The sequence below is a fragment of the Condylostylus longicornis genome, unplaced genomic scaffold (assembly GCF_029603195.1).
Source record: "Condylostylus longicornis isolate FDR11 unplaced genomic scaffold, ASM2960319v2 ptg000009l, whole genome shotgun sequence".
NCBI lineage: Eukaryota > Metazoa > Arthropoda > Insecta > Diptera > Dolichopodidae > Condylostylus > Condylostylus longicornis.
In genome coordinates this window covers 1,913,279-2,201,636 of record NW_026577978.1, presented here as the reverse complement: position 1 = coordinate 2,201,636, position 288,358 = coordinate 1,913,279, and the positions used below count along the sequence as shown (strand labels likewise).

The 288,358-nt window shown below is 23.9% G+C and overlaps 8 protein-coding genes across 13 annotated transcripts; 4 read left to right on the top strand and 4 right to left on the bottom strand.

Annotated features, from left to right (window-relative positions):
• The first annotated feature begins 50,231 nt into the window (after positions 1 to 50,231).
• Positions 50,232 to 99,069, top strand: LOC129618572 (Krueppel homolog 1-like). Of its 2 annotated transcripts, none has more exons than XM_055533401.1 (4): positions 50,232 to 50,357; positions 96,187 to 97,073; positions 97,169 to 98,598; positions 98,682 to 99,069. In XM_055533401.1, the coding sequence occupies exons 2-4, from the start codon at positions 96,198 to 96,200 to the stop codon at positions 98,947 to 98,949; spliced, it is 2,574 nt and encodes an 857-aa protein (XP_055389376.1). In that variant the 5' UTR covers positions 50,232 to 50,357; positions 96,187 to 96,197; the 3' UTR covers positions 98,950 to 99,069. The 2 variants fall into 2 exon arrangements, with proteins under 2 accessions (XP_055389376.1, XP_055389377.1); XM_055533402.1 differs by lacking the exon at positions 50,232 to 50,357 and adding an exon at positions 75,930 to 75,946.
• An 8,149-nt stretch (positions 99,070 to 107,218) lies between these two features.
• LOC129618563 (major facilitator superfamily domain-containing protein 12-like) lies at positions 107,219 to 110,083 on the top strand. 2 transcript variants are annotated; one of them, XM_055533380.1, is made up of 5 exons: positions 107,219 to 107,275; positions 107,479 to 107,650; positions 107,948 to 108,113; positions 108,175 to 109,038; positions 109,097 to 110,083. In XM_055533380.1, exons 3-5 carry the CDS (start codon positions 107,998 to 108,000, stop codon positions 109,902 to 109,904), a joined length of 1,788 nt encoding a protein of 595 aa, XP_055389355.1. In that variant the 5' UTR covers positions 107,219 to 107,275; positions 107,479 to 107,650; positions 107,948 to 107,997; the 3' UTR covers positions 109,905 to 110,083. The 2 variants fall into 2 exon arrangements, with proteins under 2 accessions (XP_055389355.1, XP_055389354.1); XM_055533379.1 differs by having other exon boundaries at positions 107,479 to 107,777.
• Positions 110,084 to 110,193: 110 nt separating this feature from the next.
• On the bottom strand, positions 110,194 to 111,631 carry LOC129618564 (small nuclear ribonucleoprotein-associated protein B). Its single transcript, XM_055533382.1, has 3 exons — positions 111,446 to 111,631; positions 110,502 to 110,990; positions 110,194 to 110,423 (listed from the first exon to the last, which is right to left on the bottom strand). Exons 1-3 carry the CDS (start codon positions 111,446 to 111,448, stop codon positions 110,319 to 110,321), a joined length of 597 nt encoding a protein of 198 aa, XP_055389357.1. The 5' UTR covers positions 111,449 to 111,631; the 3' UTR covers positions 110,194 to 110,318.
• Positions 111,632 to 113,209: 1,578 nt separating this feature from the next.
• On the top strand, positions 113,210 to 116,521 carry LOC129618600 (ovarian-specific serine/threonine-protein kinase Lok). Its single transcript, XM_055533443.1, has 6 exons — positions 113,210 to 113,630; positions 113,774 to 113,931; positions 114,449 to 114,557; positions 114,633 to 114,889; positions 115,006 to 115,186; positions 115,280 to 116,521. The coding sequence occupies exons 1-6, from the start codon at positions 113,468 to 113,470 to the stop codon at positions 115,837 to 115,839; spliced, it is 1,428 nt and encodes a 475-aa protein (XP_055389418.1). The 5' UTR covers positions 113,210 to 113,467; the 3' UTR covers positions 115,840 to 116,521.
• Positions 116,522 to 118,017: 1,496 nt separating this feature from the next.
• LOC129618604 (cyclin-dependent kinase 9) lies at positions 118,018 to 119,725 on the bottom strand. Its single transcript, XM_055533448.1, has 2 exons — positions 118,918 to 119,725; positions 118,018 to 118,761 (listed from the first exon to the last, which is right to left on the bottom strand). The coding sequence occupies exons 1-2, from the start codon at positions 119,579 to 119,581 to the stop codon at positions 118,247 to 118,249; spliced, it is 1,179 nt and encodes a 392-aa protein (XP_055389423.1). The 5' UTR covers positions 119,582 to 119,725; the 3' UTR covers positions 118,018 to 118,246.
• A 416-nt stretch (positions 119,726 to 120,141) lies between these two features.
• Positions 120,142 to 122,775, top strand: LOC129618585 (replication protein A 70 kDa DNA-binding subunit-like). Of its 2 annotated transcripts, none has more exons than XM_055533421.1 (2): positions 120,142 to 120,285; positions 120,398 to 122,775. In XM_055533421.1, exon 2 carries the CDS (start codon positions 120,490 to 120,492, stop codon positions 122,299 to 122,301), a length of 1,812 nt encoding a protein of 603 aa, XP_055389396.1. In that variant the 5' UTR covers positions 120,142 to 120,285; positions 120,398 to 120,489; the 3' UTR covers positions 122,302 to 122,775. The 2 variants fall into 2 exon arrangements, with proteins under 2 accessions (XP_055389396.1, XP_055389395.1); XM_055533420.1 differs by having other exon boundaries at positions 120,356 to 122,775.
• Positions 122,776 to 123,566: 791 nt separating this feature from the next.
• LOC129618527 (unconventional myosin-Ia) lies at positions 123,567 to 225,332 on the bottom strand. Of its 3 annotated transcripts, none has more exons than XM_055533322.1 (11): positions 225,113 to 225,332; positions 146,318 to 146,548; positions 145,402 to 145,826; positions 144,084 to 144,222; positions 142,838 to 143,265; positions 127,038 to 127,382; positions 126,584 to 126,946; positions 125,255 to 125,941; positions 124,313 to 125,189; positions 124,052 to 124,191; positions 123,567 to 123,971 (listed from the first exon to the last, which is right to left on the bottom strand). In XM_055533322.1, the coding sequence occupies exons 1-11, from the start codon at positions 225,195 to 225,197 to the stop codon at positions 123,693 to 123,695; spliced, it is 3,999 nt and encodes a 1,332-aa protein (XP_055389297.1). In that variant the 5' UTR covers positions 225,198 to 225,332; the 3' UTR covers positions 123,567 to 123,692. The 3 variants fall into 3 exon arrangements, with proteins under 3 accessions (XP_055389297.1, XP_055389296.1, XP_055389298.1); XM_055533321.1 differs by lacking the exon at positions 225,113 to 225,332 and adding an exon at positions 203,297 to 203,387; XM_055533323.1 differs by lacking the exon at positions 225,113 to 225,332 and adding an exon at positions 203,297 to 203,387 and having other exon boundaries at positions 145,606 to 145,826.
• Positions 225,333 to 225,704: 372 nt separating this feature from the next.
• LOC129618547 (putative uncharacterized protein DDB_G0282129) lies at positions 225,705 to 285,688 on the bottom strand. Its single transcript, XM_055533353.1, has 6 exons — positions 285,562 to 285,688; positions 227,477 to 228,108; positions 227,198 to 227,377; positions 226,957 to 227,107; positions 226,770 to 226,884; positions 225,705 to 225,732 (listed from the first exon to the last, which is right to left on the bottom strand). The coding sequence occupies exons 2-6, from the start codon at positions 228,014 to 228,016 to the stop codon at positions 225,705 to 225,707; spliced, it is 1,014 nt and encodes a 337-aa protein (XP_055389328.1). The 5' UTR covers positions 228,017 to 228,108; positions 285,562 to 285,688.
• Positions 285,689 to 288,358: the final 2,670 nt, after the last annotated feature.

Sequence of the window (288,358 nt, the reverse complement as noted above, 5' to 3'; positions counted from 1 at the left end):
TCTTTTACATGCATCTCTCTATATGTACACAATAAAATTTATTATGTACAAAATACACAAAAATATATTTTAGCTTATATTTCATATTATTTTCACTTATATACTTAAAAAACAGAAAAACAAAAAAATTCAACAAGAATAACATAATATAAATGAAATGAAAGAAGAAGAAAAAAAAATCACCTACTCACTTTTATATTATGTATAACAAAAATTTTTGAAAAGTTCAATGAACTTTGAATGAATATTTTATTTACAGTTAAGAAAACTTGCTCTATATATAATATTATTATATACTCTAGCATTCAAATTCATTTATAATATATATGAATATTTTTCTCTATATAATATTCTATATTATCTTCTCTCTCTCTATATATATATATATATATATATATATATATAATAAAATTGGATTTTTTCATGTTATTTTCTATAAGAATGATGATTCCAACACAAGAGTATATAAGTAATTTCTGGTATTTTTTTTTTAGCTGGTTTTTTCTTTTATTTTTATTTTCATATCTGCTGATATTGAAAGTGAAAAGTTTTAGTGGGGTCTTCTGAATTTTAAACATAACAAAATAATAATAATAAAATAAAAAGGGGAGCATCTTTATATATACTCAAATAAATTTTGTATAAATTAGTATGCATGTATGTATGTATATATTATATAGTTACTTGTATTGCACTACATAATAACAATAATATTGTTAAAAATGGGTAGATTTAGATAACAATATTGAATATCCTTAAATTATATATTCTATATACATATGTGCTCTTTATAATGCACATACTCATTATTATTCTTATATATATATACATATATTATTTGGTGTATATATATTTAAAATATTTGTAAGAATTGCGTGTCAAATTCACATTTTTATTTTCTTTATAGTAATTTTTATTTTTTATTATTATTTTTTTTTCTTGTTTACTTTATTTAGCATTGACTAGAAATGGAAAATTTAGTTTAGTCAGTCAAGTAAATATAAAATATCAAGTATTTTATATATGTATAATATTATAATGGAGGAAAAAAGTCAAGAGGCAGTCCTTAACAACTTATTATTGAAATAAATTTGGCACATATCGAATTCAAGTAGTACTTGTAATCTTGCATTCTATACACTTAACAGTTTTTCCGTAGTTTGATATTAAAATTTATTAAATAATTAAAGATCGTATTATACAGATAATTTTATAAGATTCAATTTTATAGGACATTATTCGATTTCGCATATTTTGATATTTAATTAAGTAATTGCATTTTTTTTTTGTAAAAATTAAGTATTACAAATACAGGAGTAAAATTTACTCTGTCGACTATTTACTGATGATAAAGGCGAATACAGTCATCTCTAGTACTTTATTATTTAAAGTTTTTGCTCTAGAAGGTTAAATATGTTTAAGGTACAAAGAATTTTTTAAAATAAAATTTATATTAGGAAAATTTTATAATTTATGTAGAATATTTATGACTTACCCAATTTAAACCTCTTCTCGGGCACCACTTTTATTACAAATTTATTTAAAATTTTCAATTTTTGTTGAAAATTGAAATAAGCTCTTGATTTTATAATTGATTTTTCGAAAATTTTTAAATTTTCAATATTATAATTCCATATTTTTTATTACAATACCGCCTAAGAACAATAGCGTAGAGCTCACTACATATTGCGTCTGTCTGAACCGTAATTTAGATGAAAAATCTTTAAAATGTAGACATACCATTCGTTGGAATGCAAATTATTTCAAGTATGTTACAATATTTTTAGGATTTTAACTTTTAAATCTCGCAATACTTAATCATTAAGGTCTTTGTTCACATGGCAGAGTATTTTATTAAAAACCGTTCTGTTCAAATTTAGTATTATAATTGGATTGTCTTTTTGAATTCTCATATTTTATTTATGCAAGTACACTGCTTTCAAATATGCCAATTAGAACTTAAACCCCTGAATTATACTAGTATATACTGAAGTGAACATAAATTTTAAATAAAAATAAACACATTATGTACATACATGGAGACATACATACCAACAATTTTTTTTCAAGGATCCCTAACAGAATTAAGTAGGAAAATATTAGACTTTTGAAAAAAAGAAATAACAAGAACCCCAAAAACACATTGTTATTCGTGTTTTGTTTTTCCTTTTCTTCTTATAATTTTAAAAGAGGCTTTAGTTAATGAACAACAAGGATAAAGGAAAGTAAGCACAAAAAAAATTTTTTTTTGAATTTGTTTTGTCATGTTTTTAAATAAGGATCTGTTTTTTTTTTTTTTTGGGGAGGCTTTTATTATTTTCATACTTTATTTTGTTTAGAAATTAGGAAGGCACATTTACAGATATTAAAGGACTGGTGGAGGAGAACTTTTTAAATTTATGTATGAATACTTATAAAATTTTTTAATTCATGAACAAAAAAAAAAGGGTGGCTTTTATACGAGAAAGTTTCCTCTTCATTTTATGACATTCAAGTTTAATTTCAACACGATTTTCTCTGCATTTTTGAATAATATTTTAAAAACAATCTAAATTGATTAAAGATAATTACCAAATTAAAATCGGAAGCAAATTTTAATAGAAACGAATTAAAACAGTGTAAAAACGAAACTGAAATTATAAACGTGTTAAAATTCTTCAATATAATATGTAAGTAACACTAAAACTGCGGCAGCTGGTTGCGGTGGTCTTAAGGTACGAATTCATTTACCCATATCTATCTTCAGTAAATAACAATGAACAATTCTAAAACTACCCTGTATTTTATTAAATAAAAATTAATTGTACAATATAATAATGGCGGTCTTCCATTTCAAATAATAATAAATTTTATTTTTTTCCTCTAGCACAATTCAAACATTATTAATTACACTTGTATTTTATTTGTTTTTTAGGTCAATATATATAAAAAGGATGAATGGAATATATAAAAAAGAAGAACGGAAAATATCCTGAACTTTTAGAATGCCATGTGAGCAAAAAAAAAAGTAGCTTATATTAAAAAATTTTTTCGATTCTCACTTGTACGTCATTAATAAATTTGTTAAAATGGAATCAAGCTTTTCAAAATCTGTCGGAAAAGTTTGGAATTGAATTTAATTTTTTGATTTATATCTTTCATGAGGCACGTTGCAAGACTCGCCTTTAAATTCTAGTGTCTAAAATCTGATGCTGATAAAATTATTTTTTCAAAATCATAAAAATTTCAAGCTATTATACAAATTGTTATCGAAAATATCATACTCTTGCAAATACTTACATATTATTGGGCATTTAACAGTTTTAGCAATTATCAGTATCCTATTTAATTGAAGAATTTAAAATAGTATTAATGAATATTAGATAAATTACACTAGATATTACATTTTTGTTAAACAGTGCTTCAATTTTTTTTAATAAAAATTGCATACTTTTAGGAACTTGTCTATTGCAAACAGTTTGTATGTTTTTCTCTTTACATTACTACCTAGCAGTTGTTTATATTTTTTTTTAATTTTATTTACAAGTTTATTACCCTATTATATATAAAATAAAATTTAAGTACATTTTTATATTATTGCATTTGTCTTATACGCCTCATCCGCCTCAGCCGCCTCATATTATATAAATAAACTTTTTCCCAAAATTTATAATGATAATAATAAATTAACAGTTAAATGTAAAAAACCAAGCCCAAAAATAAAATAAATAGAAAAAAAAAATAATAGAATTTTTTCTCATGCCCACAACAATGTTACAATTATATTTTTGTTTCGATTTCAGTATTCAATATAACGCAGTTGAACGCCTTTAAATCCATAAAAACATTCACATTCAGAAAGTACATTCTAGTTTATAGAATTTATATTAAATATATGATTTTTTTTTTGTTTAAATTGCATTTAATCTTAAATGACCTATGGATACTTTAAAATAAATAAAAAAATTGATTTTGGTTTTTATTATGAGATCTTTGCCCTTTAATTTTAACTCGTATTACAAAATTTTTAAATATTATTAAGAAAAGTTTCTCAAAAAAAAATTTTTTTTTTTATTTGAAATCTCTGTCTTCTAAAGATAAACCAAATTATTGACCTGTAGTTCTAAAAATTTTCTGTCGTTGAATATTTTTTATCTATCTCTCTTCAACTGTAGAAGTTTTAGCTCTTCAAAGTCCTATAAATGCTATATTTTTACTATTTCTATATCGAGACCATTAATTTTTTTTTTAAATTCTGTAAGAGTAGAAAAGTATTGATAAGCTTCATCTGCCATTATAGTAAAGTCAAACATTAAAATGACAAAATGGCCGCTGAAATTAACTATTTTCTCGGTACTCGTTCCGTTTTCAAATTTTTGATACCATTTTTCTTGTAAACGGTAAGTTCTTGCAGCCTGAAATTTAACACAGCTTTTAAGCATTAATAAAATATTTATTTTCGTAAAACATGATATTTTCGACCTTTATTATCTTTTACCTCTCGAAATTCGTAAAATTTAAATTCTCAGAGCCTTTTATATTTCTGCAAGTGCAAGGTATTTTAATATTCTATAGAAGCAAAGAGCATTCATGTCATAAATATTTATCTCAGTTCATTTTTTCAAACCAAATTCGACAATTATTATAAACGCTTCTTTCTCTTATTTTTTCTTTTCATCCTAAGTATATGCAATAATATGAAATCTTTTGGTTTTTAATTGAAAGTATTTTAAATGATGTAGTAGAAGTTTTTAAAACCAGTATTTTCACTTGTTCAAGGAAAAATTGATATTTTGTAAGGCAATTGTTTGATAACAATTATTTTTTTATGCATTTTCAAATAATCATATCAGAACCGAATTAGTATATTGTCTAAGCTCTGACATATTTTATATTAATATCTTTTATATAACGTGCTATGATTTAATGGCAAAGATAACCTAAAATTTTAAGTCAATTTCAATTTATATTTATCACTAATCCAATATATTCACAAATACCTACCATATGTTTCTTTATAGCAGTTTCAACTAAAACTAGCTATAAATAATAATAAATACAAAAACCTAAATTATACAGAATATTAAATATTATTCCGTTCTGAACTATAATTTTGTACTCGTGGAAATTCCTTCTTCACCATCATAAGTGATAAATACTCTATATTCCTGTGTATATCTATAAAATAATTAAATAATTAACATTTAAATTAAATTTTATTATTTAATAGAAAACGTGTTAATTTCGCACATTCTCTTTAATAATTATAATAATATGCATAGACCTATTTAAATAACAGAAAAATTAATAATACTGTACATATATACATATTTATATTTTTACAATTCACTAGATTTGTATAGTACAATATAATAAAATGTCAACAGCTTTACATACAATATAAAAATATTATAATGTAATAATACATAAAATATAGGGTATACATAAAATAACATATGTACATATACAATATGGCAATAATATTTATTTCAAGTGTTCAAATTTATCCTTATTTCATAACTGTTATTATATAATAAAATTTATGTATTTATTTATACATTAACATTATTATTATATTGTAAATATAATTTACATATATGTATAATATATCGTTAAAAACTACTTCAATTACTAGTCTAACAGACATGTAAGAAATTAACATTATTATATGTTGTTATACGAATAACCTTTATGCATATTAATATTTGAATAGGAGTATGGTACATACCATGATTTTATAATAATTTATAAATTTTTTTCATAAACTGTTATACACAAATTATATTATTTGAATAATATTAAAAATAGAACAGTATAGCGGTTTTAATTTTATTATAACATATTCAAATGGAATCAACTTTTGAAAAATTTATTAGCTGACAAAATTGGAATAAATAATAAAGTTGGGTCAAACCAATGGTTTGTATTGTAGCACTTTTCCCTTCAACAAGTGAAAATACTGCTTTTAAAAACAGTCTATGTATATCCACCACACTATTAAAATTATTTTCATTTATAAACGAAACTATTTCTAGCATTGCATATATTTAGGATGATACATACATGCAGTCTTTGAAATAAAGCAAAAATTAATATAAACAGGGGTTAACATAATGCTCGATTTTAAGGGTTAATTGTATGAGTTAAGGAAAATAATTATATTTTTTAATGTCGTGGAATTTGCCGTTAAATTTTTGCGTTTATAGAAATTTGAAAAAGCTTGCGGTTTCAGAAATATAAGGTGCCAAAAATGCAAATTTTACAAATTTCAAGAGGCCATAACTTGAGAGGGGGTGGAGATGGAAAAAATTTTCTTCTAAAGAAATGAACTACTTGTTAATGTCTAAAAGCCCCTAAAATTTCAAGCTTCTACAAGGTGGGGTCTAGAAGAAAAAGGATATCAAAAATTTAGAAAAAAAGGACTGTAGAACGGTAAATTTGAACGGCCATTTTGTTTTTCTAAAGTTTGATTATAGTATACCGCGGTAGGGGAAGCAAGCCACTGCCTTTCTGCGTTTGCAAAATTTCAAAAATGTTTATGGTTTCATTGCAACAAATATTTAAAGTAGGCCATTTTTAGTGCTTTGGGGGGGTATAACTTCTAGAGGGGGGGAGATAGGTAAAAATTTTGTTCCACAAAAATAAGTTTCTAGATCTATAAAGATCTATGTACATATTAAATTTCAGCTTTCTATCTTTAAGAATGTAGAAGTTTTGTAAACAGACACACGGACAGACGGACGGACGGACGGACGGACGGACGGACAGAGTGAAACTAATAAGCACTTTTTTTCAAAAATTTTTTGGAAAAGTGCTAAAAAAAGGATATATATGGTTCAGATGTATATTAAGGATGGAAATTATAACTGGTATATACTTTTATATAACACAATTAATCGTATGCTTTTTTACTTTTCTAAACAAAAATATAAAGCAATTCATATTTGAATTTTGAAAACTTTCAATTCATACTCACACAAGCAGACGTATAACAAAAACCATATTGTTTTATATAAAAATTTGACAAGTAAATTTCGTTATACATTATTTTTAAAAGAGATTTGTTGTTTTTTCTTTCACCATATTTTTATTTAATTTTTTCCCTTGGTTTTTGAAATAAACTTATTATTTTTATGAGAAAGTTTAAAAATATAAGTAAAAAAATATTAGGCGAAAATTTTTGTGAAACATGTAATTAAGATTGAATGTTACGTGAATATTTTATATATATATATTTATAATAAGGATATAAGGAGTGTAAGTTCATAATAGAATTATATTTAATGAGCAAAATTATTGTCATGATAAATGGGAACTAATTAAATATTATATACGAATAAAATTTATGCCGGAATTTTTGAAAATAAAGGGTAGAATTTCAGGATTATGATGAGAAATTTTTATTTCGAAAATGTATACATACATCATACACATCTATATAATAGCGTGATTCAGAAAGGTATGCCAAAAACACACAGTTGGTTAGATAATTAAAAATGGGTAAAATTTCTGTTTTGCATTGGGTGCCCAATTCTAATGATTTTTTATTATTTTAATACTATTTGTAAGAGTTGTTACCCTCATTATTCGATGAAAGAAAAATATAAACATTAAGCTAAATTTTTTTTTTAAAGTTCTTCCATTGAAAATTTGAATTTTGTACCACTTAACATTCAGAAATATATTAAAAACTTGGAGTAAATTCTTGTGAAAAATAGAATTTTTTTTAAGCTTTAATTGCTTATCATTTCAAAAGCAAATACGAGTACGAAATTAAGAAAAATCGTATTACAAAAACCAGTATATCGAAGTCTATATCTTAGACTTCATAATAAAAGCAACTGAAAACCATATAATTTTTTTTTTTAAATAACTACGTCTGACCAAAACTATTGCAATTTGGTAGTGACTTCAAAACAAAAATTTTTTATTTAATTTTTAATTCTCCAATCAATGGTATGTAATATATTTTTGTGTACCTCGGAATCACCCTATGTTTATACAATATCTATTTAATGTGCATAATTTAGGTACACAATAATATTGTACATAAATATTTTGTTGTTAATTTACAACCATAAAAATTTTTACAAGTAAATATTTTTTAATTCTTTTATTATTGTATTGAAAATATGTGCATATTTTCTGTTTCAATTACAAATTTTAATGCTTTTCATTGAGAATTATTGCCATTACTGTAATAAAATTACTTTACAATTTTTAGGTATTCTTTACTGTATAGATATGTAAATTTAAATTTATAAGCATAATTCTTAAAATAATGTTCCTCATTCCTCAAAATCAAAAATGAAATAAATTAAGAAATTATAGATTCTTAAATATAATCAAAATTTTAATTGGAAATTTTTCAAACGCAGGGTTTTTTGAATGATATTTTATTAAACCGCGTATATATTAAAAGAAAATTCTGATTACAGTGTTAATAATATTATACCGAGTTTCGCCATTCCGAATGTACCAATGGGCATATATTATATAGATTCACGGATTTTTCTAAAAAAAATCTTATCATAAGATTGTAAATCTTATTTATGGGTCAAAAATTCTTGAAGCTCAACTGGTTACGATATTGTATACAAAATTGCAAAAATGACTTGTTTGTCCTACATAAAAATATTAAAAATTTTTTAACTAGAAGAGAAATAATTTTTATTTTTCATATTAAATTTCTTAATATAAAACTGTTTTTATCCTCAAAAAAGAAAACTCCATAAATCAAATTTATTTTTCTAATTTTTACTGTTTCCAGTTTTCTTTTTGTTTTCTATTGCAAACAAACAACAATTTCTATAACCCAATTTTCAATAAAAAGGTATTCACTCACTCACAAAACACTTATTTATTTAATGATTTCCTCAAACCAAAAAAAAAAAAAAAAAAACAAGAATTTTTTAATAATTTCTTCTTTTTTTTCTCTTTTTTTAATTTTTCATAATTTTTAACATACTAAAAACCCTAACATGAAAAAGAAAATATGGAAAAGAATATAGGAACATGGCAATCTTGACAGCATTCAATTAAGTGTAAACAAAATTCTTTTCATAACTTTAACAACGAAAAAAAAAATTTTAAATTTCAAAATATTCTAAATCCTAATTCAAAATATACAAATACAATATTCTATGTATATAAACAAAATGTATATTAAATTCATGTAATGTTAAGTATAATGTTAAAAAAAAAAAAATTGCTTTGTTGATATTTCACATACTTCAACAAATTTACCTTCAGCACATAGCTATACTATCTAAATTTATTTACAACAATAACAACAACAAAAATAACATAGAATTCCCTAAAATATTGTGTACTCAATGATTATATTTTAAAAAATTTCAAAATTCAACAAAATATAAAACAAAAACAAAAATATAAGAAAAAAAGAAAACTTTTCACCTCCTTTTTTCTCTTCACTTATACTCTTATCTATCACATATATTACTCTTTTAACCGTTCCCTCTATCAATGTATAAATATTACTCGCCATACTATTCTCCCTTCTCTCTTATACTCCTCTTCTTTTTGTTTGCATTCATATTAAAAAACAAATCGAAATCAGAGAAGAAAAAAACACAAATTTTTTTTTGATGAGCACTGCAACAGCATTGCATTTATTTATACCCAATGAACTTTTATTATCGTCAAAATAGAAAAAAAATTCATTCATATCTCTATACTACTACCATAACACTTTAATAAACTTAATATTTCAGGCTAAATCACATTTCTTCATTAATATATGCAATACAATATGAAAGAGTGTTGTCCATCCATTAAAATATCATGTATAAGAGAAAATAAAATTTACCATGTTTCACTTTCATCTGCATTCTATAACAAAACAAAAAAAACTTTTCAATTCTATATAAAAAAAATTCAATCTATATAATGGAAATTTTTTTTTTTTTTTGTTGCTTTTTGACTAAGTTACTCTAAAAGAACTTTGGACTTTAATAATTATAAGAATTTTTTTTTGAAAACACATAAAGTATATAAAAGACAGCAGTCATAGCACTTGTGAATCGAATAACATTAAATTAATTATTGTATGAGTAAGGGCCAAAATTTAACGGTATAATATTTTTTCCGACCATTTCTCTTTCTATATAATTTGTTGTCACTTTTTTCTTGCTTCTATTTTTTTTGAAATATTACAGAAATATTTTTTAAGTTGAACTCTTCTTAAATAATAGCTATATGGAAAAACTTGAAGCATATAAATGAAAATACATAATAATAATAATAATAACAATAATAAAAAATGGGAAATGAAGAGAAAATTGTTAAATTTTGTTAATCGAATATAACGCACCATAGATTAGGTTGAGTGGTTGGGGGCCAAAAACTTGACAATATATAAATATTTTGTTTTGGTTTTTTTTTTTTGTTGCTTTTCTCTTTTTCTATTTTATAATTTTACACACTATACACACACACATATTCATTAAATATATATTTTATTCTTTATATTTGAATTAAATCAAAATCTGTTGGTAATGATGATGATTGATTTGATGATTGATAATGATGGATAATCATTATCATTAATAATAACATCATATTATATATAGTAATCATTATCATCATATGAATAGTGAACATGATCATGGTTTTCTAAAATATTATTGAAATAAAAATGTTAGAAAAATAAGAAATATTTTTGAGTATACAATGTTTATACAGATTGTATCGTATAGAAAATTTTATTCTGATGGAGGCATATAATCGTGAATAAAATATACACCATTCTATGCATAATGTATAATATGCCATTCATCTGGGTCATTAATTCCAGTATCTTCCAATTCGCATTGTTTCTGACACCAGTTTTTTTGGGATATTTTGAGATGGCTCGATTTTCTAAACGTTTCTATTGTAATACCTATTTTATCGATTTTTTAGGTTATCTGGTTTTTTATTACCTTAATACATAGCCAATTCAATAATGTTTTTTGTCCTAGACGCTTTTCGTTTTAATCTCTTCTTATCCAATTTCGGCTCAGAGATCGACATTTTTTATTGTTTTTCCCCAAATATACACATCATTCTGTAGCAACTAGATCCCAAAATAAATATAGTTCTTAAGTTCCAATCACAATGTTTATTATTTACAACATAAAATTTTGCAAATATTTTAATTTTCCTTAAAATTATCCTATAATTTTGAAATTCTATAACATTTTTAAGCACCTGCATACTATTTGCCTTCCGTAGTGCCCCCTGTATTTCATATAAACTATTCTATGAACAATACAATTTTTATTATTTTTCTAATTTTTATTTTTGTGTTTTTTTTTTCTTGTTTTTGGGGAGCAAAGAACTTTAGAAAATACACGTGTAAAATACAACAAAAAAAACTATATACGTATAGAAAAAACGAAAACTAAAGCAAAATAAAAATGAAATGAAAATGTCATAAGTTTTTTTTTTTTGTATAAGCCCTCCACTTTTTCTATCTAAGAATGTCTTTTAATATATTGTTATATTATTATTTTATATGTTCATGCTATCATGTTCCTCTACATAGTTTAAGAATTGTTATGCCCTTTAAATTTAATGTTCACATGTAAAATGTATGTGTGTATGTATGTATATATGTTATATGCCATTATACATACATTTATGCATTGTACGCATTTCTTATACACTGTAATTTATGTGGGGGATCTATAAAGGTTCTACTATCCTAGCATCATTTACATGTAGTATTATAAATATATATATATATATATATATATATATATATATATATATATGTAATATAATAATATAAGTAATATAATAATATAGAGTTTGGTTTGTTTTTTGGGGAACTTGCTGATATACAAGCATTATGCATATTGAATGAGAGCTTTTTGAAATTATATTATGTTAGCATGTTCATATTAAAATTTATATAATAAGGGCTAGGCCTTTATATGAAAGTTATTTGAGTACTTCTTTATCACAGAAATATATTTGGGGTTTTTTGAAAAATGATTTTGCTAGACATACAGGTATTTTTTCAAAAATTCTGTTAGTCATGTTAGGAATTCCTACAACTCACATTTCCGTAAATATCAGAGAGAAAATGAAATTTATTTAGTTGTAAAGATTTTCCAGATTTAGAAATCTTAACCTTCCCTCAATAACTTCGCTTAATCAATCCGTCATTTAAAAAGAAAAATTTCTGATTCTAAATTTTAATTAATTCTAATTTAAAAATTTTATTTAATTTTAACAATAATTAATTTCAAATATTGTGAATTGCAACAGAAAATAAATTTCACATTAATATTACGCCTAATTACCTGCAATTTTTTTCCAAATAGTTGAAAATTAAAATTATGCCTAGCTATAATATTTTTAATTAAATTTTTTTAATTTTTTTGAATTATTTTTCGAATATTTAATTATTTATAGGTACATAAATTCCAAAAAAAAAAATAAATATTCATTAAAAAATATAAAAAATCTTCGCTTTTTATTAATAATTTAATCGTAATTCAACCCGAAAATAAAATAAAGAAAAAAAAGCACACACATTTATAATGAATTTTTATCAAAATCCCAATAACAATGAAAACAAAAAACAAAACAAAGTATAAACGCCCAATTGTTCTTTTATATCGGAACAAATATAAGAGAAAACCAACAAAAATTATAAAAACCATAATAAAAAACAAGAATACCTCTAACTAAATGTATAGCGTAAATATTCACTTCTCTATACAATAATAATCTAACAATAATATAAACACTCATGTGTACAACAATATGTAATTCATTCTAAATATATTATATAACACAATATATATAACTATAATATCTATTTGAACAAATATAAACAACACTATATACACTTACAGTTACAACGATTTGCTTTCCATATTCATGCATAAATAGATACATATATTATTATATATTTTGACTCGACATTACAACAACACTTATATGTTCAACTAGAAAGGTCTTTGAACTCTAAAATATATAAAAAATATCGCATGGAATTGAAAATAGGTCAAATTTTTTCAAAGTGGTTCTGTCATTTTCTTTTCTAAATTCTATATATTTAAAATTTTATGTACACATATTATGTATATATATATATATAGCTGTATAGTATATACTTAAAGAAGAAACAAAAAATATATAAACCACCCAGGCTTCTTTTTTTATTATTATTATTTCAGTATTTTTTAACTTTCCTCAAATTTTTTAATATTTACCCTCCATCTCTCTTTATTTTTTAACAAAAGTAATCTTATTTTCATTTTATTTTCTATATACATACATATTCATTCTTAATCCCAAACCATAAAACGAAAAAAATTAAATAAAGATCCAAAAACCAAAACAAAAATAACAAAAATGAAAAAAATATTTGTTCTAATACTTTTCCCATTTAAATTTTATTTTGACAACCTCCAACTCCAATTTTCTTGTCTTTTGAATATTTGAAAGAAAATTTCTTTTATTACGTTTTATTCCGGTTCTATACTCTATTATATACTTACTTAATGCTACATACAACCGAACATTAAATTCTCAATATATAGTACAGGGAAATTTTACTCATGATTAATAAACTTATTGGAATATATAGCCCGAAATACTATATATCATGTATATATATATATTATCTATGTATGAAAACATACTGCGTACGGCATGCGTAACAGAAAAATTTCGGGTTTAGTAAATAATGGGAAGACTATGAGCTATGGGACTACGACCACACCTAACGATTAATGTGTTTTTTGTTTTTTTTTCGTCATTATGTTTTTCTTGTTGTTTGAAAAATATGTGTACATACACATTATATATATATATATATATATATATATATATATATATAACAGTTAATTTTCATATTATGTCATCATCATATTACAACATTAAAAGTACCGTCGTAAATTGTTATTTTTTTGTTTTTTTTCTTTTTTATATTTATTTTGAATGTCAGTAGCAAGAGCAATAAAAAGTAAATAAAAATTCGAAGTAATTTTTTTTTTCTAAAGCTGGAAGTATATACGCATAAGGAGGAACTAAATTAATATAAAACGTTAATATTAAAATATAATTTATTCTATTAATTAAAAAGAGAAAATAATATTTTCGAAGATTATATACAAAGAAGAGAGAGTTTCACATGAAGATCATATCAGGGTCAATCAACTCAACCAAATGATAAAATATCACGTAATCACTTATTTCGTATAACGCATTCATAATAATATATTATCACATCACATTATAACAATAATAATGGGATATTTTGAGATATGACGTATTAATTTTTATGATTATATTAAAATTCTCTCTTAAATTTTTATAATAAAAGCATTTCTAATGCATACGAACAAAATATTATGTACTTTAAATTGCAGTATCACTTTCAATATACCATACCAATAGAAAATAATTAATATTTAACCTGAAAGAGAAAATAATTTCCCTTGGAAATAAAAGAGAATTGAAATATTAAAGCAAGAAAAATAACAATAATGAAATGATTAAGCAAGTATAATAACAAAAAAAAATTTGTGAGAGAGGAATTTTTTCTCTTTATTACTTTCTTATACTGGAAAATTTCCAATAGATCTGTTTGTTTTTTTTTTTTTTGTGATTGTTTTTATTTATCATTTTAAAAAAAGTAAGGAGAGTATCTCTTGTTGTTTTAAACCATTTGAATTCTCAAAGAATATTTTATATGATGATAGTAAGAAGAGCAGAATAATATTTTAGATTAGGAAAATATTAAAAAGAAAATAATTATATTCAAAGAATTAAATTTTTATTTCCTTTTATGTCCTTTGAACTATATATACGCATATTATGCATAAATAAGTAAAAAGCAAAATATAGATAGTTAATAAAATATTTTCTTTTGTATTATTTTAGGAAACATTTCCTGAAGACATTTTTTAAGGATTAATTTACATTCACGAATATATGTATATAAATATATATTTAATAAGAAATTAATAAACAAAAGCAAAAATATATAAAAGGTAAATATTTTGTTAAACAGATATACATATATGTGTAGAGGAAGCAAACCAATTGTTCCCTTATTATTATGAAGAAATAACGAAAAAGAAATAACATGACAAAATATATCATTAATGATTTATTATAATATTAATTAATTTGTATCCGTTTCTAAAGCCTCTTTTGTCCATATAAATATATAAAATTTTCGTAACTTTTATAATAATATTATAAGTTCAATGTAAAAATATAGATTAATATTGAATTATATTTAAGGAATTACTACAACATTTTTATTATTAAATATAAAATATTCGAAAATAATTATATTGCGTCCAATTCTTAAATAATAATTGGTTTTTCTTAAAAATAATTTTTAATAATCTTATATTTTTAGCTTTTAATGAAAATGTGCAAATAAAATTGGATGAATAAGCTTTTACGTCATAAATTCTAAGTATATAGCCGATATATCTACATTATATGTAATATATGTACCATTATATACAACATACACAACTGGATATCTCATAATATACATGTTTGCTATTTACAACACAGAACAGAATTACATTATTAACTTGTATATATAAATTAAATATAAATAAAGATGTTTGTTTTTTTGTTTTTTTTTGGGAAATAAAAATTCCAGAAGATTCTAACAAAATAAAATTCCTATATATTAATATGTAAACAATATTCTTGTGTAATTTCGGAAAAATTCTTAAAATATTATGAAAACCCAGACAATTAGTTTCTAATTTTGAATTTACATTTTTGTCTTTTTTAATATATACCATTATTTTCATTATAAGAATATGAAATTATTCTAATATAATTTATATACGAAAAAAATTTTGATAATGAATACACTATATTAAATAATATAATAAATTCATAAGAAATGAATAAAAAAAAATAAATGATTATTTATTGATAATCAAATAAAATAATTTATTATATATACATAAATATAGTGTCTTGTAGTTACCATTTTTATTTTTAGTTCCACGTGCCATTTTAAAATTCCAAAATTTTTGTCGCTAATTAAATTCAAATTCATTCGAAAATTAATCTTTCTCTCTATATATTTATGCTAAATTTATTTATTATTTTTAACACATGCCATCTTTAGATATAAATATATTGTAGTATTATTATTAAAACTAATCTATATAAAAACAAATTAGAATATATATATATAATGATTTTGTAATTTAGATTAAAATTTTATTATTTAATATTATGATAAATTATATGAACTTCATGGTCATTTGTGGGTGGAAAAAAACTCTGAAAATTAGGAAGAAATCTATTGGTTATGGTTTATAATTTTTCTAAATTATCATAATTAAGTTATATAAGAGTAAATTATTCAATAAAACATTGAACTCTATATTTGAACTAATTCAGATCATAAGAAGTCTACAAGTATATTACAAATAATGAAGATAGGATCTAATATCATAATTAAGGCTATAAAATAATCAATCAGAGCATTAATTAAATCAAACTGTAATGTACTTCCATTAAATTTGAAAGAATTAAATATCCAGCATTTCGAAAAATTTGATAAATTCTTTAGTTGACCTCAAATTACTACCATTTTCAGTAGAATGAATGATACCCTGCCCAAAATTTGAAAATATGTTAAAAGCTTCAGAAAATAGAGGATAATCAAATCATGTCTGACTTTTATTTAATAAAGAAATCGAAAATTATATGTATCTATTGGAAGATTTGCTCCAAAACACTTCAGAAATTAAAAATTAAATTATTATAAAGTTAGTCATTAATTTAATATACCTACACATACATGTACAGAGTGTATACTTGAGTAAATGCCCAAATAATTCCGATTACAAACTTTTAATTGAATTCTAGCTCTAACTTTTTTGGTTTTTATACAACAATTTTTTTTTATTTAAAATATTAAGAAAAAAAATTGTTAAAAAACCATTATTCCCTAAAAGATTCACAACAAATACCGTTATGAATCAAAATACAAAACAAAATTTGTTTATTTTTTTCTAAATTTTCTTTTTTTATTATTAGAAAAATTTAATTTTCTCTTTTTTTTTTATTTTTTCTTCAAAAAAAGGGAATTTTATTATTTTCATTTTTTTTCTGTTTGGTTCTCTTTTGTATAATGTTTACATATTACATAGGTATATTATTTACATATATACATATACATTACATATATTATATAATCATTATTATTTAATAATCAACATTATCATCATCAACGTCATCATTATCATCATTATTATTATCATCAGCTAAGTACATTGAACTTTGACATAATTTCATTCATAATAATTAAAAGAGAAGAGAAAAACAGAGAAAACAGATAAAGAAAGAAAGAGACAATTTAAAAATACACAATAATAATAATAACAAAAATGAGAAAATAATAAAAAAGAAAATTTTAAACGAATATCACCGAACCGACAAAATATAACAATAATAATCAAAAAGCAACATAATAATGAACGGAAATAGACGAGAAGAACCGAAGAAGTGAATCCACCACCACCGTTATGCCACTTCACATCCACTTGAAATTTTCTACTTATGTATGCCTACATAATAACAAAGTATTTAAGTACACACAATACGTAATAATTATGTAAATATATTTTTATATATAAATGTACATATGTGTGTTAATGTTATGGAATTACATGATGTTTGTTCAACGAAAAAAAAAAAAAAATTTTTTTTTTTATTTTGTCTTTTATTTGAATCCTTTTTATTATTTTCACTTTGATCACAATAATATACAAGTGGAAGGGTATATGACAAAAAAAAATAGAAGAGGAAGGAGAAAACAAAAAAGAGACATGATTTTCAAAAAACAAAAAAAAAAGGAAAAGGTGTATTTTGCGTAAATAAAATACAGGTAGACACGAATTCAATTTATACTGTTCAATTTTTTCTTAAGCATAATAAAGCAGTCGTTCCGACTAGTTAGTAAGGAAACGACTTAAGCGTTGTGCGTTCATTTGAAATTCTAACTCTCTTTATGTACTTTAATTTTAAAAGCTTAAAGAAATTTACTTGTATAACACACTATTTTACAAGAAAAATATTAATAAATCTGTTTTCTAGGGCTAAAGGGCTTAAAAGGGCTCTTAATTATTTAATATTGTTTTTTGTTCGTTTTGCTTATTTTATAAACAAAATTATAATTATACATTTTTGAAATGAATTTTTGTTTTCTTCAAGCACGGGACCGAGATCATTAGGCCCGTTTCACATTCTCACATTAGCTGTATATCGAGACCCTTGACATATTGCAGTACAGCAGCCATCTCAAGCCCGAAATCTCTATCACAAAGCCCCTTCCAAAAAATCTTGGTCATAGGCGAGCCACCGCCTCATATTCACACAATAAGTACTGTTCCAGGTTAAAAATAATTTTCCGGCTTGCCCATCCTTTTCAGATGGACCATCGAGAGACAGTGTCCAGTGAGTACACCTATCATTAGCCTCAAATCTGGTCTCAATGGGCCGTTTCTTCCGACCATTCAAGGTTCGCAGAACCCTTGGCCTTGGCACATCCCTCAAAGCATGGTTCTGGTCCAATGAAGGAATACCTACCTTAAAGAATCTCAAAATACAATAAAATTCGGCGGCGTAATTTTATTACTGCATATGTTACCATATTAGTTCCTAAGTTTCCAACAAAAAAATTCAACAAATAAAAATGTAATAGGGGAAGTTGTTTTTCTTTCTAAACACAATTTTAACTGCCTAAACATATTTAATTGCTATTGAAGAAAAATGTGAGTTATGTATGAATAGTCAATAATTTTTTAAAGAATTCCTATAAAAAATTTAATAATATACCAAAAAAAATAAAAAATAAGGAATACATAAAATATCCTTTGAATATAAAAGGAAAGAAAAGGTCTTCTATATATTGAATCGGAAGGTTTTTATTTCTATTTTTAGTTCCGAATTCGGTTTAATGACGTGCCAATATGCCGTTATCAATTGTTAAACAAAGAAAAAACTAAAATAAAAAGTAAATCGAAAAAAAAAACAAGATTTTCCATTTCTCCTTTTCTTTTCTAATTTTTAATGTCCTTTGCCATATCTTTCCTTGAATAGAGCACGCTAATTTTGAATTGATAAAGGAAATGAAATGAACATAGTTTTTTTTTATAGATAAAATCTTCTATATATTTGTTATTAATAAACAAAACCTTGGAAAAATATCTATATATAAATTTACCAGAATTGGATTAAGGCTAAGGTGCAAAGTCATTAATTTTTGTTTAAAAAAAAATTTAAATTGAAAAATTGAAAAATGAAAACTATAAAGCTATGGGTATTTGCACACTACAAAATAAATCGAATGTTATTTCTTAGGAATAACATCGGATCGATGTGACATTGGGAGAACACAATTAAAGCCGAGTAGAGAGGATAAAATAATATTCTTTCATTTATCCATTAAGTTTCGAAAAAAATGTTACAGAAATGCCCATTAAACTTAACTTCAATGTTCTTGGCAACATTTTGCCACATATCGTAAAATTCACAACTCAAAGTTAATTAATTAATTACATGATAAGAGAAAATACATGATAGTTTAGCTAGAATAACACGATTAAAAGAATTTAAGATTACTAATACAATTAAATAAGTTCCAAATTTATAACACAAAAAAAAAATTGATTTTTATTAAATATTTGAGCTTACGTTTAATCAATATTCCTCCCTGGTGATGAAAAAAGAATAATTTGAATTAACACTTAAAATAAATGCAATAGTTTTATTGAATAGCATGTGGAGAAGCTCATTAAATAAGAGTACGCACTTGAAATCTATTTACAAAATTTTAATCTCATCCGACTCTGCATGTTTAATAATAAGAGAGAATGAACTATCAAAAAGTTTTCTAAAATAAACAAACCAATAAGAAAAAAAAAACAAATAAAAAACACTATAAAAGAAAAGCAGGAAAATTTAAGCTTTAACATATAGACAAACATTTTAAATAAATTATGTTTGGCAACTAATTCACCACACTTATATGTGGAACTAGTAAATATACATATAGATTGGCGTGCCACAATGTATATAGAGAAGTAAAATTATTTTTTTGAAAAATTTCGTTTTGTGTTTTTAATTTTTTATCAAAAATTTGCAAAAACTTTCAAAAATTGTTTAAATTTTTTTGTAATTTTAAAGGAAAGCTGAGTGAGAATCCTTTATTGAGCTAATTGAGATTAAAATTTTTATTTAATTTTTGAAGAAAAAAAACGAATATAAATTAATTGAAGTATAACAACGAGACACTCGAAAAAATTTTGAATTTTCAAAAAAAATTTGAGAGCTCGGCTTGTAAAAATAAATTCAAAGTTATGGTTAATTTTCAAAAAATATTTGTAATTGTTTAAAAGTAGATTCCCCAAGATTCAAGAATGTTGAAAAAACTGAAAACAACAAAATTTGACTTAGACGTTTCCGGCTTGAAACCAGCTTGCTTTTCCTATAATATTATACAATATTTTGAATATTTAACTATAATAATCCTTAGTTTATTTGTTCCTGTGCTAATTGTGGTCACGTTCACGTACTTACCTGCCAAATATAAATGTTATACGTATAGGTACATACGTTAAATTACAAGCGAATCCAATTATCACTAAGAAGTAAGTTACTGAGAGTATAACCAAATGTAAAATCATGTAAAATGTCCATCCGTCCGTCTGTCCGTTTGTATGTTTGCAAAACTTCTACATCCTTGAAGATAGAAAGCTAAAATTTTATGCGTACATAGATCTTTGCAAGAAACTTATTTACGTAGAACAAAATTTTCACCTATTTCCTCACCTCTAAAAGTTATACCCCCCTAAAATCTTAAAAACTGCATTTTTTAACTATTTATTGCAATGAAGCCATAAACATTTTTCAAATTTTGCAAAAGCAGAAAAATAGTAGCTGACTTCTTTTATCGCGGGGTACCATTTCTGGACTTTAAAAAATTTACCGTTATCTAAAATCCGTTTTTACCAAATTTTTGAAGCCGTTTTTCTTCTACAGCTCTTAGATATTCATAAATAATTCATTTCAATAGAAGAAAATTTTTTCCCACCTCCACCCCTACTCAAGTTATCACCTCTCGAAATTTGTAAAATTTGAATATTTGCCACCTTATATTTGCGAAACCGCAAGCTTTTCCAAATTTCTATAAACGCAAAAAGCTAACGGTAAATTCCGTGTCATTGAAAAATATAATTATTTTTCTTAACTCACACAATTAACCCTTAAAATCGAGCATCATGTGAACCCTTCTTTAAATTTATTTTTGTTTTATTTCAAAGACTGCATAAATCGTTCATCCTAAATGTATGCAATCCTAGAAATAGTTTAGTTTTAGTACATGAATCAAAATAATTCTAATAGTGTCGTAGGTATGCATAGACTATATTAATTAAAAGCAGTATTTTCTTTGTGCTTTGTGCTACAATACAAACCATTGGTTTGACCCAACTTCATTTTTTTTTTTAATTTGAAAATTTCGAACTGAAGAATGAAGAAGCTCTTAATTAAAACCCAAAAAATAAAAAACTAATTAAATAAAAAGTTTTATTTTCTCATAGTGTCGTAAATCAATAAAATTTACGAAAACAAAAAATTTACAAAAGGTCATAAGACGGCACGTGTCCGTTACACAGTTAAACAACTTGCCATAATTCAAATTGTGCTTATAAACAAAAACTAAAAAAAAATATTTAAATAGCCTTTGGCTAACAAATTAAAATTTGAATTTTTTTAAACCTGAAATATTTTTCATAAACCATCTTCAAAAAAATTTAAAATTTGGTAAAGAAAGAGAAAAATATAAATAAGGCAAGTAATTAACTTGAACCTTGTATCTATGTATATGCCTTCTCTTTCTAATATACACACTTTGAATAATCGCAAATATATTCTAATTTTAATAACCTAATTAACAAGTTTAATTTAAAAAAAATCGCTATTATTGGTGAAAACAAAATTTTTTTGTAGATATTTTACTTATTTTCGTAGACATATACAAATGTACATAATGTATGTGTATGTGGTAAAATATTCTTGTGCAACTACTTTTCGTAAACAAATTATCGATTGTATTATACACACACTTAACACGAACATGAAGATAATATAAATAAAATTTTAATATTGAGCTTGAAAATTACAATGTATACATAAAAATTATGTAGGCGTATAGAATTATGAAAATCAAATATTATGTGAAATATAAAAATATATTATATATAAGGGCTTGCATTGAAGACCGTAATATCTTACTTCATATTGTGATCAAACTTTAAAATTTTTAATAAACATATCTATATAATATTAAATTTGGTTTACATTTACTTACATTTAATTAAATATACTTGGTTTCTTCTCCTTTTTTAATAGCGTTTTAGCTCGATTGAACCTTGGTTTGATTTATAATGCACGTCTTTTTATAATGCATTCAACACATTCAATTGAAACTTTCTGCCAAAAAATTTAATATTTGTATTTATAACATCATCCTTCCATCTATATAAACCGTTGTCTTCTAATGTACCTTCGGTCAAGTAATTCGTTTAGTGATATAATTCTTTTTTGGTGCCCTATTTGCATCCATACACGTTAAATATTCCATAAACTGTATGCCTCACAACATTCTTATTTTTCATATAAAATTCATTAGCCCTTGATTTGTTCTATAGTTTAATATACATACTTACAGCTAAGAAAATTTACTTTTAATATTCAGTATCTATACTTAATCGAAATATGAAAAATGCTTATTTTTTATTTAAATTAAATAAGAAATAATAAATTTCTCTATGAATATTACTAAATTGTATTCTGAATACTGTTCTGCACTGTAACATTGGAAGTTATAATATTAAAAATTAATATTACAATAGTAATAATTACGATTTATCACTTAGAATGTACCTTTTTTTTTTCCTCTCTCTCTCTCTCTCTCTGCAGTGATATAACAGCAAATTCCTCTTCAATTCAATTAAAAATTAATGTATTGTTAATAATTTCCTTCTAATAAAATAAATGAGAAAAATTAAAATGAGAATATAATATTATTATTAAAGGAGTAACAAACTGCAATTATATCTACTGTTACATTCATTTATTATTACCGTCGCTTTGTATTTTGTAGAATCATAACATTTCTGCCATAAATTATTTTCAAACAATTTAATATTATAGAAAATATTTACTCGTACTTGTATTACGAGTACAAAAATTTCACTGTCATGTTATGAAAAAAAAATAATTTTGTTAAATTTCCTTATAAGATTATTGTTGTGTGTAACAAAGTACATTATGTTATTACTTTCTGTTTACAATGTCATCTAAATTTTAAATCATATGCGACACAATGTACGAGTATGTATGTTTATAATGTGCATTTATTTATCTCCCCCACATCTATTCTTTTATGTTAATAAAATAAAAATACGCATAAGTAAATTTTAACTTTGAAGAAATTTTTTTAACAAATTTCTTTACCTATTTTTTTTTGTCTTTGTATATTTCTTGTCACTAGCATATAATATAACATTTTAACTATCAATAAAAATTAACTTACCCTCTTACATTTTTAATCTTAGAAAATATTACCAAAAAAAAAAAAAAAACAAGTCATATGATTTTACATATTATTCCAGAGGTATATACGCAGTAAACTGAACAAAAAAAAAATACTGTTAAATTTTAACAATTTCTACCGTTATAACAATTGTTATTATCATCATTGTACTATTATTCTGTTAATAGCTTTTTGACCTATTTTTGAATTAATGTTTTTATTATGTTGGGGTGATTTTCTGTTCTCAAACATAATATTTAACATTGTATACGTATAACATTTTATTATGTATATTATATATATTTGTATAAGGCTTTTGTTTGTATAAAATATATTTGAATTTTCTCACTATTCTCGTATAAATATGAAGGAATTTTTATTTTATTTATTATTCTTACGTATATAACAAATAGTAATATAAAAGTCCTGCAAGTCAGGCTATTCTCAATTTCAAAGTTTTAATGAGTTTTTATTCTTGCTTTTGAAAATTTTCGTATAAGAATTTTCATTGCTATATATCAATGCCATCGCCACCATTTTATATTGTATTCCTTGCGCATATTTATATTGTTGTAATAAAAATGAAAAATTCTTTACATTTTATGTGATTTAATCACATTTTCGTATAAAGAATCGCACAATTTCAATTTCTATACTTTCTAGTTTTTCTAACATTTCTTATGAAATCTTAGTTGTTTTTGATGTCATTTTCGTTATGGTTCAACTTTTATCTCATTCATCACCAAAGAAAAAAAAAAACACATTTTTTTCTATATGATATTTTATTAAGTTTTCTATAAAAAAAAAAATTGAATCTATTTCTAGTTCTAATATTTTAAGGGTTGTATATATAAGTTAACCAAGGGTAAGTTTTATACAATTTAATGCGTGTTCTTAAACTTCAATCAGAGCATAACCATAAGGAAATGTAAAAAGAAAACAAGGAGAAAAAATGATGATATCATTGAAATGAAAAGTAAGTAGGTATTTAAGGAAAAAAGAAAGTAATTTTTTGTTTTTTTTTTCCGATATTTCAGGAATTTCTTATACATATATGGGCTTGTATAAAATGTATATAAAAGAAAAGTAATGGGGAAAGTAACAATTTCTTGAGATTTATGGAATTTTTATGGTAAGAGTCTAAAGCGCAAGACTATATATACTTATTACTTATTATTTATATTATATAAAAACCTAAAAATAAAAGTGAAATGTATTTTTTTTTTTTACTTTTCTTATTTTTTATATAATACTGAGGTCATTGACTTCTGTTGGACTTATTATACAAAATGTTATATATATATATTTTTGTATTTATATGAAAATATGAAAATTATACTTTAAATGAAAACATTTTTTTAATATAACAACAACAACAAATATCAAATTTCTCGAGGGAATTTTTTTTTTATATAAATAATAAGAATTTTTAATATAATTTTAGAAAAATATTATTTTTATATTTTGAATTCTTAAAATATATTATTTAAGTTTTAACTAGTATACACTTTATAGGTCTATATTTAGTAATTATTTTAGTCTAAAAAAGTATTATATTTAATTTGAAAATAATATTTTAATGTTAAAATATTTTCAATTTTTTTTGATAAAAATTGGTATTTTATAGATTTTAGTTGCTTGGTTCTATAATATTTTGCTCCATTTACATTTAGCCTAAAGCTCTGCAGCGAAAATAATTTTGAACTTAAATTTCTGTATTTTTAAGTGTAATCTAATCATATTATTCAAATGAGCGAAAGATACAATACTCACATTAGTATACGTTCTATTGGCGAAACTGTAATAAATTTAAATACGTAATCGTGATACTATTCCTATCTGATATTGAATTTATGTGAATCGAACGTGAATTTACAAAAATTAAAAGATGTGATATGACAAAATAAAATTACCAGTTCAAATAAATTGAATGCAAAACGAAAACAATAAAGTACAATAATTATTGAAATCCATGTTTTCCCTTGGATTGCGATCAATTGCGAAAAATTTCACATTTTATAAAATAATATTAGTTACAGATAATAACAACAACAATGTTGAAACTGCCCAAATTTAAAAATATCTCTAAAAAATTGTAAAAAATCTAAATTTGTTCTAAAATCCAAAAATTAAATTTGAAATTTCCGTTCAAATTTTGAAAAACAAAACAAAAATGAAATTTCATTCATTTTCATCAGCAAAATTGAGCTTATTGAATAAGACTAACAAAATTTTTAACACAATGTTATAGAAAATTGAAATTATAGTAAATCCGAGTTTAACATGTAATATGTAAAAACCACAAAAAATCACTATTTTTTTAAATTTAATTTTCAATGGCAATATTATTTTAGAAATAAAAATTTTAATTTCAAATATAAGAACGAAATCCAAACCCTCCTTCCCGTCCTCTTTTAACCACATTTAAATAGATATGAAAATTTTTACTCCCATATACATTTTTGTTCAGCTCAATATAGGTGCAAAAATTAGAGATATCGAATATTGCTTCAGATTGTTATTTGACAAGTTTAGTTGTACCTTCATCCTTCGAAAAAGGTATTCATTTTAATTAAACGTAATCCTTCAAGGTTTTCCTGTGTATACATACTAAGTGAATTTTAATTAATTTGCGTGCATATTTGAACACAAAAATTTTTTAAATATTAAATATGAAATTTTGAGGGATAAAAATATTCTTACAAGCACTCTAAGCTTATCGTAATTTATATATAAGCTTTAAATTTTTGTTCCAGAATTTTCCATATATCATTCAAAATTATAAATGAATCCATTAAAAAATTTTTATATATTTTATTTTTATTATTTTAACAAAAGAAAAACAATAAAAAAAAAAACAATTTTTTTTTCATTTTTTCCAATTTTTATTTAAAATTAAAACATGTACACATTTAATACGAAAACATTTATATATATATATATATACAATTTTTTTTTGCTTTGAATCTAAAAATATCCCCAAAAAAATAAAATAATAAAAAAAGTTAAATTAAAAGTAATATTTTTGTTTTTTTTCGTTTACCATACATACATCCATTCCCCCCTTATAATCCTTGGAGTAATAAAAACACAAAATACCAAAAAAAAAACAAAAACCAGCAAAAAACAATTTTTTTTTTTATTTTAATAAAAGCCTAAAAACTTAAAAACGTTGGCAAAATTCACAAAAATTTCAATACACAAATATATTTTTGTTATTCTTATAATATTTTATGATAATTATTTTAGGAAAAATGAAGACCTTTTGTATTGCGCATGTTTCTCATCCCCCCAGAAAAAATAAAACACCAAAACAACAAAACAATAATAAACAAAATTTTGAGTTCAATGAACTTCTTATATTGTGAACCATCATATTTTCAACAACAAAAAAAAAAAGAAAAGATTCCGTTCTTGCCTGCTCTTGATATCCTTTTCAATTTCCCTTTATTTTTAAGCGTTAAAAAATTAACCAACAAAAAAAAAATTCAGATATACTTTTCTTTCCTCTTTTTTTCCATTCCTCTATTGTTCTTTTATAATTTTATTACTATTATTGTTTCTTTCTTTTCTTATCATAGTATTAGTTATAATATCCTTTGATAATTTCACTGCGAGTAATAAAAAATTTTAACATAAAATTTATTTATTTTATATACGTTTTATTTTTTTTTTTTGTATAAGATCTCTGATTATTTCCTGTTCGTTTGCTCATCTTTAAAAGAAATTATATTGGGGCCGTACTAGAACATATACGCTTACTTAACTTTCAAAAAAACAGCAAAATTATTTTTTTTTTTGGAATAAAGACAATGCTAAAAACAAATTTTACATGCCGGTAGTAAATAGCAACAGGAATTAATATATTATAATACACACACACACACAAAAACGAAAAAACAGCAAAATACAACAATAAAAAAATGTTAAAGGATCAATAATATATAAGAAAAAGTCAATGACTACATAAGAAATTCTACCACACCACAAATTTTACGATAATACATAATAGAATACATAAAAAGTGCGTATTTAAAAAATGCGTATACATTGGTACATATATAATAAAATTGGCTCTCTTTCATTCTCAACAAAAATTTTTTAACATGCAAGTGATTTTATCTTTATTACACACTATACACACAACACACACGGGTACCACAATATTTAATATACACACACGCATATGTATACGAACTGTAATTTTATATGAATAAATAATATTTAAAAGAGCAGCTGAACAAGAATTAAACTAACTCAAATATTTTAAGAAATTTCAGGTTAGTTATATATACTTTCACTGTCTCTTTTAACATTAACTCACGCAAACGCACATTTAAAAAAAAAAAAATTTAGTAAGAAAAATAAATAGAAATTTATAATTATATTTGAAGGATATATTATGTTAAGGAAGCCCCAGAAAATTTAAGATTTTTTCTTTACTTTTTTTTTATGTAAAAATTGTTTCTGTACGAATTTTGTAATAATAGAATCTTATTTGCTCTTCTATAAAGAAAATAGAGAATTTTAAAAGGGAGAGAAGGATTTTTTATTATTTTACGTGAGAGTTATTATAAATTGTGCCTGGAAATTGTTTATAAGAGAAATTATTTTAAAAAGAGGAAATTTAAATATTGCCAAATTTTTTTCTTTAAAATTATTTTTAAAAATTAAGGATATTTTCTCTTATTTTTTCTATAATTATTTTATTGTCATTTAATATTATTTAATTTATTTATTGTTAATTAATTATTATATTATATTTAATTAAAATTAATTTTCTTAAATATATTTGAAATTATATTTATAATATTTTAATCATAATTACAGAATATTAATTATGTAAATGATTAAAATAATACTACAAAGTAAATATTATAAAATAGTCCTTTGTATAATGCTAAAGAAATGCCCCCGAAGCTGAGCTTGCCTTTTAACAGCATCTTGAAAACACAAACAATAAACAGTTTTAAATAGTTCACAATATTAGTACATATTTTGAAAATTTTTATGAATAGTTACAGAAACATCATATTAGTTACAGTATATTTTCTTAAAATATGAAATTAAAAAAAATGTAATGTAAAAATTAAAATGGCATTTGAATTAAAAATGGCCTGATCTATATTAATCTATATGAAAGCTTTTATAATGCAAAATTATTGTATAACAAAATAGCTTGTTATCTTTCATCCTCATATTTATTAATTATTCAATTTTAAATTACTTGCTAAATTCAATTAAAAATTTTTAGTTAATATACTTAATATCAATGATTCCAGAATAAATTAATAATTATAAATTTTTATTTATACTGTAATACACCATATATAAATTTTTGCTCATGCAAACATTCATCATTCAGAAAATACCAGAAATCCTAAAAAAAACTTAACACAGGAAATTCAATATAACATTTTTAGCAATATGACAATCACAAATTGTGCTTATTCAAACAATTGAAAATCCTAATATCGGAAAAATATCCTTATATTAATAAAATATTCTGTTATACAAAACATTATAACAGAAATTATATTATTATAAAACCGTTAGAATTTGATTTTTGAAAAAAAAAATTTTTCAAAAATAAAGTTTTCACATTCATTTTCCTTTAAAAAAGCACCAAGTAAATCAAAAGCTTTAATTTAAATTTTTTGGCGCAAAAGCTTTTTGAAAAACAAATTTTTTAAAGCTTTCTAAGAACTTTTTATTAACTTATTCCACTTTTCTATATACAAAACTTTCTACTTACCTAAACCAATATTTTTGAAAAATAAAAATTATACACAAAATATACTTACTCCCACATAAAGTTCAAAACCTGGTAAATATGACAAAAATTGCGTTTTACATGATTTTGAGAAGGTTACCACGAAGAATAATGCCGGCAAAATTTCAAAGAAAAACTAAAAGAACGAAAAATGAAAAATTCAAGTTATTTGGTATTAGTTAGAAATAAAATTTGTTGGTATATATATATATATATATATATATATATATATATATATATTAAATGAACTTTTAAAATATATGTGCGTAAATTTGTAATTACACCCACCAACGTAAATTTTATTTTTATATTACAGGATTCTGAATTTCCCTTTCAATTTAATGGTAGTAGTGCGTAATTGTTGTTCTACGCACTATTTTTTACTTATTTATTTACATTTTGATATATATACATGCGTGTATATATATATATATACATAAATTATGATTTATTTATTACCAAAAAAATTGTTGTATAGATTAAGAAGAATTGGAAAAAAAAAACTTTTTATGAAAATTTTCTTAACAATTTTAGTTGAGGTTGGTCATGGGTTTTTTTTTTGTTTTTTTTTTTTTCATAAATGATTTTCATTCTTTCCACTCGCATTATTAGACTAAAAAGTGAATGAGATAACGGGGGAACGAGGAGAGGGAATTAATAAGTAAGCATTGTTATAAAAAATAATATTTTATTAGTCATAGACGAATAAATTTTTTGAAGCGAATTGCAATTAATATTAAACATAATCGAAATGAATTAAAAAATCAGCTTGATATTTAATTCTATTTTTAATGTAAAGCTTAAATAAGCTCGATAAACACTGTAAAATTATTAAAATAATGGTCATTTTTGAAACAAAACTTAAAGAAATTGTGAAAAATCTTTGAGTCTTATTACAAATACATTACAGTAGAATGTACTCGAAGTAAATGAAGTAAGAATAGTTGAAATTTTCAGATACATTTGTTTTAAATATATGGAAGAGTAAGTGTATCTTTTGCGAAGAAATCTTGTAATGTTAGACTGCATTAATTAAAATTTATTTTACAATATACAACTGGAAGCAATATCCGTGCTATTTCCATATTAAGTATATTTCTTAGCTGCCATGATTTAAATCACCTTGTAAATGCTACCCTTTAGTTCAAATCTCGAAAATACGAGTATATCCAAATCTTAATGTATGCAAGTTTTTCAAAATTCAATTATTTGTCATATTATATTGTATTACGTTCTATTAATAAGTTATTAATTTTTTTCAATTCAGATATAATATCTACGATCAGCGCCAACCTTAATTGAGAGAACAAAATCAAAATTGAAAAATAAAAATAATTTTCGGATATTAAAACTCAGATATCTTGCATATGTCCAATAATATGAATATTTTTCTTATAATTTTTTGTTTTTGAAAAATTTTAATAAATTATATGAAAAATTCGAAATGAAGAAATAATTTACAAAAAATTTTCTCTAATCAAAACTTTTAAAATTATTGCATATATTACGGTTTCATTAAAGATCAAAATTTGTAAATTACTCAAAACACAGAATAGTTTAGTGTTCTTAAGTATTGTACGTGTGTATTTTAAAATTATGATCCAATTTTCTAGTTTCTCAATGTCCAATTTTAAAACAACTAATCCAAAAGATAGGTTGACATAGCTACTTATACATTAAACTAGCAATATTTCTTCATATTTTCACATTCTATTTCTATATTTTATTAGTCTCAAATTTACAACATATATACATATATAAACACGTGCAAAAATAAATATATTATATACATGCATATATGCATATAGCTTTAAATTTTTATATAAAATGTTTAAGCAAAAACCTTCGTATACATTATCAAGGATATCATAATTTTCAATTTATTAATAAAATATTGACACGTGTTTAAAGCCTCAAGGCTTTTTTTTTTTATTTCCAACTAAATGATATATAGAATATACCATAATATACGAGTATAAATGTGAATATATATATATATCTAACATGTGTATATGATTATGTAGATTTAACTAATAATGTCTTAATGCGATAATATTTTATTTGATTTGCAAACGTTTCAAACATACCACAATAAATTAATGATTACCTTCATTAAAATGATTCTACGAAATAAATTATTCTTGGAATACAAATGTATTATGTTTACAAATCTGTATATATGTATATTTGCATATTGCATTAAAAAAAACTTTAAGAAATTAATGAAGACAAATATATGTTAACTCGTAAAAAAATAAAATTTATGCACTATACTTAAATATTTGCTATTTTTTCTCAAAAGTTGAATGAAATTATTTAAAATTTTGGATTATTCTTAAACAAAAATTATAATGACTTAAATATTGTATGACTTAACTGCAATGACATAATGGAATGAAATGGCCCAATTCCTTTAATTACTCTCGAATTCTTGAATTTAATTATACAGTCATAAAAACTAAGCTCAGAATTTAATTGGTAAATTTTTAAATTTCTCTAAAATTATACATCTCAAAGTTAAATTAAAAACATATCACGATTTTATGCAGCTCAAAGCAGGTACAGAACTCTTTAAAAACAAACTAATATAAATAAATAATTTGTGGTCGTAAATTATTTCTAAAAGCAAGGCGGAAGAAAAATTCTATTTGACAAACAATAATAAATTTCAAATTAAATCAAATAATGTTACTATAAACACCCACTTAAATGTAAATATATCCGATATATATTATAATAAAGCTTAAATAACATCAAAATATCTAACATTTAATTAATTACATTCAATATAATATATATATATATATATATAACGTATATACCTCAAATATAAAATTGCATATATTATTGCTCAGCGAATATCTTAACATTTCAGAAGCATAAATCATATTTTACTTGTATTAACGTTATGCATACGTTGGAGGCTTTCCCATAATTTTACCATAATTAAATTGATCTTCGCACAAATTATGGATGTTTTCATATTGAAATCTTATAAAGAAGAATTTTTATAATATTCAATTATTCTCAAGGTAAAATTATATTTTGTTTTCTCTCTTTTTTTTTATATATTAATTTAAATAAATTTACATATTTAAATAGTGTATTCTTTTACATCAGAAATTATTTAAGAATAAATCTATATATTATATTCTATGTTCAAATAAATAATGCAATGAATTCATTATAACAATAATCATTTAATAGATAGAAGCCTAATATCATGCATGTTACATTTAATATATAAAATATACAAATATCTGTGATATATTCATATTATATAACACATTTATAATATGCATTATTTCGAAAATCTATATGTTATACATAATTATAATATTATCGGTATATTATATAGTCAAGGACAATAATAATAATATATATATAGAGATTCGGTTTACGTAAATATATATTGTTGAAATCTATTGCAATAAGTAGAAACCCTACCTATAAGCGCTATATTCAACATGATCTTGCAATAACAAAAGCTAAGAGCATACTATTTTGGTTGTTTACCATAAAAAAAAAATGTTCTATAATATTTTGCTTACTTAAAATGACAATAGTGTGCAAATGTATAAAAATTTCTCCATAAAAATAATGCATTTCTCATTATACCCGTACGAACGTATGTTCGAAGGGTATACTAAATTTGCCTTACCGTTTGTAACGCTAAGAAATAACGGTGTTAGATATAGACTCAAGTGTATGTTTTTGATCAGCGTCAAATTCTGAGTTGATTTAGCTTTGTCTGTCCGTCCGTCCGTCCGTCCGTCCGTCCGTCCGTCCGTCCGTCCGTCCGTCCGTCCGTCCGTCCGTCCGTCCGAACGATAACTCAAAAACTAATTGAGCTAAGTTCACCAAATTTTCACAAATGATTTATTGTAGTAAGTGCCAGAACCCTATTTAAATTGGACATGATCGGGGTACCGGTTCGGGTAGCTGCCATACAACTTCAAAATTTATTTGGCTATATCTCAGAAACTATAAAAGTTATGGTATTGAAATTTCACACAAACGAATATATTAGTAGGGCCAATGTGTCAGATAAAAGTCGTTGAAATTACTTGGCTCCTTCTGGTACCTGCCATACAACTTCAAAAGTTATTTGGCTATATCTCAGAAACTATAAAAGCTGTGATATTGAGATTTCACACAAGTAAATATATTAGTAGGGCCGATGTGTCTCGTAAAAGTCGTTGAAATTACTTGGCTCCTTCTGGTACCTGCCATACAACTTCAAAAGTTATTTGGCTATATCTCAGAAACTATAAAAGCTGTGATATTGAGATTTCACACAAGTAAATATATTAGTAGGGCCGATGTGTCTCGTAAAAGTCGTTGAAATTACTTGGCTCCTTCTGGTACCTGCCATACAACTTCAAAAGTTATTTGGCTATATCTCAGAAACTATAAAAGCTGTGATATTGAGATTTCACACAAGTGAATATATTAGTAGGGCCGATATGCTTGATAAAATTCGCCAAAATTTCTTGGCTCTTTCTGGTAGGTGCCATACAACATCAATAGTAGTTTGGCACAACCAGTATTTTGAATAACACATAGTACTGAAATTTTGCATAAATTAATATGGTAATACGGCAACTTAAAGTCATAGTCTGCCCCATAGTTAGTTATGGAACATTAGTTATTCGCACATAGGATAACAAATTCGTACGGGTATCACAGAGTTGACAAGGTCAACTCTATTTTTTTTCTCGTTTTAATCTCTTTTGATTGTATTTAATTCATCAATATTCTATTTAAAACCTATACTTCTTATCATTTGTGTACCCTCTCTCCTCTCTCTATCAATTACATTTATATACTCAAAATATAAAATTTAATTTTATTTTTAATAATAATATTGTATTTTATGAGAATAAAATCGAGTATAATATTATATTTATGAAAATTTTATTTAACTATTATACAAAGTAACTATTCATATACCAGTTTTGCATATATACACTTTACAATTTAATATAACTGTATATTATAAGGATTTCCATATTATATTATTATTAATAACAAGATTTTGTATACATGAATGAGTTGTAGTGAGTGTTATACTGAATAAAATTTTAAGTGAGAGAATATTTTAATATTATATTATTTATATGCATTTTTTCATTTTATATACAAGTGTATATAAAAATGCAACAAACTGCAGAATTTTTCTTTAATATTGTATATGTGCATATTATTTAATTTTTTTCTTGTTTTTTGACAAATACATTGCAATTTTACTATTTTTTGCATACATACATTTTATTTTATATACGGTATAATTTAAAAATAATTTTTTTTGTGTATTATAGTAGATGTGCATAAGCGGGAAGTTTTCATTATACAATTATATACATACATATATATTATGTAGAAAATGTTGCACATGGCTTAATATTATTGTATTAATATAAGAAAAAAAAGAGAAATAAAATATAATATACAAGTACAATATGCAAGTAGAATTAAAAAATAACAAAAAAAAATTATGAGAGGTGCGTGATTATTATGAAGAGGTGAATTACAAGTTTTCGGCAAAATGTATATAAATGAAATAAAAACGGCACGTGTAAGCAAAATGCGGTCAGTGAACTTGACGAGAATATAACGTGAGTAAATATTTGAAAAAAAATAATAATGATAATAATAAAAAATGAACAGAATAAGAAAAATATTGGGAAAAAATGAATTTTTTTTTTGTTTGTTGTATTTTATTGTTATACTTGCTATTTAGTATATTTTTGTGATTATTATTATATAGTATTGAATTTTTTTCCTGCTATATATATATATGTGTGTGTATGCATATATATTTCGTTTAAAAATTTCTGTCGGGGTCTATAAAATTAATGTTAAACATTGTATACAAAATAATATGATAGCGAATTTCTAGAATAAATTTTTTTTTTCTGTGTGCTCGTGATAGTATAGAAAATTTATCGAATTTTAAAAATAGCATTAAAATAATTTTGTTAAATTTTTTTACTTTTTCTGAAAATATTTAATATTTATTGAATTTTTTAATATTTTTAGAGTTAATATAGTAATAATCAATTAAATTACTATGAATTATAGTTACATGCACATGCGTATCTACATATTCACAATTTTTGGTCTGATTCGATTAATTTTTACGTATTTTGAAATGTTATAATTAAATCAAATAATTTAGGCTTCTAATATAAACATGTAATAAATCAGGTATAATTATCACGTTGTAAGCTAATGATAGGACGAACTAGTTATGGTTATGACTCAAAATATTAAAAAATTTAGTTAGTTCTTACTGGCATGTATGTGTACATATTTCGAACTATATACGCATATATTTGATAATTTAAACGGATATTTGTAAATATCAAGTTTTATTTATTTTTCAAATTTAAAAATTAGTTTAAATAAAATTTCTAGAAAATATTCATTATATGAAATACTAAAATTAACCCAAATTTTTGATTATTTTTATAATTATCAAATAAATAGTTAAAATTCAAATACAAAATTTAAGTTAAAAAATTATTTTTAAATTAAAAATAAAGCCGATTTTTTTTTGTATTTCCTTATAGTAACTACATGATTTGAAGTTTTTATAAAACAAAAACTTGATTGGGTAAATTATAAGATTTTCTGTTTAGTTTGCGTTTCAAACACTTTAATAGAATTTCTTATTATCACAAATTTTTACTATCACAATGGTATTTTTTTTTTTTGATATATGAACAAATTTATATTCAAACAAATTGTTTCGTTCAATTTTAGAATTTGTATAACACATACATGCATATGTAAAAAATTGCGGATAAATTTTTAATAAGGAATGGGGTGACATAAAGAAAACTGGTAACACTACTTTTAAATATCGTAAAATATTAATAATTATTATAATAATATATTACTTATAACTCATTATAGATTATGGATCATACGAGAACATCAAAATACTAATATTTAATAAATTTATTAAAAATAATTTTTTAAAAAATTCTTAATTAATTCTTTGAAATTAATTGATTAATTTTAAGAGCTGTTTGAATTTTGATGAAATTTTAAAAGAATGTTAGAATTAGTTGAAAAACCCCTTAAACAGTTTGAAAATCCGCATCAAATATGTACAATACGGCAGTCAGGACGATATTTGATAGCCAGCTGACTAAACCATTTTATGAATTGAATACCAACCGGAAGAACGGACAGACGAACGAAACCTTATAAGCAAATTTGTTTCTAATTTTGTAGAAAATTTTCTAATAGTAAGTAGAAATGGTAATACGTAAGTTGTTTTCAATGAAAGCATTTCAAAGAAATAAGAAATTTGTACCGTCACATTTAAAATTTCTAATTAATTTTTTTTTTTTGCACCCTAAAAGAAGGCAATATTTCACATAAGTCATATTTTCAGTTTTATTCTCAGTAATTTTTTATTTTGGTTCTTAAAAAAATGATTTTAGACAAAAACGAATTTTGTAAATCATAAGAAGCTGTTCCAAAAATTATCAAAAATTGAATTTAATACTTAAAATTTTTCGAAAATTTATAATTCGAATATATTTCGAATAAAAAATTCGAAGACGTTTTGCTTTCAATTCATATTAAAAATTCTGAGTAATCGTATATATATATACATATATATACACTTAAATTTTCAAATGATATACATATGTACATACACACTAACATTATATTATGTGTACATTTATATACACAAACATAGGTAAGAAAAAATAACCGAATTATATAAAAAAAAATTTCCGTCGTTACTTATTTGTTTTTCTCTTTTTTTTTTTTTTGTGCTTTTCCTACGAAATTTTTTTTTTGTTATTATTTTTATTGAATGCACAGTTGCACATCTCAACAACCGTCTTTTATATTTTTGTATATAAAATGGGTATATGTATGTATATGGCAGTCCTGGTGCTGGTGTTATTGTGATACTCTTTAGTGAACAATGACCCGAGAATGAATTGTTAGTTGAGTATGGCGATGGCTGTTTGGTAATAATATTTTTTTTTCTTTTTCTTTTAGTATTTTTATTGTTTTTGTTTTTTTTTGATTCTTTAAAATGTTTTTCGTCAGTTATTTTTGATAATTTTTTTCTTGTTGTTGTTGTTCAATTTCAAAGCATATGCAACTATATGTGCAACCCATGTTTTCATTAGTCATTTTATAAAGAGGTAGGTTAGGGGGAGTAAAGAATTGATTTTTGTTGTTTCGTTTAGTTTTTCGGTGTTGCCAAAAAAAATAAATGAATTTTTGGCAAAAAAAATTTTTATTTTAATTTTTGTCTTTTTTTATAATTTTTATAGTTTTCGTTTTTTTTTGGGTCTTAAGTAGCGTTTTATAGTTTGTGTTTTTAGTTATATTGAAATGCAACTTAGTATTTAGTTTTAATGTCGATTCTGTTTTTTTTTTCCTCTTGAACCCTTTAAAATTTTATAATGAAACAAAGCGAAATTATTATTATAGTACACACATGTATGTATTTGTAGGATTAAGATATAGCATTCATATTATTTGTGTGTGAGAATGTGTTAATGACATTGTATACGAAAAATTTCAATTTCATTTTCGAAATTATATTGAAGGAAAAAATTTTTAATCTCTTATGGCCAGAATATATTTAAAATTATATTCATATATTTTTTTTTTCTTGATGAAAATTTATTGATTATTAAACAAAGGTAACTTAATACACTCATTTCTTAATATAAAGATTTATTCTTGTATGTACATAAGTATATGTATATGTGAACATCTCACGCACATAAAGTGAAAGTGTCAAAAGAAATATTAATTTTGCAAATTGTAAATTTTATTTTAAATATAATATGCTCATATACAAAGTAATTTAATTAATTAAAATGAAAATTTAATCATGAATTTTAATAATAAACATTTCTGTTATTTAGTCAAATAGTAATGAGTAAATATATATGTATAACAATGTTAATGAACCTGTTATCATTTTAAAAAATTTACAATTTATATTTGACTCATTGTACCTAAATGATCTTTAGAAATACCAGGTACTATTATTGAACTTTATTTTGTTAACTTCCAACAGTTTTAATAAATGTAGATTATTGAACGAAAATCTCATTCTATTACGTAAATTCTATAACATTTAACATGTTTCATAATATTTAAATATGAGAGAACTTTGTTATTACTTAAATGATTACATTTTTGTTTATTTCTTAATCATTTTCATTGATTAAATTTGATTTATTAAAATTTAACTAAATATTTTTTGAAAATTTCGTTACAATGAAACATTTTGCATTCTTGGCTTTCAAAGACATTTATTTCCTCCAAAAACAGAGTATTTCCTTCAAAGAACAGTTAACATATTAAACTTTTTATGAGTGTATAATAATTAATATTACAATATTACATATCTAACATATGAATATAAGCAGTAATGCACATATATTCCTGTATATGACTTAACCTTCTTTTTATAATCGCCAAATCTTTTATATTTAAACTTATTCCCCTAACAGGTATTAAACCCCATCGAAAAATCTCGAAAATTTATTAATATATTTGTAAACTATGATAAAATAGTTTTACTACAAAGTAATAATTTTGATTACATACTATTGAACTGTAAAACTCTGAGTATACTAACCCACAAATTTATCACCACGTGTTATAAATGCATACTGATATTCAATAACAGCTAATATATATAAATTTTTTGTATAAAAAACTTGAACTTCAATTCGAAAAGACCTTGAAATAATGAACTATTAGGTACAATATAATTGAACTTCTAATGTAAATATGTACATACAATAAAATTTTCACCTTTTTAATTGTTTTATTTAACCAGAAAGTAATCAGTTACATTGTACCTATTTTATTTACTTAAAAACAATTGAATTATTAATTTCAATTTATTTTTTTCCAATCTATTAAATACAAACCTATAATATAATATTATAAGATTATTACACCTAGTATTTTGTTCTTTATTATTGAAAATCAAATATGTATTATAAATTTCGAAATGCTATTTCAACGCGAAATTGTTGAGACTCATAATAAAATTTTCAACACTGCAACAATTTTCAAAAATAAGCACAATTTATATTTTTATTAATATTTGTGTTTTACTATAAATTTACATAATATTAGCATTATTGGGTTCTAATTATAAATCTTAACTGAATATGATTTAAAAAAAATTATTCTGCCGTTTTACTGCTATAAGTTCGTATTGGTCTCTCTCTTTTTCTGATAATATCGATTTGGTTTCAAATGCTTTAACGATTTCAATGTTTAAACTAATTAATTTCGAAAATTATGCTCGTTACTGTGAAAAATAGTCCAATAACATTTCATAAGGGCCTCCGAAATAAATTATTTTTGTGTTCTCCAATTAGTTCATCAAATCTTACAGAATTAACAATATAGTTAGCAATAATTGAAATAGTTACATAGCTAACTCCATCTAATCTATGTTATTCAAAAATTTTATTTTATGAAGAGAGGGCTTTAAAGATTTCTTTAATTTTTTTCAATATTCAATTTTAAGAAGATGGTTTTCAAAATTTCCTTCAAAGAACCGTATATATGTGTGCAATTCTGACAGTCAATTGAATGATTATATTTTGAGCTCTACCGCAATTTCATCGAGTATTTACAGTAGCAACTACTACATTATTATCAACGCAATGCATATAAGCAGTTGCAATATAATTTAAAAATTCACTATAAAACTTATTACATAAGCATAAGCTGTTAATAAAAATTAGATAAAAAAATTATTTTTTTATTTTATAACATAAAATCTAACAAAAAGACTAAAGGTAAATAAAAGTATGAAACAAATTATTATAATATAACTACTCTTATCTTGCATCATATATAAATATTTCCGCTAAATATCCTATAGCTGATACGAATAACTATATATGCATATTGTTAGACTCATAAAAAATTTATTACAAAGTAAATCTTATTTAATCAATTACAATACATTTGTAACTATATAAACTATTATCATTAATCGATAATTGAAAATCGTAATATTATCTAATTTTTATTAAAATGTAATGCATAAATATGTATTAATTGAAATAATTGTAGATAAGTGGTAATTTACAGTTTGTAATAGTAATTATTTTAAATTTAGATTATTCAGGTTGGAGGGAAAATTTTAATTATTGTGATATCAAGTTTCCGTTTCAATAAATTCAAATAATTCTATGTAGAAAGAGACTCTTATTAAGAAATTGAAATATACAAAAACTATGAGAAGGTTTTTATCCTGGACCGGTTGTAACATATTACCCGGAATCTAAAAAGTAATCCCTACAATTTCAAAACAATAAAAAATATGCAACAAACATTGTACGTTGCGCATAACAATTGTACTCCTGTTTTTCGGCACTCATTCCATATATCTAATTACTATTTTACATGGTAGGTGAGGTGCTATTTTTATCAGACACAACTTATAACACCATATTGTAATAAATGAAAAACTATTCAAATTATAAACAGGAAATTAGAGCAATATTCATAATTTAATTCATAATTAATCGCTATAGTCATCACTTGACACTACATGCTTTTACAAATTTGATAAAATTATAATTATAAATTCAAATTTTCACTTGTTTATATGGAGGTGCGACTCGAGACTCTCTCCCTTCGCATTGGTAAAATTTAATAGAAATTATTAGAATCAGAAACATTAGTCTTTTTATGTTACATGGAAGATTGTAAATACTCTTATATAGAGAACGGTTAATCAAGAGCAATTTTGCTAAGCAGCTCAATGTCAACTCCCATACAAAATTATTATGCCACAAAATAAGGTCTAATATCATAAACTACAGAATTTATGAATTTCATATGAATTCTTATGAATTACGAGTACTAAGAGAAAAATTTGGCGCTAGTGCGCAAATCTAAGCTTAATTATTTTTTTTAAATACTTCAATTTACGTTCATTTTTCTCTAATAAATATTTTTCGAACAGAATGTTTTTTCTTAAAAAAAAAAGCACATATTAGAAAAATTTCAAATTCTTGTAATAGTTTTCTTTAATTTTTATTAGTCAATAAATTTTATTTATTACAAAATATTAAATTTTACTCTATGTAAATAATCATTTTTAACAAAGAAAAATTGCATGTAAATCCAATAAAAATTTCTCACATTTTTTTTTTCTTTCTTCTTGTTTTTGTTTTTTTGTTTTTTGTTTTTCAGTTATGTAGCAAATTAATCAGTCATTAACTTTTTAAAAGATTGCACGCGCTGCTATAAAAATGCATTTTTTTTTTAATTTTTATTGTTATTCTCATTAATTTTTATACACTACATTTTACATGTGTACCCAATATGCATTCATACAATATAGACTGCGCATATACTTGTATTATAATATACAATAAGTATGTTAAAAATATTCCAACACGAACAAACTTTTATATATACGAAGAATTTGAACTGATAAGATAAACTCTATATTATGAAGTGTGTATGAACAAATGCAATTTGCACATTTTAACATTGTTGTTATTATTTTCATTTTTGGTTCCAGAGAGAGAGAAAGAGAGAGCGAGAGAGAAAATACTAAAAAATCAAGGACATTAATCATTCATTTTTCAATATTATATTTACATTAAAATATATGAAAAAATTTAATTGTTATATTTATTTTACATATTATTATTGGAATACAATATATCAGTTAGGTAGGTTAGATTATATTACAAAATTAAAATTATTATAAATAAAAATTATTGAATACTGATATTTAATAGGTTAATAATATTGTTGTTAGGTAACAAAAGAATAATTACTTTGTAATGAAAAAGAGAATAAAATAACAAAAAATGGTTTTATTGAACTTTAATGTGCATTGTATAAAAATGCAATTTTAAATAAATTTTATAAGTTAACAGGAAATAGAAGAAAAATAAATAATATTGTTGCAATAATATAATTTTTAATCCAGTTCAATAACTTAATTAATATAATATGTTGATAGTGTCATGAAAATTACTTTGTTTTTTTTTTTTAAATTAAATAAAAGTTCTTTGATCTTTTCATTAACCCTATCACAATTCATATTTTAATATATATAGTATATAGAATTACAATTTTTTTAAAAATTGATTATATAATATATAGGATTATTTATAATGAAAAATATTCCTGACTAATTTTTAAGTATAATTAAAATTAGCAAGATTTATTAAGAATGTAATATTTAATTTTTTGAAATATTTATATTAATTGCAATGTTGTTGTATTGCAACTGGAAAATATAATAAAATTTTGAATTTTTGTAATTCAAATTTGATGACCTAATTTCATATTTCTCTTTCAGACTTTTTATTTTACAGTGTAGTAAAAATAGAACTTAATGTTTTAATTCGCTTTCTTGGAAAACTATAAACCCGAAATGTGAAGCAATAAATTCAAAATTCACTGATTCTATTTTAAGAGATGTCCAATTTATGTGATGTTTTAAAAAAATTTATTAACATAAAATCATGAATACAAGAAACATGGAAAAACTCATGAATTTAACATGGAAAAAATCATGAATACAGGAAGACAAGAATTTTTAATGAATGAAAGTTTTCTATAAGCTACAAATATGTAAATCTAGGTTCCTCTTTAAAATTATATCAGAACCGATTATATTGAAATAATATTCGCTCTGCTTAACTTCACAATAAAATCGGTTGAAGCTATACTGAAAACCTTAAAATCTATATTATATAGACAACATACATTACTGGTGCGAATTCATGCCTTAATAGAATATTGAAGGTTCATTTGGAGTACGCTCTTCCTTTACTATAGTAAGTAGACATTTTAATTCTTTTTTTAATAGTAATAGACATTTCTTATTAGAAAGTCATTAAAATCCTCGTAATATTGTTCATATACTAATTAATATTAACAAAATATTTTTATGGAATTTTCAAAAAAAAAAACAATAAAATGACGACTTTGAAAGAAAAATTTTAATGAATACTGATTTCGAATTTTCAACAATATTCAAAAAGATAAAAGATTTTTCGCTATAAACCCCTAATGCGTGTACATACATAAGTCAATCCATAACCGCAATATGATTATTTTACAAAATACGAGTAGTAATATATGCGTACAATTCGAAATTCATTGTCTAAAAATTAAAATATTTAAATTTTTATAATTAAATTAAAAGATTTCTTTATCTCTTCTTTATTTTCGAATTTATTACATAATATTTTTAATATCATAAGGATTATATAAAATCTAATCCTGACAAGGATTAAAATAAAAAAGAAAAATTTTGTAGACATATACTTGCTTCATTTTTTTATATAAATAATATTTTTATAATAATTGTAGTTTGAGATCTCAAACTAAACTGAAAAATCATAAAAAAAAAAACAAAAACAAAATCTTTTTTGTTGTACTTCTGTAGTTTCGATTTTATGCATATTCTACCCCTTTAAAGTCGAACATAAATTTTTACAGTTTGCATCAATATAGTCTACATGTATGTACTTATTTGCATGCATACAGTATCTATCTATATGTCTACTCTACATTTCTTTTTTTTTTTTTTCAATTTATTCCCTGCACATCCCTTGCATAAGCAACCTTGCTTTTACCGACCAACATGTTTTTACATCTATTTAAAACTCTCCATTTCATTCTTACTTACATACATAATAATTTTTTGTCTAATAAAATAAAATTTTATATTTCGTTTTCATTGAAATGACATTGTTGTAGGTACTTCTTGTTTATATTCTTTTTAAATCTTTTATTTAATATTTTTATTTTTGTTATTATTTTCATTTTGCAAATATATATTCCAAGTTCACAACTACATTTGCAAATAAATAAAATTCATAAATAAATTAAAAATAATATAAAAAATAATAAAAATGCTTATGTACTTTTTCTTTATTGTCAAAATATATATACATACATACATATAAAGAGTAATAATACAAAATTGCACTCAACAAAACATAAAAATTCTTATTTAGATTTTGCAATTTATTTATACAACACTACTCACACTGTTTATTATACACACACTCATTTATAATACAGTTATACTAAAATTATACAAAATAATTTTTGTGCTCAAATCACAAATAAAATTTACTAACACAACACAACTAAATAAATTTCCTATAAAAATTTTTTTTTGTCTCTATATTTTTCTTCTCATTTTCAATTTTACACACACACATTAATACTATATTATATTTAAATACAAATACAAGCAAATGAAAAAAATTAAATTTTGTACATGCAAATTATCTGCGCTTGCCGGTAGTTTTGTCGAAAATTATACAATTACCTCACATATAATATTGTCGAAAACTGGTAATTTACCTCCACGCGCCCTTGAAACCAATTCGATTTCATAGCAAATGGAACGCCATAAGAGCTTTTTTCTTTTTATTATGTTTTGTTCGTTTCATTTTTGCACAATTTGTGCAAGTATAATGAATTTGTATAATAAATGAAAGCAAAAAAAAAAAAAGAAATAAAGAGGCGATATAATGAAAAAAAAAAACCAACAACAACGATTGAGAGAAATGAAAGAAAAAGACAACAATTAAAAAAAAGGGAAAATATGAAAAAACAAAAAAAGAATGTTGTTTTTTTTTAGCTAGTCTTTATTGTACATAAAAATGTACATATGTATATACTCGTATTATTTTAGAGGGGTAAGTGTGTTTGTTAAAAATTTGTTAAATTTTACAAAATATTTTTCACTTTAAGTCGATAAAGAGAATATCACAGAATTTTTTTATTTTTGAAGAATGAAAAAAAAAGCAAAACAAATACGGTATGTTTAAATAATAAATTATTTTAAGAATTAAAGTCGTTCACATAACAGTAATCTAGTTGATATTTGTACATTCATACTATTTGTACATACATTTGAATATTATCACGAGAGCAGGGGTAAGTAGTTTTATTAAAATTTGATGTTAGAAAATAATAAATTTAAGTATTCCGTTCCAAATTTCAATGTACTGTATTGGTAGGTATATATCAAAAATAAAAATTGCATAACTGTTGGCGAAAATATGAAATAATTTAGTAAAATTTCCAGAAAATTCATATATTTCAATATATTTTAATTAATTATTAATTAAAATTTTGTTATTTGTTTTAGTATTAATAGTATGTTAATAATAAAATTTCATAAAATTAACCAAAATTGCTTAAGAATTTAAATTGAAATAATTGCATACATATGGGCGTATTCTAATTTTACAATTGGACAAAAATACTTTTCTAAAATATCAATGTTTAGTTAACCTAATACCAGTTAATAATTCAGTTCCATAAGTCAAACTTGCAATTATAACAATATAATTGACATAAGTAGAAAAATAGTTGTTCAAAATTGTATATTAACCCCAATTTTTCGCATACATTATGCAAATATATTTTTAATTTTACATATTTCATTTACAATCTTCTTTATACAGTAATTTAAATTGAAAATTTATTCTAATATTGTGTTACTAATGATAAATTTCAAATTAATATAAAAATATTTGCATTTTCAAATATAAACAATGTCAGGTTTTAAGCATGTAAACCTAACATTAATATTTCTCATATATTTTAAATCTAACTACAAATAAATCTAATTCTCTCTCATAGTATTTATTATAATATAATATTTTGCGTTTATTATTTCGATATATATATATATATATATATATATTGAAATGTCTCTTAGATTATATTTTGACGATGACAACGACGACAATATATACAAAGTTTTAAGGCTGTTAACGATAAAATAAAAATATAAAATATCAAATCAAAAAATAAAAAGCTCTTTATTTCTTTTTTATATTAATATAAATTGCGAAAATATTTTTATACAAATATATATATATATATATATATATATGTGTATATATACGTATTCATAGAAATATTTGTATTGTATTAGTAAAAAATAAAATAAAATGTAAGTGTAAAATACAAAATATTGAGAATTAACTTTAACTTTAACCATATAGGTACTAGTATTACTTACCTATGTTCAATATAGAAAATATTGGAGGAAGAAAAGAAAAAAGCCGTAACATTACATACATACAAGTAAATATTAGAGTATATATGGTTATATATATATTATGTATATATTAAATCTAATTCTCAATAATATTAATATTAAGGAATAAAAATATTTTCATTTTTATTGTTGTTTTTGGTTTTTTTTTTATAATAATAATGCTCGTCAATAAAGCCTGATGGTGGCTTTATAAAATTTTGTGTATATTTTTTGTTTTTCTCATTATTTCGTTAGAGGTTTCATAAATGTATTTGTAAAATTTTATATATATATATATATATACAAACACATATATAGAAAATTTCAAATTTTTTATATATACTTAGTGTTTTTTTTTTTGAGAATTTTTGCTTTGTTGTTTTTTTGAATAATAATTATTTTTTTCTTGTTTTTTTTTTTTTGCTTGGTTAATATACATTGAATATTTTTTATTCGGCATTTTACAAGAAAACACGAGAAATGAAACAACATAGAAAATATCACGATCGGTGTTTCTTCGGTTTTATAAATTAATTTTTCGGTTATTAAATTGTTTTTTTTTTTTTTTGTAATTTCTTAATAATAATAATTTTTTTCTTAATAAGAAAAAAAAAAGAAAAGTAAATATAATAAATAAATATAGGGAAAATTATTAGTGCGTAACTATAAATTTTGAAAATTTAAAAAAAAAAAAAAATTAGCTACATTTAAGACAGTGAATGTGATGACAGTAAAAAATTTATATTGAATATTATTACTGTTTTAGGGGGTTGAATTAGTTTTATTTCCTTTTAATATATATATATACATATATACATACAAATATATGCAAAATTTTTTTTTATAAAATGAATAAATAAATAAAAATACGTACTTTTAGTTACTAGTAAGTATATTGTTAGTCGGCGATTTTTTATATACATATGTACAACATTTAAAATTTCAATGTGTTGTAGTACAAAGTATTCTACATATATATATATATATATATATATATATAGTGTAAATTAATTTATAATTTCATTTATTATTCATATTTATTTTATTTACATATTTATTTAAAAAAACAAAATAACAAAAAAAAATAATAAAATAAATATTAAAAAAAAACACATAATACGATAAAATTATTAACCTTCTTGTTTAATACTGGCAGGAGTCTTTAATTGAACGGTCATACAGAAATTTTACAACTAAAAAAAAAATAAGAAAATTAATTAAAATTTTTTTTTTTTGCTCTTTTATTATTTATTTAATTTTTTTTTTATTTTTATTTTTTAAATTAAAAAATTTTTAATTTATTAAAAAAAATTTATATACCAGCCTCTGCCTCTTATAATATTAAAATTTTTTTTTTTTAAAATTAGTCAAAAAAAAAAAAATTCTAATTTTTAAAAATTAATGGAATTAAAGCGTTTTTAAACAAAATACGAAATTAATTAATTTTAAAATAAATAAAGCAAAAAATTAATTCAAATTATTTAAAAAAAACATGAAGCTGCAATTTTAAATTAAATAATAAAAATTAAACATAATTAAAAATAGTAAAAAACAAAAAGACAAGTAAAATATAAAAAGACTAGAACAAAATCCAAGGATATTTTACTAAATATATATATATATATACATATATATATATATATATATATATATATATATATATATATATATATATATATATATATATATATATATATATGTATATACACAATACAAAAAAAATAACATTTTATAAACTATTAAGAGTACATAGTGAGTATTTTATTACAAGGATATAAAGTAAAACAGCAAGAAAACCAATAAAACAACACAATAAATCATAAAACAAAAAAAAACAATATTTTTTTTGTATTTCTGGAACAACATTAAATGAAGAAATAATAAAAATTTTTAAAGTGAAATTTTTTTTTTTTAATAAATAAACATTTAAGCAAATTATAAAAAGAAGGTGATTTATATTTGCAACCTAGATATATCATTTGTATGTGTATGAAGTATGGGAACATATAGCTTATATAATGAACGTAGGACTTACATACAATAAGTAAGAACAATATAATATAGTTATTGTGACTCTATACATTTATTATTTGTGGAAATTTTAATGAAATAATTGAATATACATATATGTACATAATATATTATATGTATTTAGTAACAATTATAACGCAATACTTACAATTATTTATAATTAATTATGAATAGAATTTATTAATATTGTTAAAGATTGAAATCATATAAGAATTAATGGAAAAAACATAACAATAAATAATTTAAATAATTTAAAATTAATTTTTTAAAACATTTTTTTTTTTTTGCAATTTTAATACTAAATTAATTATTATTCATTATACTTAATTAATTTTTCATTAATAATTTTAAAAAAAACTATTAAACTATTAAACGTGATGATTACATGAAATGAATAATAAGGAAATTATTAAAAATTATGAATTATAATTAAAATAAATAATACATTTAAAAATATATAGAGAAATAAAATATACTTACAAATTTAAAAAATTTTATTAGTAAAAATTAAAAAAAAAAAAAAAGAAAAATATAATATTAAATAAGCATTGTTTGAGCTCTTTATTTAATTTTTAACTCAAAATTAAGAGTATATTACAAGTTTTTAACTCTATACAAAAAATTTAACACTCAAAAATATATGAGTTTTTTTTAAATTTTTTCGTTTTCAAATAAATAATATACTCGTATTACGAGCTGAAAAACTGTAAAAATAATAAAAATAATTTGAGTACATTTTATATTACATTTAAAATGGAAACATTTTGAGTAAAAATATAAATATAAATGAGTAAAATTAATTGAGTTATTATTTAATATAAAAATTTTAATACTGAATATTTTTATAATAAAAAAAAACTTAATTTTGTGACGAGAATGTAATTAAAATTTTGAGTTAAATAAATTTAAATAATAGAATATTGTAAATTGAACATTAAATTATTTAATTAATTAAAATTAAATAGAAATATTGAACTTGATTCTTTATACAACCTACACATCAAAAAAATAAAGCATTATTGAAATAAAAAATTAAAATAAAATCAATTTAAAATTGCATATTCTTTAAGAAAACTTTACATATTTACATATTATTACAAACTTTATTATTAATTAATTTGCAAAATTAATTTTATTTTAATTTTGAATTCAAAAATACAAAAAATTTAAGAATTTAAAACTGAATTGTCTACATTAATTTAATTAATATTTTTTTTTTTTAATTAATTTTTAATTCAATTATTATTCAATTAGGTTAATTAAGTTAAATACATATTTTTTAATTTAAAAATAAATAACTGAGAACAAATTATTATATTAAAATATACATATTTTTTTTTTAAATATTATAAATTTTATTTCTTTTTATTATTATAGTTTTTATTACATAAATAATACGCACTATATATATAATAAATTTACAATTAAGTGCATTATTAAAGTGGCATAGAGCAGCAAATTTTAAACAAAAAGGAAATTTTTTTTTTTTTTTTTAAATAAAAATCTTAAAAATATAAACTGCAATATATTAGTTTTAAAAATTAAAATAAAAAAGTGATATAATTTTAAAATACATATATATATATATATATATAATAATTACTTAATAAAATATTTACATATTTTAATTAACTATTTTAATAATAATTATGAATATAAAAATATTTCCATTTATGAATATTTGGATTTGATAAGAAAAAAAAATTGATTCTTAAAATTATATTTTGAAATTTATTTTTTAAAAAAATTATTTATTTTGGAATTATTTTGGATTTATTTGGAACCAGATACACATGTGATTTAATTAAACAATTTACAAAATTAATTAACATTACCATAATACAAAATCAAACAATTATTATAGAACAAGAAAATATTGGAAAACAAATATTGTAAGTATTTCATTTTAATTAATAATTTATAATTATATTAAAAAATATATTATAGTCATAATTATTAAGATTTGCTATCAATATTACTTATATACATATATACTTGGAAATATAATAAATTAAATTATTCACCAGTTTGCATACACGTTTATTTAAAGATAAAATTCATAAAGTACATTTTTATCAAAAGATCAAGTTAATTGCCCTCAAATTAATATTGTTATCTTATATTTTTTTTTTGTTTAGAATACTTGTTTGACCTTCCTATATAGAACTCCTTAAATTTACTCCTTTTTTTTTTAAATAATGTCAGGAAATTTATACTTAATTCTCAAATCTATAAAATTATAAATTATAATAAATCACAATTTTCTTAATTAAACTTAAAATTGCTGTACTTAATATGAGTTCAACATTTCAATAGACTCATAATTTTTAATTTTAATAATGAAATTAAATATCTAATTTATTTTCTATAATATTAATATATATATGTATGTACATACTTGTATTACCTACATAATTAAATTAAATTACTAAAACTGGTTTTATTAATATTAAACTTTTAATTTTGTTCGAGTATTAAGTATACAAGTTATTGTATAATAAATTAATATTTATATATATATATATATATATATACATAAATATAATAATTGCTATGATTACTTAATAATTAGTCGATTTTAATGCAATAATTATATACTCGTATACATAATTTTGTACACTTAAGTAATATAATTGTATACATATATATAACTATAATTAATTATGTAAAATGATCAACCTACCACAATTTCTATATTACATAAAAAGAAAAAATTAATTCTACTTTATTGAAATCATATAATGTTCATTGAAATATATATATGCATGTAATTATACTTTGGGGAAGAATAAAATTTCTTTATTCGTTGAAATTTTTTTCTATACTTATAGAAAATAATTATTTATATTAAATTATTTAATATTCTTATTATTCGTATGAGAAAATGTATGTGAAGTACACTTATCTTCTGTAGTATGAGAAAATATCGTTGTTATTTTCAATAAATATTTATTTATTTTTCAATAAATATTAATTAATATTTTCAGTTTTCAATAGTTTAGAATATATTGAGCACTCTAAGTAATTATCTAATACAGTACCATGCATTACGCTTTAAGTACTCTCTCCCTCTCTCTCATAGAAGTACTTATACCTTCAATAAATTCAGGTATGGTAGTTAATTTCATGCATAGTCACCTTACACAGATGATATAACTCTTAAGAAATCTCCTCTTCACAAAAATTCCTTCCTGATTTCTGACAACGAAATTATTTTATAATAAAACCTTCGTGTAGGGAAATTAAATAATAAATTAATTATTTATTTTAATTTACGAGTCTCTTTAAGTCTTGTATTTAAAAATTTATATCTAGTTTAAAAGGTTTATATGGTATTGTCCATTTGATGTTTAGACAAATTCAATACGGTTCACAAAATCATATGTACTCATTTAATGTACTCACATTGTTTGTTATATATTATTGATAGTGCATCCTGTATTTTCAATTCAACATAAAGACGCATATTGCTTATTTTCCAAAAAAAAAAACAATTAAAATTAGTCAAGGTTGAATATAAAAATTGATTGAAAACAAAAAAAAATATAACAAAATTTTGAGTATAATTCTTCCTGATTTAAACAAAACAAAATGCTTACGCATATCCAATTTATTTATAATAATTTTTAACATATAAAATATTTATTAAATATAAATCTGTTATACACATATAATAGTAATTTACTTCGAAATTTTAATATACAATTTAATTTAAACAATATATCAAAATTTTTCAAAGATTTTATGAGATTTTTTAATAATTTTTCTTGTTTATATAATAAAATTTTATAAATAGATTTTTATTAAAATTAAAAATATCAAATGATATATACGTACTTATATATCAATAATATTTTGGTTGTATACCACGTAATATAATCTTCAATTATATTATAAAATTCTATAATAAGTAAATATTTGAACTCATGTCACCACAATATTATAATATAATTTGACTCATATTATTTGAATAGAATCAATGAAATTCTTAGAAACTATATTATATACATACGAGTATACATACCACATTAATATATATACATACTATATTCAATTTAAAAATTATATTTTATTAGTTTGTTAAATTATTTCGCATCCTATTATTGTGCATTTTCTAAAAAAAATTTGTTTAGTTTTTTTTTATTTTTAGTTAAAATGGGTGCTAATTTATATGGAATTCTAAAATAAATATTTGATTAAAATTGTTTATAAAATAACAAAGATCATATACTATATATATGATTTATATATATATATATATTATATACGATTTATACGTACATTACATATTATGTTAATAGACAAAAATATTATTAGTTTAGTTATTATTATTCAATTTGCAAATTATTATAATAAAGTAATTTTCCATTTTCTATTTTTTTAACATGGAATATTTAAATGGGAATTGTTATACAGTATAAATTTATATATATATTGTACATATGAATAAAATAGACTCATGAAAATAAGCTTAATTACTACTCATACATTAAGACTCATGAAATTAATGTAAATATGAAAACAATAGAAATTTAACAATGAACCTATGAAATATGAATAAACTGTAGAATTATCTGTACTTTATGACAATATAATAAGGATATAAATATTGTCGCAATCTAAATAAACTATGAACTTTAAGTCAAATTAAAATAAACTTAATAATTAATGCGATCGTTTTCAGTAATTATTACTTGTTCATTTGCACTACTTAATTAAGATGACATTAAAAATTTAATTACCAAAATTTTTTAATTATAATTTTGGAATTATCACACATAGGTACTAAAAATAGTTCCGTTTAATTTCAAATTTTAAATTTAATTTTAAGTTAATTAATTAAATTACAGCTCTCTAATATACATTATATCTAATGCATGTCAATCTAATATATTTAAAATATGAAAGAGAGAATTAATGTATGATATTTGATGGCGCTACCCCATAAAATTCTGATTAAATTACTCAAAATCAAAAATTTAGTTTTCTTTTTAGAAATTAATGAAAATGAATTATCAGATGACAAATTATAAAAATTCAAAATATTTTCATATTTATAATTAATTAACAATTAATATCAATTAATTATAAAATACTAGTATATAAGTAACTACTTATATTAATTATATCTATATTAATTAAATAGTACTTTTTTTCTTCAAATAAAACGTAAATTAATTGTAATGCGTAATATTACTATTACTACTAATTATATATACACAATAATATGTTTGTATATATTAAAAAAAAATTTATCCAAATGTCAACAGTAATATAATTTACACATTACTAATTATCTTATGTAATTATAAAGTAATAATTGAAATGGATTTAAAATTCTAAAAACAGAATTTATTAGATAATATTTTTCAACACTAGTAAATTTTAAGTGTAAAATTTACTTTGATATCTGATCATAATTACATAGATTAATAGCAATAAAAAATAAAATAAATATTTTAAATCGGAAATGAAAATTAGATATTAAATAAGTATATATATATATATATATATATATATGAATAACAATTTCATGTCATTTTGTATTTTAATGAAATTTTAAATTATAAAAAAAATGTGCATAAATAAAACACGTATTTATTGTGCAATAATTTTATAATTAGTTTATTTAATAATTATATTAAGCATAGATTATATAAAAATTAAATTATATACACCTTCTCAGTTGTTGTTATAATTTATTTATAATTTTTAATTCATTATTATTTTTCAATTTTTTATATTATGAGAAAACGTGAACATATGAGAGAATACGTTTAAGAATAATTTTTAATAGCAAACGATCAAATTAAAAGTGTTGCCATTCATTGTTGAATATTTAAATAAAAATAGTTGTTTATCTATATATATTAAATGTTTTCTTTAAAATTCAATAGAAATATGAATTTAAAATATTAAGTACTAGCTATATAAGAACGAATCTGTAGAATTTCCAGATAAAATAATTCCAGGATTGGGCGGATAAAAGATATTTCTGTATCATACTCGTATTTCCAGTTAAATCAAAGTCTCAGCGCCTATTTTTATGCAAAATTTACTGACAATATATTTTTAATTGTTATTTAATTGTAAAATTTAATCATATACCCTTATTTACATTGTTGTGAATTTTTACTAAAAAGTAAAAAAATGTTTGAGCTCAAATAATTTATACTCGTAACAGTCAAGAAGACTGACTGTTAAAATATAAAATTCTCTTTATGAGATTAATGATTTTTTGTGACCTAAGTAAAAATATTAAAAATTAATGTTTACAAAATTTCAAATTTTATACTTATTAGAATTCTTATGAGAAATAAAACAATAAAACACGATTTTTTCACTTATATTTGTTAACGCCTCGTTATATGCAATTTTTTGTGATTATTTGAATTTTTATCAAATTCAAATATCATAATTTTAATAATTTAAAATAATTATATTTAAAAAAAAAATTCAAATTTATTTAATATTTTTTTGCAAAAACTTCTCTGTATTTTTTATCTTTTGCTTCTAATTTCGAAACCATTTTTAATTTTTTGATAACAACAACAATATTATTAATCCAGAAATTCTGATTGGCCAGTTACTTAATTTATATACTAGTTATACTATAAATATCATGTTTGTGCTAATATTATCAAAAAAAAACTTTTTTTGATTATTTTTTTTTAAAACTGCTTACTAAGCCTATAATAATATAAGCAGGTTAAATTTCTTATACAACTAATTTTTCCTTGTACTAATATCAAAGAATGAAAAAATAAAACAAAATGAACGTTACCCTAAATTATATATATGTGTATAAAATTAAGTGCCTTATATGTATATATAGACATGGATATATTCTATTTTTCGGCATACAAATATTTTCTAAACAAGACTTAATTTTTTTTTTTTTTAAAAACCACGCCTCTTCAAAAAATAAAAATGAAAACTCACATTTATGTTAATTTATTCAATGTATTAGATTATGTTTTACATAACTTTGAAATTATAAAAAAAAAAACATATGTATTAATAAAATATTTATGTATTGCTGAAATTTTGGCAAAAAAGACAAAAATTAATACCTATAAACTTGAAATTATAATCATAATTTATTTACTATCAAAGCTTTCATACCATATGTTTGATTCAAACAACTGATAAAAAAATACCGATATTTATACTTTAATATATAGCTTAGGTATACAAAATAGAGGTTCTAAATTGCGATAACGCGTATTTATAAAAATAGAACAAAACTATTATCGGATTTTAATTTGAAAATTGATTTTCAATAGTTCCTAGAATATAAATGTGATATCAGAATTGTTTGCGATAAAAAATGAAATATTTATACAATTGAAAATTAAAAAATTATTGAAAAAAAGAAAAATAAATTGAGTATTTTTAATATTCAAACTGACATTGTATAGTCTTGAATAGCAATACTAGTATATATTAAATTTTAAGATAGAAATTAACTTCAATTGTTCAACTGTTATAATTAAAATGTTAAATCCTCATTAGGAAAGATTTCATGTATTAAATCAAAGTAAATGGAAAATAAAATTAAATACAATTTAGAACAACATCAAAAACTTAGAAATTAAATAAATTAATTTGCTATACATGTCAAATTCAATCCACAAGGAAAGGTACTAATTAGGTAGAGATTCATTGGCTAGAATTCCCTTCTTTAATATCATGTAACTTCAGTAACGAGAAACCACTGAATTTATTAGAACTAATCAAGGGCGTGTGGTAATATACGACACACTTAAGGAGGAGAACGCAATTGATCTTTCTGTTCATGTATAGCCTTCCCATGCATACATATAAAAGGAATTGAAAAGCACCCATATTTTAGTTCTCCTTATAGAAATTTCTAATTATTTGTATTGTTATAAAATATTCGGGAGATCATAAAATTAATTTCAACAAAATTAATATCAACAAAAGACTTTCACTATTGTTCAAGTACGTTATTTTCAGGTTCTACTGTATTTATTTAATAAAAATTATTTCTTTATTTGCATAAATACATGTATTCCCATATTATACAATATTCGTACATTATAAACTTATCATACAGTTTACGATCATTTTTTTTATTAATTATAATTTAATTGATAAAAAATTTCTACATAATTTGCTAAAAAAAAACCAAAATTTCCCTTTAAAAAATATTTGTAATCTTTCAAATTTTAATGTGTGATTATTGTTATATTTTTCATATAATATTATATTACTCTATACCTAATAATCTTAATATTAGAGAGGTCAGTTAATTTGTTACTAAACAACTATGTATACAATATCAAATAATATCATTCATAATAAAAGAGCGAAACCGAAGCAAGCAATAAAAATATAAATAAAAAACGCGAAGCAAATATCAACGATTTAAAAAATTAATTTTTAATTTATACAACAATTTGCCTGAAGTTTGATATTAAAAAGCTTTTTAAATTTTGCAAATAAGTATATATGCGTGTACATATATATATAGGCAACCATATATACATATAAAAGGGTAAAATTATTTTCGCACAATAAAAAAAAAAATTTTAAGCGAAAATATTTGCAAAATAAAAAAATTTTACTCCAAAGAAATTTGAAAAAAAAAAATATTCGATCCGAATCTGTTTAATCAAATAAGAAACAAAAAGTATACAAACATAATAAATAAAAACGCTAAAATATTAAAGAAAAAAATTAATTTGATTATAATTGTAAATTTTTATTTTTAATAAGCGCTAAAAAACAACACAAAATTCAATTTCTTTTAAAATATCGCGCATAATTTTCTGTTATTTGTTTTGATTTTTTGTATTCTTTTTATTTATTTTGTTTATAATTTTTTTTTTTGCTGGATGAATGTATTAGTAACGCGCGTGTACCGATCACCTATATAATATTAATATAATACCTTTAGCTATATATATTTATATTCATACATTTTATAATGATTAATAAAAATATTTGAGTAAAGTGACCAATTATACAAAATATTTTATTTTAAGATGGTACTTAAAAATGCTTTAATAAGAGAGTAAATACCGCAGAGTATATAAAAACAAATTGCAAAATAAATTGCAGCAAAATATATAAAAAATAAGAAAATTGGAGTAAATCGAAAAAAAAAAACTCCTTTATTATTTATTTCATTAAAAATTTATTTCATAATTGAAAAAAAAGAACAATTATATAGGATATACGAATAATGCCTATAAAATCTAAAGAATTTTACGATAAAAATTTTATTATTATCACCACCTTTCTTTCAGAAACGTTAAAAAAGCGAAAATTTCCGAAAAGCTATTCGTTGAATAAAAAATTTCTTTCTCTTATTTGCTTACAAAATATTTTCAAAATCTCGCCTATTGATATGAAATTTTAAAATACTTCGAAAAATTCAATTAATTTTGTTCAAACTGTATTCAAACACGTTCCTCTTGATCAAATTCAATATCTGAGAACTCTTAAATTCAAATATATGAATTTGTTATGAAAATAATCAGAAAAAGAAAACTTATAACAAATAAACAACTTTGAACTTGCAAAAAAAAAAAAAAAAACATTTTTTTTTCTTCATTAACATTTTCATGCGCTGATCAAAAATAAATAATGCAATAAAAAATAAAAAAAAAAAAAGCTTATAAACATCTGGCAAACATAATAAAAATTAATATTTTGCAAGAAAGAGAAAAAAACATTAAGCTTTTTTTCTTATTTTTTCGTATAAATATGTATGTATGTTTGTTCTTACAATATGAATGATCTAGTCATAATAGCAATAAAAATAATAATGATAATGAATAACAAAAATCATAATTAAATAATAAAACACATAAGAAAATAAAAAAACGCAAAAATGTCGGTGTTTTACTCCCAAAATACTCTTTTCGTTTTTTATTTTTTCGTTTTCTTCTCTTTTTTATAATTTGACAAAAATTATCTGATTCACATTCCTATATTTATTTATTTTGATTATAAAAATATTTGAGTATGCACACACTTATGTTCGTATCGTACATAAAAATTATTTTCATCAAAATATATATTTAATATTCGTGTTATATATTAACACAAACACATACATACATTACACTTATAAATTTTCTAAATTCAAAAGACCTATCATAACATTAGACTTAGAGAGTATATCAGTGATATTTTTGACGACGATTTACCGCAAATTCAAATAGAAGAATGAAATATAAATAAAAACAAGAAAAAGAAAAACAATAATAAAATGAAAAAAGAAAAACGCAAAGATATTCATTATCGTTTTGTTAGCAAAAAAAAAAAAAAGAAAAAAATAATAAAAAACAAAAATTTTTTTTTCTTTTTTTTTTTTTGCGCTTATTATTTTTTAACCGAATTTTTTCTTGGTCTGCTTAGATAAAAATTTCGCTAATATGATTTTGATTTAAAATGATGATGAATTTTTTTTTTTTTGGTTATGATGGATGGTAGTGGGTACATAATTGGATACTCAAAAAATTTTTTCCTCTTTCTTCTTATTCTCTTTTCATTTTTGACATTATTCAAATGTTGTGCTCTTTGTTTTTTATTTTCCATACTCTAATCATATTTTTTAATGTTTAAATAATTTTTTTGTTTTTACGTTCAAAATGTAAGAAATATAAGAAAAGTATTGCAATTGTTTAAAATTATATTGAATGAAATAAAATATTGTTATATGCTCAATACGAGTATAACATATTTCTCAAACATTTTACAAGTATATTGAATTGTGCTTAACCATAAGTAACTCACTCTTATAGGAGCTTATTTTAGCCCAACTCCTCTTATTTTAGAGTATAAGTATATATTTTCATTATATTAATTTTAATATGTTATGAAACTTGTATGCAAAATTTTTGTGACAAATACCACAGGAAAAAGCAAAAAAACCATTTTTTTTAACTAGACCTAGTGAAATTGAATTCTTGGACAATCATAATTACAAACTACATTTTTGTTAAAATCTTCTTATAAATTTTCATACACATTTCTGTGTTAAATTTTAAATATGTTACCATATAAAATCTCCTATATATAACAAGTTACCCTATATATTTGTAAATTATAGTTAGTCAATTATTTTTCATTAGAACAAAACAACCACATACAAAATAATAATTCTTCTTTTTTATTTTATTGCTGCTTTTATTTTAATTTAAATTCTATTCTATTTTTAATCATTCCCGCACGTCAGGCAATATCTATTATGTTAAATTCTTTTGTTATATAATAGACCACACGTATTCGGATACATATCTACACACACATATAGTTCGTTTTAATATTAATTATAATTCTAAATTGTATAATATTTTACTAATCAATCCCAGTTGTCTTACAATATTGTCGTTGACTGTTTACCATATAAAATTTTTTTAAAAAATAAAAAAAAAAATAATCACAATTTCATCCCGTCTTTACTCATAGTTAACACATCTAGTGAGATAAACATTAAAAACAATATATTATAATATGTATATAACTACTTAATACAGGTATTTATTTATATTTTTGTCAAAATAAACAAAAATTATATGAAAAAAAAAAAAAGAAAAAATAAAACAAAAACTTTTAAAAAATATCACATTCATAAAAAATTCGCGTGTTTCCCATTAAAAAGCAAAAGCAAAAAAAAGGAAGAAAAAAAATAAAGTACAATAAAGAAAAAAGCAAAGCATCACAAACGATCGTGAAAAAAAAAGTTTTATAAAGAATAGCATAATATATTATTAATGAAAACAAAAAGCCTGACAATAATTTGTCACATGGTCGAAATTTGAAGGAATATCGAATTAATTTGGGGTTTTATCTATGCTGCTGCACACTTTTTCATTGATTTTTATTGAAAAGGTATTATCTTAATAAATGGTAATTAATACAATATTTAAGAAATTTACGATATGAGCAAAATTTACGATATTACAAAATTACGATATTGCAAAATTTTGTACAGTTCAGTTAACTTACGATGCTAAAATATCTTACGATAATACCATTTATAATATTAACATAATTTACGATATTAACATAATTTACCCTCACTCATTTTAACACATTATAAACACATACATACTTATGTACATTCTTTAATATTATACTCGTATAAATTTAGCTCTTGAAAACCTATCACATTACAAATATTTTATAACGTAGGTATACAAATTTTTTGTTATATTTTATACAAACTATTTATATTGCCACATCCTTGATACAAATACACAATGTGCAATTTTAAATTTGTGTATCCATTTGCAACAAAAATTCATTTCTAAAATTAATTTAATATACTGCACAAAAAAAAAAGCTTAATTTAATCATTAATGTTATCGTTAAGTTTGAGTACAGTCTCGTCATCATCCTTTAATGCATGCGCATATACTATATTCATTCATTTACATGTACATGAATACAAATATAAAAGAATCATAATATTAAATATATACAATGTAGCCCTATATATAATCGCTACTTGGAAAAACAATAATAAAAGGCCAAAAAAGATTAACAATCAAAAAAAAAAAAAACAAATTGCAAATAAAAATTATGTTGTATATCAGCCGGGTTTTGTTTTATGACCTCTTCTTTCGGGTTCAAATTTTAAAGGTGATTTCAAAGTCACTGAAACCATCAGTGTTTTCTGATGACAAAAAAAAAAATCAAAAACGCACAAAAATGCTTTTTTTTCCATACTTTTTTTCATGTAATCGCCTAAATAAAATATGTTGGGGTATGTTTTTTTTTTTTATTTTTTTTTTCTGGCTTCTTTTGTTTTTGTTGTATAAACAAATTATATTTGTGTGTGTATTTGTGTGATGAGGTTTTTTTTTGGAAATTTTTTTGGGTATTTTATTTTGATTTTCTTGTAATTTTTTTTTTATTTCATTCATTGTATGCCTACACAGTTTGGTTGAAAAATATTTGGTTATTTTTGTTGCAAAAAAAACTATGTGGATGCAAAAGGACAACATATATTTTATGTAAAAGAAATAACATATATAAAGTACCCAACTAATAGCCCGCTTTTTTGGTTTTATATTGCTTCAAGATTACTGTAAAGTATAAAAATGATTTACAATCATTTATTTACAATTTTTTTTCATTTAATGTATGAAAAATTCTTGCTTTAATCTGATAGTGTATGCTACATACTTGTGTTTCACTGGATGAGGAACACTAATATCTTTAATTTTTCGGAAACTAACTCAATTAGAGGACAAACTTTCAGTATCCCTTTAATTTACTTTGCAAGTCTCAACTAAAATATTTTGCGTTATTAGAATTTCGCCGTTTTTTAAAGTTATTTTATTTTTGAAGGTCGTCGTACTCGTCCTTCTGCAATCATTAAATACTCAAAAGTATGATATAACAAAAAATGAATCATTTATCTGTTCCCATTTTTGTGTATACAAAACCCAAACTTTTTAGTCAAATCTTTATTTGAATGAACAAATTTTTACCTTAATCAAATAAAATTTTTCAAAATTAATTCAAAATTAATTACCATGTCTTTCTGCTTGTGTTCTCTTAAAATAATAAATTAAACCATTAAAAATACATTTTATGATCGTAAATAATTTTCATATACTGCAATAAAACTGATTTTACCAAGCTATAAAATCAAATAAAATAAATTGCGTCTATGTACACAAGCACACGTGAAGTTTAATGTCATAATAACAGACTCGAATGCATTAAAACTTAAATGATTCTTTAAGAAGCTAATTTAAAAAAATATTTTAAAAATTATTAACCAATTCATTTTCTAATTTTAAATTTTTTTTTTTTTTTGCAATATATTTTGTTCTTATTCCTGTTTTTCCATTTGAATGCACCTTTTAAAAATAAAATTTGCGAAAAAATAATTTAAATAGGCTTGTATGCGTTGAAATTTTTGTAAGTGTGAGTGTGTTACTGCGTATACGATATCCATATTTATGATTTATATTAAAACCTTAAACATTTTCTTTTGAATAGCATTAAAAAACCTTGAACTTCTTGAACAAACTATACAACTCAACCGATAAATTAAATATTCTAATGAAAAAAAAAAACTGGTTTTTGTAAATTATCCTTTGTTTTTTTTTTTCATTTTTTTTTGTGTTTTTGTATTTTTAACAAATAATAATCCTGATGCTTGTTATTTATTTTTTTGCAGAGTATTTCTAACCCTTTTCTTTTTTTGTGCATATTGTATGAATTTTATTAACAATACCAAATTAAGCAGCAAAAATAAAAATAAATGCAAAAAAAAAAAAAATACTTGAATTTTTGGTATTTGTTAAATTCTATGGGTGTACAATGCCCTTGATGAAATATTCAAATCTAATGAATTTGGTTGCAAAACAAAAAAAAAGGCAAGAAAAGAAAATAAAAAAAAAATTTAAAGGAACCAGATGAATTTTTTAAAATTCATCTCTTCACCACCAAAATATGAAGATGCGGGAAACGCTCAAATAATTTCGGTTAAGATTGGTCAGTTTTTTTTTTTTTTAATTTTTTTTTCTTTATATTTATTTATCTTTTACCGCCTCTTCATTATTTTGATTTTATTCCTTTTTTTTTTTTTTGCGTTTGCTTAAATTTCATCTGCTTTGCTGTTTTTTTGTCAATAAGAAAGTAATCGTAAAAAACAAAAACATGTTAGGATCAACTTTGTAAATTTTTTTATAAAATTTACGATATTACAAGTCTCATGTTAGAATTCGATATTCGTTTTTGTTTAAAATGGTTTTCTTTTGCTGTTCTTTGTTTCAATTTATCCAAATTTACTTTTGTATAGTTATGCTTTTTCGGTTTTGAGTTTTTTAAAAATAAGTGATTGAAAATATTTAAAAAAAATGTTTGTGCCCCACTTAATAAACAAAAAACCAATTACATTGTGGTGTTAAATTTTGAATTAAAATTAAAATTTCACCAAAAAAAAAAAACAAAGAGATAAAAGAAACAGCTTTGCTTATACACACAAACTGGTTTTTCTTTTATAAATTTAAGGCATGAAGTATGCATTTTTAAAGAGCAAATGTGAAATAATTAGGTATAAGTATAACTGTACTTAAAATAATGTAATGTGAAATGAGCGTATAAAATTACTTCCAGAAAAATCCATTTTTCCAGTTTTTATTTTGAAACTTATAATTTTCTCACTCTTATTTTTCATAAATCTTTCAATAACAACTTGTGATTATGTACCCTTGTGTATAAAAGAAATAAATTTCGTTGATTGAGAACACTTATCCATAGAATATTGAGAATGAGACCAAGTGACTTCAATGCGTCAGAATCTAACGTTAACAGGAATAAATAACCTAATTTTTAATTAATTAATCGTATTTGTATGATAAATCACTATTTCTTAAAGTTTTTAACCTAATCAAGACTAATTTATCTGTTATCAATTCTGCTATCAATTCTGGTAAAAAAAATTTTGTAATTTTTATATGTTCATTTGGAAAAACTCAAACATTTCTAATAAATTTAACTAATTTATGCTTTATTAGCATAACTAAAAATTATGCTTTTCAAAAAAGAAATATAGTAAAGAAATAGTAAAAGATTTTAATAGTTAATTCTAAGAGATATGGGCAAACATGTACATAATATTTATTAATTTTATATAATACCAAATTATTTTTCAATTAGGGTCTATATAAAACGGGGGATTCCCTGTTAAATCTACTCTATTTCTAATAAAAATTTAAATAGAATTTTAATTTAAATTTGCATAAGTTTTACTATTGTAATATAATTCTGATATTCTGTTATATCGGCTCACATATGAAACACACACAAATAGAATACAAAATATTTTGAATAATATAGAATACGAATTGACCTTGAAATTAATCACAAGTTGAGTATTCAAATAAATTCACCAAAAACAAAAATTGTTATATATTTAATTAAAACTGTAATATTTTTATAAAGACATGCAACCTTTTCCAAAATAACATTAATCAACTATCGGGAAATAAATTTTTTCAACTTAATATAGCAATATATAATAATATGTATATATGTAACACATATTTTATATTAAGAAAAGATTTATAAATTAAAGAAGCAAGAAAAAATTTCAAATTAACAATTTTTTTCTCATTTTCAGGACTTTGTGCCTATTTTGCGCCTACATTTTTATGTTAAAAATCATTGCATTCATTTTATAGTCATTTATTTTTCATATTTTTTCATGATTTTTAAAAACAAAAAAATTAATTAAATACACCTGAAAAACATCAAAAATATAAAATTTTATAGATATTTTTTATTTTAAAAATTTAATTAATTCTTATAATGTACACCCCCTCTAAAATAACTTTAGTAAGAAATTTCATTCTGTTTTTTTTGGCAAGAAAAACAAAAACCACAACAATAAGAAAATTTGCTCTGGTATAACAATTTCTTTATTTATCTTTTGTCTCAACGCCGAAATATATATATATATGCTGTATATCAGTTATACTGTTATGAATGTGTTATATACCATATATACAGCATGTTTAATATGTATATATATTTATAAACATATTGTAAATATTTACAGTAGGCGCTCATTGATGTTGCACTTCGATTTTCATTTAAATTTTCAAAAAAAATATTCGAAAAAAAATATAGTTCGTTTATCCATATTACATATTAATTAGGTCCATGCTATATTGACATAATTTGTTCGGGTTGATATATTTATGAGACTACACATCCCCCTTCATACAGCGTCTTTGAGACCCATAATCCTTCTCCTCTTCTAATATTCGCAAGGATAGAAATAATGGCTAATAGAATATGAATATCATGTGTGAAAAAATATTCATATTCTATTAGCCATTATTTTCCTTTTTTTCATATAATTTCGGGTCTACTGTATTACACTTATGAAAACAAAAATGTGAATATAAAAGAGTGCAAATACAATATTTTTGGTTTTGATAAAAAATATAAAATCAACAAAATCATAATTAAATTGGATTTAAAAAAAAAAATTTTTTTTTTTTGGAATTTGTGCTTGAAAAAAATAATCACGAAATTATAAAAAAAAAAATATTTTTATAGTGCTTGACTCAGAACGCCAAAAATTCCAGATGATCATTGATGTCAAAGTTTAGGGTGTTAAATTTATTACACATGAAAAAAAAAACAAAAACCCCAAAAATTATTTTTATTTGAAATTTTATATTGCTAGCATATTATGTACGTGTACATATTTATACTGTACATGTATTTATTAGAAAAATATTAATTTAAAAAATATGTAAATATTGCTAGGTATATAGTAATATGTGTACGAATACACAGTCGCGGGTTAAATTTTCACAACAATATTATATACCTATAGAATTAACAATATACGAGTAGTAATAACGGAATTCGTATTAATTGTGTAGATTTTTTACCAATATTGTGCGGTGAAGCTAATTGAAAAATTTACTTTTAGAATAAAGTACCAGAAATTTACTAATTTATTCTGAATATATCAATTTTTTCTGCACCTGGTAACAAGAACAAGTGACATTGTAAATCATGTCATTTTCTTTTAGAGAAGGTGGCGAGTTCAGTTAGTATTTCAAAATGGTTGTAATTATATGGAAAAATGAAAATCCTAATTAGTAATTTAACAAATCCGATATTGAAAAATTTTATATTTCTTCTCATCGCATAATTTCAGTAATGTAAAATTACAAAATAGAGTTGACAAAACCTGGAACCTTAACAATATACATATATGTTGCTGTTCCAGTAGGTAATTCACAGATTCTTACCATTTATTCTCATATCTTTAATATTTCAAAATCCCAAAAACAAAATTAATATTATTGGCCAAGAACCTCAAAAAAAAAAAATAATTAAAAATTATAATTTCAAATTTTAATTATTTTATAAAATAAAAACTTATAAGAAAAAAATAAAAATTTTAAAATTAATATTTTAATTTATTCCTAAATTCAGTCCATAATTTATGCTCCAGACTGTATCAAAATAAAAAAAAATCTGATGTGGTCAGCACATAACCGACCGCATTGTGTATTGTCTAGTTAAATGAAAGTGTTACAGAATATTATAAAAATGTCTGTTAAATACTTCTTTCCAATTTTTAGGACATTAGTAAGCTTATAGTTAACATCCCTAGAAAAATGTAAATTTGGCTCTTAGTAGAGTTTCGCTTTGTGCTACCCGAATTCCTTGAAATGCTCACCAGTTAGTTTCGGTAACAACCAGAACTCAAATATCAATTTGTTCTGTGGATATGGTGAAAAATGTAAAATCGGCCCGCAAATCAGTTCTCGAGCCCTGATCTTTCCAAAAAATTTATATGTTCATTGTTTTAATACGAGGAGTTCATATAGTAAATTTCAATGAAATCGGTTGATTATTTCTCTTTATACACACAAAAGTGTATATTTGGCCCGTAGTAAACGTCTAGTTGCCGATGCCTGATTTCTTCCAAAACATACGAATTTTTGCGGATGGTCGAGCTGAGCTTATATATAAAATTTCAAGTAAATCGGTTGAATACTTTCTTCAAAATGTTCAAAAATGTAAAACAGGCCCGCTAAAAAGTGCAGTTCCCGAGGCCTGATATATACCAAAAGTTGATCGATCCGTGCCATGGTGGAAACAAACTTACATATAAAATTTCATCAAAATCGGTTCAGCCGAACTTGAGATACACGCGTGCACACACAGACCGACAGACCGACAGACCGACAGACCGACAGACCGACAGGTTGCTAAAAATAGTTTATTTACACTTCCCTACTATGGAGAAGTACGTTCCCACCGAAAACTCGATATGCAAAATTTGTTGCCATCACATAACCTACCTATTGTTTACACAATACGGTCGGTAAAAATATTTTCTTATCAAAAATTATACAGAAAAAAAAAATTTTTTTTTGTATTTATTTTTAAATTTATTTTTAATTTTATTATTCATAAAGTTTATTGGACTTTTCCAAAAAAACAAAAAAAAAAATATTTTCAATTAGCTATAGGCATTTTATGTGTACAATGTACAAAATTTTAAGTACACAAATAATTTTAATATAAAAACAAAAATTTCAATAGACTACCAAATTATTAATTGGCTAGCATATATACGAGTACACAAGGTACACAAACTTACATATATGAGTACATTGTACAGCAATTGTAATAAATATAAAAATATTCAATAATTTTAAATAATATTTATATAGAAGTACATATATATTTATATTGTTATACATTTTTATAAAATGACGCACCCGATCTATATATTCAAAATCAAGTTCAAGGATTCAATTATAACTACAAGAACAAATTTTTTTAAAGAAAGAAAAATTATAATAAAAGTCGAACACAAATCTAGTGGAATTTTTGTGTATATTTATTGAATTTGTTCTTGTATACATATATGTATGTATGTATCGAATATGATTGTAGGTATTACGATAATATATACATACAACGGCATATATGTACATGTGAATATAATTAAAATGTGTATGACTTTAGAGATAGAGTTCATTTTTATTTAAACATGCAATAAATTGGGTTTTTAAAAAATAAAAGTAATTATTTCTCCCTCTCATATACCTACACTATGTATATGTATATAAGTACGTATATCAATCATACTCAATATTCACATAGTATACATATATTTTAATTATTACAGATTGACAATCTTGTATACTTGTTACTTTTTTAATGAATTAAAAATAATTAATGATTTTTTTTTTTTGACAAAATTTTAATATTTTAATTTTTTTTTTTTATTACATTATTAAAATGTACATGCATTGGATCATATGGGTAAAATATGGTGACAGGAAACAATTAAAATTAAAAAAAAAAATTCTTTGTAATAAAAGTTCGTATACTCTTTTTTGCAGATATATGTATATTTTTTTTTTGTATAACACTTTGTACCCATCTTTTGTCTACATTTGAAAAATTTAAAATTAAAAAAAATTGTACGAAAAAGAAAAATAACATTGGTTTCTTATTGTTGTCCTTGAAAACCGAATATAGCTCATTTTAAATTTTCAAGTTTAAGGTGAAAATTTTAATTAATTAATAATGCTATTGGATCATTGTTTATAATTTTAAATAATAAGAAAAAATTTTGTCTTATATTGCTGTTCTTTGTGTTAATATTTATGTATAAATTTTTTTTTTGCAAAAGTGTTACATATGCTAGTTATAATGCGCCATTTATGGAATATTTGGTAGCTAAAACTATATTGGTATTTTTGTTCTTACACAAAACATACTCTATAAATTAATTCTTTTATATTTTACGTATTTCAGGGGTTAATCAATTATAAATTGGGATTATTTTGAGATTAATAAATTAAAAATTTTTATATATTTGAAATAATTTTATTTTATTTCAATATTTTTTTATATGGAAGAATTAATGGGGTTAATTTTATAATTAAATATTTAATTTAAAGAATGAAATATTAATATTCACTTCGGATCTGTTTATTTCTACTATAATTAAAACAATGTACGTCTGCATTTTACATAGGCATGATACAGAACTTAACAACTTAAATTCGAACTGAATTGTAAAAATAACTATAAAAATTAAGAAAAATTAAAGTAATTTATAGAATGTGAGAAGGAAAGTATTTTTTTTTAAATTATTATAAAAATCATAGAAAGATAAACTATAGACACAGTTCATGACCTTAAACTGAATTTAAGTTGAAGCAATGTAAGCAAATATATACTTTTATTATAATTTACATTGAAATTTAATACACCTGAATCATATTTTCTTTTTTAATTTAACATAACTGACCTACATACAATATACTCGTATAAATTTATTTTGCTTAAATATATTATATATTGTTATAATTTTTTTGCAAATAAAGAAATTTTCATTTCCTAAATTACAGACTATTGCAATACAATGAAATCTTTGTTGGCAAAAATATAATTTTTAATTTGCATCAAGTACATTTGAATTAATAAATATAGGTTAATGAAAATTTTGAGTAAAGTGACTTAATTTTGTAATAATTTTGAGCTGTTTAAAGTGATTTGTCATCATTACAATACTAACAATATAACAATATTGTATATGGTATAAATACAAAAATCAAAATGTAAAAATAATAAAATGTTCATTATAATAATTTTATTTTATTTAATTTAATTACAAAATCTTAATTCTAAAAACTGACCATGTACTTATAAAAATCTTGTTTCATAACTTAATCAAATAAGTATTCTGTTTGACGATCTTAACAGGCAAATGTTAATTAAAATTTACAAAATATAATTTCACAGTTTTTGTGATATAATAAATAAATATCGGGAATTTTAATTGACTTAATATTAAGCATTAAGGATCCTTTATATTTATGTGGAAATCGAAAATATTTTGGCCCGTAAAAACTAAAAAAAAAAATTTAAATTATTGAAATTACTAATTATAATTTAATCATTAATTTTATGGTATTCTTTTTTGAATTTTTTTAAAAATTAATTTTTTTCTATGTTGATAACTTTAGAAAGTTTTAATTAAATTTAAAATTATACTTAACCCGAACAATTTTACATTGAAAAAATTAACAATAAAAAATATTACATACCACCATAAAAATTGAATATATATTAGAAAAACGTGACTCTAAACGATTTAAGTAACTTAAATCACGACAACTTTAAAGTGAATTAGTTAAACTGCACCTGCTATAAAAAACATTTTAGCTTCCATTCTACAATATGTTCTAAAAAAAAATTCTACAATCTATTTCTATAAATTATAATATTATTAGAACATATTAAAATTTATTTTCTACACCATATTTTGTATATTTGATCGCTTGAAATTTTAAAGAAATTAAATTAATTTATATAACCAAACATTCGAGCTCCAAAATGTTAAGTTAAAAATTAACACCAATTTTATGTGCTACGCCGGTAAGTATGCAATTTTTTTTTGCATATATTATGATTTTCAGCCCCAGTTGTAATTAAAAACACAATTTAATTCAAATAATTAAGTAATTATATCAAAAGGGTTTTCTACACAATGAAATGCAGAAAACAAAAATTTTAACCATTTTATTCAATCAGCGTTTCATATGAAATTTGTTATGGCTAAAAAAAAAAACTTACACACATCCTATAATTTTAATAAAACTAATGGTAGCCCATAAACATTTAATAAAACTAATGGTATATATAATTTTAATAATTCCCTATTTTACATCAATTTTCTTAATATTGTAAAAATATCTGAAAATTTTATTTTTGTTGTATTGGAAATTTTAATCAATAGGTATAGGGGTTTTATTTAACTACTTTATTTAACATATTTGTTACATTATTCTTAAAAATAAAAAGATAAAATTTTCATATTATATAAAATGGCCTTAAGATTATACCAGATTTAATCGCATAGCATATACCATAATTTAAACATAATTTGAAAACCTTTTTAATATTAATCTCATTTAATTTTAAATTATATAGACATACATACTTGAATTTAAATATTTTATGCTTATTTTATGAAAATAACATTATCAAAGATCCTTTCATCCGTATCTTAAAATGTATTTAAAATAAAGATTTATATCCCTTTAGACTTTTCTAGCAAATTAAATTTTCTAAAAGAAATATAAAAAAAAAAATTAAGGATTTTCAATTTTATTTTTGGTCTCTCTTTTTTCTGTTTCTCAATTCATTCTATTTAAAATTCATTTCGGCATTTCGATTTTTTCTTTTTATTGTTTTTATTGCAATTCAATTTACCAAACTACTATATTTTTCTTTACTCATTCTACTACAATACCTATACGTATACAGACATTTTACTGCTTTTTTTTACTTTTGTTATCCTTTGTTAATTTTCAAGGGCATGAAATAAAAAATTTTACAAAATTCAAATGTGTTACTTCTGTTATTTTTAGGTTTTATTTTTCTGATTTTTGTTTCTTGTTTCCATTGTTTATTTTTTTGGTTTTTTACTTTTTATAATAATTTAAAAAATTATCAAACGTCACATACTACAAATCCCTCTACTTAAAGTAAGAATAATACAGACAAATAAAAAATAACAATTTGTATGTTCAAAATGTTAAAATGTTATGGTCTGCATGTGTACATATAATTTTGAACAATATTTATTAAAGTTTTATCAAAGAAGGGTAACAAGAAAGCCAAAAAAATAATATTGAAATTAGGCGTCTAAGCCAAAAATTACTCAAATTCTGATCTCATATACTTAGAGTATATGAGATCAGACCTTGATTTTATGAATCATTCTGGTTCATAATGAATCATTAAAACCATTAACTGCAAATTTTAACATTTCTTTATGTAAACGCATTATGTTTCTTGTCCAATCTGTAAAAATTCTAATTTGAAATAATTACTAGGAAGGTTGAATGATATTGGATTAAATGGATTTACATTTCCCAAAAAATTAATTTAGGATTTCTTATTTAAAGTCATAGTATTAAGATTTTGGTCATTTTATAAGTTTTAATAAAAATTTAATTGGAGCAATTCAATTAGAATCGGAAAATTGTGGTATTCAATAATAATTCAAGAGAATTTTTGAAATTGGTACACTCAATATATTTGACAAAGTCTGACTTAACAACCTCTTGTACAAAACTGCACTTAGTCTGTAAAAGTAATGTAATAAACTGAAATAATTCGAAATTCGTTCAACATCAAAAATCTATATTGTCATTTTAGCCTATGCGAGTAAAAATTATGTGGAAAAATTATGCTCTTAGTTTATTATTCAAAGTAAAATAATATTCTTTTAGATTTTAATTCTGAAATTCCTCTAATTTAATTCAGAATTAAAATTAAATAAATTAAATTTGAAAATTTTGCATACATTCAAAAATTTTCCATTTCAAACTCAATTCTATACAAGTTTTATTTTACAATTCGACCATATTCTTACAAAGAAATCATGCCAGACTATTGAATTACAATATACAAGTATAATGAATTGAAAACATTTACCATCCTTTACATTTACTACCCCTTTTCAAAAATATTTTTAATTGCATTAGTCTGTGCCCTTCAAATTTTAACAAAAAAAAAAATTTATTTTTTACATATAATAGAAAAGAAGAAGAAATCTATGCATGTATGTGTGTAAGTTAAAAGACCATAATAGAAAATAAATCAACACAAGTAAAAAGGAGCAAATAAAAAAAATAAATAAAAAATGAAATAAAATGAAAACGTATACCTTGTCCAGAATAATTTTTGTTTTAATCTTTTATAGAAAGCTACTGTTTGGCTACTATATGTAATATATATCACATGTGCGTTTAAGCCCATACACTTGTGTCTATATAGATAAATATTAAAGGATACGTACAGTCTACAATAATAAAAAAATGTAATAATTTTTTTAATAAAAAAGAAAATAAAAATTAAGAAAAAAACCAAAAATTAATATAAAATTTTTTTGTAAAATCCAAAAAAAAACAAAAATCCCCAAAAAACGCGTGATCCATTATATAGAAAAGAAATCTGAGATGTGATCAGTACATAACCGATTGTCTCTGAATAATTATTACAAATTTTTTAAAATATTTTCTCCCAGAGATGGCCGAAAACGTAAAAACCAACTGTAATGAAAGCTCAGTTCCTTGAGCAATGGATTAACAGTTGTTGTGTTAATAACTTTCTTAAAATTAATTAAAAATGTAAAATCGGTGGACAAAAATGCAATTAGTGATGCAAGAGCTAATAAATTTATCACAATATACAAATTCAAAATCAAATATAAATTTTGATTATACTTACTCGTATTTTAATTATCGATTTCATCGTCAGTTCAATTGGATTTGAGGCACATGATCTCATATACAGAAGGATTCATAAACCAACAAAGCACACCATATGAAAATGCACTACAATTAAAAAAATTCGAATCGTAACATTTGATAGGACTACAACACCTTCATTACTGTATGCAAATTCAGTCTTTATATATGACAGTCTTTGTCTGTTTCTAAAAATTTTCTGTATAGAGATAGGGACTTAAAAAATAAAAGCATACATCAAAAATATTATACACGATATTAAAAGACTATAAAAAATTTTGGTTTATTATAATAATTATTTGTGCGTATGCACATACACATGTACATATTAATATATTAACTTAATAGAAGACAGACATATTTACAAACAAATAAATATATAAAAGCGTTGAAAATAAATTATTATATGTGATTATCCTTATAATGATAAACATTTTGTATTACAATTACAAATAAATATAGAAAAAAAATATATAAGAATAATAATAATGTAATCAGAAGAACCCTTAAATATTTTCGATCACAATGGCGTCAATTTAGAATTATAAAGGGTAGGTTGCGTACAAAATATCATTTTTGTATTTTTTTGTTTAACAAGAAAAATCAGAAAATATTCAAGATAACAAATACATACATAAAAGATTTGAATAGAAAACATAATGTTATATATATGAAAATAGATAAAAAAAAAATATAGATGAATGCATACACATATAACAAAATTATGTATATAGAAATAATACATATTTGTGTTTGTATGTATATGCATAAGCAAAATATTAAAATATAGAGTACTCATATTCTATGCGTGGCGTTAGGTAAATGGTTATAAAAAAAATCTTCTTTCCATAAATTTATTACTGCTACTTTTGAATAACTTTTATATTGCAGTTGGTACAGTTTTAAAGTAAAATTTCAAGGTTAACTCTAAGTACAATAATAAATTATGCTGGATATTTTAATAAAATATTTTTTCAATCCTGTATTCATTATTATTAATTTGATTATTTTAATAAGATTTTTAAAAAAATTAATTAAAAATTTTATTCATTTTTATTATATTTATCACAATATCATAGGCTCACTTTTCTTATATAAAAGATGAGGCTACAGAAATCCAGAGGCAATTACTTATTTAAAGAATTATTGGTAATATTCACACTAACAGTTAATTCAATAAACGTTCTATAGTCTTGATGATATTTCAGATTTAGCATGATATATAGAATGTGTTCAAACGAATCAAAAAATTAGAGAGACAGAGAGAGAGGGCATTTTTCTTTTTCCATCCACTATTTTGTATTATTTGGTCTTAAAGCTTGATATTGTTTGAAAATCAGCCTCTTTTCATATTTCTCTTTCTGTAACACTTAGAAATCATAACATTAAATTTTTTATGTGAGGTATAGACGAAGCTCTTACAGTGATTTTTACTGTGATGTTTAATATATGAGGTAAAAAAATCTGAGAAATAATTTGATTATTTGAATATTTAATTTTTGGTTATGCAAAAAAATTTTAAATTAAAATCTTGCGCTCGTTATAGGTACAAGTCAATATAATTTAATATAATAAATTAGTAAGCAATGCAAAATTAATTAAGATTTAATTTCTTAAATCAAACATTCTCATTGATGTTAATTTAAGACAAGATATAGACCTTTCGCTTGTTGTATATGAAAAAATAAAACAGAGCAATAGTTCTTTTAAAATCAAATTTTTTTTTTCAATTTATTCAAAATAGGGAAGAGACAAACCACAATTGCCAATTCTTTTTAATTTTCTTTATATTCTTTTTATAATTAGAAAATAATTATTTAAATATAGTAAAGTAACTACATACACATATACTCATTTTATATACAATATTCACAGTGTTCAACAGAATTTCATTTGAAATGTTTCAAAATTTTTGATTTGATATAAGGAAATTTTTTTTCCCAATCTATTTAATTTCTAAGAAAAATAAAAATTATAGAAAAAAAAAAATCAAATATCCTATATTGCCGGGGACCTTTATTTTGGTTGTAAAAAACAACCTTTATTCTTCTTTAAAATCTACAATTTATTATAAAAAAAAACCCTTTTCTTGTTGGAAAAAAAAACACCCCAAACCCCTTCTCCCTCTTGGTATTTTTGTTCTGCAATACCTAGATACAATCATTCTTGCACCCTTCTATCTTTATTTTAAACAAAATTCACTCATTTTCTTTTTCATTTTTACTTTTTTTTTCTTTTCCTACGTTTTCAAATGCTCTTTATTTAAAGAAAACAACAACAATAAAAAAAAAATAATAAACGAAAATAAAAATGAATAAAAAAAGGAACGAGGGAAAAGATGCCAGACATCGTATTCCGAAAAATAATGAAAAAAAAAACAAAAATTGCAAGAAAATAATAAAAAGTAGAAAAAAAAATATTTCTACCACTGCCGCTATCGAACTCTCAATATAAGCGTCTCTTGTCTTGTTTTCTTTTTTTTTTTGCATTTTCAATTTAGTTGTTATTATTGCCTTTATTTTTTTTTTTTATTGTTTTCTACATTATTTTCATTTTATGTTGTTTTTTTATGTTCTCTTCTTCTTCTTATTTTTTTTTCTACTTATTTTTGCCAATGAAATTCCACGTGGAGGTGCGGTACAAATTTTCATCAAAATATTATTGAGGTAATTGTTCAGTTTTCGACGAATATGAGAAAAAAAACTGTTAATGTATATGTTACGAGTATTTAAATGTATTAAATTCAAACACATACGCATGAAGAAATGAAAATCACATCTTTGTGTTAGGTATATAGATACCATAAAATTTATAATTGTATTAGTATACCATATATAAAATTTGTCTCAAAATAATTATATTAAAACTAACACAATTACAAAATTATTATGGATTTTTATAGTGAGTACTCTGTATGAGTTAGAGAGTAAAATATGTAAATATGTATATATATATGTGTAAATATTATAAATTCATCTCTTCTTTTATGCTTTCATTTCAATAATAATAATAATAAAAAAAACAGTGTGTTAGCCCAACTATTTAACGTACCTAACGAGTTTTTAAAACATTTTCTTCTTTCAAAAGAATATTCAAAGAAAATAATTAGCATAACAAAAACTATAAGTAGCTATACATACATATTGTATAGATTTATTGAAATTATATTGTCGAAAACTAATATTGTTTATGGGAGGAGGTGATTTACCAGTTTTCGATAATTATTATATCTCGTGTTAATAATGACAACAAAAAATAATGAAATAATTGAAGACAAATGTGCGTAAATACTTAAAAATGGAAAATAACTGGATGAATTAAAAATATCTACAATACTTATGATTGTATACCTAACGTATATGTGTACAATATATACATAACTTGTTAACATATATGCATAACAGATTTATTTGTTATTTTAAAATAGTAATAATTTAATTTTCAATCATTCATTTCAAAAAAATACACGTCCATGAAAATTTGGAAAAATTAATAAGAAATCTTTCAATTTTATATTGCAGGACTTGGAAATTTTTATGAAAATGAAAACCAGATAAAATTGTAATTTATATATACTGAATAGACCTCTGCTAGAAAAAATATTGATATAACGCATAGTATGTAATATATAATGTACATATATTCCTAAAAAATTAATATTAAAAAAAAATTTAAAATTTTGACTCTGAGCTACCAATTAGCATAACTGGAAACGAAATTTTACGTCAATATACAAAAGTTCAGCATCTTTATTCTAAAAATATGTGAAAGTTACCTATATTTTAGTTAATTTTTTTTTAAAATCACTTATTACCGGTTAATTAATTCTTAAAAGAACAGAATAATTAACTATATGGTTATGTCAATTTTTTTTGCTAATTTTTAAAATATTTCAAAGAGTGACAAAATCGGTTAAATGAACAAGTGATTTGCAAATTAACTGATTTAAAATTATAAGTCTGTTTTTACATAGCATTCATTGTCGTAATTCATGTATTGTGAATGTAAATTAATTAAAAAAATTTTCGAATTTCCCTCGTAAATTAAGAAGTTATTCTAATATGATATTGCACTTTTATTTCAACTTCTTGGACTTTAAAGGCTCTGATTCCAAAAACAGGCTCTGATGACAAAAATTCCAGTTCAAATTATTGATTAAGACAATTAAAATTTATACTGTAACTTTAATTATTCGATAAACTATCGATTATATTGCAATTTACATAGAATACCCTTTACACATGTTAAAATTTAATTGTATGTACATTCCTTTCGTATAGCGCTAATAAATTGTAATTAAAATTAAACAAAAAAAAATGTATGAAAAATTTCCAAAAGTTACAAATTTTTTTTAATATTACTCTCCTATTGTAATCCTATTTGATTAAAGATTATTAATCAAATCACGCTTTCCACAAAATTTATGTAACGCCCAAAGATTTTTATTTACAATATACTCTTTTCAATCAGATTAATGATGGTATTTCAATCAGAGAATTTTATAAATAATAAATTTTGTGTTTGCAATTTCATGATCTTAGTTCTTTCAATTTACACAATTAAATAAAATATAGTAGTTTAAATTTAACAAAGAGAGTTTTCTTTTTCTCGAGGATCGAGACTCTCAAGCCCTTCTTACGTCGACCCATAGAATCTTTTGCGATTCCCATTCCCAACAAAAAAAAACAAAGGGAGTTTGTAATACATTATTGGTCTAACATACAGTTGGTCTAAAAAAATTATTTGAAAAGAAATTAGAAAATTAAAAGATGGCATTGTCAGTGACTAAGCGATGATCTATATAGAATGGAAACTTGTCAAATCTCATAATATGCCCCCAAATTGAAATTTTTTATCGAATTTTAGAAAATTTCAAGCGAATTGTAATTGCTAACATTTTGAACACAAAAAATTCAAAACTTTTTTCAAATGATGAGAGAATAATATTGTCATTCAATAAATGTTTGGTTCAATATTCATTAGACACAAGTAAAATTATTATTGTGCATATTAAAGATCTATATGAACTTTTCTTCAATAAAATTTCACACTCCTCATTCCCTCACACTCCATTCATTATCCGTTTTGCTTCTCTTCTTGTAAATTTTATAATTTATTTTTTGAAAATCACAAGAAAACCAATTTAAAAATTTTTCTTTCTAATACCAAAAAATAAATTTTTTTTTTCTAATTTTTTTCTTTTTACATTTCTATTACTTGCCTCTCTCTGTCTCATTTTATTATTTTTGTTCTTTTTTTTTTCAAAAAAAAAAATTAAACAGAAAAGTTTTTGACCTACGGCAACTTTTACATTCATTTTTAATTTTTTTGCTTTTTTTTTCGTCTCTTATACTTTGACTAAATTTGTCACGTGTAAAATTTACAGTACGTTATACATATAGACTTAATACCATTATTATAATAACGGTTCTAATGCATACTAATACTATTATAACAAAATAATAATATTATTATATTTTTATGTATTTTCTTTTATTACAATTTTCTCCTACTTAAAAATATATTTTCTTTATTACAAATAATTATGTGTAGGTTCTTCTTTTCCCTATATACATAAATTTTATAGTCAAATGTTTTATGTTAATATTATAATAACAATGTTTAGATATACATACATGTGCGTGTATAAAAGACTGAAAACTTTTAACGTATAAAAGATGAAAAACTAAATTAATATGGTATGTATACGATGTACATCAGTATGTCTATCAAAATACGAATATGTATATGTCATGTTCAAATTATTTGGTTTAATACTACGCACAATATGCCAATCACATCAATTTACATAATACAGTACAGGCTTATTTATTAATGTAATTGAAAGGATGGAGTATTCTTGACGGAAAAGACTAAACTAGTATAGTTGAATATCAAAAATTATTAAGAAAATTATAACTGAAATTTCAACAGAATCAATAGAGTAGGGTAATTCAAAAAAACATTTTTGGCAGTTTAGTTCTTCAACATTTCTTTCATCCAACTAATTGAGCTACAATTTTATATCACTTAACATGTTGAAATTTTTATGCTTTCGTTGAGTTCAATATTGCAATAATATTGAGACCATATTGCAATAATAGCGTTTTTAAATCGAACCCAGTTTAGAAACAAAATACTGAATTTAATTTAATTATAAATATACTGTTCAGAAACAACGGTATTTAAATATCCTACAACCGATTCCTACAGTTTTTGAGCACTTCACCAGCGGTATACTGCATATTCCGTTCCCACCAACGGTATACTGCATATACCGTTGTAATTAATGTAAAAATATAGAAACGTACATGACATAGACATGTACATGACATATGACATGACATAGAAAATTTTATTTAATTACATATACTCTTAAAATTTGTTCAAAAGAATTTAATATTGCGCAAAAACACTCCATAATTTTTCAGAAAAATATTTTACAAATACACCTCAAATTCTTTTTCTCATTCAATAAGATTCAAATTCGTCTGCACTTTTTAATGTCTAGCCTTAATCTTCAATAAAGTACAAATGTATATTCAAGACGTATTAGCATCTTAAAAATATTTGATTTGGTGTTTAAATATACACAAAAAAAAATTTATTTCGCATAAAAGAATTGTTTTCTTTTTTTTTATTTATAAAATAAAGCATGTGGGTGACACGTTAGATAAATTAATAAATAATTATAAAAGAATCGCATGGATTAATATTTGTATAACAATAAAATTTTTCTTTTATTAAAATCATGTGGGGTTTTTTTATTCAAATGTTTTTATTTTCAATTTAGCCCCGTTAAGCTATGAAAATTAAAATATAAATAATAAATATTTGATAATATAATTATATTTTTTATTATCAGAAAATTATTTAGCACAATTTGTAGCATTTAACATAGCAAATAACGTAAAAATTCATAGAGAGTACAGTGGAAAAGGCAATAATATGCTTTAGTAATGTAAAAATATTTATTAAGTATCTAATGTGAAAAAATCTCCTTAATCATGTCACATATAAAGAAGAGAAAAGAAATGGAAAATAAAAGTATACGGCGAAATATCAAATGTTTAGTACATACGAGTATTACCGATAGATCTGACAGCTATCTGATATATATAATTCTGCAATTATTTTGCAGAATTCATGTTATGTGTATGATATGCCAAACATTGCAATATAAATGCGGCAACACTGAATTTTTAACTTTTAACCTCACTTTATTGAAAATTCAATACTCGCTACTTATTAAACCAGTAAACGAACTACATATAATAAATAAAATATTGACACGTGTTAATAAATTGCATATTTATAGGCGTTTAAATATAATCTAATAAAATATTTATGTAAACTGCCCATCTTGCTAAAATATATGTAAATTACGTAAAAATAAAAGGAAAATTTGTATGTAATAATAATAAATAAATAATTGTATGTAGTAATAATAATTAATTTTAATTCTATTATATTTATATTTTCAATATAACACAAAAAAAAACACCATTTCCTTAAACGCACACGCCAATTTTATTCAAACAATAATAACGTCATTATTCTATTCCGCATTTAATCTGTCAATTTATTCATTTTTCATACAGTTCTCTAATTTTTGTCACCTTAATTATTCTATTTAGATATCCTGTTCTAATTTCGTCTCGTCTTTGATTAAAAGTAATTTGTTATATAAATAAATATATGAAAAATTGTATGTATATATATGTGTATATCATTCACTTACTTATTCAAGTATATTTTATATAGATTTTAATAAAGCACACTTCAAAAATATCAAAGCAAAACTAATTATTGTTAAAAATTGAAAAAAAAAATTTATTTTATTTTTTGTTTATATAAATATTGAAAAAGAAAAAAGTGTTGCCGATCTGAAATAAATTTTTCATTTAGCATCTTAATTCAAAAAATTTATTAAAAATTTCGATTTATTTATCATATCAGAATATAAAATCAGCAGACAAAGAGAATTTGAATTTAATAATAATCAGAAAAAATTCATTTCTCGATAACACGGTAACACCATAATATAATTAAATTTTTTTAATATTATTAACTACTATATAAAAAAAAAGCATAACTTAATAAAAACTCTGTAAAGGTAGTTAATGGTAATTCGTACACGTGCCGTTTTTTTTTTTTGTGTCTTATTCTATTCTTCTTATTAATTTTTTATCATATTTTTAATTTTGAGGTATATATATATACATATACATACATACAATGTAAATGTACATTTATATATGTAATTCTTTTGATAGAATGCTAATGAAATTTGATCTTTGAAATATTTCAAAGTTTATTAGTTATAAATTGCGTTTTAATTTTTTTTTTCTATTTATGGTTATAAGTATGTAAATACATTTTGTTAACAATAGTAACTATATTTGATATAGTACAAGTATATGTATATATTATCTACATATAGATAATTATTAATATTATGTTGTTATACTGCGAAAAATTTGAATAAATAAATTAATTTTTTTTTTTTTTGAAAAAAATATTAGAATTTCCATTTTTATAATTATGATAGTTCATTTTTGTAATTTTAATAATATTGTTTTGTCGTTTACAAAATTAATATTTATATAACAATAATATTATTTATAATCATTATGTTATACATATACATAGTACACTAACAAATAATTATTCAGTTTTATTTAAAATATTAAATTTTAAAAATGTATTATACATAATTTTCAAGCTTCAAATTTATAAATATTTACAAAAAAGTTATAATTTATTAGAATTACATTCTGTGAGAAATTAATTAATTACTTAATTAAATAATTATTAATAAAAAGACAAGAAATTTGAAATTTGTATATGCGTTATGTAAATACAAAGAAATTACAACAAATTTAGAGAAATAAGTATTAAAATTAAATATCTAATTTAATAAGCTTTAAAATAAATGCTCTATTTCTTTTTTAACTTTTTAGTTAAGGCATATTCCAATGTTATATACTTCATTTATTTTAACCGTAACGTACTTATTTACGAGAACATTTACGATAAATTTATTTATTAATAAGCTATTTGAATATTCTGTACGAGTGAGATCTCAACATAAGATAAAAAACTGATGCTTAACTCTGGTTTTTTAATTCGATTATTTAAACAAAACCATGAACTTAAATATTCTTCTAATAAAAATGGTAACTTTTCCTAAAATATAAAATTTGAAATGTGGAAATTAATATAAATGATATTTTAAAAAACTGTTATACAAAATAAAACTGTTATACATATAATGGAGAACGGAAAATTTACATTTACCCTTTTTCTTACAATATTGATAACAGCAATCAATATTTATAAGTAGTATTTTATTATTCATTTATTTTTATTTATTTTAATAAAATTATTAATCATATACGAGTACAACCCTATGATTCTGTTTGTAAAATGAAATATTTTTCGTTTTCTTTCTCATTTTTTTAACAACTTGAAAAAATCCTTTTCCTTTTTTATATTCTTCAATTTTAGTCCTTTTAAAGATTTTGTTTTTTAAACCGTAACCCGCATACCTTCGAACACTCATTCTTGCGCATTATCTAACGTATTACAAGCATGTAAGAGTATAAAAACAAGTAAAATACAAAAATTTAAAATTCACTTACATCTTAATTATTTTACCATAGAGCAAACATAAATAAAATAATAGTATAATCTTTTATGATTAATTCATTTGTTCAGTGGTAACCCAAGACAATGAATACTTAAAAGATTATTATTATATGTAATTCCTATTGTATGTAGCATCAACAAACCAACATAATGTAATTATCTATATGTAATATCTGGCAGAAATATACATTAATGTAGGCACATAATATATACACATATGTATATGTAAGTTTTTTTTCTTGAAATTCAATACCACATAGTGCACGCATTTTATGAGTAGGTATACACGTTTTTTTTTTTTTTGACATTTTCATACAATTCCACTTGATTATATTGCATTTCAAACTATTTATAATATTAGTTCCAATCCAATATGATATTCACTTACATATTGCGTGATATGGCTCATATATACCATATATATACATATATGTTTGTAAACTATTTTAACGCATTATAATTATGATAACATATAACAAATTAAGCAGAACTAAAAAAAAAATTATAACAAAAAACCTTACATATAATATATACGTTGTGTATATAACATATAGTTCCAAAAAACAAAAAAAAAATAATAATCAGCGGAGAAAAAAAAATCTATATAGGCCCATATACATAATAATTTTTGGCTGTTTAAGGGGTCAATGAACACTTTTATATAATATAAAAGTTTATCTATAAATAAATATATATTTACATAAATAAGAGATATATAGAAATACTCAAACATATGTGCTGGTATACGTATAAATTTGTAAATAAATAAATATGTGTACATAATAAATGTACCTTAAGTTCTTACAACAAAAAAAAAAACGAAAAATAAATTTTGGGAATGAAAAAAAAAAAATAAACGCATGTGTAAATGCTATTGACAAAATTTTCACTTTGTTGTTGTTTTCTTATATTTGAACACTTTTGTTATAACCCAAGCTCTTCATATTAATTTGGATGACAAAATGCGTAAAAAAATACGCATTTTTTTTTTTTGTTCTTTTTCTTCTTTGTTTTTTTTTTTTATTTCTTTGTTAAGTTGTTTTTTTTTCTCTTAAGATACTTAGTTACATGGGACTATATGAGAAAAAAACCCCAATGACATAAAATCTTATTATACATAAGTTGCATATGAAATATGAAAAAAACTAAAACTAATTTTTAAAATTAAAATTAAAAAGAACAGAAATTTAAGAAAATTGAAATGAAAATTATTCAAGAGTTAAAAAACTAATATAAGGGCTCAGGCAAACATGCCATTTTTATTTTTGCAATTACGGCTTGATTGTAAAATCTGTGTTTACATCTAACGAACTAAACAATTGCGTCAATTCAAATTGATTGCATAAAGTAAAAATTGTAAAAAATTACAAAACTGTTAAATTGCTTAATTGTATGCGTTTTAGACAGCTGCATGTGTACGCGCTTCTGATATAAACCTATGAAATACAAATAAGTAATCAATCAATTGCAAAACCAAAAACTACATTTCTGCCTTAACTCTAAGAATTTACATATAATTTTAAATAAAACATAAAAATATTATTTAATTCATATTTATTTTCCACGGAAGAATGTTAAGACCCTCAAGCCAAACAAATGTTTTTAAGTAGTATACAATTAATTATAGCCTCTCACTCAGATTTTTAAAGTGATCGATGCTGTTTCGCGCCCTTTAAAGGATCTGGTGTATTATGCTTTGGTTGTATATTGGTTTCAAATAATAAAATAACTAACAGAAACTGTATAGATTTCTAATAATATTCTCCAAATATTTAATTATTTAAAGGAATACTTGGCATTAAATGGTTTCCTTTATTATACAAATACGTATAATGTACATGTATATAGGCTTGAATATATAAATTATTGTTAAATATGACAAATTTTATTTTCATTGTTATTTAATTTTGATTTTTTTTCCATGGAGCCTTTGTTGCATATTTACATATGTAAATAATAAACAAAAAATTGTACTAAATTGATCTAAATCTTAATTTTTTCTTCCTTTTTCATATTTTTTGATTATTCAAACATAAAAAAAAAATAATATAAAGTTTAAGAAAAAAAAAATTGAATCACTAAATCTGAACAAATGAATTTGAATGAATGATTTATTTTTTATAAGTGAATTAATTTTTATAACTTTGAAGTTAAATTTTATTTGATGTTGTACTTGTAAATTTTAGATTTTCATTTTGATTTTAATACAATTATACCCTTCCAAAAATATAAATCCATAAATATGTATGCATAACCGTATATATGCCTTGTTACATATTTTATTGACAAAATAAATTTTAAAATGTGCACTCACTTATTTATTTTTGCAGGGAAAAACTTTTAAAAATTGGGTTTTCCTTTTCATATTATCAGTAGGTATTTGTAATACCTTAATGCGGCTATTACACTTGTCTCAAAATTTTACATAATTTTGGTAAATATATAATTATTCTTCGCTGATTTTTTGGGAGTTTTTTTGATTGAAATTGCTTAATGTATTAGAAGGGTGCAAATATACAATTGCTTAAGAACTTATAAACTGAAATTAAACCACAACTCTTAATATGTTAATAAGTTTTTTGTTGGTTTTTATGAATTACTTGATTAAATTTTTCTTTATGGACAAAGAGGGTTAATATTTCTTTTATTTTTGGCAATGGTTACTCAAACAGTATAATATGTTGAATATTCAAGTTGAATGAGTTTAATTTTCAGTACCAGATATTATTATAGTACATTTCGAGTACCGCACATTAAATTTTAAAATAATTAAATTTATTCAATCAATTATGAAGACATATATTCATATAATGAAAACCTATATTGGTATATAGAATTATATTCATATTTGCGAACATGTTTTGAAATTTGCAATTACGTTGCAGTTAAAAGAAAATTAAAATTAAAGAAATTTATTTAAATTGTACAAATCAATATAAATTTATTTTAACAACGAATAACTATTATGTACGTAGTATATCAAATTGTCTTACTATATAATTAAATTTTTTGGGCAAGTATATTTTTCCAAAAATATGTCCATTGTACTTAACAATTAAGCTAAATTTTAAAGAATTAAGCTAAATATTTAAGACTACTGGTCTTAAATTACAAATTTTCATTAGAATTTTTGTTTTATACACAAAAAACACTAAATCTTAGTATTATTTATCTATTTAATATTATTTTATATATATTATTTACAACATATTTATATACGTTAGGAATCACCCATATTACGTACATAGTTATTTCTAATTCTAAATCTGTTTTTCCTGTTTTCTCAAATATACATTTATAAAGTGCATTGACTGTAAATATATTGTCAAGGTAAATAAAATTTACATATACAAGCTATAAAAAAAAATCAAGTACACAATACATAACTATACATACACATAGGTATATATTAATATTTTATGAATGTTCAATAAATCGCAAGTATAAGCTTTAATAATAAACACATAATAGCTTTAATATCCGAAAATAGTACTAAATTAATTAAAATTTTTGGTTTTTCGTTAAATGTATAGAATTTATAATATACATATACATATAGTTTTTTCTATATGAGTATAATATGTTATTAGTATTATTTACATACCAAGCTGACTACATTTATCATATTGTGTTATAAATACAATTTTATTATTTGTACACGCGGAAATTTTAATTTTCATTACTAATTAAATTTGTTTTTCTAAAATATTTTCAATATTTCTAATAGAATATTAACACCATTTTATAACTACAATATGTATACCTATATATTATATGTTATAAGTATACATATACTATCATAAACACATAACTATATAACATCGAAACTTACGCATCTATATCTATCCATTCATTAAGTTTATACCGAATAACAATTTTTTTTGTTCGCTTTCTGGTAATATTGTCTTCTATTTTTTTTTTTTATTAATAAAAAATATTTTCAATTTTAAGAGTATATAACCGAAAATTTACCTTCGCTTTTTTAATTTCCCATTCCTCTATATTTTCTATACGATAACCAACATTTGCTTACCTTTTATATATCATTATTGTTTTTTTTTGGTAAAATCTTAAAAGAAAAACCAAAATTTTATTACATACTGCGTTACGAGTATAACCAAATTATACCGTACACCATGCATATTTACCGTTTTAAAATTATATTGTCATTCATGTATATTATGTAAACAAAAAAAAAAAAAATGCGTTAGAATATAAAAATCGAAAAAAAAAATTCTTATAATGAAAATACAAAGTTGCTCATCAAAATTCCCCTTGTTACACATTGTAGATATTTGTGTTGTATGATTGTATGTATACATTACCTATGTATATAATGCCTAATAAATAATGTACGAGTATAAAGATTTCTTTACGCACTTTTTACAACATTTCATACTATATATTTTATTGACTTCAGTTAAAAATTCATGCACGCGTACCATCCTATATAATATACAAAATCGTATATTATATATATATAGATTAGCTAGTTATATGTATGCATACATGAATGTATATATATGCAAATATTATACAAATTTTCCAACATAAATAATTTTTAAATATATACATGCATATATTGCATACTATAATAAAACCCGTATTAGAAAACGATTCTAATATTATATAATATATAAACATATACATGCATACATACTTTACTTATTCATTAATAATATTACATACATTTCATATAATATGAAATTTTCCTTTCATTCTTAGAATGAAATTACTTTGAATCATTCCATACATTTATATATACATACATACTTATATAGAAATTACATGAATATAATATTAAAATTGATTTTTAAAACAAAATTTACTACTATATATAAGAAAAACTCTGTAACTATATAACCAAAAAAAAATAAAGCAACAAAAATATTATTATGTATGAATTTTAAATATGTATGTATACAAATATCATGCTGAGAACTTTAGTTCTTATTCTTGTTGTTTTATCGCAGTCATATTTACATATATATCATAATGATTTCTCAAAGTTTAATCTAAAAATGATTAATTTTATTTTAACAGAATACAATAGCTCACGCATAAACATTATATAATATATAAGAACATACCCATGCACATATTATTTAAATATATTATTTTCTTTTTGATAAAATTGTGATGTGACCCAACATTATTCCCTCAAAAAAAAATATATATATATATAAAATTTACTGTTTTACTCTAAAGAATTTAACATTCTCATATTCCCATTCTCTTTCTTTTAAAGATTTTGGGAATTTTATATTTTATTTTTCAACTATAGAGTCATTCATTCAAGTTATTTTGAATTTTTGGGAGAAATTTTAAATAGGTGGAGAAAAAATGGTATGACAAAATCTTCTCATAATATTCAAAATAATTTCCTATATTATTTGTGTATATTATACATGAATACAGAGTAAAAAATTTTGGTAAGAGAAAATAAAAAGGGAATGGAATGAATTTTCAAAAATCCTATTATAATTTCTTCCAAATAATTTTATGGGTTATTAGAATTATAACATTTTCGGGGCTTTTTTTCCCTTCTGTTTGTATTTTATTTTTTTTGGTAATTTCTCCCTTTTTACGCATAAGTTTTTTTTTGTTTAAATACTCATTCTTCTTCTAATACTCTAACTCTATTGCTATTATTATTTTCTGTTATTTCCACTCTTTTGTTATTTTCTCTGATTGTGTTCTTTTAAATATCCAAAAATTCTCTTTCAATTCCCTTAAAAAAGAAATATACCTTTTATATATCTATGAGCTTAGATACCTCAACTATAAGGTTTATACATTTTTCTTTAAAAATGCACGCACTTTTGTATTATTTGACATTATATATAAAATGTGCGTAATAATGTATTACAAACAATTCCAAAAAAAAATTTCCCATTCTCACTAATTCTCATTTACTTTTTTTTGGAAAAATAATATTATATGTAATTTGTTAGGAAAACGGGGGAAAAAAAAGAAAGAAGTAAAAGAAATTCTTCCAAAAAATGCTGATTATCTCCATCCAGGAAACAACAAACAAAAAAATAATAATACCAAAACGCACAATAATAAACTAGTAGAGTATGAGGTCTTAATACATATTTTTGTTTTTTTTTTTGGGGACTCAAAATTTACCCACCAGTTCATTTGGATCCATCATACAGTTAAATACAAAAAAGCGGTATTTTTAACACACAAAAAAAAATGTTTATACCGTTATTATTAGTTAGAAAATATTAGAATTTTTTTTTATACCAACTTGTACTCATATATACCCACATTCACACACATAATTCTTATACATACTACCGATTTTTTTTTTTGTTCTTATTGTTACTTTTCATTAATATTAACATTTTTTTTTTCATATTACATCGCTGTTATATCAAAGGTTATTAAAAAAATTTAAAGAAATATAAAATAATTCTATGTTTAAACATAGTAACTGTGACTATTATAAGAGAAATTAAATTTTTTTAAAAAAATATATAAGAATAATGGTTACTTGAATGAAAATTATATGAAAAAAAAAAAATTTAAAAATAATTCATAAAATAAAATAAATGTTAATTTTAAGAATAAATAAAAAATTATAAAATGTAAATATATTAAACAAAAAAAAAAAATTAGGAAAATTTAAAAAAAAAAATAAAATATTTAAAATTAAGTATATTTCATAAAAAATATAAGTAAAAATATACAAAATATATTCGGAAATCGCAATTATATTTTATATGAAAAATTTTTTTTAAAAATATAATTATTATATTATAAACGAAATATTATTAACCAAAGTCGAAGTTTTTCATTGAAATCGAAGAGACTGCTCCATATATATATATATATATATATATATAAAATTTTATATATATCATAGATATTTAAATGAAACGGAAGAAATGATAATTATTAAATTGCTTACAAAATAAAATATTATTAAATTTTTTTAAATTAAATACAATAGTACTGTTATCTAAAATATTTCTTATATATAACAAAATTTCCGAATTATATTTAAAAAAAAAAAATTACCCAGTAATGTACAAAATAAGTCCAATATAACAAAAAAAAATTTCAAAAAAATTCAAAATTACAAAAAAGTACAAAATATTTTTCAAATTAATAAATTAAAATCAAAGAAATTTTTAAATAATAAAAAAAAATTAAATTAAGAGTGAAAGATTAAATTTAATATTAAATATTAAAAATAAATTAAAATATCGCACTAAAAAAAATTTTGTTTTAACAAAATAAATTTTTTAATACTACATTTTTTTTTTTTATAAATTAATTAACTAATTAACAGCGTACCAAAAAACAAAAATATTATAATTTAAAGACTTGTTCGAGTAACCAAAAAGACTGCTCTTTATGTATATATATATATATATACATGCTTAATATTAATACTTTAATATAACATTAAAAATAATTAACAATTAAAATAAAAATAAATAAAAATTAAAAAATATATTTCTATAAAATATTATAAATTATTATTAAGAACAACTCTACAAAAAAAATCGCACTAAATTTTACGATATTACATCTATATATAGAAATTAATATAAAAAATATCATATTAATTAATTATTTGCCATAACATTTATAAAATAATATAATGAAATAAAAAAAAAAAAAACAAAATTATTCTAATAATTAAATTTAATAAAAGTACAAAACAAAACCTAAAATGAAAAAATTAAAATTTATCGAAATGTTTTAAATACTTTTTAAATAATTTCATAAAGAGGAAAAAAAATCACTAATATATATTTAAGAAAATTAATAAATTTAATCGTTTAAGAAAAAAAAATAAAACAATAATGTAAAAAATAAAAGAAATTAAAAGAAAATAATATACAAATCTACCTCATAATTAACGTACAAAAAAAAAAAATCTATTACAAAAATTTATAGTACAAAAAACAAAGCAAATTTATAAAAAATTAATATTAAATTAATTAAAAATTTTTTATTTTAATATAAAATATCGAAAGCGAATTATTTATTAAGAATTTGAATTTTTTCATTTAAATTATATTATTAAATAAATAAAATCGGAATAAAAAAGTCGGAATATAGAAGGTTTCAAATAAAAATAAGCAAAAAAGAAAATTAAAATTTAATTAATTATTAACATAAAAAGAAAAAAAAAAAAAAAGAGCTCGGTAACTATATAAATTTTAAAAAATATAAAATTAAATATATTTTTAAAATTGCAACTACAATATAATTAATAATTAAAATTTATTATAAATAAATAGAGATAAAACGAAATTGAAAGAAAAAAAAAAACGGTAACACAAAAATATTAAAAAAAAAATAATTAAATAAAAATTAATAAAAAACAATTAAAAATGAATCCCAATAATTGGGAGAAAAAAGATTGGATTAAAGATGTACTATCAAAATCTGGTACAGATTTAGTTGAAATTAAAGATGAAAAAACCAAAGGTTAGTTCATAAAAAGAAATTAATTTTGTAATTAAATATTGGAAATATTCGCCATTTTATTCAAATATAATTGATAATTTCTTAATTATTTCTTAATAAATTTTTAATATAAAAAAGAATAGAGAATGGATAACTTGGAATTAAAAAAATGAGTAAAAAATAATTTATAAACTTTGTAAATCGAGAAGTTTAGAAATGTTAAGATTGTATAATTTATACAAAAATTGGCTATAGAAAGTTGTTGTAATATTTATATAATAATTCGTCTTATATTTATTGGGAAAATTCTTTCTTCAACGTAATTTAATAGACTTTTTAAATTACATTGGTAAAGATTTTATTAGTTTTCTTGATTAGAGCGCAAATGCAATAGCCAAGTTGAGAATATTTACTGACACCTAGTTTAATAAGTATATTCACTTTATATAAGGAGTAAAATTTACTAATATTTTCTTTAATAATTTTCATTGCTAAACATACGAGTATTTTATTTTTGTAGTTCGTTGTTTTCTGTTATCTTTAATTCAAAATTAAACTAAATTTTTTAATTACTCGGTCGTTTAGCTCTTATTGACATGGATATTTTATGCAAGCATTAAATATTTTATGGTCATTGAATTTTACTCTCATTACTCTTATATTTTTTTTTTTTTTGCATTTCAATTTCATTGAGATTTTTTTTTTTATTACATACTAATATTCAAGCAATTTGGATCTCTTAAATTTTTAAGATTTTTAAGAGTTAAATTATTTATACATAATAAGGACAATAAGGATATTATATATATATGTATTAAAATTGTACAAATTCATAATTTAAATGAATGAAAAAAAATTTTACACAAAATTTTTAAATGGCAATTTTAATTTCTAGATCGATTTTCAGAAATATTCAGAATATCTACAAAGCATTATAGAAAACTAGTAAACTATATGTGAATGTAATTTATGGAATAAAAATTTTAATAAATCAAAATAGAATTCTCATTATTTAAAATATCATTTAATACTGAATACACCTCTACAATTTCTACAGAAAAATTTAAAGCACATTTAAAAATACCGAAGGAATAAATTTTTCAAGAAGTAAAATTGATTATAAATCGTTACTTTAGAAAAAATGCGATTGAGTAATAACTCCAAATAATAAATAGATTGATGGTCTGTCTAGGTCTAAGTAATCAATAATTTTTATAAAATTTTAAAATTAAATATTGCAATATTAAAACGAGATTAATATTCTTAAAAATCCGTTTTGGAATTTAATGCATAAGTATTTTTATTATGAAAAAAGAACCTACGTGCTGATGTCCTTATAAAACAAAATTAAAAATAACCAAAAAAAAAAAAACAAAAAGCATTCAAATACAAGAAAATGTTTACAAAGCAATTTTATTCAAATGAAAAAAAAAGTAAAAATAAAAAATCCTGCGCATTAGTTTGAACTAAATGCTTTTCTTTTCTTCTTTTTTTTTTTACTTTTCATTTTACTTTTATTTACGACGGGAACTTTCTAATAAAATTTCTAATTTTTAATTTTTTAACCGCTTTTGGTCCAGATAATTTTTTTTTTTAATTTTTGTTTTGTTTTTTTAATTGAATACCGCCCCCCCCCCCCACAAAAGCGTATAAACCATAGGCAAGTAAAAATTACAAAGTTAAATTTCAAAACTTTATAGTGTCTATGGCTGTTAATTAAAAATAGAAGATTAGATTAGAACAAATCTTATGTTTAATTTGTATTTTTTTAATTTAATTATCAAAAATGTGTAAGTTCTATATGCAACCTGAAAATTTTAACGAAAACAATGAATGAATATCATATTTTATAGGATACTTCAAAGTAGAAATCTCGTGTTTTTCCCAATCAGAAAATAAAGTCACCAAGAAAGACTATTAAAATGTTGAAACAAAAAGAAATTTTACCGAAATCAAGCCATAATTATTAAGTAATTAATATTTCTTGAGTCTAAGTAATTAATATTATTTAAGTTCCATGTTGTTAATTTCGATTAAACTTAAAAATAAATTTCTGAATACAGTTGATCCATTATCAATTAATGAGATAGTGGACCTATTACAAAGTAAAAGAGATATAATAATATTGCAAAAACGCAATTTCTAAATCCTTTCAATTCTTTGTTTTTGTTACAATTACCTATAATCCAGTTTAGGATTTTTTATATTCGATAACTCAGTAATTGAACGTATTTCAATTACGTAATTCAAAAATTTCATCTATCTACTTTAATCGGGTCCGGTAAGAATTGAATTTATTTTCTTTGTAATTGAATATATAAAGATTTTGAACTTATTTTACTTAAAATATATTTTTTCGACTTAGGCAGTTTTATTATTTAGATCCTGTTTAATATAGTCTATATATACATAAATAGTTTAGTTTCATAATATTTATATTTACATTTACTTTATTTATTCAATAAAAATTTTTAGTCAATTTTAAAAAAAAAAAAGAATAATTGTTTTTCATTTGTTATTATTCGAAATTCCTGACAATAGCACATAAATATGAAACCTTAAAAGGATCAATCGTCATCGTAAATAAAAATATTTTTATATACTATTGTATTATTATAACTACATTTTCTTAATATCCAACATTCCATTATTTCCAAAGTAAAATTTAAATATATATTTTCGACAGAATATTTCAATAACATTTATGTATATTACAGACTGTATATACATAATGTTATATACAGATACAGATGTATATTACTTGGGACCAATAATTAAACCAGTATAGTATTAAACTTTCTTTTCTCGCCTGAGAAAAATCTTAAGAAGTCTTAGTTGAGTGTAAAGTGGTAAATTTGGGATACTATTTTAATTAACCCTTTATGACTTCAAATTAAAAAATTCTTATCTTAATTTTCCTAATATTAATTAATATGACGTCATAATAATAGCAAAATTATTTCTTTTAATATGTATAGTTCTATAGTGAAATCACATATTTATATTTTTAGCTTTGAATTTGAGAATAAAATCCCATACTGTTCATTAAGTAAATAAATTTCAAAATATTTGCAATTTAGAAACTTGCAATTTATTTAAAGCAAATTAAATATAGCATATATAGCAATGATCTTATAATTACTTCAATATAGTTTTATGTTCTCGATTTTTTCATATTGGTTATAAATCATAAATTAGCGAGAAAAGATTTTTTCTTATTCTGTAGATTATCAAAAATTCGTCAGACTTATATATTTCACTTGTTAATATTCTTTAAATACGAAAAATATTTATGAAATCAAAATTTGTTATTAAATTTTTATTTCAAATCAATATATAGGTCATTTCAGATATTTTTCCATTATTTGACTCTGTATATACATATGTGTAAGTATATAAGTTTATACATATGTATTTAAAGTGTAATAAAATTTTAAATAAATGTTGTCAAATTCCAATTATTTGCTTTTGCACAATTAATCTAATTTATGGAACATGCAAATATAAATGCTTATATACTTTATAATATGCTATAAATTAAATTAATGTACATCCATGCATAATATTATTGATTATGTAGAACAATATGTGCGTTACAACAATATGCATATATGTATGTATATAGTATATGAGTAATAACGGTTAAAATGCGCAACATTTATAACTCGCATTTTAACTTTTATTTTTTTAGATTTTTCTTCTTTATAAGTAAAATGTTATTTAATGAAAAGCGAAATGAATTTTTATATTATATTGTACATATATAAAAATTTTGTAACGCAACCAAAATAAGAAAATATCAACACAAAAAAGAGTGAACTTTCACTTGTTTTACATCATTATATACTTGTATATATACTTATTCCGAAATATTTTAGCTTATATAGGACCATATAATAAATTTGTTATGGACTATATATGCTATTGGATAATGGAAAAGGACGAAAATTTGCCCTAAATTTTTGTTCTTGTACAATATGTATTACATATACATATAGTATATACATTATACATTATAGTATGTAAAAGTATATAGAAAAATAAATTCTTTTTTATGAATGATTTTTATTTAAAAACATTTTTTTTTCCGAGTAATACTCGTACGCACAATATTTATTTATACATAAACTGAATGGATAAAAAGTATATGTATAGGCCAAATAATACGGCATACAAATATAAAAAAAAATTTAAATTATAGCTATATAGTAAGAATTATAATGATTATACCAAAATACAGAAAAATGATAACCTTAAACGGAGTATGGACCTTATCCTTAATTAACAAGAGTTTAAAAGTAAATTATAAATTTCGTTCTTACATGAAATGTATTTAAGTATATACCCAATTGACTATCAAGATTATCGTCTCAAAAACAACTTTTAATAGAAAACACATAAAATAACAACGTAGCCAAACTTGGTGCTATATCTGTATATTGCATATACCACATATAATAGTTAGTAGAATATAATCTAATATTCTTCCTTCACTCCAATTCCAAATAAAACGAATAAAGAGCGATCTAGAAGTAAAGAAAACTACATATACTCTATAACACTAATGTAAAATTTTAAGTGGAAAATTTAATTTGTAAGACAACATCAAAAATATATAGAGAAACTTCCATTTACTTTTAAAATTATTATTCCTTTTTGATTTTCAGTAAATTTCCAAGAAAATCATTTGCATAACTTTAATTAAACTTAAGGTGTAAATAAAATATCAAATTCATTATAAAATTTATTATAAAATTATTCTTAGAAACTATTTTCACTTCTATTTTAATTAAATTTTTCTTTCATTTTCTTTATATTTCAGAACTACACAAAATGGTTTATTATCCATCATTGCCACTGATTGTAAAATCAGAACATCATAGGCAATTACCACAAAGTCAGTTGTGTTCACCATTAAATGGTGAAACACAAATATATCATATTCCACCATCATCTCAAATACATTTATTACAACATTCATCACAGCAATCTTTAACTGGACAAACAACAGCAATAAATGGTCATCATAGTAATGGAAATTTAAATGGAACACCAACAACACTTTTAATACCAACAAATAGTTTTTTACAAAATATTAAAGTAGAAAATTTATCAACACATCAAACATCAAATATAAATAGTACATCATCAATATCATCCGTACCATCATCATCATCACTAATATCATCACACCAACAACAACAGCAACATCAGCTGCCACAGCAACAACAATCACAACGTCAACAAATTTTACATCAATCTTCACCACCTCCACCTCCAACTACATTATCATCACAATCAATAAATCAAAATAATTTATCAATAAATAGTAACAGTATTGTGAATAGTCGTAATAATAATGGTAGAACACCAAATGCAAATAAACCGCAATTTAAATGCGATCAGTGCAATATGATTTTTAATAGTAAAAGTGCCCATACTAGCCATGTTAAATCACATAAGAAACAACAACAACATCAACAACAATTACAACAACAGGATAATAATTTCTCACAGAATTTAATTACAACAAATGGAAATCGTTTAAATAGTAATGGTGGAATACTGTCACCATCACTATCACCATCAGGGTCATCATCGACTGCATCATTACCAACAGCCATTGCTCAAGTCAGTTCAACTGGTGCTGGTTCTGATCCTTATCAGTGCAATGTTTGTCAAAAAACTTTTGCTGTGCCTGCAAGACTGGTAATTGTTTTTATATATAATACACCTAAAATAAATTCAATTTTTAATTTTTAATATTTCGTAAAATAATAAATTTATTTTATACCATATTATAGATTCGACATTATCGAACTCATACCGGTGAGCGGCCTTTTGAATGTGAATTTTGTCACAAAATGTTTAGTGTTAAAGAAAATCTTCAAGTGCATCGGCGTATTCATACCAAAGAACGACCATATAAATGCGATGTATGCGGTAGAGCATTTGAACATAGTGGTAAATTACATCGGCATATGAGAATACATACAGGGGAACGACCACATAAATGTTCCGTTTGTGATAAAACTTTTATACAATCCGGCCAATTAGTTATACATATGAGAACACATACTGGTGAAAAACCTTATAAATGTCCGGTTGAAGGTTGTGGTAAAGGATTTACATGCTCCAAACAATTAAAAGTTCATTCCCGTACACATACCGGTGAAAAACCCTATCATTGTGACATTTGTTTCCGTGATTTCGGTTATAATCATGTTCTTAAATTACATAAAGTACAACATTATGGTTCTAAATGCTATAAATGTACAATATGTGATGAAACATTTAAAAGTAAAAAAGAAATGGAAGCTCATATAAAAGGACATGCAAATGAATTACCAGATGATGATGATCCAATTCCATTAGATCAAAGTCAAAAATCTGAAGCATCTCCAAGGCAATCATCTCCGTCTATTGTATTACAAAGGCCAAAAATAGAACAACAACATTCACCACAACCACCGCAATTATTACAACAACAACACTCACCAAAACCATCATCACAATTAATACAATCAATAATTCCCCAACATATTGAAATAAAACAAGAACCTAGATATCGTAGAAGTATCGAATCATCTTGTTATGAGACTGAATCATCTTCAATAACTTCACCACCTTCACCAATTCATCAACGTATACAATCACATATCGGTACTGGTTCATTAAGTACTGAAAATGGTTCTGAAATGGAAATATTAGAATCAGATCAAACAATCGATTATCACCCATCGAATTCATCATCACCAAATCGTAATGATGTATATACAAATGTATATACATGTTTTGAACAAGCTGCTGCAATAGCTGCTATACAGCAACAAAATCAAAGACAACCTACACCACCAAAAATTCATCATCAACAACAACAACAACAGCAACAATCACAACATCCGTCTATTAATCCAGCATTATTAGCTGCTGCTACAATAGCTAGTCGACGTGTTGAAGAAGCTAGTCAAAGAAGACGTTTAAATATATCATCACCACCGCCAGCATCATTATCAAATGAATCAACTGAAAATTCTAATGAGGAAAATATTGATTATTATCATAAAACAACAAAAGATATTAATAATCATAAAACAATGATGTCACCACCACAACGACGTATCGATGAAAATCATACTGAACTTTATACATCTGATTATGCTTATGAAACATTAGATGCATTAAGACAGAGAGCAACTTATTTTCCACCAGCACCATCTGTAGCAGAATATAAGTATGTTTAATAATAAAATTTAATTTTTTTTTTTTTTTATATTATTTAACACTTTTTTTTATTTTTCTTATTTTTTTTTGTAGACCATCCTATCGTAATAATGATATTGTCCGTCAAGTTGAAGCAGCAATTGCTGGTGCCGGTCTCTCACCACCACGTTCAACATCAACTGAATCACCAGAACGTTCATCATCACCGGAAAGTGATACAATGATGATGGCAGATCGTGATGTTATGACATTACCATTAAGAAAACGTAAACTTTATATGAATGATAGTCAAGCAACAAAAGAAGTTCCACAACCAGTTGTCAGAGTCAGTTCTGTTATACAATTTGCTAAAGCTTCATAAAATTTAATCCCAAAAAAAATTTATATATATATTCGTAATATTTATATTATATAAGATAATTTAAAATTATTCTGTACGAAAATAAAAAAAAAAAATTATGTGTTTTTTTTTTTCTTTTCATATAATAAATTCATTATAGTCTGAAATTAAAAAATCTAAAAACTAATGAAAAAAAATTTGTTAACAATCTATTATTAAATATAATTTTACAAAAAAAAAAAAAAAAATAATAATAATAAAAAATTGTTTAAAATTTAGAAACTTTTTCTTTCTTTTTATATAAATAAATAAATTATAAATAAAATATTATAACTTTTTATATAATTATGATAAATCAGTGAATGTGTATGTTCGAGTATAATATTCATAAAAATTTTTAATAAATTATATTATAATTAATTTTAATAATTGAGTACACAGCATATTCAAAAAAAAACCAATAAAATAAGAATATTAAAATTCAAAACAAAATTAATTTATTTAAATATAATTTTTGTTGAATCAAAATAAATGTAAAATTTAAATAGAAAAACAATAAGAAATAAAATTAATATTAAACAATAAAAATGAAAGAATGTCGTTAATTTTTCTAAAAAACAAATACAAAAAACAATATGAAAGAAAATTAAAAATTATTTAAATAAAATTCAACAAAATATTAATTAAAATAAAAATGAATTTTTTTTTTTTTTTGAATACCAAATTCATTATCCAATTTATTCAATTAAAAATGTAAAAGAACTTATACCAACGCCATATATAAAATAAAAACTTCATAGACAGAACAATCACCTCCAACATATTATTAGATTAACACCTGCAGCAGAATAGACCATTAAACTAAAAAAAATTATAAAAATTGAAATTACAATTATAATTAAAAAACACTTTCAAAAATTTATCAATCTAAATCCCATAATAAAGTAATTTTGAAATAGATCTATAAATTTTTGAAAATAATAAATGATACAAAAGTAAACTATATAAAAACTCATAATAAAAAAAACCTATTACTCCCCGATATATGCATATATAAAATAATGATAAAAGTGTAAAGAGAATTTCTACTTCTCTAATATTCAAAATTAGTGGCCACCATTTACAATAAAATATTAAATAAAGAAATGTGTGAAACTTGAACAGCTTGGAAAAAAAAAATACAAAAATTTATTTTTAATGCAGCGACTCATAAATATGAAATTATCACTTTGAATATAATTTAAATTAAATATACGAAAATCCTCAATTTCTTGAAATTATATTCAAATATATTCTTGAAATCTTCAAAATCCAAAAGATTGTAATTTGAATACCTAAAAATTAAAAATTAATTAATATACAAATCAATTATTTAAAGACCAATAAAACCGTATTCATCATACATGCAAAACAATATCCTTACTGAATTTCTTATTTAATCACCTATTATAAATCTTCTTTTGCTATATTAACGTATTTTTAATTGTAAATTTACAAAAAAAAATATTCTAAAATATTTGTAAAGTAATTTAAAAAAATTTTCAAACATGACTTCTAATGTCATATATGACAAAATGCACACTGGAATTGTGAATTAAAAAATCATTGCCATACAAAATAAAAATGTCATTCAAATTATAAGTGTTTTCGTTTTCTTTCATTAATTTTTATATTCTTTAATAAATTGTATAATTAATATCATATTAATAATATATCAAAAATATCAAACTAATCAAATTAACAAATAAATAAATACAATTTATTCAAAAATTATTCAAATGTGCCTTCATAAAAATGATGGGCAAATAAATTGAATTTTAAAAAAAAAATTTAATTAAAATAAAAACTCTTAACTTAAATAATTCTAAAATTACCACCATTAAGGAAAATAATTAATTAAACATTTATAACAATAACAATATTAAAAACATATTAATAACAATTGTGAAATATTTTAAAAACTAAATTAATGGAATATATTTTTAATTCCTACTTCGTTCCTGGTAGGAGCATAGGGCTGGTGCACGTTATTTTAGATAGCGGTTTACACCAGCTTCTTACGTCATTGAGTTTACTAGGTAGGTGACGAGCCTACCGTAAAAAGAATACATAATAAAAATAAAATTTATTTTAATTTACCTATTTAATTTATTTATTCGGCATTCTTTACATTTTCAAAAAAAAAAAATAGAATTTCAAATTTTATTTAATTACACAATTTATTTTAATATTATTGTATTATTAATTAAAATTAATTAATGTAAATTTTAATATTTTATGTAATTAATTTATACTTGTATATATTGTCAAAACTATTTAAATCGAATTTGCAAATTAAGAAATGTCGAATTTTCTTAAATTCATGCGAAAATTTGAATTTTTAAAAATAGTATACAAAAATGACATTATGAAAAATTTAATCGCGTAAATACTATTCTATTCGAAAACAAGAAAAAATTCGAAGTTATAAAATGTTCTTATTAGATTTGTTTAATTGTTTTGATTATATAATTCATAAATATCAATATTTTTTAATAAAATACATAATAATATTATATATATATATGTATATAAAAATATTAAAAATTTTAATAGCAAAAAGAAGAAAAAAAAAAAACAAATAAAAAAGAAAAATAAATTGTTCTTTATCAAAGACTGTTTCGAAAATAAGATTGGATTATTATAGAACTTAAAGATAAAAGAAAATTAACACAAATTAACATTAAAAATTAAGCATAAAATAAATTATATATATATATATTTATATGCATTCATAAGTATATGTATATTTTACGATATATAACAAATTAATTAAAAATATAATATTTTTAATTTAATATGAGAACAAAAATTCATCAAAAATAAATTAATATAAAAATTATTATTAGTATTTAAGAAACACATACAAAACATATATTAACAAAACAAACAAACAAATAAAATGGACAACAAAATATATATATATATATATATATATATATAAGAATTCTTTTGTAACAATTTAAAAAAAAAATTACTTTATAAATAATTTGGCATTGTAAAGGAAATAAATGTAAAACATATACGCCATCTATATTTTCAAAATAAAATACAAAATAAAATTAGAAAATTATTTTAAAATGTCAAGATTTTATGTTTCGATATTAAAATTTTTGCGCAATTAAATCGATTAATTTTTAATTTTTCTTTTTTCGATTAATTATTAAATTAATACAATTAATTATAAATACTTTCATTAAATTGAATTTCGAAAAATTAAATTTTTAATTAGTACATTTTTTAAATTGAAAATATTACTGAGAGCGAAGAGAAGAGAGAGAGAGCAAAATTACAAATTAATTCGATTTTTTGCATTATAAATCGATTTCAATTAGAAAATTTTAAAATCACAATCGCAAATAAATTTTTAACCTTTTCGTTTTAAAATTTATAAAGAAAAGAACAAAGAATTTTTTTAATTATTGAAATTAAACAATTTTAATTATCTAGTACTTATCTTTTATCTTATATCTTATAATAAAATTAAATAAAAATTTATTTAAATCAATTTTTTCTGTACTTCTTTTCTTTTTATCGATTTAAATTTGGATTTTTTATTACCTAGTAAAAAATTAAATTAATTTTATATTTTCGCCAATAATAATATTTTTTTTTTTTTAAATAATTGTTAACTTGTATTTTTTTACTTAAATTAAGTTTGAATCAAAATTTTTATTATACAAAATTTATTATCATAAATTATTATTATTATTAAATTGAAAAATTTTGAAAAATTCTTTGAAAAATGTTATAAAAATTGTTTAAAAATTTAAATTAAAATTGACAAAAAAAAAAATTTTTTTTTTTAAATAGAAAAAATAATTATTTAATTTATATTTTTTTTTATTTATTTGTTTGATTTTGTTATTTTTAAAATATTTTGTTAAAGCTTTAAGGTATCACTGAAAAAAATTTTATGCATAAATTTTTTGAAATAAACTAAATTTAAAAATAATGAATTTCTCATTAATTAAATTACGAGTATATACAGATAAAAAAAAGTGCAACACCATTTTTGCTGTATGTAGTAAGTTATTAGTAAATGAAGTTTATTTCGAATACATTAATTAAATTTATTATAATAAATTTTCTTTTAGAACAAGTATTAATAGTTCAATACTTCTTAAATTAATCTCAAATGTTTGTTAAATCCAAATATAGCCAAACATACGGAGATGATCAATAATTAATGACGTCCCTATAATAATATTTTCAACATTTAATCATATTCTCAAATTTATTTGTAAACTTTTCTTACAAACAAATTAATTTCTATATTTTCCCAGATAATAGAATCAAATTAAAAAAAAATAATTTTTCCACCCACAAATTAATAAGGAATAATTTTGATTTTTAAAAGTGTTTTAAATAACTTTTTGCATATAATTTTTTTCAGTGCATATTACAGTCAGCTTTCAATTAAAACTTAATATTACAATGAAAAATTCTACGAATCCAATTTTGTGCTCATAACCTACAATATTGATTTATAAAATTCTCTATGATTATAATAATATAATTAAAAACAATTATTATTATTAATAAAAATACATGTAATAATATAAAAATTTAATATTATTTCAAGAAAAAAAAAAAAAATAAAAAAAGTATGTAATAAAAAAAAAATTTTTGTATGTGATTTTCATATTAAAAATTTCACAAATTATATTCAAACAAAAAAAAAAATAAATAAAAAAATAATTAAAAATTTTAATTTATAAAAAATGATTAAAGATTTATTTTAAAATTATTAAATTTTTGTGTTTTTAATTTTTATTAATTTTTAATTGATTTTTCAGTTGAAAGCAATAAAACAAAAATGGTTCCCATACTTATTATTAATTTTTCAGTCAGATTTTTTAAAAAATGTGGCACTACTAATCAATATTACATTTCAAACATTATGAAGATCAATCGACAAACAGATGAATCAATATAATACAAAAAAAAAATATTTTGTATTAATTCGCATACTATCAATCACTTTCAAACAAGCTCAAACTAAAATTTATTTAGTTTACAACACAGAATTGCACTAATTGTCAAACATAATTTCGAAAAATTTTAATCTTAAATATATTTATTATTAATTTAATAGCAATATAGAATAAATTTTTAATATCTGTTATAAAGATCTTATTTTCAATTAATTTAAGGTAATTAATTAATTTAAAATACCTTGATTTCAAAATTACATTTTGCATTTTATTTACATTAAATACAAATTTCAAATTATTAACTGTTTAGTTCAATTGTGTAGCAACACAGTATATTATATTAACAGAATTAGTTTTTAGGAAGTGATTTGAAGAAAATTTTCATGCCAATGGAAAAAAATTCATTTAAAATTAAAATAATTTCATTGAATTATCAGAAAAACTAACAACTTCTTTAAAATACTCGATAATATTGGTAACTACATACTATATTTTTTTAATGTACTTATACTCTACAGTGATATAGTGTTTATAAATTGTGTCACAGAGTGTAACATATTTGAAATTACGAGAACATTTGATATTCAATAACATATTATTAAATTTAATTTCAATTTAAAATTATGATAAATGAAAATTAAAAAAATATTTTTAATTCATTTCAAATTTAATAAACTTATAATAACTGGCATTTTTTTTCTATTTTCTGATATACAATTTTCTGTACACTATGTATTTTAAATAATTGAAAGAGTAACAAATTATATTCATTACTATTTTAATTTTTAAACTACAAATAATTTTACCATCTGGCAACCTGCTCCATATCTTATTAAATTATTCAATTAAAATTTTGTTAATTTATTTTTATATTTATTTAAAATTAATTTTCTTTTTACATCAGTTATTTTACAAATAATATTTAAAATTTGAGTTAAAATTTTAAAACCCAATTGTTAATTAATTTTTTATTCAAAAAATAACGCAAAAAAATATTTTAATATTTAATTAAATTTAAAAAAAAAAATTTAATATAAAAAATAATTATTTCATATACATATATAATTCAATCAATTCAAATATTTCAAAAGAATTTATTTATAAAATAATCAAACAAAAATAAAAAAATATTTTAAAAATAGCAAAAAATTCATCCATTATTAAAAAAGAAATAAGAAATATTAAAATACTCAAATTATAATTTTAAAATTTTTAATTATATAGACTAATAAGAAATATAATAATAAAATGAAAAAAAAAATAAACTAAATTAATTATTTTATAAAATATTGAAAAAACAATATCTTTTTAAATTAAAAAAATCCCATATTTTAGCTAATGTTTAGGATTTTAGAAATAATAAAAAAAAAATACGAAAACATTTTATTTAGAAGAAATTTCAAAATTTTATTTTTGATATTGTTGAAAAGTTTTATTTAATTTTTTATTATAATTAATTCCAAATAATTAATTATTTTTAATATTTTTATTAAAATTTAATAATTAAACTATTTTTATTAATTTATTCACTTTTTCTATAATAAATTAGCAACGGCCATATTGAAATCATAATTCTGAAATTCCATATTGAATTTTGATTTTAACAGTAATTATAACTGTATAAAACAGATTTTGTGTTTAAAATTGTTTTCGTAATGTTTTTTTTAATATTTTATTCTCTGTTATCAAAATGTAGAAGAAAAAAGAATTAATAATAAAAATAAATCAAGTTTTAAAAATTAAGAAGCAAAAAACAAAAAAAAAAAAAAAAACAAAACGTAAATATTTTGCCTACATACATAAAATATAAAACCAAAAACAAATATATTTGTAACTTTATATACATACATACATAAAATTAGTAATAATAATGGACATATGACGGCATATAAAAATTATTATTAAAAAATTATATTTAAAAATAAACAAATATTGAAAATAACCAAAAAAAAAAAAATCTTTATACGGAAAAATTTAAAATAAAACATTTCGATAAAAATAATTTATTAAAAATATTTTTATTATTTAAATCTTTATAACCTTGGTAACACTAATTGCATAATGAAGCGAAAAAGATCAGTCACTATATTTTATGCTACATAATTTATTCTCATTATATTTAAGGGGAGTTGATCAATATACCACTTTGATAGTCCGAGCCAATATTTCAATATAATAAATCAATATTTATTAAAAATCCCAAATTAAAAATAATATTCGTAGCAAAATATGTGACAGAAAATAATTTCTTGTAGAGTACAATATCAGTAATCGCGTCAGAATGAAACCATTTCAAATTCCATATTGGTCTTGAGTCAAAAAACTGAAAAAGGAACAAAAAAAAGGGAGTTTGAGTAAAAAAATAATGCTTCAAAGAGTCGCATGTTGCTCCATAGCCGAAAATTAATTTACCCCTAATATATTATAATGTATAAATAAATATTTCTAAGTATTTGAAATGCAAAATTAAAGTAGATAATATATGAAGCATACCTTTGTAAAATCGTCTCAAACCATTTGTTTTTTTGTATTTTTAAGTAGCGGGCGGGGCCCACTCGTTATAAACTTAATGCTAGTAATAAGAAATGGCACTCAACAAGTGCTTAAATGTGCTAATTTTTAGGATAAAAATTTTTAAAAAATTATTTTGGATACAAAACATTTATCAATTTGTATAAATTGGTTTATGTTTACAATAATTACATGTATACATATGTACAATTTTTATAATCCATTCTAGAGATTCTACTCTGAACGATCTTTATAAGTATGTAATTTTAAATTTTACATCTTATTTGATTATAGAATTGAACTTCTTGAATCACATGCAATACTATTTGCAAAAGCATGCAAATAACTTACATTCGTCTCAGCTTTCTTCTTTATGTAAGTATATACACTAAAAAATTCTAAATTTCTGGTTGGTAATACATGATAGCAAAAATTTATTTACCGTTATTTATCCGTGTTTAAATGATTTTAACTTTTTATTTTGAAAAATTTTACCATAATCAAATTTATATTTATGCATTTTACTATTGAAAAACAAAATTTCTTCTAAGAATTAACAAGTTCTTCTAAAAAATAAAAAGTTTAAAATATCGTAAAATTTAAGTTAAATGAAAATTTAAAAAAAAAAATACCGTAATATTTAAAATTTCGTATATAAAATGTTTAGTTTACACACAAAATACTCAATAGATGTCACTGTTACTTACTTCAATAATATTATTGTGTTTCAATTTTCTTCTTTCAATATAATTATTGAAAGTTTATTGAAAGAATACTTACCCCTAATATTTTGACAGTTCAGCAAAAATTTCTAAATAAAAAGGAAAGATACACGATTTACACGACTACATAAATTTCATGTAAATTACGTTATTAATATCAATATTTTGTATTTTTAATTTAAACGAAATAAATATATATTTAAATCTGAATTTATTTTAAATGTAATAACAGTGAGGTTGAAAATTAAACGCAAATTTACATTCAAATTTACGTTCAGATTTAATTATAAATTTTATATTTAAAAAGTAAAAAATAAAAATACTTGTAAATCTCATTGCAGATAAATAAAGAACAGATGTGATTTTGATTCATTGTTTTTTAAGCGAGGAAATGTAAATATTGAATTGGACGATAAATACAAAATCAAGAGTCTGTGATAAGAAAATTTATTAAAAGGAAAAGTGTTGATAAGATTTTACAATTGAAACTTTAGAATATGCAAATAGTTTTTGGTACTCATATTACTTCATATGTGAAAGTGATTAATAAAAATAACCCAAATTTGATTTTATATGGTGCAGAGCATCATTCAAAAAATTTTGCTTACTCGCAACATGAATTAATGTTGATTATTTAAAAGTGAGTAATTAATTTTTTTTTATTCATAAACAAAAAATGTATAAACGATCGGTTTATAATTAATATTTCGCAATGTTTGCGTTTTTTCTTGTTTTTATTAGTCATTTCTTTATTGTTTTTACACTGTTTATTGATAAATCCTGAATTTCTGTTTCTTTATTCTTATATAGTCTTTATTAATATTGTTAATCGAATTTGAAGTGGCCAGCATACAAAAAATATGTCACAAGAAAATATAAATTCACCTTTATTGGGTGATCAACAATCAGAAACGGAACATCGCCGTCGTAATTACGGTTCCTCAGCATCATTAGAATCAACAAATAGTCAACGGAGGTGAGTAAAATATAATATGACTAATATCTATTTGATTTACTTAATAAAATTTTAATTTCAGGAATAATAATCGTGATTTATCTAGCTCTGATGATCAACGTTCAACTTTAAGTTTTTTTCAAAAAGTTGGATTTGGATTAGGTCATGTTTATAATGATTTGTGTGCAGGTGTATGGTTTAGCTATACATTATTATTTATGCAAGCTGCACTATTATTACCAGCAGTTGAAGCTGGTGCATTAGTTATGATAGGACAAGTTGGTGATGCTTTAGCAACACCAATAATAGGTTTACTTACTGATCGTTTTGGAACAAAACGACAATGGCATATTGCCGGTACAATTTTAGTATTTTTATCATTTCCAATGATATTTTCTTTATGTCCATATTGTTCAACTGCACCAAAATGGTGGCCAGCACTATATTTTGGAATATTTATAATATTATTTCAATTCGCATGGGCTTGTGTACAAATAACACATTTTGCTTTAATTTCTGAAATGTCATTAACACAAAAAGATCGATCTGACTTAACATCAGTTAGATATGCTGGTTCAGTTTGTTCAAGTGTAATTGTTTATGTTATAACATGGTGTATGCTTAGATCTCATAGTGGTAAAACTAATGGAGATAATATTGGGCCAAATGATGCTTTCCGGTTTAGAGATATTTCATTAATATTAACATTGATTGGTACAACAATGACCGTATTATTTCATTTTTCGTTGGCTTTAAGTGGATACGAAAAACGAAGATTATGTTCTTCAAATCTTATTGCAGAAGAAAATCAAGACGTTAACACAGATGTAAATCGTAGAAAATCTGTCAATGAATCAAGTTCCACAATTACTGTGGGAGAAAATAGTGGTGAAGATGATAATGTTATTTCCCCCTCTACTTCACAAGCAGATCCTAGTAAATTAAGGTATCATAATAATTTTATAAGAAATTTAGAATTATCTAAATAATTAATTTTTTTTTAGAAAACCACCATTAGTTCGAATCAATTTCTTTAAAACAAAAGCTTTATATCAGAATGGATTTCTTTATGTATTTGCAAGATTATTTATGACAACATCAATGATTTACTTACCATTATGGTTGGACGAAAGAGCTTGGGATCCAACAAATTCAACAGATATTGGACCATTTTTACCTACTGGAAACAGTACTATAAAAATTAATGACCTAAATAATGGTTTTCTTACCCCAATGACTCCAGTTCTATTTACAATTAAAGATATTGTTAACAAAATTGGTGTAGAACATTTGGCTACAGTACCGTTAGCATCATTTCTATCTTCATTTTTGACTTCGGTTATACTAAAACAATATAATAATCAACTTGGAAACCGTCTTTCATTTTTAATTGGATCTGTTATTGGATTGGGTGCCTGTATATGGATTGCTTTAGCACATTCTACGGACATAACTCCATATATGTTATATTCAGTAGCTATGCTATTCGGAGCTGGAAGTTCAATTACTATGATCAGTAGTATTTGTATCATTGCAGAAATGATTGGCCGACATGTTTATCAAGGAGGATTTATATATTCTGTGGTTACATTTGCCGATAAATTTATTACAGGTATTGTTATTGTGATAATTGAAAGTTTAAAATGTAAGGATCGAACACAATGTCCTCAATACTATAAAAGTATATTAGCTTATGGTTGTGGATTAGCAGCTGTACTTGGGATGGTTGTTTTGTTAACAACAGTGTGTAATGGAAAAAGACGGAATCAATTATCAAATCAAAATGATGAAAGCTCAAATTTAGTGATATAATCATATTTTGCTTATCATTAAGATAAATAGTAGCGTAAACGAAGACTAAGATATTACATACTTATTTTGCCAACTATATTGAATTCTATAGAAAATTCTTTTTTTTTTTTAATTTCGTTAAAGTATTATAAATACATTCCAATCTAAAATATTAAAAAATAAACAATATTGTTTTCCTAGCATAAAATTCTTTTGTAATTTGAATTTCAAGCCTTTTATATTCATTCTTAGAAGCTAAACAATAGGGAATCAAGTATCAAAACGTTAAAAACTGTTAAAACACAATCAGTTTTTTTTCATATTCAAGATTTTTATTTCAGAATACATTTATGTAAAATTTTTATACTAATATTTGAAAAATCAATTACAATCCATTTTACAATACGGTAAAATAATGAAAGCTAGTCTTAAAAATTAATAGCCACCTCGACCAGGTGGAGGGGCGCCTCTCATCATTCCAGGGGGTGGTCCTCTCATTGGTGGCGGACCACCACGACCCATTCCTGCAGGTATTGGCGGCTATCAAAAAACAACAAACAGTTAAATTCAAATTCATTCAAGAATACATATGTATAGAGATTTTATATTAATACGTACAATTCCTGGCATCATCCCAGGAGGTGGTATCATACCAGGTGGTCTCATCGGTGGTGCACCTCTACCGGGTGCCATATGTTGCTGTGATGGGCCTCCTACTCCTCTAACAGGTCCTTGAAGACCAGCTGGAACACTTGAAACATTTGCTGGTATACCACGACCAGCAACACGTGCTACACCTGGCCCTGGTGCAGCGCCTGGGATTGGAACACGAGGCAATCCCTCTTCTGGTGGGGGTGGTCCTTCAACTGTTAGTGAAACTATATTTTCGCCACGTAATAATACAAATCCTAAAACTCGTTTCTCTTCGCGCTCAGGCAATTTTGTATTTTTTGAACGAATTTTACGAAACTCTTCACAGTCTCCTAATATTAAATTCATATGCTTATCGAATGCTTTGAATGTTCCAATAAATGTACGAGAGTCCTGTAATACGATTCTCACCCTATAATTAAGGTGTTGAATCATTTTATTATTCTTCCCAATAGTCTGAAAATAAATACATATTACATGTATGTACTTTAAATCTTAGGATATCAACAAATTAAAATTAATTTAATTTAAGGTTAGAATCTATAAACGTTTAAAATATTATATTCTGTAAAATTTGAGTTTAAAATTTTTTAATCATGTTATTTTACATTTTATAAGTCTGTTTACAATTTAAAGCATTTTATGTGTACATTATATCAATTTGCTTTGCTACAGTGAACTGCCAAATATTGTAATCTTCCAACTTATTTATCATTTTTAACTTATCACCATTTAAAAATTTCACTTCAGTATGAATTTGCTATTCCGCTATGTAGCCTTAATCAGAAATTTTTCTACCGATATATATTTGTAATTTTAACGAAAAGTACATTTAAGTTTTTAATTGATGATAAATTCTTGCAATTATTTTATTTGTAGTTTTCTTCAAACCATAACATATTGGTACTCACCATCTTGTATTGTATTTGAGTCCTCCTTTCCAGTAAATTAAATTTTTTTTATTATAATTACAACTTCAAGAAATTATTGTAATGAATTGCTGGTTTTAAAATTATATATTACAGAAAGCAATATTAGAAACTTTATTTAAAAAACTGATGCCGGTAAAACCATGTTAAATATGTTGCTTTGCTTTGCTTCTGTAATTTTGTCAATTAATGACATTGACAAATACAACTGCAAGCAAATAATACTAAGTGACAGCGATATAGAGCTATTAAAGCTATGTCTACACAGTGCGTAAACTTTTGTGTCAAATGTATTTTGAAGGATATAAGTAGCATTTATATAACAGTATCTCAATTATTATTAATATTTTACAGCAATTAAATGCTTTCTTTAAATGTTTGAAAATTTTTAAAATAAAATCATAATTATAAAAATTTAATACACTACACATTTAGAAATTAAAGATATGATGTCTTTATGCTTACTTGTATTAATTGTGGCAATATTTTTTATATAAAAAAATCTGATAATAAGTCTAATAATTTTTATTATATATTTTCCATTAGACAAACTCTAATATCGTGGTTCATCAATGACTTTGATCAAACTTAGATTAAATCCCAGATTTTGTCATTAATATATCGTTATAATATTACTGAACTTCTTTAGAAATATTGAAACGCAAAATATTTTAGAACTTTCAGAACATTATTCTTAATTACAATATGAAAAGTGATTGACATATTTGCTTTTTCTTAATACATACAAATAAGTTCTTTACATTATTTGGTTCATTACCGATATCACAAAATTCACTTTTTTTCTAAATAATTACAAACTTTCTAAAGAATTCGATTACAACGGAAACGCTAATATACGTATTAACACTTTACTATCTTAAAATTACTTAAAACATTTGGAAATTGAAATGATAGGAATAGAAAGAAACAGGGGTGACTTCAAAACAACTAAAAATAAAACAACTAAAACGCAATAAACTCAGTACTGCCGCAATAAAAGTTATTTTTTTTTTTAAGTTATTAAAAATTATAATTAATCAATAAAAAAGTATGATTTTAGATGAACTTTTTAAAATTATTGCAGTATTATTGGTGTTTTATTTACGTGTTCAAACTACTCATGTGCTTATATGCGTAGTTTATAAATAGAACGATTTTTTCCGGTATATGAGTAAAACATAACTAATTATAGTTAATGTCAATTAAATATTTAGAGCTTTGACAGACATGCAATTTTTAGTTTTGCAACTGTTTGATTGCTTATTTGTGTTCTGTAGGTTTATATTCAAGCGCTCATACATACAATTGTATGATCGCTTGCAAATAAACAATCAAACAGTTCGTAATTTTTTACAAACTGATTACAATTTCAAGTTAAAGTAATTAATTTAAATTGAAAAGTTTAGTTATTAGGTATGCACTCAACGATTTTTCGATCAAGTAATTGCAACACTAAAAACTGCGTGTCTGTCTGAGGGTTATGCTCTTAAATTAGAGCTATCAATGCTCTAATTTAAGAGCATTGAAATTTGAAAATCTTTTAATTTGTTTTCATTTGTGCTTTCGAGAGAAAATGTTAAGAGAAAATTCACATTAACAAAAACAAATTTGTTCAAATTCAACTTGCGCCAAAACACATGCTTTAAACCAATTTCGAATATCATTATTAATTTGATTTGGCAATACTCTTAAAAAAATTATCTACTTTGCAACATCAAATACGCGCGTTTCGTTTCTTCTTTTGTTTTTTTGTTTGAATATTTAAAATTATAATTTTTATTTCAATATTAAAATACAAAATATATTGAAATTTTGTTTCTCTAAACGTAATCATATATTTTTTGTGTTTTTAAAAAAAATAAAATAACGCGAATAATTTATGTGTTGTTCTTTAAACATTTTGACAACTAATGTAGAATTTTTCTGTATATTTAAATAAAATTGCAAATTTAAAATTATATTACAAATAAAATATATGTATGTAAAATAAATCCCAATGTAAAAATGCAAGCAGTAAAAGACGAAAATATATCATCACAAGCAGCAGTTGGAGGAATCGGTGAAACTCAAACTCAAGCATCTTATGTATGGTCACAAATTGAATCTCAACCAATTCATGTTGTATGGGGCCAATTGTATTCAAAGAAGGCGAAAATAAAAAATCTTGGTATGCGAGCTCATAAATTTCTACTAATGAATAAATCAGGTTCTTTCGGTAATGTTAAATAACACGTCTCATCCAATTAGTAGAAATATATTTTTAATTTTCAAATTTAGGGCCTTAAATTTTAAAAAAAATTTTTTCAACAGATTTGTGTAAAGAAAAGTTTTGTGTTGGACGGGCAGAAACCAATGATCTCGTTTTAAAAGAAGATGATATTGAGCATAAACATCTTTGTAGAATGTCAAAAGAACATTTTTCTATTAGTCGAAATCTTCCAGCTGGCTTAAATCCAGTTTATATTCAGGTAAAAAAAAGTATACAAATTTTTTTCATATTTTTTTTAATGTGCCTATGTATGTACATATATATAAATGTATCTAAAATGTAATTTGACCTAAAATAGGTAGCCAGGTACGTATCTACCTACCTACCTGTTTAAATTAGGAAAAGATTTATCATTGCCATTTTGTTTATTGACCTTTTGTTTACTTTATTAATTTGGGAACTAAGTTTTTATAAATAGATCCAAACACATACATACACGGATATCATATTATACATATAAAATACGAGGTTAAAATGGCTTAAAACAGGATTATATGAGAATATGAACACAAAAAAAAAAAAAAATTCTTGTAAAAATAACTATCCCTAGCAAATATTATGTATTTCGTGCAAGTAGAGATCTATCGCAATTTGTTTTTGTATTTGAGAATATATTATATAAAATAAAAGAATATCTATATAATTATGTATTTCTTATGTACATACGAACATGAAATACGCATACATATACTTAATAATTATGGATTTAATTTCAGGATTTATCAAGAAATGGTACTTTTGTTAATGGCGAGAGAATTGGAATGAATAAAAGGAGAATTTTAAAGCATGATGATATAATAGCATTGTCATATTTTAAATATCAAGGTCAGTTGATTAATATATAGAATATATTTAAAAAAAAAACGTTTGCATTTTCAATAAATTTCAAAAATATTTTAGTTTTCGTATTTAAAGACTTAAGTCCAAATGAGTCAAATGGCTTACCAAAAGAAATTTGTGATAAATATTATATTGGAAAAAATTTAGGATCTGGTGCTTGTGGAACAGTCCGTTTAGTTTATGATGTAAGAACATGTGATGAATATGCCATGAAAATAGTACAAAAAAATCCATTAGCCGAATCAACACGTTCATGTAATTTAAATGATCCAAATCGTGTTTTGAATGAAGTAAAAATCATGAAATCTTTAGAACATGTAAGAAGAATAATTTTCAAAAAGTTTTAATTCAATTGTGATTGTTTAATATTTATACTTGAATTTTTAGTTAAATTCAAAAGTTTTTCATATTTGTATTTTTTTTTCTTTCCTAGCCATGTGTTGTAAAAATGCATGATATTGTAGATAAAGCTGATTCAGTATACATGGTGTTGGAATATATGAAAGGAGGTGATTTATTAACAAGGATAATTAAAAATAAAAGACTTTCGGAAAAAATATCAAAATTATTTTTTTATCAAATGTGCCATGCTGTAAGATACCTACATGAAAATGGTAAATAAATGTTTAAAGTCAAATATTATTAGAATTTAATAAATGTTATAATAAAAAAATTATTAATTTACATTAATTCCATTTTGTTTTTAGGTATAACTCATCGGGATCTTAAACCTGACAATATTCTATTAGAAACCGATGACGAAGAAACTTTACTTAAAATTTCTGATTTTGGTTTAAGTAAAAATGTACGAAAAAATTCTGAATTAAGAACATTATGTGGAACACCATTATATGTAGCACCAGAAATTTTATTAACCGGTGGTCGAGGTTCTTATACAGAAAAAGTAGATATCTGGAGTCTTGGTGTAGTTTTATTTACAATGTTAAGTGGAACATTACCATTTTCGGATGATTATGGTACACCTGCTACTGAGCAAATAAGAAGAGGTGATTTCAAATTTAATCATCCATCATGGAAAAATGTTTCATCAACTGCTAAAAAATTCATTATTGAAATGTTAACAGTTGATCCATTTCGTAGACCAAGTATTAATTATGTTTTAACACATAGATGGCTAAAGGATCCAGATATTATAAGAAAATCATGTAAATTAATGAATTTAAATAATTTAATGTCAGATGATGAAAATTTCTTAGAACCACCAGCTAAAAGACAAAGGATTTTAAGAGATCCAAAACGTATATAAACTGTTAAAATGATAATAAGTTGTTTTTCTTTATTTAACAAAAAAAAAAAAAAATTAAAATTCGACATATTTTTTTTTAAATTCTCATTATTATTAATATTTTTAATTTTTAATTGAGAATTAAATGTCTCACTAATTATAAATTAGTCTTGATTAAACATTGTAATAGACAAAGCTTTTAATATAAACTGAATAACTATAGAAAATTATCACCTATACCTAAGAAATAAAATTAAAATTAGGTATTTTTGTGTGATAGTGGAAAACTATTTAAAATAGTCAGTTGATCAATGTACTAAATTCAACAGTTTCTTTTTTTAAATTAACAAAATATTTTACGTGCTATGAATTTGTGTCTGAGAGTCTCTTTAACGAAATAAGTTTCAATAAAACATTTTTCTTTTATTACTGTTTCAAATAAAGTTTTAGATACATATTATATGCATATTTCAAAAAATTATTATGGCTAGTGGTTAGATGAAAACAAAAAAAAAAAAAATTGAACATGTAAGATGTGCCAAAATCAAGAAGTAGATTAAGAAATTTTATAAATTTATAAGGCTATTTCGATACAAATTGTACCTCATTTTTTCATAATGAGTTTTTTTTTTAATCTTTTATAAAGATATATACATATTTGAAATCAGACAATTTATAAACATAAATTAATAAAAATATTTCAAAATAAATAAAGGACATATGTATGAATGTATGTATGTAATATATTTAAAATTACATTGAAAATTAAGGTGTGTTTTTCATTTTCGTATATCTTTATAGATAAAGGGTATTATACGTTTTTTAATGTAATTTGCATATTCAATAAATATTTGGTAAAGTTAATTACAACTGAAATAACTTGTATAAATAAGGATTTTGTCCATCAATTAGGTATCATAATTTTGAACGCCTTGCAAAGTAGGCTGACCACTATAGTTATTGTATAGTCTAGAACACAATTAGCTGCCTTAGCTTGGATAAAGTACCTATATAGTGCACGAACATTTTGAATATATCAGACATCCATTGCTTAGATCAAGCATTAAGCATATCGCCAACAGGCGCTAATAAAAACATCATTTAGTCGCCACCATGCAACTATCAGTTATCAAGCAGCAGCGTCATCATTTATGGGAAAGGGAGAGAAAAAGAGGGAAGAGCAAAAGGGTAAGTAAAATAAAATGACGAGCATAACTTGTCACAAAAGTCAAAAGTCTTTAAGATAACACAAAGACAAAAGTCTAAATTTAAGAATACCCTTATTAATAGCAGGATCAAATACCAAAGAATTAGAATTAACAGAACGCAAAATTCTGGTTACCGACTCATTCTTACCATAATCACTAGAATGATAGTAAACATTGTACAACTCAACAGACCCAAAATTCCTTACGTTATCTCTAATAGAAACCTGACCTAACAAAGAAGGAGCCACAGTGGCCCCCGATACGAGCTGATAGATAAACACTATGTTAACGGCAACCCTACGTGCCTCAAGGAGTGCAAATCGATCAACATCAACCTAGCCCCATACGACGGCAATCTAAAAGGACCAAACCAGCCCAAACTCCCCAAAGCAAAATGCAAAAATTTCTTCTGAACAGATTCAATACGAGAAGCATCCACAACATGAAAGGGCGTCCAAACCTGACAAGCATACCCAAGAATTGGCCTAACAAAGCACACATACAAATGCTTCGCAACATACGAATCCATAAACTTTCCAGCCCACCTCATTACGAAACCCAGGTTCGAATTCAAAAAGATATGTAAATACATAGTGCTTTTTATAATAGTCAATATTGTAATATTGATATGTGAATATCTTATAAGACTTGCGATAAAAATTAGATTCTCATGCAACACTTGCATACTATCCCGACTTTTCTCAGTATGTTTTATTGTTTTCCAACTGCAACATTGTACCTATTGAAATGTTCAATAATTCTCTGAAATTTCTTGTCGCATATTCAGACGGAAAAATGGTTAAAATATGTACTGTATTTTGTCTTTATAGTTTACATTAAATTTAATTATAACAATGTAACCTGTAATTTTGCAGAATTTTACAGAAGAAGAAGAATATAAATGGTTTATTATAGTGGCATTGACCAAAAAGTAAAAGTATGATACAATGCCAATAAAAGCGGAGTAAATGATGAACAAAAAAAAAACTAATTTCATACAAACAAGTGATCTTCTTTACCACTCCCCCCTGTCTAAATAAACATAATTATGTATTTCGACAACGATTATAAAAAGTTTACATAGTAACGAAAACAATTCAATTTCAATTTATATATATTTTATAATTTCATTGTTTAAATTCATAAAAAAAGAAACTTAACTTAATGTTTTAGTTTATTAAAAATATTCGGCTATAATATAATATAATTGTTGGAACTTGTTACCACACTCTATCTATTAAAGTGCTATCTTGAGGTTTTTGCATTTGATTCACCATTTGCTGCTGATAACGCATCATGTTACTTGGCCGCCTTGGTGGTGCTAGATACTCAAACATACTTTGTAAATGTTGAGATAACATCTTGCTTAAATCACACGGCATTGGGTCACTCCAAAAGAAATCATGATTTAAAGCAGTATCAGCATCACATCTTTTCTTTGGATCCAACATTAGCAACTTGTCTAATAGATCACAACCGCATGAATCTTTAACATATGGTCTTAATCTTTCTTTCACACGTCTCTTGTGTCCTTTTGGTAAATCTAATGTTTTATATAGATCCAATTCTTCAACACCTGGCCAAACATCAGGTGTAAACGAACCACATAATTGTGATATATATATTAATTGCTGTTGCTCGGTATTGCCTTGCATTATTGGTGAACGTGTCCACATTTCTGCCATTATGCAACCAGCACCCCACATATCAACTGGAGGGCCGTAATTACGATCACCTTGAAAAAGTTTTGTTTTTTATTTTAAAGAGATGCAGTATTACGAAATTATTTGGATAATTTTTATATATGTATGTAGATATGTATTAATACTTGTTTATATCTACATAAGTATATGTGTTTAGTTAAAAATAAGAAACCCATTTTTAATCTTACCCAATAAAAGTTCTGGCGGCCTGTACCATAATGTTACGACACGATTTGTGTATCGATTTTTTTGTTCAGCTGATTTTGGAATACTGAAAGCTCTTGCAAGCCCAAAATCTGCTAACTTTAAAATTCCTTGTTTTGTTATTAAAACATTGGCCGCTTTCATATCTCGATGCAAGATCTTATTACTATGAATATAATATAAACCATTGAGCAGTTGTTGCATTACTTTTTTTATTTCCCCTAAACTAAATTTAACATTGATATTTGATAGTAAACCAGCTAAATCGTGTTCACAAAAATCAAATACCAAAAAGAATGTCGAACGATATCCATTATGTACAGTAGCTTTTGTACGACAAATTTCAATTAAATTTACAACATTTTCATGTTTTAATAATTGTAAAATTCTTATTTCACGTAATGCAGTTATTGGAAAACCTTCTTTTTCATTGTCCATTAGAACTTTTTTCATTGCGACGAATTTCTTGGTACTTTTTTCTCTAGCCTTGAAAACTTCACCAAAAGTTCCTTGTCCAATTTTTGCAACACGCTCATATTTACTGGACTCACTGCAATATAGAAAGTCATATTCTTCAATATATTTTTGTTTTTCAGTCAAAATAAATCCTCTGGAACCAGTTGAGTCATCACGAACACGTGATGACATTTTTACTGTTCTTTGTGAAATTTTTATAGTTTATTTATAAAATATTAAAAACGAAAATAATTTTTTTATTGATTTTAATGTTAAATATCTACAAACGATATTTTCCCTTTTTTTTTATTTTCCAAATATACAATAAATATAAAATTTAAGTATGCCAAATAAACGTCAAATGGTGACAACTCGAAAATATGAAAATTAGTTATTGTGAATAGTCTTAAAAAAAAAACAAATCACAATTAAAAAATTTAGGACGTGTTCATAATTTAATAAATATACTATGTAATTACTTATTTCTTTTTGAAAAGTTTCATTTATTTTGATGATTACAATTTTATAAATTATGTGTTTTAAGGTAAAATAATCAAAACTATTTACTTCAATTACTTGTTGTAAGCTAATTTGAATGAATTTATGTTTTTACTCTTTTGTACTACATATATATATTTGAACTGGTATATTATATTTTTTACATAGCACGTCAACACTTGACGAAATTTGTATTAAAATATTGAAATTGAAACACATAACACATTTCATATTATTCACTTGTCAGCTTTCACTCTTGTTAAAATACTTGTAAAGACGAAGTGAATTTTTACAAAATATATACATATTAAATAAGATAAGGGATTTAAAAGTAAAATTAAAAAAGTAATTGCTTTGCAACATATATTAATTCGTAGCTTGGAGACTTTGTATATAAGGTAAGAATTAGATTTGTTTGTTAGAAAGTTACCCCAACATTTAATTAAAATTCAATTTGTTTACATTTAGGCGCAAAGATAATAATATATTTACTTATGTATATGCCTGCAGATAAGTAATTGCATAAAAAATAATAAAGGAGCTATATATGTACATACACCATACATATTGTGAAATAAGTAGACTTGTATAAAACATTGAACATGGAATTATCTTCAGGATGTTTGGAATCAATTCTTTCAGGGGCTGATTATGATAAACCTAAATTACAAATTTTAGGAACTAAAAGGATTTCTGGAAATCAGGGTACTGAAAGATACAGGTTGTTAGTTTCCGATGGTAAACATCTCAACAGTTTCGCAATGTTAGCAAGTCAACTGAATAATTTATCTTCTTCTGGACAATTATCAGATTTTACAATAATACAGGTTGATAAGTATATATCTTCTGTATTAAGTAAAGATAATGGAGATAAAAGAGTATTGATAATTCTTGATTTGACTATTATGAAACCCGGAGAAGAAGTCGGAAGAAGAATCGGTAATCCACAACCGTTCACATTAGATCATAATGCAGAAACAAGCAAACAAACGGAAAATTCAAATAAAGTAAGTGAATCAGTAAATACTCCCCCAAGGCGAAATATAAGGCAAGAAGAACCAAACAGTAGTTTGAACCAATCGTTTCAGACTGATTTGATAAGTCCTATATCAAGTTTAAGTCCTTATAAATCAAAATGGGTAATAAAAGTTCGAATTCTTTCTAAATCACCAATAAGATCGTGGAGTAACGCCGGCGGAGAAGGCAAGCTTTTTAGTATGGATTTAATAGATGAATCTGGCGAAATAAGGGCAACAGCATTCAGAAATGAATGTGAAAAATTTTTTGATATGATAGAAGTAGATAAAGTTTATAAAATATCTAAATGTCAGTTAAAACAAGCTAACAAAAAATTTTGTACTCTAAATAATGATTATGAAATGACCTTTACGCCACAAACAATTGTTCAACTTTGCACAGATAATGAAGACGATATTCCTCAGGCTAATTATAATTGGGTCCCTATTAGTCAAGTTTCTAATATGGAACCAAAAGCGAAAGTCGATGTAATTGGAATCTGTCGAGAAATTGGAGAACTTCAAACTTTTACTGCGAAAACGAATAATCGTGAATTAAAAAAAAGAGAACTAACTTTAGTTGATACTAGTAACGCAGCAGTTCAATTAACGCTATGGGGTGATGAAGCAGTTAAGTTTGATGGATATGTTCAACCAGTTATTGCAATTCGGAATGGAATTATTAGTGAATTTGGTGGTGGTAAATCAATTACTATGGTATCGAGTTCCGTAATGAAAATAAATCCAGATTTTGCTGAAGGACATAAATTACGTGGATGGTTCGATAATGGTGGTGCTGAAAACATTTCATCAAATATTTCGAATAGAATTGCAGGTGCAGGATCTGGATTCACAAGTGAATTAACAACATTTTTTGAAGCAAAAGTTAATAATTTGGGTATTTCTGATAAACCGGATTATTTTCAAATTAAAGGTGTGGTGCATTTAATAAAAAATACGAATCTGGTGTATAAAGCTTGCCCTCAAACAGAATGTAATAAAAAGGTTATTGATGAAGGGAATGGAAATTATCGATGTGAAAAATGTAATGCACTTTTTACTAACTTTAAATATCGCCTGTTATTAAATTTAAATATCGGAGATTGGACTTCAACTAGATGGGTTAGTTGTTTTAATGAAGTTGCGGAAATAATTGTTGGAAAATCTGCTCAAGATGTTGGTGAATATTTAGAACAAAATTCAGAAAATGTTGAAAATATTTTTGAAGATGTTCATTTTAAGCAATTTACTTTTAAATTGCGAAGTGTACTTGAGAGCTATGGTGATACACAGCGTACAAAAATTACTGTATTAAATGTTTCTCCCATTTGTTATAAAGAATATAATAAATATCTTATAAAAAATCTTCAAACCCTTCTTGCCGTTGGTAAAAATTAAATAACATGTACATATATAAAAGCCGTACTATGTATAGTACAATCGAAGGCGATTGGTAAATTTGTTATGAATGAAGAAAAATTATGGAATTTTAATATTTTTTATATTAACTTTGACTAAATCAAAATAAACATACACATAAAAAATCATAACGTGGGCACCTACCTACTAAATTTTTTTGTCGGAATTGTTTTATTTGTGGGTAGCGTGATTCGATTAAGTTAATTATCCTATTTTCATTTAATTGAGAAAAATTTTATTGAATTGATTATTGAAATTAAATCATTTAATTTTAAAATTAATAAATTATGTACCTAACTAGGTATACATTTTGTAATCAGCCGTTTGTGATCCAAATTTTTTAATTTTTAAGATTTTTATTGATCAAATATAATTTTTTTATAAATTTTAATGATTTTTTTTTTATATTAAATATGCATATATCGTATTGTTAAAAATAAAAACCAATTTAATAATTTTATTTATTTATTCATTTTATTTCTTTTCTTTTGTTTTTTTTTTAATAGTTATACATTTAAACATTTTACTTTTTACTGGAATTACATACACTTGGGTATAAGTGTATGAATTAAAAATGATTTTTCTTCATTGAAAATTAATTCTTAAAATTGATAATTAAAAAAAAAATACGAACAGTTTAAAATTATAAAATCAAAAAAATACATTTTACAAAATACACAATATACGTACATACATACATATTTGTAAAATAATAAAGCTTAAAATTTGTTGTAATTTTGTACATATATTGACGTATCCTTTTGAAAAAAAAAGTAAAAAATTTTTAATTTTTATGTAAATTATTTATAATTTATGTACGCGTTTAAAAAAAAAAAACTATTAACTTTACACTCAAAATATTGCATTTTTAGTAGTTTTTTTCATTTTCTTATTAAATAAATCCTTAATAATATTATAAAATTATATTTTAAAACTTCCAAGATCATTTATTTAACATTTTTTTTTTTTTTGTAATTATTTCTTGATTTAAAAATGCATTGGCACATATTTAATATTCGTAATTAAAATTTATGAATTTGAGTAAGTAATTTTTTTTATTTGTAAAAATTAAGGTTTTCTTAAAATTAAAATTTCATTTATTTACAATCTAAGACAATAATATTAATGATAAAAATCATAAAATTTATTCAAGAGTAAAACAAAATTCTAATTCCTTATAAACTATTTTAACATTATTATTATTTTTTTTTTTATTATTTATATTTATAAATTATTTACAGTCTCAATTTTTATAAGGAGTTTATTGGCAATTAAGTATTATAAAAGCATAATATTATTAATTTTGAAAATTTATGTAGTATATATAAATATATATAAATGGAAAAATATTACATAAATGATTTGATTAATTAATTTTCCATACATTTAGTAGAGATTTTCCATGGACTTGACATATATTGAAATGGTACATGAAAACTTTGTCCTTTATGTTCAACAATTAGATGACCACGACAATGTGATGCACCAACAACAGTAACAGTTTCACCTTTTTTTAATTGTTCAACTGGTGGATTTGTAATAGAATCTTCAGGGAAATTCATTTTCATTATTCTTGTTTGAGGATAACCCAATTTTGAATTTCCAGTTACTGTGTATGGTCTAGATGGTGGAACTGGTGGTGGTCTTTCCTATTTATTATATTATTTAAATTTTAAAATGAATTAATGATTTTTTTCATATTCTTATAAATAAGATAATAATTACTTACCAAATCTAATCCAAATAGAGTACAAGTTTGTTGAATTATTTTAGAATCACATTTTTCATTTGGATCTGGTGGTGGTGTACCAGCTATTGGTTGAGGTCTTGGTCTCGTTGTAGTACCCGTTGTTGATGAAATTCGTGGAGCTGAAATAATTATATTGTAGATTAAAACATTAAATTATTTAATTTTAAAAAGTAATTTGCTTCTTTTTTTTTAATAAGTACTAAATTATTTTAAAATAAATATTATTATGTATAAACTTACCAGCGTTCGGCGTACTTTTATTCAGTTTAGTTGAAGTTAAAATGATTTCTCTAGGTCGACGAACAGTACCTATTCTCTTTCTTAATTGCCATCCTCTCCATATTGCCTGTATAAGTGTTGCGCTCTTTGTGCGTACATCACTTCTTAATTTTTCTAAATGTTGACGTATCCCTTCACTTAAGAAAACATGTCGTTTACCAGGTGCCCAGGATAATGTAACAGAACCATCAATTTCTGGAAGATTTTCCATAGCATATTGTAATATTAGGTCACAATCTTCCAAAGCTTTTTCTTCGCATCTTCTCAATAATCTGAATGGTGCCAACATTTTGTATCTTGCTGTAAACTGCTTAAATCTCATACGATGAGGAAAACCCGATGCCATTAAATTAACTGTTTCAAGAACTTGTAACGCACGAATTTGTTTAACAACAGTGATCCGTTCAAATTGCCCTGGAATTTCGTTTGAATTACTTCTTATGCAACGAACAAAATGTGGTCTAGCATGAACTAATGTTCGTAACAAATTGTCTAAACGTGTATGGAAATCTTGTGTTAATGTTGAAACTGGTTCATCACCATTTAATAAATCTGTGTGACTTGTTGGAGCTATACGAAAACTTAATCCCCTTGGAACATTTTCCATTGCGTAAAGAGCTTTTAATTCTGAACCAAATAAATGCGTTGCAAAACCAAAATTACATGTATGTTTATAAAAAACAGCAACTAAATCATCAGGTACAACATCACGATTAGTATCTAAAAATTCTGTTGCATCATATTCTACTTTTCCAGCGAAATGTCTAATTGTAAACATTCTAGGATCATGTAATTCTGTATGCTTCGTCTCTAATCTAGTCGAGTTACGGTGTTGCACCTGAAAACGAAATCATTTTTACAATTTAATATTTTTTTTTCTCATTTTATGAATTGTCATCTTACTTTAATTTTAGCAACATAACTTTCAGCAGTTCCTCTTACTGAACATTCAGCATCTAACATACTTAGTAGTCCAGTTCTTAGAGATGATATTAAATCGATACATGGCACATTATCTACATAATCAACTTCGGTATCACATAAAATACCTTCATCACGACAAGATTCAACAGATGATTTAAAAATATGTGTATTATAAAAATGTTGCATTGTTTCAGCACACAAATTAATACATAAATGTTCCAACTGAGCTGGTGACTGTTCTTCAAAACCAAACATATCTAATATACCGATAAAACCGTCAGTTGCATGTCGTACAGCATTATTTAATGCCGCCATTGATTTGGATCCAGAATTTCCACCAATAGTTGAAGCATGTTGGCTAGCCACATCACCTTGATTATGAACTGATTCATTTGAATCGGAACTTAATGTACCCAATGTCGAACCTAAACGTTTTAAACTATTTGCACGTCTTACTATTGTTGCTACGGTACGGCAATATAAAGCTTTTGCTAGACAATCTCTAGTCATATTCGACATATTTGCATCGCAAACTGATTTAACTAATTGACCACGTGCATTATGTGTACGTGTTGTTAATCCGCGAAATAATGCAGCTGGTGGTACACCAAGTAAACCTGCTACAGAATTTAATTCGGCTTCTCCTTTGACATCGACTTCAAGTCCCTTTAAAGTAAACGAAATAAGTATAAGATATTTTTGTACATTTTTATATTATATATAATTTAATTAAACATTTTATGTTGCACAATGCACAGTTATTCTTTCGATATATGATAAAAAAATATTTGTGTATCTTTGCTCAGGTTAATTAGAATGTTATCGTCAGGTTGAATTCAGACGTAAATTACCCATTAAAAAACATCATCGCAAAGATTTCATACAATTTTTAATAATTTTCATCGCGAAACGGCATCGAACCCTGGCATCAAATATTACGAATAAAATATAATTTTGCGTTCTACCGCTCTCACCAAATATAGAACAAATTCTTTAAGTTCTTTGTGCAATTAAGTGACAATCATTAATAAAATTATTTTTTCTTCTGCTTTATAGATGTCGTTTCAATTGTTTAATTGAAAATTACTTCTTCTTTCTAATATTAGATGTCGCAGTAAAATTAAGTGTAAATATATTGTTAAGCTATATTAAGTTTTTTAATCACGAAGTTTTCTTTTTCTTTAACAAAATTTTGATTTTGTTTTAATTTAAGAAAAATTAATTTGAACGTACGAATACATGAACTCTTATTTCTAAATATTTTCTAAGGAATAATATATAATATTTGTTTTTCAGGTTTTAACTCACCTGACCATCAACAAATTGTACATTTCCCAATAATAATACAGCAGCTAATACTCGAACAACATCTAAGAATGGTATACCTAGAATACCAAGACATGTTTTCCATGCTTGAAATCTTGTTGAATCTTCAACTTCATCTTGTTGTGTATCACCATTTTGTAAATAACGTAAATTTGTTGGTGTATAACCTTCTAAATTTAATTTAATGCGTTCTTCACGACTTAAACCAGCTAACATTTGATAAAATATATGATAATTTTTTTCATTTGGTAATGGTCGAACGACACGTGTTTGATCCAAAAAATAACAATGAATTTTTGTTCTATATAAAGCACCATCAGTTACTTGCACCTCAATAAATTGCCCCTAGAAAAATAAATAATAAAATATCAAGCGAAAACTATTTAATTTAATAAAAACATGAATTTTTTAAATAAAATTTTTTTAAATAACTTACAATTCGACTTGATTCCGAATTTGTTGTCGTTTTAGCTGATCCCAATGACCTTAATACTGTAAATGCTGCTGCTAAATGTTTAAATGCATCAGTTTCAGGTCCACCACCAGCAACAGCAAATAATTGTCTTAAAAGTAACATTGAACAATGTGTTTTACCAGCACCTGATGTACCCGATAATATTATGGCTTGTGGATAACCAGTTTCTGCTTGTTGTCGTACAGCTTCTTGTACAATACGACGTAATTGATTTGCTAATGGTAATGAACGTGTTGATGATAATGTTAATGGATTACCAACATCATGATATGGATTAATTGATAATAATATTGGTCCAACATTTGTCTAAAATTTAAATTTATTATTGAGTATATATTGTAAAAATTAAAATAGAGCTTAAGAATACGTATGTATATTAAGAAAGAGGCTATTTCAATTAATATTAACCTATTTCTATATCATTAAAACATCAGAAACGATACAATCAATATAACAATAAAGAATAAGTGGTATAGAAGGAAGGATAAAGTGCACGTGTTGCGGTCAAATATATTGCTGGTTGTCGTCTCTTTTTTTTTGTTTTTTGCTTTTATAAAGGGTTAGGTGTCACATTTCCTGTAAATATTCGTTTTTTCTTGATTTTCTTGATTGATTTTTTTATGCGCTCTTCTTTTTTGTAATTCTGTTGCATATTGTGCTGAAAATTCATCATAATTGTTACATTGAATCGAGCGCAATGATTACAGAATGTATTGAGCGTTTTCATGCTTTGTTAATTTGGACAAATAATTGATTAGTGATATTAAATTTCAAAATGTTTTGACATACAAAATTGAGTTTAAGGATAATAAATAAAATAAATTGTATTCTTAAAAAAAATGTGGACACATAATATATGTCCACTCGTCCATACATATGCTACAATATTTTGTACATAACCAAAAAATTTTGAAAAAAATATTAAAATTTAGGATGTTGAAAAATGTTCCTTGTTAATTATAGGATATAATGTCGTAAATAATTAATTAATTAAGAAAATTTCATTGAGATGATAGAGGTAAAAAGTTTAGTAAACTGGGTACTATCGGTTAGAACTGTATTCAATTTACTTTTGAGATCAATAAACAATATTGATTCAAGGTTCGCCTTACCACATTTATGTGCCTTGACTAGTTCAACTCAAAGGCTTGCAAAGGCTTAAAAAGTATTTCAAAAAATTTAATTAAAATAGTTTAAGTTTCGAAAAATTATACACTTTTTTTCTTTATATGTGTGATACTCGTATTAATGTGTTATAGTTATTGCATACCTTCAGGGAGGAGCAGTATGTACTAAGCATAAAAGTCGCAATTAAAAATTAATAGTGTTACAAATTAATTAACTAGTTTAAAATATTTAATTACATTTTTTGATTGGAAGCTATTTAGTGTTAGACATTAATTAAAATTGTGAATAATTTTAAAAATCTTAAGATTCTATTTAGAAATTTTTTTTTTCCGTTATTTTATTACATTTTTATAATATGATAATATAGAATTTTTTTATTACGTATATTATATTTTAAATTATATATAGATATAAGTAATAGTGCTACGATAGTACAATAACTTTACAATTGTAATAGCATAATAATATAGAAATGATGATAGCATAAGTGTAAGCAATGTTGCTATGATAGTATTTTCAATTTATAATGATAATAGAATAGCATAAGAAAAGAGAGAGGAGGAGAAAATATACCTTGTATTACATTACAATACAACTGAGAGTGAGAGAGTGTGATGAACATTTTAATGGTGTTAAGTTTAAGATAAAAATTTCTTAATGAACTTCACAACTTCTTATTTTATACATATTTTTTTTCAATAAATTTTAAAAAGAATCGCATTCAATACACAGCTATGACAGTAAAAAGTAATTGAAAAAATGAATGAAATATTTATGCGTTTTCTTCATTTCTTTTTTTTTCTTTTTTTGTACAACAAAGGGATTTTCTTGAAAAAATTTTCACACTATAAGTTCTTCAGATGCATTTATAAATCAGAATATTATTTCATACAAAATTATGTACGTATATGCATATGTAGGCACAAACGTATATTTGTTTAATAAAATTCCAAATACATTTAATATTTAAGATTATATTATACAATTATTAGTACAATAGAATATATTCATAAAAACAAATCTATAACAACTAGTATCCAAATTCCGAATGTACAACTAGTATCCAAATTCCGAATGTGGAAATTTTATATTACAATTCAATATCTGTGGTAATGAGGCAAACCTAGCTTTAATTAATTTATTATACAAAATATTGACGGTAGGCTCGTTAATTATCTAGTAAAACTCAATGACGCAAGAAACTGGTTCATGGTTACATATAATCATGATCATGCGCCAGCTCTATGCTCCTCTCAGGAGCGCAATAGGATTAAAAAAATATATGTATGTACCTATAGCTACAAAATTTGAATCGTATTCAAATAGGTTTTCCTCTATTAGTTTTCAAAATTTGATTTAATTCGGAAAAATTTGAGAGGATCAAATTAAAAGAAAAAACACCTTTCGAAAATGTTTGAATAGTTTTATTTAAATTACATTTCAAAAATAAAAAATATGTGATTTCCAAAATTTTCTGCCTGATATAGGACTATGGCTGATTGCCACAGATATTTGTGTGTCGTACCTACCAACATATGTAATTATTATTAATTCTGGTTCTAAAATAATTTCACGATATTCTTGTTATTTATGTTTTATTGAAGAAATTCTTATCATATATATGTACGTACATTTTTAATATAATATATGTATTATATAATGGTATTATAATTAATCTTAACTATAATAATAACAGAGAATAATTACTGTTAAGTTATAAGAAAGTTGTTTATTGCATTGCATGAATTTTTATTGATGCGATACATAAGTACTCATGCACATATCTACAATATTATTGTAGATATTCTGACAATCTATGTAAAAGCATGCATAATGAAAATGTGTATGTACATATGTACATATACATAAGATTGTAAGTATACAATCATTATTTCTCCTACGTTTTCTTACTGTCATCAATATTACTCGATTTATTGATATTTTAATGTTAAATAAGTGATGATTTTATTTTAATAATGGTTTAGTAAGTATATTACATTATTTGCCTTCATTAAATATTGAGTTTATTTGATTTAATAAAACATGCAACGCCAGCTATTACTCTAGTAGCTGCAAAAGCCGGGTATTTAGATGTAATGTAGTTCGAGTTCTTGTCATCCATTAGTCAAAATAATTTTTGAAAATATTTCAATTTTTAATTTTATTCACAACTTTCACTTATAATACCTAGTGTACTTGAAAAATTCCAAATTTTTAAAATAGCAAATATCTAAAGAGAAACTACATTATGTATATCTTCTACATTGTCACTGTGTTTTTTACATTCCTACAAAATATGTCAATGTCATATTTTTCGAGAGATGAATAGCAATATTTTTCAATAAACTCACTATAATAATGCCAAATTTGAGAATAGCACAAATATTACTCTATGTCCTTTCATGAGACAAAAACAAAAAAAAATAACTCAGCTCAGTTAAATTTTAACTCCTAACAATCAGCAGATTTTTCATTTCATAATGCCGCACTCCATATAATTAAGATTATAACCTCTTATAACCTCTTATAAACCTCTGGGACGGTTTTAAAATAACTTGATTTACGAGCTGTTTATATTGCTCCCACTCTACGACGGCAAGGGTCGTACGAAATGTCGTTATCGCAATATTACATTGGCAGCGTCAACGACAGTAATTTAATCAAAAACAATCTACAAAAAAAAAAGAAAAAGTTTCATTAATTTTTCAATTTCGTCTCCTTTTAAAAATAAAAATGACGTTTGTATCAATTCAATTTTCTCATCGTATGTCATCGTATTTGGCAGCGATAAATATTCAATTCTGCGGAGTTCTCCGATTGTGTGTGTCGCACGTTGATTGAATAATATTTTGACACTTCGTGTTGATGTCGCTGTCGCAGTGCTGCAGTGTCGCAGTGATATAAACAATCCCTAACAAATAACTGAGCTATTTTTTGACATTTATACTTATGATTCGTGAAAGGAACTCGTGACAAAATTATTGATTTTAAAATTTCAAAATGGAGTGAATTAATTTCAGTAAATTAGGTAAGAATTTGTTCTTAACGGAGCACATAGCGATATTTCATCACAAAACAGTAAAGTTTCAACAGTTTGCGGTTCTGATACATCATAGGCGTGAATGAGCAAATAAGGCAGAGTTTTCATTACACTGAAATCAATTTTCAATACTTTTAATCTCTATAATTTTTTGTTAAATATCCAATATTATTTATACTTTTGCTCCGTAAGCCTGTTAAAAAGAAAAATAAAAATTAAAAAAAAAGGAAAAAAAAGGTAATAAAAATGAAAAGAGAAAATTTCCGTCATTTTAATAGACACCTGTATTAGTGCTTGCAATTTTAAGGTGATTCAGGTACAAGAACAAGAGTGATACTCTCTTTTTTACTTTTATTTTTTTTTTAATTTCTTGTGACCGCTTTTTAAATTTAAGATTATTAAAGATTTTTAGTGTAAAATCGGAATATCAGGAGTGTGTACAATAATATAAAGAAAAAATTGAATTGAAAGAAGAAAAATGAAGCAATGCAATAAAAAATTTAAAACGCGTCTAAATTTTTTTCTGTTACTTCATTTGTGCAATTTAGAGACACGAGGTGCTAAGACTTTTTATAATATTAAGACAAGAGAAAGAAATTGGTTTACAGTTTACGAGTTTTTTTTTACATAAACGTGTGTGGTGTGTATACAAATTTAATATATTTAATTTAGAAATTTATAAAATAAAATTCATTTAAGTACGATCATTTTGGCAAAACGTTTGAAGTCTACCGAAATGCAGGTTTAACGTAAACTTTTTTTATTTAGTATAACAGAATTTTAATAGAATAAGATGCGAATTAAACTAATGATAGTACGACAGTACTATGTAAAATGCATATGATAATATCAAAAAAAAATTCAAAAATAATTAAATATTTTAAGAACAATAGCCGAAATTAATTGAATTTCTCTATATCCATTCATTCATACTGAGATAAAAACTTAAGAAGGTTATATTCCATAGGGTTGTTACTTAATCCAAATCCAAATGATTTAAACAACCAGCTTCAAAATATAAGAAAAGTCAAGTGATTTTTTTAATTGTTTTCTTTTTTTTCTGTTTTGGTTCATACAACAATTTCACTGTTCGTATAACAAAGTCCATTTCATTCTGAAAACAGAAGATAACTAAGAGCATATAGGAAAATAAACCAATTTATTAAATTCTATTTATAACGCAATTTGCAATTCGATTACCAATTGCATGATCTTCAATATTCCTATATTAAGATACTATCTTATATTCTGCGGAAAGTAATGAAAAAAAAAACCCTAAGCATAAACTTTCTGTTAGTTCTAGTATTAGTTAAGCTTGTCTTACTGACATAGTTTGAATATATAGAGGCAATACATTTTAAAATATAGAGGATTTCAAAAATTAACTAGGTATTCAAAATTGTAATAAAACTTCCATATATTTTTGGTCCTGTTAACTTATTCATCAATAAGTTGCACGTGATAATTGTGGTAATTAGTAAATTTCTTGTGGTAATGCAGGCCACATAGAACAATGCACGTCATATTTCCAATAATTTTTTACAATTTAAAATTTTCATTTTAATAAAGAATAACGTTTTTAAAAATTTTTTCCTCGAAACAAAAATTAATTTTTTTTTTCAATCACATTGTCATTTGCTTTTGACAATCGCGAAAAGTTATAAATAGAGGTGAAATTTTTAATTATTTAATTTAAAAGAAAATATAGAAGAGAGAAGACCATTTTTATTTTATCTAGAAAAAAGTTGAAGAAATCGAAGGACAAAAAATATAGGAAAAATATTTTTCTTGCTAAAATATCTTTAAATACAATTCTTTTTAGTTTTCAATTGAATAACATTAAAATATTTTTGAAAATCTTAGGAAATTTAAAAAGAAACCGAAAATGGATCAAAAACAATTAATAATTGTATTCGGAATTTTAATTTTCTTCTTTGGATTGATTATTTTGTATTATTGTTTTTGTAAATGCAAAACATATTGGAAAAATCGAAATCAATATTATAAGTTGAGGAATGTTGAAATTGATTTGTGTGATTCTATAGGCGAATGTAGTTTACAAACAAATGTTTCGGTTCAAAATTCTTGTAGAACATATTCAATTAGTAGTTTGAAATCTCATAAGAGTCAGGAGAGTAATAACAATCTAGATAGCGATAGCAAAATTGTTTTTTTGTACAAATATGAAAAGGATTTTGTTTCAACTGATTCGGAAAATGAAGGTTTTTATAAAAACAATTTTAATTCTCGAAATTCTAATGAAACATTTGTAGTATCGGGAAAATCAAATGAGACGTTTGTAGTATGGGGAAAATCAAATGAAACATTTGTTGTGTCGGGAAATTCAAATGAAACATTTGTTGTGTCGGGAAATTCAAATAAAACTTTTATAATTGATGATTAAATTTCGGAAGCAATTTTTGAAAATTCGGTTAGTAATTTGTGTTATTTTGAAAGAAGAAAGAAATATTTGAATAGTTTTCGTAGTTTACCAGGGAAATTTAATGTTTAAATACAAATGAATTAAATTTTGTAGCAAAGTCAAATTTTGATTGAAATTCAATGTGCAGCAGATATTGATTTTAATTTCTATTTTTTTATTTTTTAAAATATATCAGTGTGTTTATTAAATTTATTATTAGTTGAAATTATATTCTTAAATATCTTTTATTAATTTTGAATAACTATGAAATTTATTAATTTTTTTCTTTTTGGATTATATCGAAAAAATCATACTTTTTAATTAAATTCTAACTTTTATTTGTTGATATTATGTTCGATTATTGTTTTGCAATTTTTTTGCGTAAACAATGAGAGATATTGCAAGATCGGCAAAAGTTAAACCTCAGGTTTACCTTTTGTTGTCGGTGCAGAATACGAACAAAATTGTTATCACATTTAAAGTTAGAATTTCGATAAAAAGTATGATTTTTTTTGGTATAGTTTAAAAGAGAAAAATTAAGTAAAATTTTAAGAAAGTTATTTATTAATAAAATTGAGGGTTAAAAAATATTAAGGAATATAATTTTGGTTGATAATATTAAAAATCCATTGATATATTTCGAAAAGTGAAAAAATGGAAGTAAAAATCAATATCTGCTGCGCACACAATTTTATTTGAACCACGAAACATAGACAAAGAAAATTGTTGATCATTTAATCCGTTTTATAAAATATTTCCAGTTTATTAGTAAAATTTTTTTGTATACCTAAATCTCATCAATGTTTTTATCCTGGATTTAATCATTCTTAAGAAATTTATCAAACATTTATGTTAACTTTCTTCTTCTCCCACTATTTGATAAAAAGATTGAGTATTAGAATGATCCTAGCTTAATAACCCAAAAAGTTCTTAGCATTTTTTTTCTTTAATAACTCCTTAAATTTTTGTTTGCCATATTTTTAAATACACGGCACATTTTGTATTATTTTGAGAAAGTTTCAAGATCATATAAAAGGTTTTTGCCGATTTTGCATTAACTACACTGGTTTCCTTTTTGTGTTATGTAATTGCGATGAAGAATTCTTTCCACAATCTTAAAATTCTCAAATTTGTTCCATTATTTTCATACCAAAAATAGGTAAAGAAAAGCGATCTTTCATTTGTGTACCTTCATTCTAGATCTCACCTTACTCATCTCTTGATCCTGTGTATGCATACTAACTTATTTTCGCTTTTCTTGCAGTCTTAAAAAATGTCTTACAATTTGGTATGAAAAAAAAATTTAAAAGAAAATTTTTAAAATGAAAAAGAAAATTTTGAAATATGAAATAGAAAACACAAAAAGCCTATGTTGATTAAAAAAATTGTTGGTGTTTTTTAAAAAATTTGTATTTTTCTTTCGATTGAATTGATATTATTAGTTATTAAGGAAACTAATAAATGGGTTCACGTGTCGCATGTATACGTATTGCCACCCCAAAAAAATGTATGTACATTGTTACCATTCAGTACCACAAATAGATAAGAGCGTCAATATTGCCACCTCGAAAATTTCAATTCTCAAATATATTTAAATTTTACTTTGTGCATTTTATTTCAATGGTTAATGTGCCGGTTAGGGTAGAAGAAATTATTGAGATGAATTTGAAAGTGTAAAGGATTAACCATTACTACTGCCAAAATCCAATTATAAGACCAAATAAAGCAAGATAACAACACGTTCAATATTGACATTTTAAATTATCATTGCAGGCTTAGTTGTTAAGTTGTGTATTTTTCATTCAATTATAACAAAATTTTAAAATAAATCAAGTATACTCGTAATTCTTGGTTTTAGTTTTTTCTCAGTTTTTAATATGGCAATGCAACTTGTTCTATTCAAATGCAACCATTTATAAAATATCAACAATCGTAAAAGAAATATATGTTCACCTTAAATATGTTCACCAATATCCATAAAACTATATGAAATTGGTCCAATAATTCCATGGGGAATGCTCGTATTATATGCATTCATTAGGTTAACTTTTCATGTCGCATTAAATCACTTTGATCATTCACTCGGACTATGTATATATGTACATATTATATAGAAAAATACAGAAAAATATTATAAAAACCAAAATTCACACAAACACAAATAAGAAAGAGGCAAAAAAACGCACCGTCTTGTCTATATAAAATACAAGTGGACCAGATTGACAAAATATTATTATAGAATATATACGGAATTTTTTATGATGGTTTAATCAACTAATTCCACTGGAATTTCTGCAAAATTTTTTATTAAACTTCGATTTTGATACAGTTGAATTTTCTGAGACCGAATTAATATAATAAAATGCGTAAAGTGAATAAAAGCTGTACGTAAAACAGAGAAATAAGAGGCGTAAATTAAAATTTAGATATTTTTGAAAATTGGGACAATTTGGTGGGCAATATTAGCGCTTTTATCCATTTATGGTACTGAATGGTAACAATACACCTATTTCTTAGCATGTTTCTTTAATGTGGTAATATATATATATACATACACATATGCGACACGTGAACCCATTTATTAGTTTCCTTAATAACTAATAATATCAATTCAATCGAAAGAAAAATACAAATTTTTTAAAAAACACCAACAATTTTTTTAATCAACATAGGCTTTTTGTGTTTTCTATTTCATATTTCAAAATTTTCTTTTTCATTTTAAAAATTTTCTTTTAAATTTTTTTTTTCATACCAAATTGTAAGACATTTTTTAAGACTGCAAGAAAAGCGAAAATAAGTTAGTATGCATACACAGGATCAAGAGATGAGTAAGCTGAGATCTAGGATGAAGGTACACAAATGAAAAATCGCTTTTCTTTTACTACTCTTAGAATGAAAATAATGGAAAAAATTTGAGAATTTTAAGATTGTGGAAAGAATTCTTCATCGTAATTACATAACACAAAAAGGAAACCAGTGTAGTTAATGAAAAATCAGCAAAAACCTTTTATATGGTCTTGAAACTTTCTCAAAATAATACAAAATGTGCCGTGTATTTCAAAATGTGGCAAACAAAAATTTAAGGAGTTATTAAGGAAAAAAAATGCTAAGAACTTTTTGGGTTATTAAGCTAGGATCATTCTAATACTCAATCTTTTTATCAAATAGTGGAAGAAGAAGAAAGTTAAAATAAATTCTTCATAAATATCTTAAGAATGATTAAATCCAGGATAAAAACATTGATGGGATTTAGGTATACAAAAAAATTTTACTAATAAACTGGAAATATTTTATAAAACGGATTAAATGATCAACAATTTTCTTTGTCTATGTTTCGTGGTTCAAATAAAATTGTGTGCGCAGCAGATATTGATTTTTACTTCCATTTTTCCACTTTTCGAAATATATCAATGGATTTTTAATATTATCAACCAAAATTATATTCCTTAATACCTTTTAACCCTCAATTTTATTAATAAATAACTTTCTTAAAATTTTACTTAATTTTTCTCTTTTAAACTATACCAAAAAAAATCATACTTTTTATCGAAATTCTAACTTTAAATGTGATAACAATTTTGTTCGTATTCTGCACCGACAACAAAAGGTAAACCTGAGGTTTAACTTTTGCCGATCTTGCAATATCTCTCATTGTTTACGCAAAAAAATTGCAAAACAATAATCGAACATAATATCAACAAATAAAAGTTAGAATTTAATTAAAAAGTATGATTTTTTCGATATAATCCAAAAAGAAAAAAATTAATAAATTTCATAGTTATTCAAAATTAATAAAAGATATTTAAGAATATAATTTCAACTAATAATAAATTTAATAAACACACTGATATATTTTAAAAAATAAAAAAATAGAAATTAAAATCAATATCTGCTGCACATTGAATTTCAATCAAAATTTGACTTTGCTACAAAATTTAATTCATTTGTATTTAAACATTAAATTTCCCTGGTAAACTACGAAAACTATTCAAATATTTCTTTCTTCTTTCAAAATAACACAAATTACTAACCGAATTTTCAAAATTTACTTCCGAAAATTAATCATCAATTATAAAAGTTTCATTTGAATTTCCCGACACAACAAATGTTTCATTTGAATTTCCCGACACAACAAATGTTTCATTTGATTTTCCCGACACAACAAATGTTTCATTTGATTTTCCCCATACTACAAACGTTTCATTTGATTTTCCCGATACTACAAATGTTTCATTAGAATTTCGAGAATTAAAATTGTTTTTATAAAAACCTTCATTTTCCGAATCAGTTGAAACAAAATCCTTTTCATATTTATACAAAAAAACAATTTTGCTATCGCTATCTAGATTGTTATTACTCTCCTGACTCTTATGAGATTTCAAACTACTAATTGAATATGTTCTACAAGAATTTTGAACCGAAACATTTGTTTGTAAACTACATTCGCCTATAGAATCACACAAATCAATTTCAACATTCCTCAACTTATAATATTGATTTCGATTTTTCCAATATGTTTTGCATTTACAAAAACAATAATACAAAATAATCAATCCAAAGAAGAAAATTAAAATTCCGAATACAATTATTAATTGTTTTTGATCCATTTTTGGTTTCTTTTTAAATTTCCTAAGATTTTCAAAAATATTTTAATGTTATTCAATTGAAAACTAAAAAGAATTGTATTTAAAGATATTTTAGCAAGAAAAATATTTTTCCTATATTTTTTGTCCTTCGATTTCTTCAACTTTTTTCTAGATAAAATAAAAATGGTCTTCTCTCTTCTATATTTTCTTTTAAATTAAATAATTAAAAATTTCACCTCTATTTATAACTTTTCGCGATTGTCAAAAGCAAATGACAATGTGATTGAAAAAAAAAAATTAATTTTTATTTCGATGAAAAAATTTTTAAAAACGTTATTGTTTATTAAAATGAAAATTTTAAATTGTAAAAAATTATTGGAAATATGACGTGCATTGTTCTATGTGGCCTGCATTACCACAAGAAATTTACTAATTACCACAATTATCACGTGCAACTTATTGATGAATAAGTTAACAGGACCAAAAATGTATGGAAGTCTTATTACAATTTTGAATACCTAGTTAATTTTTGAAATCCTCTATATTTTAAAATGTATTGCCTCTATACACTCAAGCTATGTCAGTAAGATAAGCTTAACTAATAGCAGATCTAATTGAGAGTTAATACTCTGTTTGTCTTGTAATTGAACCTATTATGTGTAGGGTTTTTTTAATTACTTTCCGGAGTGTATAAAATAGACTAAGATGTTTTTAATAAAGGTCTCGAAGTAGTTTCTTTGTACAAGAATTCTTATTTAGTAATAAATAATATTTCTATAAAATTAGCAAGTCTTTTATAGCTATAGATTGTAATTTAAAAAAAAAATATTTTCTCTTTTTCAAATTTAATATTATAGTAGTATAAACTTACTATAAAATGTGTTAAATTCCACATTATTATAAAATTTTTTGTACATAAAGAGTTTTATGGCATAACCATGTTTCATAAACCAAAAAATATCAACATGTCTTCTCAATTTTTGTAATATTTTATTTTCTGCTTAGAGCAATTTTCCAAAAAAAAATTTTAAATAAAGTGATTTTTAGTTTCACTCTGTCCGTTTGTCTGTTTACAAAACTTCTACACCGTTTGAGATAGAAAGGTAAAATTTTATACACAAATTGATCTTTAATAAATTTTGATATCATTTTTCATCTATAGACTGCAATTTGCAGGAATCTGAAATTTTAGCCGCTTTTAGAAAATAATAATTAATTTGTTTCGTTCCCAAGTTGTACCCTTTCGAAATTTGAAAAATTTGAATTAAACTACAAACTTTTGGAAAATTTCTATAAAACCGAATAGATAACGGTAAATGCTATGTCAATAAGAAATATAATAATTTTCCTTAACTCTCGAACTTAACCCAATTCAATCATAATATTAAGGCTTTTCTCAAATTTTTTTTTCATTTTCTCATACGAAATATATGCAATAAATCGATAAATTTTGTGGTTAACAGAATTACTAATGCAACGTGCATAGTTGTTTAATTAATAAGTAATGTGCCTATTATACTAATAATATTGACTCAATGAAAATTTCTTCATACAACTACAGATCAGATGGATGACATAATAAAAAGAACGATTTTAAAGGCAGATCTCCTCGAACTGGACTCGAACCAGTAACCTACCTCTTTCTATGTTCTTCCCATTGCATTGCTATAAACCACATGATTACTAAATATTATTTATGTTGAGATGCTACACCCAATCTTCTATTTGAAACATACAATCACAAGACAATATTAATAGGTATGTTCATCCATATTACACTAATAACATTAATGAATTACTAATAAAAAAGTGCTTTTCTACAAACCATTGGTTTGACTCAATTTTATTTTAATTTTTTTTTTATTTTTACAAACTAATAACTTTGTATGCACATACATACATAATGTTTGTCCTTAATAAAATGTAAATTACAAATGAAAAATAATATAAGAACTTTTTTTATTTTCATAATTTTATTTATCAAAATTTTTGCGTTAAATGCATCTTAATTGTGCACATATAAAGTAAAATCGCCTTACTGCGAAAAATATTAAGTTTCATTTTGTTTTTGTTGGCGTTTTTTTTATTAGCTCATTTAATTTAATTAAAAAATTTAATAATATAAAAAAAAAATTTAAGTTTTAAGTTTGTCATCTTAAAAAAATTTTGAACGCCCATAAGATTTTTGTGTTAACAAAAAATTAAAGGGTATATGGACAAAACTTGAAAAAAAAAATCTCCTGCTGAGTGATTGAGTGCAAAGATAAATGGTGACATTATTATAAATGTTTAACCACTTTTAACTTACTTAAATCAAACCTCTAGTTACGATTTTATAATTACGAAAATTTACTTTAAAATGGAAGCTATAATTCTGAATTCTTTTTTTAATTGAAAGATTTGTTCTGTATTGAAAAATATTTCGGTTTAACTAGAGATGAGCAGAGGGAGCAGATACACTTGTTTCCGAGATACAAAAAGCTACTTTAAAGAGCTTTATATTAAAAAAACTATTGCTCAAACGAAATTGATTGTAAGATTAAGATTGATTGAAAATTAAGAGCAATCAATCGTCTGTGAAACCACGCACCGATGGTTATTCTATATTGAATAGTTCTGCAGGTATAAGCATTTATTTATATGCAACAAAATCTAGTACTTTTTTTTTGAATACAACGTTGAATGACGTTTTGTAACGTAATTATTCCAATTTTTTTTTTTTGAAAAATGGAATTGCTTAATTTTGACTTTCACCTATACCAATACAAAATTATACAAATACAGAATTAAATTTGTTAAACGAAATTTTTTGCAGTATAAGAATTATTGCACAAGTATTACTCGTGCTAGAATTACATTAATTTACTCTCTACAAATTATTAAGAAGAAGTTACTTTGTATAAACTACAAAATTTAAATTTTGACTTTTATTAGCGAATATTTTAAATTTTGGATGAAACAAATTTTTCGATTTAAACAGCTTTAATGGAAGAAATAAAAAAAATGCCTTTATATAATAAATTATATAATAAGGTATTTAAATTCTATTTAGAAATTCATGATAAAACTGAATTCAATAATTTATTTTCAGGTTTGAACAGATTTAAAAATCATTTTACTGTAATGTAGAACTGAAAATTACATTTAAGAATGCAAAATTTACTTCATTCTGTTAGCTAGAATTCTAAGTCTTAATTGAATTAAAGTTGAAATATTTGATTTCAAGTATGTATGTGTTTAAAATATTTTTTTATATATGCCTATACCTGTAGGTATGTAAATTTTTCCTCATATAACAAAATATGCGTACATATGTAAGTATATGATATACCACAGTGATAGTTTTACACATGTTGCTTTAATAAGAACATGTTCTTTAATTTCTGCAAATTCGTAAAATTTTTATATAAATTTTAAAAATGGTAGTAGAAATTGAAAAGTAATAATTTTTATTATTTTTTTTTTAATTAATATTTTTTTTATTACTTCTCTTCTTGTACGATAAATAATATTGTGAAAAGAAAATAAAAAGAAAAGAAGTTTTTCAACTTCAGTTCTTACATAAATGTACGCATGTACTTACGTTCATGCATGTATTTATACACATACACATATATAGATATGTACGATGCACGTACATATGATACAGGTTCATTACATTATTATCTTATTTTTAACATCTATGAGTACACTAAAAAATATGAAATTAGAGAGCAAGAATAAATAAAAATTAAGAATTAAAAAAATTATTTAACAAAAACTAAAAGAGAAAATTCTGGTTTTTTTTTGGTCATTTTTATTGGAAATAAAAATAATAAGAGAAAGATGCATCAAAAATATAAAAAAAAAACAAACATTTTCATGTTCAGTCAAGTGTTGATAACACCATTTGAAATTTTTACATTTTATTTTTTAAGTTCAGTTGTACATATAGCGTTACATGAAAATTTAAGCACTAAAATAATTGCAAAATTTAAGGTTTTGTAAAAAGCCCATTAACTGAGAATAAAAATAAGAGACAAAGAAATACAAATAAAAATTTACTCATAGAAGATTACTATTAGAAAAATAGCATGTAGTTAGAGCAGATCAGTTAGCCAAAGAGCATGTACTTGGTGCAGAAAATAGAAGTTTTAAATAGTTTTCATTTTTGTTCAGACACTTCTAATAAAGCTTCAATTTTATAGAAATAGTTCAAGAGTAAATTGATAAAAATTTAGTACAGTTGAACACGCATATAAGCGGACAAAAATGTATACATATTTGTATGATTCGCGCTAGCTGTTCGTTTATTCGTGTTTAAGACAAGTTTACATTATTTACATATTGGAGCCCCCTATAAAAACAAAACTCGGGTAAATGTTATCAGTTGCCGAAAAAAACATTGTGCACATATCCGTATTCGATTGTATTGTTAATAACCATTTAACAGTTTATTATTTTGGTTTTTAATTTGGTTTTCATTTACACGGATAAGTAAATTTAATTACAGTCAAAGAGTATTATTATACCCTTCATTACATATTTAAAAATGACGTATGACTAAAACAAAAATTTAAACAAATTTAAACAAAAATGTACTTACAAAATATTCATTATTATTAAATCTAGATTGTAATGTTCTCGTAACAGCATCCTCTGTTAATGGTCCTGTTAAATGTATTAAATCATCCATTTCATTTGGTTTCTTTTGTTTACCATTATCAATTGTTTTTGTTGCTGCTGTTATAATATTAATATTATTAACAACACCACAATTAGATATATTATTAATATTATTATTATTATTATTATTGATCCCATTACTATTAATACCATTAATATTACATTGTCCATTACTGTTACCATTAGCATAATCAAATGTTAATGGTTTTGTTGTATGTGATATAATTGCATCATAAGATTTTGTATGTGTTGCAGCAGTTGCAGCTGTTGTACCTGATGTTGTAATTGTTGTATGTAAATCATTTAATATACCAATTGATCTTCGTGATATTGTGTCACAACGATTTTCTAAAATAAAATAAAAATTAATTTTTAATTTACATAAAACAAAAAAAAATAAAGTTTTGACTAAATTTGTGACTTTTTTCAATTTTTTCAATATTTTATTTAAAATGAGACATATTTTAGCACATTTTTTGCAAAATTGCCCGTTTTTGTGCCCGTCTGCCTGTCTGTTCATGCGTTTGTTTACAAAATTTTGAAATTTTTCCAGAAACAAACTTGTATATCAAATATACATAGATGCCTTTGCTGGGAATTTTTTTTTTTGTAGACAAACTTTTGCTATATATTATTGATGCCCCCTATTAAAGCATTATAACCCCTTAAACTAAAAAACAAACCGATTTCTTTTATTAAATTGTAAGAGTGAGCCAAGATAGGCTCATATTATGATTTTGTGTGTGAAATTATGTTGTTATCTTGTGCAACAATTATGTGCTGATCACAAATAATTTTTATGACTATATTCACTAACAATTGCTAGAATTTCAAGTATAAATGACTTGCTTAATACAATTAGCCTTTAATTTCCTTGAATGGCATTAATATGTACTAATAAAAATATTGAATTTTTTAAAAAAATTATTATTTATGCGTTCATTGAACTTTTTTTTATATTAGTGTGTACTATAAATTACATTTGTATATACTACATATATACATTAATGTTTTCAAAATTATTATCTTTAATTTGATAATAAAACAAGGATTTATTACAAATATAAAACAATTTTTCTTATTTTCTTTTAATTTCTTACATTAAACAAATTCCTGTAATAAAATCGTAATATTTAAAATGAAAAAAGAAAACAAATAAACTTTACCTATAGATCCTATAACATGATGTGGTAATGGTAAAGGTATCGATGTATTTCGAGATGAAATTATGGCTGAATTTCCAATATTGGTATTACCAGTACCACTACCACCACCACCACCGGGTGGTATACTTAAGGGATATGTCTGTAATTATAATAAATAAATCTTTTATAATGGTATATAATAATAATAATAATAATAATATGAAAGCAAAACAAAAAAAACATGAGCTCTTTTATCATTAACAATATAAAATAATTTTAATATATTTCTTGGTTTTTAATTAAATATCAAAAAGATAGTGTGTTATGTACATATATGTGTATATTATTTTTATTTGGATATTTTTATATTCTGTAATTTTATATCTTCTTCTTTTGCTCTTAAATTGTAATATAAAAATATTTTGAGTTTTTAAAGATTTTAATCACGCAAAATTGGTTCTTAACATACAAAAGTACCATATTATGATATTTATGATTGCATGTACCTAACGTGCGGGTATATTCGTGGGATGGTGCAAAAATTTTGGGAATAGAAATCTTTTTTAACTTTTAGAGAATTATAATAAGCAAACGACTATTAACAAAAATAGGACTAAATTGTGAACAATCTAATTTAAAAATTAATTTTTTTTGCTTGTTAGTAAACGATAATATATGTATTAAGAACCTGTCGAGAAGATCATGCAATTATTTTCTTTGATAAATTAATTTCATAGTTGTATACCATTTGTTTATATCGACTATTCGAATAAATATTATAAGTGTAATTGGTTAGAATTCCGACCGAAATTTAAGAAAAAACGGCTGAAAGTTTGACTCTTTAAATGACCTCCTATATGAAATTCTTTTGGAGAAGTAAGCGGAAACGATTAATTTCAATAATAGATTTAAATAAAGATTTCATGCAATTTTGTGATTTTTCCGTGTTTTTCTCTAAATTTAATAACTACCCACTCGCTCAAAACATCACCCTTTATTTTTTGATTTCTGACTTAGTAGGAGCTTAATTCAATACGACAAGATAATAAAGAAGAATAAAACTTGTAATATGTTTTGTTGGACATGCGACCCAAAATGATGTTTTATGATTGGAAAAAATTTAGAAAGAATTTTGTGAATTTTACATATGTGAAAATGTTTATATAAAATTAATTTTATAGTAAAGAGTAAAAATTAAAGGAGGAGAAAAAAATTTTAATGAATGATAATGAGAGGAAAAAAAAAATGACAAATGAAATGAGTACTTAGTTTAATTATTATTTTTATAATCCAACATGCAATTACTTAATTTATTATATATGTGTATTTAATTATGTACCTTATTTGTACTAATATTAGAATTTCTAATATTGCTAACAGTTCCAGTTTTATTACCACCGTTATCACTATTTATTGTATTTGATAAAGTATTATTTGTAATACTATCACCACCACCACCACCAATAAAACCACCATTACCAATGATATTACAACCACTATTACCCTTATTATTAATATTACTATTTGAAATTTGATTTATTACATTTAGATTTGTTTGTGAATTTTTAGTTGTTCCAGAAATAACATTTGATGTTGTTGATTGTCCTGTTGTTATTGATTGTTGTTGTTGCTGTTGTATTGATGTTGCTGTTGTTGTTGTTCCTGTATTACAATTCGTTTGAAGAAGAGGATTTGTTGTTGATGCTGCTGATTGTGTTGTTCCATTAATACCATTATTTGTATTATTTAAGTTTAGTGTAAGACCTTTAGATTAAAAATAAAATAAATTGTATAAAATTTGTTATTATAGTAATAATTTACAATTAAAATTTGAGTTTACAATTTAGTAATTTAAGTTTAATTTTGCTTTAAGAATTACTTTAGATTCATTAGATTTGATTTCAACTATTTTTATTATACACTACTGGCTTGAAAATAATTTTCTGAATTGAGTTCTTAAAAAATTTTTAATAATATTGTTGCAGTACATGGAACTCAAAAATTAGTATAACAAGAATGTTAAGCTTTTACAAATTTGTATAATTTAAGCACGAATTGAGATTATTGTAGCTATTCTGTTAATGTTTTATTCGTATTATTAATGTAAGCCTATGAATCAAAAACTATTGTTTGTTCAAAAGCTAAGTTCTCATTCTTCAGTAATTCATTCAATAAGTTCAGTAATTCATTCTTGATTAATTATTATTTTATTTAAAAATAAAATTAAATCTAATTTTAATAATTTTGTAATTTACCATTTATGGAAGTAGTCGAATTCATACAATTGTTTGTATTGCTATTACCAACATTTGTTGCTGCTGTTGTTGTATTACCATTATTATTATTATTGTTATTATTATTTGTGTTATTTGCAGTACCAGTCCCGGTTTGACCAACATGTAATCTATTACGTAATGTTACCAATTCGGTACTTAAACTTTTTAAACGTTGTTGCAGATGAACTGCTTCATTTGATGATGATGCATCTGAAAAAAACAAAAATATAACAAAGATATTAAATTATAAATTTAAATTGAAAATATTTAATAAAATTATAAAGATTTAAAAAAAAAATTAACAAAGTTTCTCGCTTTAGTCTTTTGTTTATTTATGTGGCATAAAATCGTAATGATTCGAAACGATATCATCATAATTTTGGGAATTTTTTTTTGGGATATTTTAGTTATTTTTAAAACTAATGTGGAATTAATACGTTTAAGAAATCAGTAAATCTTCAAAATTTTTTCTTTAAACATTTGAACAAAATTTCATTAGTCATTTTTCATGTCGAAAACAAAGGTATAAGCAAAGAAATTCTTTTAAAAATTTATTAATCACTGTGCCCGCCGCACGGTGACCTATAAAAGAGTAAAGAGGGATAAATCTAACAAAACAACAAAAAAACACAAATAAATTTGCGTCAGAAAAATTACACTTTGTGCATTTTACGATATTAATTATGATATCATATTACACTACTAAAATTATTTATTGTACACGGACAGAATTTAAAGAAATGTTGTATGAGTGTGATTTCATGAATTGTGCGATTAAAAAGTTTAATAATTTAGAAAGTTTGTACATATTGTGATTATATATAAACTCCTTTTAATTTAGAATACATAATATTTAAAAAAATGAAGTCTCAGTATACTCCAAAAACTTAATAAGTATAGGGACAATTTTAAAAAAATATCTAGAAATTTTGGAAAATTAGAGTATTTTTTTAAATTAGAGCTTGCTTTTAGCAAAAAATTAATTTGTTTCATAAATAAATGAAAAGTAACTATAAATTTAAGTAAAATTTTGAAAATTCTTTTTCATTAACATAAAATTATTGAATTATTTTTTTTTTAATTTTAATTCTATTACCAGTTACAAATAAGAAAATACTAGTATTAATAGAATATATACTAATATAATTAGAAAATATTCTTAAAATTCACAAATTAATTAAAATTTAATCGTATTACAGTTATTATAAGTACATACCAAATATAGGTATGTATATGTACAATTAAAACTTAAATATATGCTCTAATAATAAATGCCTATATGTGGATGGTTTACTTTGAAAATTACCTAACTATATTTATTGCAATTTCAAAACTCTTTCATTTCTAAGAACAAATTAAAAAAATTTGTGCTTTTGTAGCTGAAAATCGTTTCAGAAACTGAACTGAGTAAAGAATTAAAGAAGAATAAAATTGATATTGAGCGGCAATTCTATTAATAAAATGTAACCACATACTCGTATATAAAAAAAAACTTTCAAAAATTCAAGTTTGAAATTCTTTTAATTGGAATTTAAAATCCGAATAAATGTAAAGTATATAAATTTATAAAATTATTTAAAGTGTGAATCTTTGTTTTTCTTCTTCTTAAATTTTATTTCTGTGTTGTTTAGAATTTCCTTTTCAATATGATCAAGTTCACATACATATGCGTGCATTTGTATATGTAAATGTACATACATATATACTCAATTCCTCACCTTTTGGAAATCTAAATGAATAACAAATTAAATTAAAATTATAAGCTTCATTATAAGCTTGTATAATAAAATGAATTTCTATACCATTTCTATATGACAACAATAATTGTGATGAAATTAATCGATTTTTTTATTCCTTTTTCTTTTTTTACTGTGTTGTGCTAGTTTTATTTTTAATTGGAAATATTCCACCTAATCCTCAAAGTATTTCCGGTGTTTTTATAAATGATTTACAAGAGAAGAAGAGAGAGAGAGAGTTATTTTTATACCCGTACGAACGTATGTTCGAAGGGTATACTAAATTTGCCTTACCGTTTGTAACACTAAGAAATAACGGTGTTAGATATAGACTCAAGTGTATGTTTTTGATCAGCGTCAAATTCTGAGTTGATTTAGCTTTGTCTGTCCGTCCGTCCGTCCGTCCGTCCGTCCCCACGATAACTCAAAAACTAATTGAGCTAAGTTCACCAAATTTTCACAGATGATTTATTGTAGTAAGTGCCAGAACCCTATTTAAATTGGACATGATCGGGGTACCGGTTCGGGAAGCTGCCATACAACTTCAAAATTCATTTGGCTATATCTCAGAAACTATAAAAGTTGTGGTATTGAAATTTCACACAAACGAAGATATTAGTAGGGCCAATGTGTCTCATAAAAGTCGTTGAAATTACTTGGCTCCTTCTGGTACCTGCCATACAACTTCAAAAGTTATTTGACTATATTTCAGAAACTATAAAAGCTGTGGAATTGAAATTTCACACAAACGAATATATTAGTAGGGCCAATGTGTCTCATAAAAGTCGTTGAAATTACTTGGCTCCTTCTGGTACCTGCCATACAACTTCAAAAGTTATTTGGCTATATCTCAGAAACTATAAAAGCTGTGATATTGAGATTTCACACAAGTAAATATATTAGCAGGGCCGATGTGCTTGATAAAATTCGCTAAAATTTCTTGGCTCTTTCTGGTAGCTGCCATACAACTTCAATAGTAGTTTGGGACAACCAGTATTTTGAAAAACACATAGCAGTGAAATTTTGCATAAATTAATATGGTAATACGGCAACTTAAAGTCATAGTCTGTCCCATAGTCAGTTATGGCATCTTTATTCGCACATAGGATAACAAATTCGTACGGGTATCACAGAGTTGACAAGGTCAACTCTATTTTTTTTCTCGTTTAATATAAAAATGACGATGATGTTGATGATGACGGTAATAATTTTTTCTTATTTAGGTATTTAATAAAGATTTTAATAAAAATTCAATTTGTATATTTTTTTTTTTTTGAAAAGAAGACAATGATTGTATTATTGTGATTTTGGGCAGTTTTTTCAGAAAAAAGAAAATTTTTGCTTTTTTGTCTCAAATTTTCTATTGTTTTTTTTTTTTTAACATTAATAATGCGTTTTTAATAGAAAATATATTTTATAAGTAGTATAAATGCTTTTATAAAATATTATTTAGTATTAGAGAACTAGATAGTATATAAATTAGATATTCATTTAATACTAATAAGTGTTTAGAATTTCAATTTTGAAATTGGAATAACAGAATAATTATTTGCGGTTTGGTTTTACATATTTTTATATTTGATTTTTCACATTAGATTCAATACATCTGTTTTGAACGTTAATTTAATTCTGTCTGATTTTTCACCATATGAAGAGACTGAAATTCATATATTCCACCATGGAACGAATTTCTTCATGGGGCATTGTCCAGAGAGGTATCAGCTGTATAGGCTCGGTAAATCAGGCTCCTCCTTGTGCAGATTTTGTGCGGACGGTGACGAAAATGCCGTGCACATCCTTTGCGGTACTGGCTATCCGGCGTCGCATTTGTTTTGTACAGGATTTCCTAAGCGTTCGGAAACTGCTATTCGACTTCCTTGGGTATATTTTTAGCTTTATAGTTGAAGCCGAGCTTTGGAGCGTTGGGAGGCTACAATAATTCAGGAATGACTGCGCTGTCTCGTGGGGTTCCTCCTACCCCACTCGGTTCCCTTAAAAATCTATAATCTACAATGGAGAGATTGAAAAACTCCATTACGTTTGTTTCGACTCTGTCTAATTTTTAATTGAGTGTGTTTGTTAATGTGATATTAAGAAAATGCTCATAAATTATTTAATATAATTATTAAAAATTTATTTTTTTAAGAATTTTAATCAATTAAAATGCATAAAAAACACATTATTTAAAAAAAAAATAAAACATAATCTGTACACGTCAAATTATCTATACTCATATAAAGTAAATGTGTTTAGGTGTACGTAGGAGAAATAACATTTTTGGCTTGTTAACATTTCAAGTATTATTTCAAACGCGTTTAAATGCAATGCATAGCATATAGGTAAAATATTTTAATATATTTAATATTCAATTATATTTTAAGCAAAATATTATAATTAATTTTGAAGCTCGATACAAATTATGTAATTTTATTCAATTCAATATTACCGAAGAATTTATAGAAAACACATAATATGTACTCATAATTTTTTTAAAAGGATCCCACACTAATTTTAAAATTCAAATTTCAAAATTAAAATTTTGGGAGAGAAAATAAAAAAATATGTATATGAAAGAGTTCAATGACATCTATTAGTATTTTCTAAGATTAGATTTAAAAATGGGTAATTCAGGTATAAAATGTTAAAAAAGAAAAGGGCTAAAAAACTAATTAAAATAGAACATGTTTTCATTTTCAGGTTTTTAGTTTGTACAACCTAATAAATAAAAAAAAAATAATAAAATTTCTAAAGAAATTCTCTAGAAATTTTTGTTTACCTTTAAAGAAAGTTTTACAACGGTGTAATTTTTTAGATTTTCAGGGACAATTTTCTTTTTATTTGATTTTTTGGTTGGTCATATTGATATATATGATGAAAATGGTCACGAAAATATTGTATATTTTAGTTTTTCTAATATTTTTATGACATTAAGAGGTCTTGAGGCCTTTACTTTCTTATCTTTGACAATAATAATTGTAGTTAAATGGTGATGGAGTTTATTATGTAGGTACAAGTTGTAAGAGACAGGTAAGAAATGTAAATGCATTTTTTTGAAAATATATTTTGAAAAAATTTATGGTAATACGGCTATAATGCAGATATACGTGTAAATTGAACGTCATAATTTTTTTATTATTTTTTATTAGATTGTCGGTGGTCCTGTTGTAATGTAAACGCGCTCGGGGGATGACTCCTTTGAAAAATACATGTAATGGTTTGAGTCTTGGATTTGTCTTTAATATAAGTCGTTTTTTTACAGAAATCAAAAAAAAATTATTTACATATAAATTCCCCTTTTGCCTCATGAAAGTTATTCATAGCAACGTCGTAGAAGATAATGTAGTGTATCGAGAAAAAAAATAGCGAAATTTTTTGAGATAATGAGCGTTTTTTGAAAAATTTTCAGATTTTTAATACAAAATTTTATGTATTTTAATCATTCATATTGAATTAAACGGTAAACCTAACACAAGCCGTCTTCATATCGTTATGTATCTGATGTGTGCTTACAAATTTGGGAATATTAAAATGAAAATTTTCAATATCTGAATAATAAAAATTTAAATGTTTCTATCCTTGCTTACATAAAATGTTTCATTAGCGTTAAAATTCGCTAAAGAAACTATTTTACTTTTATATATACATACACACAAATATACAAATTATTGTTTACTGCCGTAAGTAGACAAAAAAAAAAGTAATTTTCATGGTTAAATATATTTAATGATCTTGTTCATCTCAGATAGACAGTGACTAATATTCGTAATATATCTTTTTTAGCTTTAAAACTTTTTAAAAAATATTCATATAGTTTTCTTATGCATACTTTTGAATAATATTATATTTCATATATAAAATATAAAGTAGTTCTTAATACAAATGCTGTGATCAACATTCAGGAAGATGTTGATTGTTGATAAATTGTTGAGAATACTATAATATGTGCTTAAAGTATAAATGTGTGTATATTCTTAATAAAGAAATTAAATTGAAATTTTGCAATAATGAATTCATGTACTAGGTCTGTGATATTCGTTTTATATATTATGTATATTTATATACAAAAATTGAAATTGTATGTAAGTTTTGCAAAATTTGTTAAATTTTTTTAAAACCGCAAAATTTATTTATGTAGAGTAGATTAATATCGTAACGGATGATTAGTTGTTAATATGAGTTGTCGATTCGGGCAAAAATTTTTAAAAATATCTGTTGAAAAAATATTGTTTTTTTTTTGTTTTTTTTTTGAATAAATTTGCACATTATATATTATTTATATGGATAAAATTTTTAATGATTTAAATGTTCTTAGGCCATAAGATTTTATTAATAAAAATGAAGATAAATAAATACATACATCATTATATATGTACGTATGCATGTTAAAATTTTATTGCTCAATATTGTTATTAATTAGTTGTACATTTGTAGCGGCAACAATGTTGTAAAGTAATTCTAAGATTTTTATTAATAAAAATTAAATATGTATGTTCAACAATGTATAACCATAGCAGATTAGTAGTTTTCATAATTATTGTTGATGATAGTGAGGGTAAAAACGAAAGAAATATGAGCAGTTTTGAGCATGCAAACAAAATTTATTATGTATATTTTAAAGAAATACTTAAATATAGCATAATGTTAATAGAAAAGTTAAAAATTATGCTTGTAATCAGAAAAGTACTCTTAACTGTAATGGGTGCGATTGTATTTAAAATTAGACTGCGTATATAGGGTGGTTCGGTTATGGTATTGAAGTTCTCGGTGAATGATCTCTTGGAATCGTATAAGTGCAATGGATGAAAAGAACTCGGACAATTTGGGCCAGTTTCGTGGAACTAAAGAAAATCAGATTGTGCGGTGGATGAAGAGAACATGGACATTTTGGGGCAGTTTCGGGGAATTAAAGAAAATTAGATTGACAAAAATACTTTCTTCCAAATATCCGTAACAGCTTCGAAGCTATTTAAGCTACAGTATTCCATTGTTCACAAATTTTTTTTCGCAATTGATAGATCTACTTAACTGTATATTATTAGTTGAAGTCAAATTTACCGTTTTCGAACAGTAGCTGCTCAACACGAAATTTTTGGTAAAAAAAACTTAAAGTTTTCTTGATCTTATAATCTACAATTTTAGCCTATAAAAGCCATTTTCAATTTGACTGCATATATTGAAAAACATCGCCATATTTATTTACAGTTTGTGTTTTAGACTTAGCTGATCTTTTATTTTCAACTGAATTCATTTTTGAGAACTATTGCTTTGTCATTATTATACCTAAATATATTAACATATCTACTTATGGAGTCGTATAGAAATAGAATAATTAAAAATTGAAATTCCAATAAAATTTTGCAATCTGCATTGATTAATAAAATTCCAAAACTTCACTATAGCTATACAAAAATAGAAATAATATATGTAATAAAGAATGTAATGTAGTCATAATAAAATTATATTAAAAATTCTCTTCATAATATTCTAAATATCTAAAAATTAAATTCTTTTTATCTTAAAAATTATTGTCTATACCATTTGAATTAAATTAAAATACAAAAAAAAAAGATTTTTATATAAAAATTATAATCGAAAATTCAATCATCATTATTAATTATCATAATATACTAGTATGTATGTATATATACCTTTCATTATATAACTATTATTATTGTTATTATGATTATGATGATGATTATTATTATCATTAAATAGGATGATGGTAGAGTATTCTTGTTATAAATAATATTCGTAATGGCCTTAGATAGTGTGTACCTTTAAAATATGCCCACAAGGTATTTTTTTTCTCAATGGTTTTTTTTTTTAAATAAAAAGGTACGAAGGTTGAGACAATAACAGAAAAATAAATAAAAATAAAATATAATGAAAAAAATTCTAAAAGATGCTGCTTTATCTTTCTGTTATATTAGTTCTTTTAATTATAAATTTAAATTTGAGTGTGTGAGTGTGTAGCATCGTTGTAATTGTAATATTGCTCTATAAAATTAAAAATAAAATAAAACGAAAAATCATAAAATACTCAATTCAGTGTAAAGAAGAAGAGGAAATTTAAAATTAGAGAGAAAAAATAAAAAAATATTTATTCTTAATTTTTGGTATTCAATAATTAATTTAACAACGAAAAGAGAGAGACAAAAATATAAAACATGGTTGTATATTGATGTTTGCCTGCGTACCTGCCAAAAAATCAAGAAGTAGTAAAAAATTAACAAAAAAAAAAAATGTAATAAAGAACACCAGGAAAAAATAACAATAAAAACTTTTATAGACCAAACAAAACAACAACAAAAAAGAAAAAAAGAGAAAAGAGCTGGCAATCAACAGGTTTTTGTTTTCTTTTTAAGCGCTCTTTTTCTTTTGTGCACAATAAAAACTTTAAAAGAAAACGCGAAATTCCGAAACAGAGAAACACAAACACGTTGAATACAAAATTACACAAGAGAATTATTACAGAGAATTCATCTTAAAATTCTTCTTCTTGTTTTGTTAGAAGAAAAAATCTAAGTATGCTTACCTTACCACTTCAGTTTTGGTATTTATAAAATTTTTAAAAATAAAATAAATTCGGATCAAAGTAATGGTTCGTAAAGTAGCACATTTTCATGAAGTAAAATCAGTAACGAAAAAAATAATAATTGCATATTTTTAGGATGAAAAAGAAAATTTAAAGAACCATTGATATAATAGTTAAATACGACGTTTAATTTTTAGAGATCAAGATATTTACTAACTAATTTTTGTCGCTTTTATAGGAAAGAGTTTAAAATAATGGCATCAACGGCCATTTTGTTATTGTAATGTTTCCCTCACCTCATTCACACGCACTGACACATTTTGAGGAACCTTGTTTTTTAGAAGGAGGAAGATATTTATTTGTATGTATAAAATTTTATTTTTTAATCTTACAGAATGTAGAAGTTTTGTAAACGGACATACGGATTGACAGTCTGAAACTAATAAGTATGTTTTTTCTTTTTTTACAATTTTATTGAAAACATTTTAAAAATGAAATAATTAACACAATCATCTAATATTTTGTAAATCTCAGTTTAGAACTTGTAAAGAAGAGTAAAATTAAAGTTATGAAAATCTAAGTGAGACTGCAAGAGTTATGGTTCAGTTTAGGTTTAGGTTTGTGAAGAAAGAAAAGGAAATTATAGTGTGAACAATAAATATTAAAGAGAATAACTCAAATAAAAATTTTTTATATGTTTGTTTTTAATATTATTCAATGTTATTAATTAGTATTAGAATTTATAAAATTATTAATTAAAAGCCATAAATTTCTTTAAATTTCCAATTTTGTTTAGAAGTTAATTATTATAGAGCTTATGTGCGAACTAAGCACACACACACATGTCGAAAATTATTGCTTCTAATTTTATAATTTTTTAATTGAAATTTAATCTAGAATTATTTAAAATTATTAATAGAAAAATTATATTATAGAAAATGTAGGTTATTAAAAAAGTTTTAATAAACTAAGTTTCTAATTTTCATTAGATTCGCTCGTAATTTCGGTCTTTCCACTTGGTTTTCTGTCAATTTAATTGTTAATTTTATAAATTCAATTCTAGAGATTTCTAGGTCATATATGGGTTAATAGAGCTCATATTTCTTTCATTAATTTCATTATTCTATTCAAAATATATTTTGTTCAAGAAAAAATTTTGAAGGGGGCATTTAATTTTAGGTTTTTGAAAGAAACAAGAAAAACAAAAAAAAAAAATTTGAAATGAAATTTTTTTTTTCAAGGTTTTCACATTCAATTCAGTTGAGTTTTTTATTTTTATAATTATAGTATTGTCGTCTTGTTTTTTTTTTATCCCTTTATATTTTAGCCAGGACGGTTCATAATATTTTTACTAAATTTATAGTTATTGCTGCAACATTGTATCTTGTATAGATTTTTTTTTCTTATGACTGAATTGTACAGAAAATCAAATTTGCAAAATATTACAAAAAAATTTTCTTTAATCACGCGAAAAAAATTTAGTTTTTTTTTCTACAGTCTAAAAAAGAATTCGTATCATATGAAATTTTTACATACATAATTTGGAAGATATGAAAATAATATTTAAGTCTGAGTTATTAGTCACTAAATATATACAATGTAAAGGTTTATAAAAATTGAAAATGATTTTGTTTACTGTTTACTTAATAAATTTTTTCTCTTTGTAATTTACCATCATCAACATTTTCATTATAATTTGCTTGATTTTATTTTAAAATATGTGAAGAGAATCATTTTCTCTGCACGTTCATATTGCAGAGTAACCAAAAAATGATATTATGAAATATGTAAGAGATATGAGAGAAAAAAAAATTGATAAATTTATTACGAGAATATTATGTAAATTATTATATACGTTTTTAAAAACAAAAGTAAAATGGAACTTATAATTTTTAATACGAGTAACATTTTCTTACTCATTAATTAAAAATACCTACGCAGTTTCTTATTATACGTAGAGAATATGAAAAAACTCTGATTTCAAAATTGCAGTAATATTGTATTGAAATTAAATTACCCAATTACAAATCGTATAAATTTTGAATTGTGTGCATAAATAAATATAATTGCTGTCAAGTCTATGTATTAGTCAGTCTGAAAGACTATTGCAACTTTTTCGATCAAAGATAGAAAACCAATTTTTTGAATTTTCCTTCTATTCACTATGTACAATAAATGTTGAAAAAGTGTTACCTACTTACATTAATTGCATAAAAAATTTTCGTTCACATATAGTGTAATCAGAAAATTTTCCAACATAAAAATAAAAGGCAACATAAAAGGCTTAATTCTCTGTAATGTTAATAATTTTTATATATCAATTTATTGTAATAATATTGTATTGTATTCTTCTTATTAATGCAGTAGATTTCACTAGATTTTGTAATAGATTTGAGTACAATTTGAATACATCTAACTAGATTTTAGTAAATAAAATACGTTGTTCGAAAATTAAAAACCTTCCACAATCATATTATTTTTCTACACCATTTCTGGTTATATTTTAGAATTATAAAATAATCTTACTCATATTTCTAATTCAACAATGTTTAATATATACATATACATACATATATATATATATTTTACTTTTTTTTTATTTGTGAAAAATTCAAGTTCATTAAGAGGTGAAGAGTAAAGAAGATCGAAGAACGTCAATGAACCGTAACAATTTTCAATATTTTTAATTTTTTTTCTGCCACATTTACTCGTAGTTGGTTCTCGGTGTGTCCTTAATGCCTTAATGCATTTTCTTGTAAACATATATATACACAACCATAAGTACGAATTAATTTGAGGAACGAAAATCAAGTTAAAACAAGTAAAAACGTTTCAGTCGGTATGAACCGATTGAATTATACCCTGCACCTTTCGTTATTGTGTAGCAATTACTCGAACCTCTGAGATCATTCTATAGAAACTTCACGGACATGTCTGACCTATAATTGGACATCCGACTGCCAAGTTTCATCAATCTGACCTTATAATTTTTCAAAATATTTAAAATTAGCTGGTGGAGTTGTATGGTAAGTACCTAAACCTGTCAAGCAATTCCATCAAAACTTCACAAATATATCTGATCTATAATCGGACACACAACTGCCAAGTTTCATGAATCTGACTTTATTTCTTTTCCAAATATTTAAAATAGGCTTTTGGACTTGTATGGGAGCCACTCGAACCTGTAGAGCAATTCCACCAAAACTTCAGAAATATCTTTGACCTATAATTGGACACACAACTGCCAAGTTTCATGAATCTGTTTTTATTATTTTTCCAAATATTTAAAATTAGCTTTTGGAGTTGTATGGCAGGTACCCGAACCTGCCAAGCAACTCCACTGAAACTTCGCAAATATATCTGATCTATAATTGGATACACAACTGCCAAGTTTCATAAATTCGACTTTATTATTTTTCCAAATATTTAAAATTAGCTTTTGGAGTTGTATGGCAGGCACCCGAACCTGTCAAGCAATTCCACTAAAACTTCGCAGGTATATCTGATCTATAATTGGACACACAACTGCCAAGTTTCATTAATCTAACTTTATTACTTTTCCAAATATTTAAAATAAGCTTTTGGACTTGTATGGAAGCCACTTGAACCTGTCAAGTAATTCCACCAAAACTTCAGAAATATCTTTGACCTATAATTGGACACACAACTGCCAAGTTTCATGAATCTAACTTTATTTCTTTTCCAAATATTTAAAATAAGCTTTTGGACTTGTATGGGAGCTACTCGAACCTGTAGAGCAATTCCACCAAAACTTCAGAAATATCTTTGACCTATAATTGGACACACAACTGCCAGGTTTCATGAATCTGTCTTTATTATTTTTCCAAATATTTAAAATTAGCTTTTGGAGTTGTATGGCAGGTACCCGAACCTGCCAAGCAACTCCACTGAAACTTCGCAAATATATCTGATCTATAATTGGATACACAACTGCCAAGTTTCATAAATTTGACTTTATTATTTTTCCAAATATTTAAAATTAGCTTTTGGAGTTGTATGGCAGGCACCCGAACCTGTCAAGCAATTCCACTAAAACTTCGCAGGTATATCTGATCTATAATTGGACACACAACTGCCAAGTTTCATGAATCTGACTTTATTATTTTGCCGAATATAAAAAATTTGCTTTTGGAGTTGTATGGCAGCCACCCGAACCGGTGCAGCTATCCCATTAAAATTTTTAGAGCATATGTAGAATATAATTGGACACATGTATACAAAATTTTATATTTGTACCTTTATTAGTTTTTGAAATAATTAAAATAAACTCTTTGAGTTGTATGGCAGCTACCCGAACCCGTTGTCCGAATTGGTCCAATAACAATAGGGTTCGTCCTTGGCACAAAAGAAGCAACTTGTGAAAGTTTGGTGTCGATTGCATTATTCGTTTTTGAGTTATCGTGCGATCGGACGGACGGACGGACGGACGGACGGACGGACGGACGGACGGACATGTCTAAATCAACGCAGAATTTTACGCTGAGCAAGAATATATATATATGTCCATACCGCAGATGACTCCTTCAAGTAGTTACAAACTCCATACCAAAGTTAATATACCCTTCACGAAGTGCAGGGTATAAAAAAACATTTAATTTTTTTTTTTTTTTTGAGTGTTCTGATTTTTTGCTTTTTTTTGTGGGTATAATTTTTTTTTGTTTTATTTATGCATAATCATTCCTTGAACTTGATTATTGATGCCCATCCATTATTAACGAGGTATCAAGAGGAAAAAAAAAATTGTTTTTTCTTCCATCGTTTTTTCTTTCCGTGAAAATAATTGCGAAAATTTTAATAACCTCATTATTACACGTCATTTTTTTCTGAGTAATTATTTTATATGCTTTTTTTTTTCTGTTTTAATTTGTTTTTGTTTATTTTGGTTTGTGTGTTTATTACATTTTCTGCAGTTATTACAATGTTGCAGATTTTTGAATTGTTGACTTTTTTTCTTGGCTCCTGCTATATACTAAACGAGGGGGGAGGGGTGGAAAATTAATGATCAGAAGTTTGAATTAAATTTGGTGAACTCGATTAATAATTTTTGTTTTTTTTTTTTGGTTCTTTGTTGTTTTGTTTTTTGTTATTGTTAATGAAAACTGGTTTTGAGTTATGATAACCTGTAGTTGTAGGTAACAAAATAATTTCTGTTGTTTTTTTTTCTGTTTTATTTTGCGGCTTTAATTTTGATGTAATGGCGTAACATTAAGCTTTTTGAAGGTTTATTTTTAGAAATCAAAAAAACAAAAGGATTTTTTTTTGTGCTTTTAGAATTTATTTTGTTTTTTTTTTATTCATTTTGAATGAATTAACTTGCGTAGAGAATAGATGGTTACAGGAAAAACTATGGTAATTGAACATTTTGTATTTATTATGATATTTGAAAATATTTTTGAAATTTATTGCTTATATTATTATTAATATCCAGTTAATTATTGTTATAAATTGTGATTGGCACTACAGCAGACCTTTGTAAATCTATAACAGTTCTTAAATTATTTTCTATTATTTTTTTTAAGAACATTATCGTACTTTTTTACTGAACTCTATGAAAAGTATACATATACACACATTTAATGATTTGAATGAATATTTTAAAAATTATTTAAAAAATAGACTATATGAATTGGGTAATTTTTCAATAGGCTTAAGAATTTTTTTGGGGGGCATAAAATTTGCTAGAATCGAGTTCAGAAAATATTTCCGAACAAAATTTGCAGGAGATTACATGACGTTTTGATTAAAAGTAAATGTACCGCGGCACTTGGACTCGAAAATTTCCAATGTTAAAACTCTCTGGAGTCTAAAAATTTATTGTATGCTTTTTCTTATAAATTTATTGCTTATCTTGAACTTTATATGCCATTTATAAGAATATTTCATCAAAAATGAGTTCATAAATTGTTTATTTGTAGTACGATTCGCCATATTAGAATAGAAAATCGTTTTCCTATATTCTTGTTCATTGGTATTTCAAATATCGTGAAGCCATCTTCTAATGCAATTAAAAGTAATATCAATAGTGTTATACTTTTACCAGAATATTATATGGCCTTAAATAGAACGCTATTTAAGATTTATAGAATTAAAAAACTCTTAGGCAATAAGTAAATGAATTTCTGTTTTTGAATTAAAATTTATTTTACTATTACTCGGGGTCATCAATGTAAAATTCAATATGTAAAAGAAAATCGGCAAAAAATGTGAATAATGAATGAATGATTGAATAAATGAGAATAATAAGAGAATGAGTGAGTGACTGACTGAGTGATTGAATGAGTGAATATATATGAAATACATACACACAAATGCATTCATCCATCAAAATTACTGCATGAAAAGATAATTTATTTAAAATTATTTTGTCAATTAATTCACCGAATTAATTATACGATTGCATCTTTGGAATTGTGATTTTATTTTAGCATTTTTCATTATTTTTCTTTTCTTTACGCTTTTTGCTTCCGATCAAACAAAAAAAAATTTTTTTTTTTTTTTGCGTAAAGGTTGTTTGTTGATGGAGGTCCTAGCTTTTTGTTTTATTTTTTTTTTCTTAATACATAATTTAATATATTATTTTTTTCGATTTTAAATTTTCGCTTATTTTCATTCCATTCATTACTAAGTACATAAGTACAAATATAATATTAAAAGGGATTTTTTATCAAAATATTTTTAATATGGTTAAAAAAGTAATTCAGGTTTTTCTGGAATTGAAGAGTTTTTTTTTTTTGTTTTTATGATTTTTTTCTTATTATGTTTTATTGATTAATGTGATTTGTAATTTTCGGTTCAAGTTAGGTTCGGGCATTCATTACAAAAGGCCGGAAAGGATAAATTAATGTATTAAATAAAAAAAATAAAAAATTGGAATGAAATGTATGCAATTTGATTTCTATTTAATTAGAAATTTATTGCCAGTAGCAATTTTTTTCATTTATTTTAATACACTTGTATATATGTGTACTTGTATAAAGGTATTTATTAAATTTATATGGGTATTTGTGTAAAATCGAAATTAATAAAACGACACTATTGCTATACATACCTATATAGTTTTTGTTTTCATTTTATTTAATATTGAAATTATTAAAATGAATTTAATTTTTTGGTGAATAACAACAAAATAATTATTTAAAAAAAATGAAATTAAATTAATAATTGTAAACAGAAATGCAATGAAAATATTAAAACTGTAGTCCTTTACAAAAATGTAATTAAAGAACAAAAGAAAAAGGATTTCGACAAACCTGTTTTTTTTTTTAATTTAAAGGCTCATTTAAAACATTTCAGTTGTTCTAAAAACAGAGTCAAATGATTTCCTTATTTAAATTGAAATAGTGCTATATGTAAAGTGAATATTTAAGTTCAATTTTTTTATATAAATAAATTAAAAAAGTTGCTCATATGCATCACATATAAGATTATCTAGAGGTTGTAATTGATGAACTATTTGCAAAAGTTCATATGGTTGCAAAAGAAATATCCACTTTACTTTATTAATTAAAATATTACCGTTTCTTGTAAGATACAGTACGATCTTATATACACCTAATTACCGACCACATAATATACAATCAGGGAGGTTATGTGATGGAATCAAATTTCGGATGTTGATTTTTTGGTGGGATTGCCGAAAGCATAGTACAGCTGGATATACTCAGAAATAAAGCAAAAAATCAAACGAATTTGAAATGTAAATAGTGCACAACAAATGTTTGGCGGAGATTATAACTACATTATAATAATAATTTATAAAACTTAATTAAAATTCATGCAAACCAAATTTATGACATAAAAAATTAGCAAAATGTCTGATCATATTTATAATTGTTATAATTATAGCGCCATCTAAATAATATTTTATAATAAATTGGAACCACTTAGCACTCCATAAATATGTAATATTAACATTACTAATATGTATACATATATATATTTCTAATATAGAATATTGAAATTTAACAAATATGGTAATTTTAATTAAGTTTCTTAAATATCAACAAACAATAATTAGGTACATACAATGTAGGTACATATGAATATTACACTGTAAATTTATTATTATATAAAAATTATTTTTAATTTATTCAAATTTCTTTATAATATTAATATTTTATTTTACTTGTTTAGCATAAGTAATATGTAATTATTATTCTTTCTTCCTACTGCGCTTACTTATATAAAATAATTTCCTACATTAATAATTTCTCATCTTTCTCTTTTGATATACGAGTACTATTTAAATACTTGAGTGTGAGTATACAAGATTTTTTGTTTTTTTTTTTTAATGAATTATTTGTGTTCAAGGTTACTTGTATTACATGTAATATTATAATAAAAGGATGAATAATAATTATATAGAATATGCAAATACAGGTATATGTATAATAGTAATAGTCAAAGAAAATGTGTTGGTGATCTAGTTAACACTTAACGTGGAATATAATTGTTGTTATACGTACAAATTTTTATTAATATGTAAATTTTTATAAAAGTTTTATAAAAAGAGACAAAGATTTTATTATATTATGTAATTATTATAACAAATGTATATAGTGACATCTATATAAAAAAAATGTGATCATTTAAACTATATTATTAACCTTTAACTGTTAAATTAATTGAAATAAAGTATGTCATCTCTAAAATATTTAGAATATTTTAATATTGATACTGTGTCAAGCAGAGCGAAAAATGAGAGAAAAAAATCAGTTGTTGATATGAGAAAAAATTTTTTCAGAATATATTGTTATAATATGTTGACAATAGGTGTCGCATTTTTGTTTAATTTTTTTTTACAACAAATTTTTTTATCTACTTGTTATTAAGAAATATTAAAGATATACTCATAGGCTAACTGGGCCCGTTGTGATACCGCCGGATATTTCTTTTTCCGCTCCTCATTCAAACCAGCCAGAGTTTCTCAAAAATGTTTAATATTTGGTCAAACGTAATTTTTAAATAATTCGCCTTAACCCCTAAATTCGTCTTTGTCAAATGATATTTTTAGGATCTCATTTTCATTTTCTAGCTCCATCTGTTATCAATATTTTTTAACTATATTATAATTTCGATATTAGAAGAACATACAGTATGTCATAAAAAATTTAATATGAAAAGAGAAAAAGCGTAAATTTTGATGTTTGTTTTCGTTTCGTCTAAAGTAGTGGCTTACCTAATCGTGTAATATATTGTAAAATTTGTGTTCTACGAGTAATTGGACGCCAATACTAAACCTAACGTAGGAATGACTTCTACTTGAAATTAACAATGATTTTTTTATATAAATATTTGATTTATAATGCATTTTAAGTTTTCATTCCTGCTGTTTCGTATGGGAATTATGACTGTATAATAAAATGCAAATTATTTTTTAATAATTAAAATATTTAATATTATGAGCACATAATATTTACGAATTTAAATTCAAAAATTGAAATAATAATTCAAGAAAATTCTTCAATAAATATTGAAAGTTTTAAATTATTTTTAGTACTTAATTTATTCAATGAAAAATAAATTATTTCATAAATTGCTCACAAAATTAATAACAAAACAAAAAATTATGCAAAATTATAAATTATATTGTTTCATCAATAAAATTTGTTTTATAAATTTAAAATTATAAATGATTGCCTTCGTTAAAATACTTGATAATAACAAAATGTATGTAGTAGAAATATTTCTAGTAAAGTGGGTGAAATTCAATGAAATTTAAAAAAAATCTCTATAAGTATCTCCTATTTCGGGTTTAACGAAATTTTCGCCTTAAAGGCAAATACATAAATATAATATAGTATAATAAAATATAAAAGAAATCTAATATAAGATTTATTGATAGAATATGCTGAAATAATATTCAAAAATAATTTCAATAGCCATTTTTTAAAAAATAAATAACTAGAGCTATTGCGGAAGTATATATATACTTATGTACTATGTCTTTTATTTAGTAATCTGTAATTTTTAAATAAATATAGTTTTTGTAAATTACTGTAGAATAATGTGTACCTCAAGAAGTTGGGTAAAATATCGAATTACAATAAATGTTGTTTAATGTCCATAACATACGAAAAGAAGATGTTTTCTATTTGTTAAAATTACAGAACAAAAAATCATAATGAAAATAATGTTGGATAAGGTAGACGAATGATATGTGAATACTAGTTCAATTAATAAATAATTGAATTCAAGATGAGTCGACGTCCGTCAACAATTTCAATTAAAAGTGTTGAAATGGCTAAGTAATAGGTCTAAAAAACGATTAAATTTTTTGAAGTTAAAAATGAGCCTAAAGAAAATTAATTTTTAATTTGTTAGTTTTAACTTTGTAGTCAATTTAATTAAATTAATTTTATTATATGTTAATTTGAAGTATATTGAATTCGAACTATGAATAGCAAAATTCATAAATTCTGAAAATAATGACGTTATGAATTTAGCTTCCATCGTTCACCCTCTAATCTGCCGAATATTATTATAGTTGTCAAGAAACAATTATATTCATAGTACCATTAGTTCCGAAAGTTTGCCAAATACTCGTATATTTTAGTGTTTCAAAATATTCGACTTTAAAAATTTCAAAATTGCCTATCATTTTTTAATATTTTTTTGAATATGTATTAAAAAAATTATAATTTGTTATACGGATTACTGCTTAAGGATAATAATTTTACACACTTACTATAATCAAAGTTTAAGCTTCCTTAATATTAAGGATTTTCAAAAAATTTACCAATATTTTAACGAATAATTTAAACAACAAAATAATTACTTTATCTTTTAAAATTTGATAAAATATTTAAAAAAAAATATGAAAATATAATTTGCATAATTTAGTGCACATACTTATATGTACATTTATACGTATGCATATATAAAAATAGTACACTTAGATAGAAAATTATTTTGTTTAAGAATTCAATTAAAGCCTTCTATTACAGACCAAAACACAGACTGTATAATTTATCATATGCACATAATATTATTTTAATATTCAAACTTCAAAGAGAGTAACCTTTCAGAAATTATATTAGACATACACATGCCTTACACATGTGATACTTTATACATCATATAGGTAACTATTACGGTGTAGTAATAAGATAAGAGAGTAGGCCCGTAGCAATTTATTGATTGCCTATTCGTTTTGGTTTTATTCATTGTACGTACACACACCACGCTTATAAATTATCCAATTACAATAAAAACCAAAAATAAGAGTATAACTTATAATATAAAAGAAAAAAAAAATAAAATATTTGATTGACTGAGCGATCAACACAATATTATTATTATTGTTGGGAAGACAAAGGCAAACCAAAAAACCACAAAAAAAATAGAAAAATAGGAAAAAATAATTATTGGATTAAGATTAAATGTACAGAATAAAATATTACGAATTTAGATATTACATAAAATTATTCTGGACATAATTATAGTTATTTGAATGTATTCTAAGTGCACATACATATATATTCGTTTAATATTGCTCAGTTACATAGAAGATATCTTAAAGGAAGCGGATATATTTAAAATAAAAAAAAAAAAACAAAAATTCTAACAAATTATCTTAATTTTCTAGTAAATTCTTAAGTGAATGTATCAAAACAAAAGTTAAAATTAGAAATTAAATAGAAATTTTATTCGGTATAATTGTATTCCAATCTAATTTTTATATTCTGTCAGCAGTGTGTTTAAAAATAAAATTACGGGATTACAGAATATACGAATTTTATTTACTTATATGACTTTAAACATTTTTCTGTAACAAAATCTGGATTCGGGAGCCTCAGAAAAGCTCATCGTACAATTTAACACAATGGTTTCTCCCAAATAGCAGTAGCAAACCGCGGAATAACATACAGTTTCTTCTCTTTCTTCTTATTAAACTAGAGCTATATTTGGAGCTAGAATTCGAGTCAAGGAGTCGAAAACTAAAAGTTAAAATCAGCGAGTTATATTCGAGGAGTTAAAGAGTCAGAGTTGAAGAGTAAGAGTCAAAAGATCGGAATCTACTGGTTTGATTTAGGGAGTCGGAGTCGAGAAATTTTTAGATTTTTTTTATTAAAGGGCTCATTTACGAATTTATATTTATGCAAAAGTTGGAGTCTGTGGAATCAGATTCGATTTCAAATTCGAAATCAAAAACATGGGAATGAAAATCGGGATCATAAAATTGCAAATCTGATGTTCCGAGTCCTTGTCTTATAATCGAACCTTAAAGATCAGAACATCAGTATTATCTTACAACAATTTATATTAATAAAAATTATAGATGAAAAAAAAACAACTTAGAAAATAAAAGAAAATAACAAACATCTGCCCAAATTGTATTGTTTTTTGTGAAGTAGCCTAATAAATCTGGTCCTACATTGTACATATACATTTATGTATACTACCGTAGATAATATTTAGAAGATGATTTTTAGAATTTTAGTTGATCTATACTATACAAAATTGTGGTAAGTATATTATGATGATGATTGTATGATGAAAATATTTTATTTAAGAAATTTTTAAGTAAAAAAGAAAATTGTATAATTTTGAAGAGAAATTGCTGGTGAATGTCCATTACCCATACCTACATTCAATGTACGTATAGTTTGAGTTTCTTAAAAATTTTTTTTTTTTTGTTGGTTTCTTTATTTTGTAATTTTTTAAGGAAAGTCAAATAAAATATATTAGAAAAATTTCGTGATTACCTAAGGCAATAAATAGAGTTCATACAAAAAGTTTACTTCAATTTTTTTTATAAGATTTTCTAAAGCTTTTTAGCAACAGATAAAAGAAAAATTGTAAGAAAACCCCCCAAAATACAAAAAACAAAAAAAAAAATTAATAGACGGAAATTTATAATTTTCTTTCTATATGCTTTTGCGGTCTGTTGCGGTGAATTCTAGTTGTTTTTTTTTGTCTTATTTTATAGGAAAATATCGCATGTTTGATGATGATTATTCGGTTTACGATAATTATCATTGTTATTGAAAGGTGCAATTGAGATTGGCTTGAAATTAACTTGAAATTAAAAGAAAAAAAATAAACCTAAATTTAAGTTTCTCTCTAACTATATAGGTAAGTATATGGATGTATGTACGTAATAATGTATAATAATATCTATTTTAAAGAAAAATAAATGTAGGTGTGTAAAATTGATCGTGAATGGCGGAGAGCATAATTTAAAATAAAAAAATATAGCTATAAGTATAAATTGTTAGGAGATTGACTTATTTAGTTGTAACATTTTATTTTGGTAACCAAAATACCATATTATACCGTATGTGGTACCATAAATGGTGAAAGAAAAAAATGATAAACTTTTTGTTTTCTTTTTTGATGTAGAGAGATCCCAATTAAATAGTTATTTTTTTTCTTGAAATTTTTAATTAGGTAGATTTCGTATTTCTTTTATATTGGAATTTATTTTTTCGCAGTTTTTTTTATTTATTTTGGTTTGGTTTATTAAATTTTAACCTAAAGGTATTAAAATTGGTGCTAATTTTTTGTTTATGATTGTTTATACTTATATATATAAGGTATTAATTTATATTTGATTAGTTGAAATTTTTTATTAAAATTATTGTCGTATACTTTTATATTATGAAACAATAATTAGTTGAAATATATTAGTTGTAAATGTGTGAATGTTAACGCAATCGAACAAATTTTTAATTGAATAAATTATAGATAAAATATAATATATACTTATTATATTATTATTGTACTAAATTACAGGAATATAATAAGAAACGCGGCCTCTCGAAGGCCACTTTCTAATTATATTCCTAATTATATATTTCTGATACTGTAACATAGGCCTTCTGTGATAATTGTGAAGAAAGTTAATAGAAAATTGAAAATTTGAAAATTATAAAATTTCTTTAAAGTTTATTGTTTTTTATAAATAGTTTTCTGTACCTAACTTTATTTTCTAATTTAATAGAATTATTTGCGAATAAATTGATGTCTGTGTATATATATGCTTTATTATACAGTCGTGAAAGCCCCATATTAAACGGAGTTAATATATTACTACAAAAGAAATGCTCATAACTACTCATAGTTTTAAAAAAAAATGTATTCATGTGTGTATAGCCAGTAAAAGCTGGGAGATTTTAATATAAGATTTGTAATTCAATCTATAATAAATCTTAATTGATAAATAGGGTGTTTTCGTTTATTCAGTTCTAAAATAGTTTTAGCTCGAAGTACGTTCGAAAATTCATTCTACATACACTGAAAATATATAGATCGTTCGGAAATTACTATCTGCAATAAATTGCGTTTGGAAATTCAATTTGTAATAAATATATATTAGAAATGTAGTGCAGACTTCTATTTTTAATTTTGTCGCTGCCTAATAAATTTTTTTTTTTTTTTAATTTAAAATTCAAAAAAAAAATTAAATTCCAAAATGGCAAATTCAAATATTGAAGGGTTATTAAGGTAAGTTTTCTTTAAGTTTTTAAATCTTGTTGAATTTCCTTATTTTTTCTGTTAATTGGAAGGCGAAAAGTATTGGGATACAATTTCATAAACAATATCATTTCTGTTATTTTCGAACGACTGATTATTTAGTTTCAGAACTTGTTAACTAAAAAAAATTTAGTTAAAGTTTTTGCATACTGTTTAACGCTGCGATTTAGAAATTTTAGTTCTAATGTAGAACTTTCACTGCAACGTGTATAAACAAAAACTCCCGTATTAAAAAATTTGCTGTACAGCTTAATTATGAACTTATACAAAGTAGAAGGTCTACTATACAAAACAGAAACTTTATTTTATTATTTCTATAAAGGATTTTGGTATGTTCGATCATTGTGACGACTTAGCTACCACTGCGTCAGAAAAAAAATAGATGTCGGTGTTTTGATTATGGTAGATTATCGATTTGAGCCCATCTAAAGGAGGTATTCGATAAATGTACCCACTTGTAATACAATTGAATCGATTTAGAAAAAAATTGTGTTAAATTAATTAATATTAAATATTTTAAAAGATCAAGATTTTATTAAAAATTGGAAATAGTTTTTTTTGAAGAGGAAATTAAATTAATTGAATAGTCTTTCTTTTTGAAAATTTTGATTTGATTTAGTTTAAATCAAATATTTTTTGGAAATAAATTTTTATTCAAAATATTTTTAACTCTAAAATTTTCTAAGTTTATAAGTTTATTGTACCGAATCAAATATACCAAAGTCCTTTCAAATAAACCAAAAATATAATTCTACCCTATAATTTTTGATAAATATTTTTTTTTTCTTGATTTTTAGGTTGATACCAAAACCATTTTATTAAAAAACAAATGATCATTAAATGAAGCAAAAAAAAAAATAAAATCAAAAACAAGCACACAGGGTACCAATTTCATCAAACAAAAAAAAAAAACAAAGAAGAATTCATCTTCATCGCGCATCGTCAATATCATGGCGTTTAAATTTTTTATTTTTTATGATTTAAATAAACCTACCTACAGAGTAAAATTTAAAGAGAGATGGCTGGTTAACAAGGTAAGGTACAGGGGAAGAAAATATGCGAAAAATATCATATAAATTAAGAAAAAAAAATTTTTTGAGATTCAAATCTAAATCCATTTTCATTCGGTTCTTTTTTTGGCAGTCAAATATTTTCCCTTTAATATTTCCATTAAACTGACAAAAAAAAAAAAACTTATTATTAGCTCAGGTAAATCTTGATAAAATTTTTAATCTTTAAAATTAATTTATAACTAAATTTTCTTTTTAAAAAATTTATAAGTGAAAATATTGAAAATCAAAGAAAAAAAAACAAAATTCATTTCTTAAATACTTTCTGTCTTCTGTTCAATTTTTTGATTAAATCTTTTTAATTTTTGGTCTCTTTCGAACGAGTCAAAAATTTCAACTTGATTTAACTTAAACTGATCATTTCAATTTTTTTGTTGTTTTGTTTCTGATGGTTGTAAAATTTTAATCCTATAACTTGATTGTTTTCATTTTATTTTTAATAACTTCATATATGGTACCAGCATGGTATTCAAAATTTATTATACCGCGTTCCATTGGTTAAGTTTATTTGTTAACCAAGTTCAAGGAGCACAATAGATTTTTTATGTTGGTTGCGGCGCATCATCGCTCCAATCTGCAATCTACAATCTGCAACTTTATTTACATTTATATTGGATTCGCTTTAGTGTTCCTTTATAAATTATAAAACAAAATAGAACTATTAACCATAGCTGTACTTAATTTACAAAATTGTATGTCAAATCGCTAAAAGCTAAAAATCGTATGTAAAACTTATTTATTAGCTTTATAATTGTACCGAATCTGTAAATGTGATGCTTATCGAATAGGAATATTGGGTACAATAAATTTCAATAAACCTGCTTTTCTAAATAGGTATATATTTTTGCAGAAATTCAAAAGACAACTTTAAAATTGTTCGAAATTTTATTACTCGCATAAGATCATTTTGAATGCTATTTTAAAAAATTTCAACTACATTTACCTTTTTTGTTTATTTCAACTATATTTGCCTACAATTTGCTTGATTTTTCAAAACTTATTCGACGAGTCGTTTGTAATAGTTATTTGCTCGTGTCTGTAATAAGCTCGTCAATCACAATTTAATTTACATTTGACAGAACTCTTTATATTCATTTATTTGCTTCAACAGTCTTATATAAAAATCAATTTTGACATTGCACTTCCCAAAAATTTCAGAATTTTATATAACAAGTGAACACATTTTTTTATATATATATAGGTAACCTTAGAGTTATTAGAGTCAACCATGTTTATTTTATCCTTATATTTATTTTCTTATTCTTGAGTTCTTATAAATTTTTAAAGATTATCAAAAATTAGTTTTTTAAAAAATATTAAATTATAAACGTGATCATTCAAAAAATTCATTTTATTTCGTTTAAGATGTTTAAGAGCAATGATAATAAAATATATATATATATCTGTATATATACACATATTACATACATACATACTTAATTTCCAGAGACAAAATAACAAAAATTAAGTCGTAAAAGGTTATTGGGAGTGATTATTTTCATTAATTTAATTTACTTAACTTGAAAATAAGAATATTATTTATGAATGCATTTGTTATTTAAGGATTACAGAAGATTTGTTTAATAAAAAAATAAGAGTAGGCACCTTTCTTCATAATTAATTCTGATTAACAATAATATTTAATTTTCAATATTTGGAAATGATTTACATAGATTCCTATTTATTTTATGTGGTAAAATAAAGCAACTACGGAACTATAAAATAAAGCTTTGGCTTTTATTTATCAGGCTATAAAATTTATTACCTCCTTATCGTATTTTTTAGTATTTTCTTAAAAATTACTGAATAGCTAAGAGAAACATATGTCAAATATTTATCGAGAGCAAACCGGAATATTCATCAATGAGCAAATCAGGGTGTTCGATGTAAAATTATCAAAACAGGGTGTTCGATGTTAAATGAACAAATCAAAGTGTTCGATGTTTTCCTCAGGTTCTTAAATGTACGCAATGTTCAAAATTATTAAGTACTTTTAGAAAAATAAACATTAGTATGGCTTTCCTTTTACATATAAGAGAAAAAAATTTTTTTATTTTTCGAAATTTTCTATATTCAGTAAAAAAGGTTCAACATAAATTGTTTAAAATCAAGCGTCTAGCTTTCCATTAATTAAATTAAAGGCAAATTTCAATTTACAAAAATCTTAATTTCTCAAAATTTGTTTTTTCCCGTACTAACCTACTTTGAAAGACACAGCTCCTAACATTTAAATGATTGTTTTTGATAATGAAAGAAATATTTTCTCATAAATTTTTATAATATTAATTTTTTTCGAAATTTCACGTAACCACTTTAAAATAATTTTCTTTTAAGCTTATAATTTAAAGCCATCACTGCATATTAATGAAAAAAAAAAACAGAAGTTTCAAAGAATCAACTAAATTTAATAAAGAATACAAGAAAGGAGTAAATAATATTAAAGGATTTATCATTATGAAAGATGAGATTTTGAAATTTAATATAAGAAAGAAAAAGAGAAAATATTTTTAATAAAATCATAAATTTCTTTTCTTTTATTAAAGATCTTAAAGTCAAGAATGTGATTGCAGCATCATGAAGTTTGGGTTTTTTTTTTTTGGTACGAAAAAGAAAGAAAATTTTCTTTCTTATTATGAAGCAATGCAACTCTTATACTTGATATGAAAGCGGCAAAATATAAAGTTGTAAATATTAATGGTCATAATTATTATAGAAGTTTAAGTTGAACGGTTTCCTGAAATCATCTTATTACCGTACAGTTATATACTGATTTTTTTCCGTTATGCTCATATAGGTACTTTACTACTTAAGTATTTTGATTGAATTTTTTGTTATTTGGATAAGAATAGCAAGCGGCGCTTATTTTATTAAAAAAAAAAAATATGGAGGATATTTTTTATTTGTTCGTCTTTTTAAATTCTTGAAAATGTTATAAGAAAACCGAAAATACCACAAATATTAATCTTTAAGTTGAAATTTTTAAAGTTTTCAAAAAAATTTTTAATTAACTTTTTAATTTTTAAAATATTTTTTTTTTGAAATTTTATGGTTTTGGGTAATTTTAAAATTATTAAAATTTTTTTGGATTATAGTGCCAAAATTTTGTTATTGTAATTTCTTGCATATTTTTACCAATATTTCATATATTTAGAAAACTTTATTCATTAAAACCTTATAATACTTTAAATTCGAATTAGTTGGTGCAAATATTATGGCTGAAATAGAAACGAGTGGAGTAAAGCTGAATGATTCTTACAGAATTTATTTGATGTAAAAAAAAAACTTGAAAAGTTTGAAAGGAATTTATAAATTTTGTCTTTAATGGAAAACAAACTAAATGCCTTTCGGTTCGTATTAGGTTTTATTCATATCAAAATGGGCAAAAAGTTTTAGCTCGAAGTGGGTTTTTGTTAAGGTTTTTATTAAGACTTCCACTTTTGTTTTATGACTAGCGAATTCCATTACGCTTTATGCACAGTTCTATAATTTCTATTAATTTCAAGATTAAAAAGTTAAGAATAATGGCTCGAAGTGTTCGATGTGTTTGTAATAATTTTGCTTTTGAAATATGAAAAATTGTTTTGTGTACATATATGAAGAATGTTTGACATGCAAACATTGCCTTATTACCAATCACAACTTATTGTATCATGACTATATAACAAATTGAATTAACGATATTATGAACGATTTCACTTTATCAGATCATTACTTTAATAATAAACTATCAATTACTACTTACTTAAAATATTAAAATTTTAGATATAGGGTAAAAATACCAAATTATGACCAAATTTCTTTTTTATTCGACATCGTTATTGTTTTTAATTTATTTTACCGCACATGTGTTAATATAGGCTCAATATAAACTATGTATATTAATATATACTCATATTAATATACATAAGTATATCGTATATGAGTATATAGCAAACAGGTGACCCTAAAGTTGAAATTTTTCAATTTAGTATTTTTGTTTGTTTGTTTTTTTTTCGTAATAATTTTCTCTTCTCGCATTTGTTTGGTGTTGTTAATTCTTTAAAAAGTAGGACAATGTACACTTAACGTTTCATAAATGTCCCATAAAAAAAAAAAATAATTTTTTTGTCTTATTTTCGGGGCGAAAATAACAAAACAAAAAAAAAATTCTTTTCGCTTTTTTTTTTTTCGTTTTCGTCGTCAAATTTGTTTTGTAATTTTAATTTTAATAGAAAAATTAATAAAAAATTTAATAAAAATATAAGAGAAAAAAAAAAAACAAAAGTATTTTTCTTTTTGTTTTCAAATAAAATTTACGATAAAATTTACGATTTCTGATAATACCATTTTTTTTTTTGCTTACACAAAATGCGGGATTAAATGTCATTAAAAGATGTAAAACTATTATTATTTTTTTTTTTTTTGTAGATAATGAGTAATAAAATTTAAAAAAGAGAGAACTTTTTGGTTTATGAGTGTTTTTCAGAAAAAAATTTGTCGCCATCATTAAAATCTTAAATTTTTATATTTAAAAAATTTTAACTATGAGAATCTTATATATGTAAATTTGTTTTAGTTTGAAGGAATATTGCCTCTTAAGTAAAAAATGTGTAGATAAAGGTAACAGAAAAAAAATTTTGATTAATTAATAGGCTTTTAAAATTTTATAGTTTATTTTTTTTTAATGATTTATGATAATTTTATGTGCTTATATATAAATAATTTGTTTGAATAAAATTATTGTTTAGCTTAATTGATCTATTATTCTTCTTTGTTAATCTATTACAAATTATTATATTATTATGTTTAAGTTTTTTGAGAATAAAATTATTTAAATGGTTGCGAAAAATTTTATAGTTATTCAAAATTTGTTTTGGAAGTAACTATTTTTTATCCTAGAGCATTAAAGCGATTTGCTTGATTTATTCTTTTAAAATTTTTATATTTCTTGTGGGGTCATTCTTTGGGCGGCAAAAAAAAACCTTTATTTCTGAATTTTGCTATTTGTAAGTAGTTCACAATAGCAGAGAAAATAGTCTTCAAAATAAATACGAGAAGCAAGTATATTCTAGGAATTGAAAAACGCATTGAATTCAAAATAATTTTGAATCTTGTAAGTTGAAATTTATAATACCTAATTCTTGTTAATTCTGTTCGAATTCAAAAATTTTCCATTTAGTATTTTCAATAATTTTTAAATAATTTTACTATTAGAAATGATAATTTTATGACATTTTATATGAGGCATAAGAAGAGATTACTGAAAAATCAATTCAGAATTTAAATGGTATAGATCAAAAAAAAAAAATAAATTTTGTTAAACATTTTAATTTTTTATTTAAATTTTCATTTTAATTTATTATTTTTATTTATCATAATTTTTTTATGTTTTTAAGGCAATTCAATTTTGATTAATTCTTAATGATTAATTCAATATTAAAAGACCAGATGCAAAACTTTTAAATTTTTGTTTCTTTTTTCCATATTGTTTTTCTGTGGTTTTCTTTTGTTATGTTAATTTTTTATTAGTCTGGATGAAAAATTTTATTTTTTCATTTTTAAATTTGTAAAAAAAAACAAGAAAATTGAATACGCATGTTTATTGAATATTGGACCACCTGTAAAGGTGTACACCTGTGCGTTGAAGCTTTATTTTCTTTTTTCACCATTGTTATTAAGGTTAATTTAGTTTTCATTTTAAATTTCGAATAAATAATAATAAATGCATTTTTAATATAATAAAATTATTATGCTTTCTTTTGCTCAAAATTATAGGTAAATCACAATAAATATAGCTGAAATAGCTTGCATATCGTAAAAATTATCGCAAAATTTTAAATAACATTCAAAAAAATAATGGTATTTTTTTGACTATTATTAAAAAAATCTTCAATTTCATTATAAATTTATGATTAATAATATATTCTTTTGAAAAGAATTCAAGATAATTGTTTAAGCTATATTTTATCATCAAATAAAAGATTTTGAATAAGACAAATACATTCCAATTGTATAAATCCTTGGCTTTTATAAACCAAATTATACTAAAACCATTGTTTAAAATTTGAAAATTTTAATTTAAAAAAAAAAAATACTCTTAAAAATCAATTTTGCTATAAAAATTTTATTAAATAGATTTTTTTTATAAATTGATTTTTTTTTATTATTTAAGCTTAAACATTAATTTTTTTAAAAATTTTTTAACATTTAATAATTTTAAGCTTATTATTTTAAATTATAAAAAGATTTTTTCTAATTTCTGATATCTATATCAAATTACAATTCAAAAAAAAAAAAAAACAAAAGAAGAAAAGAACAAAAATATACATTTATAAAAAAGAAAAAGTTTCTCGCTTAAGTCTTTCGTTTCTTGCGTATGACAAAAATAAATGTTGTTTTTTTCCTGCTCAATTCTCTAAAAATGCCGACTTTATAATTAATTAGATTTTAATAGATTTCAATAATTTTCTTTTCTATAAAATTCTTATCTTTATTAATTTCATTAAAATTTTATTTGAATATTAAACTAGAAAATTTCCTTAAAAAAAAATTCTATTGTTAAAATGATTAACATTTCTTTGTAATAATTTTTAGCGCTCTGATTTAAAATAAAAAAAAAAATTAACATTTTCTCTATTAACTTAAAATTTTTTTTTTATAAAAATATTGATAAAAAAATTTTTTTTTCTAAAGGAGGACAAAACGGTAATTATTATTAAAAACTCAAAAAAAAAGAAAATAATTTTAATGAAATTAAAAATGAATTTAACTTTCTTTAAGACGTTAATTTTTTTCTCTCTTTCCTTAAGTAAGTATTTGAATATTTTAAAAAGTTTTCAAAAATGTTAAAAATTCTGAAATTTAAAGCAAACGTTAAAAATATTTAACTGATTTTTAATATTACATATGCATACAAATTGAATATTAAGTATTAGAATTATTAATTTTTATAAAAGAAGAACGTAAAGAATATAGGAAATTAATATATATTAAATGTGTTACATCCTATGCTTTAGATCAACCTAATATGATAAGCATCCTAAACCGTAAGAATATAAATTTGATTGGTATGAAAAGTCGAACATTTTCGCGATTTTCGTAATGAATTCAGTCGAGTAATAAGAAATAATTATTATATGCGGCAGTAATATTTGTGTTATACTTATAGAGAGCAGAAAAATTAGAAATCCAAAAAAGAAAGTAACTTAACTTTACTGAAAATGGGGTTTTATAAAGTTAGGACAATAAAATTTTAAAAGCTTCATGTAACTTTTACAAAATAAATCTAGATTTTGTAAACGCTTGCAGTTCTGATTTTAAGAACTGAAGGAGTCCGATTTCAACACAACGTATTGTTTTCCTTTAAGAATAGAAATTAGTTTTTAGGCACAAAATATACAAATTAGACAATTGAATCCCTACATTTTCTATGCTTTTATGCATTCTAATTGTGTCTAGTTTTTTTCTCTATAATCCCATGATAAAAGGCAAGAAATAAAATTCTATGTCATAATTATCTATTCATATTAATTTTTTTTAACTCCTTATCAATTTGAAAAAGAATATCAACTTGTTTTTATCCTCATTCTGTTTGTAATTCTTTTTAATAACGTTTTTATTTTGTTAATTAAAATCATTTTGATAATACGGGGACTACATGTACTAAAATTAATAATATATTAATTGATTCATTAAAAATATTTATGAAAATATTTATGGAAATTTAAAATTGAATAATTTATAATAAATTTTTCGATTTTATCAACTCTACTACCAGATGGCTTTTACATTTATAGAAAACGATTGAGCGCAAGTTTAAGTTTGCAGAGAAATAAATTAATTTTTCAAAAAGAAAAATTTTTATTAATATGATGAAAAAAATTTTCAAATTTGTTTAAAAAATGAGAAAACAAAATGTTGTTTCATTTTATCTTTTCGAAAATTTAAAAAAATTTTTGATTAAAAATATGCGATGTGATAATTAATATGAAAAATGCATTCATTTGCATTTTAAAATACAACCCAAAAATGAAATCTAATATATATAGAATATAGAGGTCCTCATATACATATATAGGGTAATAAATTTTATTTTAGGTTGTCGGCCTAAAATAAAAAACTAATTAAAAGAAAAAATTATATATTTATGTATGAAAAATTTAGAAATTAAAAAAATGAAAAAGATTCTAATTTTTTACATCTTCTTCATTTTGGCTTCATCTTGAACATTAATTCTGTTGATATACCGGCTATTCGAGAGCTGAATAGCATATATTATGTATGTATATTAAGCAAAAAATATGATATAAATATTTATGTTTTATTTTAAATTAATAATTTATTCAAATATTTTAGAAGAAATTGTCATTTCTGAATTAGGGCTACATTTTTCTTATATTTTTTTTTTGTAAAACAAAAACAAAAAATTAGGGTAACTGAATATGTAGTAGCTGAACTAGTTATTATGTTACAGCAACTGAAAATCTGCACGAAATCTTATAAAAGTATGGACACCTATGGTTTTTTAAGATAATATTTTGTATAATAAGCGAAGTTGCATTTAAAATTTTAAATGTCACATGATTTCAATATAATATACTATGTCAATTAACACACTATTTGTTATATCGAATGAAAATTTATTAAGCATATGTGTATGTATGTATAGTTATGTCAAACCTTATTAAAACATTATATGCAGTCAAAAATAAAATAACTTTTCGCATTATTAAAATTTGAAAAAAATTTTGTAGTAAACTGAGAAAAAAAAATTTGCTTATGAGATTTGTAATCTCGTTCGTTCTGTACCTTTCCCTCTCTCAAAGTTATATTTGAAATTGTAAAGCTTTATTAAATAATTTCTTAAAAAATAATCTGAAAATATATTTGAAAACTTACATATGTACTTATTTGCAATAACCGAATTTACTGCATTATACTATCAATATAATTGCGATTTTTTTTATTTTGCTCTCATACTGAAAGTATGCAATAATTATATTGGTGATATATTGATGATATTGAAAGAATAAAGTAAATGTTATGTAAAAACGAGAAAAAAAATAGAGTTGACCTTGTCAACTCTGTGATACCCGTACGAATTTGTTATCCTATGTGCGAATAACTAATGTGCCATAATTAACTATGAGGCAGACTATGACTTTAAGTTGCCGTATTACCATATTAATTTATGCAAAATTTCAGTACTATGTGTTATTCAAAATACTGGTTGTGCCAAACTACTATTGATGTTGTATGGCACCTACCAGAAAGAGCCAAGAAATTTTAGCGAATTTTATCAAGCACATCGGCCCTACTAATATGTTCACTTGTGTGAAATCTCAATATCACAGCTTTTATAGTTTCTGAAATATAGTCAAATAACTTTTGAAGTTGTATGGCAGGTACCAGAAGGAGCCAAGTAATTTCAACGACTTTTACGAGACACATCGGCCCTACTAATATATTCACTTGTGTGAAATCTCAATATCACAGCTTTTATAGTTTCTGAGATATAGCCAAATAACTTTTGAAGTTGTATGGCAGGTACCAGAAGGAGCCAAGTAATTTCAACGACTTTTATGTGACACATTGGCCCTACTAATATATTCGTTTGTGTGAAATTTCAATACCATAGCTTTAATAGTTTCTGAAATATAGTCAAATAACTTTTGAAGTTGTATGGCAGGTACCAGAAGGAGCCAAGTAATTTCAACGACTTTTATGTGGCATATTGGCCCTACTAATATATTCGTTTGTGTGAAATTTCAATACCATAACTTTTATAGTTTCTGAGATATAGCCAAATAAATTTTGAAGTTGTATGGCAGCTACCCGAACCGGTACCCCGATCATGTCCAATTTAAATAGGGTTCTGGCACTTACTACAATAAATCATTTGTGAAAATTTGGTGATTTTAGCTCAATTAGTTTTTGAGTTATCGTTCGGACGGACGGACGGACGGACAGACAAAGCTAAATCAACTCAGAATTTGACGCTGATCAAAAACATACACTTGAGTCTATATCTAACACCGTTATTTCTTAGCGTTACAAACGGTAAGGCAAATTTAGTATACCCTTCGAACATACGTTCGTACGGGTATAAACAGTCTTTTTCTAAAAACTCTTCTTCTAAGAAAAACTTTGGCTCACTGTGATCTTATTTAAACTCAATGATATCATAAAATATTTACCCAAATATTTAAGAATAAACTAAAATTCATTAGAAATTTAAAAAAAAAGAAGAAATATTTTTTTGCTCAGCCAATTTTAAAAAGGGAGAAATAAGTATTGACGAAATAATCAGTATTATTATGACATTTAAAAAAATTTTGTGTTAAATTTAAGTTGGAACTATAATACTGAAGGAGACGGATTGTCCGAAATTTCATTGTTGTTTTTATTATATTAAATACCTGAAAACATTTTTTTTAAAATGATTTGATTTAAAATTTTTGAAATTTATTTGTATATGTACATACACTCATATGTCTACGAGTATGAATGTATAAGATGCTGGTGTTACTGATGCTATTATTTGGCGTCCTTTATAATAGCAATCAAAAAGGTAAAAATTTTTCACTCTGTTAAATTTTATTATGATAAAATCCATCAGAAATGTCAATATAAATCTGACAATAATAATAACAAAAACAATAACAACAACAATTCAAAACAAAATGAGCAAAAAAAAAAACAACGAGCAAATCAGAATCGGAAAAGAATTTTTTAAGTTTTTTTTTTATCTTTTCTTAAAAATGGTCAAAAATTTATGCAAAATTTTTAAATTTTGCTTATGTTGCGGTCGTCGTTATTGCTGTTATTGTTGGTTGTTGTCCACATTTTTTTTATTATCATTGTTGTTATGTTTTTGTGTTTTTGATCTTATGTTTTCGGACATAACTTGTTCCCGCTTTTTTTTGTTTTCTTGTTAGAGTGGTTATTTTTTGATTGTGTGCAAGAAGGGTCCGACCGCGGTTTTATTTTTTAATTTGGTTTGCAAAATAATTTTTTTCTTTTCGATTTTTGTTTTATTTTTTCTTTTATAAATTTATTATCTTTATTTTTATGTGTATTAAATCTTGAATTGCTTTGAAACTCGCTGCTTGTATAACTTTATATTTATGTTTGAGTATTTTAAAAACAACCAGCTTCTTATTCAAATATGTAGAGCTTTATATATTTTGTTTGCATAAGTGTATGTATATTTTTATTTCAACGGATTATAAGAATTAAAAACAGTAAAAACAGTAAAAATTAAAGAAAATTAAAAAAAAATAAAGGCAATAAGAAAATCAATTTATCTCGAATAGTCGTATTGCAACTTTTCACAACATAAAAATAAAATTTTATGTTTTCAGATTTTTATTTATTAAATTTGTTTAGGAAAAATATGCATGCATTTGCTTTCTGGTACATAAACGTAGTTTTCTTTTATAGTAATAATGATTGTGAATTGGATATTTGTGTTTTTATGCATACACTCAGAAAAAAATTAAAAGCTATTAATATTAACTTGGATTGAGTATTAATATTTTCGTAGAATCTGATTTATGATAAGAACTACTTCATCATTTAGTTCAGATTTTATTTGGCTATTTTTATAACAGTAGACTTGTATGAATAAATATTGTATTTAGGTATATGAAACCATCTCAAACTACAATAGGAGCAGGTGTTATTATCGATTGAGGCACTTAATGGATTAGTGGCCTATCAAAAACTTTTTTAACAATTAGTTAATAGAGCTGAACAGGTTATGTTAAATAATAAGTTTATTGTTGCTTTTTAAACATATTCTAGAAAATATTATGCAAAAGTTGATTATTTAAAACAATTTTAAGCAATACTTATGGAAATATTATTTTTGCAAGCAGGCGTATGAGTTTGTAAGCAATGTGCCTGAGCGTATTTAAATTGTTAATAAATGTAATAATGCTGCTTAAAGATTCGTTTAAATAACACAAATTAAATAAAATCTTAAAAAACACAACTTAATAAATGGATATTAGTTAACCAAACTATATTATTGCCCTTGTTAATTAGCAGTTCAACTCCAGAACAACAAAGTAAATAATAAACAAATATAAAAAATTCAAAATTCACAAAAATTTTTCTTTCAGTGTAATCTTTATAGTGGCTCCTGCCAGCATGATATTTTATTTTACTTTTATACTTGTAGAAGTTTGCATTCTTTATTTTATTGTTTTATTTTTGTTTTTGCATTTTTTAAGGTGAAAAACCAAATAAACAAACGTTTAGGTACCTACAAAATATTAAGAAAACTGCAACAAAAAGGAAAGATAAAAATCTATTTTTGAAAGAAAAAAATAAAATAAAAGAAAAAACAAATACAAAACAAAATATTTATTTTTTTTTATTTTCGAGTGGATTTTTTTTTTGTGCAACTTTTCAACAAAAACAACCTTTCCTTCTTACCTCATCCGTTTTGTCAATTAACAAAAGTACCTTTACCATAAGCAATAAAGGTTTTTTTTTATATGCAAATATTTTGCTTTATATTTTTAAAAGAAGCAAAAAAAAAATATTAGAAAATTTTATTTTTATTTCTTTTTGTTTTTAAATGCACCAAATTTACAGTGTGAGCCATTTTTACATGATTATTCTATACATTTGTCAGTCAGTAGCGCTTAAATTATACTTGTGTAATTATTGAATTAGTCAAACGAAATTACTATTGCATAATTACTTTAGGATTAATAGAAAACAAGAGTTTCTGAAATTTAAGAGAAATTTTTGAAAATTATTCTGTGCCACACAGTGAGATTAGCACATTATATGAGTATATAAGATTTGCCTTAATTATTTTCCCAATAATTTCAGTATGTGAAGTAATATTTAATTTTTGAAAGCTAAAACAACCAAGTAAAGAATATGTAAATTTTTAAAGCTGACCTCTGATTTTATTTCTTATACTTTGTTACACAGAACCTTATGTTATAAGAATTACTCTACGAAAACACTCTGTATACTTATTTACTTTTACATAAGCATTTACAAATATTTATAGTTTTTCATGGAAAAGGAATTTTTTTTTTCGTGATTTAAAACAACACATACTTATACATTCAATTTATTTTAAGTACATATATTTAAATTTTATACTACATACTTATGTATGTATGTAGGTATAAATATTCCTGTTATTCATACATACATACGTGTAAGTAAAATTATTTTCTTGCATTTGTTTTTCTAACATATTTTATAAATTTTAATATTGCTAGTGTTGTTGTTTTAACTTCATAGTTTCGTACATATATTTCGGATATTCAGATAGAGCGTGAAAAATCAAAATAATTAATGAAAAAATAAAATAAATAATAATAAAAAAATTTAATTGAGATTTTCAGTAGCTCAATTCGTTAATAATATAGAAAAATAGAAATTATACACTTATATAAAAGAGAAAAAAGGATTTTAAGTGCCAATTAAGACAAAAATGGCGATTTACTGAAGGAAACCATTATTGTATTTTAGTTTCTATTTTTCTTTTCTTTTTTTTTTCTTGTTATTTTTCTAATTTATTAGAGGCAATTAATGATTAAATAGTCTTATATTATACAGTGAAAACGTAATTTAACTACTATTTTAGTATTTCAGTAGAAAAATTTATTTTATATAAGTACTTACACATTTGAATTTTTACTGATTTTGAAATGCAAATAGAAAACAAAAAGGAAAACTCACATAAAATTTTTCTTATTTTTATGACATTGAGATTTCGGCCTTGTGTAGATTGTAGTAAGATTTTTTTTTTTCTTAATAAATTTTATGATTTTTTAAGAATTTCTTTTTTGAGTTATATGAAAAAGAACATATGTGTTGTAAGGGTCTTCGAGTTTAGTATACGCTCCGAGTTTAGTATAATTACTGGGAATGGTTACTAATAATTCAAAACTGAAATTAATATGTTCTTTGCGTGCTTATATAATTTTCTAACATTGAGTATAAAAAATAAATGAGGAATTTATTTTATATCGATAAGTTATTCTAAAAATAATAAATTTAGTATACATGTTAGAAATTTCTCAATATTAGAATTTTCTGAAATTATTTAATATTAATAATAATTCAAATTTAATATTATTTGAACAATAATTAAATAAATAATTGTCGGAAACTTATTCCAACTCTGTTTGCCTTATAATGCTTTGTACGGACTTGATGTAGAGTCTCCAATTATCATGAGATCTATTGCTAAGTTCAAATAAACAATAACAATATGTAGTTGCTTGTTCTACTTTTAAATAGAAAAGTTTCACCAATTTTTTACACAACCAAGATTTGATGAATATAATTAATAAAAATAAGAATATTAATAACGAGAATGCCTGTCTTGAAATAAATTGATCTTATTTACTTAAATACTTCATTCACTCTTTAATCATTGGGCCATTCTTCTTCCAAAATGCTACTGGTCAGACAATAATGGTTAATAGCGTTCGCTATCGCGACATGATAATTAAATTTTTCGTGCTAAAATTGCAAGATATGGATGTGAACGGCACATGCCATACAGCCTGAGAAACAGTTGAACAGATTGTACACAATTGTAGAGATCTGTGTTTTTTATCAAAATTATTTCTTGCGTGAATTTTGGGACACCCTTTACTTAATTCACTTTTTGATTTTATTTTTATGAGAATTAGGAGGCTGAACTTTAATTGCAAATTTTTATTTGCACTTGTAAATTATCCGCTTTTCCTCTTAGATTTCAAAATATTTTACAAAATTTCCAACATAAATTAGTTCCGCGTCCCTTCCGCGTTATTGAAACAAAAAAAAATATCATTAAAGGTTCAAAGAACTTGGAAATAAAAATTCATTCTTTATGTAAATTTAATTAAAATTAAATGTTCTTTTATTAATTATCTAATTATTGAATAACTGCATACGTGTGTACTTATGTGTAAACATATAATAAAATACAAGAATTTAAATTCCTAATGTACAAGTAGTTTCTGTGTCTTTTATTAATTTTCCATTAATAAAATTATTATATTTACATATACTTAATTTACATAATTATTTATATATTCTTTTTATAGTATATGCACCCGGTTGCACACATCTAATAAAATAATAAAATAAGAAAAATTATTATTATTATTATTTGGTATAGTAAAAAATAATAAACACGTTTTCTTCTTCAAAGATACATACATAACGTATGTATATATTACATACATACATAAATACATACAAGTTATGAAAATTTTGTAGTAAAGGGCTTCAAGAGAGATATTAGTAAAAATTTTTAATTATAAGGTACGGGATTAGAATTTTTTATGCCTCAATTACTTATAAAAAAATTCGTTTTTATTAAAATATTTTGGGTTCGTCTGGCCTTTACTGAACTCTATTGAACAAAATAAATTTTTCTATTTGACATTTTATTTTTTTTTGTCTAAGGAACCTGAGGCTCTTGATCATATACTTTATACTACAAAGTTCTACCAAAAATACAGGGGCTCAACGACATACTATATCAATCACTATTGTCACTTACTATACTAAGTTAGTTTAATTGCTGAATTAGGCTATTGTCTTCAATAAAATTTTATTGTTATGTGAAATGAAATGGCTTTTACTTGAAAAGTACCTGATTACTTGAAAAGTTATTTGAGATTTTGAATTTTTAATAAATGATAAGAAATGAGTTCAAATTTCTCAGTAAAGAGCACATTTTTCATTAAACATTTTTCAAAACTAATATAAAAAGCGGCTCTGATTAATATAAATGCAGTTATTCATTACGTGTATAAAGGATGGGTGTACAAACTGACACTTAAATTATATTCCATTCTAATATTGAGAATAATTATTCTACATATATGTGTAGAACACACTTATACAGTCACATGTGATATTTAATTCTTGTGATCAGCAACTAAACATGAAATTAACTAAAAGAAGAAAAGAAAAAAAAAAATTATTTTCTGTTTTTTCACTAATTGTTAGTAAAATATTTTTTCTCTTCCATTTAAATGCTAAATTTTAACTACTTAAGTATTTATCTTTTTTTTTCTAAATGGTTATGTTCAAATAAATACCGAGTCAAAAGTCTTTGAAGTATACGACTATAAAGCGTACATATTCATTTATTTATATATGAATACTAATTATTTAAAGATTACAACAACAATAATTTATATTTTCATGAGTATACCTTTATGTAACATTCATGCATGCCCATACATATAACAATAAACACATGCAAATGTATACCAATGTATTTGTACTATATGGAAAATTTTCTTAATAGATTTTTTAAAAATGTTTTTCAATTTTTAGCATATTTTCGAAAAAATACGAAATTTTACAGCCACTCTACAGACATTTGCGGTCATTCAAATTATTTTACACAAAATGAAGTTGCGCGTTAGAACATTCTAATTGAAATTATTGTACTTAATGGACTTGCGCACGTTCAAGCCATTAGTTTTAGATTTACTTCAAGAGAACGATAGGAAAGGAGGAGATTTGAAAAGCTTGTAAGTTGTACGTATTAAATTGCGTGTATCTGAACAATATTTTTGATTTTAACAATTTGTTTTATTGAAAAATTTAGTAAAATGCAAACAAATCAACACGGTTTGTGGGTAATTAATAAATTCTTTAAAAATTTATTCGAAGATATTTCGAATATCGAAATAACATTGAATTGAGGCAGGATCTAGACATCAAAAATTGTTAACGCATTTCTTTTTTTTACCCATTTTAAAAAATTAATGGAAATGTGCTTCTTTGTAAGATTTTATTTCAAGATTTCAAATTTATTTAATATTAAATTTTATTTTTCTTTTTCACAAAATTCAAGTCATTTCGGGAGTTTTCTATTCTCCTATAAAACTGGTTTTTCTTTTTTATTTATGAATTCAGTATATTTTTATTTTATTCTTTTTTTTTTATTCTATATATGTACTTATGTATTTATAAGTTTAACTTTAAGTTATAAAATAATATTTTATCTACATACACACATACATTATTTTCTAACAATTTTCAATTCGGTGCTTTACCAAAGGCATAATAAGCCAACAAAAGGAAATAAAAAAAATTGAAAAAGGAAAAAAAAAAAATAAAAATTCAACTTTGTCTTTTGAACAAAACGACAATTTTGTTAAGAAAAAAAAGCGCAAAATAACAAAAATAAAAAAAAAACGTAAACTGTTGTCAGTAGTGGTTGAAAACAAAACAAGAAAATTTTAAGTTTTTTTTTTCTTGAAGGAAAGAGAAGGAAAACAAATCCCTGTCTTTTTTCCGACATTCATTGTAGACGTTTTGTTATTGGTCTTTGTTGCTTCAGCCTAAAAATTAAAAACACCTGAATTTATTTTAACTTGGATTATAAAAACGTTTTGCGTTTTTAAAATAACAATAATTGTGGTTATTTTACTTATGCTATAACTATGGGATATTGGACAGTGCAGTTAGTTCAAATTGGTCTCAAAACAAGGAATAAAGAAAATTTAAAGTTAACTATTAAGTTTATTTTCCATATAACAATTTTTCAGCGAAATTCTGAACTCTAGTTGAATAAATATAAGTAACTACTCCCCTTAATTTGTATAAGCCCGTATTGTTGAAATCGTACAACCATTTTGACTGTTTGTTACACGTTTAGATATATGTATGTTGCAGGCTTGTAATGCTACAAGCCCTGTGTTCTTCAGTCATTTAAACAAAGTGCTTTTTATAATACAGATTGCTCTATAGCGCGGTTGCTGGACGTTGCGATCTTGAGCCATAGTTGCATATGACTTATACCACTGTTTCTGTTCGGAATTCTGTTTAGAATCCTTAATATAAAAGTCAAAGTTACAAGATATTCAAATAAGAAGAATACCTTTATGAGAGTAAATTTACCTAGATTTCTCAGAATTCTACTGTTAATTTACACACACACACATATTTATTTTGAATAAATTTTTCTATTTCATGCAATTTAAAATATTTTTTTTACCATATGCTTCTTTATTATGCATTTAATAGAAAATGGTTATGGTTAATGAAAATAATTAAGAGAGTTTTGTTGTTAATCTAAACTTTGTTCTTTCATCATTAGAATTTTACATGAGTGTCAAACCTACATACATATGTACATGCATGTGTTCATCTATATATTACAGAGAAGATGATGCTGAATATTTAAATTTGAAAATTTTCTTTATATTTTTTTCTATTCTATATGAAGTTTTTAATGGAAAGGAGGATGAAAATAATTGTTAATGAAAAATTTAAGAAAAATCTTCATTAAAATTCCAAAGAATCGTTTTTTTTTTTTCTCTTTTTAAGTGTTTTTCTTTTTTTAATTTCTTATTTTCATTCTTGATTTAAAATTTTATTTTTCGTCATGATCAATTAAGAAATTCTAGGTGGTACATAAGAATTTTTTTTATAAAGGTTTTTCACTAGGAAGTATTAAAAAACCTATGGTATTTTTTTTTCTATAGTATTCTCTATGGTATTTTTTTTTTAAATTTTTAAATTCCTAGAATTCTTTTGTTAAAACTTAAAGAAATTCGAAGGTTTATTCTTTACAAAATAAAAGTGCGGAATAAAAAACATTTAATTTATAATTAATTGTTCATTAAAAAAAAAATAAATTGTATGATTCGGTTTTTTTAATCCACTGATGGAATTTAATAAAAATTTTTCCAATTCACATAGTATTAGAGGACATATTGATATTTTGCTTTCTAAAAACTTTTAGCAAACAGCATAATTGTAGGATAAAAAGCTTATAGGTCTACAACACAAATCTGTATATATTTTTCATTTAGTTTTTGATTTTGGTCTTAAAATTCCAATTTTTGTATTACAAAGTGGAATTAATTAGGAAAACTATTATATTCATTTGTAAGTAATTAACTATATGCATATTTTCGTTAAAATTAATCTACTGACAGCAATTATTAAAGAAAGAAGCAATCTGTTCCAAGAAAATTTCCTTAAGATATGGAGTATTTTAGAAAAAATGAGTTTCTTCTGAGAGATGCTAAGTGAAATCTTATAACATAATCACAAAGTTGACATTACGTTTAAATTTGATAATGACTTCCATTCTTGCATATCATCATTAATGGCCCTTGAGAAGGTCAAGTGCCACTCGGGCACTACGCCGGTTTTTCCTACTCTATCACTGTAATAGTGAAATTAAAATAAATAAGAATATGTTGTCTCTTGGTTTTCAATTGTGATGAAAAACTTTTATGAATAATTACAGACTAAATCAATTCTATAGGCTATAGAATTTTTCATAAAATTTTGCATATTTTATGAAATATTTTAGTTAACATTTTCATATTTCCCGCTACTTAAGCTCATGCTTTATTTTTGTTTTCTTTTTTAAATTCTTTTAAAACCACGTTACAAGTTTTTTCTATTCATAATATTAAAAAAAACATCTTCTTCTTTCCTATAAAATGGAATTTTTTCTTTAAAATCTTTTTGTGTTTTTTCCATTCAAAGAATGCAAACTATTATAATATGGGCTTGCAGATTGATTAACAGTTTGTATAGGATGAAGGAATTTAACACTTAAACTGAAGAAGATACTAAAATAAAAAATAAAATTTTAATAAAAAACAAAAAGTCATGTAAAATTTTCAAAAAGGACATTGAGTTTTTCTCTTATTATTACTCTTTGGTCTATACAATTTTCAATTTTATCTCGTGTTCATTTTAAATGCATTAAAGTGCAAAATTCAGTTTTAAAAATTCCATTGACGTTGTAAAATTCTTTGTTTTATTATGTTTTTAATGTGACATTAAAAAAAAAATATATATATAGAAAATTTTAATTTTAATAATAAGAAAAAAAAATTAAGAAAGCAGAGAAAATAACTACCATAAAATGTTTTTTTATTAAATAAGTAAATAGAAAATAATTCCCATGAAATTTTCTTCAATAAAGTGAATAACTTCTATTATTCTCCCGTTAAAGTAAAGATGAGTACGTTACTAAAAAATACCAAATTACGAAAGACATCTCAGACAAAAAAAGACTCAAAAAGTACAAAAAATTTAGGAAAGTTGAATATTTTGTTTTCGTTTTGTTTAACTTAGTGGTTTGAAAAGCTCACGAATTTTATCTTTAAGAAAGAAATTCATTTTTCCGAAGTCATCAAACATTTACAGTTTTTGGGCACGTTAATTCATGATATACAAATATATACGTACATATGTGCATTATGTATGCATTAATACTAAATTATGTAAGTTATTGTAATTGTTACATACCATATCTGCAAAATATATTACATTCTTATTAAATATATTAAAAAAAGGTTGCCAAAATTAAAAATGTGATTGGAATAAGATTTTTGATATACCCGACCATGAGCTTAATTCATTTTAACTTCGGCACACTGGGTTAGAAATCAGTTGAAAAGCAGAAGTATTTTCAAGCATGTACAACTGTAAAGCTGCTTAAATTAAATAAGAATGTCAACTCAGAATAATTGTTAAATGGTCATTAAATTAAAATCATTGAATTAAAATATTCAAAAGGAATTAAATGCAGGTCAACGTACATAATATAAAATATAATGAATGTATATTTGTTATAATTATTTAAGATAATGCATTACATTAGTTTATTTAAAGTGAAATTATTTTAATTGATTAAATTATATTGTAAAAGTTACTAGCTATCAAACATTAAAATATTATTTATGTATTTCATATCCTTTCCATTATTTATGTATTAATACTACTTGTAATTGTTGTACAATACCCAGTATGCCAGTCAGTAGTAATTGGGTGGTGTAATAATATTTTATTCCGTTCGTAATGTTGTAATGTTAATAATCTTAAGACTATCACTCTGCATAGTTCTGTAGAAAATGATTCAATAATAAACGACGAACTGTTGTGGAATCGAATTATTATTTAAATGTTAAAAAGTCTTAAAAAACCTTTTTCGAAATAACTTCCTTAAACATTTTTACTTTTGTAAGAATTTACGTATTGTTCATGTTCAAAATTCTTTAAAAATTAGGAATTTTTTAAAGAAATCATAATGAAAAATAACTGCAACATAATTTTCTAGAAAACTGTCCAAGACTGGTTTGCTGACCTGGAGTTTTATTGTATATGTAAGTTATATTTAATTTTAGATGTGTGATTATTATAGTGATTACATTTGTGTTGCTCGGCACCAGTTATATCCTACAATTTGATGAGACAATTGAAAAATTTGCAATTTTCTTATTGCTTTTTTCTTATATCTTAAATTTGCAAAAAAAAAGTTTTTTACATAATGCAATTAAAAACATGGTAAAATTGCAAAAAAAAAAACAAAGAGACAAAAAGAAGTTTTACAATTTCTTTTGTCTTAACTTATAACTATATACTTTGGATTAGACATAGACTTAGTTGAAATCACGATTTCCTGCTAAAATGTCTATTTTTTTCTTAAATAAAGTTTTTCTTTTTATTATTTTAAGCTTGGCTTGTGAACTAACAGTTTGCTGACTCTAATGAATTTTAGTTTAAAATTTTAATAACAATGAATGATTAACATTATAAAAGCATATGATGAGATTATTACTCGTATGTTAGTGTTTTAGAGATTAACGGTATAAAATCAGCATTTTATATATGCTGAGCTTCAAAGAGCTGAGCTTCAATGAGCTGAGCTTCAATCACCTGAACTTAAATGAGCTGAGCCTCAATGAGCTGAACTTCAATGAGCTGAGCTTTAATGAGCTGAGCTTCAATGAGCTGAGCTTCAATGAACTGAGCTTCAATGAGCTGAACTTTAATGAGGTGAACTTCAATGAGCTGAACTTCAATGAGCTGAACTTCAATGAGCTGAACTTCACTGAGCTGAGCTTCATTAAGAAACATGAAAATTCAACTAATAAGTTTGAATGAAAGTTTATTCTACTACAACATTCCGGTATATAATGTAGGGAACATGTGAGATATAGGCACTTTTTTGGACGAAATTTTGGAATTTAATCAAAGAGACTGTTGAACACTCTTTATATATTAAAATGCATTATAATAAACTGCAAGAGGTGAAGGCCTGAAAAGGTTTAAAAAATCTAAAATTTAACCATTAGGAACGAAATATGAGTTGAAAAGCAATTTTATTTAATTTTCGGGCTAATTTTCGATTTAGCATAAGTTTTTCAGTATAACACACTAAGTATATACTTATATTAGTTTAAGCAGTTTATACTTTTGTCAGTTAGTAATTTAAAATTAAAATATTAACTTTATTAGCGAAATTCGGAAAATATTAATGAAATTGTACTCAACATTTAACTGCCACTACATTGTCAATATTTAAAAAAGTTTTAATTCATGTTTTTTAAATAACTAAATCAGTAATGTTATAGATATACAAATCTTATAATATCATACAAGTATGCGTACATTTAAAATTCAATACATAATTGTAACAGAAACAACTTTTATTTCAGTCTGTCACAAGAATAAGATAAATTTGGCATATTATGTAAACTGTAACTACTTTTTTATGTACCAACGCAGATAATATTGCTAGCTGATACCCGTGTAATGAATCATTCATTTTGTTATTTTGCATCGCATTGATTATCATCAAATCTATTTTTGGAAGTAATCTGGTAAATTATAGATTTTATTTTAAATTTTGAATTTTTTATCAAATTGGTGCCTATTTTCAGTTAAGATGTATGTATATTTTCCGATTCTTGTTAAAATGTGTCAATAAATGCAAATATTTAAATGAAAACTTGGATTATGTGCGATTTTATGGAAATCGCGAATTTAACAAGCCATGTCAAGCTATAAGTATATTTTAATTTCGTGTAGATACATTTAAGTATGTTTGTATGTAAACATTTGCAACTATATATTTTATAGGCAATTAATGTCACATGCTAATTATTACTGTTTGAGTTACATATTTCGCAGTAACACAATAATACTTATACTTATATAAAATTTAGTTTTGTTTTCGCACATCCCAAAATATATGTATATGGAAACATGCAACCTCTGAGTTTTACTTTGCCCGTCCGTGTATTTTCAATATTTCGAAACTGTCTAAGCGCAATTCAATTTTGAATACAAGAAAACTATTAATAAAAACATAAATTTTCTATAGGTCCAAAAAGTTTATGTGGTGATACCCAGGAATGACGCAGTCCAAAAAGTTTATGTGGTGATCTATGGAGCTGAAGAAGGAGTTGATCTCGTTACATTGCCCACCCAGATTTGAGACTCTCTTGTCGGGGAAGAGGTAAATTGTCTCTTTCTTGAAAATGATTGTCCAGGTGGGGAGCGAGCTTTGCCGTTTGTGCTTCGAAAAGACTAAGACAGCGGAGTATCTGCTTTGCAATTGTGAAGCTGTGGACCGTTTAAAATTAATATGCATCCATGGGAATTTGTGAGCCTTTCGGTGGTTTCTCGACCCCACGCAAAATCTAGAAATATATATATCAAGCTCGTTAAGGGCAAGAAATATTGGTCATTTAAATGGACTGTGAAACGGAAATATCCTATGAGCCACGGTAAGAAGACCACAGGGTCTTGATCCTCTGCAAAAAAAATACCTTTATGTCTTAATTAAATTAAATAGCAATTCAGATTTACTTCAATATAGATCGTTTTCATTGTTTAGCATAAAGCTATATAAATACAAGTTTTACACTTCAGTTCGTTATGTTCATTTCAAGATCGCTATTTTACAAACTTATGGTTTGACCAACTACATTTTTCTTGATTTAAAACCTCATATATACGTTAGAATACATTTGAATATTTGTATCCATACGAGTATAATATAAACAGATACGTGCGTATACTATTGTTAGATATTTTTATAGTATTGTGATGACTCGATGATTGTTACTGTTGCTGCTAGCGCGCTATCATATAGTTATTACTCTTTATTATTATTGCACTCATAAAATTATTTTTTATTTCTTTCAAAAATTTCCATTTATTTAATTTTTTTAACTGAATATAAAATCAAAAATCATATTGTACGATACTTCATATTATTCATTCTCTGGTGCAATGTATAGATACAAAATTGTATAGTTCTTTAAAATTTTCCACATAAAAATAATATTATAAATTACTTATATTGCACAAGTATGTATTCGATTTCTCATTGCTCCCCGCATTATAATTTGAATCTTTCATAAGTTAAATCTTAAGAAAAAGTTTTAAATGTTTTGAGCGCGTTCGTTTAAAATGAAAACGAAAACTAATAGTATAAAAGATATATATAATGTAGCTAATAATAATAATAACAATAACAATAATCATAATAATAAACGTAATGATAAATACAGCCATATGCAATAGGAGACCAAGAGAGTATAAAAAATATTCATTGTAGACGCTTTGTTTTGCCGATATTGACGGCAGCGGGCGGTGAATGATGGTAGTGTTGATTTTCATATAGTGACTGCATAAGCAGATATATATACGTTTATATTATAAATGCTTGCGGTATTAATATTATTTATAATATGTGTTGATTGCATTAGCAATATGGTACGACTATGATTGCAGTTTTATTGTAATGTGAACATGATATTTGAATAATGATAAATAATGTTATAGAGAGTTCATTATTATATAGAAGAAAATTTATTAAAATGAGTGCATATATGAAACGAGAAAATTATTGCTTATGGGAAACGTTTCTAAATTAAATATTTGAAAATTTATAGATTAGATCTGTATGGAATACTTAATCATGTAATTGAAAGTTTTTTTTCTTGCTTTTATAATAAATGTTGTAATTTTGATGAATCACCAAGTTGATAAGTCATATATTAAGCCTATCAATTACGTCACCGCAACATCTTATAAAAATTTCGTTATGGCTTAACTTGATCTTCCAATTATTTTTATTGAATTAATTTGACTGTATAAGACTATAAGAAAAGAACGCTTTAATATAAGAAATTTTCACAAATTTTTAAGCTTTTTCACAAATTTTACAATTACGTGCCTTATTTCTAAGATTTCCATCTATGAACAACACCATTATTACATTTTGCATTATTTTATACATGTATATAAGTAGTCTTAATAAGTAATTAAGATTGAAAGTTCGAAAATTCCCTGTAGTTGGAATATTTTGAAACTAGATGTCGCTGCTGAAAAATTGAGTGTATTGAGTAATAATATTAATTGAGAGAAAGTTACTTGTGAACTATTTAAAGTTCGGCAATTATAAGTATTTGGTAATAAAAAGAAAATTAGGAACCACCACTTAAATGAGAAAAATTAAGGAGAAGAATTTATAGAGAATTCTTTTATTATCGGCATTGTTGCGGAGAAAGCTGAGAAATAAGCATCTTATCAGATAGGATGCAATGAAGAGGTAAAATTTTCTAGCTTATATCATCTACGTGCTTAATATATTACGTTTCCATTTATTTAACTTTAGCATCTATATTATATACAAAGTTTTATGGCGGGATCAACTGATCTTTTAATATATAAAAGGAAAAAATCAACAAAGTTAAATTTAGAAATATTTCGCTTTTTTTTTTCATTTTCATCTCCACTCACAATAATTGTTGAAAGAAAACCAGTTCGTTCAATTCTTTTTTCATTTTTTATTTAAATAAAATAAAATTTAATGTATAAAAATTAAAAAAACCAAGCACAAGATACAAAATACTCATTGCACCCACGAATTTGTTCTTTTTTTTTCAATTCGGCTTCAATAAACTCATTTTTTATAGTAAAGTTTTTGTTGTTTCTCGAGTAAGGAGTCGTTTTTAATCTGAATTTTTAATTTTATTATTATTTTAATTCTTTTTCTGCTCCTACGACATTTAATGTAATATTATATTTTTTTTCTTGTACAAGTATTTTATACTAAATATGGTTCAGTTCAGGTATATTATTAACATAAGTTAGGTGCTTGCATCATACCATAGGTATAAATGTCGGAAATTTCTTAAAATGTTTTTTAGTTTAGTCCGACGTTTGCTGTGGTTACATAAAAGGGTGGGAATTAAATTTTGGATTCTGTGATCATATTATTTTTTTCTTTATTTTATATACGTGATATAAGGATATGATATATAAATTAAGATCTCACAACATCTACATGCATATATTCTTAAGTTTGTCATTTTAAACAGCAAATTTGTTTTGCGATGAATAAATATTTTGTCATATCAAGCACGGCAGTTCAAATCGTTTTGTATAATTTATAATAAAATAAATTTTAATTTTAATGTTAAACGATTTGGCTTAGAAATTTCATAGAACGGAACTATGTAATTCACATTTATAAGTAGCTGTTGAAATAGAAGGCTGCAGCGATTTTTATATTAAGTTCAACTGTAAGTCGCAAGTACAAAAAGTATGTTTTTGTAACCTACTTATGCATTTAAGTAATTGAGTAATCATGAATCATCCGATATATCTATTTCTAAAACCACCTTTTCAGTAATTTGGACTTTATTTAAACAAAAAGAGAAAATTGAGATGCAACGGATGTGAATACCGTAATGAAGAAGAGTACACCAGTTACAATTTAACAGTAGGAACTAGAACCAAGAGACAACGAAGAAAATATAAATAAAAAAATATAGAAAAAAAAATGTTATGACAGAAGGGGCAACTCTAAACTTCGTATTAATAAGAGAGTTGTACTTACCGGTTTACATTCCATAGAGATTAAAGAATATGCGCAGACTTGAGGTAAAGAAGAACAGCTCATTATCCGAAAAATATTCTACTGATTGGTCTACGGGTACCGGTACAAGTGAGCCGATCGGGCTACTTTGAAATACGAATCTGTGTGTTATAATTGGATTACAAAACTAATGTTTCCTGCATGGTGACAAATTCAATATTACTTCCTCCTTAAAACTTACTTCCTATTAGCATGACAGGCAAGTATATCTAAAGCTTAAATTCTAAGTAATCTAAAGCTAAGAAGGAAAGGCAGCTTGCTACGATAAGGCGTACTGCTGGCATTGAACAACGGGGGTCTCAATATTGTAGGTGGCATTTTGACGGAACATTGTTTATTAGGAAAGATGGCTAAGATGCTGGGAATTTCCTCGTCGAATATCTAATTAGAGCTTTCGGGGGAGTCTGTGGGTAATCTTAAAAGTTAATTACATTTTCAAGGGACTTTAATGAATTCAGCGAGGAGAGGTGTGCTTTATGAGTGTTTGCTGATTGGCCTTCTACTGGCGTAGTGCTAGGTGCCAGCGTTGAGGGTGCTACCTGCCCTCTCTAACTAACTAAAAGTTAAATTTCTCGTAGAAGGATGTTTAAAATTGCAATTTCAAATTAATTAAAAGTTCAAGTAAAGCATCTTATAGATTTATTAAACACGAAGAGTAAAAATTGTAAATAAAAAAATTTTTTGTATTTATTTACGTCCAAAGTAAGTTTGGTTATTTATAGGAATTAATAAAAAACGAAAAAATTTTAAATACTTTTCGAGATCTTATATTATCGATATAACGACAACAATGTTGATGATTGTAATGATGATGATGATAACAATAAAAATAACTATTCAATGGTTAAATTGTAGACTTTTGTTAAATAAACTTAAAATAGTCAAGTAAAACTTCAATAAAAACAAGCAAAAAATAAAATATCAAAAATTTTCTTGAATTTCCTTATACGAACAAATAAAATAAAAAGTTGAATTTAATTTTCTTTTTCTTTCTATAATAAATCTATAAGTAAAATTTACAAGTAAAATGAGATAAACAAAATGAAAATGGTATTATAATTATAACAGTTTCAACTAGTAAATGGTACATAATATTAATCCAGGTTGAAAGTGGAATCATTTAAGTTTATAAAACTTCAAGTTAATTTGATAGTATACTTTATTAAGTTTTCAATTGTCTGAGCAGCGTCCTTTTTAAAAAATTGAATTTAAATTGAATAAGTACTTACTTTAAATATCTAACTAAAAATTAGGCGCTCAATGAAATTGTCATACACTTCTTAAGAATGCATAAGTTCCATAAATAACCATTTCATATTATTTTTCAATAATAAAGAATAAATGGTTTATTCGTATTCATTATCGTTTCCATTCATATTTCGTATGGAATAGGTTTAACTTTATAAAATTTAAGCCCATTTATGAATCTCAAACGATCTGAATATAATTAATTCCAAAAATCTAGTATAATGCATAATTAATTTCGAGCCAAAAAACTAAGTGGGTGATTGTAAAACAAAACCTACATTATTATTTAAAAGGGTGTTCCTTAATTTTACATATTTTTTTTTTTTTATAATGTTATTCAATTATCTGTACCACTTTCTTGTTTTAGACAAAAGGAAATTAAAATTTCTTTGAATTGAAATGAACTTTAACTATGCACATAAATACTTAGTGTATTAAATAAATTTAAAGTAATGAATAAGTACTGAAATCATTATTGTAAGTAGGGGTTTATTTATAGAAAGAAAACACAAATCTTTCCCGGAATCAAAATTATAACTAAAGATAAAATTATTCAATTTCGATTTAAAATTCAATTCGAATTCAAAAAATTTAAAAACAAAAGAAATTACAATTTCTTTTTTTTTTTTGAGATTTTAAGATATTAGTACCGTTTTTCTCTTTTAAATAGTTACAGGCTTAAATATAAGTACAAATATTGTTATACACTTGGAAAATATTCGATAGTATAGGTAACTATTATAAGATAAATGTGAAAATGTCCATACGGTCCTTAAAGGGGTTATATAGTAAGAAATGTATTTAAAAAAGAAAAAAAAGATGTAGGTCTAATGATATTTCCTTATTGACTTTCAATTGAAAATTTTCAAATGTATGAGAAAGCAATATGAAGTATTAAATGCAAGGTATACGGACACACACACTTCATATGATATGCAATTAAATTAAATCTTAAAAAAATATTTAGGACAAATTCTTTGATTATTGTTGTAAATTTATTAAAAAATTAAATTGTATTTTTAAATGTTTTAAAAAAGTGAATTGTTTTGGCTTTTCCTTAAGTAAAATATTAAAGTATTTTTTGTCTTAATAGTCAAATTAATTCAAAATAATTCAAAATAATCTCCATTGAGCTATTAACAAAAATTTCAAAATGATAATTTATTTGAATGTCAAACAATAATTATGTATTAAAATTTTGGATTTAAAAAAAAAATAACCTTCAAATAACCTAATCAATTATACGAAAAATATGATTTGTATTTGCAAAATTTTTATGATGAATGTCTTTCAGATCAAATAAAATCAAAAAAAGAAATCGTTAAAATGAATTGAGAAAAAAGTTAAGGCATTAGATTAAAATTTTAAATGGAGTTTTTCTTAATACTTAAATACTTAATTTGTCTAATTAAATATTAAAATTCAATTAAATTCTTTTACATATTTAAATATATTTAATAGTTGTCTACATCCTGAGGCTTTTGTTATTTCATTTTTAATTGAAGCACAATTTCAGTTATAAGTTTGTTATTTAATAACAAGGTGCTTTCGATAATATAGTACATATGCGTATTTCACCAAAAACATGTTCATTTACATATAGTTTGCCTTATTCATATTAATATTAGCTTAATTTTTTAGCACGGCACATGAACAATTAGCGTTCTTGCTTGTATCATAATATTTAATTATATAGTTAATTAATTTATTACACGATTAAAGAAAAACATCATCTGTATCTTAATAAATAATTATTCCAAGCACCAAGTAAAGCTTAATGATCTTTTACATATTCATAATTTTCATATAATTAGTTTCTTTAAAGTTAATTATAGTTGACTGTATAAATAGTTAATTGACCTTTTAATAACTGAGCTGGTATTAATTATGTAATGAGTACAATTTGCTATAGTTTTTCTGTATAAATATGAAATAATTAAATTTTTAATTTAATATATATTTTTGTAGATTTAAACATACTCTAAGGAAGGATGTTCACAAATTGGGGTACATTTTATATTTCTTCCATATTTTAAAAGGGAATTTGTGTAAGCGTAATGCTCACTCAAATTCAAATTTAATTTTAAGTGCATTAATTGTGAAAAATTTTTTTTTGGTACGTTATACTTAAAATGATGAGAAAATATTTGAAAGTAAAATTTGAATTCGAAATTGCCTTAACGTTATCCAAAACTGTTGACTTATGTATGTTAATTTGATTATTTTTCGAACTTTCCGAAATTATCGATGAAAATTCGAAAGTTGTAAATATATAAGTAACTATAAATAAAATAAATTTGAAATTTTGAAATAAATGAAAAACTTTCTTATAAAATAATTGAGTGAAATCATAATTATTTTAATCACCTTGTATATAAGATTAGCTCTCCAATAATAATAATAATTTTAGCAATAGGTTTTATAAACACTAATTTTTTTTTCAAATTTTCTTTTGTATTTTATCTTAAAATATAATTAATAATAATTTATTAGTTCTTTCCCTACAGTTGCAAACATACACAACTACTTATAGTTAAAATGGTGAAGAAGGTAAAGGTTATTATGATTTTTGCTTTTTTTTTTAGTTAAAACTTCGAATTTTAACTAACAATGTACAAACAACACTCATCAACTGAGCGGCATTTTAAAACTATGAACTTGAATTTTGTTTATTATATTTTATAAGTATAAACTCTAATATAAAAGAAGAGAATGAAAACTATAAATTATGAAAAGAAAAAACCTTTTATATTGAATTTTAACCAGAAAGTACCTGTTACCTTAAATAACAGTATAACAACAAAGAAAAGGCAGTCAAATTAAAAACTTTTTTTTTTAGCGCAAATTTAAATTTTATTCGTGGAAGAAGACAAAAACAAAACATTTTCCATTTAATGAGCATTTTAAAAGTTTAAAGACCACACGGAGTTGTTTTTTTAAAGTTTTTTTTTTCTCTTTGCAATTTTAAGTTCCACTATAACTACGTACTAGGTGTCCGAAGTTTGATTATATAAACAGTTCTTGGAATATAGAAATTACTTAGATTAACAAAAATATCTAGGGATTTTTTTTTTTGGTTCTTATTCCATCTCAAGCAGACCCTTTCCAAAGAAGATATCAAAGTAGCAAAGTCTCCCCTTTTCAAAAATTTTCATTTAAGTATGACTTAAAATAGATAAAGCAATCTAAAAAAATTTTCTTTTATATTCAAGTATTAATGACTTGACCCGATGACCTAAGGTCTTCGCTTTATAATCACGTTTTTCAACAGATTATTGGCATGTGAGTAAGAATTTTATGACCGTAATTAAGAGGTAAGGAAAAATATTTTACATAATACATAAAAAGTGCAACTTACTAATACTTAATCTTTCGTAAAATTGTATCGATTTTTTTCAGTCAGTCTTTGATCTCGATGATGCAAAATAGCACCGTTCATCAATACCGCCAAAACTATAAGGAAAAATGTAAGAAATGGAAAAGTTTTTGAAAAGCAAATTTTCGAAGCTGAATAAGTCGAGAAAAAGCACAAAAAATTTTAAGTTTTGTTTATTCAATCCATTCCGTTGGTATTTTTGAAATAAAATATCACTGTGTCTCTCGAACACCCTGTATGATAAAAGAGGAATAATTTTTAAAATTTAAAATTTTAGAATTAGAGATGGTTTTTGTATACTAAGAGGAAAACAAAAAAAATTAAAAATCACTAGTTAGTTTGCAATAAGAAAGTAAAATACCAAAAAAAAAAAACATAAAAAAAGTTCAAGCGTTTTTTCCTTTTGCAATATCGTAAAGGTCAGGAATATTTAGTTTTCATCTTTTCCTACTGAGTAAATTGGCATTCTCTTACAAAAAAAATATATGTATATGTATATAAAATTTCATAGTTTTAACTATGATTACATTTTTACTTAATAAGTAAGTTACAAAGTAACGAATAGTAAAAGCAAAACTAGAAAAATTAGTTAGGGAAATTATTGTGAAAGATTATGAAGAAATCTAAAGTAGGTACACATGTAGTATGTACGTGTATATTTGCATGTATTATACTGTAAAGATATTAAAAAGTAATGAAAATTTGAACTTTGAAATTTCTCGTAAGTAATTGGAAATATTCTACTTAATATTTACTAAGTATAATACTATTACTTTTAATAAGTATGGTACTTTAGTTTTGTAAAGAGAATCGTGGAATTAGAAAAATGTATAATATTTTTGATATTCTTGCAAATTTAAATTTTCCATGATAATTTCCCAGATAATTTAAATTTTTTTTGTAAATGCGAGTACTTCATATTAAAATTGATTGGAAACTATAAAATTAGATTATCTTTAGATATCTATCTAATTCTAAGTAGTACTTTATTCTAATTAGTTTTGGAGAAAAGTAAATTTTGTGATGGTAAGTGTACAAAAATAATACTTATCGTAAATTTATGATTTTATCGAGAGAAGAGCATTCTTAAAAAAAATACTATACAAGCATGTAATTGGTTTATTAATTCGGAATTACTTACGGTAAAAAAGAAAATGTAAAATTCGATACAGGCAATAAATTTTAATATTTTTTCGGATTTACATGTATATTTGAAATGCATGTTGAGTGAAAATTAATAGAAATTGATTTTAATTTAAGAACTGATTTTAAACGAATCGTTTAATCATTGTACCAAAAATTTTTATAAAACTTTTTAATTAAAAAGAATTTGTTCGAATACTGTTAATTCTTTACCTGAAATCCAGCTGAAAAACTTTCAAAATTTGGTGTAAAGAACTTTTCTTTTCTGAATAAAAGACAGAAGTTCCGAAATTTTTATCCGAACACTAAAAATTATTAGTTTAATTTGATATTTTTTTTATATTTCAAAAATTTATATTGGAATTTTGAAAATTATCCGAAATTGTAATTTCAGAAATAAACTTATGTTAAATTATGTGTTCTATTTCAGCAAAATTTCGAAAGTAACTCAAGAGCCTTACTTATTCTTTTTCGAAATGTAATTGTTTTTAAGACTCAACTCCAACACAAGTCTATCATTCACTTTTTCCAGCACAATTTTATTACTTCCAGTTTAGTTGTTCGTATTTCTATACATGCATATCGTAAAAAGTTATAATTTATTTTATTATACAAAAAGATATATGTTTAATTTACGATATTATAATAATTTTCTATTGCAAAAAACTTACCCTGTAATTTCTTTTCAGTTTCCCAAAATTTTTGTAATTCCGTAAAATATTTATCTAATATAAAGACTTTAGATAGTCCTAAAGTAGCCATTATTTTATTTAATGTAAAAACATATCAAGTTTCTATTTATAAATTTTAAGTTTTAAAATTAAAAGAATTTATCTTTTAAATTTTAAGAAAAACATCTTAGTACTTAAACAATAAAAATAAAAATCTGGATTTACTTTCCAGAGCTTTTATTCCTTTATAATTTTATTTTATTATAAATTTTTTTTTAATATGGAAAATTTTCAAATAAATAAAAACAATTTATGCATTGTTTGTACAAGAAATACTGTAGACCGCCATTAGTCTAAATAAATACATAAATTCAAAATAAAATAGAATTTCAAATTTTGACATTCAACCACAAATTATATATTTTTCTTTACTTTTAAATTCTCAAAAAAAACTTATTAACAATAAAATTTTTTCAATTCACAAACACATTTACAATCTCATTTCTATAAGATTTTCTTTATTTGTTATAAAAATTTTAAGGTTACGTTTGTGCAAGACATTAATTTTGAACGGAGCGTTATTCTTTTAATGTTAAAGAAAACAACAAAAATAAAAACCGTCACTGATTTTATTACTTTTTTTTCGAAAACAATTAATTTTTATTTTAATAGTAATGTAATAAATTTATTTATATATATATATATATATATTTTAAATATTTAAATCATATTTTTTTTGTTTAAATATTTTAATTACAAAAAATTAATGGAAAAATTGAAATTAATAAACCACAAATACAAAAAAAAAAATATGGCCGACGGCAATTTAATAATTTTATTACAAGTTAACACGACTAAAGTTCTCAATAGACTGATTGACCGTAAAGTAATTCAAAATAGAAATTCTCAGAGAGAATTAAGTTGCACACAAAGAATTAAGTTGAGTTTGGCGAGTTTTATGACTGTAATGTAACATTGAGTTGAGTTGATGAGAAATGCATAGTGCATAATCAAAGCATACGATGAACCTGTTCCTTTAAAAAAACTTTACTTTTGATTCTTGTTTTCTTAAAGAATATAGATACAGTTGAATTTAATATGAAAATAAATATTACGGCTTAGCCACAAAAAAATGTATTTTTTAAGCCGTGTAAAATACTTGTAGCAGTTGTAGCTTGTATTTACTACCTTGTAGTCATAGTTAATTTTCTTTTAGAATACAAGTTGAATTTTGAAAGAGGATTAGAGGTGAGAACTGAGGTAAGTTGAGTTTATTTTATCAAAATATAAATTTGGACTTTGAAGTTGAATTTTTAAATTAATATTTGCTGTTATAAGGGCAGTGTTACCATAATTAACTATAAAAATTGTTGTAATTTTTAAAGCGTTGCATATTATTTTATTAGCTCGTGAATGTGATCACCTTGTGTTGTATTTTGCCGTGTTAATTAGTAAAATTTAGCTTGTTGAAATTATTATCTTTTATTTTTTAGTTTTACAATTTAAGTATTATAAGATAAATTAAATATTTTCTTTAAGATATAACAATTTTTATAGATTTTTGTAGTTATTTTATATTAACATCTTAAAAATCAGAGTTGGTTTTAGAAATATTTGCAAAATTAGTCTTAGAAAATTAATCCACAATAATAAAGATAGTTAAAGATATGGAATAGGAATATTAAATGCAGTATGGCTGGCAATGATATTTTATTTTTATTTTAACGTTAGAAGAAATATTTCTCTTTCCTCTTGTACTTGTACTTAGCATAAGTATGCAACAAGTTTCATTCTCATAAAATCCAATCTTTCAAAAAATTGTACTATACTACTGCAGTAGCACAGTGGTACAGTAATAAATTGTAATCTTCTCAAAATTTAATATTTGAGAGAAAATTTCATTTCAATAGTAAGAAAACAATTTTATTTACCTGTTGCTTAAAGTTTTTTTTTGTTGCATTTACTTATTATAAAAATCCTCTCTTTACATACAAAAAAATGCACTTTATAAACTTAAATGAGAAAAGATACGAATTAGATTATTGAATTGGAGAATTTCTCTCTCAAATCAATAATCTAATAACAAATTCAAAATAGAATTTTATTTAAAAGAAATTTGAGCAGTAGTATAGTAAGTAGAGTGTTATTTCTCAAATTTAATATTATTGTTGTCTCATTTTTTCATTATTTTCGATTGGAATGACATTTGTGTGTGTTTCTCATGTACATTTTTCAAAAAGAATAATCCGGATCCGGATGTATCCAATACATATTTGATTTGAATTTGAATTTTTGTTTATAAGAAAAAGAGAAAAACAAAAAAAAAAGTACAGGTAAAAAAATATAGGTACACAGGTAACAAAAAAAGAAAAATATGAAAATAAAAATAAAATTAAAATGAATCAATACTATAGAATGGAGAGAATTTTTTTATTTCTGTTTTTTTTTCTCTTTTAATTGTTTTTATTTTATTGTTACTTCGGATCGGTTGGAGTTTTGAAAGCAAACAAGAAAAAAAATATTATTCGTATTTTTGTGTAAGAAAATAAAAAAAAAATAAGAAAATAAAATTAAAGAAAAAGAAAGAGATAAAAATAAGGATGGAATAAATAAGAGGGCAAAAAAAAAACAAATGAAAACAAAGAAGTTTTTCTAGGAAAAATTTATTTCGTAAATATGAATTTCAAATTAGTTTCGTTCTTATTTGACAAATGTGAAATTATGGAACCTTTATTGAAAATTTTATTTTACGTAGATGAGAATTTTATATTATGTATGTAAGTACGATAAATCGTAATTAAATAATACTATCTTCGTAATAACGTATAAATAATAGATAATTTGAAAAAGGTGGTTGTCAAATAGTATAAATCCAAAGATTTCTAAATTCTACTGTAATTTATTTGAAGATTTATAAGAATTCTATAGTTAAAAAGTGATGGACTCCAAGTTGTTTGGGTTATAATCGTTCAATTTGTTTGGCACAATTTTAATATTTTATTTTTCACATTTTCTACGTTTATAATCAACACACACATAAATATACGCTTAATCATTTAAAATAGTGTCAAAAGAGCAAATTCAATAGGTTTAATAAAAAATGAATCTGCTTTACTGAAATTTGCTAATTGAAAACATTTTATTTTCAATTTATATTTTAAGAAAAATATTATATAGTCAGTTATATTGCATGTGTTTTTAATCAAGATTTAAAAAAAAAATTTATTTTGATTTGTATTTAAATGTGTATGCGTGTGGACGCAATATTTTGAAGAACATAATATTTTTGTTCAAATTTGGCTTTCTTGTTTGATCATGTAGAAATAAAAGTGAATGATTTTTATAACAAGTCAGTAATAATATGTTTTTGATAATAAAATTTAATAATACGAAGCCGGGCTGGTATACATTCAATAATGATGTTTAAATTTTGGATAAAACTTTTAGGATTCAATGTTGAATTGATAAAATCGAAAATTTGTAATTTAATTGTTTAAAACAATAAATTTCCATTAGAAATTTGAAATTCACTACTTATTTTCGTATTAATTGAGAAAACTCGACTCATTATACTTTCTCATTTCATTTTAGGAGCAATAAAACTGCTGCTCCGAAATGTTATTAAAATATTATAGCTTTGCTTTAAATATTTGAATGAAAAATGAAATTATGATGTGCTCTTGCATATACTCACAATAATGCTTACAAGACTACGAGAACCAAATTATTCTATAATTGCATTTTTAAGAGTAGCTTTCTACCATTCTCAGAAAGCGGCGATGTGTATCACGCTGAATGCATATATATAAAACTTACATTTCAAATTCAAAAATATAGTAGAGTAAATTGTTGAGAGAATAATATAAATGAGAAAAACAAGAAAACGAAAAATTGAAAAAACAAAAAATTTCCAAATAGTCTCGCTTAGTTGTTTTGTACAGAGCTTGTTCATTGTTATATAGATTGGTTTATATGGCTAAGTAGTTAAGTATATCTTAAGATAATTCTTCTAAATTTCAATCAAATATAATGAAAATATTATGAGAATAATTGATTTGAATTTGAATTTTTGTTTATAAGAAAAAGAGAAAAACAAAAAAAAAAGTACAGGTAAAAAAATATAGGTACATCTTAAGATATAGGTATATCTTAAGATAATTCTTCTAAATTTCAATCAAATATAATGAAAAACTAAACAGAATAAAAAATAATATAAGAAAGAGCAAAACATGAGAAACAACAAAAACAAAAACTCTTTTTAAAAATTTTTAACTGGCTTTTTTCACTCTTTTATTTTATTTTCATTTTGGTATTTAAGCTGTCTGCAAACCTATTTATGATCTGCCCATTTATTTTCGGTTTCTTTATTAATATATTATAGTTTTGATATTATTTTCTTCTTTTAAAATAATATTCGCTAAGTTCATAATATTAGAGTTGCATTGGAGTACCACGAACAGCAGCCAAAGAAATAAATATCCGACTTTATTAAATTTTTTTTTTTGCCATTTAAATTTTATTTTTTTTATACTTTGTTCTTTATTGTATTGTATACAAAAAGTTAAAAAATTATTTCTCTCTAAAAATGAATTTTTCGTTGATGCTGCTCCTGCTGTTGCTGCTGTTTCAGCCGCTGCTGCTGCCATTATAAATTTCGTTTATGTTATTATTGTTTGCTTGAATATTATTAAATTTTATTCTATTATTTTTAGTATAGTGAGTCTTTTAAAGATAAATATGTGGAATGAGAAATATATGAGACAATCGGATTCGTATTTACATATGTTTTCATATATACATGTATATACATACGTATATTTTTAAATTTTATTTTGTATTGTAATGGCTATTTAAAGTTATGAGTTCAAATGTAATAACTAATAAGAAAATGTACAATAATATATTAGGTAAAAGAACAACAAATTGAAGATTACAGAATTGGTATTTTTTTTGCGATACCGAAATTTTTCATGGCCACACTGAATTCCAAGTACTCAATGACTATTGCAGTTTTGGGAGTTTGAGGATTTTCGAATTTCGACAATGATTGAAGCAGAAATTATTCGGCAACATAATTTATGAAGTTCCGATCATGTACTCATAAAAAATTATCAAATAAAATATTCAATATTAAATCTGATCTACTATTTTTTGCAGCACTAATCCCAAATGATCGATAACTAATCTTATGACTCATAAAATTTAGTGAATTTTTTTATATGAAACTCGATTTGACAGATAATTATTCTGCAATTTACTCAATTGAAAAGTAATCTGTCCTAATAGTTAATAATCTATCCTTGAATTTCTCTAATTAACTATTAGGATAGATTTCAAGGGATGGACAACAACAAATAGACCGAATCACTGCAGCCAGGAAGTTTTATAATGAAATGTGATTGAACTTACTAATGTACTAAAACTATACCGTTTATTTACTCCGAAAAAAAATAATAATTATTAAAAACTAATATAATTATACATATGTACATGAAGAATAAATTCGCTCATTATGAGAGTAAGAAAATATGAGAGCATTATTAATTCTGGTTGTTTTTTTCGTATGCAAATATTTTTTTGTGGTGAATTTAATTTGTAACTATTTAATAAAAAAAATTTAATCTAATTCTTTAAAAACTTGATTTTATAATCTTTTGTTCTTATTGAATTTTTTTACCATTATACTACTTGTATAACAATTTTCAGTGACAAATTTTTATAGCTTATAAAGGAGAGAATCCGTATAATCGAAACATTAAAATTTCGAAGTAGGTATACGATATTCTTTTGTGTATAGAACACGAGTGTATCTGGCTACAATATTGTGTAAAATAAATTAATCTTATTTTAATTCTACCAATTCTACTCATAATAATCAATCATTACTCCGAATTCGGAAAATTTATAAATGCGAAGCCAAAATTTGGTATTCGTTATAATTTAAGTAAAAGTTGCAAAACAATACATAACAAAAACTTTTATAAATTTTTAAATTATTTATTTATTAAATTTAATTGTACTCAATTTAATTATAATTTTCACTCTCGAATACTATACTACTCACATATATATACAAGAATTTTGAATAAATTTTTTTATTTAGTGCAACAAATAAAATTAGTAGGTACCTGTGTTAAAAAAATTCTGATGATTTAGTTGATTTGCTTTATTTATCTATATATACACGAACTACATACATATTACAAACGAAAACGAGTAAAATATACAATAAGAACACGTATATATGTATGTCAGTACGTACGGACGTGAATAAAACGTAAAATATGGGTGCAACTATAATTTCCATTTTTAATTCTTTTATTTTCTTTCCTTTTTTTTTCTCCTCAAAAATTTATATTACAAAAATTGTTGTTTATTAGTGATATTGTTGTTGTTTTTCCTTCATTCGAATTTTTATATTATTATACTCCGTCTGCATTCTGATGTGTGCATTTTTCATGCAAGTGCGTCTGACATTTTATGCATTTGGATATTAAAATATAGAATTTAATAATAAAAAGTACTTTGCTTGAGTCTTTCAAAATAATATTCGTTTCCTTCAAAAAATTTCTTTAAGCTATATTTTTTTCCAAATTTATGTTTGAAATATAAATTTATTTTTTCATATATACATACATATATAGTGTATATATGTAAAAATGTATGTAATTTTGAGGAAGAGGTGTGTACGTAAATAATAATGAATTCATTTTACAATGTGATATAATCATAATCATTATCATCATCAATATCATTATCAATATTATTATATAGATTTTGTGTATAGAAAAGAAGATACATGACTGTAAGAGTTAGTGTTTGTGGTGTATACCAAATGAAAATAAAAGTCAAATGCGAAAAGGAGAAAATTATTATACACATTATTATGAAAAAATGAAAGAAAGAGATAGAGAAAATAATTGTTTCAACATTAGAAAATTCAAATATTTGATTCTGCAAAATACTTGTGGATATATTGGTGTATAAGGATAGAAAGATGCGATCATTTCTGATGATCTTCAACTATTTTATTGATTTGGTTTCGGTTATTTAAGAAAATAAAAGTTTTAATTTTTTTTTTTTTGTATTTTCCATATTATATTTTCTTTTTATTGCAACATTGTTGTACATAGTCCATTTTGTTGAAGAAATTGTATAAAATTTTCGCGATAGATTTTGAAATAAATTTTCTTTATATATCATATATATATTTACATGTGAAGTGGAAATGCATAAGAAAAATAAATGATTTTAAAAATAGATAGAGGGACAACAAAATTAAAATTAATTGAATTTTTAATTTTAAAATTTAAAAATTGTGCATTTAAATGCAGCAAATAATTGTAATTTTATGAAAGTTAAAGCATAGCACCATCACATAGTATTCCTGTTTAAGAAATCGTGTTTTCTCATAAAATCTTTCTAAACATTTTGACTTCCTGTGTGGTTGTGACATGAATATTAAAATTCAAGGATTATAAGTACGCGTAATCCCAAATCGAATTAAGTGGATATATGAATTTTCTTATATGAAGCAGCAAGCTGAAAATCAAACAATTTTTACTGAACTTAAGTCTATATTTAAATAGCTGCTTCATTGTTTTATTTGCATATTTAAATTGAAAAAAAAAAATAAACAGTAAAATTAAATTTGTATAAGGTGGTTTTTATAAGAAAAAAATTTTTAATTGCCATTTTTAATATTGGGGAACACTTAACAAGTGAATTGAATTAATTATGCATAAAAAATATTTAATTCAAAGTCCTAATAGGTATTTAGGCAACACTATAAAACGAAAATTAAAAAAATATAACAAGAATATTACATAAAATTTCAATTTTACGATATTAGTATTTACGATAAAACACAAATCCATTCCTATTCATTTTCGTTCTTTTCCTTCTTTTATTTCAATTGCTTAAATTTAAGAGTTTCTCCCAATAATATGCAATATTTGCATATTATTTAAATATTTTAATTTTTTCTTTACACTTTTTAAATTTTTCATATAAGTTGCATAAGTTTGGGAATTGTAGAATTTTTGGAATTTTTCGATTTAGAAAACAATTTTATATTTTTGTAGGATAATTTTTCCATGCAAAAGTTACTAAATTTTTAATAAAAAATTAATTTTTTTGAAAATGTGTTGATTAAATTGTGTTTGTTTATTAATTTTTAATTTATTAATGCAGATTATATGTAAATTATTAGAGCAGTGAAAAGGTTATGAGGATTAATAAAATATAAAATTGATTTTTGGCAACAGCACCATAACGCATGATAAATAATTCTCAGGATCTTATACTATTCTAATGTAGTTGGGTTGAACTCTTACAAGAAACATTAACATGAGGAAAAATCAAAGTGTTCAGTTAAAGTTAGGTAAAGTTTTTTTAAGACTGCATATTGTGTTAGGGTTTTTTCTACAAATAATACATATTTTTTAAGTGGAATGTGGGAATCAAAAGCTTTAACAATTAGAATTTCATGAGTTTGCATTAAATTTTATATGCAATATGTGAGTTAATTACAATTATTTCTGTAATATAAAACTTTGGCCATTTTATAATATTTTTAAAAATAATTCCTCTTCAGTGAAAATTCTATTTTTCGGATTAAATTTTCCCTTGTTTTGTATAATAATAATTTTGTGTTTGTTTTTAATTTTCATTGAATATTTATATTACGTACAGCAAAATAGGCAGAATATTAAAATTCTCTATGTGTGTGTAGGCCCACGTACACGTTTAAGTGAATAATAAATGAGTTAAAGAAATTAAAAAAGACAAAAACACAATCTTATAGAATTTAATGTCTCGTTTTTTAAAAAAAATTCATTCAAATTAATTATTTAACTCGCTCATTGATTCATTATAAATTTTTTTCTTCAATATTATAGGAGAAAATAGAAGAAGAATTTTGTATTAAAAGTCATTGATGTTTCTCTATAACTATAACAATGATAAAAGTATTTTATATATTGTTTCGAGTACCTATATAGGTAAACAAATTATTATGAGTTTAAGTGTTAATCATTTGAAATATATTAAGTAATTCTGTTGGATAATTAATTATTTGAAATCCGTTTATAATAGCCCGTTTAGTGACCTATATTAATGTTCATAAAGAAATGCTGCTAATCTTGATTGTTCATAAACATTGCTAAATTTCGCAATATAACGAAATTACAATGAGTAGTACATATAAATCATATGCTTTGATTTTATAGAATAGTTAGAAAATTGTTGAAATGATTCATAATTGAACAAAATTATAGATATATGAGATTTAAATCTTAAATTGCTATTGATTGAAGCTATGATGGTTTGGTACAGAATTTTATGTACTATTTATTATCAATAGTTATTAAGGGCATATAATTAATTCTAAATAAATTTTAATATTTCTCATATCACCTAGGCAAGTTTATTATGCAGTTAACGATTATAAATAAAGGGATAGTTTAGGATTTTTTTTAGTAAAGAAACTCATTAATATTATGCACTTGTATTCATATTTACAAGACGAGGAAGCTTTTAAATCTTAGGCGTCTTCTTCCCTTCAATTCTACTGAATAATATGCATAAATATTAAATTAATTATTTTTCTTCTTTTAATTTACGTTATTTTTTTTACAATTTTTACTAACATGATCTCCGGACTCTTGCATATTTTAATGTACAGGGTTGTACTTAAATTGAAATCCCGGAGCAAAATGAATTTGGAAATGAAGAGGAGAAATTTTTTTTCGTCTTCCTTCTCGTATTTTCTCGAAAAGTTTTAAACAATATTTGGTGGTATAAAAGGGTAGCATAGTTTGAAGCAAGAGCTTTAAGTAAATTATGAGTAATAAATGGTTAAAAATTTTCTATAATCTTGACTTTGAATTTGAATATTTCAAAAGCTAAAAAACTATTTGAAACCGAAATAAGTTAATCTTTGCGGCTTTCTCTTTAGTATTTTGCGTGTTATAAGAAAAAATGCAAAAAACTAACTTTGAAGCTTCATTACTCAAGAAGGAGTATAAAAAAATTATTTATCTGCCACACTGCTTTTGGACTATACTATGCACCCTTAGACACTGTACATAATATATTCTAGTGATATACAAACTTAAACAAAACAAAATTTTTGTTCTTCTTTTTTATCTTTACATTTGCACAATACTACAGGTATTTATGTAGCGTTTTTAAAATATTCATGATCACTAACTAAATGTAATAATAATTTTTTGATATTTTTATTTTGCCATTTCTTTTTTTTTTACTATTTTTTGAAGGCAGAAGAAAACAGGGTTATAAGAACAATTTATTGCAATCATAGGCAAAAAACAACAGTCACAAATTAGTTAACAGTGCGAATAATAATATAGAAATTTGTGACAAGAAAAACACAAGAAAAGAAAAAAAAACAGATAGGAAAAACATTTACAAAAAAAATTGTAGAAATGAAGTAAAGGAAAAAAAAATGTGCCTATTAAATACATGAGAAATAAAACGAGGTTATTGCACCAAAAAAAATAATAAGAAAAAATAAATAAAACGCACACCGTTTATTAAACTAGCAAAATGAAACAGTGGAGTAAGCAATTGCACTCGTAGTAAAAAAATATAGAAAGAATATCTTATATAGCATTTATAGAGCTATATAGAGTTAAAGAGCGTAGTAATAAAATAGATGCAAATATAAGTTAATTTTTAACTTTTATTTAAATGAATAGCAAAGAACACTGAGAAAATAAAGATAAATTTATATTAACACCGAAAATTTTCTTTTATACATAAGCACACAAAATTATATAGAAGTGATAACTGCACGTTTTTTAAAAATAACAATTTCTTACAATTGATTCTAATAATTTTAATATATTTTAGCACAATTTTCTTTTTGAGGTCGGTCCTATTAAATATTTTTGGGAATACATTAAACCCACTAAAAATGCTGTATAATAGAACATTGAAACGGCGGCAAACGAACAAATTCATCCTTAGAATTATTTAGATTAAAGTTCAACTGTTTCGAATATACACGAAGTTAAGAGTGAAAATAAATATAACAATTTTATTAAAGTGAGCAGAACTGAAGTATGTACGGGAATTTGAAAATATTTTTCTGGTTATGTCTACTAATTATTTTAAAAACAAAATCGTACTCAAAATTCTTATATAATTAATTTCAAATAGCTATAGAGTCATAAAAAGTACATGTTTTTACAGTACGCCTAATTATATGTAATATTTTTTTCATTCATTTAAGAATTTATCCTGGCTCAGTTTAAAAAAGAAAATAAATTTTAAAGTACTTAATATCAAAGACCTGTTTGTGAACATTAAAATCATTATAATTGATTTTCGATGATATTTAAGCTTGTATATATATTATAGGTTTATTTAAATTCGTTTACAACAGAAAATCACACAGAAATTCATATGACATGCAAAAAATTCATACAATTCATTTAATACTCGTAAATAACGAAAATTTTATTACACCCTAAATTTTAATTTCACTTTTCATTCAAAAACAACTTAATACAAATATTTTTTAATTCAGTTTTAATAAAAAAATCGTTAAAGAAAATTGTAGATCTCATAATTCGTACACGAGACACTCAGCATATTAGTCGCTTATCTAACATTTTTACAAAAATGAGTTATTAAATTCAATAGAGTTGTAATGTCCTAAATAATTGTTCTATATTTTCAAAATACTTAGTTTACTACTTTTTACACTCTATTTCGATATAAATTCGTTCTTATCTTTTAAAAATTTTCTTAAAAATTAAATATTTCATTCACAATTTACTCGAAATGTCTCATTTTTGCAAGTAGGCCAATAATGCGCTGAGTGCCTCATACATAAGATCGATTTATACATATTTTACTGTGGTAAATTTAAATAACATTTTTATGCTATATTTATACATATTTATTTCGAAATAATAATTTATAGTACTGCTTATAATTTTATTAAACTTTTAGTTGTAATTTTGTCATTTTTGTTTTTCATTTAAGTACTACCGTATTTTTAAAATAATCAGTGTTATTGGGGTTAAATATAAGAAAAAAAAAATTATTTTTCTCTTTTCAGTTAAATATTTTATAATTAAATTTTAATATAGAAAAGAAAAATAATAAAAATTAAAATAAATTTTTTTTGTTACTTACAAAATATTTCGAGCGGTTGATGCATTAAAACTCAAGGTTTTTTCTTTAAAATTTTATTTTCTTTCAAGTCTAGTTCGGTTGTGTTTCGATTACTTATTAAAAAACAAAAAATTAGGTGAAATAATTACATAAAAAAATTATAATTTTTTTTTTATTTTTATTTTTCACTTTATATATGAACGTAAAATTGTTACTTTTTGTAGTACCTGTTACATGCATTCATATTATATGTTTATATTTGCCAATATGTCACATTATTTTGTCATAATGTAAAGTAAATGACATAAAAACAAATAAATTTCTATATTGAATTGAACAGTATATATAATTGACTAACTGTTATAATAAAGAATATTTAAATGACACAAATTCGATTACTGTCATAATATACATATACATAATATGTATAGAATAGTTTACAACTAGAATACAGCACAAACGACATTTGAAATGGTTAATTTAAATACAAAAATTCTAACAGTTATATAATAAATTAAAATTATTAAAATATATTAATGTAATTAATATGTAATTAACATGTTAATTAACAAACTACTAGCTACAAATAATTTTAATTTATTGAAATGAAATTTATTAATGACATAAAATTATTTTGGAAAAATACACAAAATTCAGTTCAATTTTTCATGTTTTCGTTTTAATATGCTCAATATCTTGGTTTCGTTGTATTAGAATTGAATTTTTGGAATTTTATAATTGTTGACTGTTATTTTAATAATTAATCATATACTAATTATCTTTTTCATATTGCAATTTTTTAATATTCTTGAGTTCTTAATATAAAACGGGTTTGTCTGTTTTTTGTTATTTTAATAATTTTAACAATTTTATTGAATTATTAGTGATCAAATTGTGGTTGGTAATGTTATTAGTACACTTATGTATATTTTTTTGTTTTTTTTTTTTTTCCTTCTTCACTCCTAGGAGGAGTATAGGGCTAGTGTATGATAGATCATGCCCTAGTTTCTTATAGTCATAGAGAGTTAGCTAGGTAGGTGACTAGCCTGCCGTAGTTTTATTTATATTATTTATTTGAGGTTATTAATATTTACTGTTTATTTTTCTTAGTTTTTAGTATCGAATATTATGAATATTTGAAAATTACTTGTTTTTTAATATTTATTAGTATTGCATATTAAGTTATATAATATTGAATATAATTTTTTATAGTGACCTGACCGGGGTTTGAACCCGAGACCCTTCGGTTAAAGGGCCGGTGCCATAACCACTGCACCAATGATCAGATCACACTTATGTATATTAATTATTGTAAAAATTTTGTTATACATATAACAATTGCTTAGAAATTTGAGAGCGCTGCTGACATATCGTCAGGAATTTAACATATTTTGTTACTGTCACGTCAAAAAATTTTTATTTTTCTTAAATTTTATTAATAATTTCTCTAATTGTGTATTTAAAAATATTTTTTATTAAAATTATTATTTAAGTTTAACTTGTATTACACAATTTTACTACATTAATTTTGTCTTTTTATTTTTAATTATTATTAATCATTTGTTGTTGTTATTGTTGTCTCCTTTCTTTGCCTCCTTAAGAAAGAAAATGTTAATTTTTTTTTTCTTAACCTTCTGTTTAACTCTACAACGACTACAACAGTAACAACAAAAAAAAATTTTTAATATTTTTGTTTTTCTTTCTTTTTAATTCTCTTATTTTCTCTTTCAACTTTTTACTTTTATTTTTTATTTTTTATATTTTGTTAATTATTTTTATTTTTTTTTTCTCTTCACTATAATATTAGCTATGTAGTTACACCACTTCTTGTGTGCACGCACTTAAGTTTACTGTTGTTATAATAATTGATTTTGTTGTTGCTGTCATTTTTAACATTATCATCATATTATTATTATTATTATTATTATTTTGCTGTTATTATTGTTGTTGTAAGCTTTTTTGTGGCTACTGCTGTTGTCATTTTGTTTTTATTTTGTAATTTTTTTGTTATTGTTTTTATTATTATTATTTTTATTTATGCTGTCCCTTTTATTATATTTTTTTTGTTTTTAAACTTTTCGCATTTCTCTTTTTCGCTTTAAATATACAAATTTGTTTATTTATGTAAAATGTATAAGTATACGAGTATAATAATTATGAAATTTTGTTGTGCATTGTAGATGATGCGTGCGTATTTATTAATTGATTATATAAAATTTGATATAAAATATTAATGTGTATGCTGAGGTATATTATGTACATATATAAAACGTTAAATTAATATTTTAGTAAATTAATAAATGCTTTTTGCTAGCGATTTTAAAACTTAAAGTGGGCATTAGTTATTGTGAATTTCATTACTTATAAAATTGAAATAATCTTAAATTTGCAATAACATATGCTTTATGGGGATTTTAAAATTACAAGGAATAAAATATTAATATGAAATAATTTAATTTATATATCATACTGAATTTCACTGAAAATCCACTGAAAATACATGTTTTTCATACATAGGCGGAAATCCTATACAAATTTTAAATTTTTCACAAATATACAAGTATTTCTCTTCAAAAATTTACTCTATCATTTAAATTGAAACTATTTAAAGTAAATTTCATTCAATTCTGTGAAGGAGATTAAATATAGCAGCATGTTCACTGAATCATAACAAAAATATGTAAAGGAAACCTGTAACATAATTACAAATACTTTTATTCAATACTAAAAATTATTTTAATTTACTGAAAGTACTAAAAGGGTTTTTAAAATTCCAACTCAAGCATAACACTGACATTATTAACATTTTATTTACTGAAATAATAAAAAAGAATTCAAAAAACAAGAAACAAGGAAAAAAAAGTTGTGTGTCCTAAAATGAAAATTAATTTCTTTTTATTTTATTTGATTTTTTTTCTCTTATTTTTCTTTGTTCTTTACGATTTTTTTTTCGATTACGCATCTTTTATTTTCATATTTATTTGCTTGTGTTTTGTTGAATTTCATCAATTTATCAAAAATTATTTTTGAAATAAAATCTTAAAAGAAATACACATTCCTCCTTCATCTATGTTATGCACATAATCACGTATATAACATTTTAATTATAAACAAGTGAAGAGAATAGATTTTAATTTTCTTTAAAAATTTGTAATTTTGAAGTTCTTATTTGAAAATTTTTAATGGATTTTATTAATAATATTTTTCTAAAATTAAAATTTTTTATGGTTTTTATTATTGTTTGCCAAAGCTTTGTTTAACTACTTTAATTTGTTATTATAAAATTCAATTTGGTTATAAAATAAAATTTTGATTTTATTTGAATTTTTTCACTCTATATTAAATAAAAAATATTTAATAACCTTTGAATAGTTACACAATTATAAAAAATTTTCATTTAAATTAATATCGAAAATTCGATATAATTTTAAAAAAATTGAATAAAATAAAATCCATCATTAAGGCTAAAATATTTTTATTCCGAATTATTCAGTTCTGTCAACTATTTTACGTAATTAATATTTAAATCACTTTTCTTAATTACACATTCATTTCTCTCTATGAATACAATATAAATAAATACATTGTAGGTTATAGGCGTGAACCAGTTTAATAATCAATTAAAAATTTAATGAAATAAATTCCGATTATCATAATTTAATTGAAATGTCATTTAAGATTTGAATGATTTGCAGATTATTTTCACATTTTCATTTATAATATTGCCGCGATGAGCTCAAATTTACACTCGATTTTAAAATATCAAATAATTGATTTATTTAAGAAAAAATTCTTTGAAACCAAATACGATATACATAGGCACTTCATAATAATTATTTTTCGTTGTAATCATTTGAATAGAGAAGTATTTAAATACAATTTTGCAAAACCAAATGAAACAAAATTAAATAAAATGAAAAAAACAACAACAACAACAACAGCAACAGTGTATATATAGATACACACAAATTACCACATTTAAAATTTTTATGTCAACAATTATTATTTCCTGTTATTTTTTTCTCATTCCATGTATTTTTCCAACTTTTATGTCAATTTTTTTTTTTATTTTTACTTTTACTTAATTCTTTTTTTTATAATTAACACTTTTTTTCCTCTCTTTTCTACTCGTTTTTTTTCTCTTTCACGTCAACATATTATACTTATTAAAAATAAAAATTTTCTTAAACTAAACCATTGCTAAGTGCTGTGCTGTGTAAAAAAAAAAAATGCACCGTAAAACAAAACAAATAAAAAAGAGAGACACTCAAATATGACAACACTAAAACGTCAACACTTTTGTTTTGTTTCTCTCTCTCTCTCTCTCTCTTTCTGTTATTTTGACGATTGTATAATTTTTTTAATGAGATTTTGTATTCAATTTTCCAAAAAAAAACAATCAACAAATAAAAATTGTAGGAAAACCAGACGATAAGGGACTAGATTTATACAATGTATGAGTACAGATAATATTAAAACCGTTAATTTTTTATTTTATTTTTATGTTTATTTTTATGTTTTGCGTTTTTGAAACGCTTATGTTTTTACTATTTCGTAGTTGTTTTTGTTAAAATTTGCACTGTTTTACTTATTTTTTTTTATTTTCTATTTTTATTACAAAATATTTTTGTTTATTTTATATTTGTAGTAAGAATCTATATACATATATTTATGTATAAAAAAAAATATTAATAATAAAAAAAAATTTCCACCGGTTGATCGATTGATCGATCGATCGAACACACAAAAAACAAAATAAAGAATGAAATAAGAAAATATGAGATTTGCGAATAAAACAGAACAATGAAAAAGGAAAAAAAAATTGTTGACAGTAACACACGAAAATACACGACAAAAGCAAAACCATAAAAAAATAATATAAAAAATATGAAAGACAATACGACACACTTATACAGACTTCTTGACAGGAGTTTTACTACCGCAGAACTGTCATTTACTATACGATAAAGTAAAACGTCGAGTGGTTGTATATTTTTTTTTTTATTTTGCTTTGTCTCTTATTTTATTTTAATTTTTTACTTTCTTGTTTATGTCTCTTCTGTTGTTGGTTATAAGTATACAAAAAAAAAAAAAACAAACATTCAGGATTTTGTAAAACGGGGGACACGGCAACAAAAAAAAAATTGTAATATCATGTCTGCTAAAAATGAAAAAAAGAAAAGCACAAAAATACGAAAATTGCACACAAAAAGTATAGACGACAAGTTTAATGTGTTCCATTCCACTCCAAGAGTATACAAAGATTTTATTTTTAACACAAAATGCGTTTTAGTATAATATGATGGTGTTTAGATTTAGTACTATGATGGCTTTGTAAAACAATAAAAAAAAGGAGAAATAAAAGGAGAATAAAATGACAGAAAACATAAAAGAATCCACACACACACACATATTTATGTAAGTGCATGTATAAATGTATATATCGAAAAAAATGGGAAAAAAGGAAGGCGAGAAAAAAATATACAAAATTTTTTTTATACGTATTTTGGGGCAATCTTAATCTATTTCTCCCAGTTGGGCCGTTTTTGGAGCCCTCTAGTCTGATGTTGACGGATCCAAATTAATAAAGGAATACGATGATTCCCCTGACGAGTTGGAGAGATATTACAAGATAGTCTTTATGCTGTTGTCAGAATATTACGGTATAGACGGGTATGAAAAAAATTCTCGAGAGTGAATATCCACGTACCGGTGACATGTTTTGCGTTGCGTCATGGGCGAATGGGAGGAGCGAGCCAGCTTTGATCATTTGAACATCTGTCGCGACCTTTGTCAGTTAAAAAAAAATTTGTGTCTCCTTTAAAATCGGAGCGAACAGATTTGAGGTTATTAATGGATTTATTTACTGGACATTGCTTCTCGATGGTCTATTTGAACATAATAGGCAAAACGGAGAGCACGATCTGTCACCACTGCCTTGAAGAGAGCGAGACTTTGAAGTATTTGTTGTGTGAATGCGAAGCGATGGATCATTTGCGACTGAGATGATTTGAAGTGGGTTTGTGACATGACTGCAGTCCCTCAGCTCAACATGGCAACAATAATATAATTTATCAGGGGACTAGAAATAGCGTTAATGCTAACAGAGACAAACAGCTTTTGGGTCGATGTGAAAGGGGGGAATAGGCCTATTTGACTGAAATATTATACTGTTAATTTATAATTTTAATTTTTATGTCTAGCTGTTATATATATATAGTTAAAACTTACCAATATCTTTGCCCATATAATATTCCTTCATATATTAAAATAAAACACCAACAAATCTCAATATTTTTCACTTATAAATTATTTTTCAGAAGAAAAAAAATCTTTTTATCCCTGTAACACAATTTCACAAACACGTGTTAACTTAACTATAACAAAAAATCATAATATGATAAAAGAAATAAAACAAGAACAAAATAAGAAATAAAATCAAGAAAACAACAAAAAAAAATTTTATTTTATAAACTTCCGTTCAAATGTATAATTTGACTAAATGTTCGCAATTATTGATTTATATGATTATCCACAATTAACAAGCAAAAGAATAAAAAAAAATTTGCAAAAATATTTTATGAACACATCCGTACATATGAAAAGTGTACCTACGTAGGAAAACTACTATTCACGCATACACGCATAAACTTTCAAATTCATACACTTAAATGAAAATTTTGTGAGAGTTTAAAATTTTTAAATTCGAAATTTCCTGAGAGTTTTTAATATTATTTTCTTATTTTAATTCTTCTTTTTCTTAAAAATGTTCCAACTGAGGAAAAAACGAAAATCAAAATCCAACGCTTAAAACGAAAAATAAAAATATTGTTGAATGACAAACAATAACTGCAACATCACACAGCTACCGTATAAATTAAAAAAAAAAAACAAAAATAATAATAATAAAAAAAAAAACGGCGCTGCTCGTACAAGATCTACAATTTGACTGACAAATACATTCATATTCAAAGTAGTAAGTTAATAAAAATTATAAAAATTAAAAAAACAGAAAAAAATAAAATTTCGATATGAAAAGTGCATTGAATAATTATTACGCATTTCAGTTCAGCAACATTTTAAGATGCAAAAATACACAGATGACACACTATGCAATCGTGCTATGTAATTTTTTATATATGGTCAGCTACTTTGTCTAGTAACCGAAAACTTAAAGTATAAAGAAGAAATCGATTAATATGTCTGCCGAGTTTACCATGTGCTGTGCATGTGTGCAAAATCCTATTTTATCATATCATATGCTTATCATATTTAATTTGTGAATAAAAATGAAGGCCAATTAAAAAATTTGACATTATCTGAGCTTATTTTGAAGTTGCTTTTAGACGTAATTTACCCGAAGTTACAAATTTTAATGAACCCCAAATCTTGAATAATTTCATATAATGAAATATAAATGTTACGAGTATTGAAAGAAAATACATGCTATTTGAAACAAAAGACTTAAAGGAGAAACTTGTTTTTTAAAAATTTATATTGGGATTGGGAAATATTAGGGCTAGTTCTGAAAACACCTGAAATTCGATAAAATTTTATTAGTGATTCATCATTAAAAAAATATAAATCATTTCTGAATTTTATAGATTGAACGCTTTAATCTATAGTATTTGAAAGCTTTTAATCTTAATAACGACTATCAAATCTTTGTGGATAATATTCCCGTTATGAAAATATAAAACCATCTACCAGAAAAAAAAGTTAGTAAGTATTCTTCTCAGGTGTTCTTAAAAGTATATCGTTTCTTTTAAGGGCATTTAAGATTCTAAACCTATATAATACTCCCAACTATACACCATTTGATTTATTTACAAATATATAGGAAACACTCTGTTAAATTTTTAATAATTTTTGTTTTTATTATGTTCGCGAATATGTTTGTATTATTATTAACGAAAAAACAAAAAAAAAAAAAAATAAAAAAAAAGGATTTTTTTTCACATTATAATCAAAAGACACATGGAAACAAACGACTATGATGAAATGTGTATAGACGACAAATTTAATGACAACGGATGCACAAATGTCTGATATGGCAAACTGAAAGAAAAAGCAAAAACAAAGAAAAGGAAAATACTCAGTCAAAAGAAACGGTGAATGAAGTATAACAAAAAAATAAAAATTTTTCAGCTACAGGCGCTTATCTTTTGGCCACAGACAGTTTATTATAACAATAGCATATAATATTATAGTAGTATTGGAATCATGACGAAATTAATGTGATATTACTTTTGATATTTTATTTTTGATTTAATTTTACACTTTCTTCTTATTATAGTATGGTCATCGTTAAGTTCCTGTATAGAAGATTTATGTTTTCATTTATTTTTTGATTTTTTTTTTATTTAAATCAAATTTTTATTTTTAAGTGGGTCCAAGTAAATATAATAAGGGTTCATTTAAGCATATTCGCATGGTATTAATAATGTGAGTAAATTCAATTTTGAGACGTAAAATTAAAATTTAAATGTGATAATTATTTTATGTTCAGCTCATTTTATATTAAAATTATTGCCGCATAAATTCCATCTACCAAAATCTATCAGAATAAATTTGCATCACTACCATTGCCCTCGAAACATATTATTATATACAAAGGTCTGTGTATTTGGGAAATAATATACCTAAATAGGCAGAATCAAAACTACCTTGTACTTTATACTATAAAAATAATATAAACCCATTTAGCTGTTGTTTGTCTGACTTAAAGACACGAGGTGTGATACACTTGAGTCCTTTGGTCTCAATTTTCTTGATTATTGTCTTAAGATTATTCAATGAGAGCACAATCATACATAAAACAAAAGACTTATACGAGAAACTTAATTTTTAAAATAAAACTTTTTCAATACTTTTAAATTGCAAATTTTACAAAATTTCCTAATCCTTTTGCCGCGGAAACTAAATAAATAATGAATTTCAGTTATTAAAAATTTTAAATGAACTGGTTTTGAGTATAGACAAAATTTAATTTACGGATACTTTTATTAAATTGCGTCAACTTAAGCATTATATGAAGTTTCCCTATTTTAAAACAAAAAACCGCAACAAAAAAGTAAAAAATAAAAAAGACCTTTTGTCGCCTTTGTATTGTGGTTAACTACAATTTTATTTACAATTTTCTCACGATATTCAATATCATTTCGTATTTCATTTTTACACAATAATGAATGTATGTGTAGTAGGTCCGGCGTATATTGTATTACCATTATAAATAATAGTAAATGAAATAGAAGAGAAACTGAGTATAAGAGAAGAATTGAGTAAAAATGCGAATTCGCATTTGCATTTGCTTGATAGATTTTATTAAGTTAATAATTTGTGTCGCGCCACTAAACACTTTTATATGAAAAAAATTTTCTATTGAATAAGAAAATTTAGTTTTAGAGTTCAATCAACCATAACACAGAGCGAATGTTAAGGATTTTATTTGATTATTTATTTTAAATGTTTTGAAATTATTATAAAATTGTTGATTTTAATTAATAAATTGACTAATATTTTTGAAACTGTGGATTATTATCTCAAAATTACGGTGTTAATATTTTATTACGGGCCAGTACAGAACATAAAGACGTTAACAATGTAGTGTAAAAATTACACATTTAATAAAAAATTTAAAGAAAAATAAAAAATATAATATAAAATTACCTGTTGATGAACTAATACTACCAGCTTTTCTTGATGATCTTGTTGGTAATGTATAAATTGCTGTCGCTTTACGAAATCTTTTCATTTTAACTGGATGATTAATTCCTCCGGCTTCTGGCAATGATTGATTAAAATTTATTTGATGATTTATTTTGGCATTAAGTGATGTATTTAATGATACATTTTTTTGAGGTATTATTAAAGGTGTTTTCAATTGATTTTCTGCAATTTTTATTGGTGATGTTGATATTAAACTTGTATTTGTAATTTTAGAATTTTGTATAATTTTTTTATAATAATGATTTGATTGATTTAATTTTGGTAATTGTAATAAATCAGATTTTTGTAATTTTGTAATTGTACGGGATTTTGGTGATGAATTTGTTGAATTACTAAAAAGAACAAAAATATAAAAATTAAAGAAAGGAAAAATTATTTGAAAACAATTATATTTCAAGTCATATTTTTAGTAACTGGCATGACGGTTTTGTTGAGTAACTGCTATAACTTTAATAGGTTTTGAAAGAGTGGGCATTTATTTTAGACTTTGTGAATTAAATTATTTTCTAAAAATCTAATATTATTTTGAGATCTAAAGTGTACCATTTCCTTCAGCTAACCTTTTTAGTTTACAGGAATAAAATTTTAAATTTTCATATTCATTCGAGTACTTGTTTAACCTTTTAAATCTTGGTTTTAAATAAAATGCTATGGCATCGAGAAGCGTAATTCTTTAGGTTTTACAAGAAGAAGATAATACTACTCCATTTCATATAACAGAGTTGTAATATTCAAAAAAATTTTTTATTATAAAAAAACCCATCAATTGCTGCAATATTCCTCCAGGTACTGTATATTATACCTAAAAAAGGTTTGTTTCATTTTTAAGATAAGCTACAAAATATATGAAAAAAAATCAACATAAACGCAAAATGAAAAAAACTAAATATCGAAAAGAAAGGTCAAGACAACAAAACAAAAAAAAATATTGAATAAATAAAAAATGTGTAAAAAAGTGTGCCAGTTCAATGATGTCAGTGCAAAAAAAACAACACAAAAACCGCGTTATGTTGAAAAAGAAGGCAGCAATTACTTCAAAATGAGTCTAAAGAGGAAAAACAAGAAATGACTAAAGTGCAGCAAAAAAAATGCCCATCATGCTATTTACCATAGCCTGTATTTTAAGTTTGAATGCTGTACTGCAATTTGAAGGGTATGTACTGAGTTTATTAAGTGAAAAATCAAAAATTTTAATTGCAGTCTATAAGTGGAAACAGCAAGTTCTATTAATTTGCATTGTATTACTTTGAAATTTTTAAAAAATTAAATATTATTGATGAAAAAAAAAAAATTGATAAAAATTGCATATATTTAGGCTCATGGTGATACAATGCTAATGTTTATTTCATATTTACCTCTAATAAAATTTCAGTATACTTCTGTGTGAGTGTGAATATTTGAATTCATAAGAAAAACAAAATAATAAGGAATTTTATGCTCCAAAGATCGGTAATATGTTTTTCCGAACTCTACAGTTTTCACGAATTCATCAGAATGGACAAGAAATTTTGTGGAGAATATCTTGCAGTTGAAAGAGACCAATATAAGTTTATGTAATATAATATTAAATAATTTAATAGACTATTTCTATGTTTACCTTAAAGCTTTATGATATTTACAAAAAAAATCTGGACGTATTCTATAACGCCATAAGAATTCTTCACATATCTTAAGTATATCGGAACTATTATTAAAGGAATCAAATTCACCATCTAATCCAACATTATCATGATGATCATTATTATTATTATTTAATGTAAAATCACTATTGTGAATATTATTACTGTCATCGATACTATTATCACTACTATTGTTATCGTCATCTACTAAATCATCATCATTATTATTATGATTGCTGTTATTACGTGATTGTAAGTGATGACCATTAATGATAGTTACTTTTGGTATTAAATTACTTTTTTTTACAATATTGCGCTGTTGGTGGTAATTGTGTAAGCGATTATCAACAATATTTTTACTATTCAATTCAATATTTACATCATTATTATAATTATTAGATTTAACATTTTTTTGTTGTTGATGTTGCTGATGATTATATTGGTGATATTGTTGTTTCTTATGTAATTGTTTTTGTTGTTGAAAATTTTTAATAGTAAACGGGTTTAATGCTTCACCAATAAAATCTGGTATATGATTAAAAAAATCGGATGTTCGATCATAGCTAGCAATTGAATTACGACGTTTCTGTTGTTTATTAAGTATTTCAATATCATCAATATTAATAATTTCTTGTGATTTTTTAATTAAATCATTTGTTTGTTTTAAATCAACATATCCAAATACAGATGATGATGTTGATGTTGGTGAAAATGATGATGATGGTGATGATGAAGTTATATTACAATTACTATAATGATTTATCATCGTCGTTGTTGCTGTTGAGGTCGAGATTGTTGTGATTGGTATTGTTGAAATTGTTGGTGATTTTTCTTTAATTTGTTTTTGATACTGTTTATTTGATTGAATTCGATTATAGTTATTGTCATGAGATTCTTTTGAAATTTTTTCATCATTTTTTGTTATAATTTCTTTAAGATTTGTTATTGAAAGTGATTTTTTATTGATATTTGTTGGTAATAAACACGATTTTTTAAATTTTTCTTTAATTGTTGCTACCGATGTTATTGATGAGGATGGTTTTATTGTCGTAGTAATTTGACTATGAGTATTATTATTGATATTATGATTTTTCTTATCATTTAGATTTGGTGAATAAAATTCGACTAATTTTTTTCTAGGTGCTATTTCTGACTGAATTAATATTGTTTCTGTTGATGGTGTTGGGCGTATAGCCTGTTCATATGTTTCGTCGGGAAGCAACATATCATGATTGCTATATTAATCAAAATTTTATAGTTTAAATAAAGTTTTCTTAATCATTTTAGATGAGAACAGTGATGAGTGATGAATTAGTTCTGAAATAAAATCAAAATTATGCCATTAACAAATTAGAATATTTAATATTTTCTAATATAATATCACAACAAATAATTATCACAATTTTAGGTATCGCCAAAATTAAAAAACATGGACACTAGAGTCTTACAAATTGCTGTAGGTGAGAAATTTTATACAAGCAAGTATATGGTAGATATTTGGATCAATAAATCAAGAAAAAATCATTAAAATGGTATTCCCGAGCTGATATATCAACACCATCCATTCGTCCGAGTTTAAAATATTGAATACTTTTCCCATTCTTCTTTTCTTTTAAATAAAAGAACTTCATCTGACAGATTTTAACAATTATTTTTCTTTTGTGTCAAAAAATATATTTCGAACAATTCATTTAATAGCTTCTTATTCTTAAAAAATGGTGTGAAATTTTTATTAAATGATTTTTTCTTCCTAAACAATTGAAAGCGTTTTAAGAGTGCGGTATATATATTTCAAACCAAAATGTGTATGTTATGTGCAAAGATCTACATATCTAAAGTTTTTGATTTATTGTTGTTTATTTCAGTATAAAAAGGCCTGTAGCATTTTCTCTATGAATATTTTTTAGAATTTTGCAGTAAATTTTAAATATGTGTTTGCACAGTAGAATCTTTTTAAAAAATTAGATAAAATTGATGAGTGTATGAGTTTCAAGTTTTCTTAAGATTTTCCAATATTAAATATGATTTTCTAATAGAAAATGATTAAGAAATCTCTCATTTAATTTAAAATATTTTTTCAATTTTATTATAATTTTAGAAATAACAGCTACTTCTTTTTATATAATTCCTTCAGTCTTTGAATAAGGTAATCTAGGTAAATCCACCTTAGAGTAAGTTCTTAATGGAATCAACTGTTAAAATATTCCAAATTAATTAGAGCAGAAAATATTAATTTCATGTACGTACATTAAATGTTATACACTTTTATGCTATATCTGCATACTGAAATTAATATCTCTGATAATTGGATGAGATAATAAGAAATTTGTTATTACATAATATGTACTTAATAATCGTTTTTAGTGAATATTGCAATTAACTACATGTGCTCTTAAATTTTCAAAAGGTAATTGAATTAAAATTTCTTTATTCTCATTATTTAATTTAATTTATTTTTATTTTTTTTATTAAATTTTTTTAGAAATATATTTATATATCCGCGGCTGGAGGTCTCTCTTTTCAAATGCTATTTTAACATGGTAAATTTATGCCATTTATTTTTAGATAACAGAACTTACCTACAATAATATTCTAATTGTTTATGTATGTGAATAAATAATATTCATAAGTAATAATAGAAATAAATAATTTTAATAAAAATAATGAAAGAAAAATAAAGTTAATTTAGGTATACGAATATATTATGGCCATTTTATTCTTTAACCGCTTGTGGCAACCTGAAATTGACAATATGTTATTCTTCATCTTCTTCTATTCAATATTAAATTTCATTTGGTTTTTGTTTCATTTATTAAAAGTAAGAAAATAGGAGAAAAAAGTGGGTATTAAATTACCATTTTTTATATACTTATCTTATTTTTAAATATTTTATTGTAATTTTACTCTCGGATTAAAATTTTAAGACAAACCTATTTCTTATAAACGTTTGTAATACAATTAATAATTATTAGTAATATTGTTGCCATAAAAATGTATATAGACACCAACAGACAAAACGTAAGAGGGAAAACAATAGAATAATGATAATTTTATTTTGCTTTTGTGGAAAAATGCTTGTGGCTGATTATGATCATAAGTGGTATAAGGAAATAATAATAACTTTGTAAGAAGCAAGAGAGAATACTGAAGGTCCTCCACTTAGGTGCTTCCTGAAAGAATGTTATTTCGAATAAAGGGCCATTTGAGGAGGTAGGATTTGGAGGGTGGAAAAGCACTTGCATATTCTTTGAGGAAGTTGAGAAAACTTCGATACAACTTCTCTGTGAAGGGGTTGAACATTTACTCTCTGTGGTTGAACAGGAAGACCGTAACCAGTTACAATCAACCATAAGTCATAAATCAACCCTTGGAAGATTTTGAAATATATTAGGAGGATAGGCCGCTTGGAAGCTTAATAGTGTGAAGTTCTGAGAAAGAAATAAATTCGCATGCCTTTGTTGTATGATTATGTTAAAATCGTGTTCTCAAGGAACTCAAAATGTATTAATGAAAGCAGAAACTGAAGAAAACAGAAAGTTTTGGTATATCCCATAGTAAACAGTTAATTACGGTTATTTGAATGTCATGGTACAGTTTTTTATATTATTTTTCTATATAGTTATATCAGGTTACAAAGGCATATCACAACAAAAAAAAAAACAAAAATGCTTATATTATAGCAGTAAAAGGAAAGCAAAAACCCATTATATCCAATAATAGTCGTCTTTTGCAGCAACGTAGACAATATTAATCTTTATGACCATTAATATATGAACAGATTTTTTTGTTTCATTTTTATTTTATTATTAAATGCACATTATGCACTTCGCTTTTCTGATTGTATTTACAGTAAGTGTATGTTCTTGTGTGATCACCTGACAATAAGGTCTATATACTATTATTTTCTCTTTCTATATGTTTACTTTATTGAATCGTGTTATTATTATGTAGTTAGAATATAAATTAAATAGAAGTGAGTTTGCACCGTGATATTTAATTATTTATTGATGTACGTGTTAAAATGGAATGTGTCAATAGATATTTGATTGGGTGTCAATCATGTACATATTATAATTATAATTATTATATTAATTTTTTGAAATACAAAAAAAAAATGAAAACAAAATTGAAATAAAATACAAGTAAATCAAGTCTTATTATTGTCACTTTAATTGTGGAACTATAGAATGGCCTATAAATTTAATATTCTATAGTCGAATAATAATTTAATAATTATGTATAAGGTTAATGGATAATATGAGAATAGAATTTTTGATTTAAAAAATAAAAATTGAAAGTAGTTTTTAAGTTAAAATTAAATTTTATAAAAATTGCATTTTGTGTATAGTTTTGCCGCGAAATTAACAAATTACCAATTAGCTGTGCAATAATAAATTTAATGCTAATTGGACATGGTTGTCCATATCAAGTCATTAAGTACAGTTAATAAATTATATGAGGTTAAATTGAAATTAGGTTAAATTCTGTATTCAATTTAATGTTTCTTATAAAATATGTGCACCAGTTTTGAGTGAGTAGTTTATATACAAAATTGACTGTGTTCATATACAAAATGAAACGAATAATGGTAAAAATTAATTTATTTTTAAATTTATTTAAAATTTAATTTTCGAATTTAATTTTTTATTTAGTATTTTTTGGGTGCAAGTAGTTAAATTCTCAAAATTTTAAAATGCAAAAACTTTCAGCTTAAAATTACATTAAACCAGTACGCATGTAATAGAAATAGGCAACTACCACCACTGCTCTATCATTAATAAAGAATAAAAATTAGTTCAATTCAATTTTCACAATTATTACCAACTCTGATTTTAACCAATAATAACCAATTATTACAAATTTTTTAATATTTTATATGAGAAATAATATTTAACAACTAAATCAAGTTAATTTAAAATCCAATTATGGTTGATGTGTGTTATTACTTATTATAATTAATACACTCTCTCTCCGTGTTTACAAGTTCAAATTATTGTATTTAATTTAAAAGTATAATAATATAATATTAAATAATATTAATTTATATACAAAGTTTTTAAAGTAGTTTAAACAAGTATTTCAAGAAATAGAAAACACAAAATTCAATTTAATTTCTCATAAAATTTTCTTCAAAAATAAACGCAAAATATAAAAGTAAGTAGTAAAGTACCTAGTGTAGAGAGCACATATGAATTTAAAAAAAACTAAAAGAAAATATTGCCTAAGTTTAGGCGTGCTAGTTTTTTTAATTTTGTTTTAAAGTTATGCATTTTAAGTACTCAATATTAATTTTTGATTGATTTTCAATATTTTTAAAATAAATGGTTTATTAAAAAATTATTATTCAATAATTTAAGAGAAATAAAACTTTATAAATTATCTTAAAAATGATGTTTTAAAAAATCTAGGGAATGAATACTTTGGCTTCTGTTAATTTTGTGGAATACTTCAGCTTATGGGGCATATTTTCAGTATGCTGTCTTAGAGCTTAAATTCAGTTTATATATTTTATTTTGAATATTTTGAATATTTTTGTTGTAGGATTTGATTTTGCTTACTATACACGAACCTCTATATTGTGCTCTATATATCAATTCAAAATTCCCGTTATAATATTTTTAATATTTTCATTAATTTTTTATTAAAATCAAAATAAATTTTGAGTACAAAATTTGGAAACATTTTTAATTAAAAATTATAACTTAAAAAATTAGGTATAAAATCAAATTCAATTCATTTCTTGGTTTATTATCATTTTGAGGCTCTGATTTTTAACTGAGTCAGAGTTCAATTAGGTAGGGAAATCGATTTCGTGTTTTTCAAACTGTTTAAGTAGATTTTTGTTGCTCTTAATTAATGTCTTAATATTAATTTTACTTTTTAATCTAGTGGAATACTCGTATTATTCGAAGTAAGCGGAACATTATTGCAATTATATTTCTTGTTATGGATTCTTGTACTTCTTAAAATACTTAATATTCTGATATCGCTGGTTAGTGTGTATTTATAGGTTGTTATATAATATTACACAGACTCATGTCAGTAGGTAATAAAAACTCATAAGTAAGAATTTGCTCAATAATTCCCGATGAAATAAGAATCATTTTTAAAACACCAAAAGATCTAAAGTTAGCCGATAAAATTACTGATCCAAGCTATATGATTTGTCTTGTCAATCGTAATTTTTGTTTTGAAATTTAATATTTTTTTTAATTCTTCTTTTATGTTTAATCATCTTTAATTAAAAATTATTTTAAAGATTATAGTTTTGTAATAATTAATATTATGTTTGGGATTAATATCGTACACATATGGTTTTCGAGGTAAACTTAATTTGGATTTTATGTTTACTAAATTTTATTAATTCAGGAATTTTGCGGGATTAATTTTAAGCATTATAATACTTAATTATTACTAAGTAGCTATTAATATCACATTGGTATGTGTCATTACGTTTATGTGTGTACCACACATTATTACCATTATTAAAATAATTCCAATATTATTCAAATAGATTTATTAATGAAAACTATTTTAATTCCTCTGAATATTAATCATATTATTTATTGGCTTTACTATTATAGCCCTAGGATACAAAATAATTTTTATGTTTCCTTTTCCAAAACATGAATATTGTACTTGTATAACATCAATTTACGAATATTTGAAATTTTCAATTCATAATATCAATTTAGAAATAGGCAAAAGAGTAGGATAACCGAAAAACACAAAAATCCAACGATATTGCATTAAGCAATTCTTAATAACATTGCAATAATTTTTAAATTTATTAAAAATTATCTAGATTTCTTTAATATTAAAATTTATATGTAGGGAAAAACGCAAATGAACACCAAAAAAAAAGAAACCTTAACGCAGCAGGTCATTTAAATTTTATTTTACACATTTTATATATTGTACAGCGTTTATCTAGGCGAGTAATTTTTATTATAGGATAATTTATGACACAATGAGGTTTTATTTTATCGCCCAATTTTATCATAATACGTCCACTATGCTCATATATATATATTAAAAAGGATTTTTTATTATGATCCCCCATATAAAAATTGTATACGGGTTCCGAACATATTTGCGAACATTAAAAATTAGAAAACAAAATTTGTATGGTTTCAAATATTCTTGAAAATTTTAAAGGATTTTTGAATATTATATTTGTTAGGAATTGACACCGAATAAAATTATGCATTGACAAAATTATGCCCTTTTCTTCGTGTTCCAATTTCTATATACAATTGATTTTTTTTTGTTTAAGAAAAATTTATGATAATTTGTGATTAGAAAATTTATAAAGAGACACCGAATATAACTGGATTTCCGAGTATAGTGGTCATATTTTGAGTGTAGCATCCATTTTTAATAAACTGCTCTCTCCTCATATTTTTAAATTTTTTCTTCTCAAACATTCTTATTCTTACAAGTAATCTCGTCTTCTCGAAATCATGTTCATTCAAAGAGGTTATATTGTGAATAATTAAAATTTCATTTAAATTTTTGAAAGCTTTTGATGGTACAGACTCTAAAATGCGCATTCTATCAAAAATTAACTAAGGAAGAAAATAGCTGAATCCTCTTTTTAATGCTCAGGAAAATGTCTGGCACATCTTTTATTTAGTACTACAATTTGAAATAAAATGGTGGAGAAACAATTGTTTTTTAAAAATACCATTTTTAATTTTCGAAATTTTCTCTAGAATCTATAAAAATTTTTAATGTGTTCATAAATTCAGATGGTGAAAAATAAAAATATTATAGGTAGTTGTTTCTGGTTATCTTGTCACACAAAATATACAAATATCTTAAATGAATTTTTTTTTTTTTTGTATTTTTCGATAGAGACCAGGTGATTCTTTCGTTTAATTAATTTTCATAATTTTTAAAATGACTAAAAAAAAAAATAGACAAATATTATGAATATGGTATCCAATGGTTGTCATTTTGTGTGTGGTCCAAAAAAATATTAATTCCAAGTATTTGAATATAGGTGTGTTAATAATTACATGCGGTATATAAATACCAAATATGATCGTAAAAACAACAATTTTAATAAAGGTGATAAAATCAAATAAAGAATAATAAAAAATGGTTATTGTTATTTTTTCTCTAGCTAAAAATGTTAGTCTAGCAAGTAAAATAAAAATATTATGAATATTTGCTTTCGATTTTCAAAGAAAAATAAAAAGAAGAATAAGAAAAAAAAAACAAAATTGAATCTAAAAGCGTACAAATTGATTTTTTTTTTTCGATTTTTCTTTTACCGCTTTAATTTTTCTTTTTTATATTACCGTAAATGAAAATGAACAAAATTCGCAAGATATTAAAAATGTCATGTAAAAATAATGACATCTCGCGGTAATAAAATTTATGATCGATATTAATTGAAATGGAAAAATTGTGATGTAAACAGGCACACACATACACACATTTATATACACTTACGTATGGATACATATGTGTATTAAATTTCAGTAATTCTAATAATATTAAATTTTTTATGGTTAAATGTCATTGATGAGTGGCATTTTCTTGTTTTGATTAGTTTTCTTTTTCTACAATTTTCTGAATTTTTATATTTGATCATTTTTTCATTGAAAATAGAAAGTCTTAATATTGAAATATAAACAATTAAAGTTTTACTTGTTTTACTGACCGCATTGCGTACAATAGGGGAGGTTATGTGATGATACTAAATTTCGGGTAACGAGTTTTCAGTGGGAACACACTTCTTCATGGGTAGAGGAGCGTAAGTAAACTATTTTTAGAGAGAAGTCGGTCTATTGGTTTGTCTGTCAGTCCGTCTGTCTGCCTGTATGTAGTTCGGCTGAACTGATTTTAGTGAAATTTTTATATGTAAGTTTATTTGTTACAGATTGATCAACTATATTGGGAGATATCAGGAACAGAATATTTAAATTTTGGATATTAAAACAATGAACCTATTATTTTTTTTATAAACTCCAGAACTCGGAAACTGAACTGGGAGCCAATTTTACGTTTTTTATAATATCTACGGAACTAATTGATAGATTTTTTTGTAATTTAATATTTGAGTTCTGATTGTTACCGAAGCTAACTGGGAAGCTTTTCAGGTGATAAAGATGACACAAAGCGCAACTTTACTAACAGCCAAATTTACATCTTTCTAGATATGTTAACCTAAAGTTTTAAGTTACTAACTTCCTTAAAATTGTAAAGAAGGGTTTGAGTATAGAAAGGCATTTTCATTATTTTCCGCACATTTTCACTAAACCATACAATACACCTTGTGGTCGGCTATTTGCTGACTTGTATTATTGTAAAATTTTTTGTACACAATAAATTTTTCTGATGATTGTACATTTTTGATAATTTTAAAAATAAAATCTTTATTCAAAGGTGATTGTTAATACATAAATACTTCTATTAACCTTAAATAAATACCTAAAATTTTTATTATTATGGATTTGTTATGAGAGAAATTTATTGTATAATTTATTTACCAAAATGTGTTTAACATTCTGTCATAAGTTCCGATTATAGGAATGAAGAAAAATTAAGCGAAGAGATTATTGTCTAATTTGTAATGTATCGCAAAAATCTTTATGGAATAAGAAATAAATTTTTTCTTTAAATATAAAATATTTAATGAGGTCAGTTGAATAAACTATTGTATTTGTGATACAATATGTTATACGTATATAGGTATAAGATTTTATTTGAAATTTATTTGAAAATTCTGAGAATGAATAAATAAGAAAGGTTAATTAATATCTTAAGCCGTTTATGAACTAATAATATAGATTAAAAATAAGATTGTAAATATTTATAAGGTCCTCGGATTGCAGTACTCAAAGCCGCTGGATAAGCAGCCAGCATTTGTGTTGAGGCCGAGAGTCTTACCATTTTCGGAAATAATAGTCAATGAAAATGTGTCGGTATATTCACCATTGAGTGAATTGGCAAACAATATAATAGAAAAGGAAAAAAATGGTTTGGAAATTTGCTTTGCCTTGGCATAAAGATATGTAGGAAGCGTCAAGCCGAATATTGACTAAGTATAGGATTGTGAACTTCGCTAACATTTATGCAGAAGATAGCGGAGGTTATCGTACCACAACTAGTAAGTGATTGTTTCTCTGGAATTCGTAGTTTTCAGGACGGTAAAGTGGCAAAAGACATGTAAATTACCGACATGTGAAAATAAATATACTGATGCAAACTGCGATGATAGTGGTATTATACATATATTTTTAAGTCTAGTTCATAACTTCTAAATAAAAAAAAGTATTCAATGTTAAAAAAATTCTCAATACTTTTTCATATCGTTCAAATATTAATAAAAGTTGTAAATAGGTTTTAAATTCTACAGGACAAGTTATAAACTTACAATATATCTTAAACTACTATAATTACTGAAGTGCATGCTGCATAAGAGAAAATAAGGTTAAAAATAAAATCAGCAGTATTTCGTTTGATTTAAAAATTTTAACACGTTCTTAAGTAATTTTTAATAAAATATAAAATTTTAATATTCTACACCATGTTTTACAATATTGTTTTACAAACAACTTTGAAAGTGTGGTTTTTCTCTTTTAAAATATTTTAAATTTTTAAGGAAAGCAATATATTCAACAATTTAATGTTCACTAATATGCATTCACATTTATTTATACTTGTCAATATAATTGCATTCAAATGCATCTGCTTAGGAATCTTTGAAAAATATTCATGAGCGTATTATGTGACTTAAAACATTTCAATACCTAGAATTCAAGTATATTATATTTTTTTTTTTGCAAATACCTGAGCATCTTAATCTGTTTGTAAACCTACCTATGGGTACATCATAGCATTCATTTACACTTGAAAAAATTAAAGTTTCTTGTTCTATTTCAGAAAACAATTTTAAGCTAAATTAATTGGTTACTATATTAGTGGTTTAATAAAATATATGATAAACTTTTTAAAAATTTTTTGACACGAGATGCAAGAATTTTACAAGATATTTGAGCTTACACAAGCTGTGAATTTAAGAAGATATTAAGTGGCTTAATGTAATTTTTATTAATTAAATCTGAATGCAATTTTTAAAAAAAATCTTATACAATATAAAAGTGCACGTAAAAGTGGTAACGAATCCCAATTAATTTGCAAGTTCGTATATCAGAAGATTTCATTGCAAATAAAATCTGCGTAGTGAAATGTTAATTACATATTTATTATAAATTACATTTTAAATTAAATAATGTTATTGAATTAATTTGCTACATAGTACCAGACTTTAAGCTTCCTGGTGTACATTTAGTCCATTTAGACTCTTCGTGCCACAGCCGGATCTCCTCTTTTACCTTCCTCATTTCCTGAGGAAGGTAAAAGAGGAGATCCTGATTTCCTTAAAAATCGACTAAAATTCTTAGCATTCATATTTGTTGCGTTCCTAGTCCGCTAGAAGAAGTTTTTCAACGCGGGACATAAACATAGAGAGTGGGACACTATTTCCACCGTCTCTTTTGCCCTGCTAGCGATCGCCTTTTAAGTATCGACCCAGTATATTTAATGTTACCTTAAAGAGAATCTTAATAGCCTGGTGGAGAGTAATAAGAGCTCGAGTAGAAGTCGGGCGCAAAACCCACCATTATATAACGCACCGCTCAATAAGTCTGTAGGATGGCTAATAAAACAACAACATTTTGACATAATTTGATTTTATTCATCAACAGAGTCTCCTTTTAAAACGTTCATTCTCTAACTTTCATTACCATGTTTGTAGAACAATTTATCTTTTCCTTCAAAATATACTTCAGTTTCGGCGATGACCTCCTCATTCGATCCAAACTGTTACTATTACCATTTTTTGAATTTTACTTGAGGTTTGTAAATCTACAGTAGAGGGCACCCAAAAAATATCGTGTTAAAACATCATATGTCAGGACCGATTTATTCAAAATTACCCGATCGGTAATGGCTGTTGTACGCGATTTACTATAATATTTATTATTATTAATAAAATATTTTAGCTATTTAACACTTCATTAACGGAAATGCAAATTATTCTAATAAATCTTGAACCTCCGAACTCCCTTTTATTTTTAGGAAGTTTTGCATAAATAAAACATAACTGAGTCATTATAACATTTAATTAAATCGCAAGACACTAACTGTCTAGTAACTCTTCGGATTTTAAATATGAATAAGTACCGTAATGTACCTTTTTTTTCTTTCAAAATTACAATAATTAAATCTAATTTAATTGAAAGAGAAAATGTTATAGGAGGCACAATAAGTAAAAAATAATAAAATAACTTTTCGCATCATCAGAAAAGGCCGACATTAAAATCCTCTAGAGATTTATTTTATAGGTATGCATAAGAAAAAAAAAATATGAGAATTTCAATAAAAAAGTTTTACCGATCTAAAGATAAAATGGTAATACAGATCAAATCATTAGAGATCTAAATTACGTTTTAAGTTTTTTTTTTTATTTCTTTCTCTATAGATTTGTTTTATTATTACCTGATTTGTACCTGTTAATTTTATTTATATATGTTTTTTTTCTTTTCTTTACTTTATTACATCCTCTTATGACATGAGATATTAATAAAGAAATAATATTAGAGTTACTTATACGTTGAGAACACATGCATAATACTCGTACATTTCCATCTGTGTGTATGTAAGACAATTTCAATTAACACATCAATTTTTATCATTATTATGTCCTTTGACACATTCACCTAATAAAGATTTCTATAATTGATTTAAGTGTATGTATGTAAGTATGTGTGACATGAAAATATTTAAAGTTGCCCCACAGAGTTTAAGACATTCTCTACCGCGCCGTCGATTACGGATTTCGGGCAAAGACAAAAATAATCGATTAAAATTTGTTTTGTGCAAATATTTGATTTTGACATTAGATTTCGTTCATTTGAACATAGTTAATCTGTTATCGACAGTTGATTGTCTTAATGTCATTGTAATATCATATTTTTGACATTTTTATGAAAATTTTCTTCTAATTTTGAGGCAATGTTTAACGTGAATTAATTAAAACCGACAGGTTTTTAAAATAGTCAATTAATGATTAACAGTTGTGTGTACATGACGGCACTTGCATCGTATGTTTCATTACAAATTTTTTGTAACATACGTCGTAAAAGTAGAACTAATTTTCGAATACGTTATGAGTCTTTTATTCGGCATACAACGAAATGATAGTAATGAATTAATTTCAAAGAAGAAATAAAATAAATAAAAAAAATATTCGATTTCAGATTTCTACCGTCTCATCAAAACTTAAGGAAATAAAAAAAAAAATTATTATGAGTATTACTAACACACATTTTGCCATTAATTAGTAATTAGGTACATACATATAAAATCTGTATATAAAAACAAATATAGTTATAATATAATTAAATTATTTTTACGTTTACAAAAAAAAAACAGCCGTTAAGATTTGTAATTATTAGAAAATACCTACCTATAACATTATTCAATAAACTGCAGTTATAATATTGGATTTGAAAATTTACTATATAAAAAAAGTTACTATCTGTTATATGTACATTAACCCCTTTAATAATGAAATATTGAATTTGCAAGAGGTAAGTAAATAATTCTCTTAAAATTAATAAAATAGGAGAAACAATATTTTAAGATGTTGTGCTAGTTCAATATTCTGTCATGAATTTATGAAATTTTAACAATAATTATGGTTATTTTGTTTGAAGTCGATAGGATGCAGCTGTTATTTTATTCAATACTGCAGCTCATCCACACAAATAATAGTATTTTTTTTCGGTTTCCTCTACTACAAATCCTCCACTTCTAATTAAACAGAGAAATAAATATGCTCTTTTGGGGGGAATAGTTGAGAGGAATTTGTTGAAAGAATAGGTTTGCATATTTATTCCGGTAGATGACCTTATGGTATTTATATGCTAAATAAACGTCAAATCGGTAATTTCCATATTAAACAATGTACAGTGTGCGAACTATGTCATACTAACTACTACAGGGAACCTTGATAATATATTGTGTTCCCTTAAAAGGAACACAACAGGGCAGAGAGAAGGGAGAAGTTGAACATTTACTCCAACTGATGGTTTTAGTGTAGAATAAATAAATTTGAAATTATTGACACATAAATTTATATCACTAAAAGTATATCACTATGCGTACCACTAAAAGTAACACGGCTATTCTCAAACAACATTTTCTCTTTATAAAGAATTAAAAGAGTTAAAAGAGTATGCAATCCAATCATTTAAAAATAAGTACAGGTTGGATGTCATTCAAGATCATCAATCAAAATAAAGACACAGTTTCTTTATCTCGTTTTTATTCTTTTCAATCTTAACTATATCATTATGTCATCTGCCACTGATATAACAATAATCATATGTAATTATTACGATTTACTCTTTCCATTCAATCGCGTGTATGTACTTCCTCAATGTAACATGTGAATAATAATGTATTTTTATCATCGAGTAAACAAATAAAAGTAATTGATTAAAATTATTAATAGTAAAATAACATAATAAGAGTGTGATACAAATAATTTAATTGTAAAATATCTCTAATGAGAAAAATGATTTATCTTTAGTATATAAGTAAATTTCATTTATTGACTGACATCAATTAAAACTATAGAAATATTTTTTATAATTATGTAATTGAATAGAATTCAATGTTACTGACTTTTAGTTTCAAATATGGTTCATTTGTAAATGTAGTTAGAACACTACATATAATTTTTTGTATATTTATACAAGTTTATAATGCAGGAGAAGCAAAAAACCAATTTATCAAGAATGTGAACTGCTTGACAATTATTAGAAAATTTAATTTTACAAAGTCAACTTTATTTTCTATTATGTTGTGTTGTTCCAAATCGCGGTAATCTGATCTGATTTTTTACCCTGCCAGATTCATAATTTAATACTTAATCAAACGTGTATTATCAGCTGTATAAAGCATCGGCAGCACTTCAAACTTTTAAACACCTTATACATCTCTTTAAAAATTTATAATACAACATTTTTACATCATTGTAAGTAGTAAATAAATTTCATTAAGTAATTTGGTTCCCTTACACAAAATTGGATGATGTTCTATCAAACATGCATATTTGCTATATGAACAAAGTAAATGACAATATGTTTGATTACAAATCAAACTCTTATTCTGCACTTATAGTATCAGGAACGCTATCGAACTCTTATCAAATGAAAATTCATAATAAAAAGATTCACTGATTAACAAAATTTTGTTCATACATCTTTAAGACTAATCATACATGTTTGATTTAATCTACAGTTAAGTTTATGTTTGATGTGTAAACGGTTGTGAATTTTATTTGTTGCAGAAATAATAAAAAGCAATTCGCTTTATAATTCATTTGACTCATTTGATTTTAATATTAATTTTTCATCTTGACGTTTTTTTCAAATTAGAAGTTTTAAAATTTTAATAAATGACTTTAACATTTGATTGAGTATAATAAATTTTCCGTAATTTTAAATCTTAAGATTAATTAATTAAAATCTCGTAATTGAACAATTAAATTCTTTATAGACAATAAATTAAATTTGAAAACTTAAGAAATTTTTTTTTATTATTAACGAAAACCGTATTCAAAAACCCCATACTGTCTAATTCCATAATCATTTTTCAAAAAAAACTTCTGAATCATTTATGTACCATTTATGCATAAAGTACGTTAACAAGAAAATTTCATTTATTGTATATAGGTAAGTGCCTATATAAAAATTATATAAATGTGTTAATAGCACAGCTGGACATCATTATAATCTAAACAGAATCCCCTAGATCCGTTATTAGAAAATTATAGTAAATTTTTATTAGCATAAAAAAGTAGAAAATTTTTCTTTCAATTTTTATAATTTTGTTTCTTTTTCTCTCTTTCTATTTCAGAATAGATACCTATACGAAACAAATTGAAATTGATAGAGAAAACAAAAATTCATTTTTGTCATTTTGGATATACTTGCCTCACTGTATCTCTAACTCTATATTTTGTATAGAATTTTTTTTTTTTTTTGAAAAATTTTTTCAATTCCAATTTAAACAAATTGGTTAGTAAATTGATGTCTCTAATCTGATTTAAATTGAATTCAAATAGTAAAATATTATACGGTCCATACACACACACAGTTACGTAAGTACATTTAAAATCTATGTACATACATATATGATGCGGTGTATATATAAGTCATTTTCTATTTTATATAATAGGCAAAGGTTATATAATATTCTAAAGTTCAATTTGATTGACTTTTGGGATTCAAGTTGAATGCTACAGGTGCTTACGTATACCTTTTATTCTCAATATTCTTAATACAAGTTAAAATTGGTATTTATATTAAAAAGTTTTTTTTTGTCTGTTTTAACCATTTTGGTACCTCTATATACGGTGATATTGAATTTGCGTTTAATAAAGACTTTATTGTCGTGATGCACAGTTTGTCAAGGAATGTTACATAAGAATTTTTTATTTCGTGCTGAGTTTAAATTTGTGATTTTGTTTATAATGTTTTGTTTGTTTATTTTTATAGTATAGTTGAACTTGAGTATAGTTTGAAGTGGATATGGGGAACCCTTCTTGAATATTGAGTGTCATTTAAATACAATGGCAATTATTTTCATTTTTTTTTCGTCATTTCATGTTTGTTTTTATTATTGTAAATTTGGTTTTTTTTTTTAAACAAATTCTCTATAAATTGTTATTCAAGTTGAACTCATGATTTGTACAATAAAACAATGTAAGTATTTTTGAAAGAAATGAAAAAAAAAAAGAAAAACAAAAATGAAGTGAAAAGAAGGGAAATTTTTTTCAACTGGTTTTTCAGCTATATACGAGTACCAATCGAATATTGGAGAATTTTCGTATGTGGGGCAAGTATTTGTGATCGAAACCACCAGCGGATTGTAAGGTTGAAGTTTGAAAATGAAGGGTTTAGCGGTTGGATGGAATATATAGTAACCAGTAGGGTCTCTTAACGCAAAATAAAATTGTTGAAAATTTGAGGCTGTTTTCTTTCTTCGAGGTAAACAGATGATTAGAATCTTTATTTCAACTTTATAAAAGAACTTTTAAGAGTGCGAGTTTATCTACGTTCAATTTATAAGTAAAAGCTTATAAATTTAAATATTAAATTATCGTAAAAATGTTAAGCCATCTACCGAAATAAATGTGCGCTAATTCTGTTTTGAATTATTATTTTTGACAATATATTATGTAAACTAACATAGCTGAAAGTACTGATACATCGAGAATTTTGTACATTTTAAGGGTTGTTTACGTTTAAATTGAACCACAAAAAAAGCTTAAATATAACATAGTTGAAAATACAACAGATTGAGGAGTTGCAGGACTGAAAAATAAGTGACAAATGCAATTTAGCCAATTGTTTCAGATATAAATCTTAGAATTTTTGAAAGCTGAAAACACATCAACTCTGTTCATTCTCTTTAAAACCCATAATAACATCTATTTAACAATTGCAGTTTAAAGTGATTTTCTTTATCCAATTCTTAAATTCAATTATACGGAAATTTATTTAAAATTGGTATAGGTACATTTTAAACGTACGTATACGAATGTATATGCCTGTATTTTGCATAGAGAATTTAAATTTTATACAAATTTGAACTATTATTTCTTATACACATTGGTACCTATATCAAGAATTATATATGAGAATCAATTCAATACGCTAATATACTTAAATAAAGAATTCAATCTGATTGTTTTTCTTTGATTGTCTGGCATCTATCAATCTTCTGTATTTTATATTTTATATATCAATCAATTGAGAAGGTAATTTAAAGCTTTCTTTACAAGTTTTTGTTTTCTTATTTTTTTTATTATAAATATTTAAATATTTTCTAGGAAAATATTTATATAAATAAAATAAACAAATTTTTTTTGAATTATTCTAAATTTATTGTATAGTTTTGTATGAAAAATGAATATCTAAGATTTAGTATGAAATTGTGTATGTATAGAATAAAGTAGAAGTTAATATTTTTAGATTAAATTAAGAATAATTGCGGGTTTAATGATAAATTTAAAATAAATTCGAATAAGATTGGATTTATACCGAAAATTCATTTTTTTTTATTAACGCAGAAGAAAGTGGAGAACCGGGTACTTTTGCCCGGTTTACTGTTGTGCTATTAGGGCTGATTTCAATGTACATATATATAACAAAACTACCAAATTTTCGGTAATAAACCTTAAGAGAATCGAATATCACCTTTAAATATACTTAAAATATAGTCTACGGGAAAAGAAAGGGATTTGTATCACAGACACTTTATTAGGATCTTGGTAGAGGTGTTGTTAGTTAAATTTGTTTAATTAATTCGTAAATATTAGTGTTAGAGATTATAAGTATTAAAAAATTATCTATAGTTGCTTAAATCTCTATTTGAGGGTCATGCTCCTTAACGAGCTATGTGAATATAAAAAATGAAAGTTTTAAAAATTTTGTAATAAACACTTTAAAATTCTAATGGAAATTAATTGGAATAAATTATTTCAGAATCCTCCAAATTAGATTTGCAAAACGATTATTTCTGGCATCTTAAGTATTTGATTCTTGCTTATTTTCTTCTGTTTTTACAGAAATTACAAAATTTTCCAGAATTGATCAGTAATTACGAGTATGCAGATTATTGCCCTTTTTTCTATAGAAAATATTTCACAAATTCTCAAAGTAATTTTCAATTGTTTGAAAAACAAGTGTTCCTTACTTCTTTTAAAAATTTTCATTTACTTATTTTAAAAATTCTATTTGAAATTTTTCTCGTTCATCTAACTATTGTAATAGCAAGCACTGCATTTTATACAATAGATTAATTTAACTCTTTGAATCCCAAGTGTATTTTTGTAATCTCAAGTGTGAGAGCAAAATCTATACCACAATATTTTAAGATATATTCACGTGCCAAAAACGTAGTTAATTTTTAGTGACACTGTACCTTAAAGTTTTAATAAAGAAACACTACTATTTAAATTTAACAGTACAAGGAAAAGCACGTACTGGTATGTATTACCAGTAAATGAAATGAATGTTCGATTAGTGATTTGTTGAATATAGAGAGATTAAGAGTTAATCGCATACATATAGTGTTCTCTCTTTAATGTATTGCACTTAATTCTGTATTTTATGTAAAGATATTATGTAATATAAGCGTAATATTAATATAGGATTAATTTAGAAAAAAAAAAATATTTAAAATACTTATTTTAAAATTTTCTTATTGTGATTACATTTTATTTTCATGTACTCATTTAATGTAAGTATACATTTAAAAAATTCTACAATAAATTACATATTTTAACGTTTCTCTGATAAAATTAAAATGTTACTTTGTTTCAATGATATTAGAGTGTAGTGTATAGTTCATTAGAGTACACAGAGTTATGGGTAGAATAAATTTAATTACATAAGACGACATATTAATGTAGAAATAAATATTGTTATACATTACATTTAACATGTTATAATCCCATAGTATAAGTAATGTTAATGCTTATATGTATGTAAAAATTATATAATGCGGTGTCACTCTTAATAAACTTGTTAATGGTTGTAGGATTTGTTTTTTGTAAATCTTTATAATAATAATGAAATTAATCAAGTTTCTGCTTTATGAACTAAGCTTTATCTATGTGTATATTATATTTTAGCGTTTTGTATAAGGAGAAGAACAAATTATAAATTATTATAGTCTGTATTTCTAGTTGTAATAAAATGCGTGATAACTATGAAATTTTAACAAGAAATTTTAAAAAATAAGAGAATATTTTGAGGAAGTACAAAACTTGATCTAAACAACATAAAAAGTATTTTGTTTACTGATAATGACACTTTACGTATAAGTTTGGAATAACACTAATTTTATGATTCTGATATGCTATGATCGATTTTTATACTTTAATATATATAGTAAATATTGTGCATGTTCCGTCATATTTTAAAATTAATTGAATATTGCGGTGTGTGTATTATGTAAATTTTTCTAAATGATACATTTATTTTCGCAATATATGAGAATTAGAGCTCTGGGGCAGACATTTAATTAATAATATTTGCGAATCATATTGAAAAATAATTATAATCGATTATGACATTTATGTAAGATATATTGGATGTAGCAATAGAAAAATTTTCCACCTGTTTAAGGTGTGATTGTGAACAAAACTTATTATCATAGAAATATTCTTCACTTAGTAATTTGTACTATGAGTGCTACGTAAGTTATGATATTTACCTAAATTATAATTAAAAAAATACCTTTAGTGTATATAATCAATTGGATGTGTATTTTTGCAAAATTTATCTTAGAAAAGTTCTACGTAAGTCGCGCCAATATTGCAGTAGAGAATAATTTTTAAGTGCTTCCTTTCTTTATGTCATCTTTTACATTTTTTTACTGCGAAAATAAATATTAATGGAAAACGTTATAGACAGCTGATTGCAGATTTTTTGTGATTTGAGCTTGAAGGAATAGGTATAGACCACCTTTATTTTCAAAATGGAGCCAAAAATCGCATAATACGGGAAAATAATGCATTTTTGCTTGAACAGGACACACTGCATTATTATAAATTTTCTAATCTCCATCAGACCACTACTTGTGGGGTTAATAATACTCGTAATTTCTATGTGAATAAGCTAACAACAATTCCAGAGCTGAAACACAACATTCGGGATAAGATTTCTGTACTCCACATGATAATGCGAGTCCTCGAAAATTTTGTTATTCCTATGACAACCTGAAGACGTGCCTGTGGTGAACATTTAAATGATGCAATTTTTAGTAGGAATGATCAATCAGTATTTTTATAATGAAAACAGTAAAAAATTAATTCAAATTTTTGCAAGTTTCATTTTAAAATAATATCTGGGCGCGATTTTTGAAAGACCGTATGTACCTCGGTCCAGGCAGATGGTCTCGTAATGGTACCTCCTTTGGATCCTCTTTATTAATAATTATCATAAAATTATTTTATATAAAACACGAACTTGTCCCCCAAAACTGACTAATTGAACAAAAACTTTGAAAAAATAAAGCAAATTAACTAAATTAAAAAAAACCATAAAAAAAAATTTCTATTCCATTTTTTTTTTTAATTTTTCATCTACAAAATTACTGGTGAAAAAATGCTGTTCATGCTTATTCGTGCATAAAGTGGCGTATCCACTAAAAACAAAAATAAATTCACTTGGAAAAAAAAATCCCTCCTATATAAAATTCACAACTTAAAAAAAGAGGAAATCATTTTGTTACAGTAGAACAGTTTAAAAATACTATATACATACACAATTGACCATACACGAGATATATGTACATACATAGTTACAATTTCAAAATCAAATATCATGACCATAGTGTAATTTTTCTTTTCTTCATCAGCACTTCTATATATATGAAAGAAATTCACTTCAATGTCGCATCGTCTTAACACAAAACCATGTAATAATTATTTAAATTTATAAAAAATTTTCTAAGTCTGACTTAAAAGCAATGATCACTATACACAAAAACACAAACATAAAGATATAATGCAGATATTGCAACTATTAGCTAAGCAATGTGGGTGTTTCAAATACGATTGAAAATAGCAATAAAAGCGAAGATGAAGAAAATTACTAAGATATTTTTTAAGAAGTTTTTTATGAAGTATAAAAAAAATGAAAAAAAAAAAAACAGAAATTCTTGACATTTAAAATAAGTTTCTATAATATTTTAGAAGGTATTTTGTTGGTTTTTTTTTGTTTTCATTTCGAAAGAGATCATTACACTTTATCCCTTTAAGTCTTTTGTCTTTAGGTCAAATGAATATCAAAGAATTGAATAGGAAAAAGAACAAATTTCAATGAGATTTTTTATGTGTTGTGTTCTTGTTTCTCTGTTTTCTTTCTAAATGAGCTTACAAGTTAAAGTGCATCCCATTTAATATAGAGAAATTATTTATTATAGGTGAAAAATGATACAAGATGAATAGGGATAAAAATATTATAAAATTTATGAGATTTTAAATATTGTGCAAGAATATTATGCAAATTCAATACGAAATACAATAAAATCATTTAAATTAGTTATGAATTACGGCTGAAAATCGTAGGTTATTAAACTAAATTTATCTAACTAAAACAATATTTTAACTAATTATAGTCCTATGAAGGTACAATAGTGGAGGGAACTAGGATTAACAGTAAAAATCATAAATTATTTTTCACTTACACTCAAATTTTTCAGTCATGATATTAAAGGAAAAAGTCTCCAATATTCTAATCTACCATTAGATTAATCAACCAAAGAGTCAATAGCGTCTTAAAAGAAATCACAATCAATTACAGAATTTTTACAACGAAGTCGTTCATCGTAATTTTCTTCATCGTAAGTATGTCACCATAGTAACTAAAAGTGAACACAATTACATTTCAATCAGTTTAGTTTTTTGCGATGATCTTATGTGAAGCTCTTAGTATAAATTTTCGATTCCACTAAAATTTTATTCAAAATATGACACACTACTTATATGATAGTAATAAAGCTAATCTCAGAATAAGAAAATCGTAAAATTCTTCATGGAATATCTAAAAGCCGCGATCATTATTAACTAATCTCCAATAATAATTTAACAAAAACAACAACTCGACCTGAACTAGAACGAATGAAAAAGCCAAAAAAATATTTAATAAAATCTCTTGTGGAGACTTTTTCAAATTATTTAAATTCTCCTTTTCCTTCTTTGTTTTTATTTTTTTTTTTTTCAAAAAATTTCTCATTTTACTCAACACGACGACAATTCACCATAATCATTTTAATGATACTGGATTTATCGATTATCATATGAAAACTCAATGATAATAAATGGTGAATGGCGAATGATGATAAAGCAGATATGGTGATGGAATTAATGAATGATGATTAGCGTCGGTGCATTATTGGTTTGTGTGATCTCGTTGATATCACACAAATTTGTTTAAAGGTAAAAAGGAAAATGAGCAAGAAAAAAAAAACGCAGAAAAATTAGTGGAAAAATGTTGAACAGGTTAAAATCACAACAATGAATTGCATTTACGTGATCGATGAGTTTTGAGTAAAAAATATAAAGAAATAAAGTTGGGTCAAACCAATGGTTTGTATTGTAGCACTTTTCCCTTCAACAAGTGAAAATTCTGCTGTTAAATACAGTCTATGTATACCTATCACACTATTAAAATTATTTTCATTCATATTCAAAGCTATTTCTAGAATTGCATATATTTAGGATGATGCATACATGCAGTTTTTGAAATAAAGCAAAAATTAATATAAAGAGGGGTTAACGTAATGCCCGATTTTAAGGTTTAATTGTGTGAATTAAGAAAAATAATTATATTTTTTAACGTTATGGAATTTACCGTTAGCTTTTTGCGTTTATAAAAATTTGGAAAAGCTTGCGGTTTCGGAAATATAAGGTATCAAAAATTCAAATTTTACAAATTTCAAGAGGCAATACCTTGAAAGGGGGTGGAGATGGAGAAAAATTTTCTTCTAACGAAATGAACTATTTCTTAATGTCTATAAGCCCCTAAAATTTCAAGCTTCTACAGGCTGGGGTTTAGAAGAAAACCGACATAAAAAATTTGGAAAAAAAGGACTTTAGATAACGGTAAATTTGAACATCAATTTTGTTTTTCTAAAGTTTAACTATAGTATAAGGCGCTTTTTCAAAAATGCTTATGGTTTCATTGCAGTAAATAGTTAAAAAATGGCATTTTTAGAGTTTTGGAGGGGTATAACTTCTAAAGGGGGGGAGATAGGTAAAAATTTTGTTCTACGGAAATAAGTTTCTAGTAAAGATCTATGTACGTATGAAATTTCAGCTTTCTATCTTCAAGGGTGTAAAAGTTTTGTAAACAAAAAAAGTGTCCACGGACGGACGGACGGATGGACGGATGAACGGACTGACGGACGGACAGAGTGAAACTAATAAGCACTTTTTTCAAAAATTTTTTGGAAAAGTGCTAAAAACAAGGGATAAAAAAATTTAATGAAGGACTTTGCTTTTATTGTTGCTTTTTTTTTGGAAGTTTTTGTTTTACAATTTACTTTTTTAACATAAAAACCAAGTGATTTTTTGGTTTGACTTTTTGTTTCACTCGAGGCTATTGGGATTATATAGTATTGGGATTTGTAATGAAATAACTATAGTGCTTTCGGAAATAATTTACCTGCAATCTTGTTACAATTTCGAATGATTTTTGATCGAAAATTCGTTACTTGTAAAAAATTTAGCATGACGGTCAGTTTTTCGGCGCGATATTGTCTGTTTGACAAGACGGTTAACAGACAGAGCAGCATCTCTTTGAATATTTGTCGAGATTATCAGCATTTTGAAAAGGCGACGTAGGTTTGAAACGAGTTTTGTGACTACTCGAATCTGATGCTTAGAAAAGATGGCAAAAAAAATTTTAATGCAACTTTAATTTCGCGATTTGAAGAGTTTCGTACTCGTTGGGGGTTTGTTGAATATTGAAAACAAATTTTAACATGTTTTTAACTAGGAGAAATGTATAAAAAATGATTGTAGATATGGTGCTTGTTAGCGTTGTGCCTCTTAGCGTCCGCTCTGGAAGGGGTTTTCTTTCCTTTTCACTTTTTCTTAAATTGAATAAGTTACCGTACAAGAAGACCACAAAATAAATTTAGAATTGTTATAAGAAATCGAAATTATTTATTTCGAATAAAATACTAGTGATTGTAAATTTTTTTCAAGTAATGTTTTGATTTATCAACCTACACACTGAAAGCTATAAAGAGGAAAATTAAACGCGATATTTAGCTTAAAATTATTTCACGATAAATCGATTAAGTTAATGATTGGCAATTATATAATGGGGTTTAAGAAAATATTTCCTGTGGAAATAAATCATAAAATAATGTAGTGAAATTATTTTGTAGAACAAAATATAATGTAGGCTTTTTAAATTAATGAAGAATTTGAAAATTAATTGCTATAATAAGATTTTGTGTTCTAAAAGGAATTTTTGAAAATTTCGTAGACTCTAATTGAATCTTATAACGATAATAGGAAAATTTAGAGCTGAAATTTACAGTATTTAAGACTAATTACAAGACTTTTCTGTACTTCAACATTGAAGACTTTCCACTCCCTTCTATATTTTGAATTTTATATTTGAAGAGTTTTGAAATGAAAACCATAACTATAACCCAAATAAACAAGAGCAGTATTTTCAGCACTCTAAAATTCGAGTTTTAGAGCCTTTCAATTTCAAAATAGTATATTTAATGTTGATGAGATAAGGTACTGTAATTGATTCATAATGCGACTGAACTAGACTATAAACCAACTCCCCTACCACTACTAATATTATTCGTAACACTGCTAATATTACAGCTAAATTCTTTTAACAAAATTATTGTAAGGTATCAATATCAAATTAAAATATTTGTTCATATTCTCTTTTAATCCTTACATGATCTTCACTTCAATTTTAATCATATAATTGGTTCCTATATCGTATCTACTTTTTTTAATATAATCTGACATAGTAAGTACATGAAAATAAAAGTTTAAACGTTTATTAAACAAAATTTTAAATGAAATTGGATAATTTTGTAGAGGGGGGGTGGCAAAAGAAACATAAATTATGTCCGATAATGTTATTGTTTCTTGTGAACAACAAGTTAATGACATATCGTGTTTTTAAACAAAAAATAAAAATTATTCCAAGTCTGTTATTGTAAATTTTGTTGTAATATTAAAGCATGGGATGAAAACATAATGTGCAATAAATTAATGATATGGTACAAGAATATAAAAATCCCCCGATTAAAAAATATAATCCAGTAATGCACATGAATGCTGGGATTAATTGAGCGTCACTTTAATTTTTCCTTTTGCATTTTAAAAATATTTTTGTGAATAACATTCTGTATTTAAAATTCGAAGGCAATCAATTGATTAAGAATTATAAAGTTATGTTCATTGGGAGCCTAATATATGATTGGGTTCTTAAAATTCCCAAAATTTAAATACATTGAAATGCAATTACATTAATTGCTATTTTCGTTCTCGGATTTTATAGCAAATCAAAAAAATCACATATTCTGAATATTGTTCACTCAAAATTCATAAAAATTCTTCAAAAAAAGTTCTTTTCTTTAATTTTTCCCAAGGATTAATCTTAAGGATAATAAGAGATTAACAAAAATAATGCATTTTTAAAATTTCATGTACAGAAAATAATACTTATATGGTGATGAAAAGTTATAATTTAAAAATCGTGACATAAGAAGATTACAGAATAAATGATTTAAAATCAAACATGATTGATCATTGGATTTAAAATATTTTGTGATATACCTATGAGAAAATTTTTAGAAATGTTTAAAATTTATGGGAAATTTTGGGAATTCCATTGAAATTATTATTTAGAATTGATTGTGTATTATAACATACTGTTGTGTTGTTGAAAGAGATTTTTCATTTTAAAAAGACATATAGGATCCTACAGATAATTATGATTAATTTATGTTGGAAGAAATTGCATAGGTGGTGTATAATTAAATTGATGAAATTTTCAGAATAATTTAAAATTCAAAGTTTTGCTATCATTTCGTTTACAATATTTATTCTACAGTGGGAGTTAAGTTAAGTACAAGACTACATGTTTAATATCGAAGTTATAAAGAATTTTGTAATTCTTTATAAATTTCAGAAAAATTTAAGAAAATATGTCAGGGTCAGCCAAGATCATTGATAAACCGAGCTATTTTTCAAAATTTAAAATTTGTCGAGAACTGCATTTAGAATTGAAAAACGTAATTTATCAAAAATTTCAGATTACAAATTATATTCATAGCAAGAGTGATGATACAATTTGTTTCCTTCTAAACTAAATCTAATCTGTCCATTGCATTGAAATGTCACAATTTCAAAAACGATCTAGAGTCGATCGATTACAAGGAATTTTTTTTCCCTGCTTCACTTCCTCGGGTGCATAGGACTTCCACAAAGCCTCTCCATTCAACTCTATTTTGAGCCAAAATATTTATTTCTGCCAATGTTTTTCCAGTTTCATTGTGACTGATCTTCTCTACGTTTAACGTTGGTCTTGCCACACCTCATTTGTACGTGTCACGATATTGTGTCTCCAAGAGTTCTATTTCCTTAATACTTCCAGTAAATTACGAAATTACGGAGTTTCAGTGATAAAAAAGGTATGATAGCGGCTTCAATAAATTTAGTACTACTTTTAAATATTAAAGCTGGAATGACGTAGTTAATAAAGTTAATCTGCAACTATGAATTTGTATGCCGTATTTAGCTACAATTGCAATTATTATTGATTGACATTAGGTTTTTTGAAATTTGGTAAAATTTATAATTTACTTATAAATACTTAAAATTTCGTATATTTTTTATATTGGGTAAAACTGATTACAAGTTGAGGAATTAAGTTACAGGTCAGTTATTTTACATTTTAAATTTTTATCTAACTAGTAGCATCTTTTCCCACAATAGTGAGAACATTTTTTTTCCAGAAAACTCAAGTATTACAATAATTAATATTATAATTTTGGGAATATGACAACTATAATTATATACATTATTTCTTAAAATAGTAGGTAAATTTTTGAAGGATGTTGACTCAGCATGACATTAATGTTAAAATGAATAAATTTTTTAAAAATTCAATTAAAATTCTTGACTGTCATTGAACGTACATTAATAGTTATTTTAACAATTATTATTTAAGTACATAATGCAAGTTTTTATTATTTAAGCACAAAATAATAAGTAATATTATTCAAGAATTTTAAGAAGAATTTTATTTAAAATTTCTGTGCACGTAAAAGATCAGATCATGTTTAAGTTTCAAACTTTTGAGTTAAAATATTTTTTTTTTAATCAGATAATTTGTACATATTTAAGTTAGAAAATGAGTATTGTGTTTTCTTATTTAAAATTCACACAAATATATTTTTACTAATAGTATTATACACTTATTATTACAAATACCCTTCCACTATACAATGTATTTAACATATTTAATTCTCACCCTTTAATGAGATTCTTAGATTATTTTAGAATTGTAATTCTTCTATATTATTAATGTTATGTAGTTATAGGTTTATAGATTTGTATTTAATATTTATATACGAAAAATGTTAAATAATACCAAGTCTACTATCTTTATCAGCCAATCATTGTTGAAAAAAAAAATGTATTTTTCTCTACTCTGTTTTCGTTAAATACAACCTTAGGTAATTTTGTTGCTGTTTGTGCCATTTTTTTAAATAGTTCTTTTCGTTCTCATTATCATTTAAGAAAAATATCATCACAAACGGATTCATTAATAAATCGGTAAATTTGCATAATCTAATAAACTATAAGTATTATAGTAGCTTTTTGCAACACTATTATGGTATACTAAGTATATATAGTAATTTTTCAGTGTAGGTATAAAGAAAACAGAGTTGCCATTAATTGCTAACAAATTTGATAAATTTTAAAATTTTTTAGTATTTTTTCATAAAGGCCCAGTAATTTAGGTCAAAAGATATCCAAATGGCTGAAGTTTTCAAATTTGATATACAACGTTTGAACTAACAAAATAATTTTCAATTCGTATTTTAAGTGTTAACAAGTTTCTTTGAGAATTTCGGGATAATTTCTTGGAAATCATACCTGCCCAACAATATTTCAAACAATTTTTATTTGGAACTTCAATTGAATCTTCCTGAATCAAGTATCGAAGCCGTAACATTTGATTTTTGATGAGTGTTATGAGTAAAGTGCACTTAGCATAATTACATGAAACATTTTCATGTAATTCTATTGGGAATCCTGTCATATTCTTCACTAGTTTGTTGTTTGCATAAAATTTAAATTTTAAAAAAAAAAGAACTTCAAAATTCAAAAGTTGTGTACAAAAAAATAAGGCATCTGTTTGTAATATACCGGAAATAAAAATAATAATATTGCAGTCGGCTTCTTGTATAAGCCTATTGGATCGGCTTCTTAGACATCAGATTTAAAAGATACTATGAATGATTTTAAAGGAAATCCGTGATGACAAGGCAGTAGATAATTTGAAATAAGATTCAAATGGAAAAAGGCATTTTTTATTGGACACAACTTCCACAAACATATAAAACTGAAGTTATTTCGTTCGAAATATGTTATTAAACATATAAAACTGAAGTTATTCGTATTAATTTGATCACTCAAATTAGAGAGGTATACTTAGAAAATGACATTAATTTTGTAGATTTCCAATAAAAAAATAAAGCAAGATTAATGTTAGCGAAAATTTGGAAGCAAATGGCAACAAGTTGATTAAATACTTGAATAAAATGAAAACGTTGGGAATCGACTAACCAGCCAGCAAAGTACTTCAATGGTAACGTGAAAAAACTGTGAAATTACCAACTTTTTATCCATTATCATTCACTCCACACAAATTCACAGCTCCGCTATTTCAATATTTAGTTTTTGCATTTCTCAGACAATTTCGTCGTTTTTTTTTTTTGTTTTTTCACTTTAATATTCCACCAATCCCTTAGTGTTTCACATTTCTTTAAAAGCGGTTTTTTCCTTTATAAACGCGTAACTTTACGTTTTCAGTTTTTTTCTGTTTGCTCTTTTTTTTTACTATTATGACTTCTCCAATTGGGTGATTTGCACATTTTTAAAGTTTTTTTTTTAATATTTTATTTATTTATTTGTTTGAATTTTTTTTAGTTTTACTTTGTAGCGCAAAAAAAAAAACAAAATCGCCATTCATTCAACTTCCAATACTGATGCAAGCAAGAAGTGCTACAATTGTCATCATTTCTTCAGGTTATCAAGTGAGAATAAATTAAAAAAAAACTAAATAAGTTGGAAATGGAAAAAAGAAATCCAGAAGCAAATGATCACGAAGGCTTTATAAGTACATAGTTAAAAAGCGAAGGAAGGTGAATTTTTTTTTTGTTGTTTTGTACGTTAAAAGAGTGAGAACCTTGTCTAGATCTAATGAAAATAATGAATAAAAGTGTGATAAATAAATTAATCTGGGGCATTCTAAGGTTTACATAAGTCTCAATTAAATATAAGAAGTTAAAAAATAAATAGGAATAATTTAATATATATTATGTGCGTTATATTGCAACACAAAAAGCGGTCTAAAAAGTGGTCCCATATGTGTACAGAAATTCCAAACGATAATATTTCATGACCGAACATTATACCTGCTCTGAGGTCTTCTTATGTAAAGTAGTGCGAATATTTCTTTTACTAGTAGCAATTCAAGGCATTAATAAAGTTTTTTATACCTAGATTCGGGTTTTTGATCTCTTAACCTTATAACAAATGTAATAACAATATTTAAATACTTTACAAATTTACTTTTATTAATTTATCTTTTATAATAATGTGGTTTAATTCCGCGTAAAGAAATATTCTTGTTAACGTGAACGTTAGAGGATTGAAATGATATTGCAAATTTTTCGGTGAGGATATTTTATCAATTTTTGTGTTTTTGCTTCGTTTTCTGTTTTGGTGTCAACATAACAAAAAAAAAAATATTTGTCACGCAAGGCGATTTCAAGATTTTCTAAAGCCCTTCTTTTAAATGCATCGTTTGTGTTTGACTCATCGAAGAATTTTATGTAGGATTAGAACTTTGTTTTTTTTCGTAGTAGCCACATATACTTAGTTGGTGAGTAGAAATTATTGAAACACAGTTACTTTAGCAAAATGATTGCGAATATTTATGTTACATTACAAATTTTTATTTTTTTTTTCAGCACTTTATGTGCTTGTGCATTTTGTTTTGATTAAAAAGTTAAGATAAATTCACGGTTCTTTAGATATTTTTTTAGAAGAAGAAAACGCGATGACGTTTTATATGCGGCTTAGGTCATATAGAAATTTTTACTATTTTTCTATGGGTAAAAATAAACAAAAATTTATTGTGAATTGAAATGATGAATTTTTAATTAGGAAACTTAATGTTAAAGAGAATTTCATTATTATAGAATTTCAATGAAAATAATGAAATAATTTTCTGAATTTTAATTCTTACCGACTGTAATGAATACTCAAAAGAATACGATATACGTCCTGTTTTACATTAGAGCGATGGGAAATAAGTAGGTACTTTAAATGAACGAAAAATATAGATTTGGTTTCATTTTAAATAATATCTTAGATTCAGCTAAACCTACCTTAGACAACGTAGTTTACCAATTTTCTTAAGAAATTTGAAATTAAATTTTCATAAATATTTTTCTCTAAGGCGATTAATACTCGTATAATTAGATTCAGAAACCCTAGTTCAATAAATTCTTTATATCAGTGAAACAGAATAAGAAAAACTGGTATTGATATTCAAATTTTTCAAAACGTCACGATACTTCAAATATTTCAAATTTCGTGAAATGCTTTTATATTTATTAATTTAACTTTTATTACTGAAGCTAATTAACGAAAATTGATGCCCGATTTGAATGATTTATAAGTTTAAAATTATTAAAAATATTTGTAAAAATAAGTATTTTTAAATTTTATAGACATTTTAAAGCTAGGACAATGCATATTCTTACAAAATTATATGATAATTTATTAATGCATATTTTTAGCAATAATTACGTATATATTCTTCCATATGCTTTACTCTAAATTTTTCAGGAGTTCCTTTAAGCAATTTCAATACAATTTAATCTCTAAACAATAATTATTTAACATTGGAATTTCTTCGAATAACAAAATCAACTATATTCACATACTTAAATTACATAAAATTTATAAGATAAAAAAAATACAATATCATCATACAAGATGAGTTCATAAAGCACTAATCATGTCTTTTGTGATATCTTTTAGCTCAAAAATTTATGTAATATTATGTATGGTACTAATCTGGGTATATTTTGGTGAAAAAATATCAAACAGAGTGCTATAACAATGATTCAATACTAAATAAACCTGAAACCGTTTTGTGAATTTAGTAAGGAAGGGAAACTTCTAAATAATAGGAATGTCTAGAAAGAGTTGACAAAGCAAGTAACTTTGAACTCTTCTTAACAACAGATTTTAGGATTTTCAATCAACATTTTTATATTTCTTTATAATCCAAACTCACCAGCAACATGTGGCAGTGTAGTTTTGAGTTTTAGTCAACCTTTCGATAGACTGCAGACTATTAAACCTGTATTGGGCCAATTACTATGAATGATTTGTGTTAATAGGGTTGAAGATAAATTTTATATAGTTTCAGACAATTTAATGAGTCTTTCAAAAGAAGATTAATTGCTGAAGTAATGCGGCCAATAAACATCCTAAATCTCGGACTAGAAGCATCATTTTGTGGATTTGTTTTGAACCGAAATGTTAATCAGGAATAAAAAACTCATGTTTTTTTGGAAAAAGTCAAACTTCAAGATTTTTCTGCAAATTACTTTGCACTTTGAAGTTTATTGCACTCACGTTCAGTCGAACAACTAATAAATTAACATCTTTTATGAAACTTCTTAATAATTAACAGCAAAGCTATCCAAGCTTTTGCAACAATATTTAATGTGAAACTGACAACACCCATGCCTCTATATTGAATTGAAGCACTCAGTATTACTCATCTCTAGAATACCCTTTAAGGGAATAAAAATTACCTATAGAAAAGATAAAATAACAAAAATTTTAATATACAGAGGAATCTTTCATATTATCTAAACCGATCATAAGACAAAAAGTCTTTCAAAATAATCGCTGATACCCGCCCAAAATAAAGATTAAAGCGAAAAACAAAAATAAAAAAAAATATAAGGACCTCGTAGGGCAGAATGCAATATTGACTAAAGATGACTTTTTTTTTGTTTTTGTTTTTAAATTTTTTAAAAATCTGCTTTGATCGTCTTAATTTTTCACTATAACTGGAATATTGTTATTTTTTTTGATTTTGATAAAAACAAAAATCAAAAACAAGAAAACAAGGAAAATAATTGCATTAGCACGAATCTTTTACCTAAATTGTTCACGTATTTTAACGAATTTTTATTTTTTATTATTATTTTTCTACAATTTTTCTTAATTCAAAGACGAAACCGATTTCAACATATGTTGGTGTCTTTAAATTTTCATTCTTGATGTTTTTTTTTTAAATAAATCCTGCATACACTCACAAACATTTTCGAATTAAATCAGATAGAGGACACAATTGTCGACGTGAGCACGTAGTTCCCTAGTACCTTTCTTCTCATGCGAACGAGGGCCTTGCATTCCCTCAGAAGGTGCGCCGAGAACTCCTCACCCTGTCCGCAAAACCTGCATACATCTTCTCTTCCCAGGCCAAGCCTTCTAAGGTGAGCCCTAAGGCGACAATGCTCCGTCACCGACCCCGGTGAGAATTCTTACCTGTTTCCTGCCGAGTCCCATTATTTTCCTAAAACCCCCGTGGTTATAATTTCCCAGAAGCTTCTTAGCCTGTCAAAGTCCTGAAAGACACCTCCAGCGCTCCGAACGCTGCCTCCCCATTTCCTTCCTTTTGTCCTCGACTCGTATGTGGTCCGATTCCGCAGAAGGACTCTGGCCCAAGAAGAGGTGTGCTTGCCCCCACTGCCGCCAACGCGTTCGCAGCCATTCTTCCTTCTACGCCCACATGTTCGGGTACCCAGCACAGTGTGATCCGGTTGCACCTGCCTATTTTCTTGAGCTTCTAAAGACAGCCCCGTACTACCTCAGAGGATGCTGAGGAAGGCTCAAGGCTCTGATAGCAGCCTGACTATCCAAGGTTGAACTGCACATACATGTCAATGGCATGCATCTCCGCCTGAGATACGTCTCCATGGGTTCGGAGAATTTGGTTCTTGGCCCAAAAAACGCCAGCATCCGTCCCCGCACAGGTCTTTGATCCATCCGTTTACCACACGATGGCATGTGACCCAACCGGGTAACCAGCAAAATTCAAGTAAAAGATCTTAATTTTCCAAAAATATGGACAAAGTTTATAGCTTAAAAATTTATTTTCCGAAATTAGGCTTTTTAAAAAATCAACGAAATTACCTCTTTGCCATAGTTTGAGAACTTGAAGAAGAAGAAAAAATAAAGTACTCTTTTTGTAATTTTCTTCCTGGTCTATTCTTCCGAACTTGTTTTTTAGTATCAAATCTTATGTATAACATATTCAGCAGTTTGGTGCTTTAATAATTCGAATTCGTATGACTTATATGCTTAGAAGATGAGGTGTGTTCGCTCAATAAGATCAACATCTTAAAAAAATTTTGTAATATAAAATAGTTGTTAGTTTTAAAGTAATGAACCTTATTATCACCTTTAACAATATTGATTAGGAATTCAAATTAAATGCTGCAATTAGGTGTCATTTATTACAATCCTGTATAATTTCACGTTTTTGTTGTCATTAAGTTTTGCATTTAGATTTTCTTTTAGCGCAAAATTATAGCAAATCTTAACTAAAGCAATTTTCTATTTAAAGGTTGTTTAAAAAAAATTTTTTTTCTCAACTCTAATCAATTTGTTATAGGGAATAATTTTCCTTTTAACTATTATTAAAAAGAAAAAAGAGTAGAAAAACTTCGAGTCCATAGCCAAACAGATTATGAATCTCTGTTCGTTTAGTGTTTACACACTTTAAAAACTCATTTCTCAAAATAAATATTAAATTTCAAGTTCCAAAATGTTTATATCAGAAAATTTAAAATGTTTTGGCAGGAGACTTGCAATTTTCAGATATTGTACAGCGATTAATGTCATGTTTTCCATTTTTGTTTTTTAATTTTCATTTTTTGATGCTGTTGTTCCGTGTAAATTTCAACTTTTTTTTTTTTAATAAAAAATGTTGGTTAAACGTACATTTTAGGCAGAAAAATGAAAAAAATAAAAAGTATAAATTTTATTGCTGGTGGCTTATTGATGTCGTTTTGTTTTTTTTTTCTTATTTTATTTTTGGAATATATTGTATTTTTGTACTTTTCATCTGTACTCCTTATTTGAAAGTAATGAAGCTAGTACAATAAAATCTTCTATAAGAATCAAAAAGGAAGAACAGAAAAAAATTCTAAACTCCCTGATCACACAGTGTTGGCTTGCCATGAAAAGAGAAAATCAAAAACCTAAATTTCTTTTTTTGGGCGGTATAAGAATCATGGCGGGAATTCTTATTTGATTTTGTTCTTTTGTTTTTTCTATTGCTTTTTCATCATTTTGGCGAATAATTTGTTGTGTGTTTTTTTTTTGTTTTTACATTTTGTTTGATGATTTTATTTTATTTGCAGTCTCATACCATATTGCCATGCTTAAGTTTTGAATTTCTGATTCTAATTTATAAGGTAAATAAAAAATTTAACGATAATTTTTTGGATTTTGATTTATTTTGTTGCTTTAAATGAGTACGCAAAGAATACAAACTCGTCGGCGAAGGCGACAATTTTTGCAGAAACAAAAGAGCGATTTCGGTGAATGAAGGAGTTACTATAATAGCTTGCACGCTTCAATATTTTTCTATGCGTATACAAGATCGAGGGAGAGTGCGAAATATTAAGAGAATGACAAAGGACGAATGCCTTTGCGCCGAAATACTATCTAAAAAATAGGACAAGCATACTAGGATTTGAATATTAGTGGAATAAGTATCGTCTGGTACCAGGACGGCTTTGCCCACAAAAATATCAACTTACCAAAAAACTTACAGCAACAGCTGTATGTTATGATCTCGGTTTGTTGTTAAAAAATTAAAGCTTACTAAGGTTAACAATTATCTTAGCAAACTTATAAAATACAATAATTGAGAATTTAAGAAAGTGTCAAATTATGTACTAGAAGTGTAGTGTGCTTGTATCGTTGGTGTGGTTATAGTGGAATGAGTTTCATATATCATGCATTATTTGTGTGTTTTTTAGAGTATTCATTTCGTTTAAATAAATTGTTACCAGCTCAAATTATTTAACTAAATGAAATCCCTTTAAACTTTCAATTAAATGAATGATTTAATTTAAGAAATGGTCGAACTGGATGACAAAGGGAAAAGAATACATCTATAACGAGTGACAATCTAAGGCTAATCTTAGTTCTTTCGATTATTCCAGAAAATATATTACTAATTTTCATTTCGTTTAATTTTAAATCTGGATTTAGAGATTTAGAGCTTGTAGTAGACTGCGTACATCCCATTTTTTTCAGTAATTTAATAATAATTCTATATTAAAACTACATCTCTTCTTCAAAATCTATTTTTAATTCCATTCCCATTTTAATATCAAAAATTAAATATTTAGTTACTTGGGTTCGTTTTCAATAAGAAAAATATTATTTATATTTTATTTATATTTGATTATGTTGCATTAAATATAAATAAAAAAAGAATTCACCATATATGCCTTAAGGTATAAAAAATGCGTTTTTTAATAGGAAATGATTGTCATATTTTCATAGTTTTTTTTTTTGTAAAGATATGCTATAAGAAAATCTCGCTTAAAATAGCTCTTTAGAATTTATGAATGCATACCAATATAGAACTTTATGGGAAAACTGATTCATTTTAATGCCAATTTCCTGATTTTCCATTTTCTTTCCTTTTCTTTTTTTTAAATAGAGTTCAATACTTTTATATAATTTTACAATATTATATTAATAGCTATGCATAGTATTACATTACAAGCCCATAATATATGTTTGTATAATATATAAGTATAAATATGCCTATATTATGGTACGGCAAAAAATTTTTCAAAGAACGTTTAAGATTTCATTGCCGGCTATATTAGTGCACACGTATGTATGTACAGAAGAGTTAAGTTCATTCTTAAATTATTACAGTCTTTTAAAAATAGTATACGTTTGCGTGTAGGCACATTGAATAGTTTAATAGGTTAAAATTATAAAAAAAAGGAAAAATTAAAAAAAAAAAGAAAATTTTCGTTTATTTGCTCAATTGTACCGTTATCAAAGAAAGATATTTAAGAACTAAAAGGAAATTGTATATACCTACAGTTTACATTATATATAGGACTATAAGTTAATTTATATTAAAAAAAAATCTATGCTATTGCAGATTCATCTTTACCCATTATTACATTGTATTCCAAAATATTTCATAAAATAAAAAAAAACAAACTATCAAAAGAAAATCACATGACATGTTCATTATGAAATCTGTTGAAATTAAAAAATAAAAATAAAAATATATATGAAAACCGGATGAACTATTTTAGCGAACCAGATAATTTGAGTTAAAAGAAATCATTGATTTCATATTATAAAGCTTATGTATTAAAAAATTAAAGATTTAAAAGTTAAAATATAAATTTAATCATATTGGAAGTATTCCTTTTTCACGTATAACATAAGCCTCACTTAAGGTATAGAAGTATACATACATACCACAGAGTAGGCATGATGTTCTTAAGAAATGTGTACACATAATTTAATTTATATAATATTACTGTAAAATTTTGTATGATTTAATTAGGATTTATATAAAATATATTTAGTAGATTAAGTATAAGATCGTTTATATTATATACGGTATTGCAATGTTTTGAAAATGATTTAGTAAGTTGGTAGCGATGAGAATAACGATTGAAAATGATTTAAGTAACGGGAGTACCTCGAATCATATGCTTCAATTTATAAAGCCTAATTCAATTACACCTTGATAGTAACATATTGAACGAAAAGTTTGGCTTCAAAAATTTTTCGTTTGTATTATGTAAATTATTTATTGACTCAATTCCTTTGTACATATAATAGGAGTATTACTATTATATGTATTTAAATTCCTCAAATTATCATATTCGAAAAATTTGCTATCAGCCTCAAATAACATGATAGATTATTTAACCGATTGTCTTCCAACTGTTTTAACTAAAAAGACCGACTTAATTAAGTGAAAAAAATTTACGAAAATCAGTCATGTAAGTATAAGGACATTATTAAATCGAATACAAATTACAAGGTTGTAAAATGAACGGATAAAATTAAAATCACATAAGTAGATATACAATATCCGTATAATAGACAATATCCCTATAATCGTTATAAACATGTTCTGATGATTGTGTGTTTAATTTCAATATATAATAATCATGAAGGCTACCGACGAAAACAATGTGTAGAACCAATGCTGATATAATTGCGGATAGTCACTGGTTGGAGTTCAGTTTAAGGAGAAAAATTTTTTAATTCAATTTTCAATGAAATGTCTTTGTTCAAATAAACAATCATTTGGTCAAATCGAATAAAGAGAGTAAGGAATGTCATAATAAAAAAATTACAACAATTAATTATTATTCTAAACAATTGAAATACATATATTTTTTAGGTAGTATTGTTAATGATTTTGAAGTAGATAAGCTTGGAATGAAAAGTCGCTAAAATTTTTCCAATATGCATTGGATTTGTCTAATAAATTTGGAATGAAATTTCATTATATGAAAATAAAGTAAGAAAAAGACTCCTTTCTTATTTATAATATAAAAAATAGTAAATATAATTTAATTATGCATAATTCATATTAAAATAATAAATAAATTTGCATACTTTCAGGCCCATTTGAAAAATAAATAAATTTAATTAATTTAATACGTCTAGCATAAAGAAAATTAATTTTGAAGCAGATAACTACTTTCAAAATTGAAATTGAAATTATTTCTTAATATCCAAAATACACACTAATCTGACGTTTCCTTTTTCAAAATTGAAATTAATTTTAACTAAATTTGTGTTACAACTAATTTACATTTAATACATTTTGTATACACATGTATGTCATACCAAAAAAAAAAAAAAAATTAAACGCTCACTAAACAACTTTTTTCTTCATCAAATTTTTAACGAAAATTAAATAAACACGTGCGTATATTTGACATTTTCAAATAACAGCAGGTTGTAAATTATTTTGAAAACTTGCACTTCAATTAACTGCATTTATGAATTTGATTTTTTTGAAAAACACTTAATTTATTACATAAAATTTTAATAATATTTTCCTTTTTCTCTTGAAATGTTTGATTTTGAATTTTACGCATTCACGCGACTTTTGTTTTTACGTAACCGAATTTATATAAAAAAAAATATAAAATATATATTTTTTTTATTCTTTTTATTTTTATTTAACCAAAACCTTATAATACAATATTTTATTAATAATTTATTAGAACACAATTTATTTTATATTTAATTTTTATTTATTATTATTATTTTCTTTATTAACAATATTATAGTATTCTTTTATACAAGAACCGAATTTGAGAAATTACACGTTATGTTTATAACTAGGAATTAAAGACTATTACTCTATTGAATTGAAGACTATTACTGAATTAAAAACTATTTTTCTTCTCTATTTATACTATTTTAATTTTATGATCTTGTTTATTATTATTAATAGACAATCTTTTGTTTTCAAGATCATTTACAAAATTGTTATTTTATCTATCAGGAATAACATGGAATATTTTTATATTGTCATATTTATTTAAGTATATTTTATTCTTAAATTTAATGTTTTTCAATATCAAGAATAAACATGTTTTTATTACTTTGTTTATTTACTTTTTCTAATACTTTATCATATTTGTTTTGACAACATGTTGACTCTTGATTTTGTTTATTAACATTGTTTTCAGTAGGTTATCCTTATCTTTATTCTTAACTTTACATTTTAAAATACTAATATTATTGTCAATCTTTATTATGATGGTCTTTTTATTATTCTTTGTTTCTATCATCAATAACGGTCTACCTAGATAATGTTATTATCTTTCTTTGTTCTTTTTACTTGTTAAGACATGTTTCGTTTTGTTTACTTAAAATATCTGTTACTTTATTATAAGTAGGTACAATATTATTTAATGTGTTAGTGTTAGGTAAGGATGTAACTTCTCCCCCCCTTAGTCTGGAATTCTCCTGAATTCCATTTTTAGAACAGAAAAATTTCTTTGTACAATACATGATAAGAATCGTTAATGGGACTGACATTATTTTCAAAATTGTTAACATTATTATATTTTGCCCTATTGACATAGTTTTAGAATTATTTGTTGATTCCTTTATTTCTTTAATATTATTTTCAAATTTTAAAATTATATCTTGAAATGTAATTTTGTCTGTAAAATTTATATTATTAATCGTGTTTGGGTAATAAAACCTTTCTTTTACAATATCTCTGGTATTAGAAAATTCGTTATCTAATACTTTTAAAGTACAGTTGTTGTAATGAATTAATACATTACCATTAAGAATTATTTTTCTACCATCACAATTTTGTTGAATTGGTAAATCATGTGCATTTTTTACAATTATTGTTTCCTCGTCAATTTCTATTGTTTCTAATAATACGTTTTTTACTAATTTGCAATTATTTTGAAAAATACAATGTTTAGATTGACTTAATTCATTTAATGTTTTTAATGGTTCATATTTGTAAGTTTTATTATAAAATTCTATAATTTTCTCTGATACATAATCAATTTCCTTATTTATTTTATTCGGAACAGGTATTACTATTTTTGCCTGGACTTCCGTAAAAGTTTTAGGTATTTTAATTGCAAAAATTATATAATTGTTTTTAAATTTAGTGACTCCTAATTTAATATATTGCATTTTCTCAAAATCTATTTTGTATTCTTCTATTTCCGAATTAGTCAGTATGCTGGGATGTAAAATTCCATGCCTAGCAGACGCTAAATTCTCTTGTATAATTTCTACTTTATTTTTTGAATCTTTAAAAGTTGGTCATTAAATAAACTGTCTTTAATATTTATATTAATTTTATCAAGCTCTCCTAGTATTAATTTCCTGTCATCTAATATAACTTTTTCTAATTGTTTCAAAGTTTTGTTAAATTGACTATTTATTTTTATTTGGCTATTTATATTGTTTATTACATTATGGTTATTAATATCTATATTATTTAAGTGTCGTTCAATATTACATCTGTCTTCTTCGTCCATAGTACCAAACAACCATTTTGATGTACTGCCAATAACGTTCAAAAGTCCTCGTCTTCTTCTATTATGTCTGGGTATTAGTGTGTGTATTTTGTGTGTCAAGTCTTTAAGTTCTGTTAGTAATAGGTCTTTGTTTCTTATGTCTCTATTTTCTATATTTATTTCCATGTTATTTATTATTTTTAAAATTTCTGTTGGATTTATTAAGTGTAAAATAATATTTGTCTTTGTTACTAGTTTTACCGTATCAACTCTTATAGTCGTAAATCCTACTTCGTTATTTATTTCCTGTACTAGTAGTCGTCCGTTGATTGGTATTATTGTCAGAAAGCATATCAATATCCCTATCAGTATCTGTGAATTTAAGTGGTCCCTTAATGTTACATTCATGAATATTTTCTAATCCAAATTTTCGAAATTTTGGTAAGTGTTTGTGTCGAAGAGCTTTGTAATTTTTAATGAAACCTTCAAGTCGTTTTTCCTTATATATTTCCCTACCTTTATTTATTTTTTTTATTCTTCCTGTTTTTATTTTAAGCATTCTATTAAAAATCTTTGTTTTGTCTACCCTACCTTCTTGTATTTCTAAAGGTGAAGTTCCAATCGTAGAATGGTAGTTCCCATTATAATATTCTACTGCTTTAACCATTTGTTCTCTTATAGGCAATTTGTTATCAATATTTAAAATCCTTATTTTCTCCGTAATGGTGTTATTTATGCGTTCTACATCTGAATTCCCTGTGTGGCTATTGGGTTTAACATAATGAATTTCTATACCCTCATTTTTGCAAAAATCTTGAATATTAATACTCTTAAATTCGTTGTCGCATATTATTTTTTTCATTTTCCCTTTTATTGATATGAAAAGTCTAATTTTTTCTATCATTGTTTGGTAATTCCTATCTTCTAAATATAAACTTACAACATGTTTTGAGAATTTATCGATGAAATTTAAAAATGAATTCCTTTGATTTACATATACATCTATGTGAATTATTTGATTTATATCATTTGGGGTTTCTGTTAATTCGAATTTCTTTTTAATGGGTTTTCTATCGTATTTACCTGCTGTACAAGTATCACAATTATTTATAACTTTATTAATTAGTACCTTTAAATTTGGCCTATATATTTTAGATTTCAAACTTTCATAATTTTCAATTATACCTGAATGTCCTGATTCTTTGGTGTGATATAATGAGACCTGTTTAAGACAGTCCTCCTCATTTTCAATATCTTTTGCATAAAAACTACATTTGACAAATTTTAAAGTTGTGTCGTTTGAATATAATTCCCTAATTTTTTGTTGTAATATATTGTATTCGTGATCAGAAAGTTCAGAATAAATTGCTATTCTACCCTTTGAAATATACTTTCTTAATAAATCAGGTAAGTTGTTAGTTAAATCATTTCTATCAATAAAAATTCTCCTGTTACCAAAAATTTTCCTAAATTCTATTTCTTTTGTTTCTAATAGTATTATTTGAGTTTTAAATCTATTAACAGTTGTTTCCAATATAGGAATGTGGTCATTTAACTCTTCTTCAGCGGAATGTATTGTTTGCATATCGACAGAACCATTTTCTTCCCTTTCTAAATTTAATTGTTCGTCCATTTCCATATTTTCGAATGTTATTGATTCTCTTGGTGTAGATGTTAGTTCTTTTAACGATTCAGAAATTGTTTTATTATTACCTTCTATCATATTTATTTCATTTGTATCTGTATTGATTCTACTAAGAAAATCCGCGGCAACATTTTCTTTCCCTTTTATATATTCCATCCTAATCTTATACTCTCCTAATTTTAACAACCACCTTTGGTGCCTAGAGCTGAAATCCTGTCCTCTATATTTAACGTACATATACTTTAATGGTTGATGATCAGTAAAAACATCAAATTCTTTTCCATACAAATAAGGCCTGAAATAATTTGTTGCCCAAACTATTGCCAATAACTCCTTATCTGTAGCAGAGTAGTTCCTTTCATGGTCATTTAATGTCCTGGATGCGTAGCATATAGGATGTCCCTCTTGAGAGAGAACAGCCCCGACAGCAAAATTGCTGGCGTCAGTTGTTAGAGTAAAATTTCTTTCAAAATTTGGATATTTAAGAACGGGATGATTGGTTATTAAATTCTTAAGTTTTTCAAATGCATTTATGTAGTTTGGATCGTTTATATTTACTTTACAATTTTTTTTCAAATATTTTGTTATCGGATGTGCTACTTTCGCGTAGTCTCTTATAAATTTCCTATAATATCCTGTAATGCCTAAGAATGATTTGATCTGTTTTTGTGTAGTTGGTAATTTGAGCTGTTCTATTACCCTAATTTTATTTGGATTTGGTTTTATTCCTTCTGCTGTTAAAATGTGTCCTAAAAATTCCGTTTCCTTTCGCATAAAATTGCATTTATCTATTTGTACTTTAAGCCCTTTCTGTCTAAGTCTATTAAATATTTTCTTAATGTTTTCTATGTGTTCCTTTAATGTGGTACTAAAAATTAAAATATCATCTAAATACACAACACATATTTTGTTTATGTACTCCCTAAGGACCGAATTCATAAGTCTCTGAAAGGTAGCCGGTGCGTTCTTTAGACCGAACGGCATTCTTACGAATTCATAAAACCCTAATGGTGTTTGAAAAGCTGTCTTTTTTCTATCCTCGGGACTAATTAAAATTTGATGGAACCCTTTTGCAAGGTCCAGAGTGGTAAAATATTGTGACCTACCTAGTTTGTCTAAAATTCCATCAATATTAGGTATCGGAAATTTATCGTCTATTGTTATTTCATTTAATTTCCTATAATCTATTACTATTCTCCATTTCTTTTCACCTGAATTGTCTAATTTTTTTGGAACTATCCATAAAGGACTATTATATTTTGAATTACTTTTCACTATTATATTCTGATCTTCCATTTCTAATAATTGTTTATTTATCTCCTCCTCATGAATTTTAGGGAACCTATAAGATTTAGTATTGACTTGTTGATTTGTCGTGGTTATTATTTCATGTACTACCTCGCTAGTGGCAGTCAATCTGTCTCCCTCTTTAAAAAATACATCCGAATATGTTCTTATAATATTTTTTATTTCCAACTTCTCTTCGTCGTTTAAATGATCTAAACTAATTTTTTCGAGTATGGGTTGACAAGGTCTATTAATTTCTATATTGAATATTTTTTCTATCTCGTGTGGATAGCCGCTATCTATAAATCGAATTTTATTTTCATTTATCTCAACAAATTTTTTTTCTAAATTTATCTTTGCTCTCAATTTACTAAGGACGTTTTGTCCGATTATTCCATCATATGACCTACTAGATAAATCCACTACTTTCCAATGAATATTACCGACTTGTTTCATTTCTTTAGGAATAGGAGTAATTATTTTATGAGAAATTGTATTTGTTCCGCTAATTGTTGAATATACTAGAGGGTTTTCGAGTTTTATTTTTGGGTATTTTAAAATATCATGACGTATTATACTAGTTGTTGATCCCGTATCAACCAAACACTTAATTTCCTTATTTTCTATGTTTAATTTTATTATGGGTAATCTATTGTCTGAGGCTTCACCCGAAAATTTTGTGAACTACCTTCAATATTTTCTATTTCCATGGGTTCGACACCTTCATGGTTCCGACTGGTGGGATTATTTCTAAATTGACCCGAATTCGTTCTTTGTCTATACTGACCTGAATTGTCTTTGAACTGTCCAAACCTATTATTATCTTGTTGTCTAAACTGTCCAGAGTAATGTCCAGTTTGATAGTTATTATTTCTGTTAAAATTTTTATTTTGAAAATGGTTGTTTTGTCGGTTTGTATAGTCTAAGTTTCGTCCTTGGTAGTTATTTGTATGATATCTATTTACGTTATTATAGCCATTGTTTTGTGGGAAATTAAATTGATTATTGGAATTATTATTTCTGTGATTTATTCCCACATTTTTATTATTGTATCTACTATTAAAATTATTGTTTTGTTGATTATTATAATTTCTAAAGTTTTTATTTTGTTTATTAAAAGTTTTTCTAAACTCCTCTTTAATTATTTCATTACAGTCTGACATTTTTAAAAGTTCGTCTTTTAAGTCTTGATAATTATTTATTTCGCTAATGAATCTTTGACCTAACCCGCCTATCATTCTTTTTATAGCTAAAATTAACATGTGGTCTATAACTTGTGGACTTGCTTCCACATTTGATTTTTCGGAGAAATGATATAACTCATGTGCTTGACTTCTTAAACTATCGAAATTATAAATTAAATCTTCAATATCACATACCTTCATATTAAAAGCTTTTGCTGATATCTCTGTAAGTTGAGTTGTGGGTTTAAACTCCTTTTTGAGTCGATCTTTGATTTGTTTCCAATCGCACCTATCTTCGATGTCAAGAATTCTCCGTTTTGCTATCCCTGTTATTTTCTCGTTGTAAATGGTTTTTATAAATTGCCTGTAAGTTGCTGAGTCTGAGCTGATGTTGATAGTATCTTCGATGGAGTTGATAAAAGATGTAATTGAGTAATTGTCCTCACCACTGAATGGTCTCAAGTATTGTATTTCCTTTCTGGTATGGTCTGTTGAAGTTGTATATCTTAATATTGTGAGTTCTCGTTCTTGTTGTTCTAGTCGAATAGCCATTTGTTGATATTGTTGCATAAATTGTTGTTCACTTATATGTTGTTGTTGTTGTTGTGCAGAACCTTGTTCTTCTTGTTGAAGATCAATTTGTTGCCCTTCTTTTTGGGTCAACTTTGGTTTTGTATCACTGTTTTGCGAAAACATATTTAGAATATTGTCACTTAAGTGTTTTATGTAAGGTTGGTTATTTTTATTGTTTTTTTTATTTTTTGGCATAAAATAATTAATTTCACTACTTCGTTTCTGCGTAAAAAAAAATTTTTAATGATTTTACTTTGTGTCCGTAAATGTTTTTATTTTAATTAAATATGCAAATCGGTTCGATCACTAGATCCTTTTACTTCGGTAGAGGATCCTACCGACTGCGCCACTTTTGTTTTTACGTAACCGAATTTATATAAAAAAAAATATAAAATATATATTTTTTTTATTCTTTTTATTTTTATTTAACCAAAACCTTATAATACAATATTTTATTAATAATTTATTAGAACACAATTTATTTTATATTTAATTTTTATTTATTATTATTATTTTCTTTATTAACAATATTATAGTATTCTTTTATACAAGAACCGAATTTGAGAAATTACACGTTATGTTTATAACTAGGAATTAAAGACTATTACTCTATTGAATTGAAGACTATTACTGAATTAAAAACTATTTTTCTTCTCTATTTATACTATTTTAATTTTATGATCTTGTTTATTATTATTAATAGACAATCTTTTGTTTTCAAGATCATTTACAAAATTGTTATTTTATCTATCAGGAATAACATGGAATATTTTTATATTGTCATATTTATTTAAGTATATTTTATTCTTAAATTTAATGTTTTTCAATATCAAGAATAAACATGTTTTTATTACTTTGTTTATTTACTTTTTCTAATACTTTATCATATTTGTTTTGACAACATGTTGACTCTTGATTTTGTTTATTAACATTGTTTTCAGTAGGTTATCCTTATCTTTATTCTTAACTTTACATTTTAAAATACTAATATTATTGTCAATCTTTATTATGATGGTCTTTTTATTATTCTTTGTTTCTATCATCAATAACGGTCTACCTAGATAATGTTATTATCTTTCTTTGTTCTTTTTACTTGTTAAGACATGTTTCGTTTTGTTTACTTAAAATATCTGTTACTTTATTATAAGTAGGTACAATATTATTTAATGTGTTAGTGTTAGGTAAGGATGTAACTCGCGCGCTCTTTATACTAAAACTTCATTTCAAGTTCAAAATAATTTTCTTCATTACACATTCACAATATTTTATTTTGAAATGCATCCAAGTTAAAATGATTGACACGTTAAGCCTTCTTTTTTTCGTTTTCTTTTTGTTTTTTACCTCATTTGTAACTTTTATTTTTGTTTTCCTTCTTTATTTATTTTTTTTTTATTCCTTATACACTTATTAAATTTTTTTCCCATTTCAGTTCACATTTTTTTCATTTGGGCCTTGATTTAAATTGAATGAACTTGTGTTAAGAAAAAAATTTGATCCATTTAATAGTTCTTATATATACGCACATTGCTTTACACACATAGTCTATGTACATATATACATATGTGTTGGTAAAATGATATGTAGATAAAATAATGTATTTGTATGTTTTTATCTATACGTATGACATTTCAAGTTCTCAAAATTGGTTATCAGACTTGGTTTAGACTTGACTAATAGGATTAATTATTTTAATATTAAGAAAAACAAATACAAGAGAGAAAAAAAAATGGTACAGTTTTTGTTTTTTTTAAAAGAGAAGCAAAAAATTTAAATAAATAATAAAATTTAATTTATGCACAAGGTATATTTATACATGTGTGTATAGGTATGTATTAACAGAACTTCAGACGTCACATCACATAAATGTCATAAATTTTTCACATAAATCTTTATTTTGGAAATAGAATTTTTTAATTTATTTTAATTAGATGATTGATGTTTGGTTGTTTAGACAATATGGAGACTACTGTTTTAAGTTGTTAGTAGTAGTTTTTGTTTTTTTGTATTAAACTTGATACCAAATTGACCAATTCATTTCATTGACCAATTCCAACTTCATTTTTGTAAGGAATGGTACACGCAAAAAAAAATTATTGAAGTACCAGGGTTTTTTTCGAATTTATTAGAAAAATACACACCCTGTATTTGTCTAATAAATTCGAAATAAGGAATAAATTGAGCCATAACAATAAATTCAATTCAAAATACGAAAATAAATTTTTGCCAAAGAGAGGACTTTTTCGACATCAAGTGAAATTTATCATGATCATTTAAATTATATTAAAAAAAATTTTAATTTCAAGTAGAAAAAATTAAAAATAAAACACTTTTTATTCAAGTTTATTAAATTTTAATTACCCTTCTTAAATCAACCATAAATTTCTTGATTTTTATCAAAAATAGTTAAAATTAAAGTATTTTGAACTCACATAGGGTACGTACGTACCACTTGAATAATTTCAGTCAATGGCATATCCCATGTTTAAATGGAATAAAAATTTTATTTAAAATTTCAAAACTACAATGTGCTTCTCTCTGGTTTATCTTATTATTTTATAGTTGAATAGTTTTTCGTTAATCTGTGACGGTTCCTTTAGATTTTTACGGTTTAAATTGGTGCAATACGATAATAAAGTTAAATAAAACAAAATTATATAGTTCGAGTGAAAAATTAAAAATAATTTATAAACATTTTTATGAGGACAAATTCGATTTTTTTTTACTTTAAATAAATTAAAGCATTATGGCCTTAATACTTATGGTGCAAAAAGTTTTAACAATTAATCAACAGATATAATTGATTATTTTGTTAATTGTTGAGTTAAAGTATAAAATAATAAATGAGAAATTGAAATTTACACGAAGAACTAAATTTTATAAGTGACTCCATTCGAGTATAAGAACATTATTCCAAAAAACGAAGCAACATGGGGACTTCTTTCTTTTTAATATGGATGAGTAAAGGCAAATATTAGTTGCTTATCAAAATTATTTTTTAAATAAAATGTTATTTCTAATGAAGTATTTCTAAGTTTAATCAACAAACGAAAAACTTCTACCAAAGTAAGTTTATTAGCAAGAGTGAGCATTTTCATATGAATAATTTTATTAAATTTTACAATACCGTTTTGAATTAGTTACGTTTCAATTATGAATTATCTCAAAAATAAAACTTTAGTAAAAGAGGATATTTTTTCGAATAAAATTTTAAGTAAAATCTTTGCACGATTGGCAGAATTTTTAGGTCTTTGATTCTAAAAACTTAACGCTAATATGATGAAGTTATTTAAAATCAAAAATATAAAATAATTTTAAAAATTCAAATTAAACTTTCAAATTTAGGAATCTTATCCTTTAAATATTACAGATATTAAATAATTTAAATGCACCTGCTATTATAGATTAACTTCACCTTAATTTTCGCAATTTTTAAATTTTTGAAAAATGCTTAAAATTTTAGAAGTTGTTGCTACAATAAATCCAATATTTAATGAATAATTATTATTTTGTTCACGATTTTGCAGAAATAAAATAAAATATACTTACTTAATCTTAAAGAGAATAATAAATTTTTCAATGTTTGGCCAATAACTTCTCGTTGTTAAATAAATTACATTAGACGCTTCTATCTTAAAAATTTGAAAAGCATTTTTTTTTTTGTTCAAAATTAATTTTCCTAAAAGACAGAAAAGTCTTTTTGCTCTCTGATTTTTCTTTTGTTATTAAAAAAGAAAATTTTCTTTTCTTTTTTTGAATTTTTTTGTTAGCGAATTATTGGGAAAAAATTATAAAATAAAAGCAATAAGAACAACAGCAAAATTAAAAAGATGTCTACAAGGCAATCACGATTTCGCGATGATAATTTTTTATAAATTTTTTCTTTTTTTTTTTAAATTTTTGATAGAAGAATTTTCAAATATTTTGTTCTTTGTTTTTTTTTCCTTGTTTTACAAAAAATATTTTTTCACGTTGATGAAAAATTCTTTAATGATAATAAATTGATATTTTGTTCCAGGACTTCAAATTCCAGATAGGAAGGGATTTTTTCTCTTTTTAATCTGTTTTTGTTGTTGTTGTTTTTTTTTTGATTTTATGCTTTCGGAACATTATGAATTTTTATTTTTACTTCAATATTATGATTTATTGTAAGAAAACAAAATTCGAAAACAAAAATTGCATTAAAACTTATTTTTGAATTAAATATACCATTTGTAAATACTTAAAATTCGGGACTTTCCTTTTGGAAAAAATGAATTCAATTCAATGTGTTAATGAATGAACAATGAATGACAGGATATTAAATTTCTCGACCAACTCGACTTTAGCCAGATTTGCGCTTAGTTTCACTATATTGTTTAGAATGGCCAATATATTTTGCAATATTTTCATTTTTGTTCAGTTATACGACTATAATTGTTATTAAGCATTTTCTTCTTTACATCTTATTTATTATAATGATGAAATTTTTGAAATTAAAATCATTTATCTTTGACAGGGACAACTAAATTTATAAGTGATTTAAATGTTCTAAAATTTCTTGGTTACAAAATAAGGTTTCGATACCAGGAGGGTTAAAATAATATAGAATTCTAATTTCTAATATTACTGCTTCTTTTGCTTATAGTTTAGTAAAAATGAGCTGAATCAAAATTTATGTAATAGTACATTTGTGATCATCAAATTTATTAGACCAATTTTATTTAATAAACTGAAATTGCGATCAATTCCTATAAAATTTATTTAGGAGAAGTTAACCAGAGAGTAACGCAATATCTTTTTAACTCATGGTCACTCTATAAATGACAATATTAATGTACTTTTATATGATTTATTTTGATAAAAAGGTACTGCGAATAAAATACCTTTTTTTCTTCTATAAAAATTCTGAAAGAATTTAGAATAAAAAAACAATATGCACTTTAAAAGGGCTTTTATTTTGTTCTTTTTTAAATTGAGAAATTTCTGCAATACGAGTATTTTTCGTTTATTGAGTGTATATATACTCAATGTCTTGGAATAAAGGCTAAAAATAAAGAAATAATTTAAAAATATCCTAAAGGATAATTTTACTCCTATAAATATAATTTTGATTAATTTAATTTTAAGATTAAGAAGAAGTGCTTCAAACTGTTGAATTATAGAAAATTATTGGATATGGATAAAAATTGGAAAAAATCCAAAAAAAAACAAAAATAATAATTTATAATTTTGTTGAAATTTCACGGAGTTTATGTGAGAAATTTTTGATGAAAAAAATTAAAATTTTTTTTCCATCATTTAATAATATTGGAAATTGACTAGTGTTAAATATTTCATTAAAGTTCAAATTCTTTAATATAAGAATTTTATTAAAAACGTTTTTTTAATATTAAACAAAATATAATTTTTGACCCTTAGTTCTTGCGGTCTTTGGTTGGAAATTTGTTTTCTGTAGTATACTTTTACAATATTTAATGACCAAATACGTTTAAAAATACTCTTAAAAACACTGTCTTCAAAAATTTAGCCAGAAAGCACATTTACCATCAACTCTTAATCAATTTTTTTATAAATTTTCTGGTAATTCTACTAATATTTGCATTCAATTTGTGAAAATATAAATGTGAAAATAAAAATGTTATCCGAATTATATTTTCAAACTCAATACTAACACATAGGTATTATGCGTATATCGTTAATTAAAATTTATTAATATAAGTATTTATTTCATTAATTCCAGATCTTATAAAATTAAAATTTTCCGATTTATATATTGATTATAAGTGAATAAATTTATTTGTTTCTCATATTATTAAAATTTCGTACACTATTCGTTTGTAATCTTAAAAAAAAATTGAAACTCTCTAGAATTACAAATAAAATGACACGGATTAAAAATATTCTCAGATTACAAGATAATTTTATTGATTAACAAATAAGATTACACGATGAAATTCAAATAGGAAAGGAATATTTTTAGAAAAAAAAAAGTTATGCTCAATGTAATTTTAAATTTATTAAAAAAATTCATTTTACTTTTTATAAATTAAAATTTATTACTCACTTTTCATTTATAATAAATTCAATTAATTTTATGCATAAGAATAAATTGTACATACAAAAATCTTTAATAGATAACAACGCCAAGAGTAGATTTATTTATTATGGTAAATTTGGTTGTCAAATAAATTTTTGCTATTCAACTTAAATATATGAGAGAAAATAATAATTGTAGAAGGTATTTCAAGTAGATACCATAGGTTCAACTACTGCCAGACTCTTAGATATATTATTAATAATAAAAGGAACGAAAGATTTCAGCGAGAAACTCATTCAACTTAAGACACTCAGAATACAATCGTATCGTAAGTTAACCATATATCACGTTAATTTTAAAATTTAAATAAAATTTTACAATTATATTTTTTTAGAAAAACATATTTTTCATGTCCTTTTCATTTAACTCACTTTTAATCATTGTTAGCATGTCTAAGTCATATAAACCATTTCAGTTAACTAAAAAACACACAAAAAAAACTAAAGAGAGAAACAAAATTTAAAAAAAAACAAACGCAACAAATGACAACGTGAAACATTTTATTTTTTTCTCTTTTGATTTTTTTGTTTTCTACTCAATTTATTCGCGCGTATTTTATTGTTTATTGTGACACAACCTAGGTAAGTAATATATTTTTTGATTTTTTGTTTTGGAGTGAAATTTTTTAAATATAAAATGAGTATAACGAAAAACTAAAAGCAACAAAACGCCAAAAAAAAAAAGTCCTTTAGAAAAATTTTCCTTTAAATTTTAGAGAAACTAATTTTTTTCGAATAAAATTCCTCAAATAAAAATTAGCATTTACTATAGTTGCAACTTTTAATAAAAGAAACTCAAAAGCTAAACTCTGACTATTTTTAAGGTATAGAAATGGAACGAAAATAAAATGCATTCGTTTCTTTAACTAGTATAAGAGGAGGGAAAAATTATTCTAACTTTAGACCTGACCTTCATGTCATTCAATTCATTGTCTCGAGTAGAAAGTCCACTGACTATTCATTTTTTTCTCTTTTTCTTTTTTAAATGTGAATTTATTTTTGGTTTTGATTTTATTTTAAGATTTACAGAAATTTCTTTTTTTTTTGTGTCTTAAAGTTCAATAAAGTTCAATTCAAGGTTTTTTTTTTATCCTATAAAAACAAACATAATAAATACACATATCAAATAGGTGTAAGAGAAAATTGCAATAACAAGTCACACACATAAAATATAAAAACAAGGAATTAAAATAGGTAACATGTACAACAGGTACCACAATTTTTCTTTCTTCAAAATTATAAAGGAACAAGAAAAAAAAAGATTTATGAAAATGAATGAGTAAAATATAAATCAATTTCAGGATATTCTAGGGTATGTTAGGGTTTGAGTAGATGAATATGTACCCAATTTTACCTTGCACAGTGACTGAACAGAGTAGGATTGGACAACTCAATTAGCCGATTTGCTACAAAATGAGAACTTTAGTAACCTTGCATACACCGTATAGTGCTTGAAGTCATTTAATTTAACTCAACAGTGTAGGATCCGAGAACTCAGAAAGATAGTCTGAAAGCTCTGGTAGTCTCAAAAATAGCTGCATTATTTTCCTTCGTGAGTCCAATCGCAGCCTCGATAGAGAAGCCTCACTGCTATACTGTCTTGCCATCACCCATAGCAATTTTATTCAACTAATTCAAACAGTCACGTTAAATCAGTCTAAACCAAAGCGAGTATTCTGGTTTTACATGAAATTTTACAAGTAGAATGACATAGCATTTGAAAAATAATATCTTTTTTTTGTCATTGTACGTACCGCTATTCTAAAATCAATTTAATTAACACTACTTGCAATTATAAACGAAATAATAATTTTAATAAAACTAGTTTAGCATATTTTTCAAAATCAAAAAGTTCTTTGGATTTGTGAAATTAAAGCCTAACGAATGAGAAAACTAAAACAAAAGAAATTAAAAAAGTTACATGCGACTTATAAATCCTGTCGCATTCGAGAAAAGAAAACAGAAAAAAATTAAAAATAAAATTTTTTTTTCTTTTTTTTGTGGTTTCTATAATATTATGGTGGAAGCCATTCAACAACGAAATCAATAATAGTTTTTAATGTGGAAAAAATTTTTTATTAGGAATCTCATAGTACTAGAACGCATCTCAAGACATTCAATAAATTCAATTGATTAAAAATAATATTTACAAATAGTATGGGTCCAATTGATCTATGTCTAGAAGACGAATTATAAAAATTTATTTTCTCTTTAATTTCCAGTTAAATTCCCAGGATAAGATTACCAAAAAAATTTCGCAAGGAATTGTAACTACACTTAAATATCATTATAAAGATCTTTAGGAATTAAGTTAACATGTTTACAATTCCAACATGTTTGATGTAATTAATTCAAGCAATTATAGATTGCAATAACCTCTTAGACTGCTATTAAACATTCTAACTATTAATAGTTGACTTAATTAGTGGTTTATCTAATATTTTTAATTTTTATAGCATCTTAACAGATGTTAGCACAATTTAAAATAATCATAACATAATTGCGGTTTTTCTTTAAACATTTTAATTTAATTTAAATCATATGTCAATCATTATTAATTGTATATTATGGTATACCGACAATCTTAATCATATTGTTATAAGTACAACTTGAAAGTAAATTGATACCTTATAATTAAAAAAAAAAATTAAATGAGAATAAAATGTGAGCATTATTGTTGTCTAATACCGTGTCAACGCTAGTTGAAATTTTTTCAATAGCACATAATTGAAATTAGAAAAGTTTGATTCATACAAATTAAATCAAACACGTTTGATTAAATAGTTTGATTGTGATTAAATAAAACTGAATTCAAATTTGAACGAATTTGCATTTTTAACAATTTTTATTTAAGATAACAAGCGTTCTGTTTGATCAATCGAACAGTCTGTTTGATTGATCGGTTTAGTTTATTTACAGTTAGTTCAATGTACTCGAATTGAATTTAGTTTAAATTTTGTATCACTCAGTTAATTTATTGTAAAATATAAAAAGCAGTCAAAAAAAATTTGTGAAATATAATTAAAACTAATAATAACATTATCCACAACCCTCAATGTATGATAAAAGCTAACATTGTAAAATTTTTGCAATTTAAGTAAGCTAGTTTTTCCGCTGAAATGAGTTAGATTCTTATGAGTTCCAAGTGTCTTGATTTGGTTGTATAGAATTTTCAATAATACAAGAGCACCTAAAACTGGCACAATTTAAAAATTTTTGAAATATTTGAGAAATACTTCAGTCAATTATTCGGAATTCTACCATTCTCTTTATAAAAATAATTTTTCAGTTAACTTAAAAATTTTTGCTTTAGTAAAAGTCTGAGGAATATTTTAATAAACATTGAATATAATTGAAACTAGATTAGAAATGCATTAAAAATTTTTACCATTAAAAAATTTTTTAATGGTAGAAGTTTTTAGATAGAATTAGAAGTTTTTAATGGTAGAAGTTTCGACCCTGTTTACATACGTACATAAGCACAGTTTTTAAATAAAAATAAAATTAAAATCAATTTGAAATTGTAAAAAATTTATTAAAATAGCATTTTATTTAAAGTTTCTATTTAACACTTGAAAATTTTTAATTAGAAAATTTTCTTTCCGCTTCAATAAATCGCGACTATAAATAATTGGAGTTTTTCTCTTAAGAAACAAATTTTTTTTTTTAATTGCAAGAAATTTTTTTTACGTTTTATATTTTTTTTAAATTACTTTATTATTAAGAAATATAGGAAGCCGGACTAATAGTCTTATATAAGAAGAAAAGAGAAAAAAATAACTATCGAGAGAGGGCGAGAGGGAGAGAGGAACAAATAACATTAACAATTCAATAATAAATAACAAACTGATTTCTTTTAGTAGATTTCTGCGGAATTTATTTTGTGAATGAAGGTGTTTCGGGTTTGTTGGTTTTTCTTAAGTCCCCAAAAATTTTAAAAGCTAACATTACTAATGAAATTTCAACACTTTTTCAGCACAGTAGTCATTGGATAAAATGTTTTTTTTTGTTTTTGCTGTCTCGGTTTCTTGTTTTTGTCTTTTCACTTATCCATTGTACTTTTATCTTAGTAACTTTTGGACTAAGTATTTTTATTAAGTATTTTTTTTACTATTATTTTTACAACTATCCAATATTCTGAATAAATTAAATTCTATTTGAAAAAATCTTTAATTAAAATTTATCTGATGATTTTTTGTTGTTTTTTTATTTTATTTAACATTGAGAATTGTTAACAATTTAACTGGTTGATTTTTCGTACTTTTTTTTGTGTTTTTTTCAATACTTAGAAAAGAACACAAGTATTTGGTATTTATTTTATAGTTAGCATTAAATTAGAAATAATCAACTTTTTATTTAGTTAGGTAAATAATACGATAGCTTATATTATAAAAAGGTCTGCCAATATTATAAAAGGTCTGTTATGTTAAATGTGATATTAAACATGAGAGTCAAACTTAAGCATTTTTAATATAAGATGAAGCATACTTAAGTGACTGATATGAGATATAGCAAGCTGTTTTAATTTCCTATGCTGCACAAGTGTCGTTAATTATCACAATTTCTATGATCAATCATCACAATATCTTCTTCTCATTATTTTTCGTCACTTGAATAATTAAAAATGTTTGACATTGTTTGTGCTCTCATATATATACTCCTGTATGTATCGACTAGCAAAAACTTTGGATGGAATATAAAACAGTTGAACATTTAAATTTAAAATATCAGTCTCGTAACCTACGTGGAAAGTGTAGGTTAACCTTAAATCAAAATATTTTAATCTTAAATGGTTCAAGAACACTCTCCCCTGAACAGGGGAGCTCAAACTTCTGAATTAGCCCTAGTATCGGTATAATCTAATTCAAAAATTAATATTCCTGAATATATTAGGATCTAAATAACGCCAAACCAATGTTTTTTAGGGTAGTAAACTCCTTCATGACCAATTTAGAATATCACGCTATCATCCGATATATTAGAATTTGGATGTCTTGCTCAATGGGTGATTTTTAAAATTATAATAACCCTTTTAGTTCACCTTATTTTAACATATTGTAGAAAAATATTTATTTACATATGCGAATCAATACCCATAGTATTATGGTAATAGATAAATTATATGATAACACATTGAATATAACATTATTCATGAACCCATGAGATTCTTAAGAAATTTGATCGTATACTCGCTTATATATATTACCTATATTTATTTACAAGAAAATTCTTAAGAATTAAATCTGAGATTCTAATTCATTACAAAAGACAAAATAATTTAAAATATTTTATAAATAAATTTTTAAATCCTTAGAAAATTTTTTTTTTCTATTTTTTTTAAATGGTATGGCATTTTATGGGTGGTTTTTTGTTTTTTTTCTTTATAGAATATTTACCATATTTGTTATATTGAAATTTTAATACTAAACTCTTTATTTTATTTTCTAATCTCTATAAAATTTAACTATTTTTTTTAAGAAACAAAACAAAAAATTCTATCTAAGTGTGTATTTAAATTTTTATCTCGCTAATACTCTTTAGACGTTAAATATGTATATATATTTAAGAAAAAAGAATTCTTATGTAAAATTTAATTAATTTTGATTTATTGTTAAAATTCTATTGATTTAGAGTTTGAATAACGTTCAAGTATATTTTTGTATAAATAAGATTGCATGCAAGGTTGCAATAATAAATTTTAAGTTGGTTCTTATATAAGTAAGTATAGTTAAAATTATTAAAATTTTTAAAATATTTTTAATTAGCTGCTTAAAGCTATAGTAGTTGAAAATTCTATAATAGTTGAGAATATTTTTATAAACAGCTAAATAAAAATTTTTATATAAATTGCTTATTTGTATAAATTGAATAAATTAATTAAATGCGGATATAGAAAAATTGTTCTATTAAAATATTTACCCAAATAGATAAATTATATGTAGATAAGAAATTCAGGTTATACGTGAAAATGTTATTTTAATGTTGTTACAACTTATGTAGTGAGGGAACCATTTTCACTTTACATTATATTATAGATAAACATTAAAGGCTACGAGAAAATTCTTCATGGCACTTTAATTTTTACTTTGTGCGATAAATTATTTAAGATTAAGGTTAAAGAAATTGTATTCAAGTTAAAATTTTTGTTGGTTTTTTTAAATGGTTCATGGTGAAAACGAATTATCTTAAATATTTTTGTGGATTTTTCCGAATTAGAGGATTAACTGGAATGGAATTACGTATATTATGATGTTGAATTTCATAAAAGTTTAAATGAATTTGAAGAGAAAACAAAGTTTATCATAATGATTTTTCAAATTTTGTAACATGATTTTAAAATTGATGATAAGTATTGTCTTCTATCGTTTAATCAAATGCAAACACCCAATTGTCATATTTTAATTTTTAGAGTCTCAAAATTCCTTAAACCAGTGTAAAGTTAAGGTAAATTTATAAGAGGGAGAAGAATCGTATGAGAGGGAACAGAAAATTACAAATTTCTCTTCGTCAGTATTAGACAATTTAGAGAGGTGTATTATAGTTTAACAAAATCTTTTATTAACTTTAGAGTCTTTAGGTATTATCTAGGTAGCGATAGTCAATATGCTTACGTTTAAATCGCGGTACGTTAAAAATTTTGTCTAAAACACTCAAATAGTATAAAGTATATTAAAATCATAGGCGGCTCACACAAAAAATTCTTAAAAATTTTATATCAAATTTTTAGTTTAATATTTTTCTACATAAGATACTCAAACTGTTAGAAAAATAAAAATTGGTTAAAACTTTGTGAAATTAAGTATAAAAAACTCATAAATATTTCGAATCAATAATAATTTTTGAGGCGCTCATGTAATATATTGAAATAATAGAAAGCTGAACAAAATTATAATTTGTATAAGGTATACAAATTTAAATTAACTTTCTCTTACACTTATTTAACATTAAATATTTTAACAATAATACAAAAATATAATCGAAACTTAAATGAAATAAAAAAAAATAGAAACTTACAATTTCCTTCCTTCGATAATTTACGATAATTTCTAATTTTCCTTTAATATTTTATTATATTGCATGTAGGTGTTATCCAATTTGAGCAGCAAAATTTTGTATTTTGGCCACGAAAATTATATCAATTTCAAATTTTTGTAATATTGGACGTACTGTATAACAATATTAAATGTGATTTTTATAATAATAATAATTTAGTTTTCCAATTATTCCTTGAAAAAGAAAAACTAGCACAAATTATTTTCTTTCTAAATGATTTTTTTTTTCAATTTGTTGATGTGTTATTTATAGTATCACTTTTCAACCAAAAATTATTCAAAATTATAATTTATTGCTATTTCATTTTTATTAATTTTTTTTCCCAAATAATTTTTATTCATTTACAATTTTCATTTAACCACATTTTCTCATTTACCAACTCGGCTGCCTTTTTGCTAAAAAAATAAATTTTATTTATGATTCCAAATTATTATTTTCGATTTTGGAATTCAATTCAAGATTTTTTTAAATTTAATAAAATGTTTTATAAACTGAAATGTATAAAATTACTTATAGTTAATCACTTTTTAAAGGAACTTTTTAATCTTCAAGAAAACAAAGGGTTTATTAATGGAAATTTTACAAATAAAAGTAAGTAAAATGAATATAAAATGGATTTTGTAATAAATATGAAAATTAATTGAATATATTTTATCTTACTTATTGCAAATAGAGCCAATTATTTTACTTTATCTTATTACTTCTAGATTTTAGTAGTATAAGTATAAAATATCAGCCTGTACGCTGATAAACAGTTTTCTTTTTGTAGTCAAAATATGTAGTACATTAATAGTATAAAGATATTAATAGTATAACAATGAATAAATATTACAAACAGAGGCCAAGTTTGAATTTACCGCTGAAATTATAATTTCATATTGCATGTAACTAAATAAGTATGTAATATTTTTAAAGAACCCATTCCAACTTATTAAATAAACGCATTGTAAAGAATACAGTTAAAAATTTATAAACAGATAACCGAAAATTAGAATTGCAGTTGGATTCGTGGTTCTTAAATTATCGAAACTTCTGCATGAAAACGTGTTTGAAAAACAATAACTAATAATAAAGGATATTAATTTTACACAAAATTTATAAAATTTATTTATTTCCATTGAAAACTCCCCAAATAAATCTCACAATACTTGCGTATTTAAATTAATTGCGAATGAATAATTTTTATTCAAATTGTGAGCCTCTTGACACGTTATTTGTACAATTATAAATTTTATACATTTGACACTATTATTAAATTACAATTTTTTATTTAAGTATTTTACTTATTTATTATTTTATTCATATAATTTATAATTATTAATTTTTAATAGAATTTAATCATATTTATATTCCAAGAAATTGTAATTTTATTGCAAGTACTCAATAAATTAATTTCAAAATGGAAATATTTTGATATATTTCAACCAGGTTTTTCTCTTTTATTCAATAAGTGTTATTAAATTCACTACAAAATTAATATCCTTACAAAACTTTTCCATGTACTTCATTCACTCTCAAATTATTGAATACACAAATTGCAATTTTTCATTTTAAATAACTATAGGTACTTACTTTTTTTACTTTTAATTTAATTTTTATATTAAGTATTGCAATAATATTTATTAAGTACACTTATTTACCTAAAAAGAAGTTTTCATTTGAAGGAGGTTAAGCGCTTTAATAAATCTTCTTTTCTAATTTTGATATTTGATAATAATGCTAATAAATGATAATTTAGTTTTGGTAAATTAAAAATCGGAGTGAAATTTTCATAATTTTCAAATTTCATATTGAAATTTTTATGTTGATAAGTAAGTAACTAATTTCATTCGTTATGATTGAAGTCTAAATATTTCGAAGTTAAGTATTTTATCATTATTGTTTTTCAGTATAATTTTGTGGTTAACAACTGAGTAAAATCTAGATTAAGTTTAATATATTTCATGAGATTTACTTAGGCTTAATATTTTTAATGAAAATTTGAATTTTAATTCCTTATATTATAATATGTTCTATTAAAACTCAATCAGTATATGTACTTTAAAGAAAATTTTTTTAAATTTTCAATTAAAACAAATTAATTTACTAAAAACACATTTCTTAAGAATCCACAGAATTAAACAAATGCGCTTTGGGCGCGAAAATTAAAAATCAAATATATTCAAATATTTAGAATTTCATTTCAAAATTTTTATATCAATATTATTGCTTTAAATTTAAATAGTATAACATTGGTTTGGAGAACGACTTTTTAATAGTAAAGAAGATTGCAAAAACCTTCAAACTCTGAATGAAAAATTTAGTTGCCTACCGTATATAAAATTCTATTTCATATAGAAAATTTCATAAACAAACTCATATATTTTCTTCCTTCATAAGCATTTTATAAGCATTTTATAAGAAATTAAATATAATAAAGAATATTTTGCTTTTAATTAGAATAATCTTCATTATTTTCAATGTCACTCTTGTGTCTACACATTCCTAAACATATGCATATATATATATATACATTCATTATTATTCTTATTGAATTCGAAAAGAAATAATAGAAAATTTTCGCTTCTTAACATACATTGGTGTACTCAATTTTTATCATTCCGTTTATATATATACATATACATAAATAGATATGTATGTATATATAGACATATCGGCACATATTATATTGCATACAACATTCATTATAAGTATATCATGTAATTTATGTCAACCCGAATATCTTCACAATAAAAAAAATATAAAAAAAAAGTAAATA

Excerpts from the sequence above, each read along its gene's own strand:
- LOC129618572 (XM_055533401.1), top strand. The coding sequence starts at position 96,198 with ATGGTTTATTATCCATCATTGCCACTGATTGTAAAATCAGAACATCAT. Across the intron at positions 97,074-97,168 it reads TTGCTGTGCCTGCAAGACTG|ATTCGACATTATCGAACTCA; the intron begins GTAATTGTTTTT and ends ACCATATTATAG. Across the intron at positions 98,599-98,681 it reads CCATCTGTAGCAGAATATAA|ACCATCCTATCGTAATAATG; the intron begins GTATGTTTAATA and ends TTTTTTTTGTAG.
- LOC129618563 (XM_055533380.1), top strand. The coding sequence starts at position 107,998 with ATGTCACAAGAAAATATAAATTCACCTTTATTGGGTGATCAACAATCA. Across the intron at positions 108,114-108,174 it reads TCAACAAATAGTCAACGGAG|GAATAATAATCGTGATTTAT; the intron begins GTGAGTAAAATA and ends TTTTAATTTCAG. Across the intron at positions 109,039-109,096 it reads GCAGATCCTAGTAAATTAAG|AAAACCACCATTAGTTCGAA; the intron begins GTATCATAATAA and ends ATTTTTTTTTAG.
- LOC129618564 (XM_055533382.1), bottom strand. Across the intron at positions 110,424-110,501 it reads CTGGGATGATGCCAGGAATT|CCGCCAATACCTGCAGGAAT; the intron begins GTACGTATTAAT and ends GTTTTTTGATAG.
- LOC129618600 (XM_055533443.1), top strand. The coding sequence starts at position 113,468 with ATGCAAGCAGTAAAAGACGAAAATATATCATCACAAGCAGCAGTTGGA. Across the intron at positions 113,631-113,773 it reads GGCGAAAATAAAAAATCTTG|ATTTGTGTAAAGAAAAGTTT; the intron begins GTATGCGAGCTC and ends TTTTTTCAACAG. Across the intron at positions 114,558-114,632 it reads GTCATATTTTAAATATCAAG|TTTTCGTATTTAAAGACTTA; the intron begins GTCAGTTGATTA and ends AAAATATTTTAG.
- LOC129618604 (XM_055533448.1), bottom strand. The coding sequence starts at position 119,581 with ATGTCATCACGTGTTCGTGATGACTCAACTGGTTCCAGAGGATTTATT. Across the intron at positions 118,762-118,917 it reads GCCGCCAGAACTTTTATTGG|GTGATCGTAATTACGGCCCT; the intron begins GTAAGATTAAAA and ends AACTTTTTCAAG.
- LOC129618585 (XM_055533421.1), top strand. The coding sequence starts at position 120,490 with ATGGAATTATCTTCAGGATGTTTGGAATCAATTCTTTCAGGGGCTGAT.
- LOC129618527 (XM_055533321.1), bottom strand. The coding sequence starts at position 203,387 with ATGGCTACTTTAGGACTATCTAAAGTCTTTATATTAGATAAATATTTT. Across the intron at positions 145,827-146,317 it reads TTCGACTACTTCCATAAATG|GTCTTACACTAAACTTAAAT; the intron begins GTAAATTACAAA and ends TTTAATCTAAAG. Across the intron at positions 124,192-124,312 it reads TAAAAGTACGCCGAACGCTG|CTCCACGAATTTCATCAACA; the intron begins GTAAGTTTATAC and ends TAATTATTTCAG.
- LOC129618547 (XM_055533353.1), bottom strand. The coding sequence starts at position 228,016 with ATGTTGCTTCCCGACGAAACATATGAACAGGCTATACGCCCAACACCA. Across the intron at positions 227,378-227,476 it reads CAACATCAACATCATCATCT|AAACGTCGTAATTCAATTGC; the intron begins GTATTTGGATAT and ends AATAAACAACAG. Across the intron at positions 225,733-226,769 it reads AAATATCATAAAGCTTTAAG|GTTAGCTGAAGGAAATGGTA; the intron begins GTAAACATAGAA and ends TAAACTAAAAAG.